At 28.2% G+C, this 245,308-nt stretch overlaps 4 protein-coding genes and 1 long non-coding RNA gene across 7 annotated transcripts; 4 read left to right on the top strand and 1 right to left on the bottom strand.

Annotated features, from left to right (window-relative positions):
* Positions 1–4,493: 4,493 nt before the first annotated feature.
* LOC147806294 (tumor susceptibility gene 101 protein-like) lies at positions 4,494–27,507 on the top strand. Of its 2 annotated transcripts, XM_087169115.1 has the most exons (12): positions 4,494–4,726; positions 6,724–6,782; positions 11,536–11,620; positions 11,846–11,911; positions 13,512–13,675; positions 13,755–13,887; positions 18,091–18,198; positions 20,031–20,278; positions 20,356–20,448; positions 23,805–23,938; positions 26,304–26,406; positions 27,213–27,507. In XM_087169115.1, the coding sequence occupies exons 2-12, from the start codon at positions 6,735–6,737 to the stop codon at positions 27,294–27,296; spliced, it is 1,266 nt and encodes a 421-aa protein (XP_087025241.1). In that variant the 5' UTR covers positions 4,494–4,726; positions 6,724–6,734; the 3' UTR covers positions 27,297–27,507. The 2 variants fall into 2 exon arrangements, with proteins under 2 accessions (XP_087025241.1, XP_087025242.1); XM_087169116.1 differs by lacking the exons at positions 4,494–4,726; positions 6,724–6,782 and adding an exon at positions 10,331–10,845.
* Positions 27,508–52,784: 25,277 nt separating this feature from the next.
* Positions 52,785–88,876, bottom strand: LOC122270953 (uncharacterized). Its single transcript, XR_006226068.3, has 3 exons — positions 88,810–88,876; positions 69,219–69,250; positions 52,785–52,914 (listed from the first exon to the last, which is right to left on the bottom strand). It is a non-coding gene; the product is annotated as an uncharacterized LOC122270953 (long non-coding RNA).
* On the top strand, positions 57,442–186,537 carry LOC107449348 (glucose dehydrogenase [FAD, quinone]). Its single transcript, XM_016064849.5, has 11 exons — positions 57,442–57,874; positions 143,533–143,735; positions 148,480–148,669; positions 153,532–153,663; positions 164,330–164,451; positions 170,846–171,016; positions 176,709–176,862; positions 178,261–178,424; positions 179,319–179,496; positions 183,998–184,220; positions 186,225–186,537. The coding sequence occupies exons 1-11, from the start codon at positions 57,748–57,750 to the stop codon at positions 186,394–186,396; spliced, it is 1,836 nt and encodes a 611-aa protein (XP_015920335.1). The 5' UTR covers positions 57,442–57,747; the 3' UTR covers positions 186,397–186,537.
* A 5,247-nt stretch (positions 186,538–191,784) lies between these two features.
* On the top strand, positions 191,785–217,026 carry LOC107449337 (PTEN-induced putative kinase 1). 2 transcript variants are annotated; one of them, XM_087169113.1, is made up of 12 exons: positions 191,785–192,435; positions 196,239–196,398; positions 197,748–197,816; positions 198,529–198,618; positions 198,991–199,095; positions 203,283–203,381; positions 205,138–205,330; positions 206,576–206,743; positions 209,334–209,497; positions 212,580–212,698; positions 213,153–213,383; positions 216,502–217,026. In XM_087169113.1, exons 1-12 carry the CDS (start codon positions 191,974–191,976, stop codon positions 216,760–216,762), a joined length of 2,121 nt encoding a protein of 706 aa, XP_087025239.1. In that variant the 5' UTR covers positions 191,785–191,973; the 3' UTR covers positions 216,763–217,026. The 2 variants fall into 2 exon arrangements, with proteins under 2 accessions (XP_087025239.1, XP_087025240.1); XM_087169114.1 differs by lacking the exon at positions 203,283–203,381 and having other exon boundaries at positions 191,816–192,435.
* A 7,696-nt stretch (positions 217,027–224,722) lies between these two features.
* LOC147806293 (uncharacterized) lies at positions 224,723–238,915 on the top strand. Its single transcript, XM_087169112.1, has 4 exons — positions 224,723–224,844; positions 230,476–235,195; positions 237,045–237,121; positions 238,630–238,915. Exons 2-4 carry the CDS (start codon positions 230,477–230,479, stop codon positions 238,760–238,762), a joined length of 4,929 nt encoding a protein of 1,642 aa, XP_087025238.1. The 5' UTR covers positions 224,723–224,844; position 230,476; the 3' UTR covers positions 238,763–238,915.
* The last annotated feature ends 6,393 nt before the right edge of the window (positions 238,916–245,308 follow it).

Raw genomic sequence — 245,308 nt, 5'->3', positions numbered from 1 at the left:
CCAAGTAGCACAATTCACAAAAACGATATCATAGAAACTTAGCTTTGAACATTGTACAATATCGTATAGCGAAACATTGTACTATATAAAAATGGACCCCTTTTATAACGTATATTCAATATCGCGAAACAATATTGTTCGATATTGTAAAAACGATGGGGAACGTCGATCGATATCTCTCAGCATTTCGGATATCTCTAAATTTATATTTCAAATTTATTTTTTGGAATTATTACAATTTGACGTCATTTTTTGTCCTTTAAATGATTAATTTTGATTTAAGAACACAATAAAGTTTAAAATTAAAAGTTTTACAAACAAACTTCTAATGTGAAATCGACGGGAATCGAACAATATCGTACACGCAATGTAGATTTTCGCCAATATTGACAATGTCGGTCGATGTAGACTAAAGCTGTTACAATATCCCTGTGCTACTTGGGAAGAGTCAATCGTAAATCATGTCACACTTGACGGATTGTTGCTGTTGTTGTCTTATGCTACTGTCAATAGGGACAAGCTTATTTTAAGGCAGAGGGGTGAGCTTCCTCTTGCTTCCCAGTGTCGTCATCTATTCCATCCATAGAATTTGATGACTGCCACGCGCATACGCCACAGCTCGTTTTGCAGGGAGGACACATTCACAAACTGTCCATCCAACCATCCGTAGATCATAATTTAGATCTGAAGCAGAGTACGATCAATTTTCGAGCAAGTATTCCCAGAGGTATTGAATAATTAACAAAACTTTGAGGACTGATCTCGACAGATTTAGTGTGTACCAGTCACCATTATGTACATGAGGAGTCCTCGGTCGGGGGGGGGGGATCGATCTTACGACCTCTTGGACACGGGCCCAACGTCCTACTACCTAAGGTATACCAGCCCCACACTTCGAGGGTGATTACAAGAAATTGTGACGAAGAGGAGGGAGGAAATATATTGAAAATTAGGCGATTAAATATTTGTATATTTCTTGTTTTTTATATTCATTTCTTCATATGTTTCATTAAAAATAGTACAAATCTAATCATCATTATTGCTGTGTTCATCAATGTATTTGAAAATGCAATTTGAAACATGAACTTACCTGTATTTGTCTCAGAACTGCTATCGTATGTTTACATAATATAGCGTTACTTGCAACAGAAAAAGGGTAATGGGGTATGGTGAAGAACGATCTTTGTGACAAGAGGTAGGAAGGATAAAAAATATTAATAAAATACTTTTAATATTGAAAATTGTAGAACATCACTCAAGGACGACCCCTAAATATAAAAATCTCTCAAATGTAAAAGAAAAGAAGTCTCTAAACATAACAGTACAAAAATTAGTTTTGAAAATACTTTTTGAGCAGTAATATTTCAGTCTATAAGATAATGCTGTTGTTTACGGTAATATTACTGTAGATTACAAAAGAAAATATAATTAGCCATTGTTGCTTAAAAAGACAAACTGAAAGGAAAATTTCCTAATAATTTTATAGTCTCCGCAATACTAAAATAACATTCATTTTTTTTATTAATCTTTTATAAGTCTTAACAAGACACTATACAAAATGTATATATAAATGCCCAAAAATTTATAAATATTAACACAGTACGCCAAAATTACGTGTTGCGCATGCTCTAAATGAATCTTAGAAAAAGTAGTTGCAAAACTGTTATGGCGAGTACCTGCTATGAAATATTTCAAAAGGAATGCCTCTGTGTGTTCTGCTCTGTATTTAATTCACTTCACGTTAATTAGCATTCTGACTTAAGTGGAGAAACTTGACGCAAATTTAGCATTTTGATTTGCTAACAAAAGACCAGCTGACGCTGACGTCATAGGTCACAGGAGTGGGTATCCGTCATCTTCTTCTTCTTCTTGAAAAAAAAATATCCAATTCTTAGACACCACCGAATACGTCAAGAAAATTATTCATGCTTCTTTTATTTGTGGTAACCAATAAATAAAAACCACTGACTTTAATAAAGGCATGATTTTCTTTTTTTTTTTTTTAAAAAAAACAAGTAATGTTTTTAAGAAACATGCCTTAAGCTCTCTATGGAAACTCAGATTTTTATACCTATTAAAACTGAAATTATTCTTAAAGTTAATTTTTGATTTCGGTATTAAGGTGCCTTTCTATATTAAATACTTTTTATCTAGAATACTAATAGGTCAGGTAGGTGCTTTATTTACGTCGCACTAGAGCTGCACAATGGACTATTGACGACAGTCTGGGAAACATTTTAGAGGATGATCCGAAGACATGCCATCGCAATTTTGATCCTCTGCAGTGGGTTGGCTCCCCCGCTTTGGTAGCCCGGTGACCTGCACGCGAAGTCAAGCACTTTGCGGTAGAACAGTTTAACGAGGACCAATACCACGCACCCTCGGTCCCTTAAACTGATCGAAGTGGTCACCTATCCGCTTACTGATCGCAGCCAGTGATGGATGACTTCGGCGTTCTACTGGAAACCGTGTCTTTATGATCAGTCCACTGTGGGACACAAATAGGTCAATTAGTACTGTTTTCAATCCTTTTAGGAATAAACTATTTTTTCTGCAATATTTTTTTTTACGTATGAGTATTAAATATTAAAATATATGCCTAATTAATTAGTTTTTTAATTACAGCCTTATTTTAGCTATTTATATTTATTAGTTTATTCTTAGTATATTACCTAGCAACAGTTAATTATTTACGTTACTAATTATTATGTGACTTTCTTACAGAATTTAGGATATGAGAATATTTAGCTTCATAACTTAGAATATGCGAATTCTTTTGCGTTACAAAATTTTAGCTTTAGGATATGCCCTGGTATATGCGATTCCGATGCAGAGAAACTGCGAGTAATCCATTCTCGTTCGCTAGCATGAACTAAAAATGACTATTTCCCCGCAAAATACTTCTCAATCAGATTCTCACATGAGAATCAGATTGAGAAGTATTTTGCGGGGAAATAGTCATTTTTAGTTCATGCTAGCGAACGAGAATGGATGGTTGACTAACAATAACAGGCTTTCTAAAACTGGAAGTAATTCAGAAAACTTCCGGTGTATCCCTTCGCTTATATCATGCTTACGAGGGGATGTGTGAACCGGCTTAATAATCTAAAAAGTTTTATTTTTGTGACTTGAATTTAAATTTATTCGCAATTACCTTTCATAAGATTTTGCTGTAATTAATAAATTCTAATAGGTCATGAGAGTAAAAAAAAATTCACAACATAACATAAATAAAATATCACAACATAAATTAGGTGTGAGATTTGCCATGTTTTAAGTGTTATCCCTTATTTGGGTGCATTTGTGTGAAATAGAACCGTTTGTTATTTTTTGGGTAGCATCATAGCTTCGGAATTCGAATTGCTGTCTTTTTCGTTGAAAGTTAAATAGAGAGAACGCGTTACATTGAAAGTATAATAATGTTGAATCGTGCGCTTTTTCAAGCTTAGGTGAGAAATGAATCGGAAGCAGTAACACGGAACTCTTACAGCAAATTTTAGCCCCTAGCGCCATCTGTGATTGCACAATTCTGGATCCTATTCGCAGGCGACTTCATAGTGTGCGAAAAATTCACAGGCAGAGAGAATGATCCTTAAATACATTGCCTATATGCCGAGTAAGGATCGCTTATACCGGATGCGTTTCACGCAATTTCGACCATCAGCGAACGAAAAAGAGAACCTGATTGGTCAGTTTCTCACCAATAAGTATTTTGTACTTAGCTCATCATTCTCCTTCGACTGCTATCGAAAGAACATGAGCCGTATTCAGTGAGAATTATGCTTCTATGTACGATTTCAGAAGAAGAGGAAGGCTCCTTAAGTGCCATTCTCTTCAAAGTGCAAATCAAGGGCCATTCTTACTCAATGCAGTATACGCAATTCTAAGCAACATCAAGGAAGAATAAGTGTCTGATTGGTGAAAAACATTTTTTCGCTAAAAACTCTATAAGCTGGTTCTCCATTTTTCTCTGTGGGATAGCCTAGCTGATCACAAATGCATGAATTTTAACCACACTTAAATGCTGATGCAATTAAGATGTATTGAGACTGACACCAATCAAATTCTCATGTGGGGACTTTTGAGAACCTGATTGGTGCATGTCTTTTCAGTTTAAACTAAGGTGTAACTAATTAAGGTACAAGCAATCAGTTGAGGACAAATCATTGGAGCGTCCTTGAAAAATTGAACCTTGAAAGCTACTTGAAGACAACCGTATATTTATGGACTCGGGCTGAAATCGGCTTGATACAATAGCAAAGTAGTGTAGGTAAATGGCGCACATTCGTCTATAACGCAATTGCGTTGAAGGTCATTTTCTTCCCAGCGCACTTTATCTATTGAAAAATAGCCCTTCATGCTACTCTTTTACATTAGAGCTCTCAGGATTGCATCATAACTTTTATTTATTAGTATCTCATTTATCCTTAAAACCGGATTATGCGAAATGAAAAAAAATCCTAAATAAGAAACCATTTTTAGATAGAAGTACCAGTCTAAATATCTCATTAATGACATCTGTATAGTTTTTTTTTTGTTATTTTTGGTTGTTTTGTTTGATAAATGGCAATACTTTACTCAGAGCCCTCTCGCTTCGTCTTTTTAATTACTCTCTCTTGTGGTAATAATCTACGGAAACAAAACTAAAAGTCAGTTATGATTATTTGGGAGACATTGCCTTATAGTATATACTAATAGTTACCAAAACTATATTTTATAAATCCCGGTAAGATTTGTTGTTTATCAAATGGTCAACAAATATACTATTTTATATATTACTTAATTTCTAAATATATCTGGTTTGTTGAGCATCATTCAATTTTTTTTATCTTGATTTTATCTACGTTTTATGTCAAAACATGCATAAACCATTACTTATATACTTTTAAAACCTAATTTTTTATTTTACGCGAAAGTAATTGTGCTCGCTCAAGTAGGGATCATGAGTCATATCAATTGTTTTGAGTGAATAAATATATCGATTATCTTAAATGATAGAAGTTAGTTTTTTCCCCTCTTTCGGGAAAAATATGGTGTTAAAATAAATTATCAGAGTGTCAATATTATGTTCTGTCATTATAATGTGACTCTTTGTTGTTATTTTTAGTTTATAAATATTATTTTAATAACGTTTCATTTTCATTGTTTTCTTTCATCCTTGGTAAAATAAAGTTAAATTATACTTATGAAACAGTTTAAGATACTTAGAAGGCTTTCAAGTAATTTTTCTGTTAATGTATTTATTATGCTTGCTGAATCTATGTTGCAATTAACCATGTTCTTTTAATTAATTTGTTTTAAATTTGTTTACAAACAATTAGTTTAGTTGCTATACATGACAATAACCTTTTCTCAAATAACTTCTTATGGGTAGTATTAATTTTTAACAAAGCTATATTCTTAATCTTACTTATATTACTTATACATTAAACCTCTGATACTGTTTTGTTTCAATTACTGAAACAAATGTTAGGATTACAACACCAATAAGTCAATCCATTCTTGAAGAATTTGCCTTTATTATATTCATATTGAAAAATTTACAATTTGTGTTTATCTAGTGAAATCCCACCTTATACTATTTTCTTATTGAAAAATTAAAATTTGTGTTTATCTATTGGAATCCCTGACCAACTAAAGTAAAATATTTAGTCTCTATCGGGTATTATCACTTATTTGGGTGTTTAATGCATATTGTTCATTGGGTTGTGGTTGAATTCGTTGAAAGCTTATTTTCTAAAAATTAAACTTTGTGTTAATTGTCACCTTACAAGGAATATAATGCATTAGAAAGCGTATCTTGAGTAAACAGCACTTAAACATTCATCTCTTCTGACTTTAATATTCATTATCTCTTCTGACTAACAGAAGATCCCCATATTTTTAGTTTCATTTTTTGATACTAATCTTTTTTAAAAAATAAAACTTACAAGAATGTTAGGTGCTTCATAAGTTATAGCTAATTATCTATTTTGTTTCATAGTGAGTTTCATTCATGAACTACGGATGATGCGGGAGGCAGTAAATATATATCCCTCTCAATATTTAGAAATTTAAAAAAGTCCTTATATTTCAGAAACAAATAAGTTATAATAAAGTGAACTAAGTTTTAAACAATTTAAAAGATTAAAAAAATGTTCTTTTTAAAGCTAGATATAGATAAATTTAAAATAACAAGGTAGTTTCATTTATTAAAAAAAACTGATGGTGTTGCACTTGTGAGTAGAATTTATTTTGGAAGAGTTGTATTATACAGTAATTTTTCTGAAATTAAATGTTAGTACTCTGTGCATTTAAAAATGCTCTTGAGTAATGATTTTAATAGACATTTATGTAGTCTTAACAATGATTTTTTTAAGTATTATTTGCTATAGCTTTTTCAAAATTCCAATATTTTTATTCATTTTACGTCATATACAATCAGAAATTATTTTTGACACGTATAACCAGTGCCGATTTCTTCGTAAGCCTACATGATTATACCAATCACTTTTCGATAGTATTGTTGCCGATTTCAATATACTTTTTATAATTGATTTTCTTTAATATGATACTATAACTATATATAAATTTGGCATCTTCTAATTTAAATTTATTAAAGCTCATTTCTTTTCTCACTAGTGTGAAATAAAAATGCGTTGATTATTAGCTTTTTACTGTATTAACAAGTAGGCAAACACTTTTCTTTCTTTAATATTATAAGTTTAATGATTTGTCTTTTAGGTGGAACAAAAATGCCGCAGGAAACATTTGATTCGTATGTAACAAAGATATTGTCAAAGGTAAGTTCAAATAGTAGGAAAATGTGTACTGATCTAATTTTTGTCTTAACTGTATTGTTTGCTACTTCTATGCGTGTTTACTTTTTTAATTTATATTTTTTATTGGATAAACATCAACAAGTGAAACTTTAATTATTTCTGATCTAAAACAATTCATTGAATTATAATTCATTTGTGTTTTTGCGAATTTTAGTCCATTTATAAAATAATAATTTAACAAACAGTAATTATACAAAAGTTGAAGACACATAAAAAATGATATGTGGAACAAAATATACAAATTATTCTAAAAATATCCATTATACATATTCAGTTAGACAGTCATATGATATTAGAACATGTATGGATTTATATGTCTAACATTTTCATAATGTAGTTAATTACTTGGCTTAATTTTGAGAATAGGAGACTCAAAAAAGAAATTCCAAAATTTCTGGCTTGGGTTAGAATCCCCGTAGATGATTGTACTCCGGAAAAAATCCAGATTATTTCTTTAACCGTGATCTGGAAGTTTCCGGAAATCCAAAGTCAAGAAGTTTCAAGAAATCATTGATCACATACGTGTATGAAAATTCTTGTGTATTTTATTTAAAAATATTAAAACTAGAATTCATACTTAACAACTCTTTCATTTGTAAATATTTTTTTCTGGTCGAATAATAAAAGTGATTAGAGATAAAAATAAACTTATACATAATTATTCAATTAAATTTTGCTGCATATAATTTATTTAGAATTTCCTGTTTTGAAAATATCAATGATTTAAATTTATAAAGACAAGTGTCCTGAAGAAATTTTCAGGATTTTTGAGTTGGGCTCACTATTACCCCTGAATCCCTCAATTGCTGTGGCAAAAACAAACAGGCAAAATTAATGATGTTAAAAATAGTTCAAAAATCGCAAATATTAAAACGATCATTCATTCTAAAATAGTCTTATTTAATTTTTTTAATAGTCTTATTTATTTAGTGTAACATTTTTGGTTTTCAAAGGCAGTTATTACGAGTTTTAAAATACTGTTATTTTTATACGATATTATTATGACGTGAAATTAGAATCACACATTTAATAATTCAATATGTTCTGTGAAGGTTATATAGTTTTTTTTGCACAATTTTCCAAAAGTAATTGTTACTAATTTTCAAATGACTTTTAAAATCTTACTATTTTTTAAAACAATATTATTTATTTCGATGCACAAGTTGCGCATTAGTAAAACCACATGCTTTTGGGGTCTATCTCTTTTTCAACAGTTATATTGCCACTTTTAAAAATATTTGTTATTTTTTTAAATGCGATTATGATTTGCAAATGGCAAAAAAGAAAAAGGAATGTGCATAAACAAACGTGTAACATTTGCACTTAGTTAATTTTTTTTCTTTTATTATTGATTTATAAAAAAATAAGTCATTTTTCAGTAAATAATTAGTTATCCAATTAATACACTTAAAAAAGCTTATATACCATTTATTTCTATACATATCTTTTTTATAAACACAAAGCTCTTTTGTAAGTATAAATTGGATTTATATTTATTACTGTTATAAATATTTCCTAGAAGGATATTAGTTCTAGTAAAGATTTTGCAGACATCTAGAAAAATTCTGCCATAGTTTGGTATGACCCTTAGTAGTATAAATCATAATAGTTTAATAATACAAATCATTTTAAACTTCTGTCATGTTTCGCTGTGCAAAATCATTTAAACAATAAAAATTTGTTTTTAATAAAATTCAATAAATAATTGTGTGAAACATGATCTTTTTTTTATATATATATATATTTTGCATTTGAAAGTATATTTTTGTAAATGTGTCAACATAGTATGATTTGGACCAAGGTATTCTTACAAAAGATACGTTGGTTCGCTGTACAAGATTTGTTGAAAAGAAAAATGATTAATTGAAGTAAAATTTGTTTCAATAAAACATTTTTAAAATAATCATTAATGGAGAAAAGTATGTATTTTGTCGTTTAGAAAATTTTTTTAATTATATGGACAATTGTTCAATAAGATAAAAAATACAAACTGAAAAGTGGACTAACTTCAGTTTCTTCTATATGTAAGACCAGATTCATGTAAATTAAATAATTATTGAAAATTGTGGAATAAATCCAAATCATTACTATTCTCAGTAATTCTGATTGATTTTGGAAACTACTGGTCCTTAAGACCCAGGACTTAAAAATTTCTGTGTCTTTTCTTTACTAAAAGCAGGTTGTTATTTAAAGTATAATATAAAGCACTTAAGATGTTATTTGTTTCTAAAAATTAAAATATTCTGCATAAAAGAATTTAAATAAACACTTTAAATGGTGTTTGAAACTAGAAAAAGGAGGGGAAAGTTGTGTCCAATATTTAAAAAAATTCTTGGAGATATAAATTAAGTTTTTTTTTTAAAAATCTTTGATATTGCGCAAATGAATCTTCTTTATCTATCTATTAATTTGCTCATTACATACCTGCCAACTTGCTCCCATTTATCAAAATATTTTTATTTGAATATTTAGAGTGACACTAAATTTTATGATTTAATTTTTTATTATGATTTTATGAATTAATTTCAGATTGATTTTTTCCAACGCTACATATAAACAATTTAAATATGTACATTAAACCAAATAATTGTGCAGAGAAAATATTTTTTAGTGAAAGCAAAGAAAATATTTTTTTTCTCTAAATTTAATAAAGTTCAACTTAAACTGACAAAACAAGGAATTCAAAACAAACAATTAATATAATATAATTTATTTACTTGATAGACTTAACAAAAAAATTTGAATAAGGAAAGAGTTAGTATATTTGAAACCTGAGTTTTTCATTAGAACTTACCAACTACATCAAGAAAAAGCAATAATGTTGTTTTTTGGTTTAATTTAGCTATGTTCTGCTTATGTGCTATTTTTTGTTCTTGATGCAGAATTAGGTATCCCAAAGGGCTGGTCATAACTTTTTTTCCACATCCCTTCTACAATTTTCGACATTTTACATGCTATAGCGTATAAGCGAAACTGCTGATTCTTTAAACAGAAACTTAGTATTTGATAGATATAACAAATAAGATAACATTCTTGTCTTTCAAGATAAAGTTAATTGTTTAAACTAATTAGAAATTGATAAATTACTATTAATTAACAGTTTTCTTCTTGAAGATGCTACATTAAAATGAGACTAATAATTTAGTACTACGTAATAAAGTGAAAAATATTTTGATCACAATGTTTTGTCTAGTAATATTTTCTCATTCTCATTAACAGCACAGCAACATTTTTAAGATAAGATTTAATTGCTTTATTCAGTGAAATGTGTGTAAGCCCTGACAAACTTATGTTCTCACATTGTTTCTTTTATAAATCAGTTTCACTATGTTTGTAACTTAGGGATCACTCACTAATAAAGTATTTCCATATAGGTTCAGAGCAATGAACAATCACAGAGCTCTTTGTCTGAAACTTGTTATTTTATCATTATTTGAATCATTATTTTATCTTTAGTTATTTTATCATTATTTCATATCATTATCATAATTTTATCTATTTGTTTTTTAGAGTCCAAACATTTTTTGGCATTTTGCTAATTTTATATACACATAGATAAACTTTTATCAATTGGAACAAAAATATTCTTCTTAGTGTGCAAATCCTAATTGTGAAGGTTCTTAAAAATATTTTTTGAGTGTTTCGCGAGTATTTAAAAGATGCTCATTTTTTGCTGGAAAATTTGACTACCTGCCCTGATAGATTTTGATTTTTTTCCTGCCATATCATTTAACAAGATCATTTTTTATTTGGAAAAAAGGTTTTGAAAGTAGCTTCCAGCTGTTTCTATGTTTTCTACATCTGTTGTATTTATTACCAGCAAAATTCAAAGTTTGGCATTCTGTGGAGTGCCTGGGCATTGTATGTAATGCTTAAAACTAGCCAGTAATGTGTAAAATAATTTATATTATAAACTTTTCGTACATAATGCCAAATTAGAAGTAGGCAAAGTATCAAATACATTTCAGATTTGTTTCAAATGTTAGTCAAAGTGTCATTCAAGCCTTCCATATTGATACATCAAGTAGGTTAATTTTAATTTCTTATTTTTCTTACATGGAAATTTTGTTTCTTTTTAATAAGAACGTTAAATTTCTTTATGTATTTTGAATTTTTTTTTTTAATGAATCTCATTTTTTTAGACTAACATGCATTTTTGAGGAATGCATGTCTTTTATGTAACAACCTTCTTAAGATCTTTTTTCTTACTTTGCCTAAATAGCATTTGTCATTCTATAGAATGCCTATGTATTATTACAATGCCTAGGGAAAGTATGTAAGATTTTTCATTATATTTTGCCTTAAAGGGTCCAGCATTATATCATTCCATACTTTACCGGTAACATCTGTAAATCCGATAAAATGTCTTTGAAAACTTTCTTTCACCAAATTTCATACTAGATATAAATATCTCAATATTTCTTGGATATATCTTTTAAAAAATTTGTCCTATTTATTTTTAATTTTTGTTTTTATTTATTTTTTTCGTGTCCTTATTTATAAATTTAAATAATTGATTATTTATCATTATCAGGCATTTGTTTTCTCATCATCAGTTGTCAATGATTTTTTTTTTTTTTTAGTTGAATTCAAATTTTATTGTTACTTAAAGCATTTAGTGCTAAATACATGTAATTTATTGTGTATATTTCTCTTTATTAATTCAGAAATAAGAAGTTGGGCATTCTTTTAATTATATTTTATTTTTTTATAGTATCAATATCCAGATAGAGCAAAACGTGATGTTAGTAATGCCATTCAACGTTATAAAAATTTAAGGCCTAAACTAGACACTTATGGTAAGTAATTATATCTCAAAATGTATTTTTCTTGTTATGTTAAATTTTTACAAAAAAAAAAAAAAACCCCATTAAAAAGCCATCAAGCTTGAAATCTTAGTTTTATCTTAGAAAAGTCCTTAAATTAATTTTTATTTATTTTGGTATATGAATTTGTTAAAAAATTAAAATTCCCACATTAAAATTCCTTGTCCTTATTTTTGATGATATTTTTCTTATTTCTAGTTTTTAATGATGGCAATAGACAAGAATTAGCTTGCCTTGATGGTACTATCCCTGTTATGTATAAAGGTAAGGAATTCTTTTGTATATAAAGGTAAGGAAAAAATAAAATTCCTTATGATAAAATTGTTCAGGACCATTGACTGATTCACTTCAATTGTCAAAACATTCATTTCTAATTAATTTCTTTTAATAGTTAACAAAGATAAAATTAAACTTCTTTCAACTTAGACATATTTAAGTTATATAACATGTCTGACTTTTCCTTCCTTTTTTACTATATGAGTTGACTCCACCAATGAAAATTTAGTGGTCCAAAAATACCTGTTTATTTTTTACGTGGTACTCCAAAAATATAACATGATAGATAAATGTAAAAAGTCTGTTATACAAGTACAAAAAATAAAAATATATTTTAATTTTCTTATATTGTTCTTCAAATGGTATAATGTATGTATTTATGCAAAAAAAATCATATTATTTGATATGTTACACAATTTTTTTGTAAAAAATTTTACATAGTTAAATTAAGTTTAAATTTTGTTATTTAATGATATATTTATATCCTGTATTTCTGACTTTTTAACTAAGTGACATATTTAATTAAATCAGCATTTATTGTGTTAAATTTTATTTATATCCTGTTTTTGCTACTGGCTACAGACAAACAGCATGTGATTTATAACTTAACTTATAGATATAACTTAATTAGTATTTAAAAGAAAATACAATTTGTAAACATGTATGCCTTAGTTATTTATATTTTAAAAGTGACATTTCTTATAAAACTTAAAAAGAAATTTAATTTTAATCTTATTTTCCATTACATGACTTGTAATTGCCTTATGATGTTAACCAGTGCCTCATGCTTAGAACAAATTCAAGTGTTACTTATAAGATATGCTTATGGAATCAGAACCTAAGTTCTATAAAAAGCAAAATGTTTTGTTTTAATCATTTTGTCATTTAACTATTTATTGCCCATTCACATAAAGCAGCAAATTGTTTTTATTTCTAATTTTGTTTTAATCTGTTTCACAAAAAGAAAAAAAAAAAAAGGAAAATTCACTTGTTCCAAACTAATTTCTAATACAGTTTTTTATAAAGTATTCTTAAGAGTTTATAATATTTTTTTTTTGTTGTTGGCATTATGTATTTTTGATTCATCAGTTAAATATGGTGTTGCTAATGAAAAATATTTATTTGCAACTCTATTTTACATGCTTATTTCACATTGAAGCATAATTTATGCAAGTTGGAATCAATTGAATAAGCTATCATTTAACAGAATGATTCTAAGGTTAAATGTGGATTTTGTAATTTTGAAACAAATAGAAGAGTCATTGTTTTTCATGAAGTTTATAATTTTCTTATGTTTGCGTGCTTATTTTCTTTAACCGAATAGTTAAAATAAAGCTTACCTACTTTATATATAATTGCATTGTTATTATTAGATTTCTGTAAACCTTTTTTTTTTTAAGTTGGTATCTAGAGCTCACGATTTCAAGTCTTTTTTAAGCCAGTTAAAGTTTAGAAATAAGTGAATTATAACAATCAATATTTAATAGTGTAAAATATTAAAAAAAAAGTTCTGAATTGAAATAATAATGTGTTATTATTTTAAACTTTTATGTGAATATTTCATAAATATCTTTTCGATTCATTTTAGGAACTTATTATCATATACCTGTATGTATCTGGCTTTTGGATTCACATCCTTACAATTCACCTATGTGCTATGTAAAACCAACCTCTGACATGCAGATAAAAGCTTCTCGACATGTTGATACTAATGGACGAGTTTATTTGCCATACCTGCACAACTGGAATCCAGTAAGAATAAAAATATTTATTTTACATACATATGACATTTTAAGCAAATGGTAACATTTCTTCTTTTATTTTCTTATAGGATACTTCAGATTTATTAGGAGTCATACAAGTAATGATTATAGTATTCGGTGAACAGCCACCAGTTTATTCTAAACCAAAACAAAACTCCTCAGCTTATACTTCTTCTACACCTTATCCTACTGAGCCATCAAGTAAGTTAAATACTTTTGTTTTTTTTTTGTGAAAATTTTTTAGTTACTGTTTTTTATGTATGTTACTTATTGCTCTCATTTAAATTAGCAAAATTATAAAAATAATGCTTTTTTTAAAAAAATTTTATGCCCTCCTTTCCCTCTTTCCATAGTCCCATGGTTGAATAACAGTATTGGTTAAGATGTTGTGCAGGTAAAATGAGAGAAATTGCAATGATCTAAATCAGGAATGTTGAGCAGAAGTTCGTGTGCGTTTTCATGCCTTTTTTCCATCTAAAAGTTTGGTTAATAATCCCATAGTTGAATCACAGCATTGATTAAGATGTTGCACATGTGCAGGCACAGTGAGAGGAATGGCAATAAGGCTCTAAATTAGAAATCTTAAGCAGAAGTTCGTGCTACGACGGATTTAATGTGGGAGAGTATGTTACTGCAAAATGATCCAACACATGAACATAAAGTTTTGCTTCAAATTAGACAGATTTTCAAGGGTAGAAATTAAGAAAATTTAACCACTAGTCCAAAAGACCATTAACTAGAAAATATTACTAGTCACACACATTTTCATTTGTAAACATACATGCCTCTGTTAGATTTAAAAAAAGAAAATTAATGAAGTGAATTTAAAATAAGAATTATAATACAGAGTGTATTGTCCTCGATTATTATGGAATATGCATTGGAAATAAAACACAAACTAAAACATGAAGCTAAAATCACTAAACCATCTCTTTATATCGATATTGAACTGAAAATTATTTTATAGTTTTCAGAGTGAAGGTATAGTGGTCCTAAACCAGCAGACCATCCTTAATTTCGAACCATGGAGTGTATGCTGTGTTGAAATTGCCTTTTTTGTGGTTTCTAAAAGTCTTACAATTTACCTGAAAAGTGTATTGTTGCTAATGGCAATAACTTTGATGCCATTAAAGGCCTTATTATTTATATATCTTTGCTCTTTTATTTTATTAGTCTATTCACTTAATTTTTTGAATGTTCTTTTGTTAATTGTGCATTCATCAGCACTCAAAAGAAAGGAATTTGTAAGAAGTATTGAATGAAAGGCAATTTTAGACTTCAGTTCATAATTTATTAATAATTTTTTAATGGTTAAGTTATAAATTATTCAAACCTTTCAATCATCTATTCTCCTTAAAAATATTTTTTATGAAGTTGTTTGCTTTCAGGTAAGTTACATGAAGGTTTCTTTGTCCATTCTTTCTCTAAGATTTTGCACTGTGTAAAAATGTAATTATCTATTTAAAAAATTTTGTTTTAATTTTTATATTAAGCATGAAGTTTGATTCTAATATTTCTAAAAAAAGAAAATAAATAAATAATTTTTTAAAGGATAACTTCAATGAATATATATCAAAAAAAATTTCTTTTGATTTTAATAGTTACTTAAATTTATAAAAATTTGCTGATTATTAGTTATTTTCTATATTTGTTTTATAAATTTTTTCAGCATTAATTTCTGTTATATTTTTTTTTTAATTATAAACACCTGTGTGATATAATCACACTGTATAAGTAACTTACATTATTCATAATATATATATTTCACACTTAGTAATTTTTTCAAATTTTTTTTCACTTAATGTTACATGGCTTACAGGATTGATTACCATTCACCATGGAAAAATATGTAAGTTAGTGAAATATCTTAATATTTAATGACTTGTGCACCATCTGATTTTCTGAAAAGTAATACAATTAAGACTTTCTTTTCTTCTGTGTTGTTCGCTCTTTTCTTTATGTTTTAAAAGAATAAATTTCTTCTGAATGGTTTTGCACATGTCTATTTTATTCTTCTACAATTCAAGTTTTTAATGGAATGTTAATCATTCCTGTAAGATATATTTTACCTGATCAGTAAAGTCCATTTTTTTCTACATTAGAAATAAAAACTGATTTGTGTTGAATTCAGTTTTTAGAAATGAAATTTCTTTGCATTATACTTGTTTGCATGTATTAATAAAATTCTTATAAGTTTTTTACAGAAACTCTGATTGCTTATTTTAAATTATGAGACAAAATTTTATTAAGCATCTATTTAAAGCTGTTTTTCTTTCTTTTTTTTTTGTTATCAACAAAACAAATTCATACTTTTCAATATTCTTAGCACTTTGTTCAATATCATATTTTCTGGAAGAATATGCAAGATAAAGTTAAGTCAACCGTTGTTAATTTGAGCTTCTGTAAAATATGAAACAGTTGAGAAATATGAACTTGTGTATCATAAAATACCTTTTTATTTTATATCTGAGATAATCTTTGTCATTTTATACTGACAAAATCTTTTGTTCATATTTGCCATACTGAAATACAAGTTTTGCCTTGCTGCTAAAACCTTTTAACAATATTAGCCATAATAACACATAGAAGAGTGAAGAAATATCACATTTCTCAGATTACAAAAACGTTTTAACCTTATTTGCCATAATTATATTTTTAATAAAAAATCAACCTTTGAAAGCTTATTTTTGAAAAGCAGTTTATCATAGAACTTTTCTGTCACAGATAAGCCTTATTATTATTCAGCATTATACTGTCTTGGGCAGTGGTGTAAAATTTAAACATGGAAGAGATTAATTTCAAAAAATTTATATTTGTAATATCTGAAAAGTAATATCTTTCTATTAAAAGTAAATCTACTTAGTTGTGTAACATTTAAAATTCATTTATTATGTAAATAATTTTTTTATAATTTTTTGAAATTCCCATATTTTTTCTTGCAATTTAATTTCCTTTTCAACAAATATTTTAAAAGAATACGAATTGACTGCAAAATAAGTTATTAAAATTATTTTTGATTCCAATGAATGAAGTTATAAAAACCTAGTTTTTATTATAACTTTGTTTGAATCGTTTTCAACGTAAGATTTTTATTGTTTTTATCAATTTAATTCATGATCCAAATTAAATATTTTTAAAAATATATTAGCATTTTCCCCACCTTCCATTATTAAGTTCAAGGATTTAAATAGAACTTTTTATTATGTTTAAAAAATTCTTCAAATTACTTATAACATATTAGTTGATTGATTTTCATTTCTTTTATACTTTTTCTTTGCATCAATTTTTGATTTTTTGTTTGCTTGAAAATCCTAATTGGCTTATACTTTCTAATGCTTTCCTTTTCTTTAAAACCATATTTCTTATAATTCCTTTTTTAGCAATTTTTTCAAAAGTTTTTACAATAATATTCTAGCCTGTTTTTAATTAAAATTGGTAAACTTAGTAAATAATAATAATTTAGTATATTCATATCCTATTTTAGTGTTAATGTTACTCATTCGAAACCAAAAGCACAATTATTGACTGATTTCAAAAATTTAAATTTTAACTTTTAGGGAAAAAAAGGTGGCTTCTTTATTTTTGTAAACTAATTAAAATATATTGTTTAAAAAAAATAATTTTTTTTTCTAAATTAAGAATAATTGAGATTCTTTTGTTTTTTTGGTCTTAAATTAATTTTACTTTATTTTGCAAAATTCAGATTCATGCATATTTGTAATTTTTTCCTGATAATTCTTAGATAAATATTGAGATATTGCTTATGCATTCAACAATTACTACTTTCAACATAATAATTTCTATAAAATGTTGTAGTATTTGTTTCTGTTTTATAGATTACTCCTGATTTTAATTATGACTCATTATGATTTTGTCCATCATTATAAAATATAAAAAAATATAGTGGGGGCTAAGTTTAATGCTTTTTATCCTTTGCAAAAACACTTGTTTTAATTAAAATATCACATTTTGCTTAAGTTTTTTCTAACTAGATTCATTATTTGAAAAATGGATTTACATTATGTCTTTGTACAAATATTTAAAGACAGTAAAATTGTCCTCAGAACTATAGATAAACATTACTTAGTGTCATTTTACTTTTACAGTAACTAACTATTGTTTAAATTGCGAGGCTATTCAATATTTCTATGTTTATTCTAATATTTTGTAACCTTCAATTCCTAAATATAGTTTTGTTTTTAAAAACTGCTTTTTAATTTCCCACAATTTTTAAAATTTGTGCTTCATTGTAATGTTTTTAAATTCTAAAAATTTAAGTTTTACCTTTAAATAAGTTTTTCATAGACATTCCTTAAGAAAATTTTGTAATTCTAGAAATGCTGACTAATTTGTTCATAAATTTAGATTTTTTTATTTTTGTACAATACCTATTTATTGTCTCAGGTTTTATGCCAATGCCAAATGTGGGAACAACTTATCCTTCTTACCCTCCAGTTCAGCCAGGGTCTACTCCTTACCCTCCAGTGTCATCTGCATTTCCACCTTATTCAGGTAAAAGTATAACTATGCAAAAAAAGTGACTTTATTTGTGCAAACTAATCCTAAATTAGAAATATATAGTTGAATATCGATTTAACAAACTCAATAGGATCTGAAATTTTATTTCTTAAATCGGGATTGCTGTGATTTTGTATCCTAAATTAAAACCGTCTGAGCTTATCTTACGGAACAGTCCTAATATAAAACGACTTAAAAATACCAATTGCTAGAAATTGTACATATTTATTCATCTTTCAAAATATGACATATTTTCAATGTTGTAAATTGGTTTAGTGTGCTTGAATGTCCCACCTTTGTAAAAGCAATTTTTGAAACTTGGTTATGGTTCTAAGCTTAAGGTTGTCTCATAAAATATAGGGTATCCAAAATGTTGGGTTTGTTTCTTTTCTCTGGATTTTTGTTTTAACACTGCTGTAATTTTCTCATAAGCAACATTATTTTTTTCTGTATTTTCATGAAAATATTTTAAGACTTTAAAATGTCTTAAAAATTTTTTTTTAAATTTAATAAAATAATTTTTTCAAATAAAAATCGAATTCATTAAAAAATATACATAAAAAATATTATTAGTGTTTGTAACGATTCTTTAACCTGGTGTTAATAATTCATCAAATAAGGATTTTGTTTTAATTTTAATTGGCAAAAAATAAATTTGCTAAAATCAAAATCAGGTAAATAAAGTTTGATTAATTCAGGGTCTGGCTGTATATGTTTTAAAACTAATAAAATATTTGTGCATTCTTGCTTTTTTATATACTTTTCATTTCTAATCATAGTAATATATATTTTTTTATAAAACTACAAGTTTAATATTCAAATAAAGTTTTAAGAAATTTATAGTTGCATTTAACAATAATGCATGTTCATTTTTTTAAAAATTGAATTTCTTCTTCTCATTTGAAAAATATTTTAGTGTTTGTTTTTAATTTCAAAAACATGTTAAAAAATATCAAGTAATGACTTTATTTATTTTCTGAGAGTAAATTAAATGTTATAAAAAAAACATAGATTTGTTTGTCTTTGATTAGTAAAAAAGATTGTGAAATATTATGAAATTGATATTTTTAAAGGTTTTCATTTTGATAATTCGTAAAACTTTCGAGGTTAATAAAAAGGGATAAAAACATCCAATTAAGGCAAAGATGTTTTTCATTTTTTAGGAATATCAATGACAAAAACTCTTAAAAAATCATACCACTTTTAACTAAGTAAAATTTGAATTATTTGTGAATATCTATGTGCTTATAGCATATGTTCGAACTATAAAGTATTCTAAGTAAAAACAAAATTCAAGCTATAAAATTTTTAAAAAAATATAATCTTCAGCTGTATTTTTATTGGCAAAAATTAATGTTTTTAAATTGATGTTCGAAAAGAAAGCCCTTTGAGATTTGTACAGATTTAACACAATACCATTTTGAAAACTTGGATCACTATACTGGAAATTTTGATTTGTAAATATGAAGCTTTTGTGCATATGAAAAGTATTTATTATCCTCAGGGGAAATCAGCGCAAACCTCAGATCAAAGTCTTGGGGTCTAAATTTGTCATACAATGTGCATAAAATCTATTTTGTCTGCAATTTATTGTAAAACAAAACAAAAAAAAGAAAAAACTAGAATTAGATGTTAGTGACATAAGGAAATTCTCTACATTTAAACTACCCTGTAGATTTCATTTGTGATTACTGATATTTATGTATCTACCTTAACAATTTTAAATTTTTCATACAAGCTGGTTATTATTTCAAATCCAATGTATATGTTATTTTAACTTGAAGTTATCCATTCCATTTGCGTTAAAAATCATTTTATGTTTGTAGGTGGTTACCCTGCAGCATCAGGCTACAGTGCCTATGGTGGAATGAATTCTGCCTCTGGTGGCCTTCCTCCAACCAATAGTTATCCTCCAACTACTGCCACCCCTTATCCTCCAACAACTGCATCGAACATGACTACACAACAAAGTGGCACTGGCACAATTACCCAAGAACATATACATGCCTCATTATATTCTGCCGTAGAAGACAAAGTTAAAAAGCATCTTCGAGAAGTTCTTGCTCAATCACAGGTAAAATACTTTCTGATTACTGTACAATTTCTTATGCAATGCTGTATACTTATTTTCTTTTTATTGTTATTATTTAGGCTGAGATGGATGTTTTGAAAAAAACAGAGGAGGATTTAAACAAAGGAAAAGCTAAACTAGAAGATATTATTAACCGTTTACAAATGGAACAGGTAATGAACTATGCTTAATCATTGTGTGCATTTGACATGATCTGCAGTTTAAACTAGCTTTTTATTAACCATGAGTAGGGCTACAAGTTTGTCGCGGGAAAAAATACCCGAAATTCGCGGGAAATTTTGAAAATTACACCAATTTTAAACATAACAAAATGTACTATATAAATGATGCAAGAGACAGAAATTGCGCAAATAGTAAAAAAAAAAAAGCTTTAAAAATACACAAAAGTATTTCTTTTAATTTCAAGCAATATTAATATATTTATTTAAATGAACAGAATTTTGGTACAAAGTATTGTACATTGTCAGGATATTCTAATTTATGCTTCGCCTTTCATCACTTAATACATTTTTATACTTTCTATACGATCTGCGTCCACACTGTTTGTAGGCACCGACAAACATGGAATTGCCAATTTCGGATAGCCTTCAGTTGCTGATTTCGAAAACTCGATCAATTTTTCTTCTTCGACACGTCTTTCCACGCCAGAATTTTTACCTTTGATTTGTAAGGCGTAATTGCTGTGAAAACTCAAACATTCTGCATTCAAAGTACTAGTTACAAAAGCCTTATCTCCCTCTCATCAAAGAAACTGATCCCTATTTAAGAAATCGCAAGAAGCCGCCCAGGAAAAATTGTCTGGAGAGGCAGTAGAAATTTCATTGCTGAGTGCAATAGTCTGTGTAAGAATTTTTATGTCAAAGATTTGATTTATAACATTTTCCTTCTTTTGTGATTCCAGTTTCTTTTGCACTCCTACTGACTTCAGGAAGGTAATCCTATCAGTCTATTACCCTCCCTAAGTGTGGAGAGACCACCTTACTTGACAAGATTGTGATTATCTCGTATCTCTGAACTATTTTCTTGTCATTTTGCTATTGATTCACTCCCCTAAATATCTAATCAATTTTATATGTTAAATTTAAGGCTTCAGGAAAGTAAACAATTCTATTAAATGAAAATAATAAATTGAAAATGAAAGAAAAATTCAAATTTTAAGCAATTTTTGCGCAAATCAATGCATTTTGAGAAATTTGCGGATTTTAGAAAAAAAGGGACATTTTCGCGGAAATTCGCGCCACGACAGACCTGCAGCCCTAACCATGAGCAATTAAACTGATAATTTAATCAGTTAAAAAACTATCTGCAATGCCTTCAAACTCATTTCTCAAAGTCCTTGGATGTTTCTATTATTGCATTGAGTTAGTTAGAAAATTTAAGTTCTTTTTATGTAGTATCAAATTTTGTATGCAACTATTAGTTATTTGCCTAATATTTGTGGTGAAAATGTTTTTCTATTATTGCTAAAACAAGTGTTATAGGAACACTACACGTAAAGTAGTTTGAAATATTTTGGCATTTGCTACAAAACTAAACTGTTTCCAGAGTTGCATTAAAGTGAAATTAAGTTACAAACAAAACATATTGTGCCGTATTTTTAGTTTCTTTTGAACCAGGGTAAAAATACTAGTTGCAAAAAAAGCATAAAACCATCAGTTTTAGTTGACAAGTTGTCCTTTACACCAAGAAATTCATTTATCCATTCAAAGTTGTTTGATCAATATAGAAAAGTTCTATATTAACATTATCTATTTAAAACTATGTTTACCAAGGCAACTACAAGCCTTTTTGAGACTTGTAGTTGTTTCTTTACAATGAACTATTGTTGTAAAGGTCCAGGATCTTATCGACATGCTGCATTGCCTCGAAATTAAAGGTTGTCAGTGAGAAATATTCACATCGTCACTACCATTCAATTGGTCTTGAATATGTGGAGCCTTACTTCCATGACCCCTTTGGACAGCAATTAGCTATTTCTGGAATGCTTTTCTTTTTAAAATTAACATTTGTTAACATTGCTAGAAATTAAGATTCCCTACTAGCTCTTATTTAATTTATTGAATCACATAAAATAGACCACAATAACAGCTACAAAGAAATACTCAAATATAAATAATAATAATTAAAATGAAACTAAACATCTACTGTTCTTAGAGACATTGATACAACCTAATAGTTCAGCAGCTCAAAATAGACTAACTATATTGTCTCTAGATAGTGTTCTGCTACTAGTTTAGTTTACAGGGATTGCCATGGTAATTTGTACAAAAATATATTTGTTGTTATTTTTGTACACACACACATTCAATTTCTGCACTTCCCATTGTAATAGCTACAATAATTTCCCTTGAAATTTCTATATTAACATTTTTCATATTAAATGATGTTGTAAAAATTATGCTACCTTTTATACATTCTATATCTACAACTGTAAAATTATCTTCCTTCCTTGCAATGTATCTTGATTATGCCTTGTTTTGTTAAAAATTTATACTCTAAATGAGAGGAAAAAAACACTATTTTTTGAGCAGACAATGCCATAACTGGCACTTGTTCATAATCTTTTTAATTATTAACTTCTTGACGAAACAATTCATATCAAGACAGCTAATAAATTATTCCACAACTGTGATGCCACAATGGGCATTACCTATTTCCTAACGATTAAACTATTTTTAGTTATTTAAACTTACTTTTTTTAGTCATTCTCAATCAAATTATATTTAAATTAAATCAATGAGTTAATCTTCATAAAAGTGAACATAAAATATTTTATTCTTTTCTTATTGATCAATGTAATGGCTAACTTTTTATTTCAATACTAATGTAGACTCATTAATTCACTGCCACGCCTAATCAAAAACAAAAATCTATTTATAACTCTTTATTATTAATTTCTAATACAAATATGTTTCAGCTAAATGGTTATAATAATTCTCACAGTCTTGTTGGCGACTCCCGAAGTATTTTCAAACCTAATATTGATTATGGAGGGTTGACTTTATTTTGGCTAAGTTATATTTCAATAATTCGCCAATCTTGAATCTTTTCTCCATGCTCTTGTGTCTGTTAGGAACAAATTCATTCACTTTCAATTTCAAATTTGTGGTGACTGGGGATGCTTTGTGCCTCCCAGTTTCATTAAACTTCTCGATGTAGGGAATGTTATTTTGATCCCTTTGAGGGATTTCTTTTTTTTTTATGATTTGTATATTTTAAATATGGCCATTTTGAATATATTAATTCTTACTTAATAAATCAAATTTTTACTTAGACGATTTTATTCATTTTCCTCGAGGCAATACTTCAACCACCACTATAATATTAATAATGGCGATCACACACACACCGCCTTCATAACAATAATAGTCTGTAAGTTTTGTAAAATTTGAAAGCTTTCTTTTACCACGCTTTTTTTTCTCCAGAAAATCTGAATTCAAAGTTTTCTTATTGTATTTCAGGACTAAATTAAGTAATCGGTTTAATAAGTGAAAAAAAATTTTTTTAGGGTCAATTAGAAAAGAATATTCATGTTTTGCGATCCAAAGAATCAGAAATGGATGAGTTATTAGCTAAAGTAGAAAAACAAGATCAAGTTGATATTGATGAAGCTGTTGTAGCACCAGCTCCTCTTTATAAGCAGTATGTATAAAAATTGAGATTTTAATTTTACAATTCATTTTAATCGTTGATGTTAAATTTATGATAGATTTGAAAATCTAGTTTAATTTAAACTGCTTTTACTGAGTGTTTTATCTAACACAATAAGCTTTCTTTTTTTTATTAAATTTTTTTCATGACTTTTATATAGTATTAATTCATTGCATATCAGCAATTCAGTTTTATAATGTGTTCATTTTATAATTTACTTATATGCTTAAAATTAAAAGTCTATTTAATTATTAGGGTTTATATTAGTGTAATGTTTTGTATTACAGGAGCGGTTGTTTTTCTTTAACTAACAAAAAATATTTCATGGTGTCATGACACTCCTGTTCTACCCATGCAATAACACGATTTTCAAAGTACTATTTCTTTTTTGCTCTACCAGTATCAAGTAGTGATTTATATGCAAGCAAATAAATTATTGTACAGACAGTCATTTAATTTTATTTGCACTATAGAAAAAGAAAAAAAAGATACTGGATCAATCAATACCAAACCTAGTTAAATGTTATTTTACAATTGAAATTAAAGCTGAAAGCAGAGCTAACGAGTATAAAATGCATTTATTGAGACACTTTTATCGCTTTCCCTTAGAACTAAATTAAAAGTGAAAGAATCTGTGAAAGCATGAATTATTTCTAAAAAAGTCTTTTGAGTAAGAGTTTTGTCTTTGCAAGTAGACCTCAGAAATTTTGTACTATTTATATAAAGTTATTTTCAGAAAAGTATCAGAAGAGTTTGTGCTATTGATTGCTTTATTTATTTTTTGTTAGTTTCATTTTAGAATTGTTTGATTTTGTAAAAAAAAAAAAGTCATTGCAATCCCACCTCAGAAATCAGTAGGTCTATTTATCTCCTAAATTTTTAGAAAAGTTTTAGCAGACTTGTTTTATTATTGATTGTTCTTTATTTAATTCTTATTAATTTAATTTTCAATTGACGTTGTTAAAAAGGTTTATTTTATTGATTTATTCATATCATCCTATGAATTAAGGTCTTTTCGCTCCATTTTTTTCTTGATTCCTTATGCATTATTTTTCTTTACTGTTTTTTATTCTCGATGATTTGATGGCTGGATTATAACCTTTTATAATTGTTATTAGACAAAAATTAGAGTAATAAAGTTTCATATTTTTTTATTAACCTCTTTTGTGATTTTATTCTTAAAACATTAATTTTTAATTGATTAAATACAAACTAACAATGTTTAAAATAAATGTTTTATACTTGTGATTTTCACTTATTTGTATTTGTAATCAATGGTATTGTTTAAAATATTTTCTTTCAATTGATTAATATTGCCTTTGGTGCTCTCACCATCTTATTTTTTTTGCCAGTGATGTTTTATATTTCTAATTGTTTTTTTTTTCTTAAAAAATAAATATATAAAGTAATTGAAAAGAGTAAACTCTTATAATAATTTTAACTCCTTTTTCTATCCTGATAACATAGCAAATGCCTGATGAGAATTGCCCCATTTGCTAATGCCACCCAAAAAATGGCTAAATTAAAAAATAACACTTAAATAAATATTGGTAAAAAATTTTTTAAAGTTATTCATTTGTGTCAAATATTTTACAGCTACCATGTTACTATGACACATTATGCATTAACTTTTTTTTGGTTTCGTGTATTTTACTTTTAATTGCATTGGTTAATTATGATTAATTTTATATTTTGTTAGTCTTTTTTTGTAATTTGGTTTAAAAACTTATTTCATGAATTAAATAGTATTATCTGGTGTGTATTTGTATATTTAATACTATTTCATAGTTCTTAAAATGCTGTTTAAAATATCGATTTTATTTATAAAATTGATATAATTGTTAATTTAATTATAAACAAAATAAAGTATGGCAGTTCTAAAAACTAATTTCTAAAATTATAATTTGTATTTTATTTATTTATTTTTTTGCATTAAGTTCTATTGCTAATTAACACTTTTTCAAATGCCATTCATAATACTAGAAATTTGAATGAATGCATACGGAAAAAAAAAAGTCAGATTAAAAAAAAATGTAAAACATTAGTTGTGTTGCTATTTTGGAAACTTACCTCTGATAATATTTTAATCAAGAAACATGTTTAACACACCCAATTTGTATATATATCATATAAAATATGAAACTTTAGACTAGACGTATAAAAACAGGACGTCAAGAATAGTACTTTATTCATGATTTTCCTACAAAGTATATCAACTTAAAAATTTATGTGTAGTTTTTTTTTAGGGGAATACAGTAATTCAGCATTTCTTTGTGCTTTTCTCCTCCCTTGTAATGAATTTTGTACATTTATATTTTTTCTGAAATTGCGATTTTAATGTAGTATTTTCCTTTAGACTCTTAAATGCATTTGCTGAAGAAAATGCTACTGAAGATGCTGTTTATTATTTGGGAGAAGCTTTAAGAAAAGGAGTAATCAACCTTGATCTTTACTTAAAGGTAAGTATTGAGCTTACATTCATTTTAAATGACTTATATAAATTTATATCTGCTGCCTTTTTCCACTTTCCTAGAAAAACTGCTAGTTAGTTTTTTGTTATAATGAAGTCCTACCTGGACCGCTGTCAGTGTTCAGAAAAGAACATGGACCTTGTTTAGTTCTTATCTCTATGTAAAGCTCTTTATTGTGGATATTTTATATTTCTTTTTTAATTAACTGAAAGGAATTGAGTTTCAGTTGAGCAAACATCTTTCCTTCTAAGGTGATGATGGAACAGAATTTACTTTTTTTTATTTTATCTAGCTATTAAATGGGACAATATTTTGGTTTAATACAGGAGAAAGTTAAATGCTTCTGTTTTTTTTAGTCTGAACTGGCGCAATCAGTAAAATTAGATATTGATAGATTTCCTTTTAGTACTATTTCTCTTTGTTCATTTTCTAAATCCCTGTAACCATGGTACTAATCAGTGGCCGACCGCAGGACTTTTGATTTTACGAGCACATATATTACTTGTGCTCGGTGGGCCTTTCTTCTACAGAGTCGAAGATTGAACCTCGGCCCTTCCGGACTGGAGTACAATTCTCTCCCCACTGAGCTACCACAGCCTTTAAAGATAGTATTATTGCAGTAAGAATACTTGAAGGAAAACTAAACAGTTTTGCCTTTTTGGAATAAAAGGTTTTAAAAAAATATTGCAGCACATTTTTATTATATTAATGAGGCTATTAATTTGTTTAATTCTTTCAAATTAGTTATGTTAAAGAATTGGTTTAGATTAAATGTATCTATTTCACTTTTGCAGCATGTGCGATCACTTTCCTGGAAACAGTTTATGCTTAAAGCGCTGATGCAGAAGTGTCGTGAGAAAGCAAACCTCCCACATTGATGGTAGAAGTTCCCAAGCCTACAATATGTTCTCCAGAGAAAAAATGTATACTGAACTATAAAATGAATATAAAAAATCTCTGGATTTTACGTTTGAAGGATTTAAGGCATTCACAAGATTAAATTTATTCCGTTTTATTAGAATCTTGTATAATATGTGCATTGTTTGACTGTAATAAATATTTTAATTTAAATAAACCTGTTATAATATATATTATAGTTTGGGTCTTTTAATGCTGCTTTCATCACATGTTTTTTATTCCTGGTTTAAACTAGTTTCTCATTCCTGGTTTAAACTTACAGATTTAGGCAAAAAAATTGCTCTTTTATTTTTATAAAATATGTTAGTAATTAATGAATAACTAATAATTTAGGAAAATGTTTGCATAAAAGGTATCATGCTTTGAAAAAAGCTTAGAATTAAGCTTTCAGTTAAAATTACTTTGGTAAAAGTTTCTAGGTTTTAAATTTGTAGAAACTTTTTTGTATTATTACAATGTTAAACAAAATCCTGACTTTTGTTTTTCTTTTTGTAAAATTTTCCCATAAGAATTGGAAGAACAAATTGAAATAAAAATATTCTGAAATTTCAGCTTTCAGTAAAAAATTAAATATATTTGATTATTTCTTTTGTTACAGTTTCTGACAACTTGGTGAGTACTTTTAAAAGAACAGTTAAATGAGCTAAATGTTTACTTTCTTAAATGCATGCTAAAACTGAAGGGTTTTATTCATTAATATATATATTAACCTGATCCACATTCTTAGTCAACATGAAATATTATCTTAATTTAAAGTTGTAAATGATGTTAAATCAGGAATTTTATTACTTTATTTATTAATTTTTATTTTTAGAATCTAACTTTTTGAACTTAAATTTTTTTTTTAAAACTAAACTTTATACCATAGAAAAATGGAAAAACAAATACAAAAGGTAACTGCAAAAGCATTCCATGAAATTTCAATTCTTAAGTTATCAGCCATAGGATAATTTTTGCTCGTTGCTTGCCATTTGCATGAAAAACTTGAACAATTTTTTAAATAATTCTATTTATCTCCCAGATTTTTAGAAATGTACTTTTTTACTTTAGATTGTTTTTTTATTTAATTTTTGTTAATTTAATGTTACAATTGCCAACATTGTTAAAAAGATTTATTTTATTGATTTATTAGTATCATCCTATGAATTAAGGTCTTTTTTTTTTTCTCTATTTCATACGTATTATTTTTATTTACTTTTTTTTTCATTTAATAGCTCTATTATAACCTGCTATAATTGTTATTAGACAAAAATAAGAATAATAAAGCATCATATTTGTTTGTTTTTGAACCTTTTTTTGTGATTTTATTTTTAAAACATTACTTTTTATTTGACTAAATGGTTTAGGTTTCCATAAGGTTTGTCGGTGTTGCATTCCGATTTACAGAGGAGACCCTCAACTCTGGGGAAAAAATGACAATTTGATTAGTAATAACTTTTTATAATATGATATTTATTTGCTAGTCTTAAATATTTGGTCATTGTTGGTGAGTGGAAATTTCGCACCCAGGCTGTAAGCTTGGATTTTTAAGAAGAGAAAAAGGAAGCAGCTAGTAAAGTAAACAGAAAAAATTTTATTTTTTTGTTACATTTTTATTTATAAGATAAAAAATGAAGTAAATTGAATCAATAGTTCTGGTAATATAACATTTTAAAACAAAATATTTGTAATACCTTTTTATTAACTTTTGTTTAAAATATTTAGAATTATTTAACTGCCTATATTGTCATGTTGATAATCATTGTTTATACAATTTTCTCTTTACTGACAAAACAGTAACCTTCTAATGATGAACATTTATATCTTTGCAGTTGTTGTCTCATATTTTTACCACGTTAGATCACACCTTAAAGTTTGTATGCACTGCATGCTAGCTGGAGAGATCGTCAAATAAAAAAAAGTTATGACCTTGAATAACTTTTATTCTCATTTTTGCAATTTCATGAACTGAGTGCTAATCTTAATGGTTCAAAAATATTAATTAATTAGTGCTGCTAATTGTTAATTATGTTAAGAAAATGTACTTTCTCTGAATAAACAAGCAGTATTAATTATTATTTTATTGTTGATCAAACTTCTGATCACTATCCGATTTGTGAAAGTGTTCAAATTGCAATTTCCCTTCTGTGTCTTATATCACAACACAAGTTTCAGTAGTTTTGTGATTGTTACAAGCAGAATTTATAGTCATTTTGTAGCTAAATAGAATCTCGCATCATTTTACTACCAAGAACTTATCTAAATTTCCACAATTTTCAATTGGCTATTCAACTAATTTTGTTCCAGTTTTGGATATTATTCTTTTATGTATGTAGGAAATGGTGATTCTAATCAAATGCTTCAATCCTAATTAAATTGAACATTAAAAATTTTATAATAATTAAGTATTGGCATAAAAATAAATGACATAACAAGGGACCTAAATTTTTTCAAATTGATCCTAGTTCTCATGTTTTTAGGATCAGGAATTTAAATGTAATAAAAGATTGACAGAAAGAACATTTTCGTGTCTTATTTCATAACTCGATAGAACATGCTATTTAAGGTGTTTCTCTACCTCAGTGGTGCCTATGGAAGCTTTTTAAACTGTGAACAGGGTGCATAGCATTTTTAAAAAGTGCTTATTTTTTATTTTTGTTTTTAAAAAACCCTTAAAGGTACTTTTTTTATTCGGGGTTTATAAAAAGTGCTTAATTTTCTATCTTTTATAAAGATATTTTTTTCTTTGCCATATCAATTATCATTCTTAATTACAAAAAATACATGATTTTCACAATTTTCTTTGCAATATTTATCAGAAACTTTGAAAATGTTTTTGAATTTTATGTTTATAAATTACGAACTTCAAACTAAAGAAAAAAATTTTTTTTACTACTGCACAGATCCTAATTATGATTTTTTTGGAAAGTGATTAAAAATATTTTTTGAGTGCCTACAAAGTACTTAAAAGGCGTTCATTTTTGCTGAAAAATCTGGCTATGCACCCTGTGTGAAGCATAAGCAAGAAAACAATCTGCTAAAGTTTTGAATGTCCTCTTGAACTGAGGGAAAGTTAACATTAAATTTTATGCTGCTTTTTGCATATTCTAGAATATTGACAATATAATCAGTTTTATTATTTCTTCAGCTTTAAATAACTTTTTTTAAAAAAAAACTAGTATTGAATAGCCAACTCAATTCTGAGTTTATGGCTATCAATTTTAAACCTAACCCAGATGACAAGGGAACTCTTGGATCAAGCATTAGAGCAAAATAGATTTTGTGGAGCACTTTTTGATGGTAATAACCCACATTTGCGTTACATGGAGAAGAAAAACCACAAAATTCTCCCAGAGTTATACTGACTATGTACTAGAGAACTCTCCCACGATCTGTCTACCTCTGAGGATATTTGACATCAACAATGTGTTCATTTCAATCTGAGAGTAGAATTGGGAGGCAAATGCTTCTATACCATGAGTCACAGAAGGCTCTTAAATAACTTTTGACAAATGATTGGTTTTGCACTAACATGCACTTTAAATGAATCAATAAATAGATGCATTGAGAATTTTTTCATAAGGACAGTTAGCCCACTATACTATAGTATCATTGTTAGTAGGAGATATCTTAAAAATTTTCAAACCCTTGAAATAACTGAACTTGTATTCTGCACTCTTATCTCCTAAAAGCTTCACGGATAATCACTTATTAGTTTTTCCTTTTGATAGCAGTTATACTTTGTGTAATGCTACAAATAATTCCTTCCTAGATCTATTTAAAATCTCTTTATTCGATGCCACTTTAAAGGCAGTTATATATTTTTAAATGTAAATTTTTTATTATACTCTCAAAGAATAATGAAATGCGGCTTATTTTTAGCATTTCCAAAATTGAATTAACTTACAATATTGGAAAAGAATTGATTTAGGTTTTACTTCTTCGTTAGGGTCAACGTAATTAGTATTTTTCATGTCCTTTTTATTTCTCTGCGGGCAGAGTTTTTGTATTTAGTTACAGTTGTATACTGTCAATTTTTCTGTTAGCATGTTACAGATTTGTGCTTTATGGCTTTGTTTTTCCAAAGTATCAGACAGAAAAAGGTGTGGCTCCTTTTTATTAAAATTACTTTTTTCGTGTTCCTTTAGCCATTCATAGAGTGGACTGATCGTTCAGACACGGTTCCCAGCAGATCACCGATGTCAAGCATCACTGTCTGCGGTCAGTGAGCGGGTAGGTGACCACTTGGATCAGACTGCGTAGGGACCGAGGGTGTGCGGTATTGGTCCTCGTTAAACTGTTCTACCGTAAAGTGCTCGACTTCGCATGCAGGTCGTCGGGCTATCGAAGCGGGGGTGCCATCCCCTCTGCAGAGGATCAAAATTGTGATGGCATGTCTTCGGATCATCCTCAGGGATGTTTCCCAGACCGTCGCCAAAAGCCCATTGTGCAGCTCTAGTGCGTCGTAAATGAACAACAACATTAGCCATTCATAGGCTTTAGTTTCTAATCTTTTCTGAAATTTTTTAATTGGACCTCCTTTTTCTCTTCAGCTCTTTCTCATTTTTTGCACCACTTGATCCAAGATTGGTAACCCGATACCTTAATTGTAAACATTCTTTTTTACTAAAGATTTTTGTACAATTCTTCGGTAGCACTACAACTCTGGCTGGGCCCTGACCTGCTCAATAATTTTTTCACTTTCTTCTCTATTTTTGGCCATGATCTTCCAATATTAATCACTCTTAAAATGGCGAGATCCCTTTCTAGACAGTTAACCCATCTGAGGTTCAGTGTGACCAAGAATATTTTTTGTGTTGGACGTTCATTGTTCATTCTAGTAACATGACCAGCCCATTTAATTTTTGGAATTTTATGTATTTGATGATGTTAGGTTATTTGAATGTATTATAAAGTTTTAAATTTGGGTTTCTGTGCCACAAGCCATCAACTTGTATTCCTCCAAAAATACTATACTTACTATCTACAGACTCCCAGAGCATTTTCATCTTTTTATGTCATAGTCCATAGTATCTGATAAGCATAAATCTGATTGAACATTTATAAATTAATTATTTAGTCTTTTTAAATAAGTTTGATTTTAGATACTTCTTTAATCCATAAAAGCATCTGTTAGTACCATTGATTTGCCTCTGAATTTCAGTTGTGATGTTGCTGTCAATGTTAACCTCATAGCCCAGATATGTAAAGTTATCAATTTGCTGATGAGTAGTAGAGTCTGTTACCTTAGAGCCCTGCATATATTTTTTTTCCTGGTTGACTGTAAGATTCGTTTTAACTTCCTTCTTTTACCAGGACTAGAAAAGCCTATTTCATATCAGGTGTTCTTGCGATGATGTCAATATCATCGGCAAATGCAGCTATATTTCCTCTGTTTTTTTTTTATAGTCACAAATGACCTTTTCTAATGCTATGTTTAAAATTAAGCATACCAGTGCATCACCATGTCAATTTCTAATTTCAATTGGTTCCAAAAAAAGGCTCTGAATTTAACTTCGTTGCATGGTCTTATCTAGTGTAAGGGATATTAAATTCAAAGAAGCACTTTTGGACTCAATTAATACAGTAGTAGGTAAAATTGAAAAGGCCAAGAAAAGGGATTGGTTTGATGCAGACTGACATTTTGTAACCCAAAGAAAAAATGATCCTAACAAAAACATGCACAATAAAAAACATCCTAGGTCATCAGTGGAAGAATATAGAGTTGCTGGAAGAGAGGAAAAAAAGTTCCCTGAATAAAAGATATTTCACGAAGACCTTTTCAGAGATGTCGAACAGCTTAGAGGGTCAAATGAGCGCGGATTTCTTTCGTGGTATCAACTTTGGATGACAGGGTTTCATACCTAGAACTAAGATTGGTGTTGTTTTGAGAGATAAGACTAAAATTCTCCAAAAATGGAATGATCACTTTACTTAATGCAGTGCGCTTACAAATTGAGGAGATAAATTCGCCTAATGCTTTGTGTGCAAAAAAATAAATAATATTTTAATGTGTGCCTAAAAAAAAGAATGATTAAAAACTTGATGTTGGATAGCTAAGAAAGTGTCGAGATACTAATTTGTCGATCTTGCGTAAATTTACCACTGTACCTATAGAGTTACTGTATTACAATTAGCATTGTACAAATCATTTAAACAAACACATTACCCTTAATTTTATCAATTTTCTTTTTAATTTGTTCCTTTATTTATTTGTATTTAATTGAAATTGATTATTATTCTATTTACAATACAACTTGTTATTAATGACATGTTTATTTACATTATTCATATTACATTATCCGGAATAATCCAAATTAATAATATTTCTTTAACAGTATCCATAATCTAAATTTAACTAAACCTTGACAATAGTTGTCTGTGAAAGAGAGTTTTCGATGCTAAACAGGAAAAAAAAATTTAAAAGTTGTTAGAAATATTAACTTGAATATCAGAGCAAGGAACTGAATTTAAAGAGCAAAATAAAATCATTAAGGTTTAAATTCGATGATGCTGTAAAATAATGATAAAGTAAAAAAAAAAAGAAAAAAGATGCAATTCAAGTTTTAATAAAAATATTTTATTTAAATTCTTGAGTGTATCAATACGAAATATGCGAAATGTAAAAAAAAATCAAAATAGTATATATCTTTTTACAATTTTTTATATCATCCATAAAAGTTTTCATTATTATTATTAAATTCATCTTAGAAATCTATAATGCTATGCATATTTTTACCATACTCCTATTTCACTCTACCATAAAAAGTCAAACAGTATTTTCACTCCTTGAAAAAAATCTCAGCTACTTTGCCTTCAATTAACATCCTATTTATTACTACAAGTATATTTGTAAATCCCAACTATTAGCTTTCATAACCTTGCAAACAAAATTTGGAATACGGCTCAGAAAATAACAAAGGTTTTGAGGAAAACTTGCATTCAAGAAAGACTTTTAAAATGAATTCTGCTTATTTCACCCTTAAATGAAAATTTAGCACCACAATATTAATTATAGTTTGTCTAAGGTAAGAAGTCCCCCCGCCGCAAAGTCTGGGGACGTCTGCTACTATGGAAACAAAAATAGCCCATTTCAGGGAGGGTACCTTCTCTTCACTTTGGGGCTGAGACATTAGACTGAAGGAAAAGATTCCCCTTCTCTGGTCAAAACAATCACCCCATACCCCTACTTGAAATAGTTATACATCGTTACCATGGTTATCTACATGGGTCCAGACGAATGGCTAGGGGAGTTCTTACTTTAGACAAACTATACTTGGCAGCAGAATTGAATCACCAATGTAAATATTTGGTCTTAGTAAATTTACACTCAGAAAATAGTATTTATGAATTCATAAGCTATCACCAGGATTCTATAAATAAAAACCTAGTGCTTGGTGATAAAAAAAAAAATTATTAATCTTTTAGCAGATATTCAGCAAAATGAAAGATTATTTTTCTTTATTTTTATGAGTGAAATTTAGAATAATAATTTTATCACTCTAAATTTCACTCATAAAAATAATCTTTCATTTGCTGAATATCTGATAAAAGATTAATAATTTTTTTACCTCTTACTTGAGCTTAACTTTGCTGAATTTAAATCAATATTTTTTCCCCGAAATAATAAGGGAGGTATATACTTACAGCCGACCTGCAATAACAAACAATATTAATTAAATCAATCTGACTTCGTACACACAAAGTAGCATTTTGGTGAATATTTTATTACATGTAATGCATAAAAATGCTTCTCTTTTATGTATAAAAAAAATATTAACTAAAGCAATTTTATATGCAATTACTATTATTATAATTTTTCAATTATAATTTAAGCATTAAACCAATTGCATATTCAATTATAATTTAACATTATAATTCATATTAATATAATTTAATGCAATTATAATTTAACTACCAAGCCTAAATATTTTATTACATACATAAAAAATGTTTGACTACTCCCTCATATGAATAAAAATAAAATTTTGATGGATATGCTTCACATTAATGCTGGAACGCATGCACCTACTATTGGAAATACAAGTTTTCATTTTAATGTGAAATTTTAGAGTAATACAAGTTGAAACTTCAAATTTTACATCCCAAATGATGCATGAATAAGCTCTCTCTTTAGCAGAAACATATTTATGTTAAATAACATTTATTACACAAATTTTACAAATAAGGCTTCTCTTTAATAAACACAGTGATGTTCGCTTAAATACTTTCCTTGGAGTGACATAAATACAATAAAAGCCAGACTTTGAAGAAGTCAACTAACTGTAACCCGAGTAACTGTTATTTTTAGAAATACAGTACAGAACCCGTTATCCGGAAATCAGAAAACCAAAAAACCGGAACGAAATTCAAAAAATTTTCCCACTATTTTTTAAAAAAAATTATTTTTTTTCCTCACAAGATTTTAGGATTTTTCTTTCTTTTTTGAAAGATGTTTACCTCAGCATCATTTTGGAAATAATCATTAGTGTATTACTTCATCGTTTTTTCTTCTTTTTAAGATTATTTCCAAACATTTTTTCTTCTTTTATTAGTTGGGTTTAACAATAAAAAAACGGCTTTTTGTAGCGATTCAGAAAACCGGAAAAATCAGTTATCGGAACTGCGATGGTCCTGATCGTTCCGGATAATCGGTTCCCTACTGTATATAATCTCGCCTAAAAATGAATTGAAACGTTTGAAAATAGATAGCAAAATACCAATCAATTCTCAATAAACATTCCCTTACCATTTATTTTCACACAATTATAAAAAGCGGTTAGAAAAAACACTACCTCTCAGTTTTTTTCAAAAATCTCAAGTAATTTTTATGGGCTATTATAATTTTTCTATTTCCTCTTCATTTTTTTTATAAGCAGGAACTTCTTTGAAAGATTTATTAGGAACATGTGCTGCGAAATCTCCTTTTATGGATATCTTGATATATTATTCCCAGGATCGAAAATAATAATCATTAGAATTATGACAATTATTGTTGAATTCCATGCCAACTGAAATCAGTAGTAGAATTCCAAGCATAACAGAGGGGAAATCACACTTTTCCTCACACAAAAAAATCAGGACACCTTTGTGCCAAAAATATGAAACCTTACTTTATGAGAAAAAAATGCTCACCTTAATGAAAACAAAATAGTAGAATTCCAAGCGTAACAGAGGGGAAATCACACAAGTATTTTATCCTTAAAAATTTATTAAATATATGTGAAAACAAAAAAAAAATTGCAATAATATGCTACTTTAAGGTGCAATGTTTAATTAAATGGCATGATATTTCCCTGTAACTATTTGTCAAATTTGCAAAATGTCCCCTCTGTTACATTGCATTTTTTTGAAGTTAATAAAAATGTGTAAGTAATTTAAAAACTCTTATAATAATTTATTTTACCTTGCAATGTGATATTAAAAAAAAAAAAATTACAAATAATGTTTAGGATGTTAAGAATCACAGAATATAGCAGAAATAACAGTGCATGTCAAAAATATGGGATTTTCTTTGTCTCCTCTGTTACGGACACTTTTAATTATTTGGCAATTAAATTATGAGGGTCTTTTATTATTTTATGCAATTAAATTAAACATTGCACCTTAAATTAGCATATTATTGCAATTTTTTTTGTTTTCACATATATTTAATACATTTTTAAGGATAAAATACTTGTGTGATTTCCCCTCTGTTACGCTTGGAATTCTACTATTTTGTTTTCATTAAGGTGAGCATTTTTTTCTCATAAAGTAAGGTTTCATATTTTTGGCACAAAAGTGTCCTTAATTTGCCAATTCCTATGCATTCCAGATAGTCAAGTTAGTTTTACTGTAATACACAAATGAATGAAGTTAATCTTTAGTATGTGATCGAGAATGATATGTTAAACTCCTTTTATATTTGAATGTTTTATCACACAAACTACATGAAAAACACTTTTCTTTAGAATGAGTAAGGTAATGAGAATTTAAATAATTTTTACGAGGAAATCCTTTATTGCATATGTTGCACGAATAAGGTTTCTCATTAGTATGTGTGCGATAATGTTGGTTTAAATTAGTTTTTTGAGTGAACCTTTTTTTACAGATACTGCATGAATAAGGCTTTTCATTTGTATGAATACGATAATGAGAAATTAAATCACCCTTGAAAGTGCATGCCCTATCACATATATCACACACATAAGGCTTCTCTTTTGTATGAATACGAACATGTTGAGTCAAACTACTTCGATCTGTAAATTTTTTATCACATATAGTGCATGAATAAGCTTTTTCGTTAGAGTGAATACTAATATGACGAGTTAAGGAATTTTTTAGAGCAAATTTTTTATCACACACACTGCATGAATAAGCTTTTTCTTTAGAGTGATTGCTGACATGTCGATGTAGATTACTTTTATAGGAAAATTTTTTATCACACAAATTGCAAGAATAAGCTTTTTCCTTAGAGTAATTGCCAATATTGTTATCTGTCAATATTTCATCACTCATTCTTTCAGTAAGAATAAAATAGCAAGAATTCAAATGACTCACAATGGAATTTCTTTCTACATAAATAAGGGTTTACATTCCATTGCAATTGCTTACAAGTGACTGTTGACAAAAACGTCCCTTAAAATTTTTGCTCATTTATTTTTTACACTCATGCCACATAAAAAGGTTTTTACTTAATATAGAAAGGGAAACGATATTTGTAATGAAAAAAACTTTTCTGCGAATCTTTACACTTTTATATTTCATGACTAAACTTTCCGAATTCTATAAATTATATAACTATCATAGAAATTTTTATACTTCACACACTGCGTGAATAAGTTTTTTTTTCAATATGTTGATGATTACAGAAAATTTCTTAAACAGTAAAGGCAACTATCAAGCTCCATAGAGATAAATAGGTAAGCAAACAAACGCAACGAGATACAAAAATTAAAATGTAAACAAACAACTTGCAGCCTGATTCTTTATAAAGGATAAAATTGCAGTTAATTGAACAAATAATATCACATGTTATTGTTCACTTTTTCTTTAGTAGATGGCGTTGTCATCCTATGTCTAACAATTTGCTTACTCTAGTTCCGGTTAAAAAGTTTGCAGCTGCTTACTACATGTTATTCTGATAGGCGATGTTTTCAAACGGATAATTTTGTTTTCAATAAAAGAAATAAATTAGATAATTTCTGAGCTCAAATCTGCCATATTTCATAAGATATTAATGTTAATATGTAATTCTGGTGAGTTTGAAGTGAAAATTTGTTTTAGTTTTTTAGAGATATATTGTTAAAAAAAGGTGACATGACATGGTTGCTAGATTTTGAATAACTCGCTTTTTTATCAGTCTTGATATGGCCTCTTTCCATAAGTTTATTACTGTTTTGTTCTTGTTGCAAGCTGTGCACCATCTTACGTTAGTGTTAACACTTTTAGCATTGTAAACACCAGTATTGTTAGCATTGTAAACACAAGTAATAAGTAATCAAATACATTGTTTGCAAGAATCTCAAAACACAATGATGCCAAATGGCTTTAAAATACAACGGAAACAGTAAACAGGAAATTTAGGCGGTACCGAGCTTGTAGCGTTCCCTAGTGTAGAAAAGACCATCCATAAAAATATATGGCTGTTGTCAATTTTTCAATATTATTTGAAATATGTCAACAGAATTAAATTTATAGTGAACACACTAAATAGTCTGCGAAATTAGAACATCAAACAATCAAACCTTTGCTTGCATCTCTAGTGCATTTTAGTACGCGCTGGGAAATAATGTAATAAAATGTTTAAAAAATTAGATAAAAATAATTTTTTCTACTTTTGAAAAATAAATTCTTATCCAAGTAGCACCTAATAATAGATAACATCAGAAAATCGGCAAAATCTAACGTTATCTTGCACAACTTCTAATATTAGAACGATACAAGAGGTCGCTGTTTGCTCAGCATTATATAATATTAGATTCTATGCAAACTAATATTATCTAGCGTTCACCATAATATTATTTTGCATTAGTTTTGATGCTATATAATATTAGACTTTGTATTTTCTGATGTTATTTTGCTTTGCTTTTTATTTTTTTGAAGTAAGCAAGAGGAAGATATGGAAAGCAGTAGAATAATTCGGCGATATACTTTTACTTAATTTTCTGTATTGTTGTGAAGCAATGAAACATAGAACAATAGTTTTATGTCATTCTATGCATTATTTACTTAGCAATACAGAAATGCTAAATAAAATTATATTAGCGAATTCTGCTACCTTCCATTTTTATCCTCCTTACTCCGAAGTATGTCTTATGTTCAGCTGATTTTTTTGAATATTTCAAACTTAATTAGGAAATAATATTTTATTGCAACTTTTATTAATATTTTTTTCTTTTATTCATACAATGGGTTTTCTGACAAATTTTATATCATTAATAATTTTTAAGTCTTCAATTTTGAAATGTACTCTTAATTTTTTTTTTAAAAACTGGACTCATTTTATCAAAATCTCAATTTAATTTGTTAGTTTGTAATATATATTTTTTAAATGTGTAACTTCAGCCATGTGTAATTTCACAATTATCATTCATTATTTATATTCTGAAATTATGTAATAAAAATCACACTATATAATTATAAAGTTATATATTTACATTCGAACTGAGTGGAAATTTAAACTTAAAATGTTTTCCCTTTATAATATTAAAATTGTTCGATTTTTAAGTGGACATTTCTTGTAATAATTGCCACAATAAAGAACAAAATTTAAAAATATTCAAATTACTTACTTCAACAAATTTACACATATTTTTTCCCCCTCTCTTTTCACTGGAATTGCTAAATGGAGAAATACTTACGTAACTTTACTCTTTTAGTATTTGAAATTTTATTTAGCAAAACACCTAAGAACAAAACTTCAACGCACGGTAGAAATTTTTCCAGGGAATGAAACCGGGAAGGCAACTAATATCATGAAAATTGCTAATATTTTTTTTATAATGTTAAAATAACTTTTATGGGCACATCAGAAATTTTCATCAATTCGATAATTATTTAAAGGTGTTATGTTCGATTAAACTAACAATCTTTGCAAAAAATTTACATAACATTTTAATTTCAAAACTGTCAGGTCCCGCAGTGGACTGATCGTTAAGACACGGTTCCCAGCAGATCACCGAAGTCAAGCATCACTGGTTGCGATCAGTGTGCGGGTGGGTGACCACTGGACCGAGGGTGTGCGGTATTGGTCCTCGTTAAACTGTGCTACCGTAAAGTGCTCGACTTCGGGTGCAGGTCGTCGGGCTACCGAAGCGGGGGGGCCATCCCCTCTGCAGAGGATCAAAATTGTGATGGCATGTCTTCGGATCATCCTCAGGGATGTTTCCCAGACAGTCGCCAATAGCCCATTGTGCAGCGCTAGTGCGACGTAAATGAACTAAAACAACAATCAAAACTGTCAGTAAATATTATGTGTTATCAAAATTAAATTTGCACAAACATATAATTGCATACAAGAATCAGACGAAAAAATAATAAAATTTTTTACATTATCTTTTAAAAGTTGCCTTTAGTATTAAAGATCAAAATTTGATTACAATCAATTACTCTTTTGAGAAAGTTACTATAACAAAATGGATTTTTGATTAAAACAATTCTATTCCTCGTTTTTCTATGAGTATATAGTATACGTTATGAAGAATTACCCTTATAAAAACATATATTATGCATTTAAAAAAGTTGCTTTTGCAAAGAACCTTATATATAAAAATTTTAACAAGATTATTTTCTGATTTAAATTTTCTGTTTTTACAATAATGTAAATAAATGTTCTGCTAAATTTTAAATATTAAGCCAAATAAATTTTTACCATTATCATTATTTTACAATTACATTAATTTAAACATCATAAAAATATATATACACTTATCTTAAATTTGAACTGCAAAATTGAAGTAATAAATACAATGCTAGTAGTATAATTTACTCATAAGTTAGAGTTAATGTTTTACAATGATGTTAAAATAAAATTGCTTCTGATATCTTTAAAATTTCTTGAATTTTCATAATACTTAAACATAACTATAATGACTAAAATAAATTACACAATGCAGTAGTTAAGAATAAAAAAATATATCAAATAAAATCATGACAAACATTTCACTACTTAATTATTTTATTTTAAAACAAAACACAATATAAATATAACTTCACTCAACTATAAAAGCAATACATTCTTATCATCATTGTTTAATACAAGCTTATCGATATTCTTTTCTTAAAATATAAGTTAAGAACACGTAAATGGTCCACAACAATTGCGCATATCACACAAACACACAGCAAGGATGAATCGCACAGGATGCACCTTTCTTCAAACTTTCCAGATTTAAAGAGAACCTATCTATAAAAATCTATTCTATAGAATACATTTTTGTAAAATAAATTTTTAGAATTTGAAGAATAAATTTTTAGAAAGGAAATAGTGAAATTTTAATTGTTGTTGTTGTAATTCATTTCCGTCGCACTAGAGCTGCACAATGGGCTATTGGCGACGGTCTGGAAAACATCCCTGAGGATGATCCGAAGACATGCCATTGCAATTTTGATCCTCTGCAAAGGGGATGGCGACCTCCGCCTCGGTAGCCCGACGACCTGCACTCGAAGTCGAACACTTCACGGTAGAACAGTTTAACGAGGACCAAATACTGTACACCCTCGGTTTCTACGCAGACTGATTCAAGTGGTCACCCACCCATACACTGACCGCAGCCAGTGATGCTTGACTTCGGTAATCTGCAAATATACCTATCAAGAGTTTTAAATAACAATTTCAATAATTAATTTATTGCTATTAAATCAACTATTATTATTAAATTAATTATTAAATCAATCAACTGCAGTTGATTGATTTAATAATTCTCTCAAAACATTCTCTATCAAAAACATATTTTTGAGCGAAAACTAAAAATTCTTTAACAATATTAAAAAGGAATTAAACACATTTAACAAAAGTTATGTTCCATTTAAATATGGTTCAAGTTCAGAAAAAATACAGTGTTCTAGTGTTTCATTATTTCTAAATATACAGATGAATTTTTTTTTTGTTGTTATTTACATTGACAAAAATTTAAAACTAAAGAAAATCAAATTTTAATAATATTTTGAAAGTTTCAAGGAGGGCCGCACGATCCCCTTTGATGTTTATTTCTCTGCAGCAGTTTATGAAACGAATATATTTTTTTTATTCAAACTTGTTTGCTAACAACAGATTAGTGTGAATTCGCCTACGAAAAAGTATTTTTTTAAAAAAAAGATCTCCCTTTTTATTATTAAAAAAACGAGAAAAGAAAAATTATCTATCCTATTTATTGTTTTATAATTCCTATTTTATCATGAAAGGAATAATGAGTGAAAAAATAGAACAACATTTATTTTTGTGTGTTTCAAATTAATATACAAGGAGTAGCTTAAAAATTGTCACGATTTTAGTGATTTAGAATTTTGAGACACTCGACTACTGAAAAGTTTCATTAATAATAATGAAACTTATTGGGGTATGATAATCTTCAAAATAAACCTTTTTAGACAAGTGATTTAAAAAAAAATGCATATTATAATGAAATATTTCATAATTCTTGTAAATACTCTTTGTTATCAGAAGATTAATAGTCTGAGTGAGTATTTCTGATTGATATATAATATATGATAACTCTTTTCTTGTTTAGGGATTTTAAACTAAACTTTTTTTGAAAGAGCTGGGGAGGGGAGGGCTCCACCTTTTAAAAATTTGTTGAAATCACCAAAAACAATTCTCTAATAGGGAGATATCTTACATGGAATGTCATACACTATGCTCGATGCTTTGATGCAAAAGCTCATTTTGGTTTTAGGATGTGTACTTAACAAAGAAGTTTAAATAAAAACGATTTACCATTTTTCCTATTTTATTTCGAAGCCATATAGACTAAAAATTTTTTTTTTAGAAATTTTGCTATTCTTTAACGAATAAGTTTTGAAATGATAACTTTGACTACGATTTTAGAAATCAGCTATTTATAAAATCGTTAAGAACGAGGGAGCTAATTTATTTGGAGCGCCATTCTCAGAGGTTTATTTTGACTTCAGTGAAGTTTACTTTAATAAACGTCGTTAAATAAAAACAATTTTTTAAATTATATTCGATAAAGCAGCCCTTCAATGGTTGAATTAAAATGATATTTAATTTAAACCTGTAATTAATCTAAATGCTGCGTACATTGGATATTCCGCCTGAAATAAAAACTATTATTACACCATTATCATTAAAAATAAAAAATATAAATAATAATAATTTTTTAAGGCTTAGAAACTTATATATTATGCTTATGACATAAGATTTTCGAAGCAAGATAAAATGTTATTAATTTCATTGTCATTCAATGCAGTTTAAATCACTGACATTTAATTATTTAAATAAAAGATGAACCTTGAGAAGCATTCAACAAAACATACATGCTTCACTTCATTTAAATTTTTATAATTTGCATACGAATGTATAAATCATTCCCGTTGCATTGAAAGTTTGTTGTTACGGTTCGTTGAGTGCTGAAACATAAATCAATACTGTAGATTAAGTTGAATTAAAAAGTAATTTCTTAAAATTAAGCAAATGGTATGATTTATCACCGGACGCTGTATTCCTAACCATGAAAAACGAATTCAATTCGAATGAAAAAGTGAAAAAAAAAGTTATTTCAATGTACGGTAGACTAGGAACTCAAGGAAGAAAAAGTTACAATTTGCATAAATATTTTTCTTAGCTATTTTCATTGACACTTGATATGCAATACATTAAAAAGATTTTGAAACTATTGAGTCGAAACGCTTAACGATTACAACTTTCTAACGCTTACTAACGATTACTAACGCTTACTTGCAGCAAACGATTTTTTTGTTGTTGCTCCAAGACTTTTGGGGAGAGTATAATATTTCTTGATAATACATTGTGAAAAGAAATCCGGGATATTCATGCAAATAAATGACAGCCAATGAGAATATGACAGCCTAGAATATACTAGTAACGTTTTTGGCAATAAACAGGAACCTTTTTGTAGAATTCAGAAGTCTTTCCAGAAAAAGCGAGTTATGTTTCTGGAATAAATATGTAACTTTAAGCTGTGTTTCTTTATGTCACATCATCTAACTATAAAATGTGGATTAATTAGTTAATCTAATCGGATCGTCTAATAGCACTGGATGGTAAAATAGATAGTACTGGAGTTTTTCTCCTGTGTGTCGGATGGGGATGAGTAGGTTGTGGTGCTGCCATCTATGTCTGCTTGAAATTGCAGCGTTCTTCATAGTCAAGATTTACCAATCGAGGACAGCATGAAATAGAAACTTTGAAACTTTCAAACTATATAATAAATGATGGAAGTGTGTGATAAAAACATTGGGAGTCGAACTCTCGATGAGAATGACATCTTAGCTCTTTGGGATGAAATATATTACAACTTCAACTAGTATGAACTAAGTATGAAGTATGAACTTGATAAGGTTTCACCGCAGAAGTTATAAAAGTAATTAAAATATATAACAGCTTCAATGAACTAAGTATGAAGTATGAACTTTACCACAGGATTTAGAAAAGTTGTTAAAAAAGAATTTACCTTGAAATAGATATTTTAATTATTTATATATAAAAATGTAATATAAAATTCAAGTAGTTACGAAATATACTTCTAATTTTTTGCAACGCTGCTTCTTGAGCAAGTAATTACGTTTAATTCTTGTAAACTGTTAAAGCTTTAGTTGAATATATATGTTTATAATGTATCTTTATTAAAAAGCACTTATAGCAAGAATATATGCATATTAATAAAAATATTTGCTTATAGCAATATAAAGTTAGTCATTTGCTTGCAATAAATTTGATTTTTTCTACATTATTTCAATGATATGAAATTTTTATTTAATTTCTAAATTTTTCTAATTTGTTTATTCGAAGCATGTTAAATAGGCTATCATCATTTTGAGTGTCAAGGTTAAAACTATAAGTACATTGACACCTGTTGGCACCCTGAGGTTTATTTTTCTACTTATTCAATTATTTTCTCTAAGTAAATTATATTTTCCGTGTTTCGTAAAAAGACGGAAGTCGTAAAGAACGATACGGGTGGGATCTAATTAACCCTCACCCTTTCCAGGAAGTGACATTTTTCGAAACATTGTTAAGAATCCCAAAATTTCAATTCATGTTCCTAATGAAAAAGTCAAAATGGAACGAATAAGTGCAGCATCATGTTTCTTAAAATAAAATGACAGAAATTTTATTGGTCTGTATTATACAACATGATGAGTATATAGGCATGCAACTGCCCTATTAATAACCATGTTATTTCAAGGGTGTCGTATGTTTCCAACCAACCAATGTTCAAATGCTAACTTTGATGTCCTGTTTCACAGGAAGTTTTAAACATATTTGAATTTTTTTCACTGTTTAAGTACTCGATTACTACTAAGAGGGAAATCTCATCGTAAAATATTACTAAAAATTTATTATTTAATTTTTTGACGTAATTTTACTGTATGCAAAATAGGGAAAACGTTTTTCTAAGAATTTGAGCAAATCTCATTGAGGTTAAGGTTACTTGAATATTGTAAAAAAAGTAATACACGAGAATATTAACTATAATTGTTCTCAAGCCCTTCTTCAACATTAACAGTTCTGACTTTTAATATTATTTTTATTTGATATTTCATTGGCTGGACACGATGGAAATTATTATGTGTCTTATCGAAATATTAATTATTTTGACATTTTCTGGACAAAGATACTTCTTTTATTGCTTTAAAATCATTAACAGTAAGTAAATTTAAATTTTTAACAGAAAATCTTTTAACTCATGTCTGTTACTAAATTTGTTATATTTGTTACTAGTGCGGGTAACAGATGATAACAGACTAGTAACAGACAAGACATTTTTAAGAATGAAAATTCAGCAAACTAAATAATTCTAAATATATATATACGCATATATGATAGTAAACAGGACATCAGTTTGTGGAAAACGATGTTTAGTTTTGTATTAATTCTTTTTGTAACCTTTTTAGGAAGTAATTTAGATTATTTAATTATTTAATATGAATATGAATTATGACAGAGTAGAATTTTCTTTTTCTGGAAAGTGGAAACAAGAAATTTTTTTTTTTTTAAAGCGTCATGCTCGAGCATTTATATTATCAATCCCTTTCAATGCGATTTTATTTTTTAAAATTATGTCTCATAATTTTGAATTTTTATTATTTGAAATGTTGCACTAATGCTCTTATTATGATAACCCGTATTTCAAAACTACATATATTAAAAAAATACAGTTGGTTTTGCTTTATTTTTTAAATTTCACTTTTGAATGTTTGCTTTCAAATTTTCAAATTCAGTTTCTCAGAAACTATTCAACCGATTTCGTTCAAATTTTGTGGCAATTACTACTGTGAATGCCAGAATACAAAATTTATTATTAATTATATTTTGTATTTTGCCATGCGAAATTACATTCTTGAAAATGCTGCGAAGATTTGTATAGTTTACTATTAAATTTTTTTTGACTATTATTATATAAAATAATAAGATATAATAAATAGTAATTAAAAATAATTTTTTCATGGAATTTCTTTCGAATAAATGAACTAAATAATTGCATGCAAACATTTTTCAATTTGCTCAAAACATTTTCGAGGTACAGAAGGATGTTGTTGATAAGGATATAAAATATTTAAATATTTTTATATAAATAAATGTATAAATTATATAATATTTATATGAATATTTTAAATATATTATAATAATGTTTTATAAAAATGTAGTATAATAATATTTATATAAATATATAAATAATATTTCTTCTCGCAAATCTAAATGTTATAGATATTAACAACTTTACAATCAAGTTACATCAGCTTTGCTTATCTGTAGTATTCAACGGCATAGATTGACTTTCGCAACATGGGATCTCTTGATCAAAAATAATTAAGTATAATAAGCGTTTTTTTAATTTTTATTTTTTTTAAAGATAGTAACAATTTAAGTTTATGTCTATCTTTTAAAGCTAAAGATACTATGGAATATAATAATATGCAATACTCGTGGAGTAAGAATTATAAGTAAACATCCGATAAAATAAATTATCATTGACAAAGACGCATAATAGAAAAGTTTTTTTGCGTGAACTGAAAGCACGTTTTCTGAAAAATTACTAATAGTCTAAGTCATTAAATAATTTAAATTAATAATATAAATAATTAAATAGTTAAATATTTAATTTTGTTTCCGAATATATTCTCATTCATGCTGCAAAAGAATTTCTAGCTAAAGATTAGAAATCAAAATATAGACACATATTTTTCTTTAACAGTGTAACGATATGATTAAAGTTAATAAACAAAATATTAATGAATTTGAACATAATTTTGTTCATTTAATTCATATCTTGTTTCAGATAAAAGTTTAAAGTAATTTCGATAGTTTAAAAACAGTATAGATCAAAATTTTTCAAACTCTGACAGTTAGGCATTTGTAGTTTTAAAAAATCTAATTTTATAATGAAGATAAACACACGTTATACAAAGAACTAACTTAGTTTGTTTTTTATTTTCCTGCCAAGTTTTAATGCACAATTAACGCTTATGCCTTTTATTATGTTGCAACAACTTTTTTATGAGTGATCTTTCACTTCTAACTATGCTGCGCTTCATTGCAGCAATTTAAGCTTCCGTAAAACAATAAAAACTAGCTACTGTGAAAACTAAGCGTTTACTGTGCAACAACGTACATCTTTGTTTAATATTCTAAGTTAATTGGATAAAACCATAGAATTTGGATTATCCATTGAAATGAGTTTCACGCTTATTTGACAAGTTTCTGCACAACCAATTAGTTTTTATGAGTAATAGATTGCACACTCTACCTTTGTTGGATAGTAATAAACAACTGCATTCTTTGGATATACTAAGGTCAAAAAATAAAATAAAATGACATCATGAAATTGTTTCTTTCCTTTTTTAACACCAGATTGGTAAGAAAACGGCAATTATTGGCATAAGAATCGTGGTGGCTCAGGGGATAGAGTGCTCGCCTCCCAATGAGGTGACTCGGTTTCGAATTCCAGCGATAATTGAACGATACGCATTCTGCACCCAGCTTGCACCAACCATAATACTGGCGTGAAAATATCTTCAGTGATGGATGGATCATGGGTTAAAGTCCCTTTGCCGTTATGCTAACCGTGGGAGGTTTTCGCAGCTTTCCTCTTCATGTAACGCAAATACTGTTTAGTTCTATCAGATGCACGATTAATATACATGAAAGGACTCTCTGAAATCAACAAAAATCTCGATCTGGTAATTATTTGTTGTAATAAATGAAGTTCAAAAGTGAAAATCAGAAAACGATTTCGCTAATTTTAGAACAAAAATAAGCAAATAAATAAGAATTACAACGCCATGTCTTTCCTTTTCATTTTTACATGTCTTTCCTTTTCAACCCTTTACTTACCAAATTTTAAAAATAATTTCAAAAAATGTTCGAAAATTTTTGTCTATTAACACTTTATGTCTATTTAACACTATTTAACAATTATTATGTCTATTTAACACTTTGACAAATATTTTTTTAATATTCAATATTATTTTCTAAGTTTCCATAAAATTTTTAATTTGGAACTTACCCACCATGTTATGAAATTTAATTGAAGTCAAACATTTAATAATTTGTTTTAAAACTAGTTGAAAATGTTAATAAATCAACAGAAAAATATGAAAGCCTCACTTGCAAAATTGATTTCGATAGAATGATGAGAATCGAAGAATGAAATTGAGGGTAAAATACTATATAGATAAAATAATAACTATAATTAGGTTTCATTAAAAAAAAATCATTTTGACAAAAAAACCATTTTGACAAGAAAATGACTGCAATTGACTCACAAATAATTTTTAAAATTGATGTTATTTCTTAATGTACGAATTTCAAAATGAAAAGAACAAAATGTTTATAAGAACTTGTTATTTATAGAATCATAAAAAATACATAAAGAACTTCCTCGTCTTCACTTTTTTTTTCTTTCAAAAAGCTATATAAGTAAAAAAAAATAATACCATTGACTAATAAATAATTACTAAAACCGATATTATTTCATGAAGTATAAGTTTGAGAAATGAAGAGTAGAAAATGATACTAAAACAATTCACTATTTATATAATCGCAAAAAAGTAAAATTAAGATTGAAAGATAGCCTTAAGCTCCTTTTTCTTTATATTATCAGTAAAAAAATTACTACAACTCTTTTTAAACTCTAATTTTCCAAGGCAAGAGTTCAAAATGAAAATCTGAAAAGATAACTTAAAATTGTCACTCATAAAATCATAAAAAAATTAAGTTAATAAGGAAATCAAAATGTTCTTTTATTCTTATATTTTTAAAGATAGAAAATAGTTTAGAAAGTAAGACTGACTGACCCTCAAATAGTTTTTAAAACTGTTTTTATTTTTCAAAGAAAACAAAATTAAATAATGATTAATAATGAAAAATTAAATAAATAATAAAAATTAAATAATGAAAGCAAAATTAAGAATGAGAAATCTTTAATTTATTTCTTTTTTTAAGCCTCTAAATAAGAAAACACAGTAAACGGTATATAATGTTTAAAGTTGTTGCCATTCCCTAAGGTATAAGTTCAAAAATGAAAATTAGAATGTGAGTTTGACTCTAAGAATATTTTATTTTTATTGTTTTCAGTTAAACAAAAAAATAATTTTTTAGACAAAAATATATTTCAAAAAATTACAGATATCGTATTTGTTCTTTAAATCCTACAATTTTTGATAATTTTAAAAATTATGTTTGTATTTCAAGCATTTGTTAATAAGGGTTCGGGAAAATATTTCTTGACTCCATATTACAATTGTTTCTTATGGTTTTCTGAATCAAGTAAAAATTTAAATCACCATAATTACATGAAAGAAAAGAATCTGATTAAATTACCGAACTGTATGGCAATGACAAATTCGGAGAAAAAAAACCATAATTCTGGTTAATAAGACCAAAATGTACGATAACCAGCCATCTGGCTATTGATACATAAACCATGTATTTTGTCATTTTTTTGTTCATATGGTAACGGGGTTTACAGGAAATTAATGGTTTTCAAAATTATAGTTCTTATTACCACACATTTAGTAAAAAATTCAAAGTAAATTTAACCAAATAAATGTTTTTTTATGCCATGCTCTAAAGTGTCATGATAAAATGACCAAATTTCACCAGATTTTCCAAATTTTATCACACACTATAAAACAATATTTTATTGTTGATTTTGGCAAATTTACTATCCGGAAGCACCGAGTTTTTTGGAGTTCTCATAGATCTAAAAACACAGAGAATTTTACCATAATCAGGTAGTCTTGACCTTGCATTTTTTTCTCTCAGTGTATATATAAAAATTAGAATCCTGGGAATATTTTAAACACGGGAAAGTGAAAAAAAGCCAAGACAAGGTATTGTTAACTATTGTTTTGCTAGTAAACACTAAATGCTATTAAGTTATGTAATTTTCAATTCAATTTTAAAAACATAAGTAAATTATATTAAAGAAAAGACGTTAAAGTTTTGAACAATGTACTTTTTGTCAATTTTTCAGCTATTTCTTTCTCCCTCCCCCCTCTTTTTATTCATCTTGACCTCTCACACCAGGTCAATTGTTTGTGATTTTTTGGCAATAATTTCTAATTGCAGCAAATATCAACATTTAATTTCCTGCATTTAATGAAATTGGAAAATAGACAAAGTATTTCCAGTTTGCTGGGGAAAAAAAGTGGTTTCGGCGTCTTTTTTGTTGATATTTATGAGGTTATGTCAATTTTTCTTCTTTTGACACTGAGTATTATATTTATGTACAGTAAATGTCAAAAACTACAATGGCACTATTTAAAAACAAAAGTAAATTGTATGACTGTTTTAAACTCATATAAATTTTAAAAGTTCCAATTTTAATCAAATTAGGATGTTGTAACAAAGGTACAACTAGCCCCATAGGGTTCTTATACTGTCTAAGGACAAAGAACAGTTATATATTTTGCGTGTGACCTCATTTATTTTAAACCCTCCCCCCAACGGTGATAGGCAATTGTTTCGAAATGATATTTTAAACAAGAACTTAATTTCCTACTTATTTGTTTTTAACCTCTTTTTATGTGCTCTAGCTAGTTGTATTTTAATTTTAATTTGAAAACACACTTACAGCATCTTAAAACTTCATTTTACGTTTATTTTAATGTTTCTTAAAAGACAATCATTAATTATTTAATGAACCAATCAATCATCAACAATATTATACAATTATCAATATATTATACAAATATTATAATCAATATATATATCAAAATATTACACAAATATCAAAATATTATACAAATATCAAAATATTATACAAATATCAAAATATTATACAAATATCAAAATATTATACAAATATCAAAATATTATACAAATATTGTACAATTATCATTATATAATAATTAATATTTAAAAAAAATAAAGTTATGAAGCTTGTAAATACAGTACAGAACCCGTTATCTGGAAATCAGAAAAACGGAAAACCAAAAAACCGGAACGAAATTCGATACATTTTCCCGCAATTTTTAAAAATTTTTTTTTTTTTCCCTCATAAGATTTTAGAATTTTTCTTTCTTTTTTGAAAGATGTTTACCTTACCATCATTTCAGAAATAATCATTAGTGTATTACCTCATCGTTTTTTCTTATTTTGAAGATTATTTCCAAATATTTATTTTATTTTTTAGTTAGGTTTAACACTAAAAAAACGGCTTTTTGTAGCGATTCAGAAAACCGGAAAAATCAGTTATCCGGAATAGCGATAGTCCCGATTGTTCCGGATAATCGGTTCTCTACTGTAATATATTATTATTGGAAGAACAACAAATAAGTAATCAAATAAAAATTATTTGGCTATTCGAAAAGTGTTTTTATGGTTTCTCTTAACAATTTAGATAATTAAATATGCATACAGCAGTCTAAGAATGCATCCTTATCTACCCTGTAAAAAAATCCGGTTCAAATTACTGTAATAAGTACCTTTTTACTGTGAAATTCATTTTTACCAAATCATGTTACGGAGCAAGTATTCTATTAAACCATAATTTTTATAGTAAATATTACTTTAACAATTACGGTAAAATATTTTAGGGTAAAGATAGTTCTTAGAATAAAATGGGTTATATGGATGATGCAACCAATGTTCCGGTACTTATACCGTAATTTAATCCGGAATTTTTTACAGTGTATGATTAATTTCGCTGGTATTTATCAACTTAAGTTTATATGAATTAAAAAATTTCTGCTATTACTTTATTTAGAATTTTTTTGTAAGGGCGATTTAAGAAAAAGTAATCCTTCTCAACATCGTATTAATCTATTATGTTGATTAAATATAATTTTTGTACAGATGACACATACTGAAGTTGATTGAAAACCAGTCATCTTAAGCATCTTGATGAATTTGCTGATTAATTAGCAATTTCCTTCCTCGTAACCTTCTTGTGACCTAAGCACCTGTTTGAACTGAAAAGAAGAAACATTCTTTAAAGCTATTTCCTCTCCTGTAACTTGGAATCTATACAACACAAATCATAAGAATGTCATAACGAGTCAAGTTGAAACATTTTTGAAATTATGGATTGAACTTGATTAATACAAAATAAAATAGGTAATGAAATACTCTTTTATGCATTCTTAGATAACATATTTTGCTATCTAAGAAAATTTGCAATATTTTTTTTTATTCTTGCCATTATATGGGTTTGATGTAGATGCTTTCCTTAGATTTCTATAGAAATAATTAGGTGAAATAACGCTATTGGTCTCTGTAAAAAATGTATACTGAAATTTAACGAAGCGTTTTGTTTTTGAATGAACTATTTTCTAAGAAATGCTTATTGCACATGTTTTAGGGATGCGAATTTCATAAGAAGTAATAAGTAAAATGTAACATATAGATTAACACAAATAATTGGGTAACATAACTTTAAACTAAAAAAATGTGTACTCAGAGTATACTCATTTATTGCGATGAGTACTCAGTTATTGAGATCAGTACTCACTAATTGCGAGATATCAAACAAAAGAAATTTGTTTGACGAATAAATGCACTGATAGAAATTTCTCTAGAAAAATAGTTAAATAATTTATTTAATAGTTACTTTACCATATTCAGACAAAGCGATCAAGTAATCATGAATAAGATGGTAAACAAACGGTTAAGTGTGGAGAAAAAAAACCTTTATTAACTGTTTTTACTTTATGCGGTTAAACAACCAGAATTTTATCGCACCCATTAAGCCCATCTAATGAAGCCACTTAGCTCCTTGCAACCTCGTAGGGGAGAGGGGGGCACATTTGAGCAGGGGGAATATGGTATGTTTTACCAATATGATTCAAAATAAAAAATCTAGAAAAATTTTCAATTGATGGTAGTACTAGACCTACCTCTCTGCAAAACTTTCAGAACAATGAGTCATTTTGTTGTTCTATTCTGACAATTTCTTTGTATCAGCTGGTGTTGTATATATTATAATCACTTGCCTCTTCAAGTGAAAGCATAGTATAAATCATCTAATAAGCTAAAATTAACTACTGCAGACCATTATATGAACATTCAGGTAAGTTTATGACAATTATCATTTTTTTTACTCAATTAAAAATTCTTTATTTTTCAAGTTATGTTTAAGAAAGATGATGGGGCACTTGTGAACAAAACATCTGGGGCAGATATGAACAGTTCACATGTGCCCCTACATAGTTTTAAGATTATTATCCTCAAGTTTATAAAAATATATATGCATTTGAAATTATTATTATCTAGTTTTCCATAATTAATTTATTAATTGTTATTTTTTTAAATTAAATGGTTGATCACGCATCACGCATATTAACTGATACACCTGAGAAAGATAGAATTGTTAAAGCTACAAATGAAAATATAGAAAAAATGAAAAAAAAAGCATGAAAGAGTATCAGAGAAGAAAGATAAAGGCCCATTACTACTAATGAGGAACATGAAGTTGTGAAAAACTCAACAGCGGAAATTTTTTTCTTACTTATTCACAGTACTGTTGTACAATTTAAATTCACATAGTAAGCTACAACCCCTTCAGTATAATGTGTATCTATATCTGTTATACTAACAAAAAAAAATTTCTTTTAAATATGATGATCGCTTTGCGTTTTTAATCTTGTTCATTTGTGCCCCAGACATGCTCACACGTGCCCCATGTGAACAATTGAAGTCATTTTTCTAAAATATCATAAAGTAAAGAAATATTTTATTGAAAAATCTCAAAAAATTCCATAAGACAAAGAAAAGAATATTTAAACATATGGACTTCTTTATTGTGAGAAATTGATGATATTTTTTGAAAAATGAAGAAATAAAAAAATTTGTTCACATGTGCCCCCCTCTTCCCTACACATTATAGTCGAGAGGGAAAATCTATAAGTGTCATGACCGACAGAACCGATGTTCAAGTCTCAGCGTTGATAACCACAATATTTCTCCGTTTCTCTTCAGCGCATGAAGAGTTTGTAATGGCCTGCACTACCCAATTTGTGTCCTGCATTCTGCAATGTCCATTACACAAAGAATAGCCTAGCTCCTATGTATAGTAAAATTTCTTTTTTATGGTTTTATAACCATACTAGTTGTAAATGGCTTCAAAACTGTAAAGGTAAAATATTTTATTTGCCTTAACTTTATGGTTAATTGGATGTACAGACTGCTGTCGGTCATTTTACCATAATTTTGGAATGAAAATTCTAACCGTATGCCTTTGCTATTCCATTATAGAAAGCAAACGGTTTTAAGAATCAGATTAATAAAATATATTGTAGAACTGGTAGGGAATGGATGAGAAGATAGCTACCGTATTGTTTTAGTAACTAGACTACTTTTCTCGGATAATTTACTTTAAAAGTTAAATGTGCACTATAGAGACTACATTTCACTTTGACTTTTGGTACGTACGAAAATTGCTGTTAAACAACTGACTTTAAAAATTGATGCAAAATTAAGAGAACAATGAAAAAAAAACAGCTTTTGCTTAAAAGGTGCACCATAATTTAAAAAAGAAAACCGAGAAAAGGCGCTACGAAGTTTGCAGTTTAAAAGTGATTATTTTAATGAGTAATTTCTGTATCTGAATTATTTTCTATAGCATACTTGTTGAAATTAATTGGCTACATTACTTATCTAAAAAATCATACATATATTTTCCAGAGTACCATTTGAGTTCTATAATTTGATTTTATATTTGTTTAAATATTTTTCTCGTATCAATAAAATAGACGTAAATTGTCTTTTTGGATTACAAATTTTTTTTATATGATAATTTAAGAAGTATATAAAGGTTTCAAGCGAATTCTAACACCTGTCATAGTATAAAATATTAAAGTAGATTTTTCCAACGTAACAATATTATTTTTCTAGATAATACAGTTTTTTATTCTTAAAAAAATCTGTTTTTCATATCATGTTGTTGTCGAGACGTTTATACCACATTTTACATAAACTATGCCTAACATTTTAACAAATTTTCATATATTTGTTAGTTTACTTTCTAAAATATTTCTTTAATATAGTAGTATCATAGAAAGCTTGAATGTAAGGTCTTCGACTTTAATTATCTATGATACATAATAATTCTGTACTTCAACGCATATTTTTTCTATATTATATTATTTCTCTAACACATACTTTTTCTGCATGCTCGTAGATTATAGTTTAACTTTATATTCCTATGTAGGATTATGGTTTGACTTTATATTCCTATGTAGGATTATGGTTTAACTTCCTATATTGCATTTACACATATGTTCGTATATCATGTAGATTTCCAGACTTTAATTACATATTTTACTTATGTATATTTTTAACACTTCCCCTCATATTTTGATTGTATTTTATTGTTCTTTAGCACATATTTTTCCTACACTTTGGTATTGTAGAAACAAGTTAATGCAAATTTACTTATATTACAATATATATTATTATGTTACACAAAATTCTGATTCTTCCACATATAACTTCCTGTGTTATTTAGTTATCCTTCATTTTAGCTGACAACAATTTGATGCGTTTAACGTAAAATTTTATATATTTAAACGATTTATTCCTTTATTATAGAATATTTCAATACACATTTTCCTGTACAGCATTTTTTTTTATTACTAAACGCATATTTTTCCTTCATTATATTATTTTTCCTATCCTCATATTTTTCCATATGCTGTAATAGAGATTGTGAAGCAGTATATATAAGCAGTGTATTATTGCAGTTCAACTTTAACTTACTATAATATACAATTCTTCTATCTATTTTAGAACATATGTTCGAACATTAAGTTTTTTTCCCCTTTATTTTAAAACACATGTTTCAACGTTATAGGATTTTTTAAACAGAAACAATTTATTCTTTCTTATATTATAGACTACACCGATACTTTAACATATATTTCCCTGCATTTGATACATGTTTCTGTATATGCAAAGATTCCGCATAGAGGCCCATAGAAACTGTATTATAACCGAAAATATATATATATATAAATAAAAGTAGTTTCCTTTACTTTAACAGAGAACGGCTGTAACTCAGAATGCCAACTGACCATAACTGGAAACAGTGAATGGCATTTACCTAATTACTAAAGGAAAACTCTCGCCGCATCTATTACAAATAACAATGTTGAATATTTAACATTAGCAGTGAGAGTAGTGATTAAAATTTCATTGTGTGCCTAACACTCATTTTCAATGCTTACGGTCATCTTCAGCGGATGATAACGACCACCACCACCCAGAGCATCCTCAATAACGGGGCTAGCAACCTCTTCCACCTGCATAACGGATGTAGGACACTCGGTGTTTTCGAGGGACATGCAGAGATGCATACTAAATCATCTTCATCAAGAAACCCTCTCTCCATCATCAAAAAAAGAAGAATCTTTCATCTATTCGCCAAACAGAATCTGTGACGTCGACAGAACCGGTCGTCGGCCCGCGAACGAAATTCGAAAAAGCAAGACTCGGTCAAGTTCAAGGCAAGCAGTGGGCCTCTCCACACGGTGTTTCAGAATCGGATCAGATATAGCAGATGGTGCACGCGCTTTTGAGCTCGATTCTTTGAAGCGAGACCAAAGTTCTTGTCGAATTCCAACTGACAAACAAGCAAAGGGAAACAGGGATTAGACGGATCGCCGGAAGAACTCCGGAATGGAACAAGAATGTGGGTGCGTAAGGCATCCCCAACTGTTGCAAATATTGCACGGGGGCTTGGATAAAGTGATTTAAAATAACATTTCAGGAATTTTAAGTATTTATTCGAAGAGGGCCCGTGTCACAACATGCCGGATGTGGCCCCTATTTTACCAGCTCTTGTACCTTTGGCCACATTATTATATGTGTTCGGTTCGGAATATTTAGTTCCTATTTCAACCGACAAAGTTGACTCAGAATATGATTACATAGTTGGTGAGTAGATTTTAAATTTTAAGAGTAATTTTAGCTAAGTGCATAATTTTTACAAATAAAAAACTTAAAAACTATGTTTTATGTAAGATTAATATTGTGATCAAAATTGATGATCGTGATCAAGATTAATAATGTGATCAAAATGTGATCATTAATATCACAAGTAAATGTAGAATTAATGTAAGCGAGGGAGTAAAGAAAGATGTATCTTAAACTAAAGAGTTGTTATTATTTTTGAGAAGGAAACAAAAAATATAAAAAAGGTATTTTACGTTGCTTTTAATTATCACAAAAACTTACAAAGAAAGCTACAAAAAGAATAATTAAATCGTTTTTAACAATGAGAAAAACTCAAACACTACAATCGATATTTATTGAGAACTAAAGAAAAACTGGATAAGAAAAACTTAAATACTTCATATTTAAGAACAATATCAACAAACAGTAATTTGAAGAATAACAAAAATTATATTTAATACTCCTTTTTTTTCTTCTTCTCCTAAACGTAAATTAAAATTGTTATTCATAAATTAAAATTATTACAAAATCAACTTTAGTTAATAACTTATTTTTAATTATTAATGTATGGTTAATTTTTTGTTTCTATTTTGTCACTTAACAAATATCACAAGATTTTTCTACCACTATCACAAAGAAGTACTAAATCAGCAGTTATGCCTTTGGTTGACCTTAGCCAGCATCTTCTGATTTCAATACAAATATATCGTTGTTCGATCATTAAAATATATCTGTTCACGCTAATGGAAGAAAGTTATCATTTCGCTTAGGATATATATATATACATATACAGCACGAATTCTTGTTGTTTGCATCATGTCTCAAGAACGCCGAAAATGACCAAATTCACCTTATGCAAAATATTCGATGATTATAATCTACTTGAAATAACCAGTTAGCAATAAATTATTTTATTCTGAAGACCTTAGGGTTATTATAAATAATGAAAAGTTCGTTAATGTGGAGGAACTCAATAAAAGAGCACAGTACTAACTTGTCGTGTAGGCATTGGTTATGTGTGGGTATTAGTTATGTGTGGTTACCAGATTCTTTATATTGATATGTTCAATGTGCTCATTTAATTACTAAATCAAAATTTATTGCATTACTGATTAATAAAAAATTTTAGTAATAAAGTTTTGTAAATTTAAAAATATTAAGCTAAATAGAGGTTTATTATTAAGGGATATTGATAATAGTATAAATAGTTAAATGTCATTGTTAATCATTATGTGACTTTGAATTTTATCTTGTGAATTTATCTTCCGTCGTAAGGATTCCTTCTGTCATAAAACAAAATTAATGTGTCGCTTTTAAAAAGTTTAGTGTTGATTTACATAATATTCGATGTAATTTAAAATTCAAATCTTGTGAGTTTATCTTTCATTGTTGGGATTCATTCTGTCGTAAAACAAAAATATTGCGTTGCTTTAAAAAAGTTAAGTGTTGATTTATATAATATACGATGTAATTTAAAATTCAAATCTTGTGAATTTATCTTTTGCCGTAAGGATTCCTTCTGTCATAAAACAAAAAACTGCGTTACTTTTATAAAATTTAGTGTTGATTTGCATAATATTCGACGAAATTTTAAATTCAAATCTTGTGAATTTATCTTTCGTCGCAAAGATTCCTTCTGTCATAAAACAAAGATATTGTGTTGCTTTAATAAAGTTTAGTGTTGATTTATATAATATTCGACGTAATTTAAAATTCAAATCATGTGAATTTATCTTTCGTCGTAAGGATTCCTTCTGTCATAAAACAAAAATATTGTGTTACTTTAATAAAGTTTAGTGCTAATTCACATAATATTGGATGTAATTTAAAATTTAAATCTTGTGAATTTATCTTTAGTCGTAAAGGTTCATTTTGTCTGAAAAACAGACTGTTAGCAGAAAAACTGTAAAACAGAAATGTTAAGCTTAAACATTTGCTATTAAACTAAAATGTCACAAATAATTGCTTCGTATCAGAGATAAACAAAAATGAAAGTATGATTCAGATGCTACCTCTTAAGTAATAAATTTGTGTACGATATAAAAAACTCTAAACTCCTTAGTTGCATGCTATATTACAAATATTATGTTTCGGTCTCATATAAACAACTAAAGAGTTATGAGTTGGATACTATGGCACAGATAATAAGTTGGAAAATCGCTTAAAAATTTTCTTTCACTTGATATGCTTTCTTATTTTTTAGGAAGTTTCAACTAGTGAATGTATGATATAAAATCTATATGTAAGAAAAAAAATGAAATTAATTAATTAAAATTTTTTAATTGTAAAATCTTTGATGAATAATTAAAGTTGAAGTATTTACAATGAAGTATTAAACATTATTTTTGAGAGTTTTATCTCAGTGTTTCATGAAAATATTTAACTACTTCTACAATTGTGTTATTTACTTCTTTCTGAAAGCAGTTTTTTTTAAGTAAAACAGTATTATTTTTAAATTTTTTCTGTGTTTCATCCTTCCTAAATGTATTAAAAAAATAAAAATTTTAAATAGAGTCTAGAGTATTAAATGAAATGTAAAATATATCAAAGTCATGAGCGAAGTACACCATAGAGAAATTTTGAATATTATAGATTTTGCTAATCTAAATTTGAGGAAAACCTTATAAAAAATTTCTATTAGAAGAAAGATAATTGAAAACCATTGTTACACAAATATATTTGAGAAAATACTAGAATGATAATTATTAAATAATCATTTCTAAACCAATATTAGTAAATTTTCCTTACAGTGACTCATTCTCTAAAAAAAAAATTTTGGCTTCAAGCTAAATTTATGAATTTATTTTTCTAAAATTGATTTATTGGGTTGATTGATCATATTAATTAATTTTATTCATTGACTTATTAATGTTATTAAGTATATGTGTGTTATAACTGTAAAATTTTTAGTAGAAGAGCTTAACGTTGTAAGTCAACATGCTTTTTTTAACATTTAGTTATTTATTACTGTCGTAGATATATGTTACTTTTAACGAGGCCTTTTTAAAACGATTATTAAACAATTTAAAAGAAAAGAAATTTCGATTTATATAATAGTTGATTTCATTCAAAAACAATTGCTCAAAATAGAAAATCATTCTTGAATAAATTTTCCCTTTTTTAAATTTTAAGTTCAAAAGGATATTCTATAATAAAATATAGCTTAAATATTATACTTAGAAAAATATTTGTTTTAAGGCAATTATTTTTAAGTTTTATAGAATTTAACGTTAAAAAAAGATCTTTTCCCCCCTGTTTTAAAGCCAATATTTATGCAAAATAAGTTTTTCCTTTTCCTCCGTCACAGTAATAAATTTCTTATGTGTATTTAATTAACTAGTTATTTTAATGTAAGACATTTTATTCAAAATTAAATTGGAAATTAGAATTTATTAAGATTAGAAATAACTTTAATTTGAATTAGAAATAATTTTGTATTAGATAATTATTCATTTTACAGTAATGGTAAAGGAGTTGTATAAACTTAAAAACATATTTTAATATATGTTCTAAAAAAGAAAAAGAAGTTTAAAACAATTTTAAAATGACTAAAATGAAACCAATTTTTGTTTTGGATTGTAACAGTAGAAAACCATTACAAATAATTACGAGTCTGCTATCTTCTAAAACAAAATGCTTACAAATATAAAAACATTTTTCTTTCTATTTCTCATTTACTAAATAAAGATGAACAAAAAAGATTAAAGGAATATTCATCTTTTCATTGATCAAATACTCTTCTATCCTTTGAAACATATTTTACACTATTAAATGAGCAACTGGAGCTTGAAACAATTGATTTCATGAAATTCTTCTTTTTGATTCACAGGATAAAACACGGTAAGAAAATTAGTTTAGAGTTCAGATAGTTTACCTAGGTTTACAAATACATTTCTGTTAAATTCTTGTTTTTACTTTAAAGTAAGTTTTAAGTGTCATTCTGCAAGTATAACTGATAAATGAAATATCAGTAACACGTTATTTATCAATATCAATATTTTTTTTTAAAATTTAAAATCGTAAAAAAACATGACAGAATGATAAGTTAATGACAGATTGAATTACTGTTGTGGTTTGATATGATTATCCCCGCCAGAGTTAAAATAAATTCTGAAAATTTTTCCATTGAGAAATATATTAATTTAATGTTATTTACTTAAATATTATTTACCTAAATATTATTTAATATCACAACTATAATATGCATGAGTTAGTATAAGTAACACTGAGGAATGAATTGTTGAATTTAAGCAAATATTTGATCTTGCATATTCAGGTGTGGTGATTGCAAATCTGATATTAGTTGTGCTCTTAAATCTACAGACTTTTTTAAATAAGATTTTTAGTCTATTTTTTGTGGAAATGTACAAGTTAAAAAGCGTTATATACAACAGGGAGTTGCATAAATGTTGCCACGAATTTCTTGCATAGTTTAAGCACATTATCAGGATTAAAATTGCATAAGAAACCATCCCCTGAAATGTAGTCTTACGCGGCGAAAGGCGTTTCCCTGTTATGATCTGTTCAGAAGCACTCAAAGAAACACTTCGTAATAGGAAAGTGCCCCTAGAGGAGTATGACGATATTTTTAGCCATGGATTCCTACACAATTTAAATTCGGATTATCTGCCCTAACTCCCCTAGAACTTTGCCGCAACATTTATATTACCCCTACTATAAATAACGCTTTTAAACTTGTACATTTCGACAAAAAATCGACTGTAAAAATGTCATTTAAAAAAAAGCTATAGCTGAGAGAGAGAAACCGACTTTAAATTTGAAATCAGTGACATGAAATCTAAGATCCGTTACGAAAATCTTATGCAATGGAGAAAAAAAAATTGCTTCCTAATGTTATTTTTGTTATTATTAATATTATTTACCAGTTTTATTAAAGATTTTACTCTAGCTTTTTGTTAGTTTATTACAAAATTACATTTTCTTTAACCCATTCTATTTACTATATGTTTCCAACTCTGAAGAAAAACTGGAAACATAATTCATTTTCTTTAGTACGTAAATAAAAATGCGTCAAATATTTTTAAAATTTAATTTTTTTCAAATAATTTTGATGCAAGTATCAATCAATTATGTAAAAAAAAGTGTTACAACATATTTTGAAAAACATTATTAATATGTTGATATCTATTAGGGGACCGGGGAGTAATGTAGTTTCAGTGAATTTGGTATTTTTTACCAAGATTTTATTTTTAATCAATAATGTATTCACCTTCGCTAAAAACAACCTTTCACTGACGGATCGAAAATGAATCGAAATGGATAAAAAAAATGAATTGGTTTTTAAGAGTAACGAATATTTAATGCGACGAAACGACATTACTTTCCGGTCTTCCTAATATAATAATATAACAAATTAATATCCATAGTAAAGTTATGTCCGTATTCTTATAAAGAGATATAAAGGATACGTCATGTTATGCGTATGAGTTTGATGCTGAACAGCGTGTGTAATTTTTTTTTAAAAAAAAACTTTCTTCACGTTTGACATGAATTATTGTATTTTTTATACCCTTTACTTTTATTAATAAAAAAACCTTAACAAACTTCTTTTCTTAAAACTCCAAACTAAGTATCTTTTTCATCAAGCATACTTAAAAAGAAAAGAAAGTGGTATAGATTTTTTTTTTAAGAAAGGGAATTGAATAACAACTCTATAAAACAGAAAAAAACAGCGGAACATGAAAAGGAGTACCAAAGAAAAAGAATTTGACCAGCTTCAGTAACTGCGCAAAAAAAAATTATTGTTAATAAAAAAAAGTATTTTTAAAACACAAAGAGTAAACGAACATGCTTCGTTAATTAAAGCTTGTAAAGAAAATTTTTTTTTAAAAATGTAAGCAATCAATGTACTTTGTAGCAGAATTGTACTCTGTTGCGTAACACTCGTAATAGGATATTACTATTACACGGTCTTTACGTCGCAATGGAAGTAGCAATATTGTTCTAGCTAAAGTAGCGTAAAAAAAGTTTTTTTTTTTTCGAATGCAAAAATTTTATTATTCGCTATGAGAACTTCCAAAAATAGTTTGTTTATAGTATTAATGAGTTCAGCTGGTTTCAGTTAAAGTTAGAGTTAACATCTAAAGCAGCTTCTTTTAAAGTAAATATTATCGATAAAAGTTTTTAAATAACTCTCGTTAATATGCGAGCAGTACTTTGCGCAAAAAAAATAAACAGACCACCCAGAATAGTTTTAGATGTAATGATCGGATCTTCACGTTCTAGGGCTCGATCTTAATTGTTCGAGGAGTAAACCTCAAACATGCTTGTTAATTAGAGCAGATGATATAACAACAAGTTACGAACACTTTCTCTGAATAAACATGCCTTTTTTTCAATGGATTCTGACTTCGATTCTCAAAATGTAGAGGGTGTGAAAGAATGATCCTAAGTTTGGACCCACCCCCTAATGTTAATTTTATTTCTTCCGTATTTCGCCATAACTCGGGAGCTTTTTAAGCGAATCGAAAAACTTTTGCACAGAATTATAACTCCTGTTTATCCAGAGACAATTTATGGTAAAATATAATTTTATAATAAATATTTATTATTTTTTATTATTTTGTTTATTAATAGTCTAAAAATATTTCAATTGTGAGGTGTACGATTTTTTGCATTAATTTATAGAATACAATTTTAAATGACAAAATACGAAATATGTACGAAATAGGTCGGATAGTTATTAAAAAGAAGCTAATTTTAAAAATAAGACGTTCTTAAATTTCGGAAAGTTCGACTCCTTATATTCTTGAGATCAAAAATCCAAATGGGTCGAGAAAAATGTGTGTTTATTCAGAGAACGTACTCTTTTGTGTCTGATTTCGCAACTTAAAATATCGTCTGCACTAGCTAATTTGCAAAATTGAGACCACCCCAGCAAACCTTGAATTATTATTAATTTCAGTTAAAACATTATAATATTTTGTGGAGTGGAATCAATTAATTATAATTTACGCTCATTAGAAATACAATTTTTGAAACAACATTTAAAACACTTACTTGTTTTAAATACAATTTTGTCCACATATTAATCTCAAAGAAATTAGTAATTTTAATATTTTAGTAATTATAAATTATGCGGAATTAAATAATTATACCTTATGCTTATTAAAAATACAATTTTAGAAACAGTATTTAAAAACCTTTCATGTTTTAAGCACAATTTTGTCCAAATAATATAAATCTCAAAGATATTGATAATTTTAATAATTATAAATTATGTGTATAAGCAATGGGGAATTAAATAATTATACCTTATGCGTAATTAAAATGCAATTTTTAAAACAGCATTTAAAAACCTTACATGTTTTAAACACAATTTCGTCCAAATATTATAAATCTCAATGAAATAATACAGGAAGATTTTTATTGAATGCAATACAAAATTCAAAGTATCACTATCTGACAGAAAATTGCTTTGTCTATTAAACTTTTATTTTATTTATAGCTTACAAATACACGTTACAAGGAGTCACTGCCTAACCCATAGTTGCTTTGTCTAATAAACTTTTACGTTATTTATAATTTACTAATATAAGTTACAAAGAGTCACTATGTAACCGAAAATTGCCTTCTTTACTTAATTCGTGACTTTCAAAATTATGTTAGAACGAGTTACTAATTAAACAAAAATTGTCTTCACTATTAAAATTTTACTTTATTTATAACTTACAAATATACGTTACAAAAAGTCACTATCTAACCAAAAGTTGCTTTGTCCATTGAACTTCTTCTTTATTAATAATTTACAAATATACATTACACCAAATCATTATCTAATAAAAAGTGTTGCTATGTCTATGAAAATTTTAGCTTATTAATAATTTTCAAATAAACTTTACAAAGTATCACTATCTGACAGAAAGTTGCTTTTCCTATTAAACTTTTATTTTATTTATAACTTATAAATATACGTTACAAAAAATCACCAATTCACTGTAGGTTTCCTTGTCTATTAAACTTATACTTTTTTTATTATTTTCGAATATACGTTACAAAAAATCACCAATTCACTGTAGGTTTCCTTGTCTATTAAACTTAAACATTTTTTATTATTTTCGAATATACGTTACAAAAAATCACTATCTAACCGACAGTTACTTTGTCTATTAAACTTATACTTTATTTATAATTTGCAAATATAAATACATAATTTTTTACAAATATAATAATTTGTACTTAATATATAATTTTTATTTATTTATTAATAATTTTAATTTATTTATTTATAATTTTAATTTATTTATTTATAATTTTAATTTATTTATTCATAATTTTAATTTATTTACTTATAATTTACAAAGATACCTTACAAAGAGTCACTACCTCACCGAAAGTTGCTTTGTCTATTGAACTTTTGCTTAATAACTTACAAATGTAAGTTACAAAGAGTTACAATCCCATGAGATGTTGCTTTGTCTATTACTTTATTTATAACTAACAAATATACGAAACGAAGAGACATTATCTAACCGAAAATTGCTTTGCTTGTATTATTTATAACTAAGAGTTACCACTAACAGTTAGTATCTAAAAGAAAGTTGCTTTTTCTACTAAATTTTTTCTTTATTTATGATTTACAAAATTGCTTTGTTTACGTTTTAATGACTTTAAAAAAAAAGTTAGAAAGAATCACTATCTTAACAAAAGTTGCCTTCTCTATTAAACTTTTACTTTATTTATAACTTACAAATATACGTTACAAAGAGCCACTATCTAACCGAAAGTTGCTTTGTCTATTTATATTTATTTATTTTTGTACCGGTTGACAAACATCTCCTTTTTCATTTAGAGTCGATGGAGCGGGTATTCACCTATCTCCTTTTTTTACACACAGTTTATTTTATTCATTTATGTGTTCACAACCTTGAACGAAAAGTAATGATATCAAATTAACTATCTTGTTTCGCAATTTGCACCATAGAATCTCTAAAATGTAATTTATGGTTTTGCTTTTTCGGCATTTAGGTTAGGAGAGAAAGGGGTTAAGTTCTATCTCAAGTAACCCAATCTTGCAGATATGTTACACCATGGACCAGGAAGATTGAAAATGATATAACACGTGGTGAGAACAATAATGGAAGGTTAGGGGTCGACAAAGATCATGGCATTCACGTTTGACACACACCCTAACCCTTTTTTTAGCATACCATAAGTAGAAGTTTATAACTTAATAATGCTACGTTTCAGCTTTATGAGCACGCATTTTTAAAAATAAAAATGATTTATATTTATGTTTTATGCAGTAAATACAGCTTCGTAAACATGTGAAAAGTATTTTTTAAACTGTCCGTGAAAACATTCTTGATACTATGTAAGAAATGAAACATAAACATCGTTATAAGCAGGAATGTATAAAATAAAACTAACTTCTTCTAAGTTTATTTTGTTCTTTGTTTATCACTTTTTATTCTTTATATATGTCAAAAATATCATTAAAAAAAACTACTATTATTTCTTTAATTTCTGTTTTTCTTTTTATATTATCTTTGGGACTTTATTCATTACATATTGATCTCGTTTCTACTTTCATAAATAAATGAATATTGTTTTACTTTTAATTGAATTTTTCATTTTTTATGAATTATAAATCATAAAAAAATCCTAGATATAAAAAAATTGTATTTTACCTTTAGCAATCTCTAATCAAACTGTTAAGAACTTCACTGTTAAAAAATTCTTATTAAAGATGATTAAATAGCAATTTGTTTAATTGTTATTTTATCATATTCAACCAAAGCAGTCAAACAATAAAAACTGACATTCAAACTGTTAAGTATGAGAAAAAACGTTTATTGATTGTTTTTAAACCAGAATTCTATTCGCACCAACAAGGTCCATCTTATGAAGCCTGGCCCACAGAGCTACAATGTCCGTTGAAGTTTTATTTTTATTTTTTAGAAACTATGCTAGTCGTAAATAGTTACATTTTTTTCTGTAGTATAGTTAATCTAAATGCATAACTTTTTAAAATACCATGCAAGTTCTGGATTCGGTTTTGTATTCATGGTTTTTTTACTGTACCATTTGCAAACGCTTTCAAAACGGTTCCACTATCCATGAACTTTATGGTTAATCAAATGGACAGACTGCTGCCTACTATTTTACTGTAATTTCATAATGAAAATTCTAACTGTGTAAATAAAAATAATATTAATATACGGTGCAAATTATTTGGGATAAAATAAAAATCATTCTTTTTCAAAACAATACTGCATTCGCTATTATTATGACTATATATATAATGAAAACGTTTAAAAAAGTTTTCGCGTTATTGATTTTTCGTGCTATTGATTAAATATATTGACTACGATGTTGACTAAGAATTTCCTCATTTTACAGCTAATAAACACACTATTATATATATACATACATATTAAACTTAATTGTCATATTGTGTACCCCCTAACAATCCTATAATTATTTCCTCTGGTAGTGTACACTAGTATTCGGAAATATAGTACGTGGTCCAATATAAATATTATTGGTCAATATTAAGGTACGATATCGGACCATGTGTTAAAACAGAATATTGACTTCAAATTTCCTCATTTTAACGCTATTCAACACACTATTATATTTATACACACATAGTAAACTATATGGCAACATTGTGTCCCTCCTAATAAGCCTATAATTACTTCCTCTAGTAGTGTACATTAGTGCTTAGAAATATAATGCGTGGTACAATATAAATATTATGGGTCAATATTAAGGTACGATATCGGGCTATGTGTTGAAACAGAATTCTTGATTTTCTTGATTTTATCAACGTTGAACTAAACTTTGATATCATTGTTGATCACATTTTTTTCTGTAGTATAGTTAATCTAAATGCATAACTTTTTAAAATACCATGCAAGTTCTGAATTCGATTTGAATCTTGTGAATTTCCATTTTAATCAAAAAATTTCTATTTGATTATCTAGTTTGAACCTTTTGACCAAATTTAAACTATGACAGGAGGTCAAGCCAGCTTTAAATAATCCGCCTAACGTCTGGAAATAAATAATTATTCATAGAATTCCTTATGTCTCTTAAATAGAAACTAATATGTGAGAGTCATTTGCACCCCCCCCCCCAAAAAAAAAATTCCAAAGCATTTGTTTCAAGCAGTGATTTACAGTTTATCGAACGTGCTTAAGTTTTAAAAAACCAATAATGTGCTTTAACGGAAATTAATACTTCAGTCCTATTTGCCGAAAAAAAAATCCGAAAATATACCAGTTTCAAATGGAATGGTGCTTTTGAATATATTTAGGTTTAACAACTAAACTAAAATTCTAACTACATAAGAGAAACTTACATATCAATTCAGTTTGACTGGGATTTTTCATTCTGAAAAGAAAATAAAGGAGTTTAGTAGAATTCATAAAGATTCAGTTTCTTAAAAATAGTTCCACGTGAGAAAGATTTACACATTACTACACAATGTGCATCATAACAATAAAAAAATTGAGCAAGTTACTTTTTTAAAAATAATTGCTATAAAATATTAAAATGCATTATAAAATTAAAATGCAATTGATACAAATCTATCCAAATCACTCTTAGCTTTTCGGAACGAAATTAAATTTTTTTTAAATATATGAAATTTTCTTCAAACATTTAGCTGAAAACTTCATAAAATCATTAAAATATAATAAAATCTAGTTAGTGATGTTTTAAATTAAAAGTCTTGAATATTTCCCTGAATATTGAGTTATGTAATGTAGAAAAACATTAAATCATAATAACGTTTTGATATGAATTCTAAAAATCTATTATGTGTGTTTTTTGAAGGTTGAAAGCTTTCGTTACTTAATTTTTTATCATATTTCACTATATTCAATTTGAAATTTTAGCTATGAAATAAAAAAACTATTGAAAATGTAAAGGCATTATAATGTGGCACATAAAACTCCTTCACATATATATTTCGTGGTTTAGAAGCTCTTTTAATATATTTTTCGTAGCAAATATCAGCTTTGAAAATTCTATTTTAAAATTTAAATACAATAACACCACTAGCATTCTATCGTGTCAAATAAGACTTAAAAGTAATTTAATTCAATAAATAATGGAATGTGAAATAAGTTGAAAGTACACTGAGAAAAAAGTATGGTCAAAAATACCAGAATATGTTATAACTTACCGTATTTTTGACAGTAGCACCAAAAAGCTTGGTAATTTTTACTGAAGCGCTTTGTAATGATTTGCAGTAAAATATGGTTTATAATATTTGATAAAAATTGGTAGATGTATTGAAATTTAGTTTTTTTATCATGATACTTTAGAGTAGTGTTTCCCAAAGTGTGGTACGCGTACCCCCAGGGGTACGGGAACAGTTTAGCGGGGGTACGCGTTCTTATGCGAAATATCTCGCAACAAACGAAAATTGCAAAAAATTTTATTTTAAAACAAAGCTAGCCATGAAAATTTACGATTATGAATTTTTCTATTGGCTATTTTTTGCAGAGTTAGCAGTTAACAATTAGTGGTGTCCACAGCCAGTTGTGATTTTTAACTTTTGTGTAATTTTTTTACAGTGAAAAATATATTCATTTTTTTATTAGTGGTACACAGCGTTACGAAAAATTTAGAAAAACCATTTCCTTGGTTAAATTTGCATTTCAGTTTTGTATTTTTTATTTTGAAAATTAAAATTTCTGGCAAACCATTATCCCTAACGACTAAATTTATGGTTTAAATATCGTATAATTTTGTTTTATTAACCAGAATTGTGTTTTTTTTACCAGAATTTTCCAAGAATTTTTCTCCGTCTAGTTAGTTTTCTAAGTTTCTGTTTCATTCCTGCAAATAGTTCCATTTTCGTTGCTAATAATTGAAGCTATTCTTATTCCCGCTTTCTGATATTAATTAAAATTGCCGGAAGTTTTTGTTCAAATTCTGAATGTTGAGTAATTGACAGCAAGAAACTTGTAGCCTTTAAACAAAACTGTAAACTTTTGATAGTTACATAACTTTAAGCCTAAAGCTAATGCTTTACAAGTACTCAACCCACCAATCTTGTTCTGGTTCACAGACTAAATTGTTTACTTTGACCCTATTTTTAGATATTTATCGCTTTTTCTTCTCTCAATGAGTCGAATTTTCAAAACGATCTCAAAGTATCTTCCAAGCACTGTTTTTAAATACACTGGTTATCATAAATTAAGGAAAAATCACAAAAATAGCGATAACTCTTTCAAAAGTAAGCCAAACCGTGCAAAATTTGCATATGTTGTCCACTAAGAGTAGCTGAGTAAAATTGCAATATGCAAATTAGTGGCGCTGCACTCGGCTTACGTCATCTGCCTGGAGCATAAAAGTCCAAGTTTGAGAGAAAGCACACAAATTTTACTGTGATTGCGACATTGAAAATCTGAGATAGCCAATTCGTAATAATGACCTCTAGGCATCATTTGCCTGAAGAACTACGATGGAGAGCCATCGGGAGACTAGAGGCAGGGCAGAGTCAATCAGAAGTGGCCAGATGGCTAAATGTGAGTCCATCTGTGGTTCATAGACTTTGGAGGCAATTTCAAACCACAGATTCGGCATCTAGGAGGTTCAGTCAAGGACGGCCAACTGTTACGACCAGTGCCGATGACCGATATTTGACATTAAGTGCACGCAGGAATAGAACCGCTACTCCGACACATCTTAGATCCTCTCTTGCTGCAGCCACCGGAAGGTTGGTGTCAACGTCAACTGTGCGCAGAAGGCTCCACGAAGGTGGTCTGTATGCGAGACGACCAGCCATTTGCGTGCCGCTCACATCACGCCATAGGAGAGACCGTTTGCAGTGGGCCCGACAACATGTCCACTGGACGTCAGATCAATGGAGGCCTGTTCTCTTTACGGATGAGTCCAGGTTTAGTCTAGAAAGTGACAGTAGACGTTATTTGATATGGAGAGAACCTGGGACCCGTTATCATCCATCAAACATCCGTGAAAGAGATGCATACGGAAGAGGCAGTGTCTGTGTTTGGGGATGCATATCCTTAGGAGGGCGCACATACCTCCATGTCTTTCCAAGGGGAACCGTGAATGCTCAGGTTTATCGAGACAACATCCTTGATGCTTATGTGCGCCCATATGCCGGGGCAATTGGTGATTGCTTCCTGTTACAGGACGATAATGCAAGACCACACAGAGCTCGCATTGTTGATGATTATCTTCAACAGGAAACAATTACTCGCATGGAGTGGCCAGCTCGATCCCCGGACTTGAATCCTATCGAGCACGTTTGGGATGCTCTAGGGAGGCGTGTATCTGCCATCAATCCGCCCCCTCAGACCCTTGCCACGCTTGCAACTGCTTTACAAGAGCAATGGCTCTCACTTCCTATTGAACTGATAGACCGCATAATTGAAAGCATCACACATCGCTGTTTGTGCTGTATTGCTTCTAGAGGCAATCATATTCCATATTAAAGGTACTTTTTCTATTGCAAACCGATACTTCCAATTTGTTTATTTTATACATGTGCTAATTTCTATACTACTATTAATGTCTGATAATTTCTTTTTATGTTGTTTAATACCTTACTATGTGTTGTATATTGTGGGTAAGTTTCATAAAATTCCATGTGTAATTTCTTGAGTTATCGCGATTTTTGTGAATTTTCCTTAATTTATGATAACCAGTGTATGAATCACGCAAATACAAATATCATGTAAATTGAAATATCTAAACCTTGATTACTCAATAGTGTTGCTCAACTTGGATGGAAATTTGGCTTAATTTAACACCATATTAAGATTTCAGTAAATTTGTACGATACCAAAGGTTCAACTTAGATCAAATGTTTATGAGTTTAGTTTACAGTGAAGTTAAAATACTATTTTTAGATTCATATAAAGGTTAATATTTGAGTCTGAAAATATTTTCTCGATTACTCGATATTGTGGTTCAGAATAAGTGGGAACATGGTTTAATTTAACAACACAATAAGACTGCAGCTATTTGCGTGATATTATAGTTTAACTAAAACAGATATTTTTGAGAATGCACTTTTGTCAGAGTATTATTTTTAAGTTTTTCTAATGACTACTTCTTTTTTGAAACATTTTCCTCTCTTACTCGATATTGTGGTTCAGATAGAAGGAAACATGGTTCAATTTATTTATGTCACTAATACAGAAATATTTGATCGATATTAGGGTTAGAATTAGATAAAATATTTATAATACTGCTGTAAAGTTGAAATATTATTTTTAAAGTTATATAATGGTTACTGTTTAGATTTGAAGCATTTTATTTTGTTACTCAATGCTGAATATTACTTCCTTGAAAATATTTACTCGATTACTCGATATCGTAGTTCAAATTGAACTGCAACATGGTTTAATTATGATTATTACAGCAAATTTGCACGATATTATTGTTCAACTTATAGTTAATGTTAAATAAACTTCACTCTTATTGTACAAAAAATGATAAACTTGGAAATATTCGTACTTGTAATTATCAAGTTTACACACAGTATGTGTAATTATTATCTCTATTTTTCGATTAACAAGTAAAAAGGAATTTTCTACCATCTTTACATATCAAAGCAGCTACATGCAAGTGTAGTAGTTTTAAAACTAAATAACATTTTCGTTCCATGCAAGATATTACTTGGTGAAATAATTAAATATGCTAAATTAGATATTTACATGCAATTATTATTAATTAGTTAAACTTTGGATTAATTTCCAGTTTTTTTTTTTTCTTTTTCTTTTTTTTTTTTTTTTTGCTAAATTACCATAGTGACATTTCTGGTAAAAAAAACAGCAAAATTTTGGTAATAGAATCAAAATATATGGTATTTAAGTCATTCATTTGAAAAAATTTCTGTTCATATGGTAAAAATTTACCATAAATTCTGGTTTTCAAAATTATTATTTTTATTTACACACGTTCAGTAGCAATACAAAACTGAAAAGTAAATTTAACCGAATAAATGTTTTTTTTTTACCATGCCTTAATGCAGGGGTCCCCAACCCTATGCCCGTGGGCACCATGGCGCCCGTCGATCGATCTAGGTGCCGCGCTTGTGCTCAACGATAAAATATTTCAGTTTTCCATTTTCCCAATAAATGCTATGCAAATACATACTGAAGTACTCTGGCTCAGTAAAGGTAAAGTACTTGATAGATTTCTACATTTAATTGGAGAAATAAAAAAGTTATCTTGCAACCAAAAATCAAACAAAAAATCAAGAACTAAGAGATCCTCTTTGGCTAGCAGATTTGTCTTTCATAACGGACATAAGGAAAAAACTAAATTATTTAAACTTGGAGCTGCAGAGAAAGGACTAACATAAAGCAAAAGTGATAGAGGCTGTAAACTCGTTCAGAACTGAGCTAGTTTTGTGGATGTCACATTTGAAAATGAAGTCTCTTGTGCATTTTCCAAACATGAAAAAATTGATAGGTGACAGTGAAATTGACTTATTAACATTTGTCATCAACCTCCAATTGCTTAAAGATCAATTTGAAAAGCGCTTTCAGCAAGTTAATATCATCGAGCCTTTGATAACTTTTTTGTTAATCCTTTTACCAACCAAATAAACGTAACCGTAATAGCAACATACATTTCAGAATTTCTTCAAGTAGAGCGAGAAGAATTAGAGATAGAAATTTTGGATCTCCATTGGATGACATTATCCTCAAAACTATTATATCACATGAGAAATTCTGGGATATATTTGAAGGACTAAATTCCATACTTAAAAAGAGCATCATATTCTCCCAATTATGTAGCGCTGGCCAGCGAAATGCCATGCCAAACACCACATGCCACTGTATTTTATAAATAATTTTTATACTTCGTATGTTTTGAAAGCAATTTTGTAATAATTTATTTTACACAAAAATATTAATTGTATTCATGTGTTAAATTAATTTTTGAAATTTAATTTTTTGTGCACTATATGTAGTGTGTATTATTACCTAAGTCTACCAACTATAAATTTATCTTAAAATAAATGGTGCTCGCCATTCGACCGATATTTTGGTATTTGCTTTTAGGTACAAAATGGTTGGGGACCACTGCCTTAATGTATCATGATAAAATTACAAGAATTTACTACATTTACCAAAATTTTTAACATATTATAAAATTATATTTTTTTGTTAATTTTACCAAACCTTCGGTAAAAATTATCGTGCTTTTTGGTGTCTCCATAGAGCCTAAAATGCGGAAAAGTTTAACAAATTCAGGCAGCTTTGACCAAACTGTTTTTCTCAGTGAAGAATTATGAAGTTTTCCCAGCAAATAATATAGAAACACTTCTAGTGACATAATTAAAATGTTGAATGCATACGCATATTTAGTTTTAATTATTTAAACTTTTGATGAAAATTGTAGTAGCTTTTAAAACGAATTACATGGTAGTGACCCAATTTAATATTTTAAAATTGGTCTATACGTTTAAGTTATAAGTTATTATTAAACTTTGGAAATTAGCTGGTAATTAAACTTTGATTTGGGTTAAAATATTCCTTTTTAAACCAGAATAAATCTATCATAAAAAAACCAACTTAATTCATTAAGAAAAGAGTGATTAAACTTAAAAAGGATCTTTATTAATTTAAACTTTCATTACTCAATCGAAGACTATAATCTTGAGCTTTTAAAATGTATACCGTGAGATATTTTCACACATACACACCCAAAGTATAATAAAATATAAAAAGATTAAATTCCAATCGTTCACATATTAGCTGCTCTATTTGTTACGCATTCGAAAACTTTTTTCCTTACGATTAGTTTCTTCTTCATTTTTAGTACAAATGAGTTCTTTTGTAAATGGTTTTAGGTTAGAAAGCAACATATTATCAGTCATTAAATGTCTAAGAATGTTAAAAGCGAAACTAAACGCTGAAGTGCTTTTTGGAGAATGTCGTGTGAATTTAAACGCGTGCTCAAACGTTCTTACTTAGCACGTTATCTATGTTTTAAAGTAGCGTCTGCAAAAAACACTTCTGTTGTGTTTGAAGAGTTGAAATCAAATCAAAAAATATAACAAATAACAAATAAGGTGCAAGTACTCAAAAAGTTCTATTTTTTATGCCAACAATAGTGTGCTATTTAAAACTTCAAAATATAAAAGATAGAGTCGTATTAAAATACTAAAAAGTATTTTAAAGTCAAAAGTCTAGTAAAAAAAGTCTGTAAAGCATTTTTTTCTTCAAGGAATTCTTATTGTTTCAATACATTAAAACGCCAATATATTACATAGGGGAACAAACTTTTTTTAAATGTTTTTCGTTCCATGAAATTTCGTAACAAATCTTGCATATTTTTTACGCCGCTGATTTCAAACAACTTATGATCTAATTATCAGTTTTTACGTTCTCGCACTCAATTTTAAAGGCTCAAGGAGGTGACATCAAATTTGCTAATTAATAACTGCGTAATATATTTTTAGTTATGAAATCAGACACAAAAACGCACTTTTTCTAAATAAACATATCTTTTTTCGACAGATTCAGATTTCTAACCCCCAAAATACAGCCACAATCTGAGAAATATGGTCCCACTAGTTTGGTCAGGAGAGCGATCCAAAGTTTAGAACCCTCAATGTTAATTTTACTAATTGCGTACCCCGGTATATCGCAAGAAATTTTAAAGCGAATTAAAAAATTTGCACTCAGTTATAAAATATCTTTATCCAAAGACAAATCCATGCAAAAAATAAATTTCGGTGCATATTTATTATTATTTTTTATTTTTTAAATAAAGGTCGAAAATTTTTTAATTATAAGGTATACACCTTATTTAATCATTTTAAAGACTGTATTTTGCATTGCAAAATACAGAATTTGGGCAAAAACGATCCAGTAGTTCCTGAGAATTCTAATTTTAAGTATCTGATGGTCCGTTTCTTTGGCTCACTTTACAAGTTTAAAAGCCTTTTATATAGCAGAGGGTTACAGAAATTTTAGGATAAACATGTTGGGGAGTTAGGGTATGTCATCAGAATTAAAACTACTTGAGAACCCATGCCCGGAAATGTCATCATACGCCGTAAGGGGAGCTTTCCTGTTATGAACTGTATCTTCGTGTGGCTCTGAACAGGTTATATTAGTGAATGAACGCCCTTGGTCGCGTAAGACGACTTTTTCAGGCATGGATATTAATGCAATTTCAATCCTGATGACGTGTCCTTACCCATTCTAGTCATTCCTGTTCTATATTTTCTCTTCTTAATCGTGGCTCGTTTAAAAGAATTTATAGATATAAAATACTGACTTTAAATTTCATAAAGTTTTACCAAAGTTTACTGTTATCTAGCATTTAATAATAACGGATTAAATGGTCTAATTAATATATTACATAACTAATGGCGTAACTGACTTGATAATGACTAATGATGGACAGGTGACAACCATGGATGACGTAAATACCTATGGGTTACATTACACAACTTCTAGCTGGTTGTTATTTTCATTGCTTGTTTTAGGGTAGGGGAGAGTGGGGTCAATTGTAACATTTTTTACTTAACTATTTTTAACTAACAAAAAATCCCATATATTATTAGTATTAATTGACAGACGAGTAAAGTAGACTATCCTCTACTAGAAAAAAAAAACCTGATTTTAAATGTTATTATATTAGTTATTAACAATTTTTGACTATCGTGCACTTGTTATAATTGTCCCCACTTACGGGGTCAATTGTAACAGTTCATAAATTCAACTAAAACATAGTTAATTATACATATTATCATAGTTGTGATATATTTTTGTATTGATCAAAATAGTAGTGATATTTTAGGAGTAAAAATAATAATGAGCAGAGACCTAAAGGGTTAAACTTTTAACTTTAAGGGGTTAAAAATTTTAATTTATGCTGTGAAAGGTGACAAATAAAATAATGCACATGCAACATAATATAAATGATATAGGAAACTATTGGTGGTTCTTAAAGAGTTAAGTAATGGTTTGTAAACATAAGATTATTTATTTTCAGCTGTTACATTCGTCCCTTTACTTATTGTTACAATTGTCCCCAATACGCCATTTCAGCTTCATTTGTTAAAAACAATGCTAGTTAATTTGCAAAACTAATCTTTTTTTATTGAAATGTTAATTAAGGTGTCCACTTACATATTTGGTTACTAATTTTTATTTGTTTAAACAAAATTACTTTGTTACAATATAATATTCTAATACCAAAAAAAGTACTTTCGGGGCGTGAAAATATCTTTTGTGATGTAACTCTTTCAAAAGTACATAAAAATGGTTGCCATCAGGGGTGTACATGTAGATTTATTAAATACACCTTGTGCTCCAATCTAGAACCCGATACTCGAAATTTTTGCTCTGTTACAATCGTACCCTGTTACAATTGACCCCACTCTCCCCTACTTATTGGTGTATGACTTTTACTAGTCTGGGACAAGAAAATCATCATTTAATATCACGAATTATTTGATATTTTCCATCCGTATAACGACTGTTCTTTTTTATATTTACAAAGCTGACGCAATTGCGTTTCATGGTTGAAAAATGATTGACGCAATTTCATGTTTTCAATTTTTTTTTAACAATTAAGTTTCTTTAAAACTTTATGTTTTCATCAACTGTTTTTTTACGATGATAAATGTCTGATCACGTATTGACTTTAAGAGCAGATCTATTTGTTATAGTTTCATTGAACTGTGAAAAATTGGGTGAAATAAACAGAGAAGAAAATATCTATCGGGACAATTTGAAGAAAACATAAGTACAATTTTTTTTAAGCAAAAATATTAAGTTGACGTTAGTTCCCAAGAAAATTGTAATTGTTGATGGCAACTTTCAATTTGTTTTTGTTTTAAACGAAATTATTCTACTCAAGTTTTTTTTAAACGAAATTTTCTTCGGATTGAATAGTTTAAAATAGAATGATTCCGGCAGTTTAGTTGACAAGATTAATTTGCTTTTTACTTTATTTTCCTTTCTGTACTTCCTCTTCAAAAGAAATGTTTTAGAAGTTTGTCAAAAGTTTTGATTTTTTAATGAAGTTTGTTTCGAAAAAGATCTTTTCAAAGCAGAATTTAAGCGCTATTCTTTCTTCAAATATATATAAATATGATTAAAGAGATAGGTACGAAATTTTTCTTTCTTGCAATTGTTAAGAAATCAATATTTTTTAAACAGTTATCAAGTAGATATTAGTTCACAAGATTGTCAAATATTCAGAATAACTTGATAAAACTTTCGACTCGGTTCTATTTTATTTTTTTATTAGAAATTTTTTTCTCAATCCCCACCTGCGCTGACATTCGTCAATTCAGGCGTATTAGGGCAGATTTGTTGGCCACTCTTTAATGGGCACCATATTATGTGGGCCAAAGTAAAAACCTAATTAAACACCATATCAGTTATTTTAAAAATGTATTTTTAGGACATTTAATGGAGACAATCTGTTTAGTTCAGAAAATTACCATTTCAATTCTACTTGTTAAAAATTTGTAAGCAAAATATTTATTTTTTCGTAAATTTATTTTTGATGGTAAAAATAGGAAATTATTTCACTGCAGCAAATTACATTTATAAGTAGTTTGTTGTTGATTCATTTATATGGGCAACCATATATATGTTACATACATGCATATATCTTGAAACAATATGTTTCAACGTTCATTAATTGGTAAATGGGTATTATTATCTTATATTTTATCAAAACTGTTTTTGATTAAAACAATTTATTCAATTTTTTACTGTCTTAACTGATTTTCAAATTTTGTATAACGAATGACCTTAAAACATCGATCGTTTGCTAAAACTACTTAATTGTACTATTTTATATAATTCATAAAAAGTTTATAAATAGTTTTTGTAATAAATAATTTCCTTATTTATTTAATAAAAAACAACCATTAATTGAATGCAATATTTTTAATTTCTCAAATGCATTTCTCAAGGTTTCAAAAGAGAATATCCTATGTGTGTAAATATTGAATAATTTACTGTAGAAAATAAAAAATTTTATGCTACTCAAATATTTAATTAAAAAAATTGCAGTATAACTTTATTTTACTATGCTTTTTCTAACTAAAACAGTTTTTTTTTAATGTTTTTGTTTTCAAATTAAATTAACAACGTTTCAGGAAAAACTCAATTCCAAAAGCAATTTATTGCACTGAATAATTTGTCGTAACTTTTCAATTTGTGAAAGTGTGAAATAAATAAGTAGTTTTAATGAATTTCTTAAAAAATATGAACAAATTTCATAAATTCTTTAACCTCAGATTTTTAAAATTAAAATAACTTATCGTAACAAAATTTCTATTTAGTTCATTTTTATCATTCTATAGTTGCAATAAAAAACGTAAGTTTTTAGTTCAATACGCGTGAAAAAAAATATTGCTTACATTTATTATTTATAACTCGAAACGCTAACGGATTTGTCATCTGTTTGACAATAATTCCCCTAAATCAAACATATTTTTTATGAGTTGGCCTTTTATTTAAATAGTGTTTTATTCCATTTCCTTACTCTGATCATAAAATAACCAATCGTTGACCTGAATATAGTGTTTCTTCTTATGTTTAATTCAGATGCACTGATTCATTAAAGAAGGTGTTTAATAAATCATGGATGTTTTAGAAATAGAAATATTTCGGATAATTGTATATTATAATAATTATTGATGCATTATAAAACTAGGATATATTTCAATAAGGTATAAAGAAATTCAGTATACGGTCTATAAACGGACCTGTGTTTATTAATGCAGTGGCTCCCAAATGGTGTTCCACAAAAGGCTAGGGTTCCACCGAAAGAAAAAAAAGCGGTTTTTAGGTTTAGGACATTTCAATTGGGTATACTATAGCCTACGTCAAAGGTTGTGTTATTCCTACTAAATTTAACCCATGAACGGCATTTTCTGCGAGCCTAACTTCAAGCCACAAATAAACAAACGAAGTGTTTGATCGTTTAAATAGCTGCTCGCCAGATTTTATTGCATTATAATGAAAAGTAATTGATATTCGATTTTTGATTAATAATTGATTTATGTGGATAGTGGCATTTATGTGGATAGTGGCATAGAATTTAGCATTGCGTCATGGTAAATGTTATTCCTACTAAGTGGAAGTAGTTGTGTTTTTTTATACCCGATTATACCCGATTAGCTCACAGTAATGTTTCTTTAAAGGTTATTCATATTTAGATCTAATTAATAATCTAATATTTACACAATATTTTTGTTGTCTTTATGAAATTAGTTAAAGCAAATTTTTTTGTTAAATAAAAATATTATTTTTCTAAGAACAATTCGCGATCGCAACGCTCGAGTACGCCGTCTAGCGGGAGCCTGTAAATATCGGACATTAATTTATCACGTTTTCATTTAGTTCCATCAAAGTCATTGACTGAATCAGACGCCATTTTTTAGCAGCAAATAAGAAACAAAATTTCCCTAAGGAAAAGGCCGAAGAACTTGAAAAAAATCTCCAGAATATTAGTAAATCTTTCAGGAACAGAACACGCCAAACATTAGAAGAAAAATTCCTCAATTATTTTTAATTTCTATTATCAACAAACTTGCAACTGATGACTTCCGATTTCGGATACTGTTACAGATGTGTGTATTAAGGTAAAATGCATTTCTTCTGTCTTCAATTCATTACGAATTAAAGTGAAGTCAACATTGCTTTCGTCATTCCAGTGAATAAATATGAATTCAGAACATACAGAATTGTAATAGTTATAGCATATTCTTCTTCGTTATAGAATAGTATATATTTCTGTATCCATATAATTCGGAAAACAACAATAAAAAATTATCCAAGTTACTTGAAATAGTGCCATTTGTGCTGATTCTTAATTAATTTAAATCGTTTTCTTGGTAAGTTTTTTTTAATTTTGAAAGAATAAGTTCAACTAGAATTCAGCTATTCTGTTTTTAGCTACATATTCAAATTCATATCAATTATAAAATTTTGCTGTGTAGTATGTTATCTAAAAGTAATGAAGGTATAAACTATGTATCTATTATTTGAGAATAAAGTTTTCAAACAAGGAACTTATCATTTTGGAATTCTCCGGGAATCATAAATCAGGTAAGTGCAATGATTTTTACAATAAAAAATTCGCTTGTAAATATTTTTTTTTCATTTGATGATGGTTCTCTACAGAATGGTTTTTTACGTCTGATTAAGAACTATAAGAATAATAAAAAAAGAAACAATATGAAAGTTTTTATTTCAATGTTAATAATTCTTAAAATCGTTTTTTTTATCCTAAGAATTCTTTATTTTCCGTTTTTTAGTTTATAATTTTTTGATAAAAATTGTTCTCAAAATACTTTTGAAAAATTAAATGGTATTGTGGTGTAACTACCACTATAAATAATAAATACCAATTCACTAGTATATAAGACATGTTAACTTGATTCTATCATGAGGTACCTTTTGATAGATGAAGGTTGACATAGTCGATAATTAATTCCCCCACATTGGTGACCCGGACGTGATAAGAAACTGTCAATATTGATTGCTGAATCCACATTAAAACAGTTGATTTGCTTAAAATATATATATATATATATATATATATATATATATATATATATATATATATATATATATATATATATATATATATATATATATATATACTGCTCCAAAAAAAAAAAAAAGAAATCCGGTGAAGTAAATAAAGACTCCCGGTTAATAAATAAGAATGAGCGAAATGCTAGAAAAAAAAATAATAATAGCGAAAAGCTATAAAAAAAATGATAGGAAAAAATAGCGAAAAAGCTATAAAAAAAAAAAAAATAAAAAAAAAAAAAAAATAATAACGAGCGAAATGCTTGGAAGAAAAAAAAAAAATAAAATAAAATACAATGAGCAAAAATTGAAGTTAATAAATTAACAGCATTAATCAACTACTGGTATCTGTTCATCGAATTCTATCACAGATAAAATTCTGGAAGGGGAGTAATGTGGTGTAACTACCACTATAAATAATAAATACCAATTCACTAGTATATAAGACATGTTAACTTGATTCTATCATGAGGTACCTTTTGATAGATGAAGGTTGACATAGTCGATAATTAATTCCCCCACAGTATAACATTATGTGTTTATGTATACTTCTTGTATATTCCAATGTTTGAAGTAATATGATTCAGAAAAGTATGGAATAAAAATTCCGTACTTACGACGTATTAACGCCACCGCCGCTACAGATTTGGCGGTTTTTAAGTGCCGCCAATCTACACTTAAAATTTTTGCGACAGTTCGTAAAATAAAACACTTTATTTAAAATCAAAATAGTTAATAGATTTATAAATAGAATAGTTAATAGAATAGTTAATAGATCAAAATAGATTTCGGTGGAAAATGAGCCGATATAGAGTTTAGCATAGATTCAAAACAATCATATCGCCATATGAACTCTGATGAATAAGATTCCAAATGAAATAACATTTCCAAAACGTACGTTTGCCAAGATAAAGTTTTATGTTGTGGGAATTGGTACATTTTCGTTAAAATATTTCCCTCCTGAAAAAATAAAATTGCATCTTGTTTTGTTTTTGGCAAATCCCAAAGACGAATATTCGTAGCACTAAAAATGGCGACAAAAAAGAATTGTTTTTTTGTTTTGTTTTTGTTTCGTCAGCATTCTTTATTTTACGTTTCTTAGTTTCTAAATAATGATTTTTATTGAAACTTGAAATTTTTTGATAAAAATTGTTAGCAAAAAACTTTGTTTACAAAATTAAATTTCATAAAATTATGAGGCTTATGTATACTTTTTGTTCATTTTAATTTTTGAACTAATATGATTCTTAAAACTATAGAATGTAAAGTTTAAATGGGCCTTTCATGTTATATCATTAAATTTAGTAATACTATTTCTCGGGCATTAGGTTTTAACTCTTATAAGAATATACATATTTTTTTCTGTTAATGTACAAATATTTTTCCGATGTGTTTTGGATATTCCTTCTCTAATAAAAAGAGATACCATTTTGTTTTCGGTTGTACAAGAAAGAAGATCAAGCATTTTTCTTTTTTAAATTTAATAAGCCACATTAAAGAAGGAACGTTGCAATGCTACACGCTACATTAACGACGTCTCCAGAGTAACTGAATGACGGTTCATATGGAAATCGCAGGTAAGCGTCTCATACAACAACGCCCCCTATAGTTAGTTGCGATCGCGAATACCTTACTATATATAATTAGCTAATTATGGTGTCGCAGTGTTCCATTGTTGTCCGTGCATTTTTTATTGATCGGAAAATCCCGTGGTAGGATCTAGTTTTTCCTCATTCATTTCCATATTGTTTTGGTTGTCATCAGCATAAAATTAATGAAAGTCAGAAAGGTATTGTTTTTCTATAAATATTTTTATATCCCTAATTTAAACCTATTTTCCTGTACTGCTATTATTACGCTTTTAATTGAAGAGTTTAAAACTAAGAGAATTGTTTCTTTTTTTTAACCCATTGGAAAAATGGGTGTTGTTTTGGGTTTGACTGCGTGCTCAACTTATTTGGACGTCATCACATTTTTCAACTGTGTTCATGTGTAAGCAGTGAGCATGAGTCGTCATTGCATGCTGTGCTATGGCAACCTCTGTTGTTTGAAAATGTTTTTAGAATTCTTTTTTTTTTCACTTTTAATTGGGTATACTTAAAGCTCCTATACTATCAGAGCTGATCTATCAAGCAATATTGGAGCAAAAAAGTTCACAAGTTAACGTTATCTTAGTATTGTGCTTATGTTAGCTCTCTGGAGCAGAAGTAGATGATGAGTCCGCCTGTCTAATTCAGGGGTTTTAGGTATACTATAGCCTACGTCACAGATCGTGTTATTTCTACTAAATTTAACTAGTAAACAGCATTTTCTGCGAACCTGATTGACGACTTATAGTGACGACTTATAACAAGACACTTCGTTTGATGGAAGTGTCTTGTTATAAGTCGTCACTCGCCAGGTTGGAATTGTATTAGTCTAGTTCCTTTGGAAATAATTTTTGTTGTTGTTTTACCTAAGTTTATGAATTTAGTTAACATATTTAAAACTCAGTTTATTAATTAAACTAAAAGGTAAATGTTATTCCTAGTAAAATTTTTGAAGTGGAAGTAGTTCTGTTTTTTTTCATATTATACCCAATCTAGTTATGCTTTAAGTTAGTGAGTTTATTCTTGAGATATAGGACCAGAGAGATCCCATAAATACTTCTTGAGTTGTGAATAAAAGAGAATTTCATCATTTGAACGATATTTTTGATTTAATTAAAAATCAGAAATTCTAACCTAAAGTTCAAACTGGATCGTTTTCAATACTTATTCAGGTGAATATCACAAATGAAGAGGGTCCCTAACTGACTGACTAGGTCCCAAAGGGTAGAGTTAAAGCAAGAAAAAAAAACGATGCCAAGGTCTAAACTTACTGAGGCTGAACAAAAAATTAGACGACAACCATTTTGCCAATGGATAACCTGTGATCACCTTTTGGCGATCGCAATTTTTTAATCAAAATTTATTCCTTTGTTTTACTTTTATCTTCATACCTTCTCCAAGTGTTTATAGGAGACTTTCCATTACACGTGTGAATTGGTTGATTGGATTTAGTTATATAAAAAAATATTTATCTGAAAAGATATTTTATAACATTGAAGGTTTTGATTTTGAGTTTTACTTATTTTAATATTTGTTTGAAAATTGTTTCCGTAACAGCGAATGCTTTAATCTAAAGTAATGGTTTTCTTGAATGAAATTTCGTATTAACGCTACTGTGCCGAGCAACATAATGCCGGAAAGATATGATTATTTACAAACCACACATTGAATTTGAAAACTGTTGGGAAAAAAAATAATGGATTTAATTAGATTTCGCGTTCTTGAGTTATTTATTATTATTATAATGTAATTCTGTATTACATTTTAAGATAAAGTGATTTCGAAGGGTGGTCTAATCTTATTAACCGTCATACAATTATCATTTTTGCGCAATAGCATTAATATACTGTTATAAATTACAGTTTAAGAGATTTTTTAAATGAATAGCAAAATAGTATTTAATCATTTAGCAAAAATAGTATTTAATCTCAGCTCATTGTTATAAGTATAAAGTTGTTTTGCTGTTATGAAGATAAATATGATAATTGGCTTAGATCGTAAATTGATTGGAAAAAGAATTAAATTATTTTTCGCTCAGCTTGATATTTTTCTAGTTTATTACAATCAGCTAGTATGCTTTAAAATTAATAGAAAATACGCAATAATAGAAAATACACAAATATACTCAATAATCTTTCATTTGCTTAGACTTATTGCTGTAAGTCGTTTATCATGACAGATGTCTAATTAGTCTTCAAACATCTCGGCACATTATGATAAGCATTAAGTTGTTCAGCTGTTATGAAGATAATGGAGGCTTATAACATTAGACAGGCGTATTGCAAAATGATGTCGATGGTTTGCACACTGACGAAAACAATATGGTCAAAACTATCAGAATATGGTAAAGTTTTCCATGTTTATGACTGTATGAAAACACCAGAAAGCTTAGTAATTGTCACCGAAACGCTTTTGTAATGATTTCAGTAAGTTTAACAATAAAATATGGTTTAATAATATGTTGTAAAGTTTTGTAAATGGGGTAGATTTTGATTATTTTATTGCTGTAAAGAACGGTAATTTTCCCAGAATATATTTCTCCCTTTAAAGAAACGGATTTTTCGAATTAGCCTACAACATATACAACAAGTTTCATTTGCATATTCGAAACCTTTAAACTTAAAGAAAAGAAAAATCGGTAATTTAAATGTCTGATTTTGACATAAAATTGAAAGTTTGGTAAAAGGATATTTTTTTTCATGGGAGGGCCACGTTTCTTCTATTGTCATTTCCTAAGTTAGCTAATCAAACACTTGGCTAGATGGCCTTGGAAGAGCCCTCTTAATATAGCTTCTAATCCATCTTGGTTAAACTGGTTGAGCAAATGTCCACTCTCGGAAAAAATGGTTAATTAGCAGTTTATAATAACAATTTATTTAACTGTTATTTTACCGTATTCAAACAAAACAATGAAATAACCATAAAAAGATAGTATCCAAACTGTTAACTGTGAGAAAAACCGTTTATTAATTGCTTTAACTTAATACGGTTAAACAAACGAATTTTTTCTCACCAACTGGGCCCACCTAATGAGCCACTTAGTTTCTTGTAAATGTGTGCATATTACATCTCGTGACCAAAAGAATGGGGGTTTGAGTCCCATCGTTGACACTGCAATATTTATTCAATTCCCTTTAAGACATGGGGTTTTTCCAGTGCCCTACACTCTCCAATTTGTGTCCTGTACACTCGAATACCCATGATCTATCGAAATGCCTAGCTCCAATGACCAGTTAAATTTCTTTTTTTTTTTTACTATTTTGAAACTATGCTAGTTGTAAATGGTTAAAAAACCACGTAGTTTTGTATTTATGGTTTTATAACTGCAGTAGTTGTAAATGGTTTCAAAAATTGTTCTTTAACGTAAACTTTACGGCTAATTGAGTGGATAGGCTGTTGACGGTTATTTTACCATAATTTTAGAATGGAAATTCTAACATTGTAGCGCACTTTAATTTTCTGAATTAAAAAGTATCTCTTTCTTTATGAAATCAATAATTACATTATCTGGATTTTAACTCTCTTTTGTCTTATTCTCGTTTTTAATGCCTTTATATGGTCAACCATTTATATGGATTACCGGCGAAGATATTTTCATTGTTTTAATTACCGTAGTAAGTTTATTAAACATTTTTTTAAAATTTCGTATTCATTATTTGAATTACTGATAATTTATAAAAAATTAAACAAATTTTGATTCTAAAATCTTATTCTAAATTAACTTTTGACCATTATGAAATAATTAAATAGAAATTTTCGTTTCATGTTTATTTATTTTTTAGAGAAATTCGTAATTTTAAGTAAAACAACCCGAGTTGCAAGAACGTTATACGCAGAAAGCGGTAGGAGGACGAACTATTATCATTACCCGTATAATTTAAAGAAATGATTTAAAAAAATATATATAATCTTTAAACTATATGGCTTACAATCCCGAGTGTTCACTATCCACTTTTAAGAACAGAATTTAATAAAAACTTATTCACTTGAATATTATTTTAATACTATTGAGTTACTTCCTAGCAACCATTGTAAAACAATGATTGATTTGAAAGTGATATTTTAAGAAGCTTTTCTCTAATGAGCTTAAGGTGAAATTAGTTTGAACAACTCATTTTTACCGGCGAATCCATTCAATAGTGTACATAATATATACACATGGCTGAAGACGACCTATTGAGCTATCGTAGGTAGCTGCAATCAATTCAAAACAGCTTTTTTGCTATTTTTTACTCTATCCCAACTCAGTCAGTGTGAGTGGACCTAACCAACCTTGACTCCATCTTCCTCCCCTCCAGGCTTCCGCGTTTGTTGCTGTTGCATTCACTTGGCGATATGTCGGTCGCAAGTAGGCAGCCAGTTACTCTATAAAGTTAAAGATGCTGCATTTGACAAAACGCTGCGAGGCAATCAAACTACATCGGAAATAGTAACTTGATTGCAAAGTTATCTGAATGCATTTTTGTTGAGCATATGAAAACAAGACAGTTTTGTTTGTTTGTTCCGACAAAATAATATCTTGATAGCTCCATGATAAAGGTAGTTTTCAATAATTTGAAGACTACAGTAGTATAAATCATAATTAGGAATGAGAAAATATCAATGATCCGATTCGATCGGTATGATATTCGTGAAATAGGAGGATTATGAACCTTGTTTACAACAAAATCTTAAATATGATTTTCTCATCGTTATTATTTGATGCAGCAGTTTTCTCGTAAAATTTTTGAAGCAAATCAAAGAATTTGATGTTCATAGTTGAGAAACCTTTTATAAATTTTCTGTTTACCGGTGTATAAGAAACGTGTTTGAACTTTGGATAAGACTTGGCATTTTGCTTCAGAACAAGATCTATAAAAAAAACATATAGTTAAAATTGTTATAATCTATACATCTATACATCTATACATAATAATAAAAGCGGCTGTGTGTGTGTGTGTGTCTGTAATCACAATATATCGCCCCAGAAGCCTCGCCCAGGCACGAAACTCGGCACATAATTGTGTTTTGACATAATGAAGAAGTATTTTTTTTCTTTTTCAAAAATTTGGATTAGTTTTTTAGTTATAAGTCATTTTGTAAGAAAATCTATGCTTTTTCGTTGCTTTCAAAAAATTGGCTGTTGCCAGCCAATTTTTTAAAAGTTAACTTAGAAATAACAAACCAAACGATGTTAAACAACAAACCAAACGATGTTGACAAAATGCGTAGAAAGCGCAACTAGATCGAAATTATACAAGCGCAACTAGATCAAAATTATAATGCCTGAGCGCTTGACGTAACAATCGTCTTCAAAGAGCCATATTCAAAAAACTAGAACCCCTGAATTAGACAGGCCGACTCATCATCTATTTTTGCTTCAAAGAGCTAATGTATGCTAATGCGAACCTTACAATTGAAATATTAATTTTCGACAACTTAAACCAATAATATACGAAGGAATTAATAATTTAATTGTAAGGTTCGCATTAGTTTACATTTATCAAAGTGGAGAAAAGTTTAACTTTTGTATTAAAGATGTGGCAACATATTCGATACGTAAATAGAACGCTTCGCTTTGATATATTTGTCGCTGTTCATAATTGTTATAATAAGTTTTTCTTCTTCTTTACACGCTCTATTTTTTTTTTCTTAAGCGAAGACGATAATTTTTGTAGCGATATAGATATAGAAATTGATACAATAAAAAATTATATAGAAATAGAAATTGATACCATAAAAAATTAATTCGTTTTCGTGTTCTTTTCATGTATTTAGCATTTTAGTTTTTTTTTCTTAAGCATTGTAGCTATATAATATATAAAATAGGAATTTAAGACAAAATTGCAGGACAGGAACACTTTAATTGTCCACTAATCTTCAGATTTCCTGCTATGTTTTAAAAAACTTTATTTGTGAAAATCTTTAGCGTGGCGGACAGCTGGCCTCCTCAGGCGGCTAGTGAATAATAAAAGTAAAAAATAATTATTAAAATAATTGTTTTCTTGGAAGTTATACCTTAAACAGTTTTAAAAATTACCATTATGTGAAACTTAAATGTCATAGATATGACCAGTGGTAGGAAAAACTGCATTTTCTTTGTAATTAACTACAACTGCAACTACTTTATTACAATCATGGTTAACAACAACTGAAACTACTTTTTTTAAACATAACGACTACAAACTACTTTCCAAATGTAGTCACTACTTTGCTACTTTTAGAAGACAAACTTAACTTTAGAACTTATTTTTCACCAATATTCAAAATAATTTTGAATGAGGAGATATTAAGAAGTTTTAATTCATGATTAAATGAAATAGTTTTTTATTTCAAAGCACTTTTTACAAATTTGTTCTCTTAACTTTCAAACTCTATGTTTTCTTTCGACAGTGATTTAAGAATTACTAGGAAATCAAATATTTGTGATTTAAAGTGATTAATGCTTTTTTATATCCCCCAAGAAATAAAGTACAGTGTGAAAAACAAGAAACGGACCACTCTGAATAACTTTTGATCTAAGGATCGGATCCTTACGTTCCAGGATTCAATCTTATTAGTTTGAGGGGGTGACAGCAAATATGCTAATTAAATAATGCAGGCGATATTTTAAGTAGCGAAATCATACACAAAAACGTACTTTATAGTTCCTGTGAAATCAAATTTAAAAAATTTCGGATATTTAAAATTCGATTTCTCAGGATCAATTCAACCGATTTCGCACCAATTTTTCCGAGCATAAGACGTAGATCCTATTGACATTTGGACACAGAGGCATTCTCATTGCGTACGTTGACGGGCCCGTGAAGGCGGGTTTGCATCAATCAGATTCGAAAATTTTTTTGCGTTTGAACCTTGTTACTATATTTAACTATCGTTAAAAGTAGTTTTCAGGAATCGCTACAAACTACTGCTTTCTTGCACTACTTCATTTAAAAAGTAGCGTACTGCACTACAAACAACGGAAAAAAGCAACGACTACAGTAGTTTCACCTCTTGCAGCGCGCTACTTCCGACCACTGGATGTGACAGTACACTGCGCAAAATTATGGCCAAAACTATCAGAACATGGTAAAATGTACCGTGTTTCTGGCTCTAGGGGAACACCAAAAAGCTTGATAACTTTTACTAAAACGCTTTGGCAACGATTTTGGTAAAATTCACAAGAAAATATAGTGTTATAATAAGTGATAAAAATTGGCAAACGTCACAAAATACGGTAATTTTATGATCATACATTAGAGCATGGAATAAAAAAACTATTTATTCGGGTAAATTTGCTTTTCAACTTTGTATTTTGCACCAAATGTGTGATTATAAGAGCTATAATTTTGTAAAACGGAATTTATTATATGAATGGAAAAAATTACCAAATTTAATGGTTTAAATACGGTATAATTTGGTTTTATTACCAGAATTATGTTTTTTTTTTTAACCAGAAATCTCATTATTATACAGTACGGTAATTTTACCAGAATTTATTTCTCCTTGTAGGAAGAGGTTTATCTATCTTTTAACAGATCTGCTGAATGAGCAAAATGCTATCATCCTGCCCATAACTAAGATCTAAAAATTCTAAAATATGAAGTTAAAAAAAGGGTATATTTATTCAGGGGCGGTAAATCTTTTAGTATGACTTAGTAATTTAATTAGCATGCAGTAGAAATTAACATACTTAAAGTGTTAAGATCACACCTTAGTGAGTGAAAATCCAATCATTAAAAAAGTCATTCAAAGAAATCAGTTTTATTCTCCCTTATCATATGTATAATGTCATAAATGTTTGTTTAAAACAAAATATAAATCCAAGCATTACTAAATGCGCATTGTAATCCGATAATAGACGATACGTTGAAAATGACCCTATTTAAACTTTTGTTCGATAATTTATTGAATTTTTTTTTCTACAGGCTGCATGATATTTAATTAATAAGTGAACAAATTTACAAAGAATTTTCTCAATTTGCTGTTAGCATTGGGATATAGAACTTCAGTGTGAATTGAACTCGAGCCAGTACATCTAATGTTATTTTTGTTTTTAATTAAACTTTTTGGAAATAGAAAATATTATAAAAATACTTTTGAATATCATAAAAATAGTCCTCCTATGGGCCGGTATAGCTTAATCGGTAGGGCGCAGGGCCCATGTCTGAGAGTTCGTTGGTTCGAACCCCGCCGGCCGAAGACTCCCCCCGTAGTAAATGGTGACTGATGCACGTTAAATTTGTCGAGTCGCAAAGTCCTCCTTGTTCCCATAACAAATCAATACCTCTGGGGGTACTGGATTTGAGATCAATCGTTCTCTGATTCAGGTCAAAATTACAATCGGTGGATGTATGAATGGGTCCGCCCTAAAAAACGGGCTGTGACGTGTGTATGGCTGAAGACGAATTCTTGGCCATAGGATGGCTCCACTGAAAAAGCAAGAAACGTACACTCTGCCTTGAATTTGCTCGGTTTCACCAAGCAGGCTTTCCCGTGTGGCAAGTGACATTAGAAACAACAACAACAACAACAACAACTCCTATTGTCATTCTGTTCTACTTTATAATCATTTTAACTGAAATGAATAATTACAATCCTTTTATGCAAATAATTAGTGTGATTCTTCTATCGATTGAAATATCAAAATTAGAGAAGAGACATGCATAAATTAAAAAAAAATTTATGAAAAGTAGTACTAAAATGAGTTGTTTCAAAAATATAAATATTTTGATGCTTTTGAAAGATATTTTTTTTAAAGAAATAATGACATACGCACAGTTGTTTTCTTAAAACCAGAGGTGCAACGTAAGGGTGGGAAGTTTTATTCGAATAATTAGTTTGTTTTTAAACTTTAATCTCATGTTTACATAACCTAAAAAGTCGGTTTATCTAAACATATGTTCTGAAAAATGAACTCAAATTTTAGAGTAATCTATTTTCATGGACTATGCATTGTGTTTAGGAGAAAAAATTATTTAAAAACAATACATATTTTTAAAGAGTAGAAAATAGAATGTCAAATCACTTTTCAATAGTTCATAAATAATTAAGTATATAACGTATTCTTTACCGTAACTTTTAGAAAAACCTTTCATTCGAAGTATTGCCTATTTTTCTTTCTGATGTATTGTTTAAAAAATGGTTAAATGACAATTTATTTAATTGTAATCTTACTCTATTTAAACAAAGTCAAATTACCATAATAAAGATGGTATGCAAATTGTTAGAAAAACCGTTTATTGATGGCTTTCACCTTATACGGTTAAACAGCAAGAATTTTATCACACCAACTAGGCACACCCTAATGAAATCATTTAGTTCCTTGCAGCTGGATGCATATTATAGCCGAGACGGCTAATCTAACAATCTCATGACCGACAAAATGCATACTTTCGCTTTTTTACTGGCTATTTATATCATACTTTAACTAATATAAGCTAATATACGTCACCTTATGCATAGATATCATGATAATTCTATATGCAGCACCCGAAAAGATCTAAAAATAAAATTTTATCTTAGCAAAAAACCATGCGAATCTAAAAGTAAGAAGAATTCAAATTATGTTTCATGTATTTACTTTTACCTCTTAATATCATTTGAAAATTAACTAAGCATGTGATAAGGAGGTCTTCTAAAAAGTATCAAAAAAAGTGCCTCGAGTAGAAGACAGTACCACTCTCTCAGGAATGTTATGAGACACATTATCTTGCCCATCAAGTTAATAATCGAGACCCAATTTTCTAGGGCATTTCAGTCTGAGCTGGAATGGTCCGCTTTCAACTAGCCCTTGAATTAGGTTTAACTCACCTGTGATCTAGTTGATAATTTTTTTTCTTCTTCCTTTTTCTCCAAATCCCTTTCCTTTCAAATACTTGGGTCATCTTTTGTATTTTTTTTAAAGTTTTTTTCTTCCCAAATGTCGCCTCTTAGCGATCAATTAACCATTTCGGAAACTGATGAAGCTGCCTCTGTTTGAGAAAATGAAGGTCAAATTTTAAAAGGGAATGTCTTCACTTGCCTCGTTGACAGGTTTGTAGTACGTTGAAGATATCACGTATAGTGTATGTGTGAATGAACTGAACTGATACTTAGTTTTCCCCCTTCGTTTTACTTCAATGTGATGAAATTAGTTAATATTTTGAGCTTTGGGTAAAAAAATATTTCTAAGGTCATGGTCGTTTCAGTAAAATTTTAGTACATGGTCAAAGTCATTTCTTCTTCTTTTTTTTTTTTTTTTTTTTTTGCTTTAAGGGGTCCAGGGCATATTTTTGAAGCTTTTTCGTTAAATGCATGAATTTATGCTGTGCTTTTATAATAAAATACAAAGTTAGATTGAAAAGATTGTGCAACTTACTTAATTGTGATGAAATTTGCTAATATTTCAAACTTCGAGTACCAAATATTTAAGGTCATGGTCGTTTCTGTAAAATTTTAGTATGTGGCCAGGTCATTTCCTTCTTCTTTTATTTTTTCTTTGAGGAGTCAAGGGGCATGTTTTTGAAACTTTATTTTTTAATGCATATATTTTTCTGAATTTTTGTTGTGTTATTTTAAGAATATACAAAGCTCGATCGAAAATCTTCTGCAAAACACGCAAAGGAAAATTTTAAAAATTTAAAGTGTCGTCATGGTTGTTTGGATCAAATTTTTGTATGTGACCAAGGTCCTTTCATTTTATTTATTTCTTTATGGGATCTGAGGAGTGTCATTTAAGCTTTTTTTTTTTTTTTTTTTTTTTGAAAACACGTGTATTTTTCTGAATTTGTATTGTGCGAGTTTAAAAATGTTCAAAACTAAATAAAAAGACAATCTTCTGCAGAGCACTTAAGAGAAAATTTAAAATGAGATTTTTAATATTGAACGTTATTGAAATTATAATATTTTAATTTTTTAACATTTTTTCATTTAGTTACATTAAAGGAATCTAAACTTCTATTTCCACTTATCAATTTTTGTTAACAGAATTTAAAATATTTCAAATTTTAAAATTATACATCAAAACTAAAAGCAAAATTTTCGATTTTCTGAAGATAAATTAAAGTGCTTGAAAAATACACAATCTCATCGAGTTGATTATTTTAATTTTTTAGAAATATCGTTTTAGAGATGGGAAATTTTTTTTAAAAAACTGTAACTTATTTTAATTTCTTCTTAAGTTTTTGAACATTCTATTACGCTTTAATTCATTCAGTGGTTAAAGTACAAAATTGTTTCATAAAAAGAATTCGTGTTATTTTTTTCCACAAAATATTTCTGTATTTTAACCATTGAATAAATTAGAGCGTAATTGAACATTACGAGTATACAAGAAAAATGTAAAAAAAGATTGGTTAAGTTTAGGTATTTTAAACTATTTGAAACTGCAACTGTAATTAGAAAAGAAATAGACCTAAAAGTATTAACATTTAAAAAAAGTTTTAAATATGAATAGTATGATTTTAGGTTTAAGATTTTCAGTAACCTTATGAAAAATTTAGTTTCAATTCAATTTTAATTAGAATACTAAAAATTCAAAATTTTTCATAGCCTATTTACCTATTTGAGTTACATTTCTTTTATTATTTTTTTTAAAAAAAGTCTAAAGTGTTACACCATTAGTTTTTCTGAAGGTAAATTCCTGATGATAACATTTTATTTTATAATCAGCTTTAAACAGCCCACTCTATTCTGAGTTAATGACTATCAGAATCCAATGCCGTAAACTTGCAATTTTGTACCCAAAGCAGGCAAAAAAACTTTTAGATCAAGCCTTGGGACAAACTGGCCTTCATGGAAGACTTCTTGACGGAATTAACCAGCATTTGCGTTGCATGGAGTACAAAATCACAAAAATCCTCCCATAGTTAGCTTGAAGGTACGGTGATTCTAACCCATGATCTGTCTACCACTGAGGATACTTTACGTCAGCACTATGGTATTGTGCTACCCGGGATTAGAATTCGTATCAATCAGCCTCCGCTGGGTTTTGAACCTGGTTCACGTCATTGAGAGGCGAGCGCTCTATCCCCTGAGCCTTCGCAGCTTAGCGGACATAGTGAAAAACAGACAAAAGTGAACAGACAAGAGTGAGAAACAGGGTGCACAGATATATATTTTGTTGTTATTGTGAGTGTTTGTTATTGCGAGTGCTAACGGCTCTCACCGTTAAAACAGCAGTAATGAGGAAATAAATAAAAGCTTAATTAGAGATCGATTAGAGAAGTATTAATGCCTACAGTTGAGGGAATAATTCTACTTTTGATCAGTAAAATGATGAAACTAGAATAGACTTAGATGACACTTGACGTTCTGTAAGACTAAATGTAGTGGCAAGGATCTAAGCAATTCTGTATCGCATTTGCTTTAAGTGATATGTAAAATCTCTTTAACTTCCACGGTTGAGCACAAGCTAATTCTAAAACATTCTCTGTTTAGCACAGTACCTTTTTTGTGATGTTTCACTTGAATCATTTTAAAAATCTTAATTTTTGTAATTAAAAAAATTAATATTTCACTATGAACACTCCGAGGAAAACTTTTTTTTTTTTAAATGGCGGGCATTTGGGATGTATTGTCCCATTGGCCTCAGGAATACCAGAACTGCTATTCTCTTCTCGTAGCCACGGCTGTGGAGCAGCGTCGCCCACCTCACACAACCACAAACTCGTTTATAGGGCGGGTCACATTCACACAATCACACACAAAGAAGAAAAGATATAGAACACAGAGAAAGAGAAAGAAACAACCATGCCCTGAGCAGGATTCGAATCAGCAACCATCGGCTCTGAAATCAGGCACTCGGCCACCTGGTCGGCCTCTGAGGAAAACTAAACTTTAACTTTAAGTACTAAAGGAAAACTTATTTTGAATTCAAAGTAAGCTACCATTAATACCCATTTTTCCTACAAATCAAATAGTTCCAAGTAAAAACATCTTGCTATGAAGTTTTTTTATATTTATTTTATTATTATTACTCAAATTTACTGTGGTGTAATCAACAAAATCCGCGGGAATTACGCATCGAATTTCCATAGCTGTGATTCAAACCTGGGACATCTTTATATGAATTACGAAATAAATATTTGAACTATGATATAAAGTTCATGAGCTATAGTCACTCTACTTTATAGAAGAATCGAGATATCAGTTTTACAAATAAAAAATTAAAAATTTTTAACAAATTTTTGTGGGAAATTCGATAAATGAAAACCAAGGGGGAAGAATGGTTTTTGTCCATTTTTCCCAAAAATGACAATTGGATCGCAATCTGTTGCATCATGAGGATTTCTAAGTCTTGACGAATCAATAACGAGGTAAATAGGTTCTCTCCGAGAGTTATTACGCTTTGAAGATGGACCATGCTGAGAAAAAACGGTATCTTCACGCGCAGACAAGGAAGAGGACGAAGGTACTTAGAGGGAAAAACGCTTTTTGTCCAATCCAATTTAAAATTTCATTTTTTCTCAACATCAAAAATTGTAACCTTTGCTTTGAAAATTTTGCGGGGTGTAAATAAATGTTTTTGATATTAGTTTAAATGTTTATTCTTAAAATTTCAATCGTATGCTAGCTCCTGAACAATCTCAATCCTTTAAATTCATTTTTTTTCTCAGAATCAGTTTTCATGTTTTTCCCCGTTGGTTTTCAAATATGATGATTGTACGCTTTTGTAATATTATTAGGCTGTCTTGGGAGTAATTAGTTGATGGTTTTCTATTCCAATGCTCATGATTAGATGATTTTAATCCTATTTTCTTAGTGATTGAATATTTTGGACTTGTTGTAGTATTTGGTATCTACTTATTATACATCGTTGGCCATGAAACAAATATTGTTCACATCGGAGCTTAGTTTGTTGATTATACAAATGACTGACCATGCACCTAAAAGGACCGAATTAACTTTTCGTCACGCTCAATATTGTTAAACGGAGAAATCTACTTGTGTGGTTCCGGAAGTTCATCAACTGACTTTTTTCTTCCCTACTAATCAAATCTCTTAATTTAACGCTTAAGTTTGCCCTTGCGTATTAAAACGAAAAACTTTTAATTCAGGTTTAAGTAATTAAGTTTAAGGTTTAGACAAAAGAGTGACTGCATCCATGCTGTTTCTGAATGCTAAAGACTAAGCATTTTGATTCTTTAAAAATAATTTAATCTAGGTGTTTTCATAGAAGTAGTACAAATGGCTTCAAACCAAATAATTTGAACTCTTTTCGTTCGTTATGTCTATATTTTGCGTTGTAAAGATTAAACTGAAAAAGGTAAGAGATTAAAGTGCAAAACCACTCACCCCACCCTTGTAAATAGACCTAATGTAAGAAAGTAGTGGAATCTTATAGTATATCTCTTCTAAGAGTCGCCTACTTTTCAAAAACATTATAGAACTTTTTTTACATATGATTAATCTATAAACGCAAGGAAAACAAATTCTAGTAAAATTAGCATCTTGCAGGGTAAAGAAATTTCTGTCAAAAAAATTACATAATTCAGTTTGTTAAATCCAAAATATTCGGCATTAAAATCACAAATTTGGTAGTTTTTGCATACGTAAAGGTACGGAAAATTCTGGTTTTCAAGAAAATAATTCTTATTACCACATATTTAACAAAAAATGCAAAACTGAATATAAAACTTAACCGAATGAAATGTTTTTATACCATGCTATATGGTACCTTCAAAAAAATTACCAAATTTTATTAAATAGTATAAAACCATATTTTATAGTACATTTTTACAAAATCATTACGAAAGTGCTTCGGGAGAAGTTACCATACGTTTTGATTTTCCCATTGAGCAAGAAACTCGATAAATTTTACCATATTCTGGTAGTTTTGACCATACTTTTTTCTCAGTGGGTTTTAATTTTTCTTACTCTTGCAACAAATGGAAAATCAAAAATAAACGATGAATTCATCGTTTTTTTTTAATTGATGTAGCAAACTTTTTCTAGAATAAGATTTTAAAATTACAGAATAAAAGTGCTATTATTAAGTTTCACAACAATTCTGAAACTATACTATTAGCCAGTGAAAATTAATTGCTTTACCTTTACAACTATGCTAATTTTTTTTTAAATCACGAAATATGGTTTAATTCTTCTCAGTTTATTTCAATAAGTAACAAATAAAAATTTTTATTATTATAACACTTTTTTGCTATATCTTGATTATAAAATTAGCAACAAAATTATTATAAATAGATTGCGCTGTAATTCTCGAACGACATTCGTTCCGTTAGCTTAAAGTTACTGCTTTTACCATTACAACTACACAAATTTTACAAGTATACAAATTTCACAACTATAATTTTACAACTGTCATTTATTCTTCATTCATAAACGAGTTTCAAGGTTTGTTTCAAGTCTCAATTTTGATTTTTCCACTAAACAGAAAACTCGGAAAATCTTACCATTTTCTGATTGTTTTGATCATATTTCTTTGTTAGTGAGATTTAATTTTTCTTATTCTTTTCAACGAAAGGAAAAGGGAAAATAAACGATAAATTTAATTAATGTAACACACCTTTTTTAATAAGTTTAAAAAATTAGGAGTAACAATTCTGTAATTAGGCTTAACAGCAATTCTGTAACTACACTATTAGCCAACGAAAGAAATTTCTTTATCTTAATAACTATGCTAATTTAATAACTTTTCTCAAGAAGTATGGCTTGATTCTTCTCATTTTATTTTTAGAAGTAGCAAATGAAAAATTTAATTAACGCAACACACTTATGCTATAAATTGATTATAAAATTAGCAATAAAATTATTATAATTAGATTACGATGTAATTCTCAAACTACATTCATTCCGTCAATGAAAAGATATTGCTTTACCTTTACAACTATACTAATTTTATAACTGTAATTTTACAACTATCATTAATTCTTTATTCACCAATGAATTTCAAGGTCAGACAAGATCATAATTATTCGGAGTAAGTCATCCTTTTTAAGAAATGAGTGAAAACAAGCAGTTTTCAATTTTCTTGTGCAACAGACATATTTTTTTATGAATGATACACTCTGATAAATTACTTTTACATTCAGCACTTACTGAGATTTATCACTTTTTCCCTACAATGAAATCGTAACCTTAGTGGAGTAAAAGCACAATTGTAGAGTCACATATCATTTTATTGCTGCGTGTTCAATCCATAATAAATCACTTTTCTTAATAAGACAAATAATTTTTCTTTCATTCAATTCGACTGCATTATCATTCCTATTTTTTAATTTTGAATGAATATTTTGATGTTAAAAAATACTTTTGACAAGCTAATGTATGATTTTATTTAAGAAGAATATATGTTTTTGAACAAGATTGTGTGTTTCTTTAAGAATAATACATGTTTTTAATATAAGGTAAGGATGGATAATGAAATAGGATTATCTGGGCGATTTGTAGGCCAATGGAGAATTCTTATTGTTTTGATAGCATTTAAAATTTCACCAGAAGAATTTAAAATGTAGCGATGGAATAACGGCATTCAAAAATGTAGAAATTAAAAATAAAAAATAAAAAAATATCTGCTGCGTCATTTATGGTTAGGTTAGATAGCAAGGAATCTAATTCAGGGGAAATATAATTCCGAGGAAATCAAATTCAAAGGCAAGAAAATATTATAGAAAAAAAGGCAATTTTAATAATAAATAATAAGAAACAGCGATAATTTACATGCGGCTACATATTCTGCTGCCACGTGTCCTATACTAATGTTACATCTTTCTGCAATGCGATATAATCATACTTTTGTGAACCTTCCATTAAGACATTAAGAATGTTTGTTTTTAAAAATAATAATTGTCTTTTTTTTCTTTAAGAATATGCCTTAATGGCCTACTATTTCTTAATAGAAAATCGACCTAAATTTCAGAATTATCTCTATTATGAACTGCTTTCATATCAAATACTGTCTGTGATGAAGAAAATTTTTTTACTGATTTATTGCTTTACAAACATGGTATAACAATTATCCATAGCTACTAATAATTAATTTTTGTTGTATATATATATATATATATATATTATTAAAAGCTCCAAATAATTGAGGTAGACAGATCGAGCAATAGAATAATTTTACTTTCCCGTCAACCATAGAAGAACTTATGTGTCTTTCTTATCCATCGAAAACAAATGAGAGTTCATTTTCAACTACACTATTTGATACACTATTTTTTAGTATTAGAACATCCATGCCTTGTCCGGGATTCGAACTGCTTTGTTACATTTACCTTTAAGTTTTGTATTTTTTACTAAATGTATGTTAATAAAAACTGCAATTTTAAAATACACAATTTCCGGTAAAGCGTTACCATTTCAGTAGAAATATTACCAAATGAATGGTTTAAGTTCTGTACATTTCGGTTTTTATTGTTTACCCGAATTTTGCTTTTAATTAAAAATATCATTACCATGCAGTACGCTAATTTAACCAAAAAAAAATTTTCTCTGTAAAATGTTATTCATTTCTTCTTTACTATTGTTATTATCAATATTTTTACTACTATTATATTTATAAGGACTAGTATTATTATTATTTTTGTACTGTAATGTAAAAGATGTTTAAATTTTATAGTATAATCTTTAGTCTTTTTCAGACAATAACAAAATGCATGAAATAAATTGATTCGTCTTTAATTAAACTTCAATTTTTAACAAAATACTAACATATTTTAAATTTTTAAACTTGTAGAACACGCTGTAGTTATTATTTCCTATATTATCCTTCAAATGTGTGTGATTTCCTAAATTAGTTGGCGTAATCCTTGTTGAAAGGCTGAAGATTTCTTAACGAATATTTATAAGCAGAAAAAGAAACTGATGAAGATCTGTTTCCTTATTTCAGTTCCCGTGGATATTGGATTGGAGGTTTCCGTGTCATATCAAACTTGGTGGTAATTGTGACATCTCTGATTTAATTTTTTCTTCCTCTGATGAATTTTACTACTAGCGCCTATTTATTTCAAGGTCAAACACTTATTTTCGCTTGATAATAGTTTATGCAAATATTATATATGAATTCAGGTCATATGACTTTTTTCGAGGGAAATCTAATGATATCCGTTAGAGGTTAATTAATTAGGAGTACAGTAAAACTACAATTATCCGAAATCCGATTAATTGCCACTCTTAGTTATCTTACACCCCTTTGACTTATATTCAAAACAAATGAAATATTTTATCAAAAGTTTAAAAAATGGAACTTTTTTGATGTTTTTTAAACTTGCACTGTGGTTTTCTGTAATCAGCGATCAATAAATCACAATGTGTGGTTTACAAATCACGTAAATACTAATTAATATGCCTAATTCTGAAATCACATTAATTCAATTTACTCTATCATTATTTATAAGCTAGAAAAATGCGAATCATCGCGATGGCTGTTTAATCATGTGAGCAGGCAATGTGAGATTTCTAAATTTCACGATTACGCATAGTGATATCACATTTTTCAATCGTGAAAAACGAATCGCGATGTGTGATTGATAAATCGTGATAAAAAATTATAAATCGACTTATTAATCGCGAATTTCATCTGGATCTACAATGCGATTTAGCATTTATGCATAATATATATATATATATATATATATATATATATATATATATATATATATATATATATATATATATATATATATATATATATATATATATATATATATATATATATATATATATATATATATATATATATATATATATATATATATAAATTTTCATTTTCGTTACTTTCGAATGACATTTGTAAATCTTCCTTCTTATGTTCTCCATAATGATTTGTTATTACTTTTTTAACTTATGCTCTCTGAGAAAAAAGTATGGTTAAAACTACCAGAATATGGGAAAATTTACTGTGTTTCTGTTCAATGGATACACTAAAAAGCATAGTAACTGTTTTCAAAGTGTTTTGGTAATTATTTTGGTAAAATGTATGATAAATATAGTTTTATAATGAATGATGAAATTTGGTGAATGTGGTAAAATTTGATAATTTTATCAAGATACCTTACAGCATGCCGTAAAAACTATTTATTCGATTGAATTTGCTTTCAGTTTTGTATTGTTTATTAAATTTGCGTTAATAAGAGCTATAATATTAAAAACAAGAACTTCCGGTAAATCGTTACCATACGAAAAGGAAAAATACCAAATGAATGATTTAGATACCGTATATTTTGGTTTTATTACCAAAATTACGTTTTTCAACCGCAAATCTTTTTATCATACAGTACAGTATTTTTAGCAGAATTGTTCTCTACGTTTAAGTAAGAATCGTAGCTAGTCTATTTTATCAATTGTAGTTTTGTTAAGTTAGTTTTAATTGGTTATATTCATTTACAAGTTACTTTTTAAGTTATTCATATATTTAGTTTCTTTTTTGCAGTCCATAATAAAACTATATATAAAAAGTAACGTTGTTGAATTAAAAATGTACCACAATTTTCTTAAAAATATCATGAAAGCAAATACATTAAGAATAACTGCACCGCTAACAAATCGAACAACTCATTAAAATGCCATTTGAATATCTATGCATACAAAATGAAATTCTTCTTTGCTTCCTGATACACTGAATTCCTAGTAAACTAAATTCAAACACGCACTATTGTTATTATTTTTATCGGCACACGCGTATCGTGAAAAATGTCGATGATTCTTAGTATATCAGTCATCCGATAAATCCTATTAATGATGATTAAATCAAACATTCTCTCCTCATGCAAAGACATATTCGATAAAATTATTCTTCTGTCATTAGAGTATCGCGATATTACTCTTTTGCTTGTTTCTAAAATTGGAGACAATGGAAAATCGGAAGAAAAAACATTGCTAATGAAGGAGTATTTTAATTGAGGCGGAAGGAAGTCGCTCTTAACTATCTATTTCCGAAAGCTGCGTGAACAATTGAAGTAGTTTTCTGATAATTTAACATATATTCGAAGTATGTGACAGTGACCCAATTTTGCTTCATGAATATGTGATAAAACAGCTGTGCTTTAAATATTTTATGTGTTCACATCAATCTGTTGTCAAAGGTTTCTATAGCGAACGAAAATGTCATCAACGTTTTGATATGATACTGCATATGAGCTATTGTTTTAAAATGCTAATTATGCCATTGTGATTCGTCATAATATGCATTATGACATTGAATTGCTATAATCAATGTCTTTTTTTTTCTTGTAAAACGAAATATTTATGTTTGTAATAATATATTAATTTGTATTTATATTGTTCCTGGATAAAATTTCTTCTTTCGCGTGGACAACGAAATTCAGAAATAAATTGAAATCTGAATTGGGAACTATATATGAAAAGTAAACGATAACTTTTCACTGTATATTTGACTTAATCTCAATCATGCTTTTAATCAAATTTACTCAAGTTACATTCACAGTAGTAAAATTACGGTAAAAATATCGATCAAAGTACGGTAAAAATATCGGTACCCTGAGTACCACGTGTTTTCTGTAAAATTCTGTTTTACCAGAACATCTTACGAATCAAAGAATCTGATATAGCTGCCGTAATTTTCACAGCCTTAAAGTTTTCATTACCTTAAAGTCAATGAATCACTCCAGATAAATAAATATTACTGTAAAAAATGCGGTACAGTTATTTAAAGTGAAAATGGATTTTATGGTAAAATGGAATTTACAGATGTTGCACCCAAACTTCCGGTACTTTAAACCTTACTTTGATTCTGAATTTTTTACAGGGCACGTTTATTGTTACGTAGTCGATATTTTGTTTAAAACTGTTTTACATTTTTGTATTAATTATGCTTACTAATCTGAACAAGTCAAGGAATAATATAGAACTATATTTCATAGTATTAATTAATCTTACTTAATGCAAGAAAGAGATGAGACAGAAAAAAGGTTGTTCATTTATTAAATGCAAGTATTTGTTTTATCTCTAAAATATTATTACCATTTCCTTACCTTGCTTCTTAACTTTTTCATTTTCTTATTTTTTTCTTTGGTTTTTATACCTTTTGCGAGTATGTAAGCACAAAAGAATTAAAATTTTTGTGCCTTCAAGTGATTAAATTTATAATTGCGTCGATAGGGGAATTGTAGGAATTATTTGCTCCAAATATAATTTAGATGCAGAAGGGAAATATATGTTCGACTAACCTTAATGTGTAGAAGCTGAATGGTATCTATATAAATTATAAGGGATGTTTATGTTGCACATTTTAGCGCTTTACTTTAAAATGGAAGCTAGCAAGCTACAAATCCAGATTAAACTAAGTAAACAATGAGCTAAAGAAGTGAGCTCGAATTTTGAAGTTATTCGAAAGGAAATGAGACAGCAGTTCCAGGGACTGACAGGCGGAGTGAGAAGGGATGGTAAACATTACATAGTTTTCCAGATAAACATTGCATAGTTTTCTAAAAATTATTGATTCACTGGCATGAGTCACATTTCAAATGTTTTAAGAGACTTTCTATGAGAACAATTTTGGTGATAACACGATTTCCATGCCAGCAATATGATGTTTCTGTTATCTAGTGTAAATTACGAAATTGTAAAGGAATGAACGGTAAACAATACTAATCAAAAGTTTGTTGAAAAAATATCACCTTCTGCAAAAAAAGTGGTTTATCACAATGACACTCCTAGCTCTTCATTTATAAATCTTTAGGTATTCTGGTCAATTGCCGTTTACAAAGTTATAATATAAAGGGAATAATAACTTTTTGAAAATAATAATCCGTGTACAAGAATAGAATAAGAATTTGAACTTTGGAAACTTGGAGGAATATCTCCATTGACGAGAAAGAAAATGTGTAATGTAATATGTTCTGCATCAAATTACAATATAAAGTACCAGTACGTATTATGCCAAAATTTTTACAGTAATATTTACTTTATTAGAGTGATTCAGTGATTTTACAGAAATTGTTACTGTAAAAATTATACTATATCAGATTTTTTTGTTTCATAATATGTTCCAATAAAAATGAATTTTACGGTAAAGAGTATCAGTTGCTTTTTACCGTAAACTGATTCGGAATTCTTAAACGTGTGATCGTTACTGTTGATTTCAGAGAACTACGTGTTTTTTAATAAGTTTACATATATTCAAGTGTTTGACAGAGACCTAATTTTAATTCATGGACATGTGATAAAAAAAAATTTGAATTTATCTTATTATGTGCTCACATGTCAAGATTTTTTTTTATATCCTGAGAACCAAAATGTCATCAACGTTTTTTATGATATATAGCATATGGCTATTGTTTTAAAATGCTTATTATCTCATCATGATTCATAATAATATGTAATATGACATGGATCGCTAGAATCAATGTCTTTTTCTTCCTTTCCAATTTCTGAAATGATTACAATTGTTACAAAATAAACTATAAACATTGCTTTCTTTAAAACAACAGCATTAATTATTAAATCATTCTGTATAAATAAGATAGAATTTCTTAAAAAAATAAAGTTATAATGTGAAATGGAACAATACGATCTCAGAACTAATAAAAAAAATCTAAATTAAGTGGTTATTTGCTTTTATCTAACTTAATGAAAAAAACAAAGTAGTTTTTATATTTTATTTCAAATTGAAACAATGGATTTCCATTAGATGAAAAAAATAAATGAATGAAATGCTGAAGAATGTTTTTAGTGCAAGTCTGAAAAATAATAGCTATTTGAGTGTTTATAGTTAATAAACTGTATTTTTTAGTTAAAATAATATAATTATGAAAAAGCTAATGTATTTGTAAAAAATAAATAATATAATAAATCATTAAACACTGAAAGAAAGGATCGTTGTTCATTAGAGTTTTGAATTTATTTAAAAATATTTTACAAAACATCAAAGATTCAGAGAAATACGTTATTTGGTTAATACCTATCAATTGAATACCTGAAAATGACGACATCGTCGGTAAACCGTGGGATTTGACGATTCAGAAGCCAATCAGTTTCCACACGCACATGTGACGTCGCTTATAGGTATCCAATTACATCTGATTTGAATCATATGGTTAGGCATGGTTAAATATATGTTAAAAGGTTCACTTCTTATCGAGTTGCAAGTACCCAATTAAGTCATTTTTAAAAACTATTGAACAACAAAATGTAAAATATTAATATTACATAACTTCAAAATACACAGATACCAATTGAAACGTATTAATCCTTTGACCCCGGTGTCCCTTTTATATATATTTTTTTCTGAAGCTCTAATTACGAGTAAAAATATATTTTGGTATTTTTTAATTATAAAAAACAGTCTAATATATGCTAAAAATACCTGTTAGGTTATCGGGATTAAACTTGTACTAAAATATTAAATCCAAGAAACAGTAGTTAGAATTTTTTTTTTAAATACATGTCCAAAAATTTATCAATAATTGATTATATAAATTAAAGAATTTTTCATGATTATTCACTGTTTCTCTTAGATTTAAATAAGTGCAAATTTGAAAAGACTCAGAAAAAGACACTGGCAGTGTTTTATGCTGTATTTTATTACCCTAAATTATTAAAATGCTAAATATAATATATTTTAATAATTTTGTTTTAAATTAATACAAAATAATGAAACAAATATGAAAAATAAGTTTAATAAAAATTCTGTGACAGAGAGTTAAATTTTATTGTATAAGAATTCCAAAATACGAAAATATTTAAAATAATAATACTTTATTACATTTTTCAACGTTTTAAAATAACTAAACATTGAAAATTTCGAAAAATAGTAAATCTACAAACAAACCAAGTTGCTTCCAAAATTTTATTAAAATGCAGAATCTTATATTTCTATTTCATTTTTTCAATATGTGAAACTCGCATTTTGCGGATTAATTTGAAGTGGATTCATTGTAAAGGTTAACCTTGAAACTTCCCAAACAACAATGAGAGCTGAAATGTGGGTGTATTCATCTACTTCTTTTTATACAGGTGACCGGTCATTACGAAATTCTCAAGTGACCCATCCGAATTGAAAAGATACTATTATTATACACAAGAGAATCTATTTATCTCCACATACTACTGAATCAGGCTAAAACCGCTAAGAAACTGGTTTTGTTTCTCATTTGTATCTCTTGAATAAGAATTTTGGTGCGTTATGCATTTGTTCAGTAGTTTATTCTTTTCGAATGAAAATTGGGGAAATGGCCATTTAAATTGACTTTATTTTTCTAAATATCATAATAAAATGAAATAATGAAACATAAATGAAATAAAAATAGTAAAAAATGTTAATGTGCTAATATCGATTTATGGGTATTTGCTTTAAGAAGAGTGTTAGGTTGCTTTTCCAGATTCTTTCAGTTAAACGAAATGATTTTTTTTAAAGCAAATAGCTAGTTATTATTCATTTTTATAAACTAGTTATTATTTGTTATTATATACTAATTATTTTATGTTCTTATATGCTAGTTATTATTTGTTATTATATGATAGTTATACTTCATTAATATATCCTAGTTATAATTCGTTATTATATGCTAGTTATTATTCGTTATTATGTACTAGTTTTTTATTCTAGTTATTATTCGTTATTATATACTAGTTATTATATACTAGTTATTATATACTAGTTATTATATACTAGTTATTATATACTAGTTATTATATACTAGTTATTATATACTAGTTATAATTCGTTATTATATACTGGTTATTATTCGCTTTAATATACTAGTTATTATTCAGTAATTAGAGTTATTTTTCAGCCGATTGCTCGCTAAAGTCATATATGCTGGTTATGAAATGACACTACTGTCAAAATGAGAAAAACCAAAGTTTTTTTTTAAAACGAAAAGATTTTTTAATCTAATTTTGTAAACACTTGAAAAGTTGCACCTGTATTGTTTAAGCTGATAAATATGTGTAAAAAGATTCATTGATTTCAATGGGCTGCAACTAGGTGAAAAAAAATCTTAAAAAGAATCTATGTGGAAACCTAGGCTCATTTGGAAAACAAAATCTAGGTGAAATTTTTTTTAAAAAAACATTATAATTTTTATTAAAAAAAGTGTTTAACAGATTTGTTTAATTTTAGGCCACTTGTATAGTATACTATTAATAGTATATATTGTATATTATATATTATAAAGGGCTTTGTTTTGAGTCGACGCTCAAACAGTGGCCTTTTTATTTTCCTTGGCAGTAGCGCTTAAAAAAGTAACTAAAATCAAAATCAGAATGCGTAAAATTTACATACTCTGTAAAAAATTCTGAATCAAATTATGGTACAGGATACTAGCATTCTAAATGCATTATTCGTAAAATTCTCTTTCACAGTCAAATTTTGTACCACAATTTTTACATTAATATTTATTTAATCGCAGTGATTCTGTGATTTTGCATTAGATGTTATTGTAAAGTACTGTAAAAAGTTCTGACTGCCGGTACTTCTTAGAGCAGTTTGATCCCGAATTTTTTTACAATGTCGACTATTTCTGAAAGCTTTAAGAAAATTCAATACCTTTTACTTGAGCCATGATGGTTAGGGGTAGAGCATTCGCCTTCCAATGAGGTGAGCCAGGTTTGAATCCCAGCGATGGCTAGTCGATACGAATTCCGCACCCGGCTCTCACCGACAACAGTGCTGACGTAAAATATCCTCAGTGTTAGATGGATAATGGATAAGAGTTCCCTTGCTGTCAGGCTAACCGTGGGAGGATTTCGTGGTTTTCCTCTCTATGTAACGCAAATGTGGATTAGTTCCATCAAAGCGTCCTCCATGATGGCAAATTTCTCTAAATACTTATTCCAGGAGTTCCCTTATCTTCTGAATTGGATTCAAAATTACAAGGCTATACTATACTCGGCTATACTATATTAGCACTCGTAAACCCAAAATTGAGTCAGCTGTTCCATAATGGTTATAAAATAAAATACCTTCACTTTGTTTTGAGTTGTTAATTTTCATGTTGTAAGAATAATATGAATTATTCACACAAGTACATGAGATTGTGAATGAATTTTGCTCCGGCTTTTTCATGTAAAATATTTTACCTGAAGGTAAAATTGCGAGTTAGGCAACTATTCTGCTACGGGGAAGTAACATACTCTAATTCACTTCCTGTCGGTTATATAATCATGATTCCGGTTTCATATTGCATTATATTCAGCTGAACTTTCCTCCAAGATAACAACAAGAAACTGTTCTTGGCCTTTCCTACACCTCTGTTAGCTCTGTATTTGGTTGTTTGCTTTGAACAATATCACTCATTTTTGCTCATCATATTGGCTTTCCTATTTGCACATAAACGCCATTTGCAAGGTAACCACTATGTAATAAAGTAATTGCGAAATTAATTTCTATTTTGCTATATCTAATTTTCAGTTATATTATCCATTGGCAAAATGGGTATTGGTTTGGATTTCATGGTGTCCGCACTTTCCAATTACAATAATCAAGAGTATTAGAAAACAGTGCGCATGCGTTGCTATGGTGACCGCTGCTGATTGACAATTTTTTTAGAATTCTTTTTTTCACTTTTAATTTTGTTGTGCATTAAGTTGGTGAGTTTATTTTTGAGATATGGGATCCATAACTACTTCTTGAGTTGTGAATAAAAGAGAATTTCATCATTTGAACGATATTTTTGCTTTCATTGTTTTAATAAAGAATCAGAAATTCTAACCTACAGTTCAAACTTGGTCGTTTTCGTACCAATTCAGGTGAATATCACAAATAAAGAGGGTCCAAATTGATTAACACGGTCCCAAAAGTTAGAGTTGAAGCAAGAAAAAAACGATGCCAAGGCCTAAACTTACCAAGGCTGAAAAAACCAAAGCCAAAGAACGTAGACGGGAATACCTTGAGCATTACACACAATCGAAAAAACGAAAGTATTCCGTTCGCAAACGCAAGCGTGAAGCCCGTCCCTCACAAAAGTACCGAAGTGGTTCAGAGAATTGAACCCTACAGAAGAGCGAATGGTGACTCTCCGAACCTCTTTCGTGCAAATACGAGAACTGGGTGTAGATCACCAGTTAGGGATAAAATGATCCATTGTCAACGTACCCAATAACTTGCACAAGACCGTAGACTGTCTTCTAAGCAATATAAATAATTCATTCACTATTCATGTAAAATTGAAAAAAAGTCTGGCTTTCAGACAATTTTTCATGTATAAACTTGCGAATCCTAAATGGGTGTATGACGCAGCTTACAATCTCCATCAAACACCATTGTACCAATCAGAAAATTTGTACGCGCGAAAATGTAAAATTCTAATTGGCTTGCGGTACCTGCCATTTCAGGGATACTGCATCATATCAAAAATACGCAGAAAAAAATTTCAAATCTTACAACGGAATTTGAAACAAGGTTTAAAGATTTTAACTCCTCGGAAAACAAATTTTGTTTGTTTTCGTCAATTTTCTCAATAAATATAGACTCAGTACCCAGTAGCATGCAAATGGAAATGATTGAGATTCAGTGCGACTCAAATTTGAAGGCAAAATTCATTGAAGTGGTTATGCCTGAATTTTACAAATATTTACCGACAAGGTTTAAAAATACTCGAAAATTCGCATATGAAATTATTTCCATGTTTGAAAGTACTTATCAGTGCAAGCAATTATTTTCAGTTATGAATGGAAATAAATCTCCTGTCCGAAGCCGCATTAATAACGCTCATGTTGGGTCAATTTTGAAAGTAGTCTCGGCCAAAACAATTTCTCCCGAAATAGGAAAGATAGTAGCAGAGAAGAGATGTCAAGTATCAAACAATAATTTAACTTTATATATGTTTTGTGCAGTTCAAAATAAAAATATTTGTTTCTATGAACATTGATTTTTTTTTTTTTGCGACCCACCTAAAGTTAAGCATTGTTTATTTGGCCCAAGTTAGCTTTTGAGTTTGACATCCCTGCCGTAGACTGTCTTCCACACAATATAAATGATTCATTTACTATTCATGTAAAATTGAAAAAAGTCTAGCTTTCAAATCATATTTCATATATGAACTTGTGAATCCAAAACGGGTGTTTGATGCAGCTTACAATCTCCATCAAACACCATTGTACCAATCAAAAATGTTAATATTTATCTAGATTGGCTGTTCAATGTCTATTCAGTCATCAAAACAATTTAAAAAGAATGCGTCTGAGCTGCATTTAAATATATCTGCGAAATTGTGTACCGAGCAGTTCAGGATTAAAAGTTAAAGATGTCCAAGATGTGAAAACACAATGAAGTTTCTTTTCCAAAAAAAATTAGACAACAGCCATTTTGCCAATGGTAACCTGTGATCGCCGCAAGGCTAGCATAATTTTCTTCATTTTGTAGTGAATAGTATTTCAAATTCTTATTATTTTTATATATTTTTTTAAATCTAAATTGCGAAGTTAATGAGAATTTTTTTTCTAATATTTTACTTAATTTTAGTCGAAAGACATGCAAGTTTTTACATTATTTTTTTTTACTTTCATCTATAACTTTTTGCATCTTCAAAATATTGTCAATTTCATTTATTTTATTTTAACAAGAATTTTAGTGAAGCGTCTGTAATAATTAATTTTTTTTTATTATGTATCCTTTTTTAAGCTGAAAATGTTCAAATAAATTGTAATTATTAACCTGAAGCGAATTTTAAGAAGTGAAAAAATTATGTAATTTGAATATTTACACCTTTAATAACTCTCGTTTTAGAATAGCTTATACAATATTATCTTTTACGTTGATATAAAGGGTGTACCTGAAGGAATAATAATTATTTAATAGCCATCGAGCAGGCAGTAGGCACAGTAGGCCTTTAATTGTTAATAGTTGCTACTCCGCCAAATACCATTTTTATATTTACAATTAACATAAAACATTTTTGTACCTCAGTTCATTGCCCTGGCCCATTTGTCTTACAAAAATATAGCCAATATTTTGATCTATTGAAGAAAAAAATGTATATGAATTATGAGGAATCATTACTTTTGCTTTCCAAAGCACAATACAACGGGAAAAAACCTTTTAGTTATTGAAAGGCCATTAAACTTACTTCATATTCAAAATAAAAATAATTCCCAAGTCAAAGGTTGTTACACTTCGAGTATTTTGTAAATGATTTCTACACGCTTTGTTGATCTAATATACATGTTGCTTAATAAAAGCAATGTTAATGTAATAGTTACTGTGTTTTTCGTTACTTCTTCAGGTGCATACCGTTTTATTTAATTGTCAGATAACTCATTTTATTCAATCTATATATAGTGCAGAATGTGTACATGTGTGTATGTATGATACAAATTTGCTAATTGTTTGATATAAAATTCCCTCCGACCAAGCTACACCCCCCGTTTCACATAGGATTTGATAAATATATTATCTGAGTAATTTGCCAGCCTGAAGCTCTAACAAACCAATAAGTTTTGTTGAACGTTTTTATGAATTAGTTCTGCTTAGTTTCCTATCTTATGTTATTACGAGTAAAATCTATGTTAAAAATTTCATGACTTTATGGTGATGACGTCACTGAATTTGTATTTCAAAAGGTATTTGAAACCACGAACATTTAAAAAAAAATTCCGGATCAATTTACAGCAAAACGTGCTGAATCCTTGACTACAGCATCAGTTAAATCTTATATCGTAATTTTTAAAATACTATTTACTTAATTTCAGTCATTAAGTGATTTCACAGAAAAAATTACTGTATTATCGTGTTTTTTTTTTAATTAAAAAAAAATGTCATTATCATTTAAGCAGATTACTAAAAGAATTTTGATGGATTAAACTTGAATGAAAGAAATGAGTCAGAACAAATATTTGTACCAATTATATAAACATTTACAATTTATTTTACTAGAATTTACGTAACGTCACATTCACGAAAGATTCAAAAGTTTATATTGCTAATAAATATTCTCTTAAGTTTATTACATAAAAAACTATTTGACAATGCAATTCTGTCTTAAAAACCTATAGATAATTTACATGTTAGAAAACAATATTACGAATTCCAAATTTTGTTTTTTATTCGAATTAGCATTAGAAAAGTTTTTTTTCTCGTTTTTTAAATTTTTTAAAAAAAATCAACATTTAGTTTGAGCCTATTAAGGCTGTGAACTAATGTTTCTGTAATTTAGAGTGTTCTCTTTTCTGAAATCGAAGCATTGGATAAATAATACCATCAATCAAATTTAAAATGTCCTTCAAATAACAGGCCTTTGAAATTGCAAATAAATTGAAAATTTTTGACATTGCTTTGAAAACAATTTTGTCAATTAATATTCAATTATATAGCATTTTTAATCAGATATTGCATGGTGATGTTTTGGACATAAAAAGGAACAGAAACAGCAGGTCAAACGGATCTACCTACAAGGAAAAGAAAACTGATTCAAAGAAAAACCGGTGTTTCTCCAATTGCGGAGAAAGTGCAACAATAGTTAAAAGTTGACTAATTTTGAAATGAGATCATATCCGTGAGAGTAGGATGATTATCAAATGATTATGGCCGCGATGTAAAAAATAATTTTGGAGATAGCGCCAATACAAATATTTATCACAGTTTTAACTATAGTAAATGTTCAGCTGTCAAAATCACTAATAAGTAATTTAAATAAATCATATTAAATAAATCATTAATAAATCATTAAGAAATAATTATTTCATTTTATAATCAAATAATTCCTTAAGTTCTTTTAAAGACTTTAAAAAAATGTTTTTTTAAAGAAATTTTGCAATTGTTTTTATGATAAAGAAATACTTAAAATTAGATTACCCAAAACATTTAAGATTTGTTAATAAGTAAATCATTTGTTTAATTTATTTTAGTTCTCCTTTTAATTAATTTTTTGTAATTTGCTTTCCCCAACACATTTTCATTTCTTTTTCTAAGAAAAGTAGTAATATAAATGGCATATTTGCTTATGATATACAATATTTCTTTTATTCAATTATGAAATGAGCGTACACTGTTGGAAATTTCTCGGAAAAATAGTTAAATAGCAATTTATTTAAATGTTATTTTACTTGTATTTGAACAAAACAGTCAAATAACTTTAAATAGGATAGTATTCAAACTGTTAATAGTAAGAGCAATCGTTTACTGCTTTTACCTAATACGGTTAAGCAACCAGAATTTTATCTATGGGTATAGCCAAGAGGGCTAATCTATCAATCTCATGACAGACAGAGCCACTCTTTAAGTGTCGGCGTTGACGCCACAATATTTCATTCATTCACTTCACCATATTATATATATATATATATATATATATATATATATATATATATATATATATATATATATATATATATATATATATATATATATATATATATATATATATATATATATATATATATATATATATATATATATATATATATATATATATATATATATATATATATATATATATATATATATATATATATATATATATATATATACATATATATATATATATAATATATATATATATATATAAATATATATGGGAATATTTAAAAATTATGTATGCCTTTTTAATTGTTAGAATTTTGATTCTGAAACTACGGTAAAATTACCGGCAGCCGTCTGTCCATCGTATTAATTATAAAGTTTACGGTAAAGAACATTTTTTAGATTTGCGATTTTGAAACCGTCTACTATTAAAATGGTAAAAAAATCATGATTACAAAGCTATACGGTTTTTTTAACCATTTGCATCTAGCAGGGCTCAAATTTTTTTTGTTTTTTTGCTGGAGATTGGAGCTAGATATTTCGTTAGGTAATGGTCATTGGAGTTAGGTAGTGGTTTAATTGTGCTTTAACAAATGAACAATGGAATGCGGTTTAACTAGTTTATCTGGTTGTTTCACCTCTCATAGGAATTCAGAAATACCAAACTTTTTTGTGTTAAGCTGTTTTACTTATGCTGCACTCTGTGCATGAACGAGAGTATCGCTTTCTAATAGTCCAGGCTCATAAATTGAGGAGCGCAGTATACTAGAAACTCTTCATGTGTTGAGGGGAATAAAGAAAATATTATGGCATCGAGTCGAGACTTGAACCCGTATTCTGTCGGTCATAAGATTGACAGATAATCTCTCTCGGCTACGTTAGGTACCCAGCTGCAAGGAACTAAGTGGTTTCATCCAATAAGTCTAGTTAATGCGATAAAATTCTCTTGTATCGCAATAGGTGAAAGCAGCAGTTATTAAAAAGATTTTTTTTACAGTTAATAGTTTGAATACAATCTCAATTATGGTTAGCTGATTGTTTGGTTTGAATATGGTTTAATAACAATTAAATAAATTGCTATTTAACGGTTTTTACTGAGAAATTTCTAACAATGTTTAGATAAGAAAAATATTTATTTGAGTTTATTACTATATTTTAGAATCATTCAGAAAAAAATAGTTGTTATGCGCTTAGAAGTTAAATTATAGAAAATATATGGCTTTTGTAACCTACTTAGTTTATCCTTAAATTGATGAATCTAGTCACATAACCTTTTCACGCCCTTCCATACAATTGCGTTCTGATTGCAGCATATCATGAATTTTCTATACAAAATCAAGGAGTGTATCTAATTAAAATAATAGAACCTTTTTAATCCATTAAACACCGCACCTGAAAAGCTTATTTATTTAGCTTAATTATATCAATTATTAATTTCATGCCTCTCAAATTGTTTCCATCAATTATTTTAATAAAAGCTGTTGTTCTATTTAATCTAATCGTAACTTTTATCTGTGATAGATGTATGCGAAAGTCACGATTTTTTCTATCTATAATTCTACCTCTCAAATAGTTCATGTTTGAGGTCGGCTGGGTCTTAAAAATTAGCAAATATCAGGAAGAAAAAATAATAATTGTTTACAGAAAGTGAAAAGAAAATATCGGTGTCATTTGGTATTGAGAATTGTGTACATAAAATAGTTTTTAAAGACATAATAATAATTACTTGAAATATTGCTTTGTTTTTACATAAGTCAGACTAATGATTTAAATTATGGATAAAGATTGATTTGTTTAAATAATTATTAAAAAGCTTTTTTTTCCGGTTACACATAATTTTGAAGGAAACAAAATGAAGCAAAAGTAATTTTTTAGTAACTCAAAAACTTCAACAGTAAAGCAAAAACTGATCCTTTTGTCTACCCTTCTTTAAATATTTCATCAAAATTATGCTTACTATGAAGAAAAAGAGTGCGAAGATCTAAGTAAATCGATAACGATATTGCAAGAAAATTGCAAAAAAAAAAAACTGCAAAAATTGTAGAATAATTAAAATAATAAAAAAAAAACTTTAAAGCATATTTTAGAAAATGAAGAAAATGGTTTTGAAAGAGGAATTTGTTGTAGAAATAAAAGAACTTTTGAAATTGATTTTACTTTAAGATTGGATATTGCTTTTAAATCTTAAAATAATGCATTTTTCTAACCCAATGAAATGATATTTCATTAAAATATTCAATTTTAAATTTGGATATTTAACTAAAAAATATTCAAATTATTCATTCCAAAAAAAATATTCAAATATAAAAAAAATTGAAAGAAAAGGTTTCTTTCTCAGAATTAATAATTTTATTCTCAGAAATTCTTGTTTAAGGAATTTTAACTTGATAAAAGAAAACATTGAAATGTTTTCTGTTATCCTTTATTTCTTAAATTTTTTAAAAAAAAAAACTGAAAAAAATTTATGCATTGAAATAATTGAAAGTTTATGTTCACAAAAAAATCTGCTATATTAAAACATATTATCGGTATCTAAAACCATAATAAGGTGCATATTTGTTTAAGCACAATTAAGTGCGAAATTTAACTTTTTTTGAAGTTAATCCACAGTAATAAAGTTTAAGAAGTTCTTTAATAAGATCCAAGTAACATCATACGAAGGTTGCAGAACATTTGTGTGATACTATGGCTCAACGCAACGATTCTCTTACAGTGCAAATTTAAACATAGTAGACCTTTTAATTACCACTCGCCACGTGGTAAGTAAACAAAAAAAGGCAAATTAAATTAAATAAACAACCAGCAATTTTTTCTTAACGCTATTTTTTTTTTAAATTGCGAAAATAATTTTTCTTGCACGATAAAGTCAAATCATTATGCTTAACTAAATTCTATTACATATTTATATTATTTTTATATTATGTTGAATTAACTTTTATAACCCTAAATTATTTCTAACATTATTTTTTTATAAAAAAATACAACAGGCCATACACAGAGTGGCCAACAAATCGACCCTTCAAACGCCTGTTTGACAAAAGGTCATTCTCCAGGTTGGCATTGGAAAAAAAACTTAATTTAATCCTAGCAAAAAGTGGCTATCAAACAAAAAAGACCTATCGGCATAAATCACCGGACTTATTCATTTTCAGGAAAAAAAAATGGCTACCGGTCATTGTCTACTAACTGAAAATTTAAATTTTCAGCTATCCTTACTATGATAAAAGTTATGAATGATGGCTCACAGGCCTTTCTTCAAAATACCTACCTTTTCCTACCTCAAAGCTCTACCACCTAATTATAATATTTTATGCATGCATCATTATAACACTTCCTCTTATAATTCTTAATTTAAGCAAAAACTAGGGAGAGTATTTATTTTTATAGGTCTACAGGTCAGCGGCATGAGTGGGGGAATCACTGACCTACATATTCGCTGCTATGGACCTACATATATAAAAAAAAGTAGTCAAGCTATAAAATCTTCTTGTATTAGGGTGACATATCTCACGTTCCTATCACAATGTAAACAATAAAAGAAGAGAAACTTTTACCTCCGATACGGTTTCCGCCCGATGGTTATCCTCTTCTTTTTTATCTTCGAAGGTGGCTGAACCATTCGTGGTCAGAAAAGTGCATACGAATTTCTTCACGCGCTTCAGTTTTATTGTTAGTTTTATGGTCTGCTTGCTTTAATCCACAATAGTTGTTTGGAAAGTAATTTAATGTTAATTATACTCATTAGAAACATCTTAAATCACACTGAGAAAAAAATTATGGTCAAAGCTACTAGGATGTGGCAAAATTTACTGTGCTTCTGGTTCTATGGGAACACCAAAAAGCTCGGTCATTTCTGACGAAGTGCTTGGTGAAAGATTATTGCAAAATTAACAATAAACTACAGTTTCTTGATGTGTGATTAAATTTAGCAAATGTGGTAAAGTTTGGTAATTTGATCATTATATTCTAGAGCAGGACATAAAAACTATTTATTCGATTGAATTTACTTTTCAGCTCTGTATTTTAGACTAATTGTGTTTTAAGAAGAACTAGAATTTTGAAAACCAAAATTTATGGTAAACTGTTATCATATGAACGGAAAAATTATCAAATGATTACTTTAAATCCACATATTTTCTTTTTATTAGCAGAATTATAGTTCTCTTACAAAGAAATTTGACTACCATACATTACTGTAATTATTATCACATTTATTTTTCTGTGCGCAATACGGTATAAATTGGCTACGCCTTAAACTGAATATTTTTTCTATCTTAGTTGCATAATTGCGTTATGTAATTAAGTTAAGGAGGTGCGATAATATGTTTTTTACCTAGCACCATATTGAGGTTGTAAGCAATAAGGACGATATTATGGTTCAGTTGGGTGCAAAGCCTCGTACACTGTTACAAATTATCTTTTTAGCACGTAAGATATTAATTTAAAAAAGTGAATATTTTTTAGAAAGCTATAAGCGTATTTCATAAATTTAATTAAAAGTTTAAATAAATTTTGTAGCAAAAGACATATCTATGTTATAAATACTAAGAAAAACTTTCTGGTAGATTTTGTAGTTTTCGAAATGTATAAACTTTTTTAAAGCTTTGAAATGTTTTAAACGTATTAAAGAAATTTATTTGTTAAGCATTTTCAATATGTGGATGGTTGAATTTAATTTGTTTTTACCTAAATATGAAAAAAATTTGCCTCACTGAGGAAACAAGTATGGTTGAAACTGCTAGAATATTGTAAAATTTACCATGTTTCTGGTTCTATGGGAACACCAAAGAGCTCCTTGTACCGAAGCACTTTGGTATTGATTTCGGTAAAATATAATAGTAAAATAAAGCTTTTATAATACGTGATTAAACTTGATAAAATTCGCATAAAAACCATATCTTTGGTTAAAACTGAGTTTATTAAATGTGTGGTAATAAAAAGCATAATTTTTAAAAAAAGAATTTACGTTAAATCGTTACCATATGAACAGAAAAACTACCAAAAAAAATGGTTTAAATATGTAAATTTTAGTTTTTATTGCTAAAAATTCTGTTTTTTTTTTTTTTTTTTTTTTTTTTTTTTTTTTTTTTTTTTTAAACCAGAAATGTCATTACTTGGTGAAATAATTTTACCAAATATTTTTCTCCTTGCGTCCATGACTAAATTCAAATTAATATTCCACCATTTAAGCTGAAAATATTATTTTTTCTAGGTTTATGTGAAATTCATTTGATAGTATGTAATAGACATTCAAATAGATATTTTTATTTACCAGTAAGACAATGGTTGAACTTTTCAGGGAATTAAATCGAAAGTTTTTGTTTGCCAGTCAAAATTCTTTGAAATTAATGATAAGGAAACAAAAAAAAACGTATCAGAATCGACTGAAATAGCATAAAATGGAAAAGAAAAACTTTTTTTTATCTGTATCTAACATGACAAGTTACATGAATTAATTTTTATTTCATCAATTTTATCTCATTTAAAAATAAGGTCTCAAATACAAAAATATGTAATAATTTTATTTTTCACATCAGAAATTACTTTATTTTACTCATAATCTATTTTTAAATTTTACTTGTTAAACATTTTGAAATAAGTAAAATAAAAAAACATTTCGAAAATGAAAATAAATAACTTTATTCAGTTTCTTACGATAACAATTGCTTAAATGAAATAAATCTCATCGACAGAATAACATTTGTTCTATCGTTTTATTGTTCAAAATCACGCCTACAGATGTGATTACTAGAAAAATTAAACAACTTATAAAATCAAACAGCTTTCTAAATTTTTTTGCTTGTGTTCTGCAAAAATACAACTATTTTCTCCTTTCTAATCACTTTGAAGAAAGGGATTTTTAATTATTAAAATTTTTTATTGTTATTTTATTGCTCCATTGTTAATTCTATAATACATATTTTTAATCGCAATTGCTAAATAAGATACTTTAGCTCTTACACAACTAACAAGTTAAGATGATTGTGTTTGTGGGAACTTCATGTTCTATTTGTTTCAAACTGTTTTCTTTAAGGCAAGGAACAAGAATTCACACCTTTCTATCTTTCAAATATCAAATAAACTGGTAATTGTTATCTTACAATTTAAATCAAGGGTTCTACATAACTTAGAAGCACCTTATTCATTTGAAAAGACTAGAATTATTCTTTTCATGTATCCTTAAACCTTACTTTGTAAAATGAATAAGTTTCAAATCCTTTTTACGTTGTTTTATTCTTCAAAAGGTCCAAATTTCAAATTAAATCTAGCATTTAAAAATAATTTATGACCTATTTTGTAACAAATGTATCGTTGTTACTTTTCTACTTATAATAAAATCCGCGATGTTTTAACAACAAAATAAATAAAACTTATCGATGCTAAATGGGTAGTTTGGGGACGAGATTATTATTATTATTTTTTATTTAGGAAGAATAAAAACTGTAACAATCGACACTTTATGGTTTTTCTTGGATGTTTTTTTCACGCCTCATTGACTGTATATCAGAGTATTCTTTTTTGATATTTATTATTTTATTTATGAGTTTTCTTGGAGTCAACGATGCATTTGCATTTTATTTCTTTTTCTTCCCACATTCAACTGTTTAAATGATAGTGACCTTGAACTGCTCTAACAATCGTGAAGTTTTGTTCAGCAAAATATTAATTAATTAAAAATTTAATTGTAGCCGCAATTTAAATTACGAAGATTCACTTAATTTTATAAAATTTTGAAACTTATTTTTGAAATTTGGAACAACTAATTAAACAAATAAAAGTCACATTATAAAATATTTCTTTTTCTTCCCACATTCAACTATTTAAATTATAGTGACCTTGAACTACTCTAACAATCGTGAAGTTTTGTTCAGCAAAATATGAATTAATTAAAAATTGAATCGTAGCTGCAATTTAAGTTACGAAAATTCACTTAATTTTAAAAAATTTTGAAACTTATTTTCAGTATTTTAAGCAACTAATTAAACAAATAAAAGTTACATTATAAAATATTTCTTTTTCTTCCCACATTCAACTATTTAAATTATAGTGACCTTGAACTACTCTAACAATCGTGAAGTTTTGTTCAGCAAAATATGAATTAATTAAAAATTGAATCGTAGCTGCAATTTAAGTTACGAAAATTCACTTAATTTTAAAAAATTTTGAAACTTATTTTCAGTATTTTAAGCAACTAATTAAACAAATAAAAGTTACATTATAAAATATTTCTTTTTCTTCCCACATTCAACTATTTAAATTATAGTGACATTGAACTACTCTAACAATCGTGAAGTTTTGTTCAGCAAAATATGAATTAATTAAAAATTGAGTCGAAGCCGCAACTTAAATTACGAAAATTCACTTTATTTTATGAAATTTTGAAACTATTTTCGGTATTTTAAACAATTAATAAAACAAATAAAAGTCACATTATAAAATAATGTTTCTTACTTTATAACAGTAGGATTTACTAAAAAAAATATGTTTTTTAAAATTAAAACAATGTTCATTTTAAAGAGTTATTACAGATAAAAATATTCTACTAAAAGAAAATTATCGGCTAAGTTGAGGAAGATTTCATAACTTCCGGATATAATGGATTTATAATGCACTCTGATTAGCATTCACACCGACAGCATTTTTTACCCTGATGAGCTCATACTAATCGATCTAAAGCTGGGTAGGCCTTAAATCACCCTTGGTAATAAAACCCTGGTCCTTTACAATAACAATTCATTACCTTAAAACTGTGCCATCACGGTTCTTAACTTCAAATGACCCTTGGTCGGTTAAAATAATTCATTACCTTTACCACTGTGCTATCACGGTTTTTAACTTCAAGAATAGGATAGAACCTTTACAGTGAAAATTTATCTTTACAGTGAAAATTAAGTGTTTGAATGTGCAGAAATATTGCAAAAAATTACCAAATGTTTACGTAAACATTTTATTATTCTCAAAAAACTAATTAAAATAACTATATTTTAGAAAAAGTTTCAGAATCCCTTATCAAACGATTCTGGAGACACGCAGGCTGAAAAACTCATTTTGGCTATTTTAGACTGTGAACAATAACCCGAACTGGTGTCAATTACTAACTTGTGTGGTTTTGCAAAGGAAGGCATTTTATTAACGATCCAGTTTCATTCATGTATTCATTTGCATTTTAATGCTTCGGTATTTCAAAAATAACGAACAAAAACTGAGAAGTTTGAATATGTGTTGTATTTTAGACAAACTGTGTATTGGTTTCCCACAACACCATTTTAACGATTTCAAAAATTTACAAACTGCCTCCTTCCATCAGTGAAGCATGGCAGTTTTTATAGACACAACTTATATTTTTATTTGCCTTACATAAAAATGACCGGATATTCAGAAAACTAGATTATCTTTTTATATCGACACTCTTAAAATAAAACATCTCTTATCCTTTCGCTAGGGAACTCAAAGTAAGAGATTCCGAGGTAAGTTCGTTTTGTTACTGATTCCACTAACAAAAGCGAGATTGAATTCAAACAATGAAAAATTTTAAATTACATCTTTTTTTCTTCCCAACGTAAGCGGGTCATTCAGTTTCAAAACACCTAATCTCGCCAAGCAATGCTTCACTCAATTTTTCTCAACGAAAACCTACAGATGCGTGACAACAAAATAGAAGAAACAAAATCAATAAGTCCAAAATCGTGAAAAGAAGAGATTTTTGACGGAACGTTTTGATCAATGATTTTCATCCACTTGCAATATAGTTTCTCACGCTTTACAATGTATTTCTTCCATGTAGAACAAGAAAAATGTTTTAAAAATTATACTTACTTAACCATTACTTTTATGCCATAATCTAAAAATATAAATTAGACAAATTTTGTAAATGCCAGAGAGTTTACTAATTATGTTCATTGCATTTATGTTAATGTAATGCACCGGATTACGCATTAACTATTATTGATAATGAGATTTTACATTGGATTGTAATGGATTTGGAAAATGTAAACAAAGTAATTATATTTATTTTTAGATTTTCAGTTTAAATAATAATGCTCATTACTTTTCTTGCATTGTCTTTAACGAAAATTTTGGGAAGTCTCATAATTATGAGATACAGATGTAGATAACAATTGTTGATTATGATCCATAAATTGTATTTTGTAATTGTGGTCACAATTTCGAAGAATTATCTATTCAGATTTGTTTTTATGTACAAACATGAAGATGCACTTTGGCACACTTTTGAAAATAAAATTGTTCAGTAATTTTACTCTAATTATTTTCGCAAAAGATTAAAGCTTATTTTTATATTTTGCTGAGTTCCTTTAAATGTACAATGTTTAAATTAGCTTTAGTCGAAAGAATACTTCTCGAATTTAAGGCAAATTTTTATTGCGAAGTAGAACGATTTGAAAAGTTCATTAATTTTATCACATAACTCTATTCTTATATAGGTCATAAATGCCATGAAGATTGAAAGTAATTCTGAACTTTAAGCATTTTGACCATAATATATATGGGCATAATTATCTGAACTGCTTAAGTCACGGAATTTGCATAATAGGTCTCTTATACTTACGTAACTGCATGTAAATTATGTGGAATTACCATTTATTGTTTGAATGCACAACAACTAATTGTAATTTTTGTAAATGAAGCAAGTGCATGATTTAAAAGTCTGTGCTGTAGTTCAGGCGTGCTTTTTTCTTAAGAACTGAATCTTATTAAATCAGTAATTAAATGCAACATTCAAGTTTTATTGTAAGAAATTAAGTTTATATTCGAGTACAAAAAGTATATTTATAGCGGTATTAAATAGGATAGTGATTCCTTAATTGTCATTTTCTATTTAAAAGAGAAAGCTAAATAATAGTAGATATTACTGTGGCCTACTTCTATTAATGTTTCTCGTTTTGTATATTTAAGGAATAAATTGCCAAAAAACCATATAGATCGCGTTTTAAAGCATTTAACACATAAATAATATGAAATTTGAGTATCTAAAATATAATCTATTCAATTTTATACAATGTAAAATTATGAATCTTTAAATTATAAGTATTATTTTTTTTTGTCGCAAAAATGAATTAGTACAAAAATGTCGGATTGTTATTTAGTTTTATAAATTGTTTTTATGTGATTTAAAACTGATATTCTCTTCCATTTGTTTAATAATATTTAATTTACATTACTGCTAATACAAATTGAGCTGATGCGTTATATTCACCTATTATTAAACCATGCTAGTAAGCTTTCTTTCTAATATACAGTGTGCAAAATGAAAAGAGACCACCCTGTATAATTTTTGAAATAATAACTCTGTTTCACGTCCTAGGACTCAATGGCGCAAAAGTCGAACCTTATGCTAATTTATTATTGTGGACAATATTTTAAGTTACTAATGCAGATGATATTTTAAGTAGTTAGTTCTGACGATGTTTAAGTGCAGAGTGTAATTAATTAGTACAGATGATATTTTAAGTTATAAGTGTAGACGATGTCTAAGCGCATGCGAATTTTGTATGCTCTCAAATTTTGTGTTTTGCCATTGAAAATAACACTCTTTAAAATGAAGTAAAAAATTTTTTAAATTCTAAATCAAAATTGTTTCGACTTTTAAATAAAATAATAAAAAATAATAAATGACTGTTCAAAATATTACTTTAGATGAAGTATTACTACTTATAATTACTGCATAAATACGTTTTGATAAACTATTGTTATAGAATTTTACTCTGCAGTAGAGTTTATCAAATCACAGAATTAAATGGCGAAGAAAAAAAACTAGAATAAACAGCATGACAGAGAGATTAAACTGTTGTGTATTAAACCTATTACGAATTTTAGAAACTATTAAAAAACTGATGACAACAACAATTAAATCATAATTATCGCACACCATAAATATTTATTATTCAAAGTCAGTCAAACATTATTTCGATTCTTTATAATTTCATTTCCTGATAACAAAAGTCGATCACCCGTAAACTTTTTTAAACATTTTTAACTGTCTAACGGATATTGACCTTGAAAATATTATTGCCATGATGTTCTTAAAACTGAATACTTTCAAAAGAAATTCTTTTTTCAAAAGAAACAGAAAAACTTATTACCGTTTAGATGTAAGAAATGAATTACAAAGAAATCTCAACTTTCTTTTAAAGTAACATAATTATCTATAATTTGACTGAAAGCCAGTTGGGGGTCTGAGTCATTGTCCTAAGTACCGCAAAGGGGAGTCCGATCAACTATTTGTTTTGGATGTAGGAAGAAATGCTTGAGGAGTTTATTGATTTTAATGTAAAGTCTTGGAGGAAGTACAGAGGAAAGTATGTATCCATCAATCTTATTGTAATAGTTAATCCTTACCTTTGACCTCTGAAATGATAACAAGTTTGAATGCAAGAGCACTCTCATAATGTGTTGTACTTTATTTAATTTTTTGAAAGTAAATCCAATGAAGAACTCTCCTTTGTTTACCAACGCCTTCAAGATATTCCGGTTCGAATTACTGCATAAAGTACCGGCACTTCGGGTGCATCATCCGTAAAATCCGTCTTACCGTAAGATCCATTTTTAGCCTAAAATATTCTACCGTAATTTTTTACAGTAATAATTATGTAATTAAAGTGATTCAATGATTTTACGGTAGTTTTAACTGTAAAAATTACGGTGTGTCAGATTTTTTTGCTCCGTAATATGTTTTGGTAAAAATGTATTTTACAGTAAAAAGTACCAGCACACTGAGTTTCCAGTACTTTTTTTTACCGTAATTATATACGGTGTGCTGCAACCAGAGGCCAAGTTGTTTCATTCGAATTAAGCTATAGTATATTGTTTAAAGCATTATAAGGATTAAATTACTTGTTAATATGGTTTAAATTTATACCTTCTGTGTTTGCATTATATGATAGTTTAATATGTATAATTTTTAGTTTTCCAACTTTGTTTAAATTTGTGTTATAAGAATTATTTTGACGCATATAACGCCATCATGCAGATATAGTTCTTCAGAGTATAACTTTTTTTGCAGAGAGAAAAATCAAGCTACTAAAACTTTAAATATAACACGATATGTTCGTCCTCAAGAATTCGATAAATTATCTGTTGTCGCACATTATTGAAATTTCGGGTAGAGATTTATCTACGAAAAGGCCAACAATCTTTCGTAAATTTCGCAACTTAAAAAAAACATGATATGCTCGTCATCAAGACTTGAATAAATGATTTATAGCCGCATATTATTGAAACCTCGGGTAGAAATTAATATTTGATAGAGCTAACGTTTTTCTGTCTCTGAAACATTTTTTATTTTGTTTTTAACTTGTAATTTCTTTTCGGTTTATAGCTACCACCATTGTAATTCTTTTATAAATTTTGTTTTGATTTTTCGGCGTATATGATCTTGATAATAGGTGCTTCGTTTTGAGGGCTTGAAGCACTGATTTTTCCACCTTAAGTTTTGTTGCTTATGAAGTTTTTCCATATACAAGCAAAGCCATATATTTCAAACTTTTCGAATTACCCTCTTATCGTTCTAACAGTTTTCCTTTTAGCGTTCTAAAAAGTATGGAATTTTTTTCAAAAAAAGAAATTGTGTTTCAGCACGCAACAAAGGTTTACAAAAGAAAAATGGCACAGAGGTAAAATCTCGTGCTAGTCAACAAGATTCTCTCTTCTTTCTTGTAAACACTTCAGTTCTGTTTAATTTATTCAGAATTTCACACTTGTTATTGTCAGTTTGAAACATTTTTAAAATGCAATTATTTCTTTTTAAAAAAAGAGTAGTAACAATGGGATTTTCTCAATTAAAATAACTTTTTTGCTCAACGGGAAAGATTAATTGCTCTGATAAGGAAAGAAAAGAATGAAATGAACTTTTTCAACCAATTGTGACAGTTTTTGTTTAGGGTTATATAATCAATCAGAAACGTCAATCAACTACCGAATGACCTGATTGAACAGGTATCGGTCAGTGGAAATATGGAAGAATTTATGGCCAAGTTCAACTTATCAATCAACGCCGAAAAATGAAATGTTGAACTTTTTCTTAGTTCATGAACCCTCTTAGTTATCCACTTTGTTGAGCATATAATAAATGGACAATCTTTGACAGAGTGAATTAACAGAGTTCGTTATTTATGGTTTTGTCTTTCACGCTCTGATGTGAGCTGTAAACAGGCTTGTAATGTCGTGCTCGTGCAGTAAACGAATTACTAATAAATGCGATGTTTTGAATGTTTTTGAAAACTAAATACAGCATTTTCTAAAGAGCTTGGAATACAAAAAAGTTTAATTTTTAATATTTTTAGTTTTTTTTCAAGTTTAAGCAGGAGAGTTTGAGCCGCATAATATTTACTTAAATTATTGTAAGTTAATTCAATATTAATTAATTTAATACTAATTAATTTACTATGAATTAATTTAATACTAATTAATTTACTATGAATTAATTTAATACCAATTAATTTAATATTATTCAATAATATTAATATATTTAATATTATTTTTGTAGTATTAATTAATTTAATTTATTAACTGAAACAGTTTAAAAGAATTAAAAAGTTTTTACACGTAATTTTAAAATTTGCTTTTACATTGATAATTTTAAGAATTTTTTTTTGTATGTTATTCATTACATTGAGAAAAAGTATGATTAAAACTTACCTAATATGATAAAATTTACTGTGTTCCTGGCTTTATTGAAAATCTTAAAATCACGGCAATTTTTACCGAAGTACTTAAGTAATGATTTTGGTAAAATTGACAATAAACTATAGTTTTATAATATATGTTAAAATCAAATGAATGTGGTAAAATTTAGTAATTTTATGGTGATACTTTAGATTCTAGCATATGTACTATGTATTCTGTTAAGTTCACTTTTCAATTTTGCATTTTTTACTAAATGTGGGTGGTAATAAGTGCTGTAATTTTGAAAATCAGAATTTCTGGAAAAACCGTTACAGTTTTAATGAAAAAACTACCAAATTAATTTAAAAATTAGCAAATGAATGGAAAAATTACCCAATCAATGGTTTAAATACCGTATATTTTGTTTTCATAACCAGAATTATGCTGTCTTTTTTTCGGAAATGTCTTTACCCTGTAGTACGGTTAATTTACCAGAATTTTTCTCTCCGTGTACTTTTTTTAATTTTAATATCCAAAATCTTTTGATTTATTGAGTTTTTGTAAATTTTTAAATTGATTTAACGCAATATAATGATTTTTTGTTAACTCTATCAACTCGGCGCGTGACACTTCCGGTTAAATTTAACTTCCATATAAATGCAAGGCTTTTTAAATTTTAAACAGTTTTTTTTAATGTATTATTTAAAAATTGAAGAATTATTAATTCCAAACATGGAATATTTTATAGTCAATTATTTTATAAGAGTTACTTTTTATTAAATAGTACATACCTTTAGCACTTTGATGAGTGTTTTAAACACGATCATTATTGTAGCTAGCCTATAACAAACAATGAAATAAATGTTTGTTTCAAAGTCTTTAACAGCTAAATTGGAGAAAAAACTTAATTAAACTTAGTTTAATTTTTGCACGCTGTTTTACAAGGCCTGAAAGCAAAACAAAGCAATAAGAAAAATAACAGATATTAACTTCACATAAAATATTGAATTAAATAAATGAACTAATTATAAACAATGTGTTGAGAGTGTCCTTGCCTTTAGGCTAGCTGTGAGAAGTTTTCGTGGTTTTCCTCGCTATGTAACTCAAATGCGGGTTAGTTCCATCAAAAAGTCCTCTAAGAAGGCAAATATCTCCCAATACTTGATCCCGGAGTTCCTTTGTCTTCTGGATTGGGTTCTAAGTTACAAGGCTATAGAGGGGAACATAGTAGTGGTAAACCCAAAATTGGGTCAGCTGTCCAACGACGGTAATAAAATAAAATAGAATGTGTTGTGCGTCACTTTATAATGGCTAAATGCTAAAAGAAAGGTATATTTTAAATATAACATGTTGAACTTAATTAACAAGTTTTAGATTGCGAGCAAAAAGTTCTAACTACTAAGTTCATGCTCTAAGTTTATGAAGTGTTTACATAAATTATTTTGAAACCTTAGCATTTTTTTTCTTCTTTTACTAACTCAATAACTAGTAGTTGACAACATTAATTTAATTCGTTATGACTTATAACTGAGTAACTTGTTACTTATATGCACATTTTTAATCAGATATTAATTTAGTTTTTCCCGTTTATTTTTAAATTTAATTTAATTAGGCCTTCTTTCATACAACTCACTATTAAATGTGTTTCTTAAATATCTTTAAAAATTATGTTAAAAGGAAATTTGAAACTTTTGAATTTAAAAGAAATGCATAAAAATTAAATTAATTAATATAATGATGCCTATAAAATTATTAATTAAATATATGTTTAATATAAATAACATGTATTTAATAAAATTATTAAATAAATATTTAACAAAAGTATAATAAAGTATATTTTGTACTTATTTGCGCGGTGATTAAAAGCAAAATAAGCAATTTTGCTTCGTGTACTACTTTAAATAAAAAGTGTTGTATTCGTTAAACATTCATCAGAAAAACCAAAAAGCAAATATTTTAATGACTTTGTGAAGTATGTATCGGCTAATGGGTAGTAATTTTGAATACCGGTAAGCAGAACAATTCGGTGTCAAGTTCAGCAATAAACGATGTACCGAAATTCTAAAAAAGAAATTTCGCACCTCACGAACTCAAAAACTAACAATTCACGACTTTACACAGTTAAATCATGAATGACCTTTGACAGAGTTGATTAACTGAGTTTTTTTTATTATTTATTTGTATGCTGTTTTTCCTTTTTTTTCGTGAGTTATAAACAAGGTCATTGAAGTCAGGCTTTTATAATACACAATTCATTAAATACATTAAATGCTTTAAACGTTTTTCAAAGAACTTTGTTAACTAAGTTTAGAAGATCTAAAATAAGCCTGCTTTGCAAAATGTAAACAAAATAGTTAGTTTTTCCTTAATATTATATCACTGAATAAGCTTAACAACTTATGAGTCTTTTTCGAATTCTTGTAAACACTAATGTATTTATAAAATAAAATAAGTAATGAATATATAATAATTGAAATGTTATAATCTTAATGTTGTATTAATATACTAGTTTTGTCCTATTTGATAATTTATTTAGGTTTCATTTGAAATATGTTTTTAGAAATATAGCAATGCGGTAGGAAGAATAAAAGTTTTTTAAGATCTTTAAAAAATTTTTGTAGAGATTTTAATTATAAATTAAAATTCTTAAAACGAGTAGATACGGTTAAAAAAAATAACATCACTTCATCTCTTGAACAAAATAAAGAGTTTTTAAGTTTTTCTAGCTGTTTCAAAAAGCAAAAAATGTAGTATTAGTGTTATGCATTTTGAAACCATTTATGTTCTCGCTTATTCTCATTATGTGAACACTTAGCAAACATAAAACTTTTGTAATTTTTTAATTTACCAAATAATTCCGAAAATACTTTTTAAAATTAAGATAAGCAGTAATAGGCAATATTTTGCAAATTTAATGTTAAGAATGTTTCTTTAAAACTTATTAAAAATAAATTTTGAACATTTTTAAAGCAAATAAATTTATTTTGCAATGATTAAGTCTGTCCATGAATATCTACTTATTACCTTTATTCTAGCGGTTCTAATGGTTTTTTAAAAAAGGAACATAGTTTTGATTTTTGGATGAAATAAAAACGTTTCTAAATTCATGGTATGCTCTCAAAGTTTCAAAAATTAACAATTATACATTCTTTCAATTAAGCCTTTGCAAATATTTTTGCAGCGTTTGTTAGTAATATTTTCTGTGCTAGCCATTTTCTGCTAGACATTTCATAATTATGTCTCAATATTTATATCAATAAATACACGGTAAAAAATTCCTTATCAAAATATGGTAAAAATCCAGCACTCAGTGTACCGGTACTCTTGATCGTAAAATTCATTTTTACCGGAATATGCTACGGGACAAAAAATCTGATATACCGTAATTTTTGCAGTAATAATTGACCCAAAATCACTGAATCAGTCTCATTCAATAAAGTAAAAATTATGATGGAATACTTTATGGTAACATGGACTTTACACTAAAATGGATTTTACGGTAAAAGGAGTTTTAGGAATGGTCCCAAAGAACCGGTAAATTGTATCTCAATTTATCCGGAATTTTTTACAGTGTAATTCAATAATTATGTCTCAATATTTTATTCTAATTTCAGTTAAGTTTTTGCAATTGCCAAGTATACAGAAACGTTTCGTTTAAGTTACACTTTTGCAAATGCTTTTGCTGAATTGTCACTAATATTTTCTGTGCTAGCCATTTTAAGCGTCTATTTGAGTTTCATAATTATGTCAATATTTATGCTAATGATTAGTTCAATAATTATGTATCAGTATTTCATTCTCATTCCAGATAAGTAATAGACACGAATCACGCTTTTGAAATAATTTATTCTGTGTTTGTTCCGAACGGTTTATGTACCATTATATTAAGCTTCAATTTCAATCATTCAGTCTTAATCATTTCAGTATTAAGGATAGGAGAATGTTATTATATTGTATGGGAATAAATTCATTCTAAAAAATTCCGGATGAAAGCAAAATTACTGAATCACTAAAAGTAAAAAGCACAGGTAAAATGTACCGGTACTCAGGGTACCAGTAGTTTTTACTGCAAAATCTGTTTTTATTTTAAAATTTTAAGGGAGAAAAAAGTTTGATGTACCGGTAATTTTTACTGGAATATTTACTACAAATACACTGAACAACTGTAATTATATAAATGTATTGAATTTATCTAAAGTTTTCAGAAATAGCCAACACTGTAAGAAATTCGTGTCAAATTATGGTAAAAGAGTATTGGCATTCAGGGATCCGTTATCCGTTATGAAGTTTTACAGCATAAAAATCTCTATAAACCATGATTTTTACCGTAATATTTATTTAATTACAGTTTTTCAGTGGTATTACAGTAAATATTACTGTAAAGTTTACGGTACATGATATTTTATGTTCCATGAAACTTTACAGTAAAAAGTACTGGCATTGTGAGCGACGGTACATTTTACAGAACTTTTAGCCGTAAATTTTACAGTAATATTTACTGTAGAATCACTGTAATTAAAAAAATATTACTGAAAAAAATTACAGTATAAAATTTTATGTTGAAAATGGATTTTACGGATGATGCACCCAGAGTGCCAGTACTTTCTACTGTAATTAGATCCAATTTCTTGCATTTTACTAGTAAACTGTTTGAAAAATATTTTCCATTATTTATCTGCTTTATTATTTATTTCGATTAAACGTAGTTCTCATCATGTTCGTTTTAAACAATAAATTATTAATGTTACGAAATAGCTGTCATTGTTAAGTTTCTAAAACATTAAAATTAACCAAAATATTAGTTTATATTTTATAATTATAAAACTAAAACTTATAAAAAAGTTTTAAACCTGGTTTAAATATCAAAGTTATATAACTTTAAATAAAAAATACATAGTTACAATACATACAAGAATAAAAAATACATAGTTTAGTTCCCGTAAATTAGTTGTAAATTAATATAGTACTTGTCAACTGTTTATAAATGGTCATAAACGATAGCAGCAATTTAGCAAAAAAAAATTTCAGTTCAAAACTTTGCGTGTAAAGGCAATCAATTTTCGTTAATAATCAGAAAAAAGATACAAAAACACAATATTGTAAGAAAATAAAATAAAAATAAAAAGCAACGTTTGGAACTTAAAACATTTCCAAAATTTACATTGCATTATTATTCAGCAAATAAGCAATTTCACTACTATAAGCAAGCATAATACTATTATAAATACTTTTTGTATACATGTAAAGGAAATACTAAGTATTTGCTTCATATTTATCGAAATAATAAAATACAGAGTTTTGTTTTATTTGAAAATACAAAGTATTTTTACAGAGTCAATTGTTAAAATTTCAAGTACTATTAGATATAAATGCCAAATATTAAGTCAAAAACAATTTTAATATCCGAAAAATTTACATAAAATACTATAATTAGAACAGAAAATTTTTTAAAAAATGCTAGAATTCTTTAAAAAAAATAGACTATTTTCTTTTCTAAAGTTTGAAGCATTTACAAAGAAGAATAAGTTTCAAACAATAAAAAGTAATAAAAAAGGTGACCTTCCTCAAAAATAAATGAACCCTTTGTTTTGAGTCTTATTCTAAATTACCGTTAAATTTTATAATTCAAGAATCATGGTATTTTTCAGAATGGCAATCAAATTAAAGAAAGATGCCTTGCATATAAATTATGTAAAGAAATGGGACGAACGCGGCTCATTCACAAGAAATGAGGTTAGTAAACAAATGTGGGAAGAAATCTTCCCCGCAATAAAATCACAATGGAATTTTCGAATTATCGAATTTTACCGTCATTCACTTCGTTATAGCGCTCATTCTTTATTAGAATTTTGGGATTAACGGATAATTGGTGTTGGAAATACTCCTACATAATGTGAAATATAGGAGCCTTATTTAAGATAATGCATATTTTGGTATAGAATAAAACTTTTATTGTTCCTTAGGAAATGCGGTAAAATGAGTAAATGTATTTAACCCTAAATTTTATTATTTTTATTTGAAGCATTAAAAGAAAATTCAAACAGCGTTTCCATAAGAAGGTGATGGCTCAGGGGATAGAGCATTCGCGTACCTATGAGGTCAACCGGATTCGATTCTCAGTGATGACTCGTCGATACGAGTTCCGCATCCGGCTAGCACCACCAACAGTGCTGACGTAAAATATCCTCAATGGTAGACGGATTCAATGGAGTCTCCTTGCCGTTAGGCAAACCGTGGAAGGTTTTTGTGGTTTTCCTCACCATCTAACGCAAATGCGGGTTAGTTGCGCCAAATTTCTGCCATTGCATGATCCAGGAGTTCCCTTGTCTTCTAGACTGGGTTCATAATTACAAGGCTACGGAGTTTAAAATTAGTAGCCGTGAACCCAAAATTGGGTTGGCTGTTCAACGACGGTTATGAAATAAAATATAGACAATATTAAATACTATGTTAACCGTAATTTTGGTTAATATAGCATTTAAACTATTTATTCGATAATTTTTCTCTTCATGTGATAATGGTCGACCAGAAAATCTAGTTTTCAAAATTATAGTTCTTATTGCCACACATTTAGTAATACAAAATTGAAAACTAAAAGCTATTAAATAAATGGTTTTTATGCTATTGTCAAAGGTATAATTATAAAATTAACAAACTTTACCTCGTTTATCAAATTTTATCACACGTTACAAGAGTAAATTTTTATGTTAATTTTACCAAAATCAATACCTAAAGTCTGCTGTGAAAATTACCGCGTTTTTTTGGTGTTCCCATAGAACCAGAAATAATGTACATTTTACCATATTTGAGTAGTTTTGGCCATATTTTCTTTCTCGGGGCATTTATATAGTTTCTGTAAATTTAATTTCTTCACAAGCTTGCATAAGCATTTAGTTAAAAAATACAATTAAAAAATTTAAAGTATTAGCTCAAAACTTGCATGTTGGTTTACATGATAACAGATTTCTTTTTAATTTAGAATTATGCACAAGGGTGTTTATTTTTGCTCAATTTATGGACTAAAAGCTGGAATTAGTCGTATGGTTTCTAATTTGACTTTATGTCAAAATAGAATTGTTTGTTTATGTCATAGATCGTTTTATTCTTTTTCAGCTTTCAGACGAACGACATGTTTTCAGATTGTCAAAAGGATGTTTGATTTATTTATTTATTTTTTGTCTTTGAAGCAGGTTTTTATTGTATTGTTCCAATTTGGGCTATAAGTTATATTAGGAACCTTTTATTTAATTTATTAGTTATAAGTGCAAAAGTTATTGTATTGATGCAAAATTGCAAGATAACTAACAAATTATTTCTCTTTGTGTCGAAAGGTTAATTTTACAGAGGTGTAAATTAGTTTAAGTTATCACCAAGTTAGTTTTAACTCAGATTTTTTTAATTTTCACTTAAAGTGTAAAAAAAGACAATCGACAACTCATTTAGGAGAATACTAAAACAACTTACTTATACTTCGTTAAAATAAATGTGTTGAATTAAGAATAAATTATACTAAGGAAACACAGACTTTACGTGAAACTGCAATTTATGTTGCTTTGATCCAATTAATAATAGAAATAGAAATTCTTAGTTTTGTAGGTTTATAGGTAGAAACACTCGCCAAAAAAATTAAGGTTAATTTGAAAAAAAAAATTTACTTTTCAATTAGTTACACGAAAAAAAAGACCAATAAAAAGATTTATTATCTGAATTAATTTAATGATATTTTGGTAAAATCAATAAAAAAATTAATAAACATTCTGTTTTTACCGTAATTTTATCTGGAATTTTTGCGGTTTGACGTCGATGGTTTGTCCACAAAGAAAAGAATATGGTCAAAACTGCTAGAACATGATAAAATGTACTCTACTTTTGGCAGTATGAAAACACCAAAAAGATAGGCAGCTTTTAACAAAGCACTTTGGTAATGATTCATGCAAAATTAATAATAAAAATTTGATTTTTTAATAAGTGATAAAATTTGGCAAATGTAGTAAAATTTGGTAATTTTATTATGATATCCTGGAACATGGCATAAAAGTAATTTATTCGGTTAAATTTACTTTTCAGTTTTGTATTTTTTACTAAATGTCTGGTAATAAGAATTATAATTTAAAAAACCAGCATTTCCGTTAAACCGTTACCTTATGAATGAAAGAATTACAAAATGAATGGTTTAAATACAGTGTATTTTAGATTTATTAATCCGGAATTATAGTTTTTGTTACCAAAAATATCTTTACCATAAAGTATGGTAATTTTACCAAAATTTTTTCTCCTTGTGCTGACACACCTTATTCGTAATGAGGAGGACCTTTATTAAAATAAAATTTAAAAATAACAGACCGATAAAGTGTTTTTTAAGTAGCTTTAGTTAAATCTATAAAAAAGTTCTAGATTATTTTGTTATATATTTAATTCTCCGTTTGTTTATTTATTTTTAAAAGTATATGGGTGGAGTACTCAATAAAAATTAAAATAAATATGTCATGGAATTTTGCCTTTTTACATTGATGCGTAATAAAAAGAATATTTATTGTCTAAGTTGACTTAACGATATTTTAATCCAATGAAGAAAACACTTATGCGTTCTTGTTTTAACACGCTTATGGGTGGAGCAGCTCGCCAAAATAAATGTAAAGCAAATATGTCAGGAAATGCTAACTTTTTGACGGACAGCTAAATACTCATCCATCAGGCGGTTACAAATCGACCTAGAATCATAAAAGCTGTTCGTTCTGTCTGTTCAAATTATATAAAAGAGAATCATCTGGCTACTTTCAAGGAAACGAGAAGGAGAAAAAAATAATAATCAACTTGTAGTTTCTGTTCCACAGTCACTCAAAATGAAGGGTTAAAGATTCTCCTTTTTTATACCGTTAGGGATGATTAGATTTTCAAAAAGATGAAGAAAAAAATGCCCAATAATTAGCCCATTAGCCTAGATTGTTTTGTGCTAGGAGGGTTGTAATATTATTTTTATCTTTTCTTTTGGCTACGCCAGTTTCTTATCAATTGTGAACGTAAAATGACCAGCTTCCAGATGGTCTTAAAATCAAATTCTTTGAATGCGGTGCCATTTTTTAGATTGAAATATTATTTTTAGCGACAGTTCGAAAGGTAATTTTGATCTATTTGAAAGATTATTTTTTTGATGAAGTTATGTAAACAGTTATATTATTTATTTCCGACAATTTCATGTCTTATCTTAATTTGAAAGAGGAAAAAAAGTGTGTCAGGTTGGAAAAAAAAGGATTTTGAATGTGAGATAATTTAAATTATTTCAACGACGAACATATTTCAAATCCTAAAAATGTGTCATTGTTATGTGGGAAAAAAGGAATTTCAAGACGATGATAAATGAATTAATCTTTGCAATATTAAATGATTAAAATATGTATTAGTTAAGCAAAAAAAAGGAAAATTTTAAATGCGTAGTAAAATGCATTACTTTAGTGAAGAATATATACATTATAAATCAATGAATATATATAAGTAAAGTAAAAAAAAAGAATTTTAAAACCAAGATAATTTGAATTATTCTGGAGACGAACATATTTTTGTTCATTAAATCAGTATTACTATTTATCACGTTAAAAATTCTTATAATTTAATTTTAAATAATGTTAACTAATTAAAACATATTAGAATTAACGTTATAAGAACAAAATATATTTTATTGATATTGCATTAAACGTAATGAATTGATGTTAAATGTAATTTTATTCCATTATTAGAGAATTACGATAAGTCTTAGTTTAAAACAGGAATTGACTCATCTCGCTCACTCATTTACACAATAGCGAAAAAGTCTTTAATAAAGAAAGTAAAATGTCCAAAAATATTACACTTGTATATTTTGAATGTTAAAGCATTCTTTTGCAACATATTTTATTAAAAAAATATTATTTTCTAATTTATTATAGTTTAAATTTTTATTGTTTTTGAAATAATTACAATTTTGTTTCACATTTACAATATTTTTTTTAAAAAATTCAAGAAATAAATTCATTTAATGTGGATTACTTATTAAGAATGTTTAATAACAACAGAATAAAAGTAAAGAGATTTATCTAGACTGTTAAAAATATTGTTCATAATTAAATAGAAAAATGCTAAATTTATGACAAAGTATTTTTTCATTTAAACTTTTGAGCTGGATTTCACCCTTTTTTCTGTTTATTTCTTTATTTATATTTTACAAAATCCCTTTTTACGTTTTTTTAGCATTTCAAACATCCAAATTTTCTATATTTAATATTTTGATGTCTAACTTTTTTCTTTCTTTCAATAGTTTTTAAATTAAATAGCTAAAAAAATATTTTTAAGCTTTAACAAAAATTTTTTACTTCTTTTTATAATCGTTACTTTACTGAATTTTTAAATTTTATTTTATATATATATATATATAAATAAAAAATGAATTTTACAATATTGAAACTATAACATGGGTATAGGTATGTATATTACAACAAGAGTATTTTACGATTTTTAATACTATTTACCTTAAATAATACTGACGAAAAAAACAAATACAACACTTGAGAAAGTTATTCTTGTACCATTAAAATTCTTTTTGAAAAAAAAACATAAAAAATATAAATTTAAAAAAATTATTTTTGGTAAATAATTTAAAATGCCATAATACAAAATTTAGGTGAAAACTACTCAATAATTCTTGATACATAAATTATCGCCAATACATCTTTTATTAATTTTCGCTAAAACTAATCCAATTCACTAAAAATATGGAAATGTCTTACATAAAAATACGTTAAGAAAATTGTAAAAAAATAAACATAATGTTCAAAATATTTACAATTTTTATTAAATTTATTTATAAAAAATAACTTAGGTGACTGATTAAGCAACTGAAATAGGCATTTGCACGAAAGTACACGGAGAAAAAAAAAATCTGGTAAAATTACTACACTATATGGTAATAAAATTTCTAGTTAAAAAAAAGTAATAAAATTTTCTAAAAAGAATCATAATTTTGTTAAACAAAATATACGGTATTTAAACCATGAATTATGTAGTTTTTATGTTCAAATTGAAGCAGTTTTCCAGAAATTCTTGTTTTCAACATTATAGCTTTCATTATCATATATTTAGTTACAAATTAGAAAAATAAAAACTGAAAAGCTAATTTGACTTCATAAATGGTTTTAATGCCATGCTCTAAGGTATCATGATAAAATTCCCAAACTTTAACAGATTTACAAAATTTTGTCACTTATTATAAAACTGTTTTTTATTGTTTTATAAAAACTATTAACAAAGCGCTTCGGTAAAAATTACCGAGTTTTTTTGGTGCTTCCATAGAGCCCGATGAATTTCAATTTTTACCCTAACCTGGTAGTTTTGACCATACTTTTGTCTCAGTGTACTTTTAATACACTCCTTTATCGGTTAAAATTACTTCTTACTGCATGAAGTTCTGTTTAAAGTTAATCAAGCAAGCTTTATTCAAACTTTTCAAGTATAGTGTGGGAAGGAAAATAATAATTTTTCATCTAATGATCGTTTTTTTCCTATACTATTATAAAACATATTTATTTATGATTTTTAATTGCGACCTTAATTTGCTAATTAATTCGTGTAAGCAATATTTTAATTTACGAAAGCAGATTCAATGGCTCATACTCTTTTAATAATCGTTCTTAATGGTGAATTTAAATTTGCTCAAAAACGTACTTGCATTGAATTAACTTTAAAAAAAAAGTTTTTTTTAAAAAAAAGTTTAATTTTTAAGCCTAAAAAAACAGCTAGTTGCAATCCGAAAAATATGTTCTCATTAGTTATGACGGTAGAACAACCGAAATTTGGAGATCCTTAATATTTATTTCACATGTCGCATATTATTTCATAACTTTTAAAGGAAATAAACATTTGTGCACACAATTATTAAATCCCGTTATTCAAAAATAAATATGCGTAAAAAATGATTTATAATAATTTGTTACCATTTTTATTACTTTATTTAATAACTGTCGAAAATGTTTTAAATTGCTAGGTATACAAGATTTTATTGCTATTTAGTCTGCATAATTTTGAATGATAAATTCCAACTTTCAAACTACTATTTCTTTGCAATAGCAAAAAATGCAAAAAGGGAAATATTAAAGAGCTCAAATTCTGTCCGCTGTTCTGCCTAAACAATTAAGATAACATATTCCAGATTAGGACTACCTCCAATAATTTGAGAGTCAAAAACCCAATTCTGTCGTAAAAAAGTAGATTTTTACGAAATTTTAAAATTGGATTTAGTTATTAGATCTTAAAATTAGATTTAGTTTATTCAGAGAAAGAACATTTAGTATCGAAATTAAAAAATCCTCTGCACTAATTAATAAGCATATTTAAGGTTAAGCCTTTGAACCATTAAGAGTGTGAAAGAATTCGTATCAAAACCCGATCATTGGATCAAAAGTTATCAAGGTATACACTCTTTTTGCACACTGTATATAGGATATTTTATGTGAAATAAAACTTTCACACTTATCGTTTTTTTTATTACCATACTAAGCTTTAAGAATGACATATAAGAATAGAATATGTCTAATAATAATAATGGAAAACTAAGTAGGTTACGACGATAAATATCAGCAAACGTGATTTAGCATGCATGTACGAAGAACCTATCCTCTCTTATTAGCTTCTCACTTATCTTACTAAGCATAATCTAGTGTTCTTCCGTCCGTGAAATCAGAAGAACTGTTACCATACTTCCGTTGAAGTAAAATATAGCGAAATAGGGCATTTATATCTTTTTTTATGCACTATATGACGTAGCACTAAAATTATCACAACTATTATGAGCGTTATGTCATGAATTATTTAAACGTGTAGATTTTTTGTTTGTTTTTTGTTTAAGGCATTCGAAATGGCCGTTTTTAGACGCGAAGCAGTAACAGTTATTTTACAACTGACAATTTTACAGTTAAAATTATGTTTTAGAGAGACATAGAAATTGGCATGTAAAGATAAATTATGATATTTTTTTTTATTTTTTTTTATTTTTTAACAGTTTTATACATTTCAGTAAAATTAATTTTTCTAGAAGCAAAATTTGCTCTTAAATTCAATAAAGTTTCGAAGAGCAATTACGTAGCCATATTTTTTGTGTGTGAGTTTTTTAAATATTTTCTATTTTTTTTTAAAAACAAAAAAATTAATTAGGATAATATTTATAAATTTTCATAGAACTATTTTATATTGTTTTATCCTTATTTAATACATCTATTTTTAAAAATTTGTTGTTTCGACTAATTCTTAATGTTACGTGCTCACTGTCCGTATCAAATTACAGTGTAAAGTACCGTAAAATCCATTTTTACCGAAAATATTGTATCGTAATTTTGCTATAATATTTGTTTAATTACAGTGATTTTACGATAATTATTGTTATAAAAGTTAAGATCAGATTCTTTTATTCCGTAACATATTTAAGTAAAAGCGGATTTTATGGTAAAAGTACCGGCACCCTCCCTGAATGCCAGTACTTTTTACAGTAATTTTATTAAAAAATTTTTACAGTACATCATGATTTGTAATAATTTTTATACTATTTGTATATTTTTACTCGTAACTCGGAATTTATGTAAAATAAAATTTTTTATTTTATTTTGTGCATTTGGATGTTTCTGCAGTAATTTTGATATTAATGATAAAAGAACTTTGTATTACTCGATTGAGAGAGATAATACTTTCTGTAGATTCGAGACTATAATTTATTCACTTTGCTTGAAAATTGTTTTCGGTGTCTTAAAAATTATTAGCGTATTTCAGACAAACTTAATTGGCAAACTTTAACATTTTACCGATAGCATTTAAGCAGTATAATTCGAATTTGCATATTGTTATTGTTATTTTATTTTTTTTTCTTCTAATTTTCTGTTGCATTAATTCTTGGTAATACTAGAGAGTTTTCTAAACAATGAAATTTTTAAAAAAATTATACTCATTGTTAATATAGGGCTTACACATGCCCTACATTAACAAAATATTTGATCGAAATATTATTCTATATGTGACACTACTATATGGACCCAAAAATTGGGTGCCTGTTCAACGTTGGTTATTAAATAATATATGTGTCTTCACTTCCGGTGAACATGACGCCCCACGGTGACTGAGTGGTAGAGCTTCGCGTTCTCGTGCCACAGGTCCTTGGTTCGATTCTTAAGCCGGGGATGGTTGACTCAACCTTTCATCCCTTCAGTGAGTTGATAAAATGAGTTCCAAACATGTTTGAGAACTAAACGCTCAGTGTTCCGCGTTCGGCTGCCCATCCAACTGAAACCTGCTCTTACACCCCTGAGTCCAAGCTCAAGAAAACTGAGATGGGCACAGTTGGCCTTGGCTCACAATGAGCTGTCACGCCACTGAGTCGAGTAACTAGTAGTAGTACGTGTCTTAACATACAAGTAGGTTTATTATATTTGATCTGTTTGGAATGTTATAAATATAGTATTCCTTAATGGGTTTAACCAGTGCTACTAATTTATGAAAGCGTTTGAAGCTGCTTGACATGGACTAGATCTAGGGAGCATATGAAGTTTTTTTTCCATCCTCTTTTACAAGAAGCAAACACTCTGCTTCAGATGGTCAGAAAACGCTGCAAACTCATATTGTTACGCAACTTTTAAAATTTAAACATTCTAATTCCATGAAGGATATGGACGAAACTTTCATTCTAAAATCCGTTTTTTCTCACAAACAGACTCGAAAACTGTTTTGCTTACTTCGTTTTCCTTCTTACAACGTATCACCTTTCTCTTTCAGTTGGCGCAGGATCAGCTGGGGCCGTAATGGCCAACCGACTGTCCGAAGATCCCAATGTCAAGGTCCTGGTCATCGAGGCTGGTGGCAAGGAGAATTTGGTGACAGATATTCCACTGGCAGCCGCTATGCTTCAGCAAACACCCGTTGACTGGGCCTACCAGACCGAACCACAAGAGGCGGCATGTTTTGGTCTCATCAACAGGGTGAGTAGTTTTTTCTTTGTCGTATCTCACGCAAGCCAAGCGGAAAATGTGTATCACCGAGTTTTGTTTGTATGGATTCCTTGAGTGGAGTATTATTGTGTAATGGGTTTTGATGCTCTGTTTTAATTGAAAGCTCACAGAAACGATATCGAAAGGAGATAAACAGGCAATTGAGGTTACTCTGTCAGTAGGCTTTTATTATCTTTTAATCGCTGGAAGGCTATTTAATAACATAAGATTTAAAAAGAATATGGGAATCGAACTCATTTGAAAGTGAATTTAGGTGATTATGATCTTCGCTTTAAAGGCTAATGTAGAAATGTACTTTTTTTTTTAAAGATTCGATAATGAGGACTTTTCAAAATCTTTTTTTTATAAGCTTGTTAAGACTTTGAATGCAATTAGATAAAAGCTTCTATCGATTTCTTTATTGTCCTTAATTCGAGTATTGTTTGGAAAAGAGAAAGCAGATGCTACGAGAAACTGTAGTCTCGACTCCAACTACCGGCGAAACCAAAACTTCCAAATCCGAGACCATAATTGGTTTTTACAGTTACATATATTTTTTTAATTTTTTTTAAACAAAAATGTCTGTTAGTTCTCTCTGTGTCTAGACATTTTTCTACTTTTCCTTACGAGAAAATCACATAATTTTTTTTTCACCTTTTCCCTCCTGTTTGTCTCTGGAGTTCGTTTCATTTTTCACTTATTATTGATTCATTTGTTCATTAGTTTCATTTATATAGTTAAATTTGTTCTACTCAACACGCTACTCAATTTTAAATTAAGCGTTTTCTTAAATTTTGTGATTCATTTTACTTATTTTCTTTCATTTATTTATTTTGATTAATTTTTCATGTATTTATTTTATATAATTTTTATTTCATATATTTACTTCATTTAATTTTCAATTATTTATTTATTTTGCGCAAGGAGATTATGAACATTCAAACAGGATTTGTACTCGTATGTTATAACTATATATTTTGAAACAAGTTTACGTATTTGTTTGTCAAAATTATTTTAAAATTTTAGACATTAAGCACACGTAAAAAAATACGTCGTCTCTTTTACCTTTTTTAGCCAAGGTTCTGCAAGACGCATAAACCTACTTACAGATCCAATGATAAGTTATTTAACTATTATTAAATTTAAAATATATTCTTCCTAGAGGTTTGAAAGCTAAATAAATTTAACTTAAGCCAATATAAGTTGCCGAATAATTATTAAACTTGAAATATGACATAAATAAGGCATCAAAATAATGCTGCAATAATATAAATAAATAATATTAGAATTTTAAAAGAAACCGAAATAATTATAATTTCATTGCTCAACAGTTTTTTACAACTGTATAACTTGAAATTAAGTTCAATACACTTAATATTTGCATTTAACAAGCCAACAATTTTCGTTCACTGTATATTAATAAGTTGCTGAACTTAATTCTTACCACACATTCCTGTTGCCTCCTTCTGCAAAAGTTCATAAGGTGTGGCATCATTGATAAATACAGCCTACTATCATTTTCAACTATTCTACTATCCTACTTTCCTACTATCATTGCAGCTATTATCATTTTCAAAAATAAATCATTCCTTATTTAAATAATATTCAATTACTAAGGAAATTTGAATTACACGTATTTTGTAATTGAAAACCAATTATGGTATACATATTTCCCTTAAACTTAGGGTCCAATATATTGAACTATATTTGGTACAATTTTATCTTTTATAAAATAAGATTTTTCTGTTTAAATAATCAGTTTTTTCTGTTTGCCTGACTTTAGAAAGGGATTGCTATCTATGTTACAGTATAATTGGATTTAAGGTCATTTTTCGAAGATTTTAATTGCAATAAAAAATTACCGGAAAGGTTAAGAAATTAGATTCAAGTATACTTTTGGGCAGTTTTAAGCCATATAGATATTTTTTATTAGAGTTAACACTGTAAAAAATTTTGGTGTATAATTGACACAACGTTAAGTGCTGAGGTATATTAAAATTTTTTACAATCCATGCATTCGCATTTTTTATTTAATTTTTCACTGATATAGTTATGCGTAATTTTTTTTTTGTTTATTTATTTATTTTTATTATTAATTTATTTTATATTATTTTTTTTATTACTAATAAAAAGTATTTTTATGCACATTAGAATCAATTTATGGCTTCATTGCGAAAACAATCAATTTAAAAAACAAGCACATTTTTAGTAATAATTTCGCGCTAAATATTTTAAACAAATGATTTTTTTGTCAATTTTACATAATTTTTAACATGATAGCTGCAATTCAGTGCTTAAATTTTTTTTTTATTTACTTCAAAACCAAAAATAGTTGCAACTATTCATTAACATTTTTATGCGAAAAAATTTTTTAAAATTATCTATAAAAATATCCTTTAATCCACAGAAGATGTCAATAATTAAAACTAATCATTTTTTAGGTTAAAACGAAAGGTTTTAAATATTTTTTTCACCTTTTTGAGTTTAAAATTTTCAGGTTTTGGTTCTAAACTATGCACTTTGAAGTAAAAATTGCATTTTCTGCAAATATCATTAGCTAGAGAGAGTCTCGAGAAGTTCGGCAAAATTTGTTTGAGACAGAAATGACGAACGTAAAACTTAGTACCTTTCACCATATCATAACTGCTATAAATATATTGAATTCATTTTAAGTCATCCGATACTTTATGAATTTCAATTACTTGTTGTTTATTACATTTATAGCAAATTTCAATATACTATGAGATTTTGTTTTCATATTATGTATCTTTAACTACCGAGAATGACGCATTGGTATATTTTTATATCATGTAGTTTTCTTTCAGGAAATTTCCATCATGATGGTTGTTAATTTATTGAAGAATATTGATAAAGCTAAAATAATGCATTAATTTAAGCATCTAATATTTATAAATCTGCATATTAATAAAAAATTTCTTTTTGAAGTTCTATTTCCTAATTTCTTTGTTTTCCACGACATTCTAAAAAACCATGAATTGGATGATTCCTCTTCGAAATGTAGCCGTTCAAATTATTTGCCCAAAAACTTATCTATTAGCCTAATGAAATATAAAAAGATAATGGTCAAAAATCATCTCACATTGTTATCGGCCGTTGTCATGTGGCAGTATCAAATTTTAAATTAAGAAAACTTAGAATTCTTCGATTTTCAACAAAATAAAATTAATTTTCACCTAATTATTGAAATCATAAAATTAATTTTTAATATTTCTTTATACCTAACTTAAGCTTTTGATGCAGATGGGAGAACGACTTTTCTTTTTTTCAGACGCTTTAATTACAAGCTATATCCCTCAGACCAGTGTTTCCCAAAGTGTGGTACGCGTGTACCCCCAGGGGTACGGGAACAGTTTAGAAGGGGTACGCGTTCTTATGCGATATATATTGCAACAAATGAAAATTCATAAATATTGCTTAAAAACAAAGCTAGCCATGCAAATTTACTATTGCGTATTTTTCTGTTGACTATTTTTTGCAGAGTTAACAGTTAATAATTAGTGGTGTCAACAGCCAGCTGTGATTTTTAACTGTTGTGCAATTTTTTTATTGTAAAAAATGCATCCATTTTTTAATTAGTGGTACACAGCGTTACGAAAAATGTAGAAAGGGTACTGAAAAGTCATAAGTTTGGGAAACACTGCGTTAGACTATCGGTATCCATTAGACTTAGACTGTCGGATCTATATTTGTAGTAAAATATGATAATCCAAATTAGTAATAATATTTTTACATTCATATTGTAATATTTGTCAATTAACTGATTTTGTAAAATGAAAAAATTTCAATAATGAATAACTTTTCATCTTATATCTAAGTAATTGCAAATAAGTGCAAATTTAAAAAATTTTCTTTTGTAAAGTGAACCGGGTTTGAAGATTTAATCTTTATCGCAGAAGAAAGACACCGGTCTTTCATGCCGTATTTCATAACCATAAATTACTATAATTCTAAGTATAATACTTTACGTTTATTTTGACCTAAATTAATACAAAATTAGGAAAAACAAATGCGTTTAATAAAAAAATCCGCGTTAAAGGGTAAACGGTATTTATTTATCATTCTTTCTTAGTATTTTCCTTTGTTACTACTAGATTTTTGATATTGATTGTTATTTAAAATTTAAATAACCATTAAGAAATATATAAAAAGTTTCCACACTTAACAGGCTTTTTTATTTTCAAATTGCGAAAAGAAGCACCTTTCTAACTTAAGTAATTTCAGCCTTACGCCTCGGTAAATGATACTTTTATTGTTCTCTGTCATTATTTTTAATTGAAATTAAAAATTCACTAAAACATTTATTTAGTTGGTTTATTTTAGATCTATTGTTTTATTTTAGCTCTCTGTAAGTTCCTTAAAGATGACGTGTGTAAATGAAAACAAAAGTACATTTTAAAAAATAAATTATGATTTATTTTATTTGATTCAATTTCTCACCCTTTTTCTTTATTTTAAATTTATTTCTAAGTTGAATAAAATATATATTTAGATGAATCACATACGCCATTAATCTTATTAAAACAATGGAAGAATAGTTGTGAAAAAACGTTATTAATGTAGATTTTTGTTCTTTTCTTTGTTGATAGTAGAAATTATACGACAGAATGAAATAAACAGAAGAATAATTAACAAAAATAAGACTTATTTTTTTAAGCTTTAATCAGGTTTGATGATTTTTGCTTAATTTGACTCTCCATTGTTTCTTTAATTACAGAGAAGTCGGTGGCCGAGAGGACGAGTTTTGGGTGGTTCCAGCGTCATCAATTACATGCTGTATGTGAGAGGCAACAAGAAAGATTACGATTTGTGGGCCCTGGGAGGGGCACATGGTTGGAGCTGGAATGAAGTTTTTCCATACTTTTTGAAATCCGAAGATAATCGAGATCCTGCAATAGCTAAAAATGGTAGGTGTTCGTACAAGGAGAAAAAAATTCTGGTAAAATTACCGTACCGTATGGTAATAACATTTCTTGTATTAAAAAAAAAACATTATTCTGGTGACAAAAACGAAAATAAACGGTTTTTAAACCATTCACTTAGTAATTTTCTCAATCATATGATGACGGTTAACCGAAATTCCGGTTTTGAAAACCATAATTCTTATTACCTCACATTTAATAAAAAATACAAAACTGAAAAATAAATTTAACCGAATAAATGGCTTTGATGCCGTGCTCTAAGATTTATTATTTATTATAAAACCATTTTAACATTTATTATAAAACCATATTTCATTGTATTAATGTTACCGAAGTCATTACTGAAGAGCTTCGGTAAAAATTACCGACCCTTTTGGTGTTTCTATAGTGCCAGAAACATGATAAATTTTACCACATTCTAGTAGCTTTTGTATTTATTGTATAACTTGTGCATTTTATTGTATAATTTGTAAATGACTTAAGACGTAAGTTTAAAAACTGAAATCAAAGACAATTTGTTGCTGACAAGTGCGCCTAAAACCCATTATCACGCTATACAAAGTTAATGTATAAAACAATTATGCTAACATTTAGTTTTTTGAAATTTCCCTAAACTTCTTCCACTAAACTAATTAAATTAATACATTGATTAAAGCGAATATTTTTCAAACTTTTTTTATTAATATTTCTTAAATACTTACTCTAAGTAATAATTTTTTTACTGGTACATTTCTATTAAAAACAAAAATTTTAAACATTTCCATGCAATCATAATATGAAAATTTTAATAAAACAACTTATAGATTTTCAGCAGTCGTCCTGTTACATATAAAGATATATTGATAAATTAGTGTCAAAAACTAGATAAAATGCATTATATTTTAAATACTTTCCTTTTTAGAGAGCTTTAAATTTTTACCTGGATCAACGTATTTGTTATATCGTAATTGCTCCTGACTATACACTGTAAAAAATAACAGTAAAAAAGTATCAGCAATCAGGGTGTCGGTATTTTTTACCGATTTTTATAGAAACATGTTACGGAACAAAAAAATCTAATATTCAGTAATTTTTATTGGAATAATTACCGTAAAATCACTGAATCACTCTAATTAAAAAATATTGCACTAAAATTTGCTGCACAATAGTTTACAGCAAAAGTGGATTTTACTGAAAAATGGACTTGACTGATGATGGTCTTGACTGATGTCGGTACTTTGTACCGACACTTTGAGTGCATCATTAAGTTATTTGATCGCTTTAAGTTATTTGATCCAGAATAATTTACAGTGTATGTAGTTCTTCATTATTTGAAACTATATAAAATTTAAATAAGTCGAAAGTGTGTTTTCTGTCAAAGCTCACTGCGATATATTTATTAAGTTTATCTAGTTAAATACGTAAAATAACCTTTTCTAAATTGTGCACGTCACTCGAGTAATATAAAAGAAGTGTCTCTGTTTAAGCTTTAGCCGTTGACAATCAAACACAATCAACGCCTGAAGTCAAATATAAAAAGTGAGTAGATGTGAATGATATTACTTCTGTCACCTCAAACAAGTCATAAAAAGTTAACAGCTTATTGTTGTTCAACAATGTAACTCGTGCTTAGAACCTATAGTTACATGTCGACTTATTTCATCCATCATGTAAGATTATGTTGTTTTGGACTTAACTTAATTTTGCATCACACGTATTAGATTTTGGAGAGTATTGTTAAAAAGAGAAGCCTTTAATTCTGAACCCCAATTGATTTGTTAAACGTAATTAAAACACGAAATGCTTGTCATGATAATGATATAGAATAGTAAAAAGTTGACGTGAATCGTTCATTGTATACCTTAAATCTGTTGTATTGCACTGAAATTTTATTTATTACTATTTGGATACCAATTCTTTGCACGGAGTAGAAAAAGTTAAATAATTGATAAATTGATCAGTCAGTAAAAAGGTAATAAAAACATCGATAATTAATATTTCCCACTACACAATCAAATCTGAATTGGAAAGCCATGTGTCAACTACATTAAATCAGTTAAAATATAGTTTCCATTTCTTTTTATTATTATTTTTTGAACACTTTACGTTATTAGATTATTCAAAACATGCTTTGTTTTATTTTATAACCGTCGTTGAACACTCGACCCAATTTTGAGTTTACGACTACTAATGTCACTAATCAGTACCCCCGAGGTAGGATTTGTTATGGGAACATAGAGGACTTAGTGACTCGACAGATTTAACGTGCATCAGTCACCATTTACTACGCCGGGAATCTTCGGCCAGCGGGGATCGAACTCATAATTTCTTGGACAAGGGCCCAGTACCCTACCAACCAGACTATACCGGCTCCTCAAAACATGCTTTATCGAAGTTAAATTCATCAAAATAAAGAATCAGTATTTTATCAGTATTTTTCAGCAGTACTATATCAGTATTTTTCAGCATCGAAAATGATGTTAATCGATTATTGATTGCTGCCAACGTATGCTAGTCAATATTTTTGACAATTAAATTTTTTTTTCAAGTAAATGTCACTTAAGTAAATAATGCTTTTTTTTATTTCAGTTTCCGTTTATAAGATAAACATTCTGCAAAAACGTAATTTTAATACAAATAAACACGTGATTTCAAATAGAGTACTAAGGCTACTATACTAGGGGTCTAATTCAGGGGCTCTATGGAATACAAATTACTAATTGGAAACCAGTGAGTAACGTCACCATAACAGAATCGTGAGATTTGTCGATTCAAAAACCAATCAGGTTTGACATACACGCGTGACGTCGCTCACAGATATCCAATTAAATCTGATTTAAATCACACGATTAGGCATAATCTTCTTCTCGAGTTACATTACCTGATAGAGACACATACTCAGTTTGCTTGAAATTGACTGACATAATAAATCAAAAATAATTCATTATAGAAGAAGATGCAAAAGATTTCTTTTTTTGTAGCACAATTTCGTATTTTCCTACAGACACGTTGAAAGAAGTTGAAAAAAAGATGTACGATTAGTTTTTCTCTCCATTCTTGATTGCAACGTTACTGATGAATTGAAATAACGAATTGATTGACATCATGTTAAAAAAAAAAGGAGATATCAAAAACACGAGAAATTAAATTACATTCGTTAAGTTGATACTCATTTGGTAAAAAAGCATTTATTTGGAATTTTCGCCTAAAATACCAACAAACAAAAACTCTGAAATTTGTAGCAATATTTCTTATTTTCTATGAATATTTACTGACATTATCAGAGATAAAAATTTACAACTCAGTTTCCTCATAGCTTATACAACTGGTACTTGCAAGTGATCCTGGGTAAATCGTAGCATTTGTCAATTCAGATGTCAATTAGGTTCAACACACATGAATGACGTCACTTACTGGTATCCGATAAAATCTGATTTAGATCACATGGTTAGGCATTGCAAGTACCTAATTGAATTAAATGAACAATTGTGATTGGAATTAAGAGTGTTATAATTTTGCTATCTGCTTTTAAATATTAGTATCTCTTAAGAAAAACTATCCTTCATTTTAAATATTTAAATTAATGTATTCTGGGCTTTATTTGAATTAGTAATAAAGGGTGGTAATGAGGCTTACAAGTTTGCTGCTAAATTCAAAAACTTAATTGATTAGTATCAGATTTTTAAATGGTGAACGAAAAACAAGAAAGAAAGAATGATTATAACTAAGGCCCGGAGTTTGATGACATTTGCATTTTTTTTGCATTTTTTGCATTTTTGGACATTCTTTGTCCTTTAGAGCATTTTTTGAGATTTATAGGGCATTTTCTTTAAAATTTTGGGGCGAATTTTGCATTTTAAAGCATTTTTTAAATTTTTTTGTTAAATTTTTCTAATTTTCATTATTTTTTATAATTTTTTATTATTACACTGGCTTCCAAACAATGAAGAAAATTTCTAGGATATTAACAGGTGAAGCAACATCTTTTCAAATTGAAAAAGAATTGTCAGTAAGTGTGACCGTCCTTTTCAAGTACGCACCAATAACATCAGTAGACGTTGAAAGAAGCTTCTCCTGGTATAAAAATTTGCTTTCAGACAAGAGAAGCTCGTGTACATTTCAAAATATTAAAAAAAAAATTTAATAATCCACTGTAATTCTGATATTTAGTAATATTATGAGATGGAAGTTGTTATATTCATTTAAGTTTCTATACAAAATGAAAATGTTTTGGAGTCAATATATTTTCCTTTTTTTTTGTTATTTTAGGATATAAAACATATTTTTCAAACTTTAATGAACGTTGAACAAGTATTGCATTGCTTTATATTTTTTGAAACGACTCATAATAATTTTGAAGAGTGAAACATTGTTTTAGTTCAATATTTTTACTTCTATTTAAGTCATGTCATAAGGCATTTTTAGCGCAATTTTCACATTTTAAGGGCATTTTTTGCACTTTTAAGGGCATTTTTTGCACTTTTTAAGGGCATTAATTGAGTTTGTTTTAGGTCATCAAAATCCGGGCTCTAATTATAACTATTGAAACAAGAAAAATCACCAACTGCTTTTCACAGATCAATACTCATATTGTTGAATTTGAGTGGAATTTTTGACGAATTAAATTTAAATTACAATTTCATTAGAATAGCATTAGGCTATCAAAGCTATTTTGGCTCTGAATTTCACATTGATATGTTATAAACAAGAAACCTTATGCAATGTGCTAGTTAAATTTTCTTCGAAGAGTGTCCATTGTGTTGCCTAAATAATGACGTATGCATGGATTATTTTAGTAAATGAAGTGTATTTTCTCCACCTAGCGAAATGTGTGAAAACATTCATTTTTTCTTTTGTTTATTAATCAGGTTATCACGCGACTGGAGGTTATTTGACCGTATCTACGCCATCGTATGCTACACCCTTAGCCTTCTCTTTCGTTGAAGCCGGAGTACACCTTGGTTATCAAAACATTGATATAAATGGACCACAGCAAACAGGTAAGATCATAAAATATCTAAATTTTTCCTGCATTATCTTCAAGCGCACCTATAGTAAAAACTCGATTATCTAAATGACTTTTAAACACGCGCTCATTTATCCAAATGCCAAAAAAGACGCGCACTAAGACTTTCTGCAATATTCTTTCAAAAATACATAGGTTGTGTTACGGGATTTATCTTCTTTTTTTTTTCAATAAGTGAATGCTGATGAAAATTTAAAAATATTCTGATATTTACTTTAAATTAAATTTTATTTCAATAACATTAATATTTCTAAAATAGTAATAATTTAGAAAATATTCGCACACGAAAATTAGCAGTTTTTCTGTATTCAAAGATAACGTAACGAAACGAAAATTAATGAAAATTATTGCTTAAAGATTACTTAAAGAAAACTAACGAATATCAACAATATTTCTTAATTTAATTAATCAAATTTAATGATATATTTTTTTTCTGTTATTAAAATATTTATTTAAAATTATTAATTAGAATATTTTTAAACAGTAAAAAACTTAATGAAATTCCTAAAAATGAATTTCAGCTCCATGCTCTCGTTTTAACGCAATTTATAATATAATCAAGAAGTAAGAAGGAAAAATTATCATTGCATTAATTCAATTTTCAAATATTCTACTAAAGATATTACGTCTTTTGTTTTGCGTGAGCCTAAATTGTTTAAATTAGCTACCTACGAAGAACTCGGATATCAACTAATCCTTGACATTAACCTTAAAATATGCCTTAAAACCATTAAATTACTTCTACAATATTTTATTAGACGAGATACATATCATTACATCCCAGCTTTCAATGTACCTAAGAGTTAAGAAGAACTCGGACAACGACTTATACTTGGCATTAACCTTAAAATAAGCAGATACATTTATCATTGTATCAATTCTTTACTATTTTATTAAACGAAAAACACATATTTACATCTTTTACTTTTCATGTACCTAAGAGCTACCTACGAAGAACTCGTACAACTAATGCTTTACATTAACCTTAAAATATGCTGACACATCTATCATTGAATCAATTCTTTACTATTTTATTAAGCGAATATTTACATCTTTTGCTTTTCATGTACCTAAGAGCTACCTAAGAAGCTCTCGAACAACTAATGTTTTACATTAACCTTAAAATATGCTGACACATCTATCATTGAATCAATTCTTTACTATTTTATTAAACGGAAAACACATATTTACTTCTTTTATTTTTCATGTACCTAAGAGCTACCTAAGAAGCACTCGAACAAGAACTAATGCTTTACATTAACCTTAAAATATGCTGACACATGTATCATTGAATCAATTCTTTACTATTTTATTAAACGAAAAATACATATTTACATCTTTTTCTTTTCATGTACCTAAGAGCTACCTACGAAGAACTCGTACAACTAATGCTTTACATTAACCTTAAAATATGCTGACACATCTATCATTGAATCAATTCTTTACTATTTTATTAAGCGAAAAGCACATATTTACATCTTTTGCTTTTCATGTACCTAAGAGCTACCTAAGAAGCTCTCGAACAACTAATGTTTTACATTAACCTTAAAATATGCTGACACATCTATCATTGAATCAATTCTTCACTATTTTATTAAACGAAAAGCACATATTTACATCTTTTGCTTTTCATGTACCTAAGAGCTACCTAAGAAGTACTCGAACAAGAACTAATCCTTGAAATTAAGCTTAAAATATGCTGACACATCTATCATTGAGTCAATTCTTCACTATTTTATTAAACGAAAAACACATATTTACATCTTTTGTTTTTCATGTACCTGAACTCGGACAACAACTAACCCTTGACATTAACCTAAAATATGCTGATCTGATGCACTTGTCATAGAAAAAAAACGTTCAACACCTTCGCAGGTCAGTCATTCCAACCCAGAGTTCCCAAAACACCTGCTGTCTTAGCACAAAACTGACAAAACGGAAATTAAATCTATTTAAAATGAACCATATTGTATTGTTAGTAGAGGCTTTTTATTTTTCTCCACGCTAGTTGTCGTAATTCATCTTCAAGGCGTTTCAAATGTCACTCGCCTCCGACAGGAGGGCTACTTTTTGAATAGCTTTTGGACTTGGTCATCAACTTGCATTCTGTCCGTCATTATGTACTGCAGGTGAACTTCAGAACAGTGTTCTAAAGATTCTTAATGAAACACTTAACAATGCAACTAATGTTTTCCTTTTCTTCTTGTGATTCTTTCTCGACCTGTAAACAGTCATACAATTTTGCAAGGATTCAATCAGCGAGACTGTTTTCAATTAGAATAAATATCTTTAAAAAAAATTTTAATGTCAATTGTCAGAAACGATTAAACGTTTTCAATCAATGTTTGATAGAAAAAATAATTTATTTATTTAATATTTTTTTGTGATATAGTACATTAAACGATGGCATTTAGTTTAATTATAATCATTAAAGAAAAATCATGCGTGAAATAAATAAATAAAAAATGATTACATAACTCTGAATAACCGACGATACAATGATCAAATTTTCACATACTTAAATTTTATTTTAAAAGTTTGAAAGAACGTCTTGAATTCTAGTTTATCCTATACTAGGAATTTAATTTCAAAATCAAACACAAAGCGTACTTTTTATTGTTTATTTATTTATTATTTTTTGATGATATAGTACAGGGGTGGCCAAGCTCCTTGATAGTAGAGTCATTTTTCAAAATTTATAATTTTCTGCCAGCCGCAATTAAATACGTATTCAAAGGGTATGCAAAAAAAGGTCTTAAATTTTTTTTTTTACATAAATTATATTTATTGAGAACGTAAAAGCAAAAGTACAAAATATGTGTATTGAATTTAAATATTAAAAATTAAACATATTTATTTTACTTGATAATTCTTTAAAATTTGGTGAATAATTGGCGACAGCACTCCTCAGTAATTCTTTCAGATGCTAGTTAGTTAATACTGATCGGTTTTTAGATTTCACGAATTTTAAAGTGGAATAAAATGACTCACATAAGTGCGTTGTTCCGAATATTGAAATAATTCTACAATCAGCCTTTTTTAATTCAGGATACTTCGATTCTGGTTCAATTTCCAAAATTCAGTAATCGACGTCGACTTATATTTTAATTGTAAAGCTTGATCTTCTTGCATCTCTATTAATTCTAATTCTCCAGATGCTTTTTGTGTCATAATTATATTGGAAATAGAAAACTCACCTTGAATTGAACAACGTGGCACTTAATCTTTCATATTTGTTCTCAGTAATTTAAAGGACATTCTGAAATACATACGGAGCGATAATAACTTTTTAAAATATAATATCACAAAAATTGAAAGCGAACTCGGGTACATTTATCGAGAGCCACAAATAATCCATCAAAGAGCCGCATGTGGCTCGCGAGCAGCAGGTTGGCCACCTCTGACATAGTACGTCAAAAAATATTGCATGAAAAAATAATTAGTGATAGTGTTCATGATAGTATCATAACAACAATCATTTATGTAATCATGCATGAACAGTGAGCAGAAAAAGAGAATCTTGAATAATTTTTTATCTAATAATCGGATTTTCACCTATTACGATTTAATTTTAATGGTTTCAAATGGAGCATTTAAATCATAGCTAGTCTCATATATGAATTAAATTACGAAATCAACACAAAAATGCTCTTTCTCCTAATAAATACACTCTTTTTCAACTAATTAGAGATTACACTCCTTTGGGCATTTCATTTCATAACTGGTGTTGAATAGCCGACCACATTCTGAGCTTATGACTACCAATGTTCAATTCCGTTGCCTTTAAATTTTGAACCTAACCCCAGAAGACAAGAGAACTCCCGGATCAAGCATTGGGGCGAACTATTCTTAATGGAGAATTCTTTGAGAGAACTAACCAGGGCTAAAGAGAATAGAAGGGCTGGTTCACTCCTTTGAAGTATCTCTTGCCGCGCCGATCCTCCGACGTCACTCTAGTGACGTCACTTTGGCGCAAAGCTCGCACTTTTACTTCAAGAACGGAGCGTTTGGTCTTACTAGCTCTAACTAATATTGGATCATTTCTTTTTGCGAGATATTCTAAGACATTTGTTATTTTCTATAATGACTTTCCTCAGTTTTTGCAGTGAATTTACAAGAATTTAAAACTATTATCGAAATGCCAGTTTGCGCGATTGCAACTTGCAAAAATTCTGATATAAAAACAAAAGGAAAAAGTATAATTTTTCGCGTGTTCCCTAAAGTAAATGAACAACTATGTAAAGAATGGATTCCGAAATGACACAGTTAATATAAAACCGCAATACGTTTATTCTGTCGTAAAGAACTTTTATAAAAATTCATTATCTAAATAGAAACCGCCTCGCTACTTCATAAAGAAAGGCAGGTGAAAAGAATTAAAAAATAGATAAAGTCAAAGAAAATTAAAATGCAAGTAAAAAGTATAAATGAAATATATAGTATATAGTTGAAATTCTCCTAATTTCATAACATATTTTTTAATGTAGTTATTCTAAATATTTATGATTTTTTAAAAAAATTATATTCTCTTCAATTTAAATATCTATATATTATATCATCGTAAATTTAAATGTCTATAAACAATTGTAAAATTTCTGATGTCATTATGAACCTAAATTATTATTTTGTTTCAGTAATTAGCGTTTAAGGTTGATGTTTCCTAATGATTAAGTATGAACAAATTGCTATTAACGACATATTTTAAAATCAGGGATTCTAAATTTAACTTAACTTATCTTTATAAAAGAATATGTAGATAAAAAAAGTGTCGATATATGCCTCCATTTTTCTTAATAGTTAAAGTTAAAACTGAACTTTTTAAAATAAAGTATTTATCGTGTCATTTTTACCAACTAGCAAAACATTTTTATAAGTTTAAAATGGTATTTTTTTAATATAATAACCAAGAAAGTTTTTTTTGAACTATGTTTATGAACGGAAATAATGTGTTAATTTCGTAAAGTTTGAAGACTAATAACCAGAAAAAGTCTAACTTATTTTTACAAAGAGAAATATGCAAAGTTATCATATCTTTGCTTGCTATCTCCGAGATCTGTAGACACAGTGACGTCATGAGGAGGGAAATCGTAGCTTCAGCTCTAAGAGCGGAGTGAACTAGCCCTTGTATTCTCTTTAGCCCTGGAACTAACTCGCATTCGCATTACACGGGGAGGAAAAGTACCGAAAGGCACCCACGTTAGCCCAACGGCAAAGAAATTCTAGCCCATGATCCGTCTACCACTGAGGATATTTTTACATCAGCACTGTGGTCTGTGAAAACCGGGAGCAGAATTTGTATCCACCAGCCACTGCAAATGTTTGAACCAAGGTCAACTCATCGGGAGACGAACGCTCTATCACCTGAGCAACCGAGATTTTCCTTCAGGTGTTTTAATTAATTTTATAACAGTCGTTAATCAGCCGACCTAATTTTGAGTTTACGACTACCAATGCTCAACTCGGGAGCCTTGTAACTCCGCAATTTTGAACCCAATCCAGAAGACAAAGGAGCATCTGAAGTATTTAGAGAAATTTGCTATAGTGGAGGACCTTTTTATGGAACTATACCGCACTTGCGTTACATGGAGAGGAAATCCGCGAAAACCTTCCACGGTTTGCCCGATGGCTAAGAGATTCTAATTCGTGATCTGTCTACCACTGAGGATATTTTACGCCAGCACTGTTGTCGGCATGAGCCGGATGCGGAATTGGTATCCACCAGCCATCGCTGGGAATCGAACCCGTTTACCTCATTGGGAAGCTAGCTCTCCATCTTCTGTGTCACCAAGGTTCTCTTTCGGGTATTGAAGTTTCCAGAAACAGAAAAGTATGATCAAAATACTTTTTTTTTTCAAAAGAGCGATCGACGGTGTCTTTTTTTCTTCATTCTTTCTTTTAAGTATTTAGACGGGAAAAAATATTTTCCTCACAAGTGACAAGAGGATTTCCGCATTAGTGACAAGAGGCAATTTCAATCGTATTTATGAATTATATAGGATTTGTATCTATGACTTTTTAAAGTTTTTATTTTAATTAATTCAATTTTAAAGGTCAAAACCAAGCACTTGAGCGATTTAGTTCTAATATTTTTCGAGGAATAAAACTTTTAAAACTCACCACTTTTTTAAAAGGTGAGTTTATTTTTTATTAATGGTGTTAATTCCATCTCCTAAATCTCCCCTTTCCATCATTTTAAGAGCCAATAATCTAAATCCGTCGAAAAATGGAGAAGCGTTCCAAGAAAGTGTGCTTTTGTAACTTTCATTCGTAGTTTTAAATATCCACTGCAATAATTAATTAGAATATATTACGTTGACTTCTCAATATTCTAATTATTTGATAGTACTTGATCACATAAAAATGGGTATAGAATTCATATGAATACGTGAATAATTAATATTGTACTAATTAATCAAATTAATGTTAATAGAACTAAAACGGTTGCAGAATTTTCCTCTTTTTGCTAGGAATCTAATAAAAACAGATCTAACGTTATCCTTCTTTAATTATGTTTTTTATAATATTAAAATGAAAGTTTTGCTTTTCTTCTCGTAATATTAATAACTCATAGCATTACAGCTATTTTTTTTCAATAATGCAACTAGCAATTCCTATATCTTGCTGTGATTTTTATAACAATACAACCAAAGCTTTCTTTATTTCGGCGTGATCTTTTAAGCAATACAACTAAAGTTCTCTTTATTGTGCTACTAATAACAATGCAACTAATGTTTTTCTTTTTGCTGCCATTTTCGTAACAGACTGTTATGTATTTTTTTTATTCGTAACGATTCTTAAGATATTACAATTAAAGTTTTCTTTTTTTGCTACTAATAACAATGCAACTAATGTTTGTCTTTTTTGTTGTCATTTTTATAACAATACTGTTATTTTCCCATTTCTTGTTCTTTTTTCAAGTACTTTTTTTCTTGTGATAATTCAATAAATGCTTTTTTTGTGGTGTTACTAGTAACAATGCAACTAATGTTTTTCTTTTTTTTTTCATAACAAGACAGTTATGGATTTCCTTTTCTTGTAATGATTCTTTAAGTAATACAATTAAAGGTTTCTTTTTTTTGTACTACTAACAAAAATGCAACTAATGTTTTTCCTTTTTGCTGACATTTTTATAACAATACTATTTTTCCCCTTGCTTTTTGTGGTTCTTACAACTATTTTTTTCCCCTTTCTTGTGGTAATTCTTAGAACTATACTACTAAAGCTTTCATTTTCCTGCTGTTCTAACTACTTATAACAGTACAACTAATATTTTTAGCTTTTGCTATCATTTTTATAACAATACTTCTATGATACAGTGATATGGTATAATACAATTAAAGCTTTATTTTTCATATTGCGCTACCAATAACAATGCAATTAATGTATTTTTCTTTTTTCTGTCATTTTTATAACAATATTACTATTATTTTTTCTTTCTTGTTGTGATTTTAATAACAATACAATTACTTATTTATTTTTTCTAGTGATTCTTATAACAATGCAACTATTTTTCACATTTTCTTTGTTGTGTTACTAATAACGATGCAACTAATGTTTTTTTTTTTTTGCTTTTTTCCTGTCATTTTTATAGCCTATCGCTATTGTTTTCTCTTTTCTTGTTGTGATTCGATCTTGAAAATGAAACTGCCTTAATTATCATCAAAGAACTTTTTCAAATGGAATTCATGCAAATAATAATAATAAAACAAAAAAAAACATGAAGTGTCGCGTAAAATATTTGTTGAACTTATTCTTTAAAACTATTTATACCTTTAAAAAAACTACTAAAATACTTTAGAAAAATTTAAGGAAATAGAGTAAAAATCTCCATCTTGAATTTGCAGTCTAACACTAAACATTGTGAGAAAAATAGACATTTCAATAAAAAAAAGAGACTGTTCTTTTAATAAAACCAACCGGTTATGTTTTAATATTTCGACTCGAAGGAACACTCGAGGAAAAAATTCATTTACAGTATTAAAAACAAAAAATTTCGACTAAAAATACAACATTCCTATTTGAAGTAACCTAATTTCATTTATGACTTTGTATCTTTAGGGTAGGTTTTACTTTAGGGTAGGTTTTACTTTTTGATCTGTTAATCTGGGAATACACTCTCTACTTGCATATCAATGAAGTTAGTATTTGATCCTTCGTACACGTGTTTAACTGTTTTTGATTTCTTTCCATTTTTTCCGAATCACTGAACTAAAAAGAGAACAGAGAGCTCATTTTCAATTCCCATTGCAATTTTTATACATTTTTTTTTTTTTTTTGCTAAACAAAAAGTTTCTGAAAGTTTTAACAAGATATTTTAAATAATTCGGCTAAGTTATGCTTCGCTACTGGGAAAACAAACAAATACTTTTCCCGATTATCTAAAAAATAGAACAGCATAATCTTATTATATCAATTTATTATATTTAATTACGTTTTAAGAAGAATGTTTTAAATTTAATTTACCTAATATAACAGCCGCCGAACCTGTTTTTTTATAAATATTGAAAAAAAATTATGAAAAATCATAGTTAATAATAAGTCATAGTAATAACTATTTAGAAAAAAAATCAATAATAATTTATGTGATTAAATCTGGTCTTGATAAAACCAAACCACCTACGGTTTTTCAAAAAATAATCCAGATAACTAAAGGGCCTTGTTTTTCCAAATTTTTTAGATATCTTTATTCCTAAATAAGCATTGCACGTAATTTATTTATTTTTTAATAAGATTACAGTAAGAGAAACAAATTAAGCATAAATGTTAAACATTAGATAACTTTCTAATACTCATTAGACTATTCAACAATAGTTCTTTTTTTGTTCTACTTATTAGATAAAGCATTATTCATTATTATTTCAGGAGATATTACCTACAAATGAAAAAATTTTCGAAGTACCTAAGACTAATTATAATGTAATTTCACGTTATATTAGTATTTTAACTATTATTTATAAATACTGTTTTATAAAAAAGTATATTCTTAATAAATTTTATTTAAGTTTATAAGCTTATGATAATTACTTATAAAAAGATAATTATACTCTTCGATCTATATACCTGCTGATACACTGATATTTTAAATAACGGATATGTATTTAAGACAAAGGTATAACTTGGCGATTGCGGTTTTATCAGCCCACAACATTATTCGTTTAACGCAAAATTAACAACAAATTAAGATATTTTCAGCTTTGAAGACAAACGGACAATACGTTCAGAATAGCTAATGGCGTACGATGACATTTTTAGTCATGGGTTACTACGTAATTCTTCATCCTCATTACATGCCCTATCCCTCCCAGAGCCAATGAGCTTGTCTCAGTATTTCCGGGATACCTTGCTTTATATTATATTGATTTATATCACGATAGACAGAATTTTTTTTCAGGAAAATAAGAATAAATAACAATGAGGCACTTGGGGTACTATTTTTTCTCTTAAAGGATCGATTATTATAAATTGGCCATAAGTACTAATCGATTAGAGAAAAAGCTTTAATTTAATTCCATTGCTAAAATATAAGAGCTAAATTGCATTGAGGAACTTTCGAACTTGCTATAGTGAGTTGCAATGATTCTTGGAAGCTTTCACTTTTTAATGATGTGCCTCAGGTTCGAATCCAAGTGGTAGCTGGTTGATACGAATTCTGCTCCCAGATCACATCGACCACAGTGCTGACGTAAAATATCCCCAGTCATAAGTTAGGTTAGGATCTCCTTCCCAAGGATCATAGATTAGAATCCCTTTGCCATTCGGCAAACCGTGGGAAGTTCTCGTGCTTTTTCTCTCCATGTAATGCAAATGTAGTTTGGTTCTATTTAAAAGTCCACTGAGAAGGCCAGTTTTCCCTAAAGCTTGATCCAGGAGTTCCCTTGTTTTCTAGGTTGGGCTCAAAACTGCAAGTCTACCTAGTTGAAAATTGGTTGTCATAAAAGCAGAATTGGATCTAAAGTTCAATGCCGGTTGTAAAATTATGCCAAAAAACCTGCTATAGCGATTATAAGATAAGTAAACAGGCTTATTCGTGTTCGTTAAGAGTAGTTTTAAAGAATGGTTTAAAACTTTTTGTAATGAACAGTACTTCAATCATGGTATAAAGCTGTCTTCTCTCTCTAATGCTCTCTCTCACAATTTTTTTTCCTTCAGAAACTCCACGCTGAACCTTGTTTAAAGCACAAGGAGGGTAAAGAGCGAGAAATTTTCGAACTTCTTTTCTTAATGGTTTGCCTTCAAAACAAAGATTAATTATTAATTGCAAACTGCATAAATAAAGTTTGTTATTAATTTCAGAGCGTATGTGCCACTTAAAAATTCCTTTAGTTGAAAGTATATTTTGTGTGATAAAGTTCAAAATGTTTTGTTTTCTTTAAATGCGTCAATTAAAATTAAACTGAGTTCTAAATTATAATTAAGATATTGATACATAGCACGAAACACAAAATGGAAATACACCAAGTAAGTAAAGATATCCCAAACTTGGAACAAAATGAAATCAGTACTAAAATTCCAACGAAGTTCCACGACGTTTCAGAATTTTAATACAAATTTGTAATTTTCAAATATTTATTAATATTTGTTCGTGTCATGACTGCCCAAACTACTATCGCATTCAAAATATGTTGATTACTCCATTTTAGGTATTTTGATTCCGCAAGGAACAACAAGACGGGGAGCCAGATGCAGCACTTCAAAAGCATTTTTACAACCAGCTAAAAAGAGAAAGAACCTGGATATAGTTACTTATGCGTACGCAACCAAGGTAAGATTTGAATTCACAATATTGAATTAGGCTGAACAATTCTAGATTTCTTTTTTAATAAATACACTGAAATTAAGAAAGTAACTATGTCATGATACTCAAACAAATTGCATAAAATTTCGGATGAAATTACGTTAATTCAGTATTTTTTACCGTAAAATCTATTTTTACCGGAACATGTTACTGAACCCAAAAATCGCATATACCGTAATTTTTATAGTATTAATTACCGTAAAATCACTGAATCACTCTAATTAAATAAATACAACTGTTAAAATTATGATATAATATTTTACGGTAGAAATAGTTTTTATGGAAGATGCACCCAAAGTGCCGTTGCTTTGTACCGCACTTTGTTCCGGAATTTTTAACAGTGTTGGTAATTATATACCTGTCAAACTTAGATAATATTTTTCATTATGCCTAATTTTTTATTTTCTTCAATAATTTATGCATTATTTTGACGTTAGACTTATAATCTGAAATATGTAGAATTATAAGGAATATACTATATTGTCAAATCTCATTTTAATTTTGTCTTTCCATAGTAAAGTAAGTCACAAAAACTATACTTCGAAATTTGAGTGCAATAAACTTTTGTAATTATTTTTTTTTCAAAAATATTATTAAATGTTTTTTTTAAATAAACGATACAGAAATATTTCAGTTTTAATGAACCAAAAGTCAAGTGCTCTGCACGTTAAAACTAAGTCAAACTTGCCAGGGTTTATTGTTTTTTAAATGTTGAACATTTGCAAGTAGAATCTGACCAACAGACCAAAACCCATCATTGTACTGATGCACATTTTATGACCTTTAAAAAATTTAAGGTGTTTTTGAGTTTATTAGAAGTTGTTTTGAGATGTCAATATTGATTTAAAGTTTATTCAGATTAAAGTAAGGTTGATTAAGGTAAGGTTTACTTATTTATTAGGTTGAAGTATTAAGAATGACTTCAAAAACAACCTTAAAAGAACAGCCTCTCAAGGTGCATAATCAAGGTGTATGAAGTTGTTTTATTCACATTTGAGGTTGTTGGAAATCTACTTCATAGCCACAAGCTAAGAGAGGTTATTTCTGAGGTGTACAGGCTATTTTTTCTACACTAGTATTTTTGAGGTGTGAATAATTTCACCCAATCTCAACTAAAAGTATTGCTGAGTTGCATTTGAGGATGAGTTTATGAGGTTAAAATTGACGTTTATTAATGAGGTTATTTTTGGTGCAAAACATAACTTCATATTCTACCTCAGGTGTAGTTTTTACATTTGTAAACCTCAAAACAACTTGAAAAAGACCTTACTTTTTTGTAAAATGATACCATACATTTGCGCATTCCGTACTATTCAACGATACCGTAAATTTGAGCATACCGTACTACCAGATGATGGCGTACATTTGTACATACATACCATACTATCCAATGATATCATAGATTTTGCTATGTTTGAAAACGTAACCCATTGTGGGCTCCTATGATATAATGTAATTCATCCTATTTTAAAATACGTTTGAGCTATGGAATTTTATGGTAACACATATTCCTCTCTACTTTTTTTTTTTTTTTTTTTTTCAAACAAACAAATATAACTTTATTGAGAACAAAAACACATAAATACAAAGAATATATATTCGTCGTCAAGAGGAAAATCCTGTCCAGGCGACAAAGAAAAGTAATACAATAAATTTAAAATAGAAATTTAAAAAAAAAAAAAAAAAAAAAAAAAAAAATACAATCATAAATTATTTTGCTCATCATAAGACGTCATATATTGTTGAACACTGTAATAATAGAAAACAAAAAAAAAAATGCATGAAACTATATATATAAAAAAATAAATAAATAAATAAAAAAAAAATAACAAAGGTAACATAAGAAATTCGTTTGGATTGGCACAAGACTGGTATAAAAAATCAAATGCTTCCTTTAAAGTGAAAAATAGAGATCTAAATCGTCAATGTTCATCACAAATTGAAATAAAGCACGCTTAAAAGAAGAATATATTTTGATGTTTTGCAACTGAAATGGTAATTTATTATATAATTTAGGTGCTAAGTAAAAAAACTGTTTTCGTGAAATTTCTTTTGTAAAGAAGGGAATCTCATACATTTCAGTTGGTCTCCTTTCAGACACATTAGTTTTTAATTTGCATATTAATTTATTGTTGTGTAAATAGAGTAAAATACGAAAAAATACATTATGGCGAAATGGTAATAGGTTAATTCTTGTATATATATTGGTAGTAGTTACACTTGAATTATTTATATTTAGAGAATTAATAATCTTGAAGCATTTATTCTGAACTGAGATTAAGGGAAGTAAATTAGTTTTATATTCACCGCCATATATTATCGCACCATAATTAATTAAAGAATAAAACCAGGAGTAATAGAGTGCTTTCACAAAATTAAAATGAATTTTATTCTTAAGGTGATAAAATTTAACTAAAACGAAACGCAATTTTTTAACTAAATTGTTAATATGTGTTTTCCATTTTAAATTAGAATCGATATATAGTCCTAAATATTTGATATTGTTTACAGATTGTAGAATATAGCATTGACAATTTTCATTAGTACTTTTGCAGGAGAGAGAGTGAAATTTTAAATTTAAGTTAAATTCTGATTTTCTTAAACTGAAATAAATATATTTAGTTTTATTTAGATTTAAATTTAAGTCATTTATTGTAAACCATTTTGAAATTATGCGTAAATCAGATTGAATTTGAAAAATTAGTTGATTTAAATCAGTGCAAGAATACAAAATTACGGAATCATCAGCATACGTTATTATCTTACCAAAAAGTTTGAGTTGACAAAAGTCATTGATGAATATAATAAACAATAAGGGTCCTAGAATAGATCCTTGAGGAACACCACGGTTTGAAAAAATATAATTACTAAAATTACTTCGGATTTTAACTCTATGTTCTCTGTTTGAAAGATATGAAACAAACCAATTTAACATAATTCCTCTGAAACCAGCAAATTCTAATTTTTTAATTAAAAGATTGTGATTGACATTATCGAAAGCTTTTGATATATCAAGAAATATAGCTACTGTTGTCTTATTTTCGGCAATACTATTATGAATAAATTTTGAAAATTCCAAAAGAGCTTTTTCTGTACTTTTGCCTTAATAAATCCATGTTGATTAACAGAGAAAAAATTTGTATGTTTTAAATAATTGTACATTTTATCAGCTAGAGCTTTTTCAATGATTTTGGAAAAAACAGGTAATATTGAAATTGGTCTATAGTTTGATAGGCAGTTTTTATCGCCGGTTTTAAAAATAGGAGTTATGGTTGCTCTTTTTAAAGAAGTTGGAAATATGGATGACTTGATTGAGGTATTGATGAAATTAGTTATAAAATTTATATTATTGAGAGCAAATAGTTTAATTAATTTTACATTAATACCGTCATAGTCAAAGGAGTTTTTATTAGAAAGAGAATTTATTAAGTGAAGTACTTCACAATCATTCAATTCTAGGAAAACAAACGAGGTTAAACTTGGTGAAATATATATTTGCAAACTGTTTAAATTTGGGTTTGAGGTATTGTAGGCATTTGCAAATGATTTATTGAATTGATCAGAAGATTCATAGTCGTTTAAAATATCAGGTAAAGTAAGTGATTTGCTCTGATTACCAATAATACCATTTACAAGATCCCATTTTTGTTTATTTGAATCACAATTTAAAAATTTGAATTTGAAATATTCTGATTTTGCTGTTTTAATTAAGTTCTTAAGCTCAGAAACTATAGTGTTATATGCTGTTTTGTAAATAATATCCCATGGATATTTTCTAGTTTTTTTGAATAGTTTTTCCTTTCTTCGAATTAAAATCAAGATATTATTAGTCATCCAGTTATTTTTGGCTTTTTTGTTTGATTTATGCTTATATTTAAAATTATTTTTTAAATTATTGAGTTTGAAAACAAAACTTCGATATTGTTGATCAAGAGAGTCTTGAGGATTGTAATTAAATTTGTAATTTGACAGATAATTATTGAGCTTATTATAGTTGATTGAAATTTTATTTTCAGCTTCCTTAATTTTATTTACCTCATCGTAATGAACACTGCAAAAGGTTGGATAGTGATCGCTTATGTCATTTATGAATATTCCGGATTTGATTGAAAATTTATTTGTTTTTACGAAGACATGATCAATGCAAGTTGATGAGGAATTTACTCTAGTTGGTTTGTCTATGTAATTTTGAAATCCAAATTGGCATAATAAATTAATATATTCATGAGTAATAAAATCATCACTTAGAATATCAATATTTATATCACCCATCAGTATTATATTAGGATATTTAAGCTTAGAGATTATTACTTTAAGTTCAGTATTAAAAAAATCAACAGTAAAATCATGAGATCTATATAAAGATAGAAATAATAAATCTAAAGATTTGCAATAAAGTAATATAGATTCTGCGGAAACAAAATGTATAGCTAACTCTGAAATATCAAGACATTTTTTAATAAAAACACAAACACCTCCAGAGCGATTATTATTTCTGCAATTAAAGAATGAATTATAACCATCTATTGAGTAAAAATTAGTTTCATTTTGGTAAATCCAAATTTCCGACATAATTATGACACTTATATTTTCAATCATGCTAGAAATATGTGAAATAAAATTATCAAAGTTGGCTCTTAAACTTCTAATATTTATATGTAAAATATTAATGTTTAACTTACAGGTTGAGGTAATAAAAAACTTTAAATCGTCCAAATTTTCAATTTTTAGGCAGTCCGGCACAGATAAAAATGTTTCTTCAGTTGGATGGAGTATTAAGGTCTTGAGATGATTTCACACGTATTATTTTGGACGATTCATCTTTTCTCAGGAATATTTTACCATCACGAACCCAACAAAACTTGAATCCCTTTTCAGATTTAGCCTTACGTGAAAGATAAAATAGATGCTTCAGTTCGGGAGTCAAATGTTCATTGAAGTAAACAGGCATTTCAGTGAATCTGGAGTTGACTTCGCAGGTTGAAAGTTTACGATTTCTCAGTTTCTTTAAGAGCTCATCACGTACAGATTTGGATTTAACTTGAACGATGATGGGTTTAGGTTTATCTTTATTAAAGCTGGGGACTCTGTGAGCGGTGATCAGATTTTCGGATATATTAGTATTCGCAATATTATCAATCTGGGATATTACTTGTTGTATGTCTTCATTTTCACATTCGGGTAAGTTACTTATTTCAAAGTTGGATCTTCGGGAATATTGCTTGAGTTCAATAACTGCTTCTTTTAGTTCATTCAGTTCCTTCTTTATTTCTGCGCTTTCTCTAGTTAGCTGATCATTTTTTGCTTGTAAAGTTTTGTTTACGTTCTGTAGCTCTGTGATAGAATTTTTCAACTCTTGAATTACTTCACTGTTGAATTCAATTGAACGGGTTAAGTCATTGAATTTGTTAGTTATTAACTCTTTTAGGTCTTTATTTTGCTGTAAGATATCCTCGAGAATGTCTGGGCTAGTTGCACTTTTTATTTTCGTTGGATTTTCCTGTGATTTTGAACATTGTGCGCACTTGAAGATGATCTTTCAATTGTATGTTGAAAAAAATAACTATATACTTTTCCTCTGTTTGAAGATGTAATTATCCCAAACATGTACTGGGGATAGTTATCACGTATTCAGCTCTGAGTCATGACAGCGCAGTAAGTAAGGTACAGAGTTTTCATTATGAAGGGCTGGGGTTCTATCCCGGGTGGTGACATGAAACTCTACCAGCATTTCATGGATTGTTGCTAATTTTGATTGTTAATATGGAAGTAAAGGAGGCAGGTTTGCAAAAGTCAAGACATTGCTTTAATTATGCTATTAACCTTAGAATTGGAGTTGTAACTCCTTTTTCTAAAAAACTATCTGATGTAGGGGCGCTTTAATTTCCTTTTAAATATTCATCTCCACTTCATAATTTCCTATTTAAATGAAAATTTCCATGAAAGCACGTGTTTGCTTGGCTATAGTATGAATCCCAATAATGATTTTTGTCTACGATTCACAAAGAACAAAAATTATTTTAAAAATGTCAAAATTTACTATATAAAAGTTTAAACCGTTTAAAATTTTAGAACTGTTTAAATTAACTATATATGAAGTCAACTTATTTTTTATCAACTATTTTTGTATCATCTTTATATGTGAACTTAATCAACTATGTTTGAATGACACTTTAAAACATTGTTTATTATTTATGCAATATAAACGGAGAATAGTCTGTCTAAAAACACTAAGTAAAATTGGTTCATGTAACAATACAATAAATATTATTTTTTTAAAAAAGTATAGATGCAATTCTTTAACATTTATTGCCAATTCGTACATTTTTATACAAAACCGTTTCTTTTCTTTTTGTTTTAGATTCATTTTGATCATCATAAGAAAGCAAAAGCAATCGAATTCGATCGACTTAAAATGACATACATTGTTAAAGCACGTAAAGAAATCATTGTTTCGGCAGGATCCATCAACAGTCCTCAGCTGCTTATGCTTTCCGGAATCGGCCCAAAACATCACCTTCAAGAAATGGGAGTAAGTTATAGTTTTATACATATTTAAAATAATTGTGCCCATCCATTCCAGTATAAATTTCTGGAATCAGTCGAATAACCGAAGTTACTATCATTTAAAAGATGGAAACTTCACATTAGTATGAGTTTAAAAACTTTTTTATGAAACATGGGAAAAAAAATTATAAATTTTTTTATAAAGCATTAATTACCGGGATGAAATTTTTTTTTATAAGGCACGTACTATACTTATGCATTATCGGCTTCAAAATATGCAGATGGAAATAGAAATTGGTTTCAAGCACTCGAAATGGACGCTCATCCTCAAGACTTGCTAGATGTATGCATTCAGGTCTGAATATGTCTGCACTGTTCATCTGCATATAGCTGTTTTTTTTAATCAAGTGATATCTTACTGATTCAGTTTCTTGGTATTATTTATTTAACCTTGCATACCTCTTGAAGCTTAAATAACGAATACCGTCATTTTTTTCTGCAAACCACCATTACAACTCCTGAAAACCTTACTATGCTATAACTTCTTTTGTAAAAAAATAATTTTACGGCAGTGATTTTGGTTATTAGTTAAAAATTATATTGCTTTGCATCTCTTTTAAAATAAGAAAAATAGCTTATCAAATTTGTTTAATTTTGGGAAATATCAGCCTTTGAACATAAATGCAAATTTTTATAAAAGCAATAATAAATCATTTTGACAATATATCAGTCATTTTGCATAGGCGTCTGTTTATTACACTAATGAATATTCTAAATAGGTCTATTTCAATTTCTATAAATTTAAACATTTTACAATTATATTTTTATATTCTACTGTTATTAATTCACATGACAAGGTGACGTCATGATAATTAATAACAGTTGCATCGTCATAGTATTGTGAAAGCCATAAAAATTATGTTTTTCTTTTTTTAAGGATTTCCTTTTAGAAACGATTTTTCTATATATATTTATAAAATTTATTACGGAACCAACTATGGAAAAAAAAGAATTTAAATTAAAAGATAAAGATAAAATAAAAAGATAAAGAAGAAAAGAATACATCACAATTTGTTTAATTAAACGAATGAATTTAAACTATGGTCATTAGTATTTTAATTGTTATTGCATTCAAGCTACTTAGAAATTGAAAACCTTAAATTTCTTTGTAAATCGCTTAGAAAAAATAGATTAAGAATTAAAACAACAATCCACAAGTGTTATGAGTATAAAACCTAAACTAATCCAACCGAATAAATGTGATTAATAGACCATTTTACAAAACTTTCACTCTATAAATATCGACAAGTAATTCAGTAAGAGAAATACTCACGTTTTGTTTTGTCAACGCAACGAATCTGCGAACAGTAGATCAAAAATTTAATCTATTTTTAAGGATATTTAAATATAGGTAATTTATTGCAAATTTATGACTACAGTTTTTCTGGCAATAAATTTGCTATAATTAAAAAAGTACGTTAATATCCGGTGCTCGCGTGTTTCTTTATTTTTTATTTTTTTATTTTTCTCCTATATAATATCTTATATACTCAGTGGTGCAAGGCTTGCTTAAATCTGTACATCGCCTCGGGTCATTAATTGAAATGCCTCGACAAAAAAATGATCTCTTTAAAAAAATAAAAAAAATAAAAAAAAAAACATTTTTAAGGGAACATTAATTTTGCGTTTACTTTTGATTATAATAAAACCTTCAACCTTTCCATGCTTTCAATTTGACTGATTCTTTTTTTTTTCAAAAAGAAAAATAACTAACAAATTTAAATGAGGCATAAGAAAACTGATGAAACGCAATCTAATAATAATCTAATTTTTTTTTCGTCCTTTAAGTATCGACCAAAATCAGTTCCTGTTGGCTCATTTGCGTGATATTTTTGCTTCTACTATAGAATAACTAAAACAGAATCTGTAAGATATTTTTTTAGTTCCTTATTAAAAATCAGGACAAATTTGAAAATCGTCACCTTGAAGGAAAGAAGAAATTTTGATATTTCTCGAATCAATAATTGTTTTTCGTCGTAAATTCTTTCTCGATAAATCACTGGAAGATGATATATTCATTTAAATTTCAATGGAATTATATGCATTCTTCGAAAGTAGCATAAGATCATGTAAAATGAGTTGAATTAAAAAATTAATTTTCAATGTTAAAATTTGAGGATGAAGTTTCGCTCCCATTAAAACGCTCTCGATTTGATTTAAATAGTTAATTATAATTTTTCTTCGGTGAAGAGCTATCTCAAAAAAAGTTATACAACTGAATTTTTATTAAATTAATAAACAAAAAAAATAGATACTCAATAGTGTAATTTCAGGCTAGAAAATATTTAATAAATGTTTTTTTTGTAAAATAGATTTTAGTATTTAGAAAATAAACTTCTTTTTTTTTTAAATTTTATGACCTAATACACGATTGCAATGTCAGAAAAAAAATTACAAATCTTCATGGACCATTTAACAGTGAGATTTTTGTGACAAATATTTATGTGGGTAATAAAAAAAGGTTGAATGAAACACATAGCAAATTTGTAAAATAAATTTTTAAAATTTCCCTCCAGTCGTAATATGTTTGTCAGGTTTTCATTAAAAAAAATCGTAGTATTCGAACGCCAATATGGAGGGAAAATTCTAATTAAATACTAATCGTATGGCATCATTTTGCAGATTATTTTCTTCAAAAAAAATAATCATGATGGAAAATTACAGGATGTAATTTTTGAATTTAATTTCTCAAATGCTCTATTCCAAATTAAAAATAGATTCCGCATCAAATTATGCTAAAAATTATCAGCACTTACAGATGCCGGTACTTTCTACCATAAAATCCATTTTTTCGGATCATGTTACAGAACAAAAAAATCTGATATACTGGAATTTTTACTGTAATAATTACCTTAAAACTACTGAATCATTCTAATTACTTCTACTGTCAAAATTACGGTACAATATTTTACGGTAACAAGGGATTTACGGTAAAATGGATTTTACGGATGATCCACTTAAATTACCAGTACTATATACTGTAAGTTAATCCGGGACTTTTTGCAGTGCATAAGTAAAATCCGTTAGTCAACTGATATTTCAAGATAAAATTACAACTAAAAATTTGCAAGCTGATATAATGTGCAATTCGAAATTAATTTCTTTTAACATTTAAAGTCACCCATGCTTTGATCACAGAAAAATTTAAACTGAACGGATATTAAGACACAGTTACAGCTCATCATGTGCTTAGCAACTTTATTTTTATGTAGCAACATTTTGCTAAGCAAATTTCTGAAATTGATTCGGAAAGTATTAATTTGTAAAAATTACTCTTTAATTACGTTTTCACGTTTATATAAGTATTCAATAAATCCAAGTATAATTTATTATGTTTCAAAATAAATGCTGAAACAAAATAGTATAAAAATTTGAAAACATAGCTACTGCTCTAATCCAATGGTATGGTACCTTTTAACAGTATAATTTTGTAAAAAATCTGCAAGAATTATAGTGTATTACGCAATGTAAAAAATTCCTGATCAAATTATGGTTAAAAGTACTGGCGCTCTGAGTGCAGCAACCTTAAAATTCATTTTACCGCAAAATCAGTTTTTACCGTAAAATGCAAAAAAATTATTTTGCATTAATATTTATTTAATTATAGTGATTCAGTGATTTTACAATAAATAAATATTACTGTAAAATTTTTGGTTCATCATATTTTTTATTTGATCAAAATTTTACAGTAAAAAATGGGTTTTACGGTGAAAAGTACTGGCACTCTGAGTGATGTCACTATTTCCGTAATTTGATCCGGATTTTTTTTTTACAGTGTATAATCATTTGTATAATTATTATGTTACGTATCGTATTTGTATATTATGTATACAATTTCGTATAATAATATTTATGTAATCATTATTCATTATCAAAAATTTAGTAGAACGTATTTCTGAAAATATTTCCTATCGTTTTTCTGAAGTTGGTAAAATACTCTTTTCAACTTTTTATTGAAAAACTTGATATTCGACTGTTTCTGCTGGAACAAATCATTCAATTTTACAGAATCGGTGTAAGTTTTTTAAAATTGCGAAATTTAAAGAATATATTCTGCGTTTCTCTATCTCACAAATCTAAATGAGTCAGAAAAAACTGTTTAATAGTCATTATTCAACTGAAGCATATAAACTATAATCCGTGCAATTCGTTTTAAATTATAGGTGATAAACGCAATATTTTAGTACTCTGTAAAAACTATTAGTGTTTCTCAGCAACAAAAATGGTGGCAACTGCTTTACACCAAAGTGATGTAATAAAACGTCATACATTTCTATTGTTTAACTACGCTAAAGATCTTTTACATTACTTGGTATAAAGTAATTTTTATTTTTCAGTAACACTAAAATTTCTGATTACAGTAAGATATGATGCACATAAGAGTCAGCAAAGTTATTTTTACAATACATTATAAAGAGCAGTGGTGGCTTAGGGGATAGAGCGCTCGCCTTCGAATAAGGTAAACCGGTTTCAAATCCCGGTGATGGCTAGTCGATTCGATTTCCACACCCGGCTCGCGTCGACCACAGTGCTGACGTAAAATACCCTCAGTGGTAGACGGATCATGGGTTAGAGTCCCCTTGCCGTCAGGTTAACCGTGGGAGATTTTCGTGGTTTTCCTCTTCATGTAACGCAAATGTGGGTTAGTTCTATCAAAAATCTTTCACGCAGGCGCATTTCTCCCAATATTTGGTCCAGGAGTTACCTCGTCTTCTGGATTGGGTTAAAAATTACAAGGCTATGGAGTTGAGCATTAGTAATAATAAACCCAAAAACTGGATCGGCTGTTCAACGACGGTTATAAAATAAAATAAAATAAAATACGAATTAAGTAAAAATCAATTTAGAATCAATATACACACTAATTCTTATAATTTTTGCAAAACAAACATGTGCGTAGCACACAGAGAAACTTAAGACGAATTCGAACTAGGCTTAATAGAGCGGAGGCGAATAGAATTTATGCAGTATAAAATCATTATAATATAATACACATTTAAAGGCAAATTTTTGTTTCTGAAGAACAACAGCGTTGGAAATAATAACCAACTCTCGCCACTTCATTCTAAATTATATGCGATCGGCTCGCAATATTTTACTTGGAGTTTCCTTTTTGCGATTGCGTGCCAACATTGATGTTTTCGGAAGTGAAAATAGTTCTCATATGGTGAAACAGTAAGAGTGTGTGATTTTGGAGTAAAATTATTCTTTTTATAAGTGTTTAGATTTAAATAACATCCTTCAAATCTCTTATGAACACTGGATTGGTGTTAGCCCAGAATAAAGTGTTCCTTCACACTGTTTTTTGCGTTGTTTAACAACATATTTGGAGCGATATTACACCTCAGTTCTTATAGTGTAATTACCGTGAATAATTATTAAAAGTAGAGTTAATTAAAAATATACTTTTTTGCAGATCTAATACCCAAAAAATCAAATGTAGAAAAAATTTCAGGTTCCAAAACAAAACAAAACGAAATTAAAAAAAAAAAATATCGTAGATCTGCGTTTTTCTTAAATGTGATATATTTATATTAGTTTTGGATAAAATGCTGGCAAATGTAAACTGCATGTTTAAAAAAAATATGTGAAATTTCTTTTAAAAACAAGCGATAATGACAGTTATAAGTTATTTATATTTGATAACTTTCTTTCAGATACCTGTTATTGCAGATCTTCCTGTTGGATATAACTTACAAGATCATATATTCCCTGGTGGAATCCATTACTTAGTTAGTGAACCAGTTGCCATTGTTCAGCCACGAGTTTTTACATTCAAAGAAATAGTTCGATATCTCTCAATCGGACGAGGTTAGTAAATGGGAAACAAAAAGTGGTAACCGAAAATTTTTTTTCTCAATTACTAGATGCCATTTTATAAAATTTTTTTTTTTCTTCATTTCTTTAAGAGCATGAAAATCCTTAAAATAATTTGTATTGAATCATTGTATGAATAAATGAGCAAAACATAGCATATCAAACAGTGGCGTAATTTTGGTGTTTGTTTAATGTATATATGATCTGCTTCTGGCACACACATATATACATATAAAAAATTTATTTTTTTCTCTAAATCTTTAAAATATAAAAAATCAAATTTTTTTTTAAAAAAATACATCCTACTTACCGAAGAATAGCTCATTAATCAAATAATGTAAAATTTCAGAAACGGTTTTGTCCCCCAAAACGACTAATAAACTTTTTTGCAACGACTAATAACTTTAACTCGATTGTCTACTGAGATTTAAAAACCCTCAGATTTCTCCATGGTTCTGAAGCATTTCCAGTTAGCATCAACTCTAGAAAAGCAGAAGCCATTTCGAAATATCTGATTAATTGCGTTAACTTAGTACCCGAGGGCCTTCTGAAGAGATCTATGTATGTTTTGGAAGTATTTGAAATAAGCGAACTCATTCATCTGATCGGATACAGATCAGAGAGATAAGAATCATCCTCACCATCACATCTGGTGAAAATTTTATTAACTAATTTTAAAAATATCTAACATCGAAAAAAAGTTACGCATGTTTTGTTTTTGTTGTTCATTTACGTCGCACTAGAGCTGCACAATGGGCTATTGGCGACGGTCTGGGAAACATCCCTGAGGATGATCCGAAGACATACCATCACAATTTTGATCCTCTGCAGAGGGGATGGCACCCCCGCTTCGGTAGCCCGACGACCTGCAAGTGAAGTCGAGCACTTTACGGTAGAACAGTTTAACGTGGACCAATACCGCACACCCTCGGTCCCTACGCAGACTGATCCAAGTGGTCACCCACCCGCACACTGACCTCAGCCAGTGATGCTTGACTTCGGTGATCTGCTGGGAACCGTGTTATGCATATACTGTTGAATGAAGAAAATTCCTTCTGTTTAATTCTGATTGTTTCCTTTCTCGTATGATGTAATTTGATAACAAAATTTTGTATTAAAGCTAATAAAGATTCTTTGTTTTCATGCATCACAGAGTTTACATAAAAAGAATGTATTCAACGGAAAATGACATTGGTCAATATTGAAGGAATCAATCAAAGAATTACAGTTTTTTGACTTACTTAAGTTGTTTTGCTAGTTTTCTAATTTAAAATAATTTCAACTAAAACCATTAACTGTGTTGGGGAATGTTAAATTAGTCAATCGATCAATTTCGGCTGTTAAATTTATCTTGTTTTTATTCTTAGGCTTAATTTTTTTTTATTCATCTAGGACCATTAACTGTGCTGGGAGGTGTGGAAGGCTTAGCTTTCATCAATACTAAATATGCCAATAAATCGGAGGATTTCCCGGATGTAGAAATTCATTTCTTGTCAGGGTCACCTGCATCTGATGGTGGCCAAACGTTTCAGCGAGTACATGGCCAAAGAAGAGAGGTAAAGTTAAAATTTTGCATCTTACTTTCTAAAAATTCTTATACCTTTCTTTACAGCAAGATTAATTGTAGAGTCTTGTTTTTAAAAAAAATACTCGTTTTTTCGTGTTATTTGATGAGAAAAAGGTAAAAATAATTTTATTTTGAAAACTTAGGATGCATCACCTTCGAAAGAAGAGTGGTGGAGAATTTTCAGCGACGATAGAAGTTTTCATACCTATGCCTTACTTACTAAGTCTTGTTAAAATAAAAATATTTTCCATTTATAAATCCTTTTGAAACACGTAGCTTTTAAATATTTAATTCATTTATGTTTTTCTCTTTTTGTCTAGTTAAGTGTCTGTTAGTTTGTAAATGTCGAAAAGTGATCACATTTTTTGAGTGGTGATAAATTCTGCCTGCATCATTTAAAAAAACCGAATTATATAGACTTAATCTCGAATCTCCAGTTGAAATTTGAGAACTCATAACTATTTAGGAAAAATATCGCAACTTTGATAGACGATAAATTGTATTGGTCTAGGAAAATTGCGTCAATTCTCGACTTTTAGAGATTAAACAATTGAAACTTGTATTGCTACTTAAAATAGACATTCGTTAGTCGGAGAGAGGTTTAAATTTTGATTGAGGATTGAATTTTGATTGTTAATTTCTTTGGCAATATCATCACTATAATTTCTGTCTGGAAATAAATCAAACTTCTATTTTCATCGGGAACGTAGCTTTAAATTTTGAGGGTGCTAACTAGTCCGAAAGTAGTTTACAATTGTAAAATTTAAACTATGAAAATACGATAGCGAACTCATAAAAACATAGTAATAAAAATATGCTAGTAATACTACAGTATTTTCCTGTACACTTCCACAGCAAATTTATTTTAAAAAATCTGTTGCAGCTTTGGGAGAAGGTTTACAAGCCTTATGCCTACAGAGATGCTTATACATTTTGTCCCGTTCTTCTGAGGCCAAAGAGTCGTGGATATATTAAATTGCGGACAACTGATCCCTATGATCCTCCAGTAATCGATCCTAGATACCTCACTCATCCTCAAGATGTTCTCACCATGGTGGATGGTAAGATATATAGCTTTCTATGTTACTTCCTAATACTTTCAACAATATTGACCTTTGTTATGTTAATTTGCTTTGTTAAAACTAGAGGCCCAGCACCCTGTTTGCAGCCGCATGGAGAAGAAAACCTAGGAAAATTTCCTAGGTTTTGTAAAATGGAGAGGAAAGCCAAGTAAATTTCCCACGGTTAGCCCAACGGCAAGGGGATTCTAACCCATGATTCATCTCCCACTGAAGATAATTTACGTCAGCACTGTGGTCGGTGCAAGCAGAATGCGTATCAATCAGCCATCTCTGGGTTACGATCCTGGGTTACCTCATTGGGAGACGAACTCTCTATCCCCCGAGCTACCGTGGCTGATTAGCAATAATTTTTGTTTCTTAGCATAAAACAGTTTTCTACGAAAGTTAAAATTATTGACTTAAAATATATACTAAAAAGAATTCTGTTTACTTACTCCTGTGCCCTCATTCCACATCCAAATATATCTCAAAAGATTTAATTAGGATCGCTTAGTGAACATATATAATTTAGCTTACAAATCATTTTTTAAATAACATTTAAAATTGGAGGTATATTGTTACAGCAAATTTGGTGAATTAACAACCATAATTGAAAATTTTCACTTAGGCTGATTTATTAAATCTAATTAGCACATGCGTCACTTTCTGCTTGAAGCTGATAGTTAAGTTCTAAGCCATTTAACAAATCACTCTAACGAAAATTTATGATAACATATTAATGTAATTTATACCAAAAATAATAATTGTAAAATAATAAAAATATTTAGTCCAATATTTATGTAAGTTTATTCTGAAATCTGACATAATAAGGTAACATCTTAGAAATACTTTATAATAAAGAAACAATTCTTTTGGTTATAAACTCTTCATTTAGAACAAAAATCAAAATCAAAAAAATTAAAAATAGTAGAGCAGAAAAAGAAAAAATGAATATTGCAGGTAAATACCTTTAAATTAAGAATACAAAAATATTTTATCTGAAATCAATAAATTCAGGATTGCCAACTTTCAATGCTTTTTGGTAAAATTTCTTCTAGTGGAAGCTAAGTTTATATTTTAATGTATGATTCTTTGTTTTATAAATTTGATTTGAACTTAATTTTACCACCACATGTTAAGGATTCAAAAGTTCATATGGAACACATTTATGTCCCAGATCTTCTATCGTAAGACTTCTAAAATGTGGGCAAAATTACCAAAAATTATGAAAGCTTTAGTTTTTGATTGGGTGCTTGCAACTCGAGAAGAAGACAATCACTGATACACAGACACGTGACCTATAACTTCAGAGCCAGCTGATCATTTATGAGCAACATGGCGTGTTAAAGTCGAGCTACGTTTCTCTACATAAGTTAGAATGTTATTAACTTGAAGTTAATTAAATACAACGCCGTATCACACATCGGATTTGTTAAAATATAATTCTTTATCGTCTATATATTTTACTTAACTTCGATTTATTATTTGTTTACGTATTTTATTGTAATCGTGATATATTTTGTTTTGTGTACCTGGTAACATTGATGCATAGTTAGTTTGTTTATGTTCTACATGTCTTCACGCCTGTCTTTATGTTAAGTAGGAAACATATAGTGAAAGAATTGAAATATTTGTGAAAGAATATAGAATGTGTCGAGTAAGAGAATTGATACTTGACGGACTTGGCTTACTCGCAATAGAAAAGAATGAACAGTTGTTTACGTACACAAATGCCACGCTTCATCAACCAATCAGAATCGATATATTCACTGTATGTCACTTGCTGGTATCCCTAGTTTACCTCGCTATAAAATATTTTTTATAAAAGCATAGTATACTATGCTTTTATAAAAACCATATGCCAACTGTAGTTGGCAGCCCTGTACCTTTATGACTCTCATTAATTTTATGCTAATAACAACCAGAAAAATTGAAATTACTATGTTAAAATTGAATCCTACCACGTGTTTCATCAATGCTCCGACAAAAATAAAGAACAGTGTTATATCATTACGTTCTTATGTTATATAGAGATATCTAACTTTGATGTATTATTAACAATATCTAACTTTGATATATTATTAACAATATCTAACTTTGATACATTATTAACAATATCCAACTTTGTTACATACATTCCCAGAACAATTGGTTCGAGGCTAAACTATTATGTTGTGCAAATTAGCTACTATATGATCTTAACTTGAACAGAGGTTTAATTGAAATTAAAAATCAGTGTAATGCATTCAAATTTTCTATATTGTTTAAAGCAGATATTATCCAACTTTTTCAGTCACGGAATAACTTTACACTAAGAAAAAAAAGTTTGATCAAAACTACTAGAATATGGTAAGATTTACCATGTTTCTGGTCCCATGTAAACGCCGAAAAGCAGGGTAATTTTTACCGAAACGCTTTGGTAATGACTTTGGGTAGGATTAAGAAAAAATATGGTTTTATTACCATACTGTTTAGAAGTAAATGCGGTCAAATTTGATAATATCATGATACCTTATGGAAAAATAAATAAGCTCGTTTATTTTTACCAAAGTGTTATGGTAATGAATTTAGTAAAACTATCAATAAATTATGGTTTTATAGCATTGGATGAAATATGGTAAATTTCATCATGGTACCTTAGAACAGGGCATAAGAACCATAATTCGGTTCAATTTACTTTTCAGTTTTGTATTTTTACTAAATGTGTAGTAATACAAACTATAATTTTGAATAATAAAATTTATTGTAAATCGCTACACGAAGGGAAAAATTACCAAATGAATGGTTTAAATATCAAAGATTTTGGTTTTTTAACAGTTATTTTTTTGTTTTTTTTTTTTGATCAGAAATGACAGTTATAGTTACTAATCCAAAAAATTTCCCTACGTGAAAATTTGGAAAATCTAAGTAGGCTATTAAATTTTATTTCGCAACTTTATAATGTATTTAATAAATTGTACAATTAATTAGCATTAACTAGGTCGCTCAATCATTTAAGATTTCCGAACATTACATTTCACTGTTTATTTCAGAACTCTTTCTACATCACAGATAGCAAAAGCATACATGAAAAAAATTCAAAGCAAATATTTCTGATGAACTGAATGTTATTTTGATTCTGTTATGTTTGTTAAATTTTCTTATTTGTTTTCGTTTAAAAAAATAAGAGGAATATTTTGTTCTAAAAAATGGAATTTCATTTGGATAACGCTTGTCCGCTGTTTCACCTGAACGGTGATGAACAATCGATACTCTATTATTTTCTTCACAGATCGAGAGAGCAAAAAATCATAGCATTAAAATACTTTTTCCTACTTTTTTTCGTTATTTTGTTTAAATTTCAAAATATATACATTTTTAAAATTTTTGTTCTTGTTTCAAATACAACTTGCCAATTTCATCCAACCTGTTTGCCGAAGCCAATCGAATTTAAGGCAGAGGGTGCGTTTCCTGTTTTTCGATATCACCATCTATGGCCAAGAATACAACGTAAATTACACACGCGTCACAGCTCGTTTATAGGATGGACCCTTTCATATGTCCTTTCATTCATCCATAGATCGTAATTTTGACCTGAATTAGAAGAAGATGAAACTCCAACTCAATACCTCCAGAGGCATTGATTTGATATAGGAGAATGGGGGAAATTGTGATCCGACAAATTTAACGTGCACCTCTCACCATTTACTTCATCTTCTTCTTCTCTGAGTCTTTGGTATATAGTCGGGGATCAAACTCACGACCTCTAGAACATGGGCCCAAGGTCAACCAGGCTATCTCGGATCTCATTTTATATTTATATATACTCATTATATATATCATCATATTATATATATCATTATATATACTCATTATATATATATATATATATATATATATATATATATATATATATATATATATATATATATATATATATATATATATATATATATATATATATATATATATATATATATATATATATATATATATATATATATATATATATATATATATATATATATATATATATATATATATATATATATATATATATATATATATATATATGCCTACGTCCAAAAGGGCATGATTATTGGCTTTCGGGTCAAGGATGAAAGCATTTCGGAAACGGCTAATTTTGTGAACTGTTCGTGTGCCGCCGTGGTAAAAGTATACCGTGCATGGCAAAATGGCACTATCCAAAATCATCGGCGTGGCACATGTGGTGCACCACGGGCTATAGATGACAAAGGTGAACGAAGGCTACGGAGATGCGTTCGGGCGAATAGACGTGCAACTGTTGAGCAACTGGCCGCCCAGATGAACCAAGGAGCTACCAAGAGTAAACCTAATTTACTCTCTTCCTGCACGTCTAGCAGCGGTCAGCTCAGCCAAAGGTGGTTAGTCTAGCTTTTGACAGGTGGTCACATTAATGTGACTGGACTGTGTATATACAGGTATATACATAGATAGAGAGAGATTATTGACGGCCAATTAAACTAACTTTACTTTACAGCAATGAAGATTTGCATGGCCTTCGGAGAATCACCAGCATTCAAGAAATTCGGAGGTCACCCTTATGAGACCACATTTCCAGGATGCGAGATCTATACAAAAAATAGTGATGAGTACCTGGCTTGTGTTGCTCGCACTTACACATCAACCATCTATCATCCTGTAGGCACCTGCAAAATGGGGGCTGCCAATGATCCAACAGCAGTGGTTGATCCACAGTTGAGGTAATAACTTATTCTGTTTGATTAATACATGCAGATAACTGTTTTGTAATGAATATTCTTCATCTATATTCTTAAAAATCAAAATAAAAAGCGATTAATAGAAAAAGCTGAAAAGCGATTAATAGAAACGTCTCCTATTTCCTCAAGCAATCGAATCATTTTTAATGCTTTTCAATTCACTAGTGATTCAACAGATTTTAATGGCGTTTTGTTTCCTTTTCACTAAAATTTTACTTTCCAAAACTTAATGTGCATACTATTTTGATTTCAATTTTTGACAAGAGCTCTAAAAATGTATGTGATCACTACAGAATATTCTGTAATGAATATGTGCGGAATAATTTAAAAGATCTTTGTGTTGGAAGATTCATTAAAACTTAAAATTTCATTAAAAATTGGGATTTTTAATAAATTTTCTATTTAAGCTATTTAAATTAATTCATTAAAATTTGGATTTTCATATCACTTATTAAAAACCACAGATCGATGATTTGAATCAGTATCAAGGTTAATAAACGAATTAATTTTAGCAGATTTAAATTAACACCATAAAATCCATTAACGCGATTCAACTTTTAAAAATCAACGGGTTCGAATCAACGTATTATAGTCATCTGGTGTATCCTACTGATTTGAATTGAGTTATTCGAATAAACTGACTTGAGTTTCGGGTTGAAATAAACTGACAAGAATCACTGATTCAAATTAATTCAAAACAACTTCCTTAACTAAATGATTCAAATAAACATACTAGAATTATTGATTTAAATAAAATTAATTATTGTGATATTCATACGAATCATTGATTTTAGTCTGTTGATTTAAATCAGCAACTAAATCAAGTTATCAATGCTACAAATAAACTTATTCGAATATTAATTCAACGCAACAGATTAGAATCACTGCTTCGAATCAGCATGAAAATATTTCAACAAATTAATATCACTGATTCGAAAAAATTTATAAATTATTTGACGAATTTAAATCACCTATTAGTTAAATATATAGAGAATAAAACAATGAAACTTGTATGTTAATTATCAATTTAAATCATTGTCACAATGGTGTTTCGAATAGTTTCAGTGATTTAAATTGCCATTTTAGTGCACATCACCGTACCATGTCCAAGTACTTAGGCCTTTTTTCAGGGCTATATCTTTTAACGGCCATGGTATGAATACTACGAATTTTTGATCATGGTGAGACGACGTTGCCAGCAACTGAGCTGGCAACTTTATCTCCATACTTTCACGCACAACCAAAAGCAGGACTTTCAGCCACAGCGAATCATTGATTTTAGTCTGTTGATTTAAATCAGCAATTAAATCAACTTATCGTTGCTACAAATAAACTTATTCGAATAGTGACTCAACGCAACAGATTAGAATCACTGCTTCGAATCATCAAGAGAATATTTCAACAAATTAATATCACTGATTTGAAAAAAATTATAAATTATTTGACGAATTTAAATCCCCTATTTAGAGTTAAATATATAGAGAATAAAACAATGCAACTTGTACGTTAATTATTAATTTGAATCATTGTCACAATGGCATTTCGGATAGTTTCAGTGATTTAAATAGCCATTTCATTGCACATCATCCTACCATGGCCAAGTACTTAGCCCTTTTTTCAGGGCTATATCTTTTAACAGCCATGGTATGAATACTGCTCATTTTTTATCATTGTGAGACGACGTTGCCAGCAACGGAGCTGGCATCTTTATCTCCCTACTTTCACGCAACAACCAAAAACAGGACTTTCAGCCACAGCAGAGCTTGATATGCACATTACGAGTACTTCATATGCACGCCGGTTGTTAAATTGGCTGCCAGGTAGGTTCGAACTATTGACCTTAGCGCTCCCCCGGAGGTGCGAGCGAGGCCATAGCCTACTGCGCCACTGAAGTGCCTAATTCAGTACTCATCTTAAATGCGTTTATTTAAAAATATTAATAATATTAACAAAATTGATAATAACTATAATTTTCTTCCCTTTCAGGGTCAAGGGGGTGCATGGCTTGCGGGTCGTAGATGGTTCAATAATGCCAAATATAGTGACTGGCAATACAAATGCTCCAATAATTATGATAGCAGAAAAAGCTGCTGATATGATCAAAGGTGTAAGGACGGTAATACGACGAAAAGATAAAAAGAAAAAGAAAAAACGGTGATAGCTAGTTTTGTGTATTAGTGTTTCTCTGACATTGTGAAATATCATTAAGATTATAGTGCCGAATGTTGAATATCATAATAAGTCTTTAAATTACGTGGTTTAACCAACGGCTAATATTCTATGTCTCGAAAGTTATGAAGAAATTTTTGTTAAATTGAAAAAATTCAAGTCTGTCATGTTAATAGGATTTAAAAGATTACTTGAAAAAAAAATGTAAGTGATTTTTGTGAATCGACAATTTATGATATTTTTTAAAAAAATGTACCGTTTCAACATTGTAGAAGAACAAATATTCAAGTTTAAATAAGAACTCTATAACTATCTAAATCCATGGGAAAGAGTTATATAGAATATTTTTCTATTGCATCCTGAAATATGTAAAAGAATGAAGAAAGAATGCTGAGCTTACCCACAACTGTATTCGCAATCGATAGCTTAAGGACAATATTTTTATTTTATGCTCAGAAGTTAAATCTTTCAAATGAGTTGCAAATTGTATTGCCGGCTTATTTTTTTCTAAATATCGAAATTTCAAATAAAAAAATATGTCAAATATTGCAAGATGTGAATAAATCACATTTCGAAAGATATGATTTCCGAAAATAAATTAAAAGTAAATTAATACGTTAAACCATGATTGATGTGACAAGAAAATGTGTCCAAAACGTAAAAAGTGGTGGTTTACAGACATTCAGCCCCTGGAAAATTTGCCTTCATTACTCGTACTGTGTGAGAAGTAATAACAATTATGCTTCAAAACAGGGTATTATTATTTATTTTTTTTTAATTTTCAAATTTTTTAACTATGCTTAAAAAAAAATTTTCTCAACCTTCAGATAAAATCTATATTGAAATTTGTTTTTTTAACTTAAATAAATATCGTATCAGTATTTCATTTATTTAAGTTTTAACGCAAACAACGAAATTTGAGAGGGAAATTACATAAGATCAAACATTATTCAAAGAAATTGAATTTTTTATTTATTTTTTTATCCCGTAAAATTTCATTTTAAAAACAAAGTGCAAATTCAGATTAAGGTATTAAATTTAATCATTTTAATTTCAAGGTAGAGCATAGTGCCAGATGATTAAATTTAAGAAGAATTAATTTGCATAATCATATCTTTTTCAATTAAGCACAGCATTAAGGTGACAACAAATTTAAACAATGTTGTGGTTCATCTTGGCACAACATTAAAAATGGAACAAATTTAAACAATGTTATGGTTCAATTTGGTACAGCATTAAGGTTGCAACAAATTTAAACAATGTTACGGTTCAACTTGTTCATAATTTTCTAACATAGTAATTCAATCCATTTAATAATAATTAATTATTAAACCAAATCAAGAATTATTTAGTTATAGGAGTTTATTACTGTCTGTCTAGCTAAAGAACTCCCCTCGCTAGTTGTCTGGAACACTATGGTGTCTTTGCGAGGTTAAGCTGTTTCAAGTGGTGTCGTGAGGGGAATATTAAGGCTCCTCTCTTTAGAACACACTTTTTCTTGTTTTTATAGCATCAGACGGCCCTGTAGCGGAAAGAGTTCTTAGGTTGTTTAGACAGTACCTAACGGTTTATAACTAACCATATGAAGTCCAGGGGCAGAAAGGTCTAACGATGAGCATTTTATAGGGGAATTGTTGTGCAGTTTGTTCAGGCTCCAAACAAAATCTAAATTCTTATTTTTTATGAAGAGCTTTAAAACTTTTGCGTCCAAATATATCTAATAACTAGCAAATGTATTTTGCCACCACTTTTTAACTTTTTAGATCTATTTTCAAAGTTAGAGATGTATTTTAATGTTTCGTTTTTTCATTACAAACGAGAGAAATTTGTAGTCTTTGTTGATTTTGAGCTTTTCAAATCAAAGTCTATGACTCTCAATGTTGCCATTCCGTATTACTCTAAGAGTAGTACTTGAAATGTTTTGTAAATATATTTATTTATTTTATGTTTGTTTTTGTAAACACTGTTCAAAGTTTATAAATATTTCTATTGTTTCTGAGAGATTTTAAGTGCCTTAGCAATTTTTATTTTATCGTACCTGATACGGGTCTTTTGAGTCAGATGTGTTTTTATATATTTGATTTCTATGTACTTCTTGAGGTGACTATGTCTGCAAAAAAGTACTTTGAGGGTTGGATGTATGGGAATTCATGGTGTTTTTTAAAAAAAAATATGCACTTGTTGAAATATCATTAATGTTTACAATTCCCATCATCATCATTTCTTTTTTATAAATTTGTGTGTTACAAAATTTGATTATGAAAGATCTATCAATAAAAATTATTATACATTTAATCATAACTCATTTTCGATAAAAGTTTATTAAAGAGTGCTTCTCCTGTTATTTTGATTTGTTAAAGAAGCTTCATTTTTTTATATAAAAATGTAATTCAAAAAAAATATTTTTTGAAAAAACTAGGAAAAAAATATATTTTGTTTTTAATCATTATTCATGTTTAATTAATGTCATTAAAGAGTGTTTTTGAACTCCACAAAAATTTTATTCAGATTTTTTTTAAAGCAACTTCGAATTTCTTTTTATAAATTTATGAAGTTTCTGTAAAAAGTCAAAACATTTAAAATTAATATAATATTTTTTTCAAATTTATTTTTAGTGAAACTCATCATGAATTTAAATTAATTGTATTAATTGATTGTATTAACTGAAATTATTGTAATTGTATTACTGTAATTGCAATTATTTCAATTATGTAATCATATGATACATAATTTTAGCACCAACAATTATAAAATGCTATTTTGGTCTGCTAAAGTAAATTACACATTTTTTAAATAAATGCACGAATAAAAAATTGTTTTTGAAGTGTCTATGAAAAATATTACTGTACATTTAATCTTAATTCGTGTTATTTTATTAAAAAATAGAACTATAAATGATGTTAATTCCCTTTAATTTGTTGTGTTTCAATAAAGCAAATATTTTTTTAATAAATTTTTAATGTGTAATTACATTCTACAAAGTATTGTCAAATCGATTTATTATGTTATCACCATAATTGTTTGATTTTTATTAAAAAAGTTTAATAAAATTTGTTTTGAGTAACGTTAAATAGAAGTCTGTGTAATTTATTCTTTACATATTCAACTAATTAATCTTCCTTTACCTCTCGATCCAAAGAAATAAATCCTGAGAAAAAATTGCATAGGGGTTTAAGGTGGTTTGAATTAACATTTATTCAAATTAGCACAAACTTTTATAATTAAAATCTTGAAATTTAAAATGCTTGGAAAAAAGCTTGATAGTAAGATAAAAAATTGTACAATAATTCGACATTGATTGAATTTACATTGTTCAACCAAGCAATAAAGCCTGGAACAAATGGACTTTAATTTCTATCAGCATATTTTTGAAGGCAATGAAACTTTTTAATCAATTTACAAAAAGACAGTTATAAAATTAATATTAATTTATTGGTTTGCAAACTGTTATATATTTTTGGGCTTAAAAAATTGCTACGTATGTTATTCTATAATAAATGAAGCCATATTCTCTGAATGGAATTTTAGCTTTTTTTTAAATTGGCACTTGTAACTCGATAGTGTTCATGAAAGTATGGCTTATGTGCGAATTTTAAAATCGTTACATGGACAGTTTAAAATTATCATGAAGAATTGATGGACATATGTTTATAAAAGTATGGCTGCATTTTTCTAATCCAAATTTTAAAGCACAAAAAGTTAAAGTAGACTTATTAGTCGAAACTAGAGAACGTTTATGAATATAGCAATGTGTTCAACGTTACTATATAAGAGCAGTTATTTAAATAATGCCCCTCGAAATTTTTGTTTTTTGAACTCAAGAAATTCCTACAAATGTCATTCTGTAAAATATTGCCATATACTTCGAAAAAAAGCTTTAATTTTTTATTTTTTAAGCATAAAGCATAAGTAGTTTAAACTGGGATGTGAATATAAATAAAATATTTGATGTAAATATTGATATAAATATAGGAAAAATAAGAAAAATTAAAAAAAGAGAACTGAAATTTAAAGGAAATGATTAAAGAGTAAATATCTTCAATTTTTGTTGATTATTTAACTACAACCCTCAAACCAAAAGTTGTTCCGCAATGAACTGATCGTGAAAGTATGGTTCCCAGTAAGACACCGAAGTGAAGCAATACTGGCTGCTGTCAGTTAATGCTGTTAATAACTGTTACTATTATTAATAAGAAAGCAAGACTACGAAGGCTGAGCAACATCATTTCAAGAGTTGACAATATTTATATACGTTCTTACTGGGAGTTTGGCATCCATTTAACGAGTTAACGATTTTTTCTTAACTTGCAAAAGAATATAATGCACATGTTACCGGCAAAGTATGAAACGCCGACATTGTATAGAATGCCTTGGCATTGTATAGAATGCCTGATGTTTTTAGGCAAAGTATGAAATGTGAGATGTATTGCATACTTTCCCTAGGCATTGTATAGAATGCCTAGTCATTCTATAGAATGCCGGATGCTATTTAGGCAAAGTATGAAATAATCGTCCTGATGAGGTTATTATGTAAATGATATGCATGTTACTGTGAATGACCGAAATCGGTGGTTGTTGACAATCACATAGTCGCTTTGGTGAATGTCCGAAATATTTATTACATCCGATTTGATATTAATTTATTCGTGGATATAATTACATTTATTCGATGTTTTAATACTTATTGACTATAGATTAGAAGAAACATCAGTGTTTGGAGTATCGGGCAAATATATATCGGGCAATGGTACTTGACCATTAAAAAAAAATATCAGTGTAGGATATACCGGCAGTGGCACTTGACCTTAAAAAACATCAGTGTAGGGTATACCGGGCAAATGTATACCGGGCAGTGGCATTTGACCCTAAAAAACATCAGTGTAGGGTATACCGGGCAAATGAATGCCGGTCTTCTAATCTATCGTCAGTACAGTAAGTATTAAAATATCGAATAAAAATAATCTATCGTCAGTATTAAAATATTGAATAAATGTAATTATATCCACGAATAAATTAATATCAAATCGGATGACGTTTTGAATTTGCCATTTTTGAATGACATTTTGAAGAATCGGAGATGTATTTTATACTTTGTCGGTTTCTCATTTGGCATTTTATAGAATGCCTAGGCAATGTATGAAGTATAAATCATTTCATACTTTGCCGGCTAATTTTAGGCATTCTATACAAGACCTAGGTATTCTATACAATGTCGGATTTCATACTCTGCCGGTAATACATACAATGAAAAAAAAGAGAGTATGATACATGGAATTATTCTGCGTACTACCCAGATGGCGTGTGCACCAATCTTGGGAGTGTTTCTCAGCTACCGTGGGTGTAAAATTTTTTGAAAACGGATGGTTATAATAACTGTAACTGCTATTAAGTTTTTGTTTTGTTACTTCATATATGACCCAATCAAATCATATGTTTTCCCTGAGCAAAACAAAACAAGGCAGACATTGAGAAAGAATTGTAAAATTCTGACGCAGTTGAAAGTTTTGACAATTTTCAACGATATTTCCTAAATCATGGCGTACATGGATCTAGGCTAAGAGTAGTTATGATATCGAAGAACTTAATTACGGGATCTTCTTGGCTGCCTGTTCGGTCAGCATTATTCTCTGACAGTACCTCGAAATGTTCTTGCCCTATTCAATATTTGTTTCACGATACCCTTAATGCGACACGACAATTCTTTCGCGGTTTATTTAAAAACAATTCCTTGTCCTCTGGTGTTTACCGTAAACAGCATCGACTCCCCGTAGAATATTTTAAAGATAATGTGCAACCATCATCTGCTACCAAGTTCAAATTTGGCTCTTACAAATCTGGCAGTATTTATCGAGTAACTTCAAGATGGTGTACCAACTCCTTGACGAATTCATGGAGAGAAGATTTATTTCGAAAATTCTATCGAGGAGGAAGGGGGCCTATGCTCTGCTTCGTAGGATTTGCTTTGGCCAAGAAACCATCTCTATTAACTGAAGAGGAAGAGCTAGAAGGGGTGTCCTTTTTAATCAGAGTTAGTTTATGTTTAATCAGTATAATTCCATTATATATTTTTAAATAATTTAGAATTGATCAGGCATACATTCTTGCAATTGACAAATGTTTTATTGCACTGCATTTTGCATTGTCATCTCATCTTTTAGTGTATAACGAAGAATGTGTTGGAACTCCGTCACTGTACAGCATGAAACCTGTTTTTTTATTATGATAACATAATAATTGTTGTGTAATAATAATAATTGGTAACTAAATTATGTTTTATGGGTTATATCTGTATCGAGAGGTGATTTGTCATGCCAACTACTATCGCATAGGCACCAAATAGATTTTACTCTGCCAAAATTAAAGAAAAAAAGCAGTACTTCTGCATTTTCCTGGCACAAATGATAAAGTTGCGAATAAAAAGTTACCAGTTAAATGTAAATTCAACTTTTTTTATATTTATTTTTTGGTATGTCTATTGAAAAAAATTAATGAAAGAAAAGAAAATAATTGAATTTATTTATGCCGGCAAAAAGGAAAAGTACCAAAAGAAACTTAAAGGTTTGCCTAAGATTGTTACAAGTATACCCTTCCAGTTGGTCATCCCTGATTTTTTTTTAGTTTTTACAAGCCAGCTGCAGGGTTTGTTAAAACCCTCCCTGCCTGTGTTTTATTGAAAAAATCCGAGGAAAATTGGGTTATTTCATTTAGTAAACATAAACTTTAAAGTTTTACTGTGTAAATAATTTTACTTATTAAATAGTGTTGTATAAGCTTAAAAAAAGAAATAAATCCAAAAAGTTAATTTAAAATACATATAACAAAATTAAAATAAGTTTAAATAAGGCATTGTCACTAATAAATATTTGAATCTTCTTTACTGTTGAAGACATAAGGTTTTGCAATTTTTAACTCAAGCTTCATTAAATATAAATGCAACAGTTAATATAAAAGGGGAACAAATTTATTAATATTTTTGTTTTCTCACAGATTTATTTACTATATTTTTAAGCATATATATATTACCTATTATAGACTTATAATCAGTAAAAACTAAAATTTCATCGGACTTTTAACTTTAATAAAATAAGAATAAAATAAAACTGAAATAAATATTTAATGTTCTATGTTTTTATAATAAGATTAAAAGAAAGTGAAATTAAAATGCTGTATAATTATAAAGAGTATCAGTTACTTGTCCCATTTTTTTCAAACATTTAACCTACGGAAAAAGTTTTCATTTTTAGATAAGTAATTTTAACTTTATATTTTTAATTTCAAGAAACCAATTAATCTATAAAATATGAAAAAAAAGAAACATATATAAAAAGTTTTAGCTTATTTTTTTAAAAGCAAATATAAAACTGTTTAAATTTGTTAATGTATCACTAAGTAAAAAAAAATTTAAGAAGATTTTTTCTTGAAAAAACCTGCCTAAAGATTTAATAGTAATATAAAATTATAGATTAAATTTTCTTTTACTTTACAAATATTGAAAACTTAATCATATAAAGCACGCCACTCAATTTGATAAAGTAATGCTGCACTATAAATTATATAAAATTAAATGTGCATCAATAAGTTTTAATGGAAATTTTTTTTTGAAAAAACCCACTTTGTTTCAAGTGGGTTTTTTCAAGGTGGGCCCACCCAATATTACCTGGACAGGTTTTTTCAAAATGGGCCCACTTGGTAAGCCATGGCCAGCTGCCTAGTGATTGCTAAGACTTGGAAGTCATTCTGCAACAGATCACAATACAGAAATCTTCACAATTATTATTCATTTTGGGGACTTTTAAAAAATCGTCAAACTTTTATTGACACATTGTTACTTACTTACTCTTAATATTTCAGTAAAACTGTTGTGGTAATAAGTACTGGCACTTTCGTTTAGCCGGGTGTAAGGTAATTCAACTATTTTTATTTCTTTATTTTTTCATTTCAATTAATTCTTATAAGAATGAATGTGTTTGCAGAGGTCTACATTTTATTGCGATTCTTCATTTTCTCCTCGCTAACCAAAAAGTATGTAGGTGCCTAATACATTAGTATAGGTACTGTACAATTATAATCTAGGGAAAAAACTCTTCTTGCCATGACTACAAGTTTTTACTGTTTCAATATGTAAGACAGATTTTGCCTCAGTCCGTGAGAGAAAAGGAATCTTGGGAGAGAGAAGCTCCCTCCCCTCTTTGAAATGCATTATTTCTTGTTTCTATTGCACCAGGCAGCCTTAGACTTTGTGGCTAAGAGGAGTTCTTTCATAGACAAATTGAAAGATTTTTCAGCCTCCCAAAATAGATAAATATCTGAAAAATATTTTTTATTTAAATTTACCAGAAGAGTTATATAGTTAATTTGTTGGCTCAAGGTAAGCAGATGTGTTTTATTTACATTAAACAAGTTGTTTCCTTTCTGCAATTTTTTTACATTTTTAGTATTCTGGTGGGCCACTTCCCGTAAATACTCCACAATTTGGTGCACGCAATCGAGATATATTTCCTATGTTGGTGAAAACATTGAAAATATAATTCTATTAGATAATTTCGTGTTCAAGTGACTTAAAAATTATACATCAGATTTCGTACTCATGAGATTTTAAAATCATGTCTAGATTTGTATTCATGAGATTTTAGGACCAAACATCGAGATTTATATTAACACTGTTTTAAAATGAAATAGGGAGCTTCATATTCATGCAATTTTAAATTCAAACATCTTTATTTGTATACACGAAATTTTAAGATCATACGTCGAAATGTTTATTCACTAGATTTTAAAGCCAAACCATGATTCGCATTCTTGTGATTTTAAAATTAAACGCATCTCGCAACATTATTTTTATTGAAACGTTGGTAACTTTTTGTGGATAAATGCTTCCTATGTACATTTTTTTCTTGCTTAAATTCCAGGGTTTTCTTTTCAATTATTTAAAAGGTGTTTTTGAACATAACTTTTTAAATTTGTATTTTCAGCTTCTTTTTTTTTTTTTTTTTTTTTTTTTTTTTTTTTTAAACCAAACTCATCAGTGTGTGGATTAAATCTAAAATTCTATAAAAATGCAACATCTAAAAAAAAAATCCTTAATTTTTAACAATGGTCAGAAATTTTTTTGATTGCAATTTTTTGTTTGCAGATAATTCAGCGGAACCTAGGTTCTATTTTATCCATTTGGTTCATTATTCAGCTTCCTACGTTATTTTTTGCTGGTCCTTTAAAATAGCCTATACCAGCAACGTTAAACTATGCCGAATTTTACATTACCTTTTTTAAGAAAATCCTTCTTTCTACGTTTTTCTTACAGATCAAAATTATTTTTTTTCTGTACAAACTTTTTCCATCTTTTATTTTTTCAAATTTTTCTTTTTAAGGAATTTGTTTATTAACTGTTTAAAGCTTCTCTGACATTCTTTATATTTAATCCTATTGTCTTTTTGTCTGTGAGAGACATTTCACCCTTAGGGTAGTTAAAAAAAAATTATGGGAGCTTAAATTGCGGAATTTGCAAGTTATCCTGTAAACTTCAACCTTTGAATCTTGGAATTATCCAGTCATTTACAAAGCTTTACAGTTAACAACTAGTTAAGTAATCATTTCATTTTCTTCATTCCCATTTTCTTGATGTTTATTTTCTATTTAATGCGCAAAAATTAATCATCAAAAAGTTCTGTTGTAAATATTACTTAAAAGGGAATATTCATATATTCCCTCCTCGCTCCAAAATTGAAAGTGTAGCTAGAAGTATATTTCGTTTAAATTAATAAGTTTTTTTTTATTCCTGCTTCTTATTATTAATTTGTTCTAATTTGATGCAATTTTTTCTTTATCTTGTAGGAATCATTCTCCTCACTTCCATTTCACGGACAAGGATTAAATATTGATAAAGGTAGAGTGTTGTCCAATATTACTCTAGCAGATTTAAAAATTGGAGAATTGATTGCAAAAGGCTGCAATGCTGCAATTTATAGTGCTTGTGTCACTGATCAGATTAAAAGTGAGACATATTTTTAATATTTTTTCTCTTCTTTTTCAGAGTTAAGTTCTGTTAATTATGTGTAGCAAAATCTTTTAATAGTGAAAACTCATTGTGTAATATTAATATTTTTATGTTTGATATACATGCATGCTTTAAGAATGAAGTAAAATCTATAAGAGTTTAATGCCATGCATGTTTAATATTATTTGATATCCTAACTAATAGATATAAGATTATGGATTGCCACTGTTCTCCCTTTTACTTGTTGTTTCAATCTAGGCTTGCAGTCATTTTTTTTTTACTGATTTTTAATCAATTTATTAATGTTTTAAAAAATAATTGACCGCAAATTACCGAAAGTAAATCTTTTTTTTCTCCACATTTTTTAAGATATTTATAAAAACTTTGGTAATAATTTATGTTAATTCCTGTCACTAGACTTATAAATTAACTCTAAGATTTTCACACTGAATTCAGTTTAAATTTAATTGTTGTCATGTCAGAGCCAAAATTTTTGTTCTGTGTTATGCTTCCACTTTATAAGAACTGCCTTTCAACAAGTAAACAAACTAATAATGTTAAATATTGAAATATAATACTGTTCGTTATTTTTTAAGCAATGTTTAAATTAAGGATAGTAAAAGCTGAAAATGACTTGTTTCAATTTTACGAATACAGGCCTGGGTTTTTCCTTTTTTTTTTTTTAAATATCACAAAAAGAAAAAGATTCTGTTTTCTCAAAGAATTCCACATTCTGGAATGCACGAAAAAAATAGTAGTTTTCTTGCGCCTTTTCAGATCTATGCAAACAAGATTTTAAAATTGCATTCACATGGTATAAAAACACACATTGTAATTTGTATTTACAAAATTTAAAATCACACCTCACATTTCATATTCACGTGACTTAAAAATCTCACATTAGGATTTGTGTTCTCAGGATTTAAAAATTAAATTTCTAAATTCTACTTCCACAATTTAAAAAAAAAGTATCACTCAGCAATATATTTTTTATTAAAACTAGAATCATATTCTATGCACATATGTTTTATGCATACACTTTTTCTTGCTCAAATTTCAAGTATTTTTCAAAAATAGTGTTTTGCACTTAACGTTTTTGAATTCTATTTTCAGTTTTTTTAATATTTTAACAAACTCATTCATGAGAATAGCCTTTAGTCCATTTATCACTGACATGTATGCCATTGTTACAGTATAATTTTTTTAAAAAATATTTTAATCAACTTTTATAACAATGATAAATTTGTTCTGCAAAATAAAACAAAAATATCTATTTTATTGCTTCTTATTTTTATTATAACTAACAATGTATAGCGAAGTTGATATTTTTTTTTACTTAATTTTAGGTGGTACTGAGTTGAAGGAATTGGGAAAGGAGGTCTCATATTTCAATGTTTCTTCTGAAAAATACAATGGTAAGCTGTACCAATATGTTCTCTTTTGCTTAAAGGTTCTAGATTTTTCTTTAGTCTGTATCTAGCCTTTATGGGTGAGAATGTTCACTTTTTATTTTCTTTCCATTCCTTACACATTACTTATTTTCAAAAATCTGAGTTGAATGTAAAATTAAATTTCTAAATAAACTATGAAGATTTTCAAATTAGTACTATTAAAATGATATTCTTTTATTATCATGAAAAATATTTGATCTTGATCTGATTATTAAGCATTTGATCTTGATCTGATTATAAAACAAATTATCATTTACTTATCACTTTTTTAATTGAAATTTTTGAAATTCCTTGGAAAAGTGAATGTTTATTCCAAAGGAAGTATATAAGATACCTGTTACCACGATACTTGTACCACAAAAATTTAATTAAGCAACATTGGTCTCAATAACACATATGTGATTTTTACACCCTCTTGAAATGGATAGGTGCCAAAAGGTCCAACTGAGCATTCGGAATTAATAAAATTATGAGTTTTTTTTATGTGCATTATAATATTAAAATTCAATTTACATTAGCTAAGATTCACTTACCTTATTTTAAGTGGGTGGAATAATATATTGATAGTTTTAATGAATTTTCCCATTATTGATATGTTACCAAAACATGTTGCTTTACTGTATTTTTGATTTTGGTTTGTTTTAACACTTTAATGTAGAAATGCATTATTTTGTAGACATGAAAAAAGATAAAGATAATCCTGAATTGACAGAATGTGGAAAAAATATTGGTCCTTCACTTGTTTCATCCAATTATGTGCAGCAAGGTAAAACTACATGTAATATAATCAATTTTTCAAATTGATATTTAGGTGATATTTTTGAAGTTATTCAATTTTCCCTTGTCGTTATACAAATAGTTTCAATAGTTAAAAAAAAAATTATTTTGTTTACTATTTTTGTAAGCATTATGATATTTGAATTCAATTTAAGATACATAAGTATAAATTCTTTTACATTAGTTAGATAAATTGGAATAAAATAATGTATTCATAGTTTTAATGAAGTTTAATAGCCTCATATTTTAAAACATTCTCCCGTTCATATGTTAGCTAGTGCCAGAAAAAAAAAAGTTGCTTTATGGTATTTTTAGTTTCGGTTGGTTGAAAAGATAAAATGTTGAAACATTTCTTTTATAGACATGAAAAAAGATGAAGATAATCTCGAGTTTACAGAATGTGGAAAAAATATTGCTCCTTTACCTGCTTCATCCAGTTATGTGCCTCATTTTCAACTGCAACAAGGTAAAACTGTTTCATTTTATCATGTATAATTTTTTTTAAAACTTGTTTGATTGATATTTTTAAACTTATTCAGTTTTCACTTGTCCAAAAAGTAATTATTTTTTTCTTCTAATTTTCAAAGTGATGAATGTTTTTTAATCTGATTCAAAATGTATAAGGCAGTAAATTTGTGTGCATTTTGTTTCCTAATCATATAATAAGCAAGTTATTCTTGTGTATGAAACAGTGCATATGGAGAAAACCTTTTTAAAAATTTTACTCCTTGGCGAATGTATCTTAGGGTTAAAGAAAGTAAATTATTGGAAACCATTGCACTGCTTTTAAATACAGGAGCCATTGGATCAAGTTCAGAGGATCCCAATGCTTTGTATACCAGACTCGTATTTTTTGATTGTACACACAAATTCAGATATACCATTCTACTCAAAAATGTTATTCATATAGAATGTGTACATATAATTGACTAATTTTTATGTAATCTTTTACATTTACAGATAAGTGAAGGATTGCTAGCAGTAATGTGCACATAAAAACTCAAATTTTTTTTATCCTGCAAAATCGTCATGCATATTAAAATCCTCACTCCATTTTCAATTTACAGAGAATCCTGCATATAGAAAAAGCCTTTTATATTTTAAAGATGAACCCCATACAATCTAGAATTAGATAAGAGAAAAAAATGACCTTTCGTTACACAGTTTTCAGATTAAAGGGGAGGATAGCCTGAACCACAGTTGTATAAAAAAAATGAGTATTCAGAAGCTGTGAAAATAAAAACATCAAAACTCATAATGAGTTAAAGATCATTTTTATTTATTACGTTTGTAATAATTGAGAAAATCTCTCTTTGTATTTGATAGAATCTATAGACTGTCAAGTTTTTAATTTCTGTTTCAAACAATTCTGTACATAAGTTCTAATCCTCAGAAAAAAATATCGAAAATGTGAAACGATATGTTTATACTAAGCATATTTACAGCATGGTTTTTTAAACATCTCAAGTAATAGTTTACATAAACTACATTTTTGCCTAGTATTTTAGATTAGTAAAATAATGGTTGAGCAAAGATGTAAACGAAGTAATGAAATATTTCAGAAATATTTTTTTTTCCATCTACATATAAAAGTTAAACAAAACCATTGACATACAGTGGATTTTAATAATATTTAAACTGACCAAAGTAAAAAAATGAATGATTCAATGCACAGAATATTTGGCTGCACCTGATTTTATTTTTTCAATTTTTGTAAAATCTCAATGGTCTTATAAGTTTTCAGGTAACATACATTTTTTATGTTTATTTCTTTTAAGTTTATATCTGTGTTTTGATAACTACAGAAACATTTTTTTTTTTTCAATTTAAATTTTCAGTTTAATTTTTAGAAATTAGCATGTCTGTTTTAGTAAAATTAATATTTGTTTTGCTTTTTTTTTTAACTTTTAATTTAAGAAATATTACTTCGCTTATGGTATTTGAAACTCTAGTTTATATTGTTTACTGTTAACATTTTCTATCTTTCATTGTTCTTCTTCTTTTTACTTTTTTTTAACTATTAGTTTTTATAAAACAAAGAAAAGTTCTTTTATGTATTTATACTTAGTCTAGAAAAGGAGTGAATACAGTAGAGCGCCGATCATCCGAACTGTTCGGGACAGAACGTGGTTCGGATTATGAAAATTTCGGATAATTGGAAAGTTGTTTAAAATCTAGTTTAAATGATTATTATTTATGCACTAACTACCCTTCTCACTTTTTCCAGGCTTAGGACTGGCAGTACTATCTAAAATAGCTCTGGCATGTTTAAAAGTACTTTTTTTTTCGATTTTTAAATATTTTTTATTTATTTATTTAATTTTTTTCATTTTGAATTTTTTAATCATATTTCAGCTTTTTATCATTTTTTTTGCTAATTACTGATTTTACCACATTTTTCTTTATTTTCTATTGCAAAAGAAATCCAGCAAAGACTTTTGTTTCAAAGAAGATAATCTTTTTTTAGCAGCCAATTCCCTTATTCTTTTCAAATAAATCAACTGAACTGGATCAACATCATTTTGACATTCTAGACCAGTGGTTTTCAACTGGCGGCCCGCGAAGCCTTTTTGTGGCCCACATACTAAAATATATTAGTTGTCGTGTTTTTGCGGACAATTTTTGTACAAAATCTATGTGGGTTTAAAATACTTTTCTTTCGTTTATAAAAACCTAATTTCTTTGTTTCTGTGAAATTTAACATACCAACGGTGCAAAAAAATTTATTACTCAGGTTTTGCATCGAAGAAAATATTTATTCAAATCAAAAAATAATAGTGTATCTTGCTCTTTTTTATTTTGTTTTTTTTGTATTTTGTGAATATAATTTAGCATGTACGTATCAGAAATTTTCTAGAAGAAATTATCCAATTTAACTTTTTGAAACCACTTAATTTGGACGAAATTACTTACATTTGTAATTTTAAAACGCACTAAAGAGGGAATGAATATCATGTTTTATTTCCTTGAATTGAATATCGCATGAGCGGAAAAGAAAAGAAAAAAAATTTTTCATATGCTCGAGAATTTTTTTTGTTGATAATTTCTAATAAGTAGAAAAAATTTTAATTTATCACAGAATTAAATTTAAAAGAAAAAAATCTTGTCACTAAGCTTCTGATCAAGAGAAGATTCAAAATGATACGTAACAAGTATTTGTAATGCTTGTTATTTTGTTTTTGAATGTAAAAAAAACTTTGATAAAAATCTAACAGTAATAATTAATATTCCTATAAAAATTTCGATAAAGTTGTGGCCCGCCATTTGACTGGTGATTTTAATTGCGGCCCCCGGCCACATGCAAGTTGGAAACCCCTGTTCTAGACTGTCAAAATGAAGTTCGCATTCTTGGAAAATAATTTTCTGTTGAAGAGGGCTAAAGGGGTATGTAGGTTTAACTGTATAACAATACATGTATGAATGGCTACTATAAAAAAACTGCTAAAAAGGTTGCAAATTAAATATGGTCATCAAATGTAGTGGATATTATTTATTATTCCAAATTTAGAAAAATTGTCGATAAGTTAAAAAGTATTCTAAACTTGAAGAAAAAAAAAAGCGAATTCGGACATAGTTCGGATAATTGGACGTTTGGATAATAAGGGTTCGGATAATCGGCGCTCCACTGTAATTAGAAAAAAATGAAATATGAAAGTGAAAAAATACAAGCAATAAAAATATTAATGAATGTACTACTAAAGTTGTAAATTTATTTTGTTTACAATATATGTAAACTACAAATCTATTATTTGATTGAAAACTGAGTTATTTGTTATTTCTTACAGTCTTAGTGTATTTGATATATATCATAGTAAAAATGTATTGAATTATGTTTAAGGATTGACAAACTTTAAATATTAAAATATATAATTTCCAGATTGTTGGATTAATTGGTGAAATTTATTGTTAAAATTTTGATTATATTATAAAAGTTAGTTTTGCACAACAAAAACATTTTGTTAATTCTATTTGCTTACCATAATGTTTGCTTCTATTACTATTTATACTATTCTTATTCAACATATTCACATGTTATGGCTCATGTATGATCAAAAAAATCATGTATGTATACTTGATAAGCTTACATAAAATATCATAGTTGACATTTAGTATTAATGTATGTAAGGATTGGCAAACTTAGAGTATAAAAAATTTAATTATTTAATTCTGAGATTATTGAATTGATTTTTAATTTAATTTAAAGTAAGTTTTGCACAACTTCTACTAATGTTTTGTCTGTTATTATAAAAGACCATAACATGGTGGCTTTATGTATTTTTCAAGATTTTTTTCGTCATAATTCTTCATAGTAAATGGACTTAATCAGGTAGTAATTCAAAATGAAAACTGAGGAAAATGTTAATCAAGTACATTGTGCCTAATTTACTGAGATAAAGTATCATAGTTGATGTTTATGAAAATAGTCTAGGTATCTCTTTTGATTTACAAACTTAAAAGTGTAAAAGGATTTAAATTTCCAATTTGTTTGCGTAAGAAATGGTAAAAATAAGAATTCTTTATGACTTGTTAGACATTTTGTTTTACGAACTAAATTATGATTAGGACTTATTAACTGATCTACTAATTTTCTAAATTTGATTAGTAAATAACAGTTTGTAAGCTATACATTGTTTAATTATTTGATTATGTTAGGTATATTTGATGAAAACATTGAAATGAAAGAAATGGGAAAAAATCCTGAAAATTCTGTTCAGAATCAGTTTTTCATGCCCCATTTTGAAGGACACCAAAGTAAGAATTTTCATTGTGTTTATTAATACTATTATTATATTAGATTTTTAAAATAAACATAAGATATTTCTAATGGAAATTTAAATGTAGAATTTCCTTATTTTTCATTATTAAAAAACAACAGCCTTAAGTGCCATTAGCTAACAACTTAATTAACAACTAATTTTAGTTAACCAAATTTAGTTTACTGTTTGCCAGCTTTTCTTTCATGTTAACTAAAAATATGATGTGAACTATTTATAGCCTTTTAACACAGAGTTTTTATTAAACATGTTTTTCATTATTTTGTATTAAAATAAGTGAAAAATATTATGTTTAGAATTTTAATAATTTATGGTTATGAAATGTAGCATGAAACACAGGTGTCTTTTTCTGCACTAAGGGTAAAATCTTCCAGATTCCAGTAATATTCCAAACAATAATTTTTTCAAAATTGCTCTTATTTTCAGTCAATTAGATAAGAAAAGCAGTTATTCAGCCTTGAAATTTTTTTAATTTACAAAAAATTAATCAATTATTAAAAAAAATTTGAATGTAAATGAAAATATTTTTTTTCAAAACAACTTTTTTTTTTAATTTTATATTTTAGTACAATTATAATTCTGATAATCTAACAAAATTTTTTTAGTAACTATTAGACTATTTTTTATAATTAAAAATGCCAAAATATATTTTTGCTTGTTATTAAAGCTAGAAAAGAAAAAAAAATAATGAAGAGGACACTGGTGCCCATCTGCATCAAACAGTTAAAAATGACCTATCTTATGATGAAGACAACTTCCTTTAGAAGCATCTAACTTATATTTTAAAGAAACACCTAATATTCAAAAAAAAGGTAGACTTTAATTATAAATTAATATGGTATCTTAAAAAATTATAAGACCATTAGCAAATTCAAATTGGTGCATTTCTGAAGATGAAGACGTAAGAAATAACTACTTAAAAATAAATTTTTTTAAATGTACTCATTTTTTTAAAAAAATTTAAAAAAATGCCATTTATTTTTTAATTTTTATAAAAAGGTAAAAAAATTAAAGGGTGTTAAGAAATTATGAGACCACTTATGGAAACAATCATTGTGGTTCTACTATCACATCATATTAAAAGCATTATGCGAAGCACATTTTCTTGTATAGTTTGAAAAAGCAGTGCTCAATGAGCAGGTTCAAATTTGATACTTTTAAAGTAAGTCACAAAGTTTTCTCTAATAATGAATAGTTTTCATTTGCTACTGCGCTAAAAATAGTGCATTGTATTAGACTGGCACAATACTTCGGAAACTGTACCACCATCAGCCTGATTGCATCCTTAAATACAGAGCATTTGAAGTTATCAAAAATAAATAAGCAAAATTGGAGAACTATTTTCATATTGATTCTTGTGCTTAGAACTCCTATTTTCTTTTCTTCCATTCATTCACTTTTATTAGTCATATTATTCGATTGAACTAAGATCAAGATGATGTCCTTTATCCAGTATCATGTAAAAAAAAAAAAATTTCATAAGCAGTCATTTTCGATACTGTTGCCATAGTAATGCAACATAACAGGTGCCATTGTAGGCAAAATAGTAGCATAGTGCAACGATTGGTGGCACCGTAATATTAAACAATTCTTTTAGGTCATAATTCCCTCTCCCTAGACTAGCATAAGTTTAAAAACCTATAATACATTGTTTTAAAGATCAGTAATTAAATAAAACCTCTGACACTACCTTTATATTAATTGATTATTTTTATTTACTTTTGTATTTTTAGATCAAAATGATGGTGTCCAAAAAAATGTAACTTCTGAAATTGAAACTTTTGGCAAGTACAATATGGCTGTAAAAGTTATGTTTAATTACAGTGCAGAATCCAATGCCTATGCTATTTGGAACGCTATGTATAGAGAAACTTTACCACTGTTTGGAGAATTTTCTTTTGGGGATGCATGGGAGACTAAAGTGAGGTATGGATATTTTATTCTAGGTTAGAGGTGCACAAATTATAGCCTTGGTATCAAATGAGACCCTAAATGGTTTATATACTCATCTGTGCCTTCTAGACAATAACATAATTTGAAAATTGCTTAAGAAAATTTCATTGGATGAAAATTTTTTTAATTGAAGAAACTTTACACAACTTTAACTCATTAATATTTGAAAAAAAAAGGTGTAATTTATGCATAGTCAAAATATTAGAAAAATATATATAGATTACAGTTTAATTTTCTTAAAAAAAAATCAGGTAGAATCATTTTATATATTTTTACTTTTTACAATCTAATGTTTCATTCTTAATTTAAGTAGAATAACACCATTCAAAATTTTTTAAAAATTGGATTACTTCAATTTGTTTTCAATGGTGTGATTAAAGTACTTTTAATTTTCATGACTATTTTTTCCCTCAGAGGACCTTACTCTTTTGAAAAGTTTATAAACCACTATTTTACATGCATTGATTTCCGGTATTGATTTCTGTTATTGATTTGGGGAACTATTAATATTTTCTGACAAATTTTTTTTTATTAAAAGAGACTTAATTTGTTTTCAGTTAAGTATTTTATTGCTTAAAAAATGGAAGCAATGCTCTGTGCAAGACAGTGCAGTGATATATTTTTTTAATATTTGGTTTTATATATATTTTTTTTAAAAAGTATAAAAGCATTTATAATTTTTTACCATAAAAAGGTGGCTTTTTTCTGATTTTTCTTAAAAAGTACAAGTCTTTTCATATTATTTCAATAATTTATTGCAAATTTTAAAATTTTTTTTGTCAGTTGTTAGATATAAGATTTTTTAAAACTATATTTTAAATGTTTTTAATTATTTTTCTCACTTCTGAAATTGCATATGTCCACTTTGAAAGCAGATGTTTTTAATTTGTATTTAAATAGAAAGCAAATAATATACTTTAAATAACAGATATTGTTTGTTTTTTACCATACTTTTTTCAGAAGATTTTGTTAATATAATTATTTTAAGAATTTATGTAAAAAGCATACGAAAAATGTTTTATTTGTTTATGTTTTAGTGTTCTATTACACTTTAAACAATATTTTCAACATCAAAAACTTGTAATTTTGATACTTTGTATTTTTATATAAAATTAATTTTATTGACTTATTGCAATGAGAAATATTTTTTTGCTTTATTTATACTTAATTTAAAACAATTATTTCTTTTACTTACTTTATTTTACATTAAATTTATAGAAAAAAGAAACTGAAGCCTCATCCTAATATTGTAAAAATGTATTCTGCGTTTGCTGACCAATTCCCTTTACTCCCTGGAGCTACGAAAAGTTTTCCCCAAGCTTTGCCCTCACGTCTTTTGAATGATGGCTGCGGAAGAAATATGACGCTTTTCCTTGTAATGAAAAGGTAAAAAAAATAATTCCTTTTTATCAATTTATTTTTAAGTGTTCAATTTAAATTATAAGTTAAAGATAGTTATTTAACTATTATCTTAACTGTTATGCTTATAATGATTTAATTCTATTGAGTGTTATTATTTGATAATCTCTTGTATAAATATATTTATTGTTCTTATTTTATTTGTTCAGTTTCTACTATGAAATTTTAATTTTTATTAAATTGCGACATTTTATAGATGAAATGTGATGTGTTTTTTCATTATTATTAGACATTAGTGAGTTTTTAAAAAAATTTGTAGTTTTATCATTTATTGACGTGACAGATCAGGGAATGCAAAAATTCCGTGCCCCAGTTTAATTTTATGTTAAAATTTAGTTTGTTAATGTTGTAAACAGAAGAATAAACTTTAATGAAATTCTTTGGTTATTTGATGTTTCAACAACTCTTGCTAATGGAAGTAAAAGTTTTTGTTTTGTAAATAGATCAGTTTATGCTCTAGCACTGATTTGTAGGTGTTGATAATGATGATTCTTAGCAGTGTTGAATAAGTATCAAATGATTTTATAAATGCTAATACTTGCAAAAAAAATTTTAATAGTAACTACAAACTATATCATTAAAGCATATTTTTTTATAGCTGCAATTTTCATACTTTCCATGACTGTGATTTTTAAGCTTTCATTAGTTTTGATTTCCTTCTTTGAATAGCTGTAATTTTAATGTTTTCTTTAACTGTTTTTATGTTTTCCATAATTGAGATCTTTATGCTAGGATTTTTTGCTTTATGTTTCAGATTCTTCGAGTTGTTATTCTTTTATATGTTGCAAAATTCAAATGTATTTTAGCAATGATGTAATCTTCGTTAAGTTTCTTTAAATAATATAAAGTTTTTTTTTTCAATCTACTTTATAATGCATTATTAAAAGAACTTTATTTTGTAGCTTAATCTTATTTAATGCTTGTATAAATTATTGTTAAAAAAATGCTTTGATGAAAATTATATTTTGCTTGTGGGAACTGCTTTGTTAACACTCTGTATCTATTTATTTTAAAATTTTGTCCATCTCCATCCATTTTTGGCTCGCTTTTTTTTATTGTTGCCACTTTTGTCACATGCCAAATATGCAAAGAAATATTGAGACCCTACTAAATTCAAGATTCAATTTTATTACAATAATAGCCATTCTTTAACATTTCTAAAAATGTTTTTCAAATCTTAAATTTTCTTCTTTTTTAAAAAGGGCTCATTTATAAAAAAAATAATTTTAAAATAGCTTAAAAATAATTTAAATTTGTCATATAGCTTAAAAGAACAAAGAAAAAAAGAAGAGAAATTATTAAATTTTCTTCTTTTATTTATTTAATTATTATTATTATTTTTTGTAATGCTTTCTTAAACTATAATTTTTTAAAAGTATAAAAGAATTAAGAAAAATTTAATTGCGTTTTGTGAGATTTTGAGGGGTGAGTCTTGTGTTGGAAGTGAATTTAATCAGGATTTTGCATACATAAAGATTTTAATATTCATTTTAATTTTGTATGCAATCAAAATTTTAATTTTGTTAGTATAAATAATAAACATGACTCCTGTAATATAGTTTTTATGTATGGTTTTTCTGTTTAGAGATTAAATGTGGGCTAAATAACTTAAGATTGCAACTCAGTCATCGTTTTGTCTAAAATATGTTACAAAAATTATAATTCCTTAATATTCCAATTTTTGAACTTACAAATCTTGCTAATCATGTTATTATTGTATTCTATCATAAGTTAAATTCTTCATATATACATGATAAATGTTACTCCTATAAAATCATTTTCATGTTAATGTTCTTTTTAAAAATTAAGTGCAGGCTATATACCTTTTATAATTTCAAGTCAGTTATCATTTTGATTAAAATATATTACAGAAATTATGATTTTTTCAATATCCCAAATTTTCAATATTAAATTTTTTTTTCTACTTTGAATTTGATATTGTAGTTTGATTGCAAGATAATAAAACAGCAATTTTGTTCTTAGCTATGTAAAGATAAGTGATACAAATTTGCTGATTACAGATATTATAGATGTTTTTCTTACATCTTGTTTTTGTAATTGCTGTCAGAATAAAAATTCTGGTGGTAAATATTTCTGAACTAAGTTGATGAAATCTGCAAAAAGTGAGAGAATTTTTTTCTTAGTGTGCTATGATTTTATAAATCAATTGGTGCAGAAAGGATACAAAAACAATGAGTTAATTTTGTTTATTCTAATATCAGTTAAACATTTATTATTTGTAAAATTATGTGAATTTAATCTTAAATATGTATAAATTATGTGCCATTCAAGAATTTAATAACTTTAGAATCCTTAGATAGCTCGTATTTTTACTCAGTTTTGTTTAGAAAATAGAAAGTAAAAATATCCTGCTGAAAAAGATAAATTTAAAAAGAAATCTGGTAATAATAAAATTTCTGATTTTAATAACTTAAGTAATCTGATTTTTATTGTTGATTTTGGTTGTAACATTTCACCTTTGAGTACATAAGGAACTGTGGTATAATTTAATGTGCAGAATAAAGATAATTGTTCTAAAAAATATTTTTGTGTGTAGATATCATTGTTGCTTGAAAGACTATCTCCGATCTCAAAACATCAGGCCAGAGACATCTCTCCTATTGTTTACTCAGTTATTAGAAGCTCTAGTTCACCTGTTTCAAAATGGTATCACCCATAGGGATTTGAAATCTGATAATATCTTGCTTGATCTCTCTTTAGGTAAGAACTTCAGTCTATTTTTACTAGCAGAAACTAGTTTTTGCTCTGCCAATGGCAGATTATAGTTATAACCGGTAAAAACCAAAAACTGTCTTTCATCTTTCTAGTAATTACTAAATAACATTCGTTTAAGTAATCTAAAAAATGTAACTATTTCCTCATTAAAGAAACTTGATATGCAGTCGGACCTCTAACGAAGTTGTTAAATCCCGATAATAAGTTTGTTAAATGGAAAATTCGTTAAATCGAAAATCACCTTTTGAAATACTTAAACAACACGAAACAGGTTTTAAATTTATAAACACTAGACATAATTAAAATAGCAATTGATGCACTTTTATCTTGTAAACTTGTATCTACTATTTATTTTATAAATCTTAGTCATAAAAGAAATCTGCATGGAAGGGAAGAATACAGCAAAACATTATCCAGTGTTACACTATCGTGCTACATTCATTTTCAACTAAAAAAAAGCTAAATTTATGTATATAATTATGGCTTCATTTATTTGCTGTATAAAATTATAACTGCAAAATAATTTTAAACGTACATTACCACATGAATTCTTAAGTTTTATTGCTAATGATAAAATCCCTTAATTTTGTCCGAGTTTTTCGTTTGAAATGCAAAAAAAGGGAAAGGGATTTTACTGCTTTCTCTAAAGGTTAAGGGATTTCAAAAATTAGTTGAAGGTCATTTCCTTTGTAAAATGTGTTAACAAGTTTGAAATGTTTTGGGAAATAAGGAAAGTGAATCTCAAAGAAAACTTCCTTATATAGAAAATTCACTTTGCTATTAGGAAGTTATTTTACGAAGAAATTTCCAAAATGTTCTTGGTTCCTAGAAAAAATTCGTAAGAGAGAAATTCGCAAAATGGAAGTTTGTTAAATAGAAGTCCGACTGTATTTATAATTTAAAAACTTAATGTAATTAGGTTCTTAAAATTATTTATCACGAAGAAAGTGCCAAAATTTTAATTGCCAATATTATCCCTGATTTTGTATCTTATATCATAGCTTTGTAAAACAAAGCTGCCCATTTCCTGAAATGTATTTTTCAAGTCAAGTTTTGATAATTTCCCCAGCTATTACATGATAGACCAATTTTTTTTTTAAAAAAATGGGCAGTTGATGAAAGTTTTAAAAATCTTGCTTGTTCTTTGATGGCTATGCCTTTCAATTATGTTGGACTTGAAAGAATCTTTTCCAATTTCTCATTTATGCATTATAAATTGAGGAATCTGTTAGGTTAAGAAACTACATCAAAACTTGTTTTGTTATATAGACTACTGCAAAGAGCAAACAATGTACATAATATCTGATTTAGAATGGTGATATTATTGTAAATAAATTTTTCATTTGTCAGCATTTAATTGTTTTTCCTATGTATTATCTACCGTTAGTCAGTAAATTATTTATGTAATTTTCTAAATTTCTGTCATAAATGAAGCAGAAAGAGGTTTTTACCATGCTGGTTTTAATCGGTTTTTGCCTGTGGTTTTAACCACTTATGTGTACACACACACCACACACACACACACGTTTTATGTCTTTTATCTCCACTTTATAAGAAGGTGAAAATTCTGGTATTGAATTAAATTAAAAAAAATCTTTTGTTTTCAGAGTAGCTGGTTGTTGATCCAAAGTTCCCTTCTGAATTAGACTCCTCATTTAGGGTACAATGTGTGGAAGAATTAATACATTTAACATATTTTTTACCAGGTGCTAAATTGATATTTCTGTTTAAATCTATAAAAATAGACTAATCTTCCAAACACACGAAAAAAATCAAAAGCTGAAACAAAATAAAAAGGAAAGTAAATCAGTGGGAGATAACAGCAGATAATATTAAGCACTAAAGCTGCAAACTGTTGATTTTTAAAATTTTTTTTAATTTATTTATACATTTTCTTTAAAATTATATTTTTTCCTTATTATTTTTCCTTGTTTTCTCTGTTTTTTTAACACACATACATATTATACATATATAAATATCATTTATTGAATTATATATCATTTTATTAAATTATAATTTTTTTTTTCTGTTTCTATAAAATCTTTTTTTCTGTCTTAAAACATTTTATGAATGATTTTAACCTTTGGAGTAATTAGCTCAAAATATTAATTACATGCATAAGACGGAGTTCATTTTGACCACATCAGTATCTGTAAATTATAATGTTAAGTCCAGAAACATGATCAGTGATAAATGATTGATATAATGCTAATAGTGAATATTTATTAGAAAAGGTAAGATATAATATCTACAATACATATATTTAAATTTTGCACAAAAACTAAAGTAGAAAAATATTACAAAAACAATAGAATATTACAAGAGTAAGATGAGTTATGCATTCTAACTTTCAGCTATACAGAATGCAATCAAAATTGAAAATAGCACTTGTTTATATTTAAACTTGTTATGTATGTTGCACTTTTGGGAATATTTAGTGTCAGTTTTTGATCTAATACACAGGATGCACTGATTCCTTTTGCTGGAAGTCTTTTCACCCCAGAATCAATGTAAACAAACAACAACAAAAAATTACGTAAACAAATAAAATACAGTCCGGAAATCGGAAAACCAAAAAACCGGAATGAAATTCGATACATTTTCCCCCGCCATTTTTTAAAAAAATGTTTTTTTCCTCATAAGATTTTAGGATTTTTCTTTCTTTTTTGAAAGATGTTTACCTTACCATCATTTTGGAAATAATCATTAGTGTATTCCTTCATTGTTTTTTGTTCTTTTTAAGATTATTTCCAAAAAAAAAATTTTTTTTTGTTGGGTTTAACAATAAAAAAACGGCTTTTTGTAGCGATTCAGAAAACCGGAAAAATCAGTTATCCGGAATAGTGATGGTCCTGATCCTTCCGGATAATCGGTTCCCTACTGTAGTATATATTTATAAACTTTTATATCAGAATTCTTGAAAATAATTTTAATGCATTTTTTTAACACTAAAAATAACCACACTTCTGAGATTTAAAAACTTAAGAACTTATAACTTTTTTTCTGTTTTGTTTACCCTTCATCGATAATATTATTGATATGAAATAAATGTAAATTTTTTTTGTAGGAATTGCATCCCCCAGCTTGGCAATTGCAGATTTCGGTTGTTGCTTGGAAAATCTCTCTTTGCCTTATACATCCTATGACATCAACAAGGGTGGGAATATATCCCTAATGGCTCCTGAAGTAAGAATACATTTTTGAATGGTTAAAATTTCTAGGTCATGTAGAATTCCACATCTTGATAAGTGAAGGTTTAAATTGTAAAGCATTTAAAAATGTACTTATCCTTATTAGGCCTGTTTAATTCTGCTGTTTCATTATTTTCGCTAATGCTGTAAAACATTAGTGCAACAGTTCCACAATTTTGTGCAATCAACTGCATTGTTGTGGCTGCTTTACTTTTCCAGAAAAGTAGTTAAAAACTGTTTTAAGGCTGTGTTTGTTACGGAAACACAGCACCTTAACGACTCAGCCGTCTGTAGATGTGTTAAATTAATAGGTAATAGAACTGCACACTGTAGACATGTTAAATTAATTTTAAAATTAATTCATTTTGTACCATTTTTAATCGTTCATAAAATTTTTTCCAGTTTCATATATTTTCTAATAACCATGTTTAAATTTTTTCAAATCCAAGGTTGTAAATTGTGAACCTGGACCATTTTCAATTATTGATTACTCAAGAGCTGACTTGTGGGCTGTTGGAACTATAGCTTATGAAATCTTCGGTGGTAACAATCCATTCTATTCTTATTCAAGTGTAAAGAACAGTACTTATAAAGAAGAAGATTTGCCACCTCTTCCAAAAACTGCTCCTCCTGCTGTTAAAAAATTAGTCATGAAAATGCTTTGCGTCAATCCTTCTCAGGTAATCTTTATCAATTATTTTTAAATTCAGATTAAAATTATAAAGTTTTATCGTGAAATAATAATAAGAAATTATTCTCTTCATTTTATGTATGTTGAATGTTTTGTTTGTGAAGAGTAACTAAATCCCATGGTTTAGAATAATAACTTCCTAGATGAACAGGTTTTTCAATCTGTATTTTTTTACTTATTATTTATTTAGCTGAATGTAAATGTTTTCTTTATAAACCAATATAAATGTTTTGAAAATAAGGACAATGTCTATCAAGTTGGTCGTAAAACAGGAAAAAATCAATGTAGATTGATCATTTATGTAAAATCAGTAGGAAATGGAAATTTTAAAATTACAAATTTTAGGAAACCTTATTTTTTTTTAAACTATTTAATAAATTTTACTCAAATGTTTTATTTTGCCTTTTATAATTGAAGGATGTTAAAATTTTTATGCCGTATGATTCAAACATTTTTGGATGATTATTAAAGTATAAGAAAAATAGTTATTAAATAACATTTTTTGCTTGAATTATCTTTAGCAAAACGATTGACAGTGAGCTTTTTATTCTAAACAGCTCAAAGTGAATGGACATAGGTCAAATTGTTTGTTTAAGAAAATGAACACAGTTCAAAATATGTGTTTTATGAAAATGGACACAACACAAAATATGTGTTTTATGAAAATGGACGCAGCTCAAAAGTAATGTTGAAGAAAGTGAACATAGCTCAAATTGCGTATTTAAGAAAATAAAGACAGCTCAAAATGTCTGTTTAAAGTAATGGACACAATCCAAAAGGTGTGTTAGAAAATAAGCACAACTCAAAATGTATGTTTAAGAAAATAAATTTCAAAAATTCTTCAAAAAAAGTACAATTTTGGTAGAAGAACTTTTAAAAAAATGAAATTGAATACTGCATACATTTTCTTAAATACACATTTTGAGCTATGTCCAGTATAAGAAGCTTATGGAGGCAATTTTTTTTAAATGTGTGCAAAAGATTTTTCATTTTTTGATGCAATATATAAAAAGTAAAGGGTTCAAATTTTTGACCAATTTTCTCATTAAAGTGTTTGCCTCATATTTTCTATATTGTGGATACCCCAAATAATTTGAGTATTACGAATTCAAATCTGTAAAAAAAGTTTTATTAAGGAGAAGTATGTCTCTATATCTGATTTCATTATATATATATTCTTTATTTAAAGTTAATCACTAAAACCATCAAGATTGCATATTAGGTGAAAATCTGATCATTAATTCAAAAGTTATTCATGTGTATCTTTCTTTTTCTTCTTTTTTTTTAACTTTATGATCTGAGATACAAGGGATAGACAAAATAATTGGAACATTTCAATACTAATTCTTTTTTCATATTTCTCAAGAAATATGTAAAATCAATTTATACTTTCTGAAATGCTTAGATCATGTGGTTTTTCATACATATCAATGAAGTTTAAAACTTTTTTTAGGTTTGAGGGACCAACAATAAGTTACAAACTGCAAATATTGTTTTTGGACACCCTATGCCAAAATATGTAGCAATAAATTTGTATCTAGTAACAATTATTTTGGTTATTATATCTAATAATTGCACAAAATTTTGTAAGCTTAGCTTAAATAATTATGGAAATGTAAACATTTTTATAAAAAAACTAAATGTTTGTCTTATGTTTTCTAGCTAAAACTTAAAAAATATTCAATAAAATTAAACGAAATTTTTAGAGCAATTTAAAATAATTGGCAGAATTTTTTTTAAAAAAATCTTTGAAAACTCTGCAATATATAAGTAATTAAAGTGATCTTTTATAGTGATTCACAGAAAAAATGTGTCATTTTTTTGTAATTTTGTAGTGAATTGCATTTGGCAAATGAATGAAAAAAATCCTATTTGAATATCTTAATTTAAAAAGTATCAAGCAATTTTCTAAGTAGTTTTTGTACTTTTTAAACGGAACTCAAAATGATAAGGAGTTTTCTACAAATATTATTTTGCATCATAAGATAAAATTAAATAACAAATCATGATACTATACAATGATCATTCATTCTCTGAAATATAATTTATATAAGATAAGAAAATATGCACAAGAAAATAAACTTTTTATGGGGGATGATTCCCAAAAATGCCAGCGTCATTTTTAGTAAATGTAATAAATTTTTTGAAAAATCCTTATCATTTTGAGCATTATATTAATAGGTACGAAAATTACTTAGAAAATTGCTCGAAACTTTTTATATTTTTGGGATACATAAATTGGACTTTTTTATTAGCCAAATACGATTCAGTACAAAATTACGAAGAAAAATTTAATACCCACCCCCCGCATGCACAGTATAAAAGAAATACTTTAATTACTCATTTCTTTTGCAGTTTTAAACAAATTTTTCTCAAACTTTAAAACAATTGCAACATTTAAGTAATCCAAAAATTTTGCTTAATTTTATTGAATATTTAGCAAAAAAAAACCTTTAAAAATGGCCATATATGCATAAATATTTAAGTTAGATTTACGAAATTTTGTGCACTTGTTGCTTATAATAACCAAAATAATTTTTACAAATTTATTGCTACATTTTTTAGCATAAAGTAATAAAAAATATCATCTTCCGTTTGTAATTTATTGTCGGTCCCTCAAACCTCTAAAATTTTTAAGCTTCATTGGTAAGTATGAAAAATTGCATAAACTAAACACTTCTAAATTTATAAATTATTCTCAAAAGTGTTTTTTGAGAAAGATCGAAAAATGAGTTTATGGGGAAGTGTTTCCATTATTTTGTCCTACCACTTTAAGACTGAAGGGAAAAATCTATTATAAAATTGTTATCAGTTATGAAAATTGAGAAATGAATGGATTTTTTTTATTAAATAGATTCTAAAATTTGTAACCTTTTTAAATTATATTTTTTAAAATTCCTTTTTAATCAAAATCTTGTTAAGAAAAGAAAATAGTTTTTTATAGCGCCTAATGGTTTTCTAGTAATAAGGGGACAGCAGATAAAAAAATTGAATGCACCCTTTTTTTCCTTTATTTAATTCCTTTTTTAATAAACAATTTTAACAATATCTAGTGTTAAATGTTTATGTGTATTTTTTATCACTTATTTTGTTTCTATTTGATTCAGAGACCAAGCCCAAATTTTGCTGCAACAGTTTGTCAGTTATTGCTCCATGCACCACCAAGTTTGCTTTTTGGTACATTTGATGGAGCAGCATACAAAAGAGCTCTGAAATGGATGTTTCAGCTGTCTGCTAAGACATACTTAGAAGCTTCCGTCTTACAGCCAGAAGATATGAGTGTGAAGTTAGAATTAAGAAGCACACTTTGTTCTCGCATTCAGTACTTAGAAGTTATTGAAGCTTTACAATTTATTTTGAAGTCTTAATCAACCTCAACTAAAAGTTATTGTAGTATGGTTGCTGAGGTTTTATTTTAGTTTTGTTATTAGAATTAGTTTGATTTATTTTAGTTTTATTTAAAACCATGATGGATTATTTGCTTCAGCTTTATTAGGATAAAGTTTGAAAAAAATATTTAGTTTTCAGATTGTAAAATATATTTATATTGAAATGAAAGGATATTTTTCAATATGTTGTATATTGCATTCAATGTATAGATTGCTATTGTTAATAAAAATAATCTAACTGTATTTAGCTTTCCAATTTTTCATTTTACTTTTTGTTCATAAAGAGCTTGGGACAATAGTATGATAATGATTATAAAGTATTAAGCTTATTTTGATTATGCAAATGTTCTAGAATATTCTCGAACACAACCAATTATATCTAGTACTAAGTTATATTAATAAGCCGTAGAAAGAAAGTGTTTGTTGAGAGAAGGAAAATGTGTGATAATATGTAACAAATCCACCATTTAAAATTATTTGGTTTTGATTTCTGATTTACTGATTATGTATTTACTAATTTGTCTGAACTTTTATTCTAAATCATTTGCATTTCAAATAGTTTCAACTGTTACGCATGCTTATTTATTTAATAAGACATTCCAGATTGAAAATCTAAAAAATAAATGTAACTAATTTTGATGAAATAGCGATGGAACAAACATTAAAAAAACTTCTTAATTGAAAGATTTATTAAAGTGTAATCTTACAGCTGAATGATTAAAAATGAGGGCATTACCAAAATTCAATTATGATTTAAAAATGTTTGTTGCAGCTTATTTTTTTAAACAAAACCTACTAAAAAACAAGTTAAAGATTAAAAATTTAGAAATATTTGTCAAAAGTATTATTTCAATTAATTTATTGTTTTTCTCAAAATTTTGAAATGTTATCGTGAGCATCCATAATTTCGTCTTCTTACTGCTGGACGCTAAAGAAGACATGAAGAAAAACTTTATTTCGGGTATTTACTGCAACTTTCAGTTGGAATCCTTTTTATAATGCGTGTGACGCTGAAGTAATCGGATTGCGCAGAAAATTATTTTTTTCGTTGTATAGATGAAAACAAAAAAGCAGATTTATTCATTATTTAACAGATCTTCGGACCTATGAATCAACGAATCTTTGAAACAGCGAATGAACAAATCTGCAAGTTGGAGAACGCTGATTTGTTGTTTTCACTTATTCATTGATAATTGGGTTGATTCGCTCAATAGTAAACATGCTCATATAGTGGATTGTTTATTTGTTGATTCTCTTATGATCGGTTAACTAATTAATTTCCTCATTCACTGGTTCGCTTTTGAAACTTATTTGTATAATTCATTGCTTCCTGTGTATCTTTAAAAATGTTCTTTTACTGAAAGTTTATAGTCGAAATAAAATTTTACTTCGTGTCGTTCCTAACCTCCTTAACTAAGACACGAAACTATAGACCTGCAATTGCCAAATGATGATTCGTGGAAGAGTTAAAGGGGTTGCGAGAGTTAGGACATTTGTTTTAACCTGTAACCTTTGAAACTTTTAGATAGAGTTATATCCAATCAATAATTCTTTACTTTATTTCATATTTCGGTTACCCTTATGAAGTTAAAGTAAAATGCCATTGAAAAGAAAATGGATAATTTTTTTAATCAATATTTTTTTCTAATAACACTGTACTGTATAAATCATGAAAATATCATACATTTATAAAACTTTCATTCTTATTTTCCCTTGCGCTTATCAAATGAAAATAAAATTACCAAATTTATTAATAAAGAAATGTAATTCTCTAATAATGATCTTCAACTTTTACAGCAGTTCGTTTCTATATCATAGAAGCTAAAACGAACTCTGCTTATTATAGATATATTTTATATAAATAGAAATATATTTATATATTTCTGCTCGTTTTATTCATTTTCAATTAGAAGCATACATAACAACTAAAGTACATAATGTACGTAAAGTAAGCATACAATAACAAATTTTTAACTGAACAAGATACATCTCCATGACTTCCAATTTAACTGTCGGTTCCGAAAACTGACTTAAAATAGTTAATGATAAAACGGTGAACGAATGATAAAACAAAGTTCATTCTTTTTATCAAGTGTTTTAAAAATGAATTTTTTTATTGATAAATACGTTCACCTAATTGTCTTTATTTACTTTATCTATGAAATTAGGGTACCGCCGAAAGTAGGTTAATCGATTAGGGTTCCACTGTCGAAGAAAATAGGGAACCTCTGCTATTAAAAGTTTCAGCCATTTAACATTCTTTCTTTTTTTACCACTGGTTAAAAAAAGATTTTGACTATATTCGATAACATATAAAAAATTATTTTCTTTTAATTTTTTCACTAATAAGTTTTTTAGGTAAAGGGAAGAAATTCATAGCATTATTTTTATTTACGTCATCGATATTTTCTGAAGTTGTTTTGATGACAGGGAATACGTGCAACAGTTTTCAGTCTCGTGGTAAATTTTATTTTCATAACTTAACAGTAATTACGAATTTACTTAACACATAATTTACGAGGGCTAGTTAAAAATCAATCGAAAAGTAGAGTGCTATTTCCCGTCAGTATTTTTATAGCAACATAATGTGAACGAAAAAGAAATAAAAATAAAGCTGTTTCGATACTATCCTCAATGCAGAAACGCATATAGAACGAAGAGAAAAATTACAATTTCCAACGAAAATCGCAGGAAAATTGACCCACTGATCTAATTTTAATTTGTATTTTTTTATGTATTAGTTATTTTCCATTTCATAGATAGTCTTTATTTGCTTTGGCCTTGACCAAGTTAAAATCCATAAGTGTTAAACGAGTCAAACTCTGAAATAAAATGAACTTATTTTTTTCAGTGGAATTATGAATTTATTTGATGTCGAATTATGCTTTCTTTACATATAAATAACGCCTATTATATTGCCTGCCATATAAAAATCATAAAATATTTGTATTTTTTAGAAATTTTTTTCATGGTACCAATATGCAAAATAATTTAAATTTAAACAGCTTGGGCTTAACGGAACTTATATTTGAGAATTTTGGCCGAAAAATGATTAAAAAAAGCTATTATCAACCAATATTTTGTCTACATTCCTAAATTTAGATATCGATTCACCTAATAATTGATAATCATATTTCATAATCAGTCCAAATTAAGCCTATATAGTTTTACCCGATTCAACCTTTTAGCTCTTATTTAGCCTAAATATTTTTGTCTGACCACTCGCGACCTTTGTCCCTTCAAGCATTACTTGTAAGACCTTTTGGAACCAAGACAAAATTGTTGCTAGAAGAGCTTAACATAGAATGATTAACAGAAAAAATATTCTCTGGAAAAGTTAAGTAGATAAGCGTTTCCTTGGTGACATCTGAAAACGACAAACTCGACAACTACTTCAAATTTTTAGTCAATCAACAAAAATTTAACAACTTGTTAATTATTTTAGTTTCTGTTGCGCAAAGAAAATGCAGCGAAAACTGCTACATTTCCAATTAAATCAGGTAGGTTCGAATCCTAGCTGTGGCTGGTTGATAAGAATTTCGCTTCAGCTTCGCACCAACCGCAGTGCAAACGAAAAATGTTCTTAGCCGTAGATGGATCACGGGTTAGAATCCCCTTGGCGTCGGGCTAACATTGGGAGATTTTGTGGTTTTCCTCACCAGGTAACGCAATTGCTGGTCAGTTTATCAAAAAATCCTCCATAAATGCTACTAATGCTTGATCCAGGAGTCCCTTTGTCTTCTGGGTAGGGTTCAAAATTATAAGGCCACGGAGTTGAGCATTGATTGTCGTAAACTATTCAACACTGGCTATGAAATAAAATAAACCTACTTCAGATGAAATTGAAGCAGTAGTTAGAAAAAATTGAAAATTAACGTTAGTTGAAGCTTGCAAATTCTCATTACGCAAAATGAGTGCCAACGTATTTTTTTAAGTCTCAGATTATACTTTTAGGATAGTGTCCAAATGAGCATACTGCCTAATTATTCAAAAAGGAATAAATATCGATTTCGTTTAAAATTTCATAACTTTCCCTCTTAAATACGCAAGAGATTACTGTCAAGATTTCACTAGGTTCGATGCCCCATAAGTCGTGCCGTATTTAATTTGTGATCCGCATTTTCTAATAAATCAGACACGTTTTACAACTGGCTTATTCAAAACTACAAGAGGTTGTTGTCAACATTAGAAATTCGTGACATTCATATCAGAATTTTTGCTGAACCATCTGACTGTGATTACCTTTGCTACAAATAATCGTTGATTTATTAGAGTGTGCATCACGAACCGACTCTCTCCCATGCTCAGAAACGTTTTCTTTAACTTTCGGGACTTATATATATCACAGAAAAAGGGTGTTCCTCGATTTGATTTGTTGCATAATTAAATTATTTGAATGCAGAAATGGCTATCGATTCTGTACGTGAATGTGGTGTGAATACGAATGATTTTAGATAATTACAGTTTCTGAAAATAAGATTGAGGTAGCCTTAAATTTAATAAATATCGCTTATAATAAATTTTAAAATAATTTAGACATAAAAGCTACATATTTTAAATGCATAAATATGTCTCTAAAGTTATAAGTTAGTCAAAAATTTTAGGTTTCTATTAATGCCTTTTTTTCTTGACATATTTTAAACAAGCATTGAACCTCTTTTAGTTGTAATAATGTGCGTTAATATTTGTATTAAATTCAATACAATAGCAAATGGATTATCGCTATAAGTAGGTTAGATATTTCATGAGTGATCACTTAGTTTAAACGAAAGAGTCTTTGAAAACTTTTTATAAGTTTCCTTATTATGGATAAATATTAATTTTTTTTAAAGAAAATATTTTGGATGTTACTATTAATTTTTAAAATAAAAGTTCGGGCGCTTGAATTTCCCTTACGTGTAATGTAAAATAATCAATTTAAGATAGAAGTGTCGATTTTTACTTGAAATTCGAATTTAGTTCGTGAGCTGTACTACATACAGAGGTTCCTTTTGCGCACAGAACAATCATTCTCATGAAAAAGTAATTTTGAATAAATAGGGACACATGTTTAACTGGTTGAGAATTTATTCAAGATACAATGTTCATTTTGACTATAAAATGACTTTTGATACTAATTTTAAAATTATATCACATCTAAAGATAACGAATAACTGAGTACATTTTTAAATAACGTACACAAATTTCGTAATTGCAATCTTATTGACTTAAAAAAATTTAGCAGAAAATTAATGAAATATTTCACTTTTAATAATAAACATATTCATTTCCTCTAAAAGGTTACAGGTATACACCGAAGAGTCATTACATTATGACCACCCTGCTAATAACATGCAGGACCACCTTTAGCCCTCAAAACTGCTAACACACGCCGTGGCATTGATTCCACAAGGTGCTAATAGGCAGTCTGAGGTAACAAGAGTTCACCAACTGGTCCTGAAATTCCCAATTCCCTCACATTGCGAGGGGGTAGCGTGGCAGCACGAATTTGGTTTTCCAAGAAGGAAAACAAATGCTCTATTGGATTAAGGTCAGGTGAATTTGGGGGCCATGACGATTCGACCCTTATGACATGGTGCATTATCCTGTTGGTAAACACCATCCTCTCTCCTGGAAAAACTGTTGCCATGAATGGGTGAACCTGGTCTGCAACTATGTTCAAGTAGCTTACAGACTTCATACTTTGTTCTATTAGGATTATGGGTCCTAATGTGACCCATGAAAACAATGTTCCTGGGCGAGAAACCATGAAAACCTGGGTGAACCCATTGTTATAGATGGAGGGTGGTCATAATGTAATGGCTCTTCGATGTATATGTCGTAGAAGAATTTTAAAATCAGACATTTTACAATACGATGGGTTAATTGAAAATGTCTACAGTATTTTCTTATCTGTCTGATAGTTTTCTTGCTTATTTCAATTACCCTAAATGTCCAGAACATATGTACGAGGAATACTCAATCAGACTCAGTTTGCTTAGACTTATTATCTTTCAACTAGGCTATTTACTTTTCTAGACTTATTGCACAGATCTTAAAATAAATTAGGCTTAATTATTGATATATTTTCTCAGTAGCTTCAGGACATGTGAACTGAGTCGTTGTGGTTTAGCTAGGGATCGATCAAGACTAATTCAGGCCCAAGGCCCACCAAATTTTCCGGGCCCCTTACGAAATATTTTGAAATTAAATTACTGAAGAGAAGTCCTTAGAATGAAAAAGAATCTCTGCATGATTCAAGAGGAACATTCTAAGAAATATTAAAAGCCGTCAATTGAAGATTATTTTTCTTAGATAAAGTTTACGTAACTATCAAACGCATCAATCTATTACGTATCAAAGCAAAATACAAAACAGCAAAACAATGTTAAGTCAAAATAAAATTAGTTTGGTGACCACAAATAATTGGAATCAGTGATTTTTTCTATAAAAAGTCACTGATTAGCTGAATTATATTTCATTGTAGCTGTAATTATTTTTTTATTTAGTACTTGAACCAACACAAACCTAGCCCACCTTTCACTAGAGTTCAGCATGTATGCTAAGATTTGAAGAAAATTTAAAATAAAAAAAATGCATTTTTTGAGAAAAACTGTTCTTTCAGTATTTAAAAGAAACAGTATATTGAGAACTAATTTTTGAGGCCCCTCAGAAATTGTGGGCCCTAGGCCCATGCCTATTGGGCGTAGGCGATAATCAAGTCATGGGTTCAGCGGATTGAGCGTTCGCTTTCCAATGAGGTGATCCAGATTCGAGTCCCAGCGGCAACTGTTTGAGACGAACTCTGCTCTTAGCTCACACCATCCACAGCTCTAGTTTAAAATATCCTCAGTGTTAGGCGAATCATGCGAAAGAATCCCTTTGCCATCGGGCTAAACGTGAGTGGTTTTCGTGGTTTTCTTCACCATGTAACGTAAATATGGGATAATCCCTCCACGTAAGCTAGTTTCACCCGATACTTAATCTAGGAATTTCCTTATCCTCTGGATTGGGTTTAAAAATACAAGGAAATGGAGTTGAACCTTGATAGTTGTAAACTCAGAATTTGATCGACTGTTTAATGTCAGTTATAAAATAAAATATAAAAAAACATGTCAGCTGATTGCAGTAAATCTGAAACAATTAGGTTAAAAAGAAAATACTTGTGATATTTTCAATTAGTTTGGCGTATGGCAAAATAATATGGGCTATTTGAAAAGAGCCAGATAATTCAATTTGCTTACGGCAAATAAAAAATTTTAAGATGGAAATAAAGGAAAAATTATTTTTATTTATTGCATTACAAATTCCAATACATTATACTCCATGAATCAAACATTTTTGAAACGTATTTTTATAAATTAACCATACCAAATATAAAATTGCCGCAAATATTTTTCTTTTTAATTTGCGCAAGCTAGTTCTACAAGAAAGCTATTAACATACTTTTTAAGTTGCGCACATCAAAATGAATACTTTAATTTTTTGAATTTATGTTATCTAAGTAATTTTTGATTTAGTACAAATTACATTATAGTACATTACATAGATAGTACAAATTAGTTTAATTTTAGAAATTCTAACCACTGAAGCAGTTGAAGTAGTTATTGTTTTTAAAACGATCTTTCTTGTGAAATACTTTTTGTTTAGCGAAGTCTGAAACACATTTAGATCTCTTCCGCAAATAAACAGTCCATTCGTTACTTAGCAGATCCTCCAGCATACAGCCTATAATCCTCGCCTTAAATCAAGTACCAAATTTAGAACCAAATTGTCCACAATCATGGTCCTAGTCTTAAAGATTCCTCAAAGTCCAAAGGGTTTGTTTTCGAGTGTTTTAATCCGAGAGGCTGCAGCTTGTGATAAGAAAGCTTCCACCAAGTGTGGATTAAGGATTAAAATGGTGGGCGCCATTTGTTCTAAGGTGGAAGTGGCGTTATTAAGAATATGTTATGTGGGTGGACTATTGGAATGTATTGGTTTTCTTGTAGTGCTGGACTATATAAGCTGCTCAATAAGTGCACGAAGCACTTGTGAGTTGCTTGTTGGATCGAATCTTCTTAAAGCACAAATTCGCAAGTGGTAAGTTGAATTCATATATCGTATAATTAAGTTTTCACCATTGCTTATTTCATAGTTCTAGGTTTTAGATCGAGCAAAGTAATACAATTGTACAATTGTAGTTCTTGTAATTTAATATTGTTAAGTTTCATAGACATTAATAGTGCTTTTTCTCGATTTTGCTGAAATGACTGAGATTTTCTTTTAGCTTCTAAATGCTAAAATCATCATATAAATTCAATTTAAAATTTGTCAAAACATTAGAAATCTCTAAATATTTGATAACAAAAATTTTAAAAGCTTTTATGCAATTGCAACACGTACTTATAATATACTACAATAAATTCATTCATAAAATTCATTAATTGAATATGTATGCACTTATTTACTTTAAAATAACTTATTGAGGGTATTAAACTTTGGGTGCAATCACATAAGGAATTAATTTCAAAACAACGTTTGTGCTACTATTCAACATTTATATATTTATGAAACTTAGACACTGCAAATATTATTAAGAAATTTTCTCTTACTTAGGATTATCTTTATATTAAATCTCGCAGGTTAGTCTATAGAATAATTATTTTTTATTAAACTTTATTTATGATTAGATATAGTCATATATAGTTCAACCCTAAAAATAAAATTGCTAACTAATATTATACATAGTAAGAATGTTACTCATTGTCAAAAATTAGTAAAAGTAAATGAGGTGCCTAAATTTCTAGACAAACACAAATAATGTTTTATATTGCCATTTCATATACTTAAACTGATAATCTCTATAAAAACATATCAGTATAAAATGTAAAATGGCAATGATCTATAATCGTTTTACATTGTTTTCAGGTTGTTCTTATTGGACAGAAAAATCACATGATGAGATCTTTAATTAACAATGAGTATTAATAATTGTATTAACGGTATTTACCTATTAATTATTTATTTATGTCTTATTTAACGTTATTTTTATTGTGTTCTACTTTGATTACAGTGTCGTTAATACACAAGTTATTTTCAACTAATTTTAAAAAAAAATTGTGTTTATATATTTAATTTATTTTGTCTTTTCAGCTATTTTTGCTTTATTTTTTTAAAAATAGCAAATTATAATTTTATTCAAAGAATCGATGTTATTCAAAATCTGAAACTTAAAACTAAAATTGATGTTTCTTTATTATAAAGTTATACTACATATTACCTCATTATTATATGATATTATATTATATTACGATAAGATACCTCATTATGCAACATTTCATTATAAACATATTGGTTTACATTTATTAATTATTAAATAAGTTATATTAAGTTTTTAAAAAGTTATATTTAATTTTATAAGATCTATTTTCTAAACTTGTGTGCAATCAACATGTGCTAGTAAAATAATTAGTTAAAATAGCAATAAATGTTAGGAATTAGTTTCGCAGTAGTGCTAAATAATCGTTAGTAAGCGAGGAACATTTAAAAAAATTTTTCAGTAATTGAAAATTAAATAAACATTTAAAGAACCAAAGTTTCTGAATGAAGTTGAAATGATAACCGAACAAAATGTAATAAAGTTAAAATTTTATTCCGGTAAAAACCGGAAATAAATTTGTACTACCAAAACAAAACTTTTAGTGAATTTTTAATTGAATTACTTTTCATTTTGATTGATATGTCTTTTTATAGTCGAGAAGTAAAAATGATAGCAAACAAATCGGGGAAATTAGCATGCAGCAGCCAAAATTAATCCTCTTAGTTATATTATAATGACAGCTTTGAATTAAATTAGAAACAATTACAAAATTATTGATTTTTCAAATTATAAATCATTTAAGAAATACCAAATTAGATTGCAACATAAAATGTAATAATATAGGTAAATTTTACAGAAATTTATTAAAAAATAACTTTTCATTTTTAATTGGTTATTATTATTATTAATAACTTTATTTTTAATTAGTTTCAAATAATAATTTGCATTTAGGTTAGCATATGAAAATGATAATCAGATTATTTATACTTTTTATGCTTAACCTATAGTATACAATGCATGTAAATAGTGTAAATCTTCAAATTATTTAAGAAGTGTTTAATTTATTAATTAGATGAAGCTATAAATTGCAAAATAAATAAAAACAAGCTACAAACAAATATATATAGAAAGATGAAAAGATTCCCCTTTTTATTGAATGTAATGCACTTACATTTATATATATATTTTTACACACACACACACACACACACACACACACACACACACACACACACACACACACACACACACACACACACACACACACACACACACACACACACACACACACACACACACACACATATATATATATATATATATATATATATATATATATATATATATATATATATATATATATAATTCTAGGAACCCTCCCGCTGCACATTGTGCTCGCCAACCCCCCGGAACTACTTTCGCAATTCGAATTGACTTCGCATGAGCATTGAATATTTTTTATTTTATGTATTTTTTAGTTAAGTTTTGTATGTATATAGATTCTTTTTAAAATGAAATTCTAGTAATATATTACATATATATCCAGATAAACATTTGATTTATAAACATTTAATTCATTACGAAATACATTACCAATCTATCTGTAAATAATTATAAATTTCAGTGTTTGGAAGAACAACGTATTCTTTATTCTTACATAAGCTCATACCACCTTTTTTTTCTAATATAAACTCACAAAATGAATAAATATCAAAGAAAAAGATTAGAAAATGAAGAAAAAAATCATGGTTGTCCGATATTTGTTGATAAAATTCATTTCTCTCAGGCGGTAATAATGAAACATCATTAAATCTAAGATATAGCTCTAAATTGTTGCTGAACCAGCTTAAATTCAAAAGTATAATTAAAACAAAAATGTAGAACCGTTTGCTTGATAATATGAGCTTTTCGCTTCTAACCTTTTATTTCTTTCTAACTTACAACGCAGTTTGTTTTAGTTTTTACTGTCTACGTGAGAAAGTAATTTTCATTCAGAATGGGATATAAAAATGTAGGAATGCAGAGTTGGTATCTCGATCCTGATTGGTTGTTGAAGCATGACATCTGTTTACGTTAGCAACTGTTCTTTCCATTCTCTTTCTACGAAGTCAAGCCCATCAAGTATCTATTCTCTTAAGTGCCACATTCTATATTCTTTCACAAAGAATTAGATTCTTTTACTATATATTTCTTAACACAAAGACAGACACGAAGAAATTTAAAACATATACAAACTAATTATGAATCGAAGTTGCAAGGTACACAAAACAAAAATATTTCACAGTTACAGTAAAATGCAAAAACAAATAATAAATCTAAGTTAAGGGAAAGACCTTGATGAGAAAGAATTATATTTCAATAAGCGCTGTATTTACGCTGTATTTAATTAACTTCACGTTATTTAACATTCTAACTCATGTGGAGAAACTTAGCTCAACTTTAACTTGCCATTTTGCTTATAAACGACCAGCTGGTGCTGATATTATTGGTCTCATATTTTGGTATCCCTCATATTCTTCTTGAAGTACAAGTACCCAATTTTGTAAATATATATGTCTCAGTGTTCATGGTTATGACAGCTCACTAGTTTTATCTTTCAGTTATTTCTTGGCAACATGAAAAATTAATCTGGTCTTTTTTTGTTGTGGTAAAAGAGAAATATGAAAAGAAATGAATTTTAATAAATTTAGGTCATTGGTAATTGCTTTAAAAATAAAGTAATTTTCATCTTTATAAAATTTTTTGCACAAATACATCTAACATTTCAGTAAGGACCTATGTTAATAAATAAGGGGAAAAAGTTTGCAAAAATTAAGTAGGATTATAATTTAACAACTTAACCATTGTTTTTCTTTCTTTTTTTTTGTATGTAATCAGCAATTTTTAAAATAGTTTAAGTGTATTGACTAGAATCTGGGAGTATAGTTTTCCGATAATATATATTTTTTCATTAATAACTGATAATAACAACTCATGTAAACAGTGTAGATCTGCGAATCGGTTAATAAGTATGTATTAAATTATTCAATTAATATACGCATAAATTAAAAAAATAACTATATAAATGAAACTTTTCAGTTTTTTACAGAAAGTAATTTATCTATGTACTTTCTTCAAAACAAAGTAAATAAATTCTTTTGTAATAAATATACAAAATTAATTCTACAAATAACAGTTTTTTCGATAATTTTGCCGAAGCAATAAATACTTTTCAAAAAAAAGTAATTTTTATTTTCAGTTAATTTTGCGCAAATTTATATGTAAAAATACTGAAAACATCTTACTTTAAAAGGAAAGAAGAATCGGGGAAATGTTATGAGTTTATAATTAAGTTATGTTTTAAAAAAATTTTAAACAAAGTTTTTTATTTTACATTTTTACCTTAAGTTTTGCAAATATAATATAGTTCTTTATCGCCAGAATGAAAAAAAAGTAATTATTATCCTAGTTATGGAATTGTACTTGTGATCTGTATGAGTTATTTAAACAGATTTTATTATCCTATAATGTAGATCACGTTATTAGTTATAGGTACTTTTTCTAACTATGTGTATACAAAATTATCCGTCAATTTCATAGCAGTCTTTTAAATGCGTAACTAAAATAAAAAAATTCTACATTAAAAGTTTCAAATTATTTAGCTAAAGAAAAAAAGTCCCGATGAATTGTTATTTACGTCAATTACTATGAAAAAAAAGTATTTATTATCCTAGTTATGGTATTGTACTAGCGATCTGTATGAGTGATTTAAACAGATTTTATTATCCTATAATGCAGATCACGTTATTAGTTATAGGCACTTTTTCTAACTATCTGTATGCAAAATTATCCGTCAGTTTCATAGCAGTCTTTTAAATGCGTAACTGAAATAAGAAATTCTATATTAAAAGTTTCAAATTATTTAACTAAAGAAAAAAATCCTGATGAATTGTTATTTACGTCAATTACTATAAAAAATCATCAGAATCAGTTCATTTGTTCGATGAAATTTGAGAATGTTAATAATGATTGCCTTCCACTTAAATTTTATTTATTATTTACATCAACCACCTCGAAAATCATGATTATCAGTTTATTTGTTCCATGAAATTTAAAGGTTTTCATGTTGATTCTTTTCCATTTATTTTTTATTTAGCCGAATGGATGGAGCCACGAGACGAATTTTGTTTCAGATAAATCACTTCGAACCACAAAATCAATTTATATTTGTTCGATGAAATTTAAAGGTGTTCGTAATAATAGCTTCCCCCTTAGTTTTTATTTATCTGAAGACTTATTTAAATTATTATTTAGATTCATCACTTTGAAAATCATCAAAATCAGATTATCTGTTCTGTGAAATTTAAAGGTGTTCCTAATGTAGCCTTTTACATAGTTTTTTTTTTATCTGATACATAAACTAGCTTTGTTGACTTTATATAAACCTTTATCACGATTGTTCTCTTCTATAAGTATTCGTAAACTTTTGGTAACGTCTTTGGCTTATTCTCTCATTAAAATTAATTTCTGATCTATAAAATTATAAATCTCAAATAATTTCATTTTTCTTTTGCAATACAGTTAATAATCTTCAAATTCTCTATTAGAACATACTTCTTATAATTGTTTTCAATTTATTTTTTTACTTTCAGAATGAATATGTGGCACTTGAAAAATATTCCAGGTTTGCTTATTCTGTGTATATTTCAACTGGTTAGCTGCGATTTCTTCAGAACTCCAGAGTTTCGAGATATCTCGAAACTTAAATTTAAAAACGAATATGAATCTGAACCTAATTTGCTTGTCTCGGTTAATAGACATCAGCTTTTAAACAGAATGAGGACCACATTTTTTCGAAAGGCACCAGATATTGAAAAAGGACTTGTGAGTGACTCCGGCGAAAGAGAAAACCGAAGAACCTCTCGAGCATCTGAATTAAGTCGAGCTGCTTTGATTCGAAAATCAAATGATAATTCTCTTTTGAGTAATTCCCGCGAGAGAGAAAATCGAAGAACCATTCGAGCATCTGAATTAAATCGAGCAGCTTTGATTCGAAAATCAAACGATAATTCTCTTTTCAGTAATTCCCGTGAAAGAGAAAATCGAAGAACCATTCGAGCATCTGAATTAAATCGAGCTGCTTTGATTCGAAAATCAAACGATAATTCTTTTTTCAGTAATTCCCGTGAAAGAGAAAATCGAAGAACCTCTCGAGCATCTGAATTAAATCGAGCTCCTTTGATTCGAAAATCAAATGAAGATTCTATTTTGAGTAATTCCCGCGAAAGTGAAAATCGAAGAACCTCTCGAGCATCTGAATTAAATCGAGCTGCTTTGATTCGAAAATCAAACGATAATTCTTTTTTCAGTAATTCCCGCGAAAGAGAAAATCGAAGAACCTCTCGACATTCTGAATTGAATCGAGTTGCTTTGATTCGAAAACCAAATCACGATTCTAATTTGGAAATAAGACACGAGAGAACAAGTATTGATAACAGTAGAGATATTGAAAGTTATCGCGCAAATGGAAGAATCGAATATTTTTCAAGAACTTTGCGTATCAAACCGTTAAATGAGAGAACAAATAGCTGGTTTAAAATACCCTATCCTGTTTTATTGGAGCTTTCTAAAAATAGCTTGTTTGGCTCTTTTAGTTCTATCCCCCGAAAGAATTTCGATACAAGTTCAGAACCCACTTATATGAATGAAAAACAGCTAGAAAGAAAAAAATTTTACGGTTTGAACAACAATAAATTAGCCAGCGAAAATAGAATAAGAATTCGAACAAATTTCATTGACCGTACTCTTGTTGGAAATTCTAAATCACGGGCTATTTATGATTCTTATGAAAAAGATCTTAATAAAGAAACAGAACGTATAAGCAATGCCAAGCGTATATCAAGTGAGAAATCGATAAATCTACAAAGGAAATACGATAGTCAGAGAAAAAACTATGGATCTCGAGGAAATTTATATAGAAGAGAAAATGAATTTAGAAAGGAAGATAATATAAGATCAAAACAAGAATCGGAGACGTTAAATAGCAAAACTCAATATCGTGCAATCTACAGCCCGATTTTAAAGGGAGGAGAAATAATTCGAAGACAAGAAAGTCTTAGGATGAGATCAACGGAAGAACTGAGGAGAATGAATCGTATATCTGAAAGAAGAAGTAATCACAATAACAGGAAACTTTTTTCAGAAAGTGATGAAGAACGTAGGGCTGAAAGAATTGATAGAACAAAACCAGAATTAAAGACGCAAAATCGTAATGTTGAGTCACACACTAGTTCTCAACGTTTTATTTTCAGCCGAGAACAAGAAAGAAGAAAGGTAAATTTTGAGATAAGATCCAGGAGAGAATTGAAAGTACTGAATCGTATGTCAGGAAGTAAAAGCAATCGTAATTATCGAAATTTTATTACCGGAACTGAGAAGGAACGTCGGAACGAACCAAATATAGATACAGAATCCCAATTAAAGGTACAGAACAGTGAAGTTGAGAGTCGTAGAAATTATGGATCTCGTCGTCTTATTCTTGGACGTGAACGAGAATGGAGGAGGGGAAATTTTATGATAAGATCACAGAGAAAATTGAAGATACTGAATTATGAACGTGGATCTCGCATGAATCAGGATTCTCAAAGAGTTGCTTCTAATAGTCAAAGAGAGCGTAGAATGGTAGATTTAACGATGAGATCAAGGAGAGAATTGAAGAATCTGAATCACGAAGATGGATTTCGCAGGTATCAGGATTCTCAAAGAGTTGTTCCTAACAATCAAAGAGAAGGTGGAATGATGGGTTCAATGATAAGATCAAAAAGAGAATTGAAGATACTGAATCACGAAGATGGATTTCGCAGGTATCAGGATTCTCAAAGAGTTGTTCCCAACATTCAAAGAGAACGTGGAATGATGGGTTCAATGGTAAGATCAAGAAGAGAATTGAAGATACTGAATCACGAAGATGGATTTCGCAGGTATCAAGATTCTCAAAGAGTTGTTCTCAACAATCATAGAGAACGTGGAATGATGGGTTCAATGATAAGATCAAGGAGAGAATTGAAGGAACTGAATCACGATTATGAATCTGGCATTATTAAAAATTCTCAAAGAGTTCTTTCGAAGAGACAAAGAGAACGTGGAATGGCAAGTCCAATGATGAGGTCAAAAAGAGAATTAAAGATACTGAATCGTGATTCTGAACGTCACGCTAACTATGAATCTCGAAAAATCGTCTACAACGATAAACAAAAGCAATTAATTAAAAGTTTAATGCTCAGACGAGAAGAAATACACCATGCATCGGATCATAGGTCTGATTCTGAACGCCAAGATAGGGATTTTATCAGAAAACTAAAACCAAGAAAGGATATGTTTGTAATAAGATTGAAGAAAGATGTGAAAATAATGTATCCTGGGACGTTGCAAAGAAGTTCGTCTGAATCAAGGCAGCACATTATTGAGCAAAGAAGTGAAAATTTAATGGCTGGGAGAGAATTAAATACGCGGCGGAATAGTTATATAAGAGAGAAAAACCCAAAATTACAGTCTTTCCATCGAATTAGAGCCAACGTCAAAGTTCCTATGCGAAGAAGCATTTTTGAAAACAGAATTTCCATTATAAAGAGAAATATCGTGGATAAAATGGATAAATCCCGCCGACATTTTGGAATGGAAGATAATAACAGGAACCAACAAAGTCGCTCAGCCATGCTTCGCCAAAGAAACTCTCAAAGTAAATCTGTGCAATATGACGCACTCTCTTTAGATATGCGAAGGGTAAGATCTTCTGGATATAATTTGAACTCAAAAGAGTATACCAGGAAGGAAAATAGAGATTCCAGGAGTCGTTCATACGATGATTCAAGGAGATTTTTGGCATACCACAGAATTACTGAAAAGGAAAATAGAGATGAGTTTGTTGATAGAAGAATGATTTCCAAGAAGAAGTTAGTATTAGGAAGTAGATTTTTGCAACGTTATGTAAACGCTAATAACAACGAATTAACTGTTGTACAGAATTTATTGCCAGACAAACAAGAACATTCTAACATAAAAATGAGACTGAATTCTGAACGCAGCAAAGAAATTCGATTTTCATTGTTGTCTCGCATACGTAATATTTCCACGCGAGAGTTTACCAAACCAACCAAATCACATTTCATACAATATCAAAGAAAAGAAATGAGACTGAATTCTGAACGTAGTAACGAATTTCGACTGTCTCTGTTGTCTCGCATACGTAGTACTTCCACACGAGAGTTTGCCAAACCATCCAATTCACGTTTGATACAATATCAAAGAAAAGAAATGAGACTGAATTCTGAACGTAGTAACGAATTTCGACTGCCTCTGTTGTCTCGCATACGTAGTACTTCTACACGAGAGTTTGCCAAACCATCCAATTCACGTTTGATACAATATCAAAGAAAAGAAATGAGACTGAATTCTGAACGTAGTAACGAATTTCGACTGCCTCTGTTGTCTCGCATACGTAGTACTTCTACACGAGAGTTTGCCAAACCATCCAATTCACGTTTGATACAATATCAAAGAAAAGAAATGAGACTGAATTCTGAACGTAGTAACGAATTTCGACTCTCTTTGTTGTCTCGCATACGCAGTACTTCCACACGAGAGTTTGCCAAACCATCCAATTCACGTTTGATACAATATCAAAGAAAAGAAATGAGACTGAATTCTGAACGTAGTAACGAATTTCGACTCTCTTTGTTGTCTCGCATACGTAGTACTTCCACACGAGAGTTTGCCAAACCATCCAATTCACGTTTGATACAATATCAAAGAAAAGAAATGAGACTGAATTCTGAACGTAGCAGCGAATTTCGACTGCCTCTGTTGTCTCGCATACGTAGTACTTCTACACGAGAGTTTGCCAAACCATCCAATTCACGTTTGATACAATATCAAAGAAAAGAAATGAGACTGAATTCTGAACGTAGTATCGAATTTCGACTCTCTTTGCTGTCTCGCATACGTAGTACTTCCACACGAGAGTTTGCAAAACCATCCAATTCACGTTTGATACAGTATCAACGAAAAGAAATGGTTACTCGACTATCTTTAACACAACATGTAACACACATTAACACAGCAAGAATATCAAGAACTCGGGATTTGAATATTAATTCCAGACAATACTTCAATATCAAAAACAACGACAATCGTAAAATATACGGAAATTCTGATAATCGTAAACTGCTGGTCAGTAAAATATCGCCATCAGCACAATTAATCGATAATCATTTATTCGAGGGTCAAAACATCTTTAAAGAAGATACTTATTCTCGATATGTGAATTCTGTCGTAACAAGGTCTTCCCCAACTCAGAGAAAAATCTCAAAAACAGTAAGTTTATTTGTTTATTTTTTATCGAATTTAATATCAGTTAGAATTAAAATCAGTTAGTTTTTATAGGGTATAAGTTGTTCCATACAAAATTTAAATATACTATATGGAAAATTGTTACAGATGAAAATTTCTATTGTTTTTCAAGAGTTTTAACTTCATTTGAACTTTACTTAAAATTTATTAATTTCTTTAATTAATTTCTATTATTAATTTCTATTATTAATTTCAATTATTAATTATTTTATAAATTATTAATTAATTTTTCAAATTTTACACTATTTCTATCCTTACCTGAAACCAAAACTTCGTTTCATTAAATTAATGTTCGTTCGTTTGTTTAACAAATATTTTAAGTAAATAATTTTTTTCAACAAATCAATTATAGCTTCATCAGTTGCTTAAGCTTATAATTTCATTGTTTGAAATGACTCAAACGTTTGAATTGCTAAAATTAAAAATTCACTGAATTTTGATATGATTTTCCTAATACAAGAACCACATAGCTCAATATTAACTATAATAGTGTTCTTTTAATTCTACGCAGTTTACGTGCTTTAACAAAATTTGAAAACATATTTTATAAATACAAATTAATCTTTTTTAAAAATGTATATATAATATAAAAACATAATACATGAAGAGCTTAGTGGAAGAAGCAGGTAAGTGAAATTTTAGTTAAATTAAATGAATGAGTTTCTGTGGCTCATTTTTGTTCTTTCGCTCAATCTTCTTGTTTTTGGCTTTTTTGTGAAGGGATAATTCATAAAATTTTTGAGGATTATTAATTTGACTATAACTCTTTTATAAAGAAGGTTTTTTAATGAATTTTGGGTGTACATTTACTTGTTTTAATGGAGGATATTCAAGGTTTTTAAACGAGTATAATTTTGTTTGAAAAGCTAAAATAAAAATTCATATATTTGGATTTATATTCCCGAAAAAAAAATTTAATAACCTTAATTTTATTTTGTAACCGGGGTTGAATAACCGATCCAGTTCAGAATTTACGTCTACCGATGTTCAATTCCGTAGCTTTGCCATTTTGAATCCAATTCGAAAAACAATGGAACTCCTGGATCAAGTATTGGGAGAAATTTGCCTTCGTGGAGGACTTTTTGATGGAACTAACCCGCATAAGCGTCACATGGAGCGGAGGACCATGAAAACTTCCTCACAGTTAGCCTGACGTCAAGGGGACTCTAACACAGGATTCACCTTCCACTAAGGATATTTTACATTCTCACTGCGGTTGGTGCAAGCAGTGTTCTGAAATTTGTTTCGACCATCCCCTCGCTTACAATCGAACCCAGATCACCTTATTGGGAGGCGAGCTCTCGATCCCCTGAGCCACCGCGACTTAGTGATCTTAATTCGAAACAAACTGGTATCAATCTAACATATAGGAGATGATGTTTCAAGTTTTCCATTTCTTCCACAGTTTTCCTTTGAACTTTCAGCGCCTTAACATTTGACGCCAACCGAGTGATTTTCTAAGGTTGTTTGACCATTTATTTCAAAGCGCATTTACCTCTTTTATCTACCCGAAAAAAAATCAATGAATACCACTTACCTCCTTCTTCCACTGAGTATTTTCGGAATTAATAGATTTAGTAAGATAATTGAATATTGCATGTTTACATAAGACCAAAATGAGAACTTTTCCCGAGAAATCTCAATTGTTTTAAAAATGTCACTTACCTGCTTCTTCTGCTTCGTAAGTCAGAATCAATCATTCACGTCCTAATTCAAGTGTTTTTGTTTAACTTATTTGCTTAAACAATTACTTTTTGAAAATCATTAGCATTAATAATAAAATCATACCCTCATTTTCTTTTTTTTTTCTTAGGAAAGTTTCAGTAGAAAAGAGATGAGCTTGTCACCCACCCAAAAGAATTCCGGATTATTTGATCAACTGTTTTTGAGGTAAATATTCAAGAATTTTTTGCAATAGGAACGTAACTTTATAAATTTCAAAAAGAGAATATTGTTGTATCCTTCCATGCTTAAATCTAATTACATTCTACATGTTAACATTCTTAATTGAAAGGTTAACATCCTTAGAACCCTCTTGATCTTGAATGAAACTTACAAAACGTGTTCTTTTACTTTTTTAATTTAGGAGTTTTTATTTTTTGTTACTCATTAAGTTTACTTTTTATGAAGCTTTATTTATAATTATTTTTTATATAGACATCCATAGCACCAAGCGTATGTCTATTTATTATTTATGAAGTAGTTTTCTAACATTATATAAAATTTGTATGATTTGATTTTAAATTGCATATGAATTGTTCATCATACACTGAGAAGCAATTGTTAGAATCTTGTATTAGAGTGAGCACTATTCATTTCAGTTTTAACATCAGTTAATCAGTCGTTCTGATATTACTAATTGTCTAAATCAGTTGATCTGAAATTAAAATTTGTGGCATTTAATTGAAAACTTTTTAAATAACTCCTTGAAAAGTTCTCACGAGATAAAAGATTTTTAAAATAATTATTTTTAAACCGTTAACTATTATACAGTTTAGAATATATATTTATACCATGTTTGCAAAAACAAATTCCTTCTACGTAAAAAAAAATGCAATTTTTGAGTATCTTTGTTACCTGTGTTCTTCTTTCGTGACTATCATATTATATATCGTTTGACTCATAACTGTAAATCACTTGAAATCATTTTAGAATATTTTAAAGAAGATAGACATGTAAAATCCTGCGATAACTCTATGTAAAATCCTGCGATATTTAGTATATGATTATCGAGCACTTATAATCGCTTTCTTAAATCTTAATCTTAATCGCTAAATCACTTAAATTCAAAATCGCTTCCTTAAATCGGTATTAAATAGAATATTCGTCAACGTTAAAATACAACAACAGAAAGTTGGACAACTTTAAAATACAACAATGAATCACTGATAATATTTTAAATTTCGCAATTTAACTTGTTTACTTGCAACTTAACTTCGTTTGTGTCAATTTGTGTACAATAGAAATTTGTCTTACAAAATTTTAATAAATATACAATGTATTTTTTTTTTTTACTTAGAAAGAAATGGAAATGTCAGTAAGATTAAAATTGATCAATGGGACACTGGTAAATTTTGAAATACAACAGAATGTTAATCAATTTTAAAATCCTATAATGAAATATTAGTATTATTTAAGATTAAACAATAATGGTTACTTTGGAATAATGAATACTTTTAAAATAAAACAGAATGCTATTCAACTTTAAAATGCAGTAATGAAGTAGAGGTAAAATTTAAATTTCCACAAAAATTTTTTTATGACGTAGTACAGTTTCACTTGACAGTGTGCGTTAATTTCTGTAATTGCTTGATTTGACAGTGTGTGTTAATTTCTATATGATAAAAATTCTTTTTGTACAGTTATATTAATAAATTTTTATTATATTTTTTACATAGGAAAAATACAGCATTTTCTCTGGGCTTTGATGTTCTCCTAGGATTGGTGATACTTGCATTTGTGATAGATGATTCAGACAAAGGATTCTTATCTCGCTTTAAGAATCAATTCAATGGATTACGTGCATTTTAAATGTAGTACTGACATTAGAAATTTGTGTTTATGATAAAATTTGAACTATTTTTTCGAAAACTTAATGTCAGTTCGTGAATTTCTTAGTCTTAGATTGTGTGTTGTATGTAAATCGAAGAAATGTAGAAATAAATCTATGTAGATGTGCAATTATTTATTTGGTTTTCTTTATCAAAATGGTTTCATTGCTGGTTTAATTTTCGTCTCTGTTAATGTAAGTTGGTTTACAGTAGAATAATCTTCTCACTTTTAACTATGTTACAATTTCATATTTGTTCAACATTGTTCAATAATATTGTTTAATTAAAATTATAACATTTTTAATTGTTGCATCCAGATTTTGAAGGATTAAATCATAGTAACATTTAAAAGTGGTTTTGCAATAAGAAGGTGTTTAGTATAGTTAGACTAAGAGTGCAAGATCCAACGAAGCACTTAAATAAAAGGCCCTTAAAAGGATGGATTATTTTATATTTCATTGGGTAATTTTCATTTAGTAATTTGATTTACATAAGTTATTAGGAAATTAGAATTTTTTTTTTATCAAGCTAAATAATTTATGTTTATATTTATAAATTTTTTTTCAATTGATCCAAATGCCTAATAAAACGTTATAGAATTTCATTTGCTTTAATCAATACCAGTGTTATCTGTAAAATTAAGCGTATACGTAGTAAGCTTTATTATCTTTGTACTCTAGTGCGTAGTATTCTTAGCATGTAGTAAGCGTAATTTTAGTTTAAGAGTTATTTTGCATTGAAGCATTTTTCTTTCTTTTTTTGACCTCAAACATTTTGTTCTACTCTAGTACGTAGTACTCTTAGCACGTAGTAAGCGTCATTTTAGTTTAAGAGTTATTTTGCATTGAAGCATTTTTCTTTCTTTTTTTGACCTCAAACATTTTGTTCTACTCTAGTACGTAGTACTCTTAGCACGTAGTAAGCGTCATTTTAGTTTAAGAGTTATTTTGCATTGAAGCATTTTTCTTTCTTTTTTTGACCTCAAACATTTTGTTCTACTCTAGTACGTAGTACTCTTAGCACGTAGTAAGCGTCCTTTTTGTTTAAGAGTTATTTTGCATTGAAGCATTTTTCTTTCTTTTTTTGACCTCAAACATTTTGTTCTACTCTAGTACGTAGTACTCTTAGCACGTAGTAAGCGTCATTTTAGTTTAAGAGTTATTTTGCGTTGGAACATTTTTCTTTTCTTCTTTATTTTTTACGGGGGCCGCTGGCCTCAAACATTTTGGTCCAGAGTGCCGATCTGTTACAGACACTATGCACAGTGCCGTTCCTGGCGGGTACGCAGCGAATGCCCCGCACGCAGGCGCCCAATTTAAGGGGCGCCAAATTCAACTATTCGAAAAAAATCAAATTATAGCAAATTATTAAAAATCAAATTATTAAAAATCAAATTATAGCAAAGCTGTAAACTTTGATTACAGGAAGAAACAGTAAACTAATATAAGAAGTAACTTCTACACTTTGCTTCTACACTGGAATTTATGACCTATATTGTACGTTAATAGTCTATTTTATTTGATGTCGAAAAAATTTTTGTCATATTTTTTCGTTGTTTTATTTTATTACGCCCATTTTCATAATCAAACACTTACACAAAAGTGACTTTAGTCTTTAAGGAAACTATTCAGTTTAAACCTCAAACTAAAAATGTTTATGAAAATTGGCCTTATCATCAGAATTTAAGCTTAGTATATAGGGGCGCACAAAATTATTCTTGCACACAGGCGTTCGCCACCCCAGGAACGGCACTGACTATGCACCTTCATGTTCCATTGCACAAACTATAGAACAATCATGGTTCGCTGCAGACCGTGTGTGGGCGCGGAATAGTAAATGGAATGCAAAATTTCTCGTTAAAGCCAGCATAGCACTTGCACAAGGTTGAAATGTTATTCACAATATTTATTTAAATTGGGACTTTTCTTTTGCCTTCAGTCGGATTCATTATATTAACACTAGAAACACTGAAATATCTATATTGCCCAAAAGCAGTCAAAATGACTGCATTGAGAAAGAATAACTAATGTATAAAGAAATTTGTTTAAAATTAATTTTTAATATTTTTGATATTGTTTTCCGTTATATAACAAGTTATTGGTAAATATCAACAATAAAAATAATTGTGAAAGTCACAAAATTCTAAGAAATTGTCTCATTCTATACATCATCGTTTTTCTAATTGAAATTAAAAAGCTGTCAAAATGACTTCCTTGGACAACCTACTGTTAAGCTGGATAAAAACATTATATTTTTTTAAATGCAATGCTAAGAATAAAATAAATCAGAAAATATATTTTAAAACTATGGTACATTTTTAAAATACCTTTATTTTTTATTTTTTTTTCTTCGTAAACCGGCTACAGGTTCCTGAGCTCCCCTTTCAAGGAAGGTCCACGACACTAGTTGCAACCCTGGTATCCAACCAAACTGGCTCAGGTGTTCAATTGAATAATACGCTTTAATGAGCTTTAGCAAATTAATCGATAAATTAAATCGAAAGCAATCTGTATTAGAACTTTTTAAATATACGATGTAGTATATACGTACACATTGTTTGACTCACAATAAGCGGTTATCAGCAACAATCAAAATTGATTGGTAGACAATATTAATAATAACAAAGAAGAATACCAATTTCTAAAGTCTCTGGTAGAAAAAAAATAACGGTAAAATGATGGTGGTAATGTGGTCAGAATTAAGAAAGTACGAGCCTCATTAATTTCTCAAATGAACTGATACCCATCCACATGAAGCTAGGTAGGGTGGATTGAACCCTAGTCATATACAATGACAGCTCAGTACTTTAATTACTGAGCCATTGCGGCTTAATTAAATTTGCTTCTAAATTTGCATAAATTTTGCTTCATAATTCTGCATTAATTCATAAATTCTGCATAAATTTTGCATTTGCTTCTAAATTTGCATAAAAAGTCATAATATTTTTTAAAAAAGATGTAAAGATAAAAGACTTAAAACTGTATAACCTTATCTTAACTATATAACCTTTTTGAGCCGCGAAGGCTGATTGGATAGAGCGTTCGCCTTCCAATGTGGTGAACTGGGGTTCGATCCCGGCGATGGCAGGTTGATACGAATTCTGCATCCGGCTTGCACCGACCACAGTGCTAACGTTAAATATCCTCAGTGGTAGACGGATCATGGGTTAGAGTCCCCTTGCTGACAGGCTAACCGTGGGAGGTTCTCGGGTTTTCCTCTCCATGTAACGCAAATGCGGGTTAATTCCATCAAAAAGTCCTCCACGAAGGCAAATTTCTCCCTATACTTGATCCAGGAGTTCCCTTGTCTTCTGGATAGGGTTCAAAATTACAAGGCTACGGAGTTAAACATTAGTAGTCGTAAACCTAAAAATTAGGTCGGCTGTTCAACGACGGTTATAAAATAAAATAAAATATAATATATAACCTTTATGCAATTTGTTTAATACTTACGACGACAAAAATGTGTTGCTGATATAAATTATTCAATCTATATAACCTTTTTTGTAGTTTGCTTATTTTTTTGTATTAAATTATATGTTTTTACCTTTAAATAAATATAATTTGTATAAATTGTGAACAAAAAGTAAAAAGGACGGACTAGGTAAAGTGTAGTATCATCTATCTATTCGAATACACCATAGGGGCTTTGATGATCTATTTTAATTCCATTGAATTTCGATTATCGAATTCGTTTCATAATTCTCATTGGAAAAAATGTATTTTACAAAATATCAGAACGTGAGGGGGGTTATCATCATTTCCTGTCATTTGTCATTTGACGTCAAAATGGCCATCTGTTCTATGGAAGAGCAGATGGCCTTCTACAAATGGATCCTTCAGAACGAATTCTAGTAATGCACAGGTAAGTTAGCTCACCTTTAACGCATCATAAGATTACAATGATTATTCCATCATAAGATCATTTTTTTAGTTTGCACTCAAAATATTTTGAAGATAGACGAAATATTCAAAAATTATTATCGTTTTAAATGCCCAAAGCTTCAATAATAATTAAAAAAAATAAGTATCTCTAAGGATTAGAATAAAACAATACGTTTTTTTTTGAAAATTTGAAGCTTACTATTATATTGTTTTACTCATTTAAGAGTTTAGTATGTATTAAAAAAAAACTCTGCAGTAATTGCTTAATTTGGATATCATTATATTATTTAATAATTTTTCTTAAAAAAATATGCAGTAAATTGTATTTAAATATTTAGATTTTTTTCAAAAAGCATTTTCAGTAACATTTGGGTTAATAATTGAAATTAAAAGTTGGAGTTAATACACTGGGAAAAAAGTATCGTCAAAACTACCGAAATATGGTAGGATTTACTATGTTTCTGGCTCGATGGGAACACCATGAAGTATGGTGATTTTCACGGAAGCGATTTGGTTTTGATTTTGGTATTATTAAGAATAAATATGGTGTTAAAATAAATGATAAAATTTGGTAAATGCGGTAAAACTTTAATCATGATACCTCAGCGCATGGCATAAAAACTATTTATTAAGCTAAATTTACTTTTTGTATTTTGTATTAAATGTGTAGTAACAATGATTTCGAAAACCAGAATTTTCGATAAGCCATTACCATATGAATGGTTCACATGCCGTATATTTTGGTTTTATTAACCAGAATTGTGTTGATGCTTTTTTTTTCACCAGAAATATTATTACAGTATGGTAATTTCGACGGAATTTTTTCTTCTCCGAGCAGAATCGTAGCTTTTCTGATAAATTAGGTCAGTGTGCTCTTTGAAAATTAAAAATGGCTTTTAAGTTGTTACATAATTTTATTTGGTGATGAGAAAATTGGTACATCCGTAATACCACATAGAGAAAAAAAAATTCACCATAGAGTATGGTAATGACGGGTAAATTCACCATTGTGTATGGTAATGACACTGGTATGAAGAAAAGTAATTATAAATTAAAAATATATGGTATTTAAACCATTCATTAGATAAATGTTTCGTATATATAGTAACGGTTCATCAAAATTTCGTGTTTTAAAAGTCTCTATTACCGCGCATTTGGAAAAACTACAAAACTGAAAAGTTAATTTAACTGAATAAATGGTTTTTATGCCATGCTCTAAGATATCATCATGATATTACCAAATTTTAGCACATATTATAACACCATAATTTTACCAAAATCATTACCAAAGTGATTCGGTAAAAATTACCTAGCTTTTTGGTGTTTCCATAGAGCCAGAAATACGGTAAATTTTATCATATTTTGGTAGTTTTGGCCATACTTTTTTTTTCTGAGTGCACAACGAACAAAAACTTAAAGAATGTGTAAAGAAGAATTCTTTCTGTTATGCCTATTTTAAGAGAAAAATTTGTAGTTAGTACTAGAAAATCAGAATAATTCATTTCAAAAACGAGTTACTACTTTTAAACGTAAGCTTGCTAATACTTTACTGCAATACTTTATATCTAACGAAATTACATTAAAAACTAAAATAATGTTTTTATAAATGAATTTAATATTATTGTTGGATAATACAGATCAGTGTTTCCCAAACTTATGATTTTTGTGTACCCTTCCTAAATTTTTCGTAACGCTGGTGTACTACTAATAAAAAAATGAATGTATTTTTTACAATAAAAAAATTGCCCAGAAGTTAAAAATCACTACTGCCTGTTGACACCACTAATTATTAACTGTTAACTCTTCAAAAAACAGCCAAAATAAAAATATTTAATCGTAAATTTTCATGGCTAGCTTGGTTTTTAAATAAAAATTTTTGAAATTTTCGTTTGTTGAAAAATATTTCGCATAAGAACGCGTTTCCCTGCTAAACTGTTCCCGTACCCCTGGGGGTTCGCGTACCACACTTTGGGAAGCACTGATATAGATCGAACATTTTAATTTAATTTCCCTCATTGATACGGTTAAAACGCTTGCTAGTTAATTTTTTTTCTTGTAACTAAATTATTCGTTCATGCGACCCATAATAATCTAAATTCAACTTTGTAAAGAAAGGATACTTTGCTAAAGGAAAATCTACTAATTCTTAGTAGATAGACAAAGTTATAAGAACGCCTATAAATTCTAAACTATTGGTTTGAATAAACAAAATGTTATGTAATAATAATCGTATATTTTAAATTGTCTTTTTACCCAACTGGTAAAACCACTTTTTTTCTTATTACATCTTGTTCGTTTCGTTTCTTTTCTAATACCACTGTGTGTAGATACTGAGGAAGGTTCTTATTTAAAGAACCGAAACTAAACTATGTACATTTCTGTACATTTTTTGTGCTGTATTCTTCTTGTTTTGTTTTGTTCACACGAAGCACAAAAAATGCCCTCATCCTCAATTTAGAAACTACTTCGTTCATTGTTTCGTAAGATGTATTATAAATACATTTATGTGTTGAATGAAACTTGTTACTGTATGCCCGAAATGTTGCTATTTTTGTAATAAAAGTTTTTTTTTTTTCTTCACAGCAATTTCTTCATTTAGTTTCTAATAAATTATATCTATTTTTAATTTAAGTATTTTCTCC

The sequence above is a fragment of the Parasteatoda tepidariorum genome, chromosome 8 (assembly GCF_982258835.1).
Source record: "Parasteatoda tepidariorum strain Cologne lab strain chromosome 8, Ptep-v5.0, whole genome shotgun sequence".
Lineage (NCBI taxonomy): Eukaryota > Metazoa > Arthropoda > Arachnida > Araneae > Theridiidae > Parasteatoda > Parasteatoda tepidariorum.
Note: the sequence above shows the minus strand (reverse complement) of the source record. Positions and strands in the feature narration are given on the sequence as shown.

Bases quoted from the DNA above. Each gene is read 5' to 3' on its own strand.
- LOC147806294 (XM_087169115.1), top strand. From the start codon at position 6,735: ATGCCGCAGGAAACATTTGATTCGTATGTAACAAAGATATTGTCAAAG. The intron at 13,676-13,754 runs GTAAGAATAAAA...ATTTTCTTATAG, and splicing joins ACCTGCACAACTGGAATCCA to GATACTTCAGATTTATTAGG. The intron at 18,199-20,030 runs GTAAAAGTATAA...TTATGTTTGTAG, and splicing joins TGCATTTCCACCTTATTCAG to GTGGTTACCCTGCAGCATCA.
- LOC107449348 (XM_016064849.5), top strand. From the start codon at position 57,748: ATGCCGGATGTGGCCCCTATTTTACCAGCTCTTGTACCTTTGGCCACA. The intron at 57,875-143,532 runs GTGAGTAGATTT...TTTCTCTTTCAG, and splicing joins AGAATATGATTACATAGTTG to TTGGCGCAGGATCAGCTGGG. The intron at 178,425-179,318 runs GTAAAGTTAAAA...AATCTGTTGCAG, and splicing joins TACATGGCCAAAGAAGAGAG to CTTTGGGAGAAGGTTTACAA.
- LOC107449337 (XM_087169113.1), top strand. From the start codon at position 191,974: ATGATATCGAAGAACTTAATTACGGGATCTTCTTGGCTGCCTGTTCGG. The intron at 192,436-196,238 runs GTTAGTTTATGT...TTTATCTTGTAG, and splicing joins GGGTGTCCTTTTTAATCAGA to GAATCATTCTCCTCACTTCC. The intron at 198,619-198,990 runs GTAAAACTACAT...TTTCTTTTATAG, and splicing joins ATCCAATTATGTGCAGCAAG to ACATGAAAAAAGATGAAGAT.
- LOC147806293 (XM_087169112.1), top strand. From the start codon at position 230,477: ATGAATATGTGGCACTTGAAAAATATTCCAGGTTTGCTTATTCTGTGT. The intron at 235,196-237,044 runs GTAAGTTTATTT...TTTTTTTCTTAG, and splicing joins AGAGAAAAATCTCAAAAACA to GAAAGTTTCAGTAGAAAAGA. The intron at 237,122-238,629 runs GTAAATATTCAA...TTTTTTACATAG, and splicing joins TTTGATCAACTGTTTTTGAG to GAAAAATACAGCATTTTCTC.